Consider the following 260,221-nt stretch of genomic DNA (forward strand, 5'->3'; position numbering starts at 1 on the left):
TTGAGGTGAGTGTGTGGGAAAGGGAGAGGTTGAGGTGAGTGTGTGGGGAAGTGAGAGAGTGAGTGAGAGGGTGAGGTGAGTATGTGGGGACATGAGAGAGTGAGGTGAGTGTGTAGGGAAGTGAGAGGGTGAGTGAGAGGGTGAGGTGAGTGTGTGGGAAAGGGAGAGGTTGAGGTGAGTGTGTGGGGAAGTGAGAGAGTGAGTGAGAGGGTGAGGTGAGTATGTGGGGACATGAGAGAGTGAGGTGAGTGTGTAGGGAAGTGAGAGGGTGAGTGAGAGGTTGAGGTGAGTGTGTGGGGGAGTGAGAGGGTGAGTGAGAGGGTGAAGTGAGTGTGTGGGAAAGGGAGAGGTTGAGGTGAGTGTGTGGGGGAGTGAGAGGGTGAGTGAGAGGGTGAGGTGAGTATGTGGGGACATGAGAGAGTGAGGTGAGTGTGTGGGAAAGTGAGAGAGTGAGGTGAGTGTGTGGGGAAGTGAGAGAGTGAGTGAGAGGGTGAGGTGAGTGTGTGGGGAAGTGAGAGGGTGAGGTGACTGTGTGGGGAAGTGAGAGAGTGAGTGAGAGGGTGAGGTGACTGTCTGGGGAAGTGAGAGAGTGAGTGAGAGGGTGAAGTGACTGTGTGGGGAAGTGAGAGGGTGAGGTGACTGTCTGGGGAAGTGAGAGGGTGAGTGAGAGGGTGAGGTGACTGTCTGGGGAAGTGAGAGAGTGAGTGAGAGGGTGAAGTGACTGTGTGGGGAAGTGAGAGAGTGAGTGAGAGGTTGAGGTGAGTGTGTGGGGAAGTGAGAGAGTGAGTGAGAGGGTGAGGTGACTGTGTGGGAAAGTGAGAGGTTGAGGTGAGTGTGTGGGGAAGTGAGAGAGTGAGTGAGAGGGTGAGGTGACTGTGTGGGAAAGTGAGAGGTTGAGGTGAGTGTGTGGGGAAGTGAGAGGGTGAGTGAGAGGGTGAGGTGAGTGTGTGGGGAAGTGAGAGGGTGAGGTGAGTGTGTGGGGAAGTGAGAGAGTGAATGAGAGGGTGAGGTGAGTGTGTGGGGAAGTGAGAGGGTGAGGTGAGTGTGTGGGGAAGTGAGAGGGTGAGGTGAGTGTGTGGGGAAGTGAGAGAGTGAGTGAGAGGGTGAAGTGAGTGTGTGGGAAAGGGAGAGGGTGAGTGAGAGGGTGAGGTGACTGTGTGGGGAAGTGAGAGAGTGAGTGAGAGGTTGAGGTGAGTGTGTGGGAAAGGGAGAGGTTGAGGTGAGTGTGTGGGGAAGTGAGAGAGTGAGTGAGAGGGTGAGGTGAGTATGTGGGGACATGAGAGAGTGAGGTGAGTGTGTAGGGAAGTGAGAGGGTGAGTGAGAGGGTGAGGTGAGTGTGTGGGAAAGGGAGAGGTTGAGGTGAGTGTGTGGGGAAGTGAGAGAGTGAGTGAGAGGGTGAGGTGAGTATGTGGGGACATGAGAGAGTGAGGTGAGTGTGTAGGGAAGTGAGAGGGTGAGTGAGAGGGTGAGGTGAGTGTGTGGGGGAGTGAGAGGGTGAGTGAGAGGGTGAAGTGAGTGTGTGGGAAAGGGAGAGGTTGAGGTGAGTGTGTGGGGGAGTGAGAGGGTGAGTGAGAGGGTGAGGTGACTGTGTGGGGAAGTGAGGGAGTGAGTGAGAGGGTGAAGTGAGTGTGTGGGAAAGGGAGAGGGTGAGTGAGAGGGTGAGGTGAGTATGTGGGGACATGAGAGAGTGAGGTGAGTGTGTGGGAAAGTGAGAGAGTGAGGTGAGTGTGTGGGGAAGTGAGAGAGTGAGTGAGAGGGTGAGGTGACTGTGTGGGGAAGTGAGAGAGTGAGTGAGAGGGTGAAGTGAGTGTGTGGGAAAGGGAGAGAGTCAGTGAGAGGGTGAGGTGACTGTGTGGGGAAGTGAGAGAGTGAGTGAGAGGGTGAGGTGACTGTGTGGGGAAGTGAGAGAGTGAGTGAGAGGGTGAGGTGACTGTGTGGGGAAGTGAGAGAGTGAGTGAGAGGGTGAGGTGACTGTGTGGGGAAGTGAGAGAGTGAGTGAGAGGGTGAGGTGACTGTGTGGGGAAGTGAGAGAGTGAGTGAGAGGGTGAGGTGACTGTGTGGGGAAGTGAGAGAGTGAGTGAGAGGGTGAGGTGACTGTCTGGGGAAGTGAGAGAGTGAGTGAGAGGGTGAGGTGACTGTGTGGGGAAGTGAGAGAGTGAGTGAGAGGGTGAGGTGAGTGTGTGGGGAAGTGAGAGGGTGAGGTGAGTGTGTGGGAAAGGGAGAGGGTGAGTGAGAGGGTGAGGTGACTGTCTGGGGAAGTGAGAGAGTGAGTGAGAGGGTGAGGTGAGTGTGTGGGGAAGTGAGAGAGTGAGTGAGAGGGTGAGGTGAGTGTGTGGGGAAGTGAGAGGGTGAGGTGAGTGTGTGGGAAAGGGAGAGGGTGAGTGAGAGGGTGAGGTGACTGTGTGGGGAAGTGAGAGGGTGATGTGGCTGAAGTAATCAGGTGATTCTTGAAAAATTGATAGTTTGGTGGTGGGGATGAGGATTGAGATTTGGATGAATTCAGTTGTGTGATTACCCAGCAGTTAGACTTGGTTTAAATCTGTCTAACTCTCCCTGGATAACTATCCAGACCACTGTCGGAGAACTGTCCTGTCTTTGATTCTGGTCAGAGGCTCCTGGGGAGCGGGTGGATTTCCCATTAGAAGTCTAAACCTCCTGGGCCACTCCCACTTAGTTCTGATGATCTGGAGAATGGGAGATCTGACTGATTAATTTTCATATTGTGGTGAGGAGAGTTGGCATCAAGCTGATGAGGCTGAGAGCAGAAACATCGCCCCTTTCACAGATGGGCAATGTTGGTGGTCATGGAAATCAGTTTACAACCGTAGGCTCCTCAGGTATCCAGTGGGTCCCTCAAACACTCTTCAGATCCATAGGAAAGGAATTAGAAGCATTTGTGACAGCACTTAGAGATGTTGGGACTATTTGCAAACTCCAGTGACAGGCAAAGTGCTGTCTGATATAAATAGATGCTGAGAAAGCAAAGCAGTGGTTCAACATCTGCAGAGGGAAAGAAGAAGTGAAAGCTGATTCCTCCCTAAGAACTGCCCACGGAAAACCCCTTCCCCATCCTCACCTTGGGAAAGATTAAAGTTCCTGGAGAGATTGATACAGAGGCTCTTCTGTTTTCTGCGGGGCATGGCTTTTGATGCTCCATATCAAAATAGTTGCCTGGGAATACGATTCTGATTACCTGGAATCACTGGGAAATGGACTGTGAATACCAACTTCAGGACCCCCCCTTAGCTATGCTGGTCTGTGATTTGTAAACCAGTTGAGACTGACTCTGTGGGTGGTGGCTGTTGCCATCCATGTCTCCACATGAAATTGTTAGTGCCGCCTGATTTCCTGAAAAATGCTCCAGATGTTCCTGCACATTCCTTCCCACTGGGCTTCAGGATGGTAAGTCTATAGTGGGTCAGATGTTGGTGCACAGTCAGGCAGAGAGACTCCATTGCTGAGCAGATTCTCCATGGGTGTCTCTATACCCTGACAATAGACAATAGGTGCAGGAGTAGGCCATTCTGCCCTTCGAGCCTGCACCACCATTCAATATGATCATAGCTGATCATCCTTAATCAGTATCTGGATTAGTGGTGCTGGAAGAGCACAGCAGTTCATGCAGCATCCAAGTAGCTTCGAAATCGACGTTTCGGGCACAAGCCCTTATTCCTGATGAAGGGCTTGTGCCCGAAACATCGATTTCGAAGCTACTTGGATGCTGCCTGAACTGCTGTGCTCTTCCAGCACCACTAATCCAGAATCTGGTTTCCAGCATCTGCAGTCATTGTTTTTACATCCTTAATCAGTATCCTGTTCCTGCCTTATCTCCATAACCCTTGATTCCACTATCATTGAGAGCTCTATCCAACTCTTTCTTAAATGAATCCAGAGACTGGGCCTCCACTGCCCTCTGGGGCAGAGTATTCCACACAGCCACTACTCTCTGGGTGAAGAAGTTTCTCCTCATCTCTGTCCTAAATGGTCTACCCCGTATTTTTAAGCTGTGTCCTCTGGTTCAGCACTCACCCATCAGTGGAAACATGTTTCCTGCCTCCAGAGTGTCCAATCCTTTAATAATCTTATATGTCTCAATCAGATCCCCTCTCAGTCTTCTAAACTCAAGGGTATACAAGCTCAGTTGCTCCAGTCTTTCAGCGTAAGATAGTTCCGCCATTCAAGGAATTGACCTCGTGAACCTACGCTGCACTCCCTCAATAGCCAGAATGTCTTTCCTCAAATTTGGAGACCAGAACTGCCCACAATACTCCAGGTGTGGTCTCACCAGGGCACTGTACAGCTGCAGAAGCTTCTATACTCAATCCCTCTTGTTATGAAGGCCAGCATGCTATTAGCCTTCTTCACTACCTGCTGTACCTGCATGCTTACCTTCATTGACTGGTGTACAAGAACACCCAGATCTCTTTGTACTGCCCCTTTACCTAAATTGATTCCATTTAGATAGTAATCTGCTTTCCTATTCTTGCCACCAAAGTGGATAACCATACATTTATTCACATTAAACTGCATCTGCCATGCATCTGACCACTCACCTAACCTGTCCAGGTCACCCTGTAATCTCCTAACATCAGCAAATTTGCTAATGTTATTACTAATACCATCTTCTATATCATTAACATATATTGTAAAAAGCTGCAGTCCCAGCACTGATCCCTACGGTATCCCACTGGTCACTGCCTGCCATTCCGAAATGAAGCCGTTTATCACCACTCTTTGTTTCCTGTCAGCCAACCAATGTTCAATCCAAGTTAGTACTTTGCCCCCAATACCATGCGCCCTAATTATGTTCACTAACCACCTATGTGAGACTTTATCAAAAGCTTTCTGAAAGTCCAGGTACACTACATCTACTGGATCTCCCTCGTCCATCTTCAGAGTTACATCCTCAAAAAATTCCAGAAGATTAGTCAAGCATGATTTCCCTTTCATAAATCCATGCTGACTCTGACCTATCCTGTTACTACTATCCAGATGTGTCATAATATCATCCTTTATAATAGACTCCAGCGTCTTTCCCACCACTGAAGTCAGACTAACTGGTCTATAATTTCCTGCTTTCTCTCTCCCACCTTTCTTAAAAAGTGGTACAACATTAGATTAGATTTGTTTTTTTTTAGATTACTTACAGTGTGGAAACAGGCCCTTCGGCCCAACAAGTCCACACCGGACCGCCAAAGCGCAACCCACCCATACCCCTACATTTACCCCTTACCTAACACTACGGGCAATTTAGCACGGCCAATTCACATGACCAGCACATCTTTGGACTGTGGGAGGAAACCGGAGCACACGGAGGAAACCCACGCAGACACGGGGAGGACGTGCAAACTCCACACAGTTTGGCGGGAGGCGGGAATTGAACCCGGGTCTCTGGCACTGTGAGGCAGCAGTGCTAACCACTCTGCCACCGTGCCACCCTCCAATCCGCAGAAACTGATCCCGAATCTATCGAACTCTGGAAAATAATCACCAACGCATCCATGATTTCTCGAGCCACCTCCTTCAGTACTCTGGGATGTAGACCATCAGGCCCGGGGACTTATCAACCTTCAGCCCTAACAGTCTCTCCAACACCAATTCCTGGCAAATATAAATTCCCTTAAGTTCAGGTCCTTCAGCCACTGTTACCTCAGGGAGATTGCTTGTGTCTTCCCCAGTGAACACAGATCTGAAGTACCAATTCAATTCTTCTGCCATTTCTTTGTTCCCCGTAATATATTCCCGTTTCTGTCTTCAAGGGCCCAATTTTAGTCTTAACCATTTTTTTCCCTTTCACATACCTAAAAAAGCTTTTACGATCCTCCTTTATATTTTTGGCCAGTTTACCTTCGTACCTCATTTTTTCTCTGCGTATTTCCTTTTTAGTAATCCTCTGTTGTTCTTTAAAAGCTTCCCAGTCCTCCGTTTTCCCACTTATCTTTGCTATGTTATACTTTTTCTCTTTTAACTTTATATGTTTCTTAACTTCCCTCGTCAGCCACGGCCACCCATGCCTCCTCCTCGGATCTTTCTTCCTTGTTGGAATGAACTGATCCTGCATCTTCTGCATTATACACAGAAATATCTGACATTTAAAGTTTGGGAGAAGATTTGTAGCTCAGGTGCTCGTTATTGTGGTTCTGTTCACCGAGCTGGGAATTTGTCTTGCAAACGTTTTGTCCCCTGTCTAGGTGACATCCTCAGTGCTTGGGAGCCTCCTGTGAAGCGCTTCTGTGCTGTTTCTTCCGGCATTTATAGTGGCCTGTCTCTGCCACTTCCGGTTGTCAGTTCGAGCTGTCCGCTGTAGTGGCCGGTATATTGGGTCCAGGTCGATGTGTTTGTTGATAGAGTCTGTGGATGAGTGTCATGCCTCTAGGAATTCCCTGGCTGTTCTCTGTTTGGTTTGCCCTATACAGCCAGACTACTGCGACCACTAGGACTCATAACAACACACAAACCAACAGCCACGCTCAGACAACAACTCACCAGAACGAAGGACCCGATACCCAACATGAGCAAAACTAATGTAGTGTACAAAATCCCATGCAAGGACTGCACAAAACACTACATCGGACAAACAGGAAGACAGCTAACAATCCGTATCCATGAACACCAACTAGCCACGAAATGACACGACCTTTAGTAGCCACACACACAGACGACAAGCAACATGAATTCGACTGGGACAACACTACCATTATAGGGCAAGCCAAACAGAGAACAGCCAGGGAATTCCTAGAGGCATGGCACTCATCCACAGACTCTATCAACAAACACATCGACCTGGACCCAATATACCGGCCACTACAGCGGACAGCTGGAACTGACAACCGGAAGCGGAAGAGACAGGCCATTATAAATGCCGGAGGAAACAGCACAGAAGCGCTTCACAGGAGGCTCCCAAGCACTGAGGATGTCACCTAGACAGGGGACGAAACGTTTGCAAGACAAATTCCCAGCTCGGCGAACAGAACCACAACAATATCTGCCATTGTTCCTCCACTGTCATCCCTGCTAAGGTATTGCACCATTGAATTTTGGCCAGCTCCTCCCTCATAGCTCCATAGTTCTCTTTATTCAACAGAAATATTGTCACTTCCAATTGTACCCTCTCCCTCTCAAATTGCAGATTGAAGTTTATTGTTTTATGGTCACTACTTCCCAATGGCTCCTTCACTTCGAGGTCCCTGATCAATTCTGGTTCGTTGTACAATACCAGATCCAGAATTGCCTTCTCCCTGGTAGGCTCCAGCACTAGCTATTCTAAGAATCCATCTCACAGGCACTCCACAAAGTCTCTTTCTTGAGGTCCAATACCATTCTGATTCTCTCAGTCTACCTGCATGTTGAAATCCCCCATAACGACTGTAGTAACATCTTTGTGACAGGCCAATTTCAGCTCCTGATTCAACTTACATCCAACATCCTGACTACTGTTTGGGGGCCTGTAGATAACTCTCAAGAGGGTCTTTTTACCCTCAGGATTTCTCAGCTCTATCCATACTGACTCTACATCCCCTGATTCTAGGTCCCCCCGTGCAAGGGACTGAATATCATCCCTTACCAACATGACCTTTAACATCATGATTAAGCGAGGGCCTGAAGCCTCCAAAACACAAGAGTGCTTTGTTTCCACAGCTGCATCCTCTGCATCAATTCAGTTTCCCTTATTCAGTCTCCATAACGGTGTCCCTGGACTGCAGAGTGTAAGGGGACAGCGATGGGAATAGGTGTTAGCAAATGTTGTCAGAATGAGCAGAGGCCATTCTCTGCCATTTCCCTTGTCATCTGTAGAAGGAACTCGCCCATTAACTTTTGGTACAACTGTAAAATTCTTTTTCGTTATTTTGAAAAGAACAATTTAAAAAAGGGTTGTCAGAATTGCAGAACAATTGTGGACCACAGGAAATGACAAGAAACCCGAACATATAAATAGAAAGCAAGAATCATCAGTGTGCTTTGTCCAGAGGCTCACTGAAGATGTTACCTAGTATGGTGACAAAACATCTGAAAATGAATCTTCCAGCTCAGCGAGCAAACCTACATCCAGGTAAACCATAAACATGAGCTTCCCATTTGGGCCATGGGGCACAATATGTCAAAAACTTAATGCTTCATTACTTATATGGAAATAATGTTATAGAATCCCTATATTTTGGAAACAAGCTATTCACCCCATCAAATCCTGCACTGAGCCTCTGAAGAATATCCCATCCAGCCCCAGTCCCCACCCTATTCCAGTAACCTCATATTTTTCATGAACCCACATTTACTATATCCCTAGATACTATGCGGCAATTTAACATGACCAGTCCACCTAACCTGCGCATCTTTGGACTACGGGAGGAAACCAGATTACCCACACAGACAGAGGGAGAATGTGCAAACTCCACACAGGGCTGGAATCAAACCTGATGCTGTGAGGCAGCAGTGCTAACCAGTGAACCACTGTACCATCCTGGATGTATCATTATGATTTAGTTAGGTGCCTGTTCAGGAAATACTTTTACCTTTACTGCCCAGATGAGTTAATTACAAGGCTTTCTGACAATCCAAGTGGGTCCTCCTGGTTGTAAAGGTTTCCAAACATTAGAACATTGTCCACATTTTTCAACACAACTGGGTTCTTCACCATTCAGCTTGTGATTCTGTCCATCCTCTATATTCACTTCCACTGCTCAGGAAAGTAATGACCAATTTTTCAGTGGACCACCACTTCAACCTCTTCCATCCTTTAATCCAGGTGGTGGTCAGTCAATGGTAAATTCATATTAAATCTACCCAGACATTGGAAACCAAATCGATACTTGGTTTAAATTTCAATGGGGAAATGATGAGATAACATCCAATCTAACTCCCCAACATGCCCAATTTTACTGACAAATCTTTAAAAGGGGCAAACCACCCATGACACCCTGCTTTATATAAATGTGGTATTGGATAATATTATCAGGTGTATCTGGGACCATCTCTGGATGAGGCTGATTTTCTCTCCAGATGGTCTCCCTGTCATGCAAGGGTGTCTGTTTAGTCATGTGATGGGTAGCTTGATTGAGCTGAGTGTCACATGGAACATTATGGCTTTTCCTTTCCCAGATGCCTGTGCCATTCTGGATAATTCCCACCCAAGTGACAAGAAGAAATGATTGCTAACAAGTTGGCAACACTTCTGTGCCTCTTCCCAATCCTTTAAAGACCCCTTTCTGACTTCATAGAATGCCCACAGTGGACGCAGACCATTCAGCCCAACAAGTTCACACTGACCTTCCGAAAGTATCCCACCCAGACCACCCCACCTCCCCCCCCCTCCCACCCCTAATCCTTGTAACTCCTCATTTCCCATGGCTAATTCACCTACTCTGCATATCCCTTGACACTAATGGACAATTTAGCATGGCCAATCCACCTAACCCGCACATTTTCTGGACTGTGGGAAGAAACTGGAGCAGCTATGGGGAGAATGTGCAAATTCCATCAGATAGTCATCTGATAGCAGAATCAAACCCAGCTCCCTGGCACTGTGAGGCACCAGTGCTAATCAGAGTTACCATGCGTTCCAACACTATCTGCCCTCTCCCTTTCTTCCCAATGTGCTCCTATTTCTCCCTGATACCTTTCTTTACTCTCAACCTCTCTTTTCTCTTCCCCGACTCTCTGCCCAATTCTGGTCCTCTCTTTTCCCTCAGGAAACTATAGCCATCAGTGCCTACAATCTGGAAGTCAGATGGAAGTTGCCACTTTGAGGTCATTGTAATGTCGCAGAAACATGGAATAACTGGTGCAGAAGGAGGCCACTTGGCTCATTATGTCTGCTTCACCTCTCAGTGCTCCTGGATCAAACAGGCATAGACATGGAATGTCTCCCAGTGAAACTCACAGACATTGTATTCTGCAGAAGGGAAGGGGTTAATCTCTGCATTCCAGAAAATCCTTGTAACACAGAATTTACACACACTTGCCAGATGTTTCATATTAACATGCTGTTCCCTATGGGATCAAAACTCACTGGCCAGATGCCAACCAATAGCAGAGGCTCATAGACACATTCAAGTCATGTATTACTCATATCCCATTCTGTAGTCTCCACAAATCCTCGCACTGAACTGTGTTCACAAATACTCCAGGCTGACCACGGTGTCCATGAATATCTAAACTGTACAATGTGTTCCCTCACATCCCATTCTGTACACTATCTATGATTACACAGACCTTACTCCGTGTTTGCTAATATCCAGACTATACAGTGTCATTGAATATTCCAGACTGTATACAGTGTGTTCACTAATATGCCAGACTGTAGTGTTCATTAATATCATACTCTATGATTACTAATACCCCAGATTGTATATCATGTTGTGGCTGCACAGGACATTGGTGAGGCCATTGTTAGAATACTACAAACAATTCTGATCACCTTTCCATAGGAAAGATGTTATTAAAATTGAGAGTTGCAGAAAAGATTTACAAGGATGTTGCAAGAACTGGAGGGTAACCTTATAGAGGTTTATAAAATCATGAGACGCATATATAAGGTGAATATCCAAAGTATTTTTCCTCGGGTGGAGTTGTCCAAAACTAGAGGGCATAGAGTGAGAGGGGAAAGATTTAAAAAGGTCTGAGGGGTAACCTTTTCACTCAGAGGGTGGTGCATATATGGAATGAGGTCCCAAGGAAGTGGTGGAGGCTGGTATAATTACATCTTATTAAAGGCTTTTTAATAGGAAGGGTTTCGAGGGATATGGGCCAAACATTGGCAAATGGGACTAGGTCAGATTGGGATGTTTGGTCAGTGAGGACGAGTTGGACTGAAGGATCAGTTTCAGTGCTGCATGGCTCTATATGTTCACTAATATTCTAGATTGTACACCACATTATTCGTTAGTGCCTCAAGATTGTATATTGTGTACACAATTCCAGGGGTACTGGGAAAGAACTGGTTGGTTTAACTGGATCGATTTTTCTAGAACCAGTATAGGCTTTTAGTTTGGAACAGCATAATGGTCAGCACAGACATAATGGACCTAACACTGCGCTGTAATATTCTATCTCCTATGACAGACTAAAGGGTCTCCTGCATTTGATCATTCAGTTATTCAATGTCTCTGGTGAATCCTTGGGATCGCCCAAATTCCAAATATATATCCAGATGTCAGATCTAACAATCAGTGTTCTGTGTGAGGTCAGGAAATCACATTCTTGATCCCTGGGTATTTAATACATTAGCTTTGATTGCACTGGCTGAGTATCAAAGAGTGAGACTCTTCCCTAATGAGAAATCTGATGGCATTCTGAAGGGTTGTATTTACAGAGGGCATGATGGATTCCTTCATTTGCCCCTCTGATCTGCCACCCTGGGGGCATGAATCACTGCAGATATGGAAACAACCCCAGAGAACATGCAACTGAGATACCAACTCAACTCAACAAGGATTGAACAGACTCAGATGATTGGTCCACCAGCACCACTTTAATTCAAACATCCACAAACACGGAAATCACAGCATTCAGCTTCATGTTAGACTGAGTTTGCATTCAAAATTGCAGAACCCTCCAAATAAAGGAGTCACAATAGTAAAGCCCCCTCACATTTATCTCTCAGCCCCCTTGGGGCCCCTCTCCCACATTCTTCAGCTTATGCTTGAAATATCGATTCTCCTGTTCCTCAGATGTTGCCTGACCGGCTGCACTTTTCCAGCACCACATGTTTTGACTCTGATCACCGGCATCTGCAGTCCTCACTTTCTCCCATATTTCACAGTGATAAAGAGTTCAACTAAGCTCTAGCATCAAATGTTTAGAACCTGCACATAACTGATAAACACATCAGTGTGGTTTCCTCACATCTTCACTGGACTGGGAGTTTACATATCATTTATAGTTCAACCACAGGCTATTCAGCCCATCTGATCAAGGCAAGTGTGCATATGTATCACACAAGCCTCCTTCCACTCTCCATCATCTAACTCCCATCAGCATATTCTTCTATCTCTCTCATAAACTTGTCCAGTTTACCTTAAATGCATCGATTTTCTTGTCCTACACACCTTCCACCTTATCGCATAAACATCCCTTCCCACGCTAGGGACCATGATCAGAAGGAGGTCCTGGCTCTGACGACCACTTCATATTGCAGCCTCACCAGTTCTCCAACTGTTAAAGTTCACTTGAGAATGTAACCTTTAAAAAAGGTTTTGTGATTTACATGTGAAAGGACTGAAACCAACATGGTCATTCTAAAAGATGAGAGACTTAACAAACAATTCAAGTCTTTTTCAATGTATAATTTCAGTTACATCACACTGTAAACTTTTGCTATAAATTCTGTATCTTACAATCTTATACTCCACAACCACTTGATGAAGGAGCAGCGCTCTGAAAGCTAGTGCTTCCAAATAAACTTGTTGGACTATAACTTGGTGTTGTGTGATTTTTAACTTTGCACACCCCAATCCAACATTGGCGTCTCCACATCAGTTCTCCAACTGACAGGCAAAACTCCAGTCACTTGGATTAAATTACATGCATTAAATCATTTACAGTACAGTAGGAGGCCATTCAATCCGTCAAGTCTATGCTGGCTGTCCAGATGGTAATTCAGTACATTTTATCCCTTCAACCCCACCCTGCTTGATCCCATTATCCCAGCAAGATCACTTGTGTCAAATGACCAACAATTCTCTTTTCAAATCATTGTTTCTGCTTCCAACACCCGTACAGATAGTGAATTTCCGCTCCTTATCACTTCCTGAAATTTCCCCGTCACTCTTACCCAAAACCTTAAATCTGGGCGCCCACATACCCCCCACCCAAGAAGTGTATCCTTGTTGACTCGATGTGATCAGGCAACAATCTTGCACATCTCAATCACATCATCCTTCAATCTCTTCTGTTCCATGGAGAGCAGCCCAGCTTCCCCCCAATCCAACCCTGTTTGTAGAATTCTCCCCTCCTGAAAATGATAGGGGAGGTTTCCTCTGCACTTCAATTTCTGCTGATCTTTTCAGACCGATTACATAGTTAACTAGGGTGGAGACTTCAATTGGGTGCAGTGCTCATGAACTGAAACTGATGTAGCCAAATGGAACCGCTGGACAAAGAATACTGCCTGTATGCCTGCCACTGTCACTGGAATTGGACAGGTATTAGGCTCATCAGCACCTAACTGAACCAACCTGACCACTTCTTGTGTGACCAGTCCACCTATACATTACCAGACTGTTTGAACCAGTGACAGGTTGCTTTCTGTTAATGATTGAAGGGTTTTATTTAACTAAGTTCCTACAGCACAGAGAAAATACCCCCTTTGCGAAGTGAGGATCACAGGAGCTGGCATGCATTATCTCCTATCAAAGATCACATTTAATCCAAATTTAGTATGTTTCCATTGAAATACTGTTGTCAGTTGAAGTGCCCCTTTAAGGTTCTACCAACTTTTACTTCGGGCCTATTTAGTGGCTTAAATTGCTCGTTTGTGTTTTTCAAAAGAATCTACTTTTTCCCATTTACATAAATGATTTGATGTGAGCATAAGAGGTACAGTTAGTAATTTTGCAGATGACACCAAAATTGGAGGTGTAGTGGACAGTGAAGAGAGTTACCTCAGATTACAACAGGATCTTGACCAGATGGGCCAATGGGCTGTGAAGTGGCAGATGGAGTTTAATTCAGATAAATGCGAGGTGTTGCATTTTGGGAAAGCAAATCTTAGCAGGACTTATACACTTAATGGTAAGGCCCTAGGGAGTGTTGCTGAACAAAGACACCTTGGAGGGCAGGTTCATAGCTCCTTGAAAGTGGAGTCGCAGGTAGATAGGATAGTGAAGAGGGCATTTGGTATGCTTTCCTTTACTGGTCAGAGTATTGAGTACAGGAGTTGGGAGGTCATGTTGCTGCTGTACATGACATTGGTTAGGCCAGTATTGGAATATTGCATGCAATTCTGGTCTCCTTCCTATCAGAAAGATGTTGTGAAACTTGAAAGTGTTCAGAAGAGATTTACCAGGATGTTGCCAGGGTTGGAGGATTTGAGCTATAGGAAGAGGCTGAACAGGCTGGGGCTGTTTTCCCTGGAGCGTCGGAGGCTGAGAGGTGACCTTACAGAGGTTTACAAAATCATAAGGGGCATGGATAGGATGAATAAACAAAGTCTTTTCCCTGGGGTCGGGGGTCCAGAACTAGAGGGCAGAGGTTTAGGGTGAGAGGGGAAAGACATAAAAGAGACCTAAGGGGCAACATTTTCACACAGAGGGTGGTACATGTATGGAATGAGCTGCCAGAGGAAGTGGTGGAGGCTGGTACAATTGCAACATTTAAGAGGCATTTGGATGGTTATATGAATAGGAAGGGTTTGGAGGGATATGGGCCGGGTGCTGGCAGGTGGGACTAGATTGGGTTGGGATATCTGGTCAGCATGGACGGGTTGGATCGAAGGGTCTGTTTCCATGCTGTACATCTCTACGACTCTATATAGAGACTAATTTTCAGTAACTGATAGGCACCACATACGCATTAACCCTACTCAAAATTACATTTTAATTTGAATTAGTGTTTCTTTTGGGTTTCATCCTGTGTTACAGTAAGGGGCTGGCAATTTAGTAAACTTGGTTTGATTTGGCTGAATTTCTTTTATGGGTTTTGTAAAATGGTATACAGAGACTGGCATTTTACCTCTTCCCTCAACAAAAAAACTGAATTTTGTGCACTTTATTTTAGTGTTTTTACCCTTGCAGCACCCATTTAAGGGACTTTTAATTTTATCTAATTTGGTTATTTGGTTTATTAAAATAGTATTTAATATTTGTGTGCAGTTTTGGCCTTCTTATCTGAGGATGAATATTCTGGTTATGGGAGGATACAACAAAGGTTTAGCAGATTGATTCCTGGAATGGCAGGACTAATATAGAGACTGGATTGGTTAGAATTATATTCACTGGAATTTAGAAGAATGGGTTACAGATAAAAAGTAAACAGGACTAGACAGATTAAACACAATTGCAATGATTTAGAGCTCCCTGGACTGGTTCTAAGGATACACGTTGGCCATTTAGGACTGAGATAAACAGAAATGTCTTCATTCAGAGAGCGTTGAGCCTGTGGAATTCTCTGCCACTGAAAGCAGTTAGGACAAAACATTGAATGTTTTTTGCAAGGAATTAGATATAGCTCTTAAGGCTAAATGAGATCAAAGGGAATAAATGAGAGCAGGGTATTGAGTTGGATGATCAGCCATGATCATATTGAATGGCTTCCTCATGCTCCTATTTTCCAAACTTCTATATTAACAATTTTGAAGTGCAAAATTTAAAGTATTAAATTATATTTAATGTAATGGGGACTCTGTAGTGATGGGTGAAAGACAAACATATTCAAGACTATGTCGTATGAATAAACAGGTTTTATAGAAATATATTACTGTCTAGTTTAGTACTTCATCAACTGCCTTGGGATTGAATTAACATTTCTATTCCGTGTGCATCACCCACTTTCTAACTCTTGAGTTGCAGATGTGCTTCATTTGAACAGAGTTCATGTCCGAGTATATTCAGTCTACAAATTTTGCTGCAACTTTCTCTGCCAATTCAGAACATGAAAGACCACTGGAACATTATAAGCCTTGAACCCTTGTAATGCTTTTGCTGCTGTAGTCATGAGCAAACCCCGATCCTTTGACCACAGAGGACATCTCCTTCACATGCACTCCCAGCATGGAACTTTTTTTTGTAAAACCATGAACATAGCCAACAGGATTATCCACCAAGCAGGGTGACATCATTGGCATGTGCCCACCTCCAACGGATGCTCTGGTTGGGCAATTCTTCCTCTCATTCGTTGAGTGGAGATTCTGATAATTTCTTGTATTTGTGCAGTGCCAGAGTTCGACAAAGACTGGGCATCGTTCAATGCTTTGTTGTTTTATTTTTGGATAGTAAAGGAGTGCAGAAATATGGGGAAAATGCAGGAGATATGAGAGCCAGTGCAGGCACAATGGGCCAAATGGCATCCTTCAGCAACATGATAATTCCGTGATATAGTGTTCTTGAACAGTTTTGCCATGGAAACACATTAGCTATACTGACAGTCCTTCTTTAATTGACTGAGTTCCACTCTCCACCAACTTTGTGCACTTCGTATTTCGCTGAACCTCTTTGTAACTGCAGAAGAGATAAACAAATGTGAGTTTGGTAGCTAGCAGGGTTCTCCAGTATCCTGCTTTCACAATTCCCCATCAAGCAGTAACTGTCCTGCCAGTTATTGTATCAAAGTTTTATGGCAGTCTTGAATTATGGGATTGAGACAGTGGATAAGAATTTTCTCAAAGGGTGGAGTGGAGCCTCTTATGGATCTCCATTCTGCCTACTGACCCTGTTGAAGATTGTTGGAGGGAAGCTCACCTGTGTGATTTAGGAGGTATGAAAAGCAAGTTTTTCCAAATCTCAGTGACGTCAGAAGATGAGATTTCAGAGTCATTACCTCTGAAGCAATGGTCGTTGCCGTGGAGCTCGATCTGATTTCTAAAATTAACTGCCTCTTGTTGTTGCTGGTAGGCATGTCCTATTGGGCAGCTCTCTGAGGCCTAATTGCTGCTGCTGCACAGAAGAACTACAAAGAAGTTGATGATCCTTTTTGTTTTGTACCTTTTCATCAATTCCTATGACTCTTGAATCAACCCCAACACCCCATTCAACAAGTGAAGCCCCCATTTCCCCTCTCCCAACCATCCACTCAACTCTCATACTACAGATGTTTGCTCTGGGACCACACAAATTCACTTGCATTAAAATAGGATCACACCAGGAAGAAAGCTTGAGGAGAACTTCCATTTAAATAGTACCTTTCACATTCATAGAATCATAGAATCCCTGTAATGTGGAAATAGGCCATTTGGGCCAAAAAGTCCACACTGACCTTCCGAAGAGTAAATCACCGAGACCCATTCTCCTACCTTATTACCCTACACTTATCCCTAAAATGATGCACCTAATCTACACATCCCTGAACACTAAGGGCAATTTAACATGGCCAATTCATCTAACCTGCACATCTTTGGATTGTGGGATGAAACTGGAGCACTGGGAGGAAACCCACACGGACACGGGAAGAATTCTCAGAGCATTGAATAAGGTGAAGGAGACAAGGGTTAGAATCTTCCTGAGGGAGGATGAGTAAGTCAATTTTGCAACAGGGAGTGAGGCTTTGTAATCCCAAAGGGCCTGCAACAGGCATGAATCAAGGATGTCACTTGTCCGTCCAATATAGTGGTTAGTCTGCTCATAAGGAGTTCCTGCTCATTCTGGAGTCCTGGTAGGCTGCAAAATGCTTTAAAAACAGGCCAATCTATAGCCCAATTTGTATGCCAAACCTTATTGTAATCCAAGTGGTTAATATATGCTTGCACAGCATTGAGACACCTCAACAATTCTTAGACCCACAGATGACAAAGTATCTGCGAGCAATCTTACATCCAGTACCTCAACCTGAGCTATAAATCTTCTCAAAACTCTATGACAAAGTATATCCACTGTTCAATTTTGTTATGATTGTTTTTCCATTATTCATCTTAAAATGTAACGTTGAGGAATGCAACCTAACAGAAATGAGAACATTCTCAGATATGGAAACTCACAAAATTATTTGTCAGCACCTACTGTCATAATTCATTTGAGAAAGCTCCATTTTGAAATCAGCCTGGGCCATCCTCAGCTCATTGAACATCCATGTCACTAAAACAGAAAACAAACTCCACTTTACATGCAAAACAGGTAAGGTCACCAGCAACAATAAAATCATTAAACTGGTATACATTTCTTTTCAGTAATGCTACCTGCCCTTCACATTTGGTTTTGCATCACTTTTGTCCTTTGCACTCTTGTCTACTACTTCCAAACAGTAGAATTACAAGTGTCACAAGCTGACAATATATGGATTTCACGAAAACCCTTGAAAAATGTTAAATTGCTTCAGGAACATTTTGTCAGAGCCAGAATATCTACAGATTGTCGAGTGGTCTTCTGATAAATGATGCCAGACTTTGATCCACAGCCTGAATTGCAATTTACCTATGAATAAACACATTTACAGAAGCTGGGAAACCTACAGTTTGCAGTTGCTTTCTTCAAAGCAATATGTTGACCAATCAAAGATAACTTACCACTCAATCACCCTTTCCCATGTTGCTGTGATTGCTTCAACAAATTATTTGTCCTATGAGGGCAAGACAAAAAGCTTTGCAGTATATGTCCTCTCAGCATAATTATTGTGTATCTACGCTTCCATATTTCTGTGGTCACCCCACCCCCACCACCATTTCCTTTTCTCTGGGAACAGTGCCAGACAGCGTGCATGCATGGGTTAGTAAAATATATCCTCAGACATACTTCCTGCAGTGGCATCTTCAAACAGCTGGACTCAAATGTCAAACTCAGACATCCTAAACTTTTACATGGTGGAGCTGGCCCCAGCTGTACCAAATCGTTCTTAAATTACGAGAAAAATTTGTGTGTTGCAGATTAAATATTCATCGACTCTTCCAGATGTGTGCATAACAAAACCACTGATGCTTTGAACAGATTAAAAAGATAATTTTGCCATTAAGCTTGTTGAGTTAACAAGCTAGGGAAAGGGAGTAACTTTTCTCTTAAAGACCAACACTGCAACTTTTAATCATTCCTTCTTTGCAATGCAATGCTTTCTTTATAGAGAATTTTCTCTCCTATTTTCTCATTGATATTAACATCACTATTTTCCGGTGGAGTTGATAAAGAGATGTGTTCTATATGTTGCTTTGTTTCGGCATTGCTAGTTAATACCTAAAGGTTACTTCAGAAGACATTTTCTACAGAAAATTCATGGTTGTCTATTGCATGATCAAAGAGCTGGATGGGGCTGAGAGCTGTGCACCGTCTCTTTTCAGTTCCACTGTTCCATTAAGTAGTCATTTAACTGTTTCACATTGGTTCTAGATTTGGCAGATTTTATGCTTTTTCCATACTAGACTTAAAATAAAAATCAGGGTTCTTTAACAAATACAAAATTATTGATTTATTATTGAAATAATTGCACAGAGGCCGGTAACCTGTCATCCTTCATTTACGTATGCACAGTACATGGATTCTGACCAGCTGACTCAGAGCCAATCCTGACAGCAAACAGAACCTGTAACACTTCTGTTTATATCTGTAAGCCAGGGCTCCCTGACTGGCCCAGGTTAACAGCCCTAACAGTGATCTCATCCTCGAGATTCACCTGGTCAGCCTCATTACAATCATTAAAATTATGAAACAAAACTTGATAAATGAAAATGAAAAACTGGTTAACATACTTAGTTTGCTGTAATATATATAAATGTTTAACCCTTTAAGTAACCACAAGCACATGGATGAACGAACACACACACATACGCATGAAAAAATGAAATTATAAAGATTTCTCACTGCAGAGATTCATTTAGGAAAGAACTACTTTTAGACAAGTGACCTTAATTCTTGAGGGAGAAAAGTAGAAGGTTGAAGATGCCGACAGCTCTCAGTCGGATGCTCTGACGTGGAGATGGGTGTTGACAAACACAGGATTTATACCTGGGATCTTGGCAGACACAGCTTGCTTAGGAACTTTGCCAGTCACTATTTAAATGGACATTCAGGAACCACAAAAAAAAAATTATTTTCAGAAACAGGACAGCTTTGCTGTGAATTCCCTCCCTTCAGCAACTGCTCACCAATAACTGCAAACAATAGGCAGACAGTACAATCTGACAGTCATAAACTTATCCTCAAATATGTAGTATCCCAAGAAATATGACAATCCAGAAATGCCTTGTTAATAAATGTTCCACTGTACTCTCATTGCCATTGATCTCTTTCAAAGAAAGACAAACCCAGGTATCCAAAACGTCCACAAAAATGATTAAATATGAAGGTATTTCAACATTTGAAAAAGCTACAGGGAGCTGTTTGGTTTGAAGACATGGCACATTTCTTCTTGTGAAAGGTGAAAAAGTTGTTCGTCATTCACACCTAGTCTGATATAGTGTCATCTGACAGGGTGGCTCAGGGCCTTGGGGAAAGCATGGGTCACTGCAGATTAGATTACTTACAGTGTGGAAACAGGCCCTTCAGCCCAACAAGTCCACACTGACCCGCCGAAGCGCAACCTACCCAGAGCCATTCTCCAACATTTACCCCTTCACCTAACACTACGGGCAATTTAGCATGGCCAATTCACCTAACCTGCACATTTTTGGACTGTGGGAGGAAACCAGAGCACCCGGAGGAAACCCACGCAGACACGGGGAGAATGTGCAAACTCCACACAGAGAGTCGCCTGAGGCAGGAATTGAACCTGGGATTCTAGCACTGTGAGGCAGCAGTGCTAACCACTGTGCCACCTTGCCGCCCATGGTGATGTAGGCGATCCAGAGGAGGAGGATGTCCTGTAACTGTGGGTAAGGTGACGAATGCCAATTCATCCAAAGAACAAAGATCATTATAGCACAGGAACAGGTCCTTCGGCCGTCCAAGCCTGCGCCAATCCATATCTTCTATCTAAATCTGCTGCCTATTTTCTAAGGATCAGTTTCCTTTACTCTCTGCCCATTCAGGTATCTGTCTAGATACATCTTAAATGACGCTATCGTTCCCACCCCTACCACCTCTGTTGGCAGCGCATTCTAGGTTCTCCACCATCCTCTGCATGAAGAACTTTCCATGTATATCCCCCGTAAATTTTTCCCCTCTCACTTTGACCTCGTGATCCCCAGTAATTGAGTCCTCCACTCTGGGAAAAAGTTTCTTGCTATCCACCCAGTCTACACTTCTCCTGATCTTGTAGACCTGAACCTCTTTCCTTCCAATGAAAACGATCCTAATCTACTCAACATCTCCTCATAGCTAGCACCCTCCATACCAGGCAACATCCTGGTGAACCTCTTCTGCATCCTCTCCAAAGCATTCAAATCCTTTTGGTAATGTAGCAACCACAAGTCTACGCAGTATTCCAAATGTGGCCGAACCAAAGTCTTATACAACTGTAACATGACCTGCCAACTCTTGTACTCAATACCCTGTCTGATGAAGGAAAGCAGGCCGTATGCCTTGTTGACCACTCTACTGACCTGCGCTGCCACATTCAGGGAACCCATCTGAACATCCTGTGCTTTTCTCTTGCCCGGCATCATCTTTTCCTCTACTCTTACCCAGACTCAAGGGCATCCCCTTTTCAAAATGCCCAACCCTTTATCCTGGTTTCTCCTGGTTTGGTTTGGGAACTCCCCGGAATTCAAACTTGTCTGATATATCAACAATCTCATCATCACCTCTTTAATGGAGGTTTGGGACTGGTAATAGAACTGGGAGTTAAATTGGTGCTTGGGGAAATATTAGCAGCCATACCAATGCTGGCCTTCTTCTGGGCTCTGGACAGAGGATTGGTGTTTACGGTTCTTGAAGCAACCTAAACTGCTATTCAGTGCTTGTCTCTAATCGACAGTAGTGTTTTACTGAGAGAGATTATCTCAAGATAATCATAGAATCCCTACAGTGTGGAAAGAGGCCATTAGGCCCAATAAGTCCACACCAACCCAAAAAAGAGTAACTCACCTAGACCCTTTCTCCTACCCTATTAACACTGACTAATGCACCTAACCTACACACCCCTGAACATTATGGGCAATTTAGCATGGCCAATTCACCAAACCTGCACATCTTTGGACTGTGGGAGGAAACTGGATACGCGGACGTAACGCATGCAAACAAGGGCAGAATGTACAAACTCCGCACAAACAGTTGCTCGTGGTGTTACACATTTGTAAGACTTTTTTAACGCTGCCTCTTATATTGTCTGTGCAAACCATCATAACATTATTTGTCCTGATAAAGTTCACCATAGAGAGATCTATTTGTGGATTCTGCTATTGTCCATGTAGGAAACATCTACGTAATTTACCGGTGACTTCCATAAAGTTTTGATGAGGTAGAATGACACAGAACAAACTCTTTCTCGGTGCATTTACAGAGAATTCCCAGTAGATATGTTGGTAAGGTAAATCTCTCAAAAAGAATTTTCACAACTCCAGCAACAATAAACAGCCAAATGATGAATATCCCCTCTTGAATTTAACTGCTTGAAATCTCTATCATAATTACCCCTAAACAGCTCTTCATTACTCTAAGAGAACCTTCAGTCAAATATTTGCCATTAAAATGCAAAACAGCATCTGGGATAATTTGCCCTTAAGAAGAGTTATACCAGACTTGAAACACTGACTCTCATCCTCTCTCCATTGCTTTCTGTTTTTAATTTGTATGTTGGCTGTAACGCGATTATATCGCTAACACTGCAAGCGCTGTTTCTGAAGCATGATTTTTCTATAACACAGGGTTGCACAAGAACACAACCATCGGATTACAGAAGAACTATCCATACATAATTACACAGAATGCAGTTATTGACGCTGCTTAGATTAGGTTAACTACAGTGTGGAAACAGGCCCTGCGGCCCAACAAGTCCACACCGACCCTCCGAAGAGTATCCCACCCAGACCCATTCCCCTAACTAATGCACCTAACACTATGGGCAATTTAGCACAGCCAATTCACCTGACCTACACATCTTTGGAGGAGCATCCAGAGGAATCCCACGCAGACACGGGGGGAACGTGCAAACTCCACACAGACTGTCACCCGAGGCTAGAACCGAACCCGGGTCCCCTGGCGCTGTGAGGCAGCAGTGCTAACAACTGAGCCACAGTGCCGCCCCATGGTTGGGATAAACCTGTCACACCAAGAATATTTCAAACAGAGGCTGGAGGGACAGATGTTAATTAATCTGAAAGACAACACATTCAAAGTCAATGAAGAGGAATTGGGGATTGGTGATCAAATTACAAGGTCATACTGGATGAGGGTATGATTGTTGGAAAATGAATTTAATTGGTAGAGGTGTTGCCAGGTAATAGATGTCAGTTTTAATTTCTATGACAATGCCACCACTGATCCTTCTTTCCAATCAATCAGCACCCTCTTCTCAATAAGTACAAATTGTTGTTCACTTTCAGATTTGCAATGCATTCTTACAATTGTATCCTGCACAGCGCAAGATGAAGAGCTTCATCAGGCTGTCACCTCTCACAGCAATATTGATGTTCTATATGTCTAAGAAATTATTTCAGTGTGTTATACTTCTGCTATTTTTAACGTGAAATTTTAATTTTTATCCATCAAATCCATTGCAACATGGAGGGCAGCATGGTGGATCAGTGGTTAGCACTGCTGCCTCACAGCACTAGGGTCCCAGATTCGATTCCAGCCTCGGGTGACTGTCTGTGTGAAGTTTGCACATTCTCCTCGTGTCTGCGTGGGTTTCCTTTGGGTGCTCCCGTTTCCTCCCACAGTCCAAAGATGTGCAGGTCAGATGAATTGGCCATGCTAAATTGCCTGTAGTGTTAGGTGCATTAATCAGAGGGAAACATGTCTGGGTAGGTTCCTCTTCGGAGGGTCAGTGTGGACTGGTTGGGCCAAGTGGCCTGTTTCCACACTGTAGAGAATCTAATCTAATCATTCAAGATTGAATAGAAATAATTGGGGGAACAATCTTTTATTTCCTTCTGTGCATTGGATAGTTTCTAATGATGGGACTATCATCGCATTATGATGTGCAATAGCCTCATGCAACACCAGTGACCTCTCGGTCAATGAACTTTTGGTAATTCTCCTCCAGATCTCTCAAGCCTTCAAGGAGATGGTCTTCTCTATGAACTTATCCTGTGACAATGGGACATATATTTCAGTTTAACCTCACAGCATCCACAAGACTGCATCAGGCTCAAGAACTGCTTTAATTCAACTCTGTGCAAAGCATTTCTGGATGAGGGGATAAAGTGATGTTTCAGGCTTTAAATCCACTCACTGTTTGTCTTCAGCTGACAATATTCCATCTTGAAATCAGTCTGTGCATGCCTTATTTCATCGAATGTCTGTGCAGCTAAAAGTGAAATGAGTAATTAGTTCTCATACCAGCCTGATGTGTTTAGCCTATTACTCTACTTTCAGGTAAGTGTCACATGTGAGCACATATTTTATGTTAAGCAAGAGCCAAAAGTCCATTTTGTTCTGAAGGTTGTGATTAAGTGAAGAGGTGGAGCCATGCTGAACATTAAAAAAAAAGCATTCACAGCTTGTCAAAATTGCTGGCTAGGGAAACATTTATTGCCCATCCCTAGCTGCCCTTGAGAAGGTGGTAGTCAGTTTTCTTCTTGAATCACTGCAGTGCAAGTGCTGTAGACAGACGTAGAACTGTGTAGCACAGTGACAGGCCTGTCAACCCAAGATGTTACACAGAACATGCCGCCAAATTAAACTAATTCATTCTGCCTGCTCTTGGTCCCTATCTCTCCATTCCTTGCATAGTTATGTGCTTATCTAAAAGTCCCATAAATGCTTCTATCATATCTGCCTCCACCACCACCACTGATAGTGTGTTCCAGACTCATACCACTTTATGTGTAAAAAAACCTGCCCCTCACATGCCCTTTGAACTCCATACCACCCCCACCCACTTTAAATGCATGTCCCCTAGTTTTAGACATTTCAACTCTGGGCAAAAGATTCTGACCGTAAACCCTATCCATGCACCTCATAATTTTTAGGATTTATGTCAAGTCTCCCCTCAGCCTCTGCCGCTACAGAGAAAATAACTTGAGTTTTTCTAGCCTCTCCTTGTAGCTTATACCCTCCAATCCAGGCAGCATCCTGGTAAACCTCTGCTGCATCCTCTCCAAAGCCTCCACATCCTTCCTGTAATGTGGCAACTGGAATTGAATGCAATACCCTAAGTGTGGCCTAACCAAAGCTTTATAAAGCTGCAACATGTTATTCTGTCTCTTGTTCTCAATTCCCCGATCAATAAGGGCAAGCATGCCATATGCCTTCTTTACCACCCTATATACTGGAGTAGTTACTTTCAGGGAGCTATGGACTTGAACACCAAGATCCCTCCATACATCAGTGCTGTTCGGGGTCCTGCCATTCCTTAACATTTGATCTCCTAAAGTGCAACGTCTCTCACTTACCCATATTGAACTCGATCTCCATTTCCCCACTCAAATCTGCAACTGATTTATATCTCGCTGCAACATTCTGACAACCTTCTATACTATCCTTAATTCTCCCAATCGTTGTATCATCTTACTGATCCACGCATCGACATTTTCTTCCAAGTCATTGATATATATCACAAACAGCAGAGGTCCCAGTATAGATCCCTCTGGAAAACCACTAGTCATGGTCATCCAGCCTGAAACGCATCATCACTACCCTCTGCCTTTTATGGATAGGGCAATTCTGAATCCATGTGGTGAAGTCATCGTGATCTGGATGAGTGAATGAGGAACCTTGTTGAAAGCTTTACGAAAATTGATGTAGACAATATCTACTGTTCTACCCTCATCAATCACCTTTGTTACCTCCTCAAAATGCTGCTGGGGAGGTAATTCCAGGATTTTAATCCAGTGACAGTGAAGGAATGATACTTCCAAGTCAGTGTGATGAGTCTAGGCAAATGGTATGTTCCCACATATTTTAAATCCCTTGAACTCCTAGAAGGAAGTGGTCACTTTAGAAGGTGCTTATGGAGAGATACACAAGTTCTTGCCAAATGTGGACAAATGGAGGTGAATTTGAAAGGTAAGGATGGGACAGAATTATTAGAACTGACAGTGAATTTCAGAGATGAGGTAAATAAACTGGTGGGAGGGGAAGTTATAAAATACAGGAAGAATGAGGAAAATATTTATCTGGAATTGTGGCTGGGGGACTTGATAGTTTAGTGAAGTAAAAGGAGACAAGGAGAATCTGAAATAGTTGGGGAAAGTGTCATGGAAGTTCAAAGGCAAGTCTTGGAGGGAGACAAGGGGTGGAGCTAAAACTCTGCTCTACTCTCAACTGCAACCTTGTCCCCTGAAACTTCTCATTAGCTAACTGTGACTCATCTATTCACACAAGTGTTTCTGAACCCAGTCAAATGCACACTTGTGATGGTGTGGCTGTTCTCCAGAAGCACCAAAAACAGCCAGGACCAGAGGGCACCTAATTATCTGAATATCAGTTTAGAAAGACGGCACACATATTTAAAACATCGGCAAGGAAGTGCAAGAGGGCATTTAGTTCATTATGACTGCACTGATTCTTCAAATGAGCATCATTATCCAGTGCCAATCTCCTGCTACTTCCCCATACCCTTTCACACTAATGCTATCCAAGTAACCATTCAATGTCCTCTTGAATGCCTCAGTTGAAGCTACCTCCACCACAGTTCCAAGCAGTGCATTTCATACCCTAACTACTTGCTGTGTGAAAACATTCCTCATGTTCTTGTTTGAATATCACTTTAAATCTATGCACTCTTGTTCTTGTTCCTGTTATGAGTAGGAACAGCTTCTCCCTATTTACTCTCTCCAACCTACTCTTGATTTTGAACAACTTTGTCAAATCTCCTCTTGGCCTTCATCTCTCTAAGGAGAATAGTCCCAATTTCGCAAATCTATTCTCATCACTGAAGTTTCTTGTTCGTGGCACCATTTGTGCAGATCGCTTCTGAACTTTCTTCAATGCATTCACATCTTTCCTATAATTTGACACCCCTAATTGCCTTGGAGGAAGTGGTCAACTGTCCTTTTGAACCACTACAGTCCCATAGGGTAAAGGTAAAATTGTCACTATCCCAGAAGACTACTGGGTAGCTGTCTCATAAGAGAGAAACTAGTGGTGATTTAACCTGAGGGTTATCACATAGCCCTAAGGGGCATCCACAGTGCCGTTAAGGGAGGGAATTCCAGGACTTTTACCCAGCAACACTGAATGAACAGCAAAATCTGGGAAGACTGTGCTGATGTCACTGGACTAGCAATTCAGCACCTCAGGCTAATGGTCTAGGGTATAGTTTGAATTCCACCATGACTGATGGTGGAACTGGAATTCAATAAAAATCTGGAACGCAAAGATCATTTCATGGTGACCCTGAGACCACTGTTGATTGTCATAAATAACCATCTGGTTCATTAATGCCCTTTGGGGAAGTAAATCTGCCATCCTTACCTGGTCTGGCCCACGTGTGACTCCAGACCCACAGCAATGGAGTTAACTCTGTCTGTTCTCTGAACAATTAGGGATGGGCAACAAATGCTGGCCTAGCCAACAAGGTCCTTATCCTATGAACAAATATTTTTAAAAATCCAGGATAACTGTATAGTGCGTGGCTTTTGTGGGGGCGCTTACAGATGGTGGTATTTCCTTGCATGTGCTGCCTTTGTCCTTCTACTGATATGATCTGCCAGTGATTTGGATGTGCGCCCCACACACCTGGCATTGTAATGGCCCTGGAATTATATCCCATTTGTGTGGGAGACAGAACATCTTTCTGACATGACACTATGTGGAGAATAGCCCTCATGTTGCCACTGTGCTGTGCATGAACAGGTTCAGGAATTATGAAAAGTTTGTGGATAGATATAAATCTACATTCCTTGAATCATTGAAAGATTAGGCACCTGATGTCACACTTCACCATTCAGACTAGATACACTTTATCCCAAATATTTTGTTCCAAACTCCAAAATATGCCACCATGTCAGTCTTTCTAATCATCTTAAGTGTGGTACCTTGTCATAGAATTACAAAGTCATTGCTTGGTTATAGCACAGAAAGCCATTCAGACCATCATATTCATGCTGACTCTCTGAAAGTGTAACTCAGCTAATTAGATTCCTCTGATCCTTTTCCACAGCCCTGAAAACATCTGATTTATTAAATGCCTTCTGGAGGCGATGACGACAGGTTGGGCCTGCATTCATTGGAATTCAAAGGATGTGAGGTGATCTTGTTGAAATATAGTGAGGTTTGACAAGGTAGGTGCTGAAAAGACGTTTTCCCTTGTGGGAGAGAACAGAACATGACAAAAGACCCAATAATCTGTTTTCAGTGTTGATGCTCAAGGAGTAAATATGGGCAAGGAAACAAACTTCACTGCTCTTCAGACAATGGGCTGTGATTTTTCCAACTATCTAACTGTGAGACATTGCTGTGAAAGTTTTTTAAATAATATTCGCACTTACTAAAGCATCTATACTTAAATACACAAATATCCGGTATTGAATAAAAAATCATATGTTCAGAGTGTGGGTGCTGCAATGACAGGACAGGAGAAGGGGATATCTCCCTACATTCCCAAAAAAACAGTTGACCCAGTAAATCAAAGTTCATGTTGAAGGAAGTTAAAAATCACACAACACCAAGTTATAGTCCAACAGGTTTAATTGGAAGCACACTAGCTTTCGGAGCGACGCTCCTTCATCAGGTGATATCACCTGATGAAGGAGTGTCGCTCCAAAAGCTGGTGCTTCCAATTAAACCTGTTGGACTATAACCTGGTGTTGTGTGATTTTTAACTTTGTACACCCCAGTCCAACATCGGCATCTCCAAATCATGTTGAAGGAAGTGACTGAAGGTCAGAATGATCTTTCAGGCAGAGGGGATTTGGAAAAGGACAGAAACTGGCAAAGCTTTAACATAGCGATTAGTTACCTTTAGGCATACAAAGACAAGAAATGAGACTGCAAGAGCAATGGGACAGGGATTTATAATAAATAGTCATTTGGTGCCGTAGAATTGTTGTAAAAAGGCCTTACATTTTGCATTCATTAACACAAGGTGTAAGAATGAAAAGAGAAAATGCCATTTCATAATTTATAATTTGCTAAGAATTACATTGATAATTTCAGATTGTTAGTCAGACTTGTGTACTGGAAGCTACATGTTACCAAATTGTGCCTTCTTCTTTGCAGACAGACTGTATCTGTTTCAATGCAACAAAATGGGCACAACCTTTCCCTGGTTAATTCTTCAGGACACTGCCTTAACCAATCAAAGTTGGGCAGTCTGGTTTGATTGATCGATTTGATTTATCGTCATGTGTCCGTAAGTAGTGAAAAGCTTTGTTCACAAGCAGTACAGGTAGATCATAGTAAACAAGGATGTAAAGACCATAGGGTGAGAAAAGAAAAACTCAGACAGAGGCATACAGGTTAAGTCATACAGGGCATGCATCAGGCAAGATCAACATTAGCAAGATCAGAGTCATTTGGAGTTAAAGAGTCCATTCATCAGTCTAATCATTGCCGGGAAGAAGCTGTTCCTGAACTTGCTGGTGCGTCTGTTCAAGCTTCTGTATCTGCTGCCTGACAGTTTAAATCTGAACTAGCTTGACCGTAAACTGTCGGTCATCATCTAAGTGGTGCATTCTTCATGGCAACACCTCTACCAGTCCATTCCCAACCAATTAGCATTCTGTTCTCATTCGGTACAAGATGTTGCACCTTACTGTATTTTTAAAATTCAATTGTCGGACGGAGCACCATTGGCTGGCCCAGCATTTATTGGTATTTGCCAGCATTTATTAATATGCCTATGACTTGTCTTGTGAGTGCAAGATGAAAATCTTTGACCAAACATTTGTAATACTGAAGTTAAAAGTCTCGTTGTTTTGGTCAATTTTATTGCTGAACACAAAAGGCAAGTTTACAGCAGTGGAGGATTTAGAAGTTACTGTGTATGGCTGGTGGATTTAAGTGCCAAAGCATGAATTTTAATTCACGAGAAGTGGGTGAAGTTGGGACAGTTTCAATTTCCAATATTTAATTTTCTAGCATTCTGAGTATGAGTTTCAGTGCTATTTCTATTTTCAATTAAGTAAAGCTCACAATCATTCTGGCCCTGCTCTCAGTTTGATTTTCAACCCTGGCAATGTTACAAGCACAGTAATTAGAAGGCTTGAATAAATCCAAGCAATGCAATCACATCAGGAGATATATATCTGTCTCAGGACAGTAGCCACAATGATACTGATGAGAACTTGCAGATTTCACAGTTCCCGACAGCCTGGTTGAAATTTGTATGCAGTTAGGCCTCCTTGCTGAGTGAAACATGCCCCTAGATAAATCTTCACACAAGACGGCAGCTGAGTCTGAGACAGACCTTTCTTAAAAGAAAGCAGAAAGTCCTTTGATACCTAATTTTAGCTGTTAATTTGGATGTTTGTCAAACTTCTTTGTAAGTGAACTTTAAGCAACTTTAGGCTTCTGGAATTCTGAAATGGTCAGCACACTTTAAATGCTCTGCCTTAAGTTTATGTATACCAAACTACTGACTGAAAATAAGATTTAATCGATTGGTTCTAGTCCTAATTTCAACAGGGGCAGCACGGTGGCTCAGTGCTGCCTCACAGCATCAGAGACCCAGGTTCGATTCCAGCTTCGGGCGACTGTCTGTGTGGAGTTTGCACCCATGTCTGCATGGGTTTCCTCCCCCAATCCAAAGATGTGCCGGTTAGATGAATTGGCCTTGCTAAATTGTCCATAGTGTTCAGGTGCATGAGTCAGGGGTAAATGCAGGGGAATGGGTCTGGGTAGGATACTCGGACTTAGTCATAGAGTCATAGAGATGTACAGCATGGAAACAGACCCTTCGGTCCAACCCGTCCATGCTGACCAGATATCCCAACCCAATCTAGTCCCACCTGTCCACCCAGCCCATATCCCTCCAAACCCTTCCTATTCATATACCCATTCAACTGCCTCTTAAATGTTGCAATTGTACTAGCCTCCACCACATCCTCTGGCAGCACATTCCATACACGTACCACACTCTGCGTGAAAAAGTTGCCCCTTAGATCTCTTTTATATCATTCCCTTCTCACCCTAAACCTATACCCTCTAGTTCTGGACTCCCCCACCCCAGGGAAAAGACTTTGTCTATTTATCCTATCCATTCCCCTCATAATTTTGTAAACCTCTATAAGGTCACCCCTCAGCCTCCAACGCTCCAGGGAAAACAGCCCCAGCCTGTTCAGCCTCTCCCTGTAGCTCAGAGCCTCCCACCCTGGCAACATCCTTGTAAATCTTTGCTGAACCCTTTCAAGTTTTACAACATTTTTCCAATAGGAAGACCAGAATTGCACGCAATATTCTAACAGTGGCCTAACCAATGTCCTGTACAGCCGCAACATGCCCTCCCAATTCCTGTACTCAATACTCTGACCAATAAAGGAAAGCATACCAAATGCTTTCTTCACTATTCTATCTACCTGCAACTCCACTTTCAAGGAGCTATGAACCTGCACTCCAAGGTCTCTTTGTTCAGCAACACTCCCGAGGACTTTACCATTAAATGTATAAGTCCTGCTAAGATATACTTTTCCAAAATACAGCACCTCGCATTTATCTGAATTAAACTCCATCTGCCACTTCTCAGCCCATTGGTCCATCTGGTCCAGATCCTGTTGTAATCTAAGGTAACCCTCTTCATTGTCCACTACACCTCCAATTTTGGTGTCATCTGCAAACTTACTAACTGTACCTCTTATGCTCACATCCAAATTATTTATTTAAATGACAAAAAGTAGAGGACCCAGCACCGATCCTTGTAGCACTCCACTGGTCACAGGCCTCCAGTCTGAAAAACAACCCTCCACCACCACCCTCTGTCTTCTACCTTTCAGCCAGTTCTGTATCCAAATGGCTAGTTCTCCCTATATTCCGTGGGATCTAACCTTGCTAATCAGTCTCCCATGGGGTACCTTGTAGAACGTCTTACTGAAGTCCATATAGATCACATCTACTGCTCTGCCCTCATCAATCTTCTTTGTTACTTCTTCAAAAAACTCAATCAAGTTTGTGAGACATGATTTCCCACGCACAAAGCCATGTTGACTATCCCTAATCAGTTTCCAAATACATGTACATCCTGTCCCTCAGTAATTCCCTCCAACAAATTGCCCACCAAGGTCAGGCTCACCGGTCTATAGTTCCCTGGCTTGTCTTTACCACCCTTCTTAAACAGTGGCACCAAGTTAGCCAACCTCCAGTCTTCTGGCACCTCACCTGTGACTATTGATGATACAAATATCTCAGCAAGGGGCCCAGCAATTATTGGGCTGAAGTGCCTGTTTCCACACAGTAGGGATTCTTAACAAAAATCTTGGGGGTACGGTGGCTCAGTGGTTAGCACTGCTGCCTCACAGCACCAGGGACCTGGATTTGATTCCAGCCTCGGATGACAGACTATGTGGAGTTTGCACATTCTCCCCGTGCCTGCATGGATTTCCTCCAGTTGCTCCGGTTTCCTCCCACAAGACAAAGTTATTTAGGTTTGGTGAACTCGCCTTGCTAAATTGCCCATAGTGTTCAGGGATGTGCATTAGTCAGGGGAAATGTGAAGCGATAGGGTAGGGGAGTGGGTCTAGGGGAGAGGATCAGAGTGGACTTGTTGGGCCAAATGGCCTGTTTCCACACTGTTGGGACTGAGTTTAGAAGTAAGGATGTCTTCCAGCAGTTTTGCAGATCCTTAGTGAAACCACACCTGAAGTATAGTGTGAGGTTTTGGTTTCCTTTTCGAAAAAAGGATACAAATGCCACAGAGAAAGTATAGCAGAGTTCCATGAGGCTGATCAGAGGATGGTTGGAATGTCCTCTGAGAAGAGATTGGTTCGACAGGGCCTGTATTTGCTTGCATTTAGAAGGATGAAAGGGGATTTGATTGAAACATATAAAATTCTAAAAGGTCTGAACAGACTACATGCAGGGAGGACACTTTGCATGGTTATGGAGACTAGAACAGTTGGGGGTGGGGGCGGGTGGGGGAAGTGTCTCAGGATATGGGGTACACTATTTCAGACTGGAATGATAAAAAAAAGTTTTCAAAATACACTGAATCCTGTGGAATTCTCTACCATAGCAGATTGTGGAGGTCAAGTCACTGAATATATTCAAGAGAGAGAGAGAGAGACTTTGGATTTTAAAGGCATCAAGAGGTATTGGAAAAAAGTGGGAACATAGCATTGAGACAGAGGATCAGTCATTATCATATTGAACGGCAGAGAAAGCTTGAATAATTCAATGATTTCTATGTTTCTATCAAGAAATGGAAATTTCATGGGGTTTTTGCAGATCTGCTAATGAAGTGAATGGTCTTGAGAACCCTCATTGATCATTCAAAGCTCCTCGCACACTTTGATTAATCTGGTAGCCTTCGACCTAGATTGCTCCTGGTTGACTCCGATTCTATCTTTTAATAGATCATATTGGTTCTACCAACATTCTGAATGTTCAAGTAACATTTCTGACCAACCTTTCATCCCACTGCACCATCAGTCTAATTTCTTTCTTCCATATGTCAGAAAGCACATAATCAGCTATGTTGAAGTGTTATCACTTTTGACTAGGCTGATTGATGGACAGTGATAAGGAAACAGACTCCTTTTTGAACATGAACTTGTGAATTTTGAACATCTGGAACAACAGTTGACCCTCGAAATAACACACTGCATTTTTAAATTAAAGGAACATCTCATCATTGGGTTTACAGACTACTTACTGTTGTTCACCTGTGAAAGCTTCATCCTGAAATCAGTGTGAGAGTTTTGCATTTCTTCTGACAGCCGAGAAACTGGGAGATAAAGCACATCGGAGTTATTTGGAAGTTTCAATCACTTCATAGAAACATAGAAGATAGGAGCAGCAGGAGGCCATTTAGCCCTTCGAGCCTGCTCTGCCATTCATCACAAACTATATCACCATTCGAAATCAATAGCCTAAACCTGCTTTCTCCCCATTACCTTTGATCCAATTCGCTCCAAGTGCTATATCTAGCCACCTCTTGAATACATCCTTCCTATGGTAATGAATTCCACAGGCTCACGACTCTTTGATCTTCAACTCACGATGATGTGTACTATATAATCTGCTTTGGATGATAACAACAGGTCACTTCTTGAGGCATCAAAGTTCCGGGGCTGAACCAGAGCCTTTGCAGCCTCGGTGGTCCACTTGAACATCAGCTGAGCTTCTGACTGCAAATCCTCTCCACTACCAAAGCTCTCCTCTCCACAGCATGGCCCGTACTGCCCTAGTCTCAGCCCACTTGCTGCTGAAGCTGTCATCTTTTGATCTCTCCAGACTCCACTCTCATCCTGGCTGGCCTCCCAGATTCTACCTGTCATAAAGGTCACCATACCTTCACTCCACAAATGTACAAAGTCCCATTTACTTAGCATCCATCCATGTCCTCAGTAATCAACTGGCTCCAAGTCCCATCATGTCTGGAATTCTTAAACTTTGTGTTTTAAAATTCTTCCTAAGGTTGGATGTGACTTTTCTGCCAGTCCTGCAACCTTCTGATGTCCTATTCTCATCTCATCCTAGCCTCATGTACATACTCAATTTTAGTTGATTCATCATCAGTGGCCTTGACTTCAATTGCCAAGCTTTAAGCTCTAGAACTCTCTCACTACGCCTCTCCACTTCTCTCCTGCTTTTGGATGCAAAACAAATCCATTTTGACCTGAAACTTTATCACCATTCCTGCTGGGTCAAACCACCCCCCCATGCCCCGAGCAGCATTATGGGTGTTCCCACACCACAGAGACTGCAGCGATTCACAAACGAGGACTTTCACCACTGAATTAACTTGGTAACTCTCCGTTTCAATTCTAGGGGAATTGCAGGGAAAGTGCAGGGTGATGTTTCAAATTGAAACACAGAAAATTTCTTCCAGACTGCAGCACTCACGTTTCTTCTCCACATATATTCGTTCCATCTTCATAATAACCTCAAAGTTTCTCAGCTCACTGAACATCTGTGTGACTGAACACAAAGTAGAATATTAACCAACAAAAATAAAGACTAAGTGCTGGAGAAGTTCAGCAGATCTGGCAGCGTCTATGGACAGAGAGAGAGAAACACAGTTAAGTTTGGAGCGTGGTCTATTTTTCAAACCTTCTGAAAAACAGCTATACTAGACTTGAAACAGAGGCATTTGCAGGTGATTTTATGAATAGGAATGTCCTTTTGTGTGCGTGGGTTTCAGACTGGCTGTTAATTGTTCTCCCAGTCTCTACAATCTTCACCCCCATCCCAGTCCAACAGATCTGTTCTGAGGCCAGGAGCTGGACATTTGGTCTCCACTGGAAATGGAGGAAAGTTCGAGGGAGAGAAATGCGGAGGTTTCAGGAGAATCAAGGAGAGATTTAGGGGCAAATTGGGTGGTGTATTGTTCATAGGAGATGGATGTAGTGTGAAAAGGAATTGGCAGATTTGAAGAAGTAGCGGGGAAGAATTGAGGGGAGTTGGAGAAAGGTTTGAGGCAGATGAAGATAAACTTGAAGGGATATGGAGGAAGTTTGGAGCAGGTTTTGATGGAGATAAAGAGAGGCTCGAGGGAAGATGGTGGGAGTTTTGAGGAGTGAAAGCGGGAGGCTTGAAGGGAGATGAAAGGGTCTTGAGGGGAACTGGAGAGAGTTTTGAGAGGCAACAAAAGAGGTTCATGAGATTGGGAATATATCCAAGGGGAAATGTTTTTGAGGGGAAGCAGCTGAAATTTTGATAAGTTTTCTGGCTATTGTGCAACGCTGTTCTTTAACTTATGGATTTATTTCAAAATCAGTCTCTGATTCACTCAGCCCTGTCAATTTCTGTGCAAGCAAAAAAGACAGAACATTCTGATCTTGGCTACAATAATGAATTTTTCATATTGTGATACAGAGAGTAATGGGGATTTTATTCCAAACAGTCACTCAGGTTTGTGCAGCTATAAACTCTGAACCTTGCAGTTTTTTGAACTTGTCAAACCCGGAATTCTGTGATGGGCTGGGGACAGATCAATATTAATTGAGATGGAATTCTGCACCAGAGGAGTAAGTATTATCTTCGGAATGAAGAATAAACCTTTGCTCATAATCCTGAGCTGATTACAAGGGAGTGTTACACTGACAGAGGTACAGCATCTAAAGGGTTAGGATGAATTGGAAAAGAGGATATCAAGGAAAGTGAATGGGGATTCATGGGGGAGTGGATAGTTGGTGAATGGGGAAGCGAATGGTGCAATGATAGTGTTCCTCACCCCAAGAGTCCCTGACTTGAGAACTCCAGAGGTTATTAATTATATTTGAACTCCACCAGCCATGATGGTGGGATTTGAACCCATGCCATCAGAGTATTAGCTAGGGCCTCTGGATTACTGGTCCAGTAACGCACTACACTGTATCAATACAGCCACTGTCCAAACTTCACAGGTTAATAGTTCATCATCTCATCCTCAAAGGCAAACACTAGCATTGATCATATAAAAAGAAGAAACATCTTGTCCAAAGGGATTCAATCAAGTGTGACCACAAATTCCAAATTAATATTCCTTACATGAAACCCATTTGCTGTGCTCAGCAGCACACAGGTTGCTAATTCATTTCAAAATTGTACTTAGAAATAACACATTCTGTGTCATAACTTTCCTGAATTCTGGTTCAAATCTAGTGAGTAACTTCCCTTCACCATTCACAATCTTCCTGTGTATTGACATACTTTGATGTTAGTATTTATATGAGATGCTTATCAGCTATTACTGGATAGTGCTCTTGATTCCAAGTTCCTTAAATCAACTAAATTCCGTCAGCAGAGTTTTCAACTTTCCAATTAACTGCAGCAAATGTTTTGGGATGGATTACAGCAGGGAGAAAGTTCTAGGTTGCACTAATCTCTGTGAGAAGTGCGTCCTGATATCACAGTTACAGCTCTTATTAGTGTTTTCTCTGCTTGACTATGTTGCTCGTTGTGTTCTATGTTCATTCAGCAACATCACAGACTAATAACCGTAATGGGGGAAACAAAGGGCTGTCACAAGCATAACTGAAAGCCTTTTGGACCCAGACAGACCAGATTACAGTGGAGGACATAATTTATTATGGGAGCAAGAGTGATTGCCCCGAGCAAAGACACCACCAGAGTTTGGCTGAACTCCACCAGGATCATGCAAGCGTTTCCAAAATGAAGATGCTGACAAGATGTTATGTCTGGTGGCCAGACTTGGATGCAGAAATAGCTGCATTGGTGGGGCATTGCTGAGAGTGCCAACAAGGACAAAAATTACCACCAACAGTTCCACCATATTCATGGGAATGGCTGCCTAAACCATTACATGTTGACTATGCAGGTCGTTTCATGGGTTCAATATTCTTAGTCATTGTGAACGCCCACTCAAAGTGGTTGGAAGGTACAGAGTTCATTGGTCAAACACGGGGATAACGATAGAAAAACTGCATGTATCTTTTGCAATACACGGACTCTCGGATGTGTTGGTCACAGATACAGGCCATTGTTTACTAACAGGGACTCTGGGTATTTCTTAAGGTTGAATGGGGTCAGAAATACATGGGCAGCTCCAACATCCTTCATCCAGTGGTCTGGCAGAAAAAGCAGTCCAAACTTTGAAGGCAAACTTAATAAAACAGCTGATTAGATTACTTACAGTGTCCAAACAGGCCCTTCGGCCCAACAAGTCCACACCGACCCACCGAAGCGCAACCCACCCAGACCCATTCCCCTACACCTAACACTATGGGCAATGTAGCATGGCCAATTCACCTAACCTGCACATTTTTGGAATGTGGGAGGAAACCGGAGCACCCGGAGGAAACCCACGCAGACACGGGGAGAATGTACAAACTCCACACAGTCAGCCTGAGGCGGGATTTGAACCCAGGTCTCTGGCACTGTGAGGCAGCAGTGCTAATCACTGTGCCGCCCACTGCCACCGTGCCGCCTATAGATTCACGAAGTACCGAAGTCCCAGATCCTTTTTGATTAAAGGACCACCCCTCATGCAACCACAAGGATAGCTCCAACAGAGTTCCTACTGGGCAGATTCTCTGATCTTCCCAGACCTGGTGGGGAAGGTGAAATGGCATCAGGGAGGCCAATGCTGGATACAAGACTCCGCCATGTGAGAGAGACAATTTATTTCGGGGGGGGGGAGCGGGCGAAGTTGGATCCATGGGAATTGTCGACATGAGGTCAGGCCCCATGACATACAAAATTTGAGTAGATGTGATGGACTTGAACAAGCATGTGAACCGTATGAAAGCTGTGAACCTGCAAATGGGGCAGCAGCAAAACGTGTCTGGCTCCTCAGAGCAATCGGAAAGGCTGTCAGAACCAGTGGGTTCTCCCACTCCATCAAGCATTGAAGATTTCTCAGAATCTGAAATGGACACGATGGATGTTGCCACCTCAAAGTCTTTGCCACCTGGAGAAGAGAATGAAATTCTCTGGGCGCAAGAATAATGCGACTGTGCATTACACATAGCCCGTATCCGAGGCAGAGTCAGAAGAACCTGAACCTGTGCTAAAATGCCCCAGGAGGAGCTACAATAAAAACCAGGCCAATGTCCTTGGACTCAGAGGGGGAAGGATGTAGTGATTGTAACAAGCACCTCATAGAATCTCAGTTCCCTGGCTGGGGCTGTTAATCTGATCCAATCAAGGAGCCCTGGCTGACAGATAGAAACACGACTGTCAAACATCCTGTTCACTCTGATAGAGCTGGATCAGTGTGAAGGACTTTTCCACATGCAAATAAAGGTTGACTTGGTGACAGGACATTGGCCCCTGTGGAGTTACTTCACTATTGATTTCTTTCTTAAAAACATTCAGTGGCTTGACCTCCACAGCTTTCTGTAGTTAAGAATTCCATTGGTTCAATTGTTCCTAAAAAAACTACTCTGTATCCTGAAACTATGCTCCCTTGTTCTGAACTCTCTGGCCAGGGGAAATGGAGTTCCTGCAATCGGTCTGTTTAGTCCTGTCAGAATTTTATGTTCCTCTCATTCTTCTAAGCTCCAAAAATAGTCAATCTAATCTCTCCCCGTACGACAATCCTGACAATCACTGACTGTTATGAAACTCATCAGGTTTGGCAGTATCTATGGAAAGAGAAACAGAATTAATGTTTCTAGTGGGGCATCGGTTCTGAAGAAAGTCATACTGGATTCGTGGCTGAGTTTCTCCAGCATTTGTTTCAGATTTCTAGCATTCACAGTACCCCATGAACCAGTCTGGCGAACATGTACTACATTGCCTCTATCACAAATACATCCATTTTTAAGTAGGGAGAGCAAAACTGTGTGCAATATTTCAGGTCTCACCAGAATCCTGTACAACTGTAGCAATGATTTGGAGATGCCAGTGTTGGATTGGGGTGTACAAAGTTAAAAATCACACACCAGGTTATAGTCCAACAGGTTTAATTGGAAGGACTTGCTTTTGGAGTGCTGCCCCAAAAGCTAGTGCTTCCAATTAAACCTGTTGGACTGTAACTTGGTGTTGTTTGATTTTTAACAACGGTAACAAGACCTTCTTGCTCCTGTGATCAATTAATCCCTGATCAGCAATGTTGTTCATTTCTGAGTTGAAACCCCATACATAGCTGTATGGAGGGACGAAGAACTGAGGGATGCAAAAATCGTTAGCTTGTAGGATACTGAACTCTTTGAAAACACACAAATTGTCTGCTGTTAGAACTCACAATTTTTCTTTAAACGAATGAATCTGTCCTCGACCCAGACTGGGAGCTGATTACTTCACTTAAAATCTGTGAAACTAGAATTGACAGCTGAGGTCAGCAGAAACATGAAAGTAGAACCACAGATTCATCAGGTCGAACCTGATGGTCACTAACTGAAGGGTTTACAAACAAGGGCAGAGTAAAAGCATATCACGATTGTCTTGATCAGTCCTGATTTAGCCACTTGTTCATGGGGGATGGGCGAGGGCACAAGGTCACGTAATTGTCCATTTAAGGCTGCTTCCTGCCTCACCTCAAATTTGAGATTGGCAGGAGGAGTTCAGGGGTGGGTGTACTTGGCACGCTTCTGTGCTTAGGCCTCAGACCTCCTTTGGATAGATTCCCTGAACCATAACTCACCATGAGTGCCTTTGTGTACCCTGTGTTTACCTGGTCCTGCATTCTAAGGTTTGGAATCTGAGAACTGTTTGTAGCCCTAAACCTGGCCTCTGCTACTGGTGGCACTAGGGCTGTCGCTCAATCAGGCCAGCTCTTGGGGGTGGGATGTCCTGCCAGATGAGGGGCATGAGCCATGCCTCCAGCCAATCAATGCTCTTTGGAGCATCAAATGACTGTGGGTCTGCCATGATTGACTGGAATGTGCCCCCACCAACTCGTCCAGTGGGTGATAAAGGCAACGGCTTGCCATTTGAAAAAATATGCTTGTAGAGTTATGAAACCACATAAAGAGGCTATTTGGCCCATCAAGTCTATGCCAGCACGATATGCAGCAATCTTAGTTCCCACTGCCCTGAACTGAGAAAGCTAAGAATGTTGAGGCTCTCAGAGTTGTGGAGAAGTCACTTTGGCAGATTTGGAAAAGATGCGCTGAATAGGCTCCATCGTCCCCGGCAGAATAAAACCTATTAGAACATAGAACATAGAACAATACAGCACAGAACAGGCCCTTCGGCCCACGATGTTGTGCCGAACTTCTAACCTCGAAATGCTATCCAAATGCTGCTTAAAGGTCGCCAATGATTCTGACTCTACCACTCCCACAGGCAGCGCATTCCATGCCCCCACCACTCTCTGGGTAAAGAACCCACCCCTAACATCTCCCCTATACCTTCCACCCTTCACCTTAAATTTATGTCCCCTTGTAACACTCTGTTGTACCCGGGGAAAAAGTTTCTGACTGTCTACTCTATCTATTCCTCTGATCATCTTATAAACCTCTATCAAGTCACCCCTCATCCTTCGCCGTTCCAACGAGAAAAGGCTGAGAACTCTCAACCTATCCTCGTACGACCTACTCTCCATTCCAGGCAACATCCTGGTAAATCTTCTCTGCACCCTCTCCAAAGCTTCCACATCTTTCCTAAAGTGAGGCGACCAGAACTGCACACAGTACTCCAACTGTGGCCTAACCAAAGTCCTGTACAGTTGCAACATCACCTCACGACTCTTGAATTCAATCCCTCTGCTAATGAACGATAATACTCCATAGGCCTTCTTACAAACTCTATCCACCTGAGTGGCAACTTTCAAAGATCTATGTACATAGACCCCAAGATCCCTCTGTTCCTCCACCTGACTAAGAACCCTACCATTAACCCTGTATTCCACATTCTTATTTGTTCTTCCAAAATGGACAACCTCACACTTGGCAGGGTTGAACTCCATCTGCCACTCCTCAGCCCAGCTCTGCATCATATCTAAATCCCTCTGCAGCCGACAACAGCCCTCCTCACTGTCCACAACTCCACCTATCTTCGTATCATCTGCAAATTTACTGACCCACCCTTCGACTCCCTCATCTAAGTCATTAATAAAAATTACAAACAGCAGAGGACCCAGAACTGAACCCTGCGGAACTCCACTTGTAACTGGGCTCCAGGCTGAATATTTACCATCTACCATCACTCTCTGCCTTCGACCGGTTAGCCAGTTTTCTATCCAATTGGCCAAATTTCCCTCTATCCCATGCCTCCTGACTTTCCGCATAAGCCTACCATGGGGAACCTTATCAAATGCCTTACTAAAATCCATGTACACTTCATCCACTGCTCTACCCTCATCCACATGCTTGGTCACCTCCTCGAAGAATTCAATAAGACTTGTAAGGCAAGACCTACCCTTCACAAATCCGTGCTGGCTGTCCCTAATCAAGCAGTGTCTTTCCAGATACTCGTAAATCCTATCCCTCAGTACGCTTTCCATTACTTTGCCTACCACAGAAGTAAGACTAACTGGCCTGTAATTCCCGGGGTTATCCCTATTCCCTTTTTTGAACAGGGGCACAACATTCGCTACTCTCCAGTCCCCTGGTACCACCCCCGTTGCCAGTGAAGACGAGAAGATCATTGCCAACGGTACTGCAATTTCCTCTCTTGCTTCCCACATAATCCTCGGATATATCCCGTCAGGCCCGGGGGACTTGTCTATCCTCAAGTTGTTCAAAATGTCCAACACATCTTCCTTCCTAACAGGTATCTCTTCTAGCTTAACAGTCCGTTTCACACTCTCCTCTTCAACAATACGGTCCCTCTCGTTCGTAAATACTGAAGAGAAGTACTTGTTCAAGACCTCTCCTATCTCTTCCGACTCAATACACAGTCTCCCACTACTGTCCTTGATCGGACCTACCCTCGTTCTCGTCATTCTCAGGGTTCTCACATACGCATAAAATGCCTTGGGGTTATCCTTGATCCTATCCGCCAAGGATTTTTCATGCCCTCTCTTAGCTCTCCTAATCCCTTTCTTCAGGTCCCTTCTGGCTATCCTGTATCCCTCCACTGCTCTGTCTGAACCCTGTTTCCTCAACCTTATGTAAGCCTCCTTCTTCCTCTTTACTAGACATTCAACCTCCCTCGTCAACCAAGGCTCCCTCACACGACCATTTCTTTCCTGCCTGATAGGTACATACATATCAAGGACACGTTGTATCTGCTCCTTGAAAAAGTTCCACATTTCCACCACATCCTTCCCTGACAGCCTATGCTCCCAACGTATGCTCCTCAAATCCTGTCTTACAGCATCGTAATTTCCCTTCCCCCAATTGTAAAATCTACCTTGTTGTGCGCACCTATCTCTCTCCATAACCAAGGTGAAAGTCACAGAATTGTGGTCACCATCACCAAAATGTTCACCCACTAACAAGCCCACCACTTGTCCCGGTTCATTACCGAGCACCAAATTCAATATGGCCTCCCCTCTGGTTGGACACTCTACATACTGCGTTAGAAAAGCTTCCTGGACACACTGCACAAACACCGCCCCATCCAATCTACTTGATCTAAAGAGCTTCCAATCAATATTTGGGAAGTTGAAGTCGCCCATGACTACGACCCTGTGGCTTCTGCACCTTTCCAAAATCTGTTTCCCAATCTGTTTCTCCACATCTCTGCTGCTATTGGGGGGCCTATAATAAACACCCAACAGGGTGACTGCACCTTTCCTATTTCTGACTTCAGCCCATACTACCTCCAGAGGCAGATCCCCCTCAAACTTCCTTTCTGCAGCCGTTATACCATTTCTAATTAGCAATGCCACCCCCCCTCCTTTTTTACCACCCTCCCTAATCTTACTGAAACATCTATTAGTTAAATAGAATCTAAAAAAGTGAGGTTGGATGCAATTTCTCTGGATTTCAGTCTCTGAAATAGATAGTATTAGGAAAGACACTGAAACTTTGTTTTGTTTGTGTTTTAAGACCATTCTGCATATTTCTATTTTAGACTGAAAAAGTCACACAGCAGGCAAACAGGTCCTTTGTCCCAACTCATCCATGCCAATCAGGTTTCCTAAATTGAGCTAGTGCCATTTTCCTACATTTGGCCTGTAGCTCTCTAAACACTTCCTTTCACATACCTGCCTAAATCTCTTTTAAATATTGTAACTGTACCCACCTCTATCACTTCCTCTGGCAGTTTGTTCTATTTATGCACCACCCTCTGTGTGAAGTAGTTGCTCTTCGGGTCCCGTCTCACCTTAAACTTATGCCCTCTCGTTTTGGACTCCCTTGCCCTAGGGAAAAGACCTTGGTTATTCCTCTTTTCTATGGCCCACAAGTTCCTCCTTTAAAAACTTACCTCATGGGATCAGCCGCCTCCACTTTTGCAGTAGCAGCGGGAGTGGTGAGAGCAAGGATTGGGGCTGCTGGGAAGTTAAATTAACCCTTCAATAACTTACCTCGCGAATAGGTGGTGTGCATGTTGAGCAGGTGTGGACACAGGACTGCTGAGTAAGTGGGGTATTTGGCCGATTGCTTTACCCAAAACATGACTCAAATAGACTCCTCCTCTAACCAAAAATAAATGTTCTGTGCTCCGATTCAGTAAGGTTACTAGTTTTTTTTCAACAGTCTCTTCGGGAATTCAGAACAGTGGGAATGGATGTTAGGGCAGCTGCATGCTACTCCTGTAGAATGTGGGAGGTAAGGGTCACCACTAAAGTCCCCACTGACTTCCTCTGCGGAAAGTGCATCCAACTGCAGCTCCTCAGAAACTGCGTTAGGGAACTGGAGCTGGATGAACTTCAGATCATTTGGGAGGCTGAAGGGGTAATTGAGAGGAGTTACAGGGAGGTAGTCACACCTCAGGTACAGGAAAAAGGTAGATGGATTACAGTCAGGAAATGGAAATTGTGGGCGGCACAGTGGTTAGAACTGCCGCCTCACAACACCAGGGTCCCAGGTTTGATTCCAGCCTCGGGCAACTGTGTGTGTGGAGTTTGCACATTCTCCCTGTGTCTGCGTGGGTTTTCTTCGGGTGCTCCGATTTCCTCCCAAGTCCAAAAATATGCAGGTTAGGTGAATTGGCCATGCTATATTGCCCGTAGTGTTAGGTGAAGAGTTAACTGTAGGGGAATGGATCTAGGTGGGTTGCTCTTCGGGGGGTCGGTGTGGACTTGTTGGGCTGAAGGGCCTGTTTCCACACTGTAAGTAATCTAATCTAAAAAAAGGGAACAGGCAGACAGTGCAGGCATCTCCTGTGGCTGTTCCCCTCAATAGTAAGTATACAGATTTAATTACTGTTCTGGGGGATGACCTACCGGGGAAAGCCAGAGTGGTCAGATCTCTGGCACTGAGCCTAGCTCTGTGGCTCAGAAGGGAAGGGGGGAAGAATAGGAAAGTGCTAGTGGTAGGACACTCAATAGTTAGAGGAATGGACAGGAGATTGTGATCACGAACAGGACTCCCAGAAGGTATGCTGCCTCCCAAGTGCCAGGGTACAGGATGTCTCTGATCGAGTCTACAAGATTCTAAAGGGGGAGGGTGAGCAGCCAGAAGTTATGATGCACATTGGCACCAGTGACACAGCAAGGAAAAGGGATGAGGATCTAAAAAGTGACTTCAGGGACTTAGGCTGGAAGCTAAACAGCAGGACAAGCAGAGTAGTAATCTCAGTGTTGCTACCGGTGCCACATGCTAGTGCAGCTAAACACGTGGCAGCAGGGCTGGTGCAGGAGGGAGGCCGTTAGATACGTAGATCATTGAGGTACCTTCTGGGGAAGGTGTGACCTGTAGATGAAGGACAGGTTGCATTTGAACTGCACGGGCACCAATGTCCTGGAAGCGAGATTTGCTAAAGCACTTCAAGAGGGTTTAAACTAGTTTAGCAGGGGATGGGAACCAGAGCTAAGGATCAGAGGAGTGGGTGGTTGTTGAACAGGCAGAAATAGAATGGAGAGTCTTTCAGGAAGAATACACAATTGATAGGGTAAAGGGATGGGTTAATTTGTGTGTTTGTTTCAATGCAAGGAGTGTCAGGAATAAGAATGATGAACTTAGAATATGGATCAGTATTTGGATCTATGATGTTGTGGTCATAACGGAGACATGGATTTCACAGGGGCAGGAATGGTTGCTGGATGTTCCAGGGTTTAGATCTTTTAAAAAGAACAGGGAGGGAGCTAAAACAGGAGGGGGAGTAGCATGGTTAATGAGAGTGCATCACAGCTGCAGAAAAGAAGATTGCTGAGAAGAGTTTGTCTACTGAATCAGTATGGGTGGAAGTGAGTAAAAGGAAAGAAGCAGTCAATTTATTGGGTGTTTTCTAAAGTCCCACCAATAGCAGCAGAGAGATGGAAGAACAGATTGAACAGCAGATCTTGGAAAGGTGCAGATGTAACAGAGTGTTGTTGTTTTGGGTGACTTCAACTTCCCCAATATTGACTGGAACCTCCTTATGCAGATGGTTTAGATAGAGTCGATTTTGTCAGGTGCGCCCAGGAGGGATTACTGACTCAATAGAAAGATAGGCTGATGAGGCAGGGAGGTTAAAATCAACTAGGAGACTTGGATTTGGCATGAGGTAAGGAGCCAGGACAGGTGTCAGATCACTCGGTGGAAGACCATTTTGGTGACAAGTGACCACAACTGCCTCATCTTTACCACAGCCATGGAGAGGGGTAGGAATAGACAGTGGGAAGGTATTTAATTGGGGGAGGGGAAAATTATACTGCTGTTCGACAGGAGCTGTGGAGTATAAATTGGAAACAATTGTTCTCTGGGAAACGCACAACAGAAATGTGGAGGCTGTTTAAGGAGTACTTGTTGTGAGTGTTCGATAACTTTGTCCCACTGAGATAGGTAAGAAACAGTAAAGGAGCCTTGGATGACAAAAGCGGAGGAGGTTCTCGTCGAAAGGAAGAAGGAAACTTACTTTAGGTAAAGGAAGCAAGGATCTGGCACAGCTTTTGAGGATTACAGGGTAGCTAGGAAAGAACTCAAAAATGGACTGAGGAGAGCTAGGATGGGGCATGAAAAAGCCTTGGCAGGAAGGATTAGGGAAAACCTAAAGGTATCTTACATGAGGAATCAAGAGAATGATCAGAGAGAGGGTAGGGTTGATGAGGGATAGTGGAGGGAACTTGTACCTGGAGTCTGAAGAGGTAGGGGAGGCCCTAAATGGGTTTTTTGCTTCAGTATTCACTAGAGAGAGGGACATTGTTGAAAGTGAGAACACTGTGGACCAGGTTAATAGGCTTGAACTAATAGATATTAAGGAAGTTGATGTGCTGGAAATTCTGGGAAGCATCAAGACAGATAACTCCCTGGGCTGGAACAGATATATCAAGGTTATTATGTGTCACAAAACTAGTCCTTTCTTTCCTAAAAGCTGTTCCTTGGCTCAAGGAGAGGCTGTCCTTGATTTTTTCAGAAGGGTAATAAACCAGGCTGGGCACCAATCAGTCTGGTTTGGTATAGAGATGAAAAGAATTTTGAGAGGTCTTTTGTTTCTATGTAAACAGATGAGACTTCAGGCCAAAGTGGTAATGTTTTAGAAGTGACCTGTATAATGAAAGGGGAATGGTCAGCTCTGAGCTTCATTTCACTCTTGAGCTGGTGAGAAGTTCAACAGGGAGCTGTGTGGAAACTCTCTCTGCCCTTCAACTTCAACCTGTAAGCATGTGTTTCAATTAAACTGGCTTTTAAAGATAGTTTGCTTACTGGACTGTTGTGTATATTTGGAACAGCATAATTAAATCTACTGAGTAACTGAGTAAGTCTTGCCCTAGTTTGCCTTATCAAACTGCAACACCTCTGCACCATCTGCCATTCCTCGGCCCTCTGGCTCAGTTGATCAAGATCCATTTGTAACCTTAGATAACCTTCTTCACTGTCCATTATACAACCAATTTTGGTATCATCCACAAAATTACTAACCATATATTCTCATCTAAGTTGTTTATATAAATGACGAACAACAGTGGACCCAGCATTAATTCTTGCAGCACACCGCTGTTCAGAGGCCCCAGTCTGAACAACAACTGTCTACCACATCCTCTATCTTCTACTACCAGCCCCATTTTGTATCCAAATGGCTAGCTCTCCCTGGATGCCATGTGATCTAACCTTTCTAACCAGTCTACCATGTAGAACCTTGAGAAAGGACTTGCTAAAGTGCATGAAAACAACATATACCTCTCTGCCTTCATCTACCTTCTTGGATCACGCCTTCAAAAAATCACAATGGAGTTTGTAATACACAAATTCCCATGCTGGCTATCTCCAATCCTTCCTTGCCTTTCCAAATACATTTAGATCCTGTCTCTCAGAATCCCCTGCAACAACTTGGGCGGCACGGTGGCACAGTGGTTAGCACTGCTGCCTCACAGCGCTGGAGACCCGGGTTCAATTCCCGCCTCAGGCGACTGACTGTGTGGAGTTTGCACGTTCTCCCCGTGTCTGCGTGGGTTTTCTCCGGTTTCCTCCCACAGTCCAAAGATGTGTAGGGTCCAAAGATGTGTAGGTCAGGTGAATTGGCCATGCTAAATTGCCTGTAGTGTTAGGTAAGGGGTAGATGTAGATGTAGGGGTATGGGTGGGTTACGCTTCGGCGGGGAGGTGTGGACTTGTTGGGCCGAAGGGCCTGTTTCCACACTGTAAGTAATCTAATCTAATCTAAACTTGCCCACCACCAGTCTGCAGTTCCCCAGCTTTTCCTTGCAGCCTAAATAATGTCAAAACATTAGCAAACCTACAGTCTTCCAGCACATCACCCATGGCTATTGATGGTACAAGTAACTCTGCTACAGGCGACACAATTTCTTTCCTAGCTTCACACAATTACTGGAATACACTTGATCAGGTCCCAGAGATTTATCTAACTTTATGCATTTAAAACCTTCAGCACCTCCTCTTCTGTAATGTCCACTTGAAATTGTCAAGACCATCATCATTTATTTCCCCAGTTCCCTAGCTTCCATGTCTTTCAAGAAATATTTAGAATCTTACTGATCTCCTGTGGCTCTTTACATGGACAATCTCATTGACCTTAGATTGGATTAGATTAGATTCCCGAGGAGAAAGTGAGGACTGCAGATGCTGGAGATCAGAGCTGAAAATGTGTTGCTGGAAAAGCGCAGCAGGTCAGGCAGCATCCAAGGAACAGGAGAATCGACGTTTCGGGCATAAGCCCTTCTTCAGGATTCCTGAAGATGCTGCCTGATCTGCTGCGCTTTTCCATCAGCACAATTTCAGCTTAGATTCCCTACAGTTTGGCCATTCAGTCAAACAAGTCCACACTGACCCTCTGAAGAGTAATCCATCCAGACCTGTTCCCCTACATTCATCCCTGACTAATGCACCTAACACTATGGATAATTTAGCATGGCCAATTCACCTGACCTGAATATCTTTGGATTGTGGGAGGAAACCCACACAGACACGGGGAAAATGTGCAAACTCCACAGACAGTCGCCCGAGGTTGGAATTGAACCCAGGTTCCTGGTGCTATGAGGCAGCAGTAATAACCACTGAGCATATACGCTGCCCGCAGAGCCACTGTGCCACCCACAGCACAGTGGGTCTGTGATTAGCACTACTACCTCACAGTGTCATGGATCTGGGTTTGATTCCAGCCTCGGACGACTGTCTGTGTGGAGTTTGCACATTCTCCCCGTGTATGTGTGGGTTTCCTCTGAGTGCTCTGGTTTGCACCCACAATCCAAAGGTGTGCAGGTTAGGTGAATTGGCCATTCTAAATTGCCCATTGTGCTCGATATATTAGTCAGAGGGAGATGGGTCTGGCTGGGTTAATCTTCAGGGGGGTCGGCCTGGACTTGTTCGGCCAAATTGTTTCCGCACTATTGGGAATCTAATCTTTAAGGGGATCTATTCTCTCCCTTGTTACTCTTTTGCCCTGAATATACTTGTAGAATCTCTTTGGATTCTCATTAACCTTATTTGTCAAAGCTCTCATGTCCTCTTTTGCCCTCCTGATTTCCATCTTCAGTGTAATCCTGCACCCCCTGGACTCCTTATCAGATTCACTTGATTCCATCTGCCTATACCTAACATGTGCCTCTTTCTTCGTCTTGACCAGAGCCTCAATATTTCTAGTCATCCAGTGTTCCGCACCTTACCAGCTTTACTATTCTCACTAACAGGTACATACTGGCCTTGCGACCAGCCTCCTCCAATCAACTCTTGAAAGTTTCTGTCCAATGCCCTAAGAATTGGCCTTGTCCCATTGTAGAACTTTAACTTGAGGACCAGACCTATCCTTTTCTATAACTGTTTCAAAATGAATAAAATTATGGTCACTGGTCTGAAAGTGATAGCCCACTAACACCTCAGCCACTTGTCCTGCTTTATTTGCCAAGAGGAGGTCGAGTTTTGCCCTTCTCTCGTAGGACCATATACATATTGCTTGAGAAAGTTTTCCTGAACACACTTAAGAACATGGAAGAAGAACAAAGAACATTACAGCACTGGAACAGGCCTTTCAACCCTCCAAGCCCACGCCAACACATTTTGTCCTTCCATATTGAAACTCCCTTCATTTACAGGATCCCTCTATTTCCTTTCTATTCATGTATTCATCCAGTTGCTTCTTGAATACTGCTATTGTGTTTGCTTCTCTGGCAGCGCAATCTAGGCACTCACCACCCTTTGTGTGAAAAAAGTGCCTCACACATTTCTTTTACACTTCTTTTCTTTCACCTTGAACCTGTGTCCCCTCATAACTGATCCCTCCACCTGGGGAAAAAGCTTTATATTTTATACTTTATGTATGCCATTCACAATCTTATAAACCTCTATCAAGTTGCTCCTCAACCTCCTGCATTCCTGTGAAAACAAACCCAGTCTATCCAAGCTTTCTTTGTACCTAAAATCCTCCATACCAGGCAACATCCTGATATAACGTTACAGTTGTGTTCCTCTGCAATCTCATGCTACAAAAAAAAACATGCTATGGAAAACCGCAAATAGAAAATTGCTATACCTGTTCAGTAGAAAGTTTTCATTATCCAAACACTGTTCTCAATTGTGTTATAGCCAATTTGTGCTGACAAAATGTGTGTTATAGCAGAATGACCTGTAAACCTTTTCTGTGCCATCTCCAATGCATCCACATTCTTCTGGTTGGAGGACTGCAGTTGCTGGAGATCAGAGTTCAGACTGGCAGGCAGCATCCAAGAAGCAGTAGAATTGACATTTCGGACATTGGCCCTTCATCCTGTTGAAGGGCTTACTCCCGAAATGTCCATTCTCCTGCTCCTCGGATGCTGCCTGACCTGCTCTATGTTTCCAGCACCCTACTCTCGACATTCTTCTGGTAGTGTGGTGACCAGAACTGTATGCAATACAAGTGTGACCTAACTGAAGTTCTATAAAATTGCAGCATAACTTGTCTATCCTTATACTCAATGCCACTTCCAATGAAAGCAAGCATGCAATCGGCCTTTTCTACTACCTATGCTGCTTCACAACACCAGGAGCCTAGGTTCGATTCCACCCTTTGACGACTGTCTGTGTGGAGTTTGGCATGTTGGGGGTGGCATGGTGGCACAGTGGTTAGCACTGCTGCCTCATAGCGCCAGAGACCCGGGTTCAGTTCCCACCTCAGGCAACTGCCTGTGTGGAGTTTGCACATTCGCCCCGTGTCTATGTGGGTTTCCTCCGGGTGCTCCGGTTTCCTCCCACAGTCCAAAGATGTGCAGGTCAGGCGAATTGGCCATGCTAAATTGCCCGTAGTGTTAGGTGAAGGGGTAAATGTAGGGGAATGGTCTAGGTGGGTTGCTCTTCGGAGGGGCGGTGTGGACTTGTTGGGCCGAAGAGTCTGTTTCCACACTGTAAGTAATCTAATCTCCCTTAAATGTTTCCCCTCTTACCTTGAGGTTGTGACCCCTAGTAATTGAGTCTCCCATTCTGGGAAAAGGCTTCTTGCTATCCATCATGTTGATACCTCTCATGATGTTGTAGACCTCAATGAGGTACCCCTCAACCTCCATCATCTAATGAAAATAATCCTAATCTACTCAACCTCTCTTCATAGCTAGCACCCTCCATACTTGGCAACATCCTGGTGAACCTCCTCTGCACGCTTTCCAAAGCATCCACATCCTTTTGATAATGTGGACCAGAACTGTACGCAGAATTCCAAATGTGACCGAACCAAAGTCTTGTACAACTGTAACATGACCTGCCAACTCTTGTGCTCAATACCCTGTCCAATGAAGGAAAGCATGCCGTATGCCTTCTTGACCACTCTACTGACCTGCATTGCCACCTTCAGGGTACAATGGACCTGAACACCCAGATTTCTCTGCACATCAATTTTCCCCAGGGCTTTTCCATTTACCATATAGCTCACTCTTGACTTGGACCTTCCAAAATGCATCACCTCGCATTTGCCCAGATTGAAATCCATCTGTCGTTTCTCTGCCCACCTCTATAATCTATATTCTGCCATATTCTCTGACAGTCCCTTTCATTATCTGCTCTCCACCAATCTTCGTGTCATCTACAAGCTTGCTTATCAGACTACTTATACCTTCCTTTGTATATCACAAACAACAGTGGTAGCAGCATGGAATCCTGTGGAACATGACTGGTTCTCCATTTTGAGAAATTCCCTTCCACGACTACTCTGTCTCTAGTTGCCCAGCCAATTCTTTATCCATCTAGCTAGTTTAACCTGGACCCCATGAGACTTCAGTCTCCATCGGCCTACCATGGGGAACCTTAACAAACACCTTACTGAAATCCATGTTTATGACATCTACAGCCCTTTGCTCATCAATCAACTTTGTCATTTCCACAAAGAATTCTACTAAGTTGGTAAGACATGACCTTCCCTGTACAAAACCACGTTACCTATCATTGATAAGCCAATTTTCCTCCAAATAGGAATAGATCCTATCCCCCAGTGTCTTCTCCAGCAGCTTTCCAACCACTCACGGTCTATAATTATCCCTGCTACCCTTCTTAAACAAGGGGACAACATTAGAAATTCTCCAGTCCTCAGGAATCTCACCACTGTTCAGGGATGCTCCAAAGATATCTGTTAAGGGCCCAGGTATTTCTTAGATTAGATTAGATTAGATTACTTACAGTGTGGAAACAGGCCCTTCGGCCCAACAAGTCCACACCGCCCCGCCGAAGCGCAACCCACCCATACCCTTACATCTACCCCTTACCTACACTACGGGTGGCCAATTCACCTGACCTGCACATCTTTGGACTGTGGGAGGAAACCGGAGCACCCGGAGGAAACCCACGCAGACACGGGGAGAACGTGCAAACTCCACACAGTCAGTCGCCTGAGGCGGGAAATGAACCCGGGTCTCTGGCGCTGTGAGGCAGCAGTGCTAACCACTGTGCCACCGTGCCACCCACGCTTCCCTCGCTTCTCTCAATAACCTGGGATAGATTCCATCCGGATCTGGGGACCTGTCCACCTTACTGCTTTTTAGAATGCCCAACATTTCCTCCCTCCTTATGCCAGCTTGACCTAGAGTAATCAAACATCTATCTCGAACCTCAACATCTGTTAGCTGAATACTGATGCAAAGTACTCATTGAGAACCTCACCCACTTTCTCTGACTCCACGCATATCTTTCCTCCTTTGTGCTTGAGTGGACCAACCTTTTCTCTAGTTACACTCTAGCTCCTTAGATATGAATAAAAGGCTTTGGGATTTTACTTAACCCTGTTTGTTAAAGATATTTCATGACTCCTTTTAGCCTCTTAATTCATCATTTCAGATTGGTCCTACTTTCCCAATATTCTTCCAAAGTTTCATTTATCTTCAATTGCCTCAACCTTATGTTTGCTTCCTTTTTCCTTTTAGCTAGTCTCACAATTTCACCTGTCATTCATGCTTCCCTAATCTTGTCATTTCTATCCCTCATTTTCATAGGAACATGTCTCTCCTACACTCTAATCAACCTCTCTTTAAAAGCCTCCCACATATCAAATATGGATTTCCCTTCAAACAGCTGCTCCCCAATCCACATTCCCCAGTTCCTGCCGAACCTTGCTAGAGTTGGCCTTCCCCCAGTTTAGTACTCTTCCTTTAGGACCACTCTTGCCTTTGCCATGAGTATTCTAAAACTTACAGAATTGTGGTTACTATCCCCAAAATAATCCCCTACTGAAACATTCCCCAACACCACGTCCAATATGGCCCCTTCCCAGGTTGGACTACTTACATACTGCTCTGGAAAACCCTCCTGGATGCTCCTTACAAATTCTGCTCCATCTAGACCTCTAACACTAAGTGAATCCCAGTCAATGTTGGGAAAATTAAAATCCTCTATCACCACCACCCTGTTGCTCCTACATCTTTCCATAATCTGTTTACATATTTGTACCCCTACCTCACGCTCGCAGTTGGGAGGCCTGTAGTACAGCCCAAACATTATTACCACACCCTTCCTATTTCTGAGCTCTGCCCATATTGCCTCACTGCTCGAGTCCTCCACAATGCCCTCCTTCAGCACAGCCTAAATCATCCCAGCTGATCTCTGAAAGCTCTATCTTGAGATTGGGTCTGTGATTTTTCTCTCCATATCCAGGAAGTATGTGGCTGAAAGTTGTAGATCTCATTCCAGCATCAAACTGTTAGCAGACTCATGGGGTTCCCAATGTGCAAAGCTACACTCCTTGAAGAACCAGGAGCCACAAATTAGTAGGAGCAAGGATGAGAGAGAGATCGAGTGACTGGCTATCAATCAGCTGATTTCTGGGACGAAGGGGTTATCAAACAAACATCAGTGCAACAGGATGGGCCAATTTTCCCTCAGTCTCCAGAAATGAGGAGGCTAAACAGGGTAGATCTGAGAGCATGATCCCCCTGATGGAGGAATCCTGAACCAAAGGACACAGTATTGAATAAGAGTGAATAAGAGGTCACCCCTTTCAAACAAATCTGAGGAGGAATTGTGTCTCTCATGTCTCATGAGACTGTGAAAAATTCTACCAAGTGAAGCCGAGTTGCTGAGTAATGGGAGTGGGAAACAAACACTGTTGGGGTCTGAGGAAAGAGAATGAGGGAGCGAGGGAGGGAAAGTGAAAGTATTGGAAAGCTAGTAAATTTTGTTGGGGTTGGGGGGGAGAATAGATACAATTGGAGGTAAGAGAGGGGTAGTGCAGTATTGGGGTGTGAGGGAGTGGAGCAAACACTATCAGAATTATGGGCATTCACTAACCCTGCAAACACCCCCTGAAAGTCTTCACTACCCCTGCACTCAACACTTGACAGTATTCACTACCACTGCACTCAACACATGACATTGTTCACACGCCCTGCACTCAACATTTGACAGTGTTCACTCCCACTGCACTCCCCCCGACAGTGTTCACTTCCCCTACACTCCCCCGAGTGTTCACTCCCCTTGCACTCCCCCCGACAGTGTTCACCCCCCCTGCACTTTCCTGACAGTGTCCACTCCCCCGCATTCCTCTGAGTGTTCACTCCCCCTGCACTCTCCCCGACAGTGTTCACTCCCCCTGCACTTCCCCGACAGTGTTCACTCCCCCTGCACTCCCCGGACAGTGTTCACTCCTCCTGCACTCTCCCCGACAGTGTTCACTTCCCCTGCACTTCCCCGACAGTGTTCACTCCCCTGCACACCCCGAGAGTGTTCACTCCCCCTGCACTCTCACCGACAGTGTTCACTCCTCCTGCACACCCCCGACAGTCTTCACTGCCCCCGACAGTGCTCACGCTCCCTGCCCTCCCCCTGATAGTGTTCACTCCCCCAGCACTCCCCCCGACAGTGTTCACTCCCCCTGCACTCCCCGGACAGTGTACACACCCCCTGCACTCCCCCGACAGTGTTCACTCCCCCTGCACTTCCCCGACAGTGTTCACTCCTCCTGCACCCCCCCCCGACAGTCTTCACTGCCCCCGACAGTGCTCATGCTCCCTGCCCTCCCCCTGACAGTGTTCACACCCCCTGCACTCCTCCCAACAGTGTTCACTCCCCCCGACAGTATTCACTCCCCCTCCCCTCCCCCCAACAGTGTTGACTCCCCCTGCACTCCCCGGACAGTGTTCACTCCTCCAGCACTCCCCCCAACAGTGTCCAGTTCAATGCGCTCCCCTGACAGTGTTCACTCCCCCTGCACTGCCCCCGACAGGGTTCACTCCCCCTGCACTGCCCCCAACAGTGTTCACTCTCCCTGCACTCCCCGACAGTGTTCACTCCCCCTGACAGTGTTCACTCCCCCTGCACTCCCCGGACAGTGTTCACTCCCCCTGCACTCCCTGGACAGTGTTCACTCCCCCTGCATTGTCCCCGACAGTATTCACTCCCCCTCCCCTCCCCCCTGACAGTGTTGACTCCCACTGCACTCCCTGGACAGTGTTCACTCCCCCTGCAATCCCCGAACAGTGTTCACTCCCCCCTGCACGCCCCCAACAGTCTTCACTGTCCCCAACAGTGCTCACGCAGCCTGCCCTCCCCCCAACAGTGTTCATTCCCCCTGACAGTGTTCACTCCCCTTGCACTCCCCCCGACAGTGTTCACCCCCCATGAACTCTCCCTAACAGTGTCTACTCCCACTGCGTTCCCCCCGACAGTGTTGACTCCCCCTGCACTCCTCCCAACAGTGTTCACTCCCCCTGCACTCCTCCCAACAGTGTTCACTCCCCCTGCAATCCCCCCGATAGTATTCACGCCACCTCCCTTCCCCCCGACAGTGTTCACTCTCCCTGCACTCCCCCCGAGAGTGTTCACTCCCCCTGCACTCTCCCCAAGTGTTCACTCCTCCTGCACACCCCCGACAGTCTTCACTGCCCCCGACAGTGCTCACGCTCCCTGCCCTCCCCCTGACAGTGTTCACTCCCCCTTCACTCCCCCCGACAGTGTTCACTCCCCCTTCACTCCCCCCGACAGTGTTCACTCCCCCTGCACTCCCCCCCGACAGTGTTCACTCCCCCTTCACTCCCCCCGACAGTGTTCACGCTCCCTGCCCTCCCCCTGACAGTGTTCACTCCCCCTTCACTCCCCCCGACAGTGTTCACTCCCCCTTCACTCCCCCCGACAGTGTTCACTCCCCCTGCACTCCCCCCCGACAGTGTTCACTCCCCCTTCACTCCCCCCGACAGTGTTCACTCCCCCTGCACTCCCCCCCGACAGTATTCACTCCCCCTGCACTCCCCCCGACAGTATTCACTCCCCCTGCACTCCCCCCGACAGTATTCACTCTCCCTGCACTCCCCGACAGTGTCCCCCCCCCGACAGTGTTCACTCCCCCTGCACTCCCCCTGACAGTGTTCACTCCCCCTGCACACCCCCCAACAGTGTTCACTCCCCCTGCACTCCCCCCGACAGTGTTCACTCCCCCTGCACACCCAACAGTGTTCACTCTCCCTGCACTCTCCCCGACAGTGTTCACTCTCCCGACAGTGTTCACTCCCCCTGCACACCCCTCAACAGTGTTCACTCTCCCTGCACTCCCCCCGACAGTGTTCACTCTCCCTGCACTCCCCCCGACAGTGTTCACTCTCCCCGACAGTGTTCACTCCCCCTGCATTGTCCCCGACAGTATTCACTCCCCCTCCCCTCCCCCCTGACAGCGTTGACTCCCACTGCACTCCCTGGACTATGTTCACTCCCCCTGCAATCCCTGAACAGTGTTCACTCCCCCCTGCACGCCCCCAACAGTCTTCACTGTCCCTGACAGTGCTCACTCTCCCTGCCCTCCCCCCAACAGTGTTCATTCCCCCTGACAGTGTTCACTCCCCATGAACTCTCCCCAACAGTGTCTACTCCCACTGCGTTCCCCCCGACAGTGTTGACTCCCCCTGCAATCCCCCCGATAGTATTCACTCCACCTCCCCTCCCCCCGACAGTGTTGACTCCCCCTGCAATCCCCCCGATAGTATTCACTCCACCTCCCCTCCCCCCGACAGTGTTGACTCCCCCTGCACTCCCCCCGACAGTCTTCACTGCCCCCGACAGTGCTCACGCTCCCTGCCCTCCCCCTGACAGTGTTCACTCTTCCTGCCCTCCGCCCGACAGTGTTCACTCCCCAGACAGTGTTCACAACCTCTGCACTTCCCCGACATTGTTCACTCCCCCTGCACTTCACCGACAGTGTTCACTCCTCCTGCACGCCCCCGACAGTCTTCACTGCCCCCGACAGTGCTCACGCTCCTTGCCCTCCCCCTGACAGTGTTCACTCTCCCTGCACTCCTCCCAAGTGTTCACTCCCCCCGACAGTATTCACTCCCCCTCCCCTCCCCCTGACAGTGTTGACTCCCCCTGCACTCCCCCCGACAAAGTTCACTCCCACTGCACTTCCCCCGACAGTGTTCACTCCCCCTGCACTTCCCCTGACAGCGTTCACTCCCCCAGTGCTCCCCCCAACAGCGTTCACTCCCCCTCCCTCACCCTTCCCATGTTCGCCCTATACCCTCCAACCCCGACTGCGGTTCATCCCCCTGCTCTCCCCCCCAACTGTGTTTACTCCCCCTGCACTCCCGACAGTATTCACTCCCCTTGCACACCCCCCAACAGTGTTCACTCCCCCTGCTCTCCCTGGACAGTGATCGCTTCTCCTGCACTCCCCCGACAGCGTTCACTGCCCCTCCCTTACCCTGCCTGTGTTCACCCTATATCCTCCAACCCTGACAGTGATTACTCCCCCTGCACTCCCCGGATAAGTGTTCACTCCCCCTGCACTCCCTGGACAGTGATCACTCCCCCTGGACTCCTTCCAACAGTGTTCACTCCCCCCGACCAGTGATCACTCCCCCTGCACTCCCCCCGACAGTGTTCATTTCCCCTGCACTCCCCCCGACAGTGATCACTCCCCCTGCACTCCCCGGACAGTGATCACTCCCCGGACAGTGATCACTCCCCCTGCACTCCCCGGACAGTGATCACTCCCCGGACAGTGATCACTCCCCCTGCACTTCCCCCAACAGTGTTCACTCCCCCTGCACTCTCCCTGACAGTGTTCACTCCCCCTGCACTCCCCCCAACATTGTTCACTACCCCTGTACTCTCCCCGACAGTGTTCACTCCCCCTGCACTCCCCCCAACATTGTTCACTACCCCTGCATTCTATCCCCGACAGTGTTCACTCCCCCTGCACTCCCCCCAACAGTGTTCACTCCCCCTTCCCACACCCAAGAACAGCACTGTCTCTCTCTCTCCCTCACCCAACAGTGTTCACTCTGTTCCCTCACCACCTGACAGTGTTTACTTCCCCTCCCTCACGCCCTTACAGTGTCTTCCTGTTCTCTCAAACCCTGAGGTGGTCACTTCCCCTCCCACACCATCGAACATTATTATATCTCCCTCCCTCATCCCTGACAGGGTTCACTTCTCCTCCCTCACCACCTGACAGTTTTCACACACCCTCCCCAAACCTGAGACAGCGTTCATTTCTTCTCCCTCAATCGCCAAGTGTTCACCCTGTTCCCTCAACACCCTGACAGTGTTCGCTCCCCCTCCCTCAACTCCTAACCGTGTTCTCTCTCCCACCCTCATCTCCAAGTTTCACTCACTTTACTTCAGCCCAATAGTGTTCACATCTTCCCGACCCCTGACAGCATTCAGTGCCTCTTCCTTAAATCCCAAGTTTTTGCTCCCCTAGTGTTCTCTCCCACTTCGTCACCCTGTGACAGTGTTCAGTGCCTCTCCCTCAAATCCCAACAATCTTCAATCCCTCTGTCCCCACTCCCCATCAATGTTCACCTAGGTTCATGCTGCAACAGTGTTTACTGCCCCTCCCTTAACCCCTGACAGTGAGGGAGGGGAGGTGAACACAACCGGGAGGGTGAGAGAGGGGGAGAGAACACTATCAGAGGTGAGGGAGGGAGGGAGGGAGGGAGACAGAACACTCTTGAGGGGGGATTTTGAGGGAGGGGGTTAGCTCTGTTGGGTATGATGGAGGAGTATAGATACTGTCAGTGTTGGGAAAGGTGGTGAGGGAGGGGATGTGAACAATGTTGGGAGAGTGAACACTGCTGCAGTGTTCACTCAGGTGGAGGTACATATTAGCACTAACAGGAAGAATTGGTGGCACCATTTAAAACAATGCAATCCATTAAACTGAAAGAAAACCTTAAGGGGTGCGTGTTCATTTGATGACAGAAAAGATGGTGTCTCTGCACTAGAATTACCTCAACAATTTACCTCCCAACTTTGTCCCTGCATCCGTACTGAAGCTGGCATCAGAAATAGAAAGGCTCCTATGTAAAATGTTAAATTGGTGGATTAAATCACAGTCAGTTTGAGAAGCATGCTTTCTAACACTGACTAGAAAATGTAGGCCTTGACACAGCTCAGTGGCTGATCCTACACTTTGCTGCTGTTGCTGAGCACTCTCTAGGCTGTGACAGCTCCTGTGACAGAATTTAAATGAAACTCAGAAGTTAACAAACTCTCATCCAGCCTTAGATAGGGAGGGAATTTAATTGGCTAGCAACCCAATAATGGAGAACATTGGAATATTGACACTTACTGTTATTCTTCATCTGTAAGAGGTCCATCCTGAAATCAGCCAGTGAGACTCGCAACTCATGGAACATCTCTAGCACTGGAAGGAAACCAGAACTAGAAAATCAAATTTCAATTTTTAGTGAGATTCTGGCCATTTTCATCAAACTATAGCTAGAGACACATTTTAGTTTGACAGCCTGATTCATCTATTAATATTTTTTCTGGTACTTTACTTTGCTTCATCTGATGGTTTTTGTGTCATTAGTGGTTTTCTATATATGTATTAGCTCACATACAGCACAGTTATTCCAATTCTATTGAGGCAGATACCTTGAAGTTTATTTGTAACACTACTTTCAAGACTACCATGGTGATTCAGTGAGTGGCACAGTGGCTCAGTGGTTAGCACTGCTGCCTCACAACACCAGGGTCCCAGGTTTGATTCCAGCCTCAGGTGACTGTGCAAACTCCACACAGACATTCTCCCCGTGTCTGTGTAGGTTTCCTCCGGGTGCTCCGGTTTCCTCCCACAATCCAAAAACGTGCAGGTTAGATGAATTGGCCATGCTAAATTGCCCATAGTGTTGGGTGCATTAGTCAGAGGGAAATGGGTGTGGGTTACCCGTCGGAGGGTCGATGTGGACTTGTTAGTCCGAAGAGTCTGTTTCCACACTGTAGGTAATCTAATCTAACCTATAGTGTGAACTCTGCGCATACTGATGTTACTATACATCACACACACATAACAAACTCCATTACACTGACAGAGTGAATGAATGCAAAGTAGGGACATGTTACACTGGTACTCATGTTGTGCAACTGTCTTAAAGATACAGGCCTGGATGGTCTGGAATCTGCCATAATATAATAGGTTTTACAGCATATGCAAGAAAACTTTGAACTGATTCCCCAAAGAATACAATGTGTTACACATTGGCATAAGGTTCTCTGATTTCAAGTCAGCACTGGGCAGCCGTAGAGTCACTGGAGTCTCCATTATCCCTCCAGTAAGGTAATAGGTCACCACTGTTGGTGCACTCTGACCTTATCAACTGTCTCTACTCTGGGTTGAATCTTCTGGTTCTGAAGGAGGTAAGGAAAAATGTAGGAAGGGTATTTAATAAGAGGAGAAAATGTACTAGATCCCCACTACCTCCCCCCACCCCACCCCACCCCACCAACAGAATTCAATCCTTGGTAGGAGAGCCCATGCTTGACTTATGCAATAATTGAGACCTTTAAGTAGCAAATTAAGGTCCAATTAACTCTCTCAGGCCTGGTCTAATTAACCCAGCCTTCCAGAAGCTGTAAGGGTGCAGGCAGCTTTTTGACTGGGACCTTCAAGCAGAGGTATTCGGTGCCTGCTTGAGGGCATTATGTAGGGTGTGAGATGAGAGTATCTGCTTTAATGGACAGGTGGGATGGTTCAGACTGTATGCACCTCCAATGGAACTGGAGGCTTCTGGGATGTATCTTGATAAGATAACTTCATGTACTATTAAAGATACAATCCTGCTTTAGGAGTAATTTTACTAAATCAGCATGACAAACTGAAAGCCTAAAATAAAAAGAAAAACTCGCATTTAGACAACACCTTTCACAACTACATGATCGACAATCAGTAATGATCTTTTGAAGTGTGGTCAATGCAGTGAAGTTGGAAAAGGGAGAGTTAATTTGCATACTGTAAGCTCCAACAAATAGCAGTGTGTTAAACCTAGATAATCTGTTTTTCTTTTTTAATGTTAGGTGAGAGATAAATATTGGCCATCACATCAGGGAGAGTTCCACTGCTCTTCTTTGCCATGGGATTATTTTTCAGATCCTCAATTCTGAGAGGCTTGACAACTATTATTTAATATTGCAGCTGAAAGGTGGCATCTCTGACAGTCAGCACTCCCTCAATTTTGCACTGAGAGTAGGTGAAAGTGAGGACTGCAGATGGTGGAGATCAGAACAGTGCTGGAAAAGCACAGCAGGTCAGGCAGCATCTGAGGAGCAGGAAAATCAACGTTTTGGGCAAAAGCCCTTCTTCATTCCTGACGAAGAGCTTTTGCCTGAAACGTCGATTTTCCTGCTCCTTGGATACTGCCTGACCTGCTTTCCAGCACCATTCTAATCATTGCACTGACAGTGTCAGCTTTGAATCCTGTGCTTCACACCTGGCATGGAACAAGGCATTATGTCTCAGTTATGATGAAGAATGACTGACCTCTAGAAACCATATTTTGATCCTATTTTGATTTCTCCTATTAAAATTAGAAGGACTTCCAGGTTAGCCAGAATATTTGTGGCATGAATCATGGTGAAGTGAGGGAGGTCACAGAGAATTGTCTGCCCCCTTTCAACCTACATTTTTGCTGGTTTCAGTCAAGTGTGTGTATAGATTTAGCTGTTCCACTCCTGCCTATTTAGAAAGTTCCACATAATTCTCTCCTGCACTGCGTAACAGAGTCCTTCTGTACTTTGAAGAAAGGATTTTCCACAGTATGAACATTTGAGCCTTGCAATCCATTCCAACTTCTCAATGAAAGAGGAATCTGGATGGTGTTTACCACAGAGCTTTGGTCTGAAAGAGCATCTGGCTCAGATGCAAAAGTCCTGCTTGTTCTTAGTACAGTAACACAGAATAACTTTGTGACATCTGTTGTGTTTTCAATACACTTCAAAGTGACTTTCCACAATAGTTACAGATGGATAAGCAGTGATGACAATTTGTATTCAGTATACATGCGAACAATTCACAGAGACTGGCATGTTCACATTCACTTCAACCAAAAGATGAGTAACACAATGGGCTATGTGGCCCTTCAAACCTGCTTTACCATTCAATCAGGTCATACCTGATCTGAATATAAAACAAATAACTGTGGATGATGGTGGTTTGAAACAAAAATAGAGAAACTCGGTAGATCTGGCAGCATCTGTGGAGGCCAAAAAACAGAGTTAACATTTCAAGTACAGTGACAAAGTTCTGATAAAGCGTTACTGAATTCAAAGCATTTTCTGTTTCTCTCTCCACAGATGCCACCAGGCCTGGGTTTCTCCAGCACTTTGTTTCTGCTTCATACCTGATTCGATATGGTCTTGATTCACAACCCTCTCTATCTCCTCTAACCCTCACCTCTCTGGTTGATCAAAAAAAAATGTCTTACTATGTATTCAATATATTCAATGACTCAATCTTAATTGCTCTCTGTGGAACAGAACTCTAGAGATGAATAAGGCATGAAGATAAGTTCCTCATCTCCATCTGAAATGGGAGACTCCTTATTTTGAAATTGTATCTCCCAGATCTAGCTTACAGCACCAATGTTCAGTACCAGTCATGAGTCCTCAGTTACTTAGTTAATCAGTTACTACATCTAAATGCAGCAAGATCCAGGCTTGAGCTGATAAACTGCAAATGGTGAGTAACATTTGCATCACACAAATGCCAGGTAATGTCCATCTCCGATAAGAGAGTATCTTAGTATTTTCCCATGACATTCAATGGCATTACTATTACTAAATTCCCCATTATTAACATCCTGGGGGTTAACACTGACGAGAAATTGAATTAGCCATATAAACATGGTGGCTGCCAAAGTAATTCAGATACTGGGAAAAAATATCTACCGCAAATTTAAAATTAACAACTGATCCTGCCTTCACTGTCATTTGTGCAAATGAATTCCAAATATCTATTACTCTTTGTGTGCAACATCTCTCCTGAAAAACGTGGTTCTAATTCTTAGACTATACCCCATTGTTCTAAAATCTCCAACCAGTGGAAATAGTTTGTCTGTATCAACCCTGTCCTTTTTTGTTAATATCTTGAAGACTTCAATTAAATAACCCCTTAACCTTCTAAATTTTGGAGAAAACAGGCCTTTTTAAAAAAATCTCTCCTCATACATCCACCCCTGAAGCCCAGGTATAATTTTTATAAGCCTATGCTGTACTCCCTCCAAGGATTCTATATTTCCTAAGATGTGGTGCCTAGATCTGCTCACAGTGGTATCTAACTGAGGTTTTGTATAAGTGAAGCATAACTTCTGCATCCTTGTGCTCCAGTTCTCTAGATATAAAGGCCTCCATTCCATTAGTTTCCTTGATTATTTTCTGTAACTGTTCGTGACATTTTAAAGATCTATACCCCGAACCCCAAACTTTTTGAGCATCCACTATATTTAACTTCATACCATCTAGAAAGTATCCTGATTTATCCTATTTCAGTGCAAAATGGGTAACACCACACTGACCTCCATCAGCCTATTCATTTAGTCTATCAATATCCCAATGTAAATTTATGCTGTCATCTATGCTATCTACAACACCAATTTACTTGTGTCCACAGCAAATTTGGATGTGATTTTCCATGCTATTAACTAAGCCCTTTATAAATAGTGTGAATAACTGAGGCTCAAACAATTATCCCCTTGGAACATCACTGGCCACATCCTGCCAATTTGAGTGCCTACCTATTATGGGCCATAAGCTGGAGATTAGAGGGCTTTTGCTTGAAACATCCATTTTCCTGCTCCTCAGATGCTGCCTGACCTGCTGTGCTTTTCCAGTACCACACTCTTGGCTCACTACCTACCTATTACCCCTAGTTTCTGCCACCTTACACTCAACCAATTTTCCCAGCATGTCAGTAATTTTCCTTCAATTCCATGGGTTTCTACCTTAGTTAACAGTCTTTCATGTGGGATTTCTATCAAATGCCTATGAAACTCCATGTAAACAACATCCATAAACATTCCCCTGTCCACTGCCTTAATCACTTAGAATCATAGAGTCCTAGACATGTACAGCACAGAAACAGACCCTTTGGTCCAACTTGTCCATACCGACCAGATATCTGAAATTAATCTAGTCCCATTTGCTAGCACTTGGCCCATAACCCTCTGAACCGTTCCTGTTTCTATACCCATCCAGATGCCTTTTAAATGTTGTAATTGTACCAGCCTCCATCACTTCCTCTGGCATTCCAAACATGCACCACCCTTTGCATAAAAACGTTGCCCCTTAGGTTCCTTTCAAATCTTTCCTCTCTCACCCTAAACCCATGCCCTCTAGTTCTGGATACCTCATCTCATGGAAAAACCTTGTCTATTTACCCTATCCATGCCCACCATGATTTTATAAATGTCATAAAGGTCACTCCTCACCCTCCAAAAATCATTGAATTTGTCAGGTACGACCAACCTGTCATGAATTCATATAGGCTACCCCTAATTAACTGAAAAATTTCAAAGTGTTCAGTTACCCCATGCTTGATTATAGACTCCAATAATTTCCCAACCACAGATGTTCAGCTAGCTAGTCTGTAATTGCCTGGTTCTCCTCTTTCATCTTTAAGAAGCGGACTCACATGTGCAATTTTCCAATACACAGGGGTGACTTCTGTATCTAAGGAACTCTGAAACATTACAGTTAGGGCATTTATAACATCCTCCTCTACTGCCTTTAACATCCTTGGATGGAAACTGTCAGGTCCCAGGAATTTGTTATTCTTTAATTCCATTATTATCCTCACTACCCAATGTTTTACTTACGTCAATTGTATTCAGTTCCTGTTCTAGCATCACTATTAATTTCTTTAGGACTTCCGACAAGGTATGTACTAAATGCTGAGGCAAAGCAATGATTTAATGTGTCTGCCATTTTCCTGTAGTCATTTTCCTGTAGTATTTCCACTTTCAGTCTTTTGTGGGCCAACATTGCTCCTGACCAACCACTTTCCTTTTGTCTAACATTAAAATTCCTTCTTATTGATTTTGATGTCCCTGGCGGATTTCCCTTCATAATCCCTTTTATAGCTCTGATAAGCTGCTCTATGTCCTTTGGTAGTCCTTGTATCTTTCTATTCAGAAGGATCTGTGCTGCTTTTGAAATTTTGCAAGCCTTTTCTTTTAATTTTATGCTGTTCCTCATTTATTCAGTTGTCCATGGCAGCTTTATTGTGAAGGGGAAATTTTCCCTCTCAGGCATATAAAGTGTTTTTGTACTGTGCTAAATATTTCTTTAAATACCCTTTGCTTTTTCTTCAGTTGTTTTACCCATTAGCAGATTTTCCCAGCTTACTGTGGAATTCTCTATCTTAACTCGTTAAAAACAGCCTTATCTAAATCTAAAACTCTGTGCTTACAAACTTTACATTGAATTTAATCATGTTACAATCATTATTTGACTGTCGTACAATGAGGTTACTAATTAAATTCAGCTCATTGCACATACCTAAATCTCGTATTTCTTGTCCCCTTGTTGCACATTGCTGTAAGAAACTGTCCAGGGCACATGCCAGAAATTCACAACTTTTTTGAAAGGTGCTTGTCTGTCCCTCCCAAACCTCTATTAATAATATTCTGGCTTTGCTATAGTTTTCTAATTTCTGCAGATATGCAATCTAGCACTTCAGAACTGCTGCCAGGGGGTCTGTGCACATCTATTACAGTTTTAGATTCTTTACTGTTCCTCAGTTCTATCCATATGGTCTCCACTGAATGCTTTCCCCTTCTTATCTTCTCCTGCACCACTGAAATAATTTTGTTTCTTATCTGTAAGGGTATTGAACCTCCTCTGCCATTTTCCCTTGTTGTTCTGTAAATTTTAAAGCCTGGTCTACATGGTTCCCAATCCTGCAGCAATGACTCCGTGTTGGCTACTATATCACAACATCTAATTTGAATTTGTGGCTGCAGCTCATTTCTTTTATTCCTTAAGCTCTGTGCATTCATATATAGAACTCTTATTTTTGCCAAATGCTGTAACCTGTCCCTCAGCACTGATCTGTTTACTCATCTGTTTATTGTATTTTTCTTCCAGTTTAATCAATACTCATCTTATAGTTTTGCCACTAGCTGTTATATCTGAAGTAGAATTTCTGATTGCTTCTTTACTCACTATCATATTACTAGATTTTGAAACAGTATTGACTTCTCCAAGCCTTCTCCCAATTATTGTGAACACCCTATTTAGTGATTCCATTAGGACACTGACCCCAGATTGGCTCAGGCGGAACTCAGTCCAATGGTACAGTTCCTTCCTGCCCAAATACTGATGTCTCTCATGGAAAGCAACAATAGCAGCAGCCAGATCAGTGGTATTACAATTAGCTTTGCTGTACAGCAGGGAGATTCAAAGTGTATACAAGCAGTAGTGAAATCAAACATGGCCCTTGAGAAGCATAAAAGATGCAGAAAAGAACTTAAACAAGAAATTAAGAGGGCTAAAAGGGGCCATGAACTGTCCTTGCATGTAGGATTAAGAAGAATCCCAAAGCATTTTATACATATATTAAGAGTAGGAGGGTAACCAGAGAAAGAATAGGTCAATTCAAGGACAAAAGGAGGGAAATGTGTGTGGAGGCAGAGGAAGTGGGTGAGGTCCTTAATGAGTACTTCGCATAGGTAATTACCAAGGAGGGCATGAATGATAGTAAAAATAGGGAGAGGAATGTTGATAGTTGAGTCACATCAACATTAATAAAGTGGTGGTGTTAGGTGTCTTGAAAAACATGAAGGTAAATACATCTTCAGAGCCTGATGATATCTATCCCAAGATACTGCAGGACGCAATAGAGGAGACTGCTGGGGTACTCACAGAGATCTTTATTATCCTCTTTAGCCATAGGCAAGGTTCCAGAAGACTGGAGAATAGCCAATGTTTTAAGAAAGGTAACATGGATAATCCAAGAAATTACAGGCTGATAAGTCTTATATCAGTGATAGGAAATTATTGGAAAAGATTCTTAGGGATAGTACTTACTTGCATTTGAAGAAAAATGAACTTATTAGGGATAGTCAGTATGGTTTTATGTGGGGGAGGCTTGTCTCAAAAACTGGTTTGAATTTTTTGAGAAAGTTACGAACATGATTGTTCATATTACAGCAGTGGATGCTCTCTACAAGGACTTTATCAAAGCATTTAATAAGGTCCCTCATGGTAGCCTGGACCAGAAGATTAAGTCACATGGAATCCGTGGTGAGTTGGCAAGGTGGCTACAAAATTGGCTTAGTCATAGATGTCAGGGGTGTTTTTCTGACTGGAGCTCTGTGACCAGGAGTGTTCCACAACGATCAATGCTGAGACCTGTTATTTGTAATATATCTAAATGGTCTGAATGAAAATGTAGGTGGTCTGATTAATAAGTTTGTAGATGACACGAAAATCAGTGGAGTTGTGGATACTGAGGAAGCTTATCAAAGGATCTTTGGTGCAAATCCATAGCTCCTTGGAAGTTGCAACATAAGTGGATAAGGTGATAAAGAAGGTGTATGACAACCTTGCCTTCATCAGTCAGGGCACTTAGTATAAAAGTTGGCAAGTCATGTTGTAGCTGATGAGTTCAGTCAGGCAACATTTGGCGTATTGTGTGCAGTTTTAGTTGCCACATTATGGAAAGGATGTGGAGGCTTTGGAAACTGTGTAAAGGAGGTTGACAAGGATGTTGCCTGGATTGGAGTATATAGCTCACTTGGACAAACTTGGATTGTTTTTGCTAAAATGCTGGAGGCTGAGGGTGACTTGATAGAAGTGTAAAAAAAAATTAGTGGCATGGATAGTTGAGGTCTTTTCCCAAGGAGATGTCTAATACAGTCATAGAGTCATAAAGACATACAGCATGAAAACAGACCCTCCTGTCAAACCAGATACCTGCAAACCAGATAACCTAAATCAATCTAGTCCCATTTGCCAGCATTTGGCTCATATCCCTTTAAACCTTTCCTATTCATGTACCCATTCATGTACCAGCCTCCACCATCTCTTCTGACAGCTCATTCCATATATGTATCACCCTGTGAGAAAAAGTTGCTCCTTAGGCCCTTTTTAAATCTTTCCTCTCTCACCTTAAACCTATGTTATAGAGTCATAGAGATGTACAGCATGGAAACAGACCCTTCGGTCCAACCCGTCCATGCTAACCAGATATCCCAACCCAATCTAGTCCCACCTGCCAGCACCCGCCACCCTCTGCGTGAAAAAGTTGCCCCTTAGGTCTCTTTTATATCTTTCCCCTCTCACCCTAAACCTATGCCCTCTAGTTTTGGACTCCCCTTCTCTGGGGAAAAATCCTTGGCTATTCACACTATCCATGCCCCTCATGATTTTATAAACCCCTATAAGGGTCACCCCTCAGCCTCCGACACTTCAGGGAAAAGAGCCCCAACGTATTCAGACTCTCTCTACAGCTCGAACTCTCCAACCCTGGCAGCATCCTTGTTAATATTTTTGAACCCTTAGACGTTTCACAACATTCTTCCTGTAACAGAGAGACCAAAATTACAAGCAGTATTCCAAAAGTAACGTAAACAATGTCCTGTATAGTTGCAATATGACCTCCCAAAATAATCCATACACTGACCAATAAAGGCAAGTATACCAAACACCTTCTTCACTACCCGAATTCCCTTTGACTCCACTTTCAAGGAACTATGAACTTGTACCTGACCTCTATACCTCAGGTCAGAACACATGGAACTAACCTTGCTCCGGGTTACTTGACAGAAGGAGGAAGACCTAGGAAATGGAAATTCAGTAAGAGGTAGGGAGTGACACAGAGAGATTTGAGAAACAATTTGGATGGGAGCAGACATATTTTAATTATTGTACAATGTGTTTCATTATTAAGGCAAAACAGCGATGTCACAGAAAACCATAAGGGATTAAGTGAATGGATTGTGTGAGTATGGTTTGGAGGGCATTGTCCCGTATTGTTGGCTGTGTGTCTATGCTAATTGATTGTGTATGTAAATGTCAAAATTTCCCTTTCATTGTAATTCACTGTGTAATGGCAGGCTGATTCAGCCATCATACCTCCCGGCAATTGGCAGCACTCAGAGTAAGTTGGTCTGCAATCTGAAACTCACTGCTTCCCATTGCCTTAAATGAATGGATTCAAACAAAAGTTCTGCTTCACTCAAATAAAAGAAAATTCTGTAAATGCTAGAAATCAATAACAAAAATAAACCCTTCTGAAGAAGAGTCTTATTGTGCTTGAAACATGAACTCTGTTTCTCTCTCACAGATGCTGCTGGATGTGCTGGGTTTCTCCAACATTCTCAGTGTTTACGTCTGCTTCACTGGTTGTGAATTTCTGAGAATCTGTCAGTTGCCAAATTAACACTTTCAGTTCAGCTACTTCGCCGACTTGTTAGTGTAATTGTAGTGATTGTAACGAGGTCTGCCAGAGGATTTCATACAATAAAAGTCCCCTGTTTGGGTCTGTTACTTTGGTCCAATCAGGGAGCTGTGTCTGACAGATGTAAACAGGTGTTGCACTTCAGTCCCACGCTCCTGATCTTCAGGCACCCGGTATGGAGGAGGGAGGGCAGGTCCGAAGACCTCCTCGTGGGTCTGCTCCTGGGCCTGGCCAAACTGGCCATCAACAGGTCCAGGCAGCGGGCCGTGGAGGGGGTCGTTAGGGCCGACTGCCTGCCCCTCTTCCGGGGTTACGTTAAAGCCCGGGTGTCCTTGGAGAAGGAGCACGCGGTGTCCACCAACACCCTGGAGTTGTTTGGGGAGAGATGGGCGCCGCAGGGAGTGGAGTGCATTATTTCCCCCTCCAACTCTATTTTGATTTAGTCCCTACCCTCCCCTTCACTGTTTTGATCACACAGCATTGCCCTTTGATGCGAAGCGCAGTGCTTGTCACTGGCCACTCGGGTGCTTTCCTATCTTCCTGGTGGTGGAAATGGAATAAAGATTTGTGCACCTCGTGTCATTCACTGTGTCTCACACCTGCACACACACACCATGGGTGCTGGGGAAAAAATAAGCACTACCGCAGTTAGGCGGTAGTGTGGGGGTTAAATTTAAAAAAATAAACTGGAGTGTTAAGGGCAGTGCTTGTCACTGGCCACTTGGGTGTTTTGCCAAAAAAAAGAAAAAAAAATAAACAGGCGTGTCAGAGGTTCTAATCACTCTGAGAACCAGCTCTGAGGCAGCTATATCAGATGTCAAGGATTCTCGCGTGTAAATAAAGGGTGACTTGATAACGGGATACCGACCTCTGTGGAGTTATTTCAGTGGTGACAGGAGTGGGATTAATGACATAACCATGCAAAAGTGCCAACTAGATGAAGCCCAACTGGATTCAAACAGGCATTACAACTGGCTTTATCACTGGAAAATGTGACAGGTGGAGCATATGAATTGCAGGATATTCCGATGGAAGTGGACACCCTCCAGTTTGACTGAAGTTGAGGAGCACCACCTAAGTGAAGGTAATTGCGTAGCTCACTTAGGGCATATCCTGAACAGAGGGACTCCAGGTCTGTCCACAGCAAAACCCCAAAACAAAGCAAAGTCTCAGCTAAATGGTTAATTTTTTCTCATCTGAGTAAGAGATCTCATAGTATCCAGAAGACTCTACACCCTGGAAAGTTCACCTACATCTTTGGAATGGTTAAACTGCTCAGCAACATCCAAATCAGAATCAATCCAAATAAATGTCTGGTTAAATGGTCACCCAGTTCAAATGGAGGTTGATATTGGAATAGCTATTTCAGTACTTGCAGAACCAGTCTTTAATAAAATTCCCTCTGGATGCCAATCCTTAAGTTTGGGTAATATCTTGGCTAGTCTGAGAACCTATACCAGGGAACAATTACAGATTAAAGATATAACTTATGTTCTGGCTTCTTACGAGAAACAGCTGGTTCAGATTACCAAAGATTGTTGTGAAAGACTTGGACCCAAACTTGATGATGCAAAATTGGTTAACCGAGATTGGCTCAACATTTTTCAGATAGAAAATGGCTGCCTGATTGAAGTCCTAATTAAATACCTGGAAGGTTTTCAGGAAGGACAATGGACTATCAAAGGAGCCAAGCTCACCTTGCATGTTTGTCAGGAAGCAATTCCATGATTCTACAAGAGCCGTGCAGTGCCATTTGTCTTACAGGCAGAAGTACAGGCAGAAATCAGGAGACTGGAAAGTGAAGGAAGCATCAAATAGGTCCGGTTTGCAGAATGGGCAACACCAGTTGTACCGATTGTGAGCCTGATAGATTAAGTTTGCCTTTGTGGGGATCTTAAACAAATAGCAAACCATTTTTCGCAGCTGGATAAATAACCAATCCCTCACATACAGGATTTACATACAAAGCTAACAGGGCAAGGTCCTTCACAAAGTTGGATATCAGCAATGTGTCCTTGCAATTGCAGTTAGATGAAGATTCCCTCCACCTATAAGGGTTTTTACCACGAGACGGGTATGACATTTGGGGTATTGTCAGCCAGTGCAATTTTTCAGTGGATGATGGAGAATATTTTACAAGGTCTGACGGAAAGAGCAGTTCAAACTTTGAAGGGAGGCTTAAACAGGCCACAGCTTCACTATTTGATTATAAAACCACCCCTCACGCAATTACATGGTTAGCTTCAGCAGAGATGCTAAAGTGAAAACAACTCCACACTAGGTCAAATCTGATCTTCCAGATCAGGTGGTGGGAGGGGTGAAATAGCATCAGGAATGCCAATGCTGGACCCAAGATGTGTGGAAACCAGAGTTTACTTGAGGGGACAAAGTTTGGTGTAGGAACCATGGGAATGGTCGAATTGAGGTCAGGTCTAGTGATGTGCACTGTTAGAGTAGGTGCGAGGTTCCTGAACAAGCAACAAACTTGTAAACAAAGTAGGAATATAATTTGCCCAGCAACAGAGAGACCTAGGGGTTCATAATTCTTTGAAACTTGCATCACAGGTAGACAGGGTAGTTAAGAAGGCCTTTAGTGTTCAGACCTTTGAGCACTGGAACTGGGATATCATGTTGAGATTGTACAGAATGTTGCATAGTCTTGAGTGGTGTGCACTTCTGGTCACCCTGCTATAGGAAGATTATTATTAAATTGGAGAAGGTTCAGAAGAGATTTATCAGGACATTGCTGGGAATGGAGGGTTTGAGACATAAACATAGGCTGGAAAAACTGGACATGCTTCACAGGGCATAGGAGGTTGAGAGATGACCTTATTGAGATTTATGAAATTATAAGGGGCATAGATAAGATGAATGACAAATGTCTTTTCCCTAGGGTGGGGGAGTTCAAAACAAGGGGACATACTTTTAAGGTGCGAGGAGAAGGGTTTAAAAAAGACATGAGGGGCAACCATTTTACACAGAGAGTGGTCTGTGTGTGGAATGAACTGCCAGAGAAAGTGATGGATGCAGGTACAGCTGCAAAATTTAAAAGCTATTTGGATAAGTTCACAAATAGGAAAGGTATGGAGGGATACGGGCCAAGTACAGGTTGTTGGGATGAGTTTAAGGGAAGAATGTGATTGGAGAGAAAAATTGAAGCTGAAAAAAAAAGAGCGGGCAGAGCAGATGAGCTCTAACTGGAGCATCCTACTCTGTTGCCATCTTCCAACAATCATTTTAGCTGCCAGAATTTGTTGGGTTCTTCGATAACCATTTAAAAAAAAGATTTGCTGTTGTGACAATGGCAAGACAGATATTCATTGCCCATTCCCTAACTGCCCTTGAGAAGATGGTTACAGGCCTCCTTGTTAAACCGTCGCAGTCCACATTGTTGTGCTGGTACAGGCAATGTCATATCCAATCAATACTTTCAAAAACTGGACACAAACAAGCTGCAAATCCTTCTGGAATTTGATTTCCAGTCATTATCGAGTCTTCAGTGGAATAGTGATATATTGAAACCCTGGTACACTACAGTTTTTCTAAGACTGACAATAGACAATAGATGCAGGAGTAGGCCATTCTGCCCTTCGAGCCAACACTGCCATTCATTATGATCATGGCTGATCATCTACAATCAGTATCCTAATTCTGCCTTATGTCCATAACCCTTGATTCCACGATCCTTAAGAGCTCTATCCAACTCTTTCTTGAAAGTATCCAGAGACTTGGCCTCCACTGCCTTCTGGGGAAGAGCATTCCATACACCCACCACTCTCTGGGTGAAGAAGTTTCTCCTCATCTCTGTCCTAAATGGCCTACCCTTTATTTTTAAACTGTGTCCTTTGGTTCGGGACTCACCCATCAGCGGAAACATGTTTCCTGCCTCCAGAGTGTCCAAGCCTTTAATAATCTTATACGTCTCAATCAGATCCCCTCTCAGCCTTCTAAACTCAAGCACATACAAGCCCAGTCGCTCCAATCTTTCAACACATGATAGTCCGTCATTCCGGGAATTTACTTCGTGAACCTACACTGTACTCTCTCAATAGCCTGAATGTCTTTCCCCAAATTTGGAGACCAAAACTGCGCACAATATTCCAGAAGCGGCCTCACCAGGGCCCTGTACAGCTGCAGAAGGACCTCTTTGCTCCTATACTCAATTCCTCTTGTTATGAAAGCCAGCATGCCATTAGCCTTTTTCACTGCCTGCTGTACCTGCATGCTTGCTTTCATTGACTGATGTACAAGAACACCTAGATCTCATTGTACTGCCCCTTTACATAAATTGACTCCATTTAGGTAGTAATCTGCCTTCTTGTTCTTGCTACCAAAGTGGATAACCCACATTTATCGACATTAAGTTGCATCTGCCATGCATCTGTCCACTAACCTAGCATGCCCACGTCACCCTGTAATCTCCTAATGTCCTCCTCACATTTCACCCTGCCACCCAGCTTTGTGTCATCAGCAAATTTGCTAATATTACTTTTAATACCTTCATCTATATCATTATTATACATTGTAAAAAGCTGTGGTCCCAGCTCTGATCCCTGCGGCATACCACTGATTACCGCTTGCTATTCTGAAAGGGAGCCGTTTATCACTACTCTTTTAGTTTCCTGTCAGCCAACTAATTTTCAATCCAGGTCAGTACTTTGCCCCTAATACTATGTGCCCTAATTTTGCTCACTAACCTCCTATGTGCGACTTTATCAAAGGCTTTCTGAAAGTCCAGGTATACTACATCCATTGGATATCCCTTGCCCATCTTCAGAGCTACAGCCTCAAAAAATTCCAGAAGATTAATCAGGCATGATTTCCCCTTCATAAATCCATGCTGACTCTGGCCTGTCCTGTTACTGCACTCCAGATGTGTCATAATTTCGTCCTTTATAATTGACTCCAGCATTTTTCCCACCACTGAGGTCAGACTAACTGGTCTATAATTCTCTGTTTTCTCTCTCCCTCCTTTCTTAAAAAGTGGGACAACATTAGCCACCCTCCAATCCACAGGAACTGATCCTGAATCTATAGAACATTGGAGAATGATCACCAATGCACCCACAATTTCTAGAGCCACCTCCTTCAGTACCTTGGGATGCAGACCATCAGGTCCCAGGGACTTATCAGTCTTCAGACCTAACAGTCTCTCCAACACCATTTCCTGCCTAATATAAATTCCCTTCAGTTCAGATCCTTCAGCCACTATTACATCTGTGAGATTGCTCGTGTCTTCCCCAGTGAAGACAGATCTAAAGTACCAATTCAACTCTTCTGCCATTTCTTTGTTCCCCGTAATAAATTCACCTGTTTCTGTCTTCAAGGGCCCAATTTTAGTCTTAACCATTTTTTTTCTTTTCACATACCTAAAAAAGCCTTTACTATCCTTTATATTTTTGGCCTGTTTACCTTCGTACCTTATTTTTTCTTTGCGTATTTCCTTTTCAGTTATCCTCTGTTGCTCTTTAAAAGCTTCCAAGTCCTCCAATTTCCCACTCATCTTTGCTATGTTATACTTTTTCCCTTTTGTCTTTATATGGTCCATAACTTCCCTCATCAACCACAGCCACCCCTGCCTCCCCTTAGGATCTTTCTTCCTTTTTGGAATGAACTGATCCTGCATCTTCCGCATTATACCCAGAAATATCTGCCATTGTTCCTCCACTGTCATCTCTGCTAGGGTTTTGCACCATTGAACTTTGGCCAGCTCCTCTCTCATAGCTCCACAGTTCCTTTTATTCAACTGAAATATTGTCACTTCCAATTCTACCCTCTCCCTTTCAAACTGCAGTTTAAAGCTTATTGTATTGCGGTCATTACCTCTTAATGGCTCCTTTACTTCGAGGTCCCTGATCAAATCCGGTTCGTTGCACAACACCAGATCCAGAATTGCTTTCTCCCTGGTAGGCTCCAGCACAAGCTGTTCTAAGACTCCATCTCGGAGGCACTCCACAAACTCCCTTTCTTGGGGTCCAGTACCATCCTGATTCTCCCAGACTACCTGCATGCTGAAATCCCCCATAACAACTGTAGTAATATCTTCGCGACAGGCCAATTTCAGCTCCTTATTTAGCTTACACACTGTTTGGGGGTCTGTAGATAACTCCCATTAGGGGCTTTCTACCCTTAGAATTTCTCAGCTGTATCCATACTGATTCTACATCCCCTGATTCTAGGTCCTCCCGCGCAAGGGACTGAATATCATTCCTTACCAACAGGGCCACCCCACCCCCTCTGCCAGTCTGTCTATCCTTACGATAGCACGTGTAGCCTTGACTATTCATTTCCCAGGCCCTGTCCACTTGAAACCATGTCTCAGTTATCCCCACAATATCATAACTGCCAATTTCCAAATAAGCCTCGAGCTCATCCATCTTATTTCTAATGCTTCGTGCATTCATATATAATATTTTTAATTTGTTACTACCCTCACCCTTCCTATCAATCCCTATTTCACTTGACCTTATGGCATGATCCTTTTTTGAGTTTTCTGCTCTATTGATTCCATTGCCTTTCTTGACTTCTCTTGTTCTAACTTTCCCTTTAACTTCCTTCTTAAACTTCCAGTTTGTCCCCTCCTCCCCCCTGCTATTTAGTTTAAACGCACCTGTGTTGCAGTGGCAAACCTACCTGCCAGAATGCTGGTCCCCCACCTATTAAGATGCAATCCGTCCCTCTTGTATAATTTATCCTTACTGCTAAACATACCCCAGTGATCCAAGAATTTAAATCCTTGCTTCCTGCACCAGTTCCCCAGCCACACATTCAAGTCCATTAACTCCCTGTTCCTGTCCTCTCCAGCCCGAGGAACTGGAAGCAAACTGGAGATAACCACCCTGGATGTCCTGCTTTTCGGCCTTCTTCCGTGTTCTCCGAAGTCCCACTGTAGAATGTCCCTCCTCTTCTTCCCGACGTTATTTGTGCCGACATGTACCATCATCTCTGACTCTTCACCTTCGCCCTTGAGGATTTCCTGCACTCTGTCTGCGATGTCCTTAATGCTGGCACCTGGAAGGCAACACACCATCCTCAAATCCCGCCTGTTGCCGCAGAAACTCCCCTCAGTCCCTCTCACTATGGAGTCCCCTATTACCACGACTCTGTGTGATGTCCGACTCCTCGGCTCTGCCTCCACGCCAATTTCTGATTGGCAGACCTGACTGCCTCTTGGACTGGCAGTGACGTCTGTCTCTACGGTTTCCAAGAGATTCAACCTATTACTGACAGGTACTTCCCCCGGGGTCTCTTGCACTTGTCTCATCTCTGCCTTCCTCATCATCTTCTCCCTTCTACTCTCTTCTGGTATGCTTGGTGTAATAACCTCGCTGAAGGTCCTGTGCAGAAAGATCTCGTTCTCTCGGATGAGCCTGAGGTCATCTAGTTCTTTCTTCAGTGCTGCAATATGCTCTTTGAGAAGCTGAATGTGTACACACTTTCCACAGTTATACGAGCCAGCTACACTAGAGTCCCTGACCTCCCACATCATGCATGCAGTACACTGAATCAGCTTGGCAGTCATGTCTTCACCCTCTTCAACTGTGGCGTAATCACTTCTCTCAACTTCTTTGTCGAAGACTCCTGAGCCAAAGACTTGCTCTTTTCTCAACAGAAACTTCCCTCGGCCCCTGTGTTTTGTTGCAGATCTGTGGACTTTTAATTTAGATTAGAGGAGGCCCTACTGTGTAGGACCTGGGGCCTAGAACACACCTACTTAAATAACACTCACCCACCTTCCCAACAGCCTCTGCACTCCGACTTCACTTCCGCCCAGCTCTCGCCGCTCTCTGCTGCAAGAGATTGCAGCAGATTTTGCCTGATTAGTGGAAACATTACATATTCTATTGCTCCTTGCTATAGGCAAAGTGTTATAGAATTATAAAAAAAAATTAATCTGTGCCAGCATGAAACCATATTGTCACGTGAGTACAGTGAAAAGTTCACGTCACTACACGGTGCCATCTTAGGTACAGAACCTTGGGGATTTCCATTGGGATGAGTGAACTCACATGTTTCAGAATGAATCATTTCCCCATTTTTGGAACTATCATAACATTCAAGACTCCAGGTCTAGTGCTGGAAAGTGGAACTAGTGTGGATTTAGTGTAGCGTTGGCAGCATAGACTTGTATGCTCTATTTCTAACCAGTATCAATACCGCCTCCAGCAAAGACTATGGTTGATCTTGCCACCCTGTTGTCAACTAAGGGCTTTAAGTAGACAATTAAGGACCGCTAAAAGACCTCCGTCCCTGCTGCTGGGATTACCCCACTGCAGCAGTCCTGATAAGTGAGTCCCGTGGATAACTTTCCACTTTGGGTGAGAGAGTCCTCTTATCAAAAATAGTCAGTGCCTAGTCAAAGGACTGGATATTGAGCAAGAGCTGGGTTGTGTGGCAGCCTCCTCTGTATCCTTCTGACCATGAGTCATCAACTTGGGTCCTTCCGTCACTTGACACATTTGTGCCAGATTCCAAGACTCCATGGCTGCTGTGTTAGCAGTCATCATGATCTCCATGAAATGGCTGAACTCAGGAACTGTCAGCAAATAGGAGAATTCTGATTGAATGGCACTTCTGATTGGGCAGACTTAGATTAGATTAGATTACTTACAGTGTGGAAACAAATCCACACCGATCCTCCGAAGAGCAACTCTCTCCCCTACATTTACCCCTTCACCGAACACTATGGGCAATTTAGCATGGCCAATTCACCTAACCCGCACATTTTCGGACTGTGGGAGGAAACCAGAGCACCTGGAGGAAACCCACGCAGACACGGGGAGAATGTACAAATTCCACACAGACAGTTGCCCAAGGCGGGAATTGAAACTGGGTCTCTGGTGCTGTGAGGCAACGTGCTAACCACTGTGTCACCGTGCCACCCGTTTCTGTCCCTAGATCCTGATGCCAGGCCAAGACCTCACACTTGCATGATTGGCTTGTCGTTTGGCGATTTCACTGAAGGAGATAGCACAATTAAAAAAAATTCCACTTTACAGGTTTTCGCTTTCAAACAGAATCTCTTACAGTGCTGAAACAGGGCATTCACACACTCTTCCCCCCTCCCCCACTCACCATCCCACATTTAGCTTGGCTAATCCACTTAGCCTGCACATCTTTCAATTGTGGGAGGCATTCCACACAGACACAGAGAGAACATATAAACTCTACACAGTCATCCAAGGCTGGCGTTGCACTTGGGTCCCTGGTACTATGAGGTAGCTATGTTAACCACCATGCCACCTATGCAAAACTGCTTGTAATTCTGCAATTAACACTGACTCTGGACCCTTGCAGCTCTTTTTGTCTTTTGTTTCTTTAGCATTTTCATATGTTATTGGATATGGGCATTGCTGACTGGGCCAGCATTTATGGCTCATCTCTAGTTGCTTGCAGGTGGTGTTCCTTTGTACATTCTGCCCTTTCCCTCTAACTGGTAGTAGTTATGAATTTGGAAGATGCTGTTTAAGACCCTTTGGAGAATTTTTGCAGTGCATCTTATAGATGGAACACACTGATGCTATTGAGTGTTAGTCTCGGAGGGAGTGAATGTCCTGCATGTAATGCCAGTTAAGTGGGACTGTGACCTTGATGGTGTCAAGCTTCTTGATTGCTATGTTGCCTTGTTGTGTGTGTTTACTATTTAATTTCTGCCATCCTTTAACCTATCTTTGATCTTTCCTTTCATTCAACATGACCCTTTCCAACATCATAAAAACAAATCACATTTCCATCTTTCTTCCATTGTGAAGAGGAGCCAGATGAAAGTTTGGCTCTGTTTCTTCTGGAAGGCAAGTTGAGTCTTTTCCAAAACTTTCTGTTTTTGTTTCAGCATCTGCAGTATTTTGCTTTTATAAAGCTGCGCCAATCGTGTGGTTAAGAGAAAAGACCCAAGATTGCAGGAGACATAAGGCCAGAGAAAATTTTCGGGGTCAACTGGGGTGAGAGCATGGACTGATGTGAAGACAGAAGTGAGGATCTAGAGAAGAATGAATCTGTTTATGGTTTTCCTTCTTCCAAGTTTATTTTCGCAGTTCGTTGTTTGCGCTGCTGAATTCTTACTCACAGTTTAATATGACTTCAAGAAACATCCCCATGAATGACACACTTTTCAGGTCTCTGCATTTATCAGAAGAATTAGGTGCAAGAAAATATTATTCAGAGGTCAGGATGAACCTAGTTTACATCCTGCAGAAAAACCTCTTTCAAATTGTTATTGAGTACTTACTGTTATTCTTCATCTGGGGAACAGCCTGGGAACTCCTTGTATCTTTGGACATTCCAATAACTGAAAACAAAGAAACATATGCCCTGAGCACACCATATATTTTTTTTTCTCTTTCGCTCATTTTATTTGCTGTTGTAATCAAATAAAATGTAGGCCATGTAGTGCCATAGGTAGTATCCCTGCCTTTTGAGCCAAAAGAATCTGCGTTTTGAGTCCCACTCCTGAACGTGTCAGACAAGAAATGTCTCTCAAAACACTCAAATAAGCTGAATATCAACTGCAAAAACTTCCAATATATGTGAAAAGGCCATGCTAAATTTCCCAGAGTGTTCAGGAATGTTCAGGTGCCTTAGTCAAGGGTAAATGTAGAGTAAAAGGGTAGGGGAATGGGTCTGGGTGGGTTACTCTTCGGAGGGTTGGAGTGGACTTCTTGGGCCAAATGGCCTGTTTCCATGCTGTAGGGATTCCATGATTAAATATGCCAATTGTAGGTGGTAAGACTGAAGAGATTCCTGCCCAGCCACATGAAGAGAAGAATAGTGGAGTCTTTACCAACTCTGGAGTTAGAGAGAGAGATACCTGGCTTCGGTGCTCCATGAGAGCTAAAATGACCACAACAAGAGTGACATGCATACCAAGGGAACCTTACTTTTACTTCAAATCAAAAACAAAAATTACTGAAGAAACTCAGCAAATAAGACCACAAAACATAGTAGCAGAAATTAGGCCATTCAACTCATCGAGTCTACTCCATTATTCAATCATGAGTGTTAAGTTTCTCAACCCCATTCTTCTGCTTTCTACCTGTAACCTTTGACAATCAAGAACCCATCTATCTCCGTTTTAAATATACTCATTGATCTGGGCTCCACAGCCTTCTGTGGCAATGAATTCCATCGATTCACCGCTCTCTGGTTGAAGAAGTTTCTCCTTATTTCCGTTCTAAAAGGTCTTTCCTTTACTCTAAGGCTGTGCCCTCGGGCCCTACCAATAGAAACATCTTTCCAACATCTACGCAGTCCAGGTCTTTCAATATTTTGTTAGTTTCAACTAGATCTCCCCTCATCCTACTAAACTCCATCGAGTATTGTCCCAGAGTCCTCAAACGTTACTCATATGTTAAGCTTTTCATTTCTGAGACCATGCTTGTGAACCTCCTCTGAACCTGCTCCAGGGCGGATATGTCCTTCCTGAGATATGGGGCCTAAAATTGCGCACAATACTCTAAATGTAGCAGAGCTTTAAAGAGTCTCAGAAGAATATCTCTGCTTTTATATTGAAGTGCTTTTATATTATCAAAATAAATGTCAACATTGCATTTGCCTTCCTAACTACTGGCTCAACCCATGAGTTTAGCTTGAGACAAACCTGGACTAGAATTCCAAGTTCCTTTGCACTTCAGACTTCTGAATTTTGTCCCCAATTAGAAAATAATTGATGCTTCTATTCTTCTTACCAAAGTGCATGACCTTATACTTTCCCATGTAGTACTCCGTCTGTCACTTCTTTGCCCACTTTCCTAACCTGTCCAAATCCTTCTGCAGTCTCCCCACCTCCTCAATGCTACCTGTCTCTCTACCTATTTTTGTACTGTCTGCAAACTTAGCCAGAATTCCCTCAGTTCCTTCATTTAATCATTAATGTACAAAGTGAAAAGTCGAGATCTCAACACTGACCCTTGTGGAACACCACTTGTAACCAGGTGCCATCCTGAGAAAAACCCATCTATTCTCACTCTCTGCTTTTTGCCATAAAGCCAAGCTTCTATCCATGCTAAGCGCCTTGCTTCTAACACCGTGGGCCATTATCTTACTCACTGGCCTCCTGTGTGACAGCTTGTCCAAGGACCTCTTGAAGTCCAGGTAGATAACAAGCACTGGCTCTCCTTGGTCGAACCTGCTCGTTAGTTCCTCAAAGAATTCTAGCAGATTTAGGGTGTCGCTGAGCTGTAGGTTTGATATCCAGACGTTTCATTACCTGGCTAGGTAACATCATCAGTGGCGACCTCCAAGTGAGGTGAAGCTGTTGTCTCCTGCGTTCTATTTATATGTTTGTCCTATATGTTTGTGGTGATGTCATTTCCTGTTCATTTTCTGAGGGGTTGATAGATGGTATCTAGATCTATGTGTTTGTTTATGGCGTTGTGGTTGGAGTGCCAGGCCTCTAGGAATTCTCTGGCGTGTCTTTGCTTAGCCTGTCCCAGGATAGATGTGTTGTCCCAGTCGAAATGGTGGTATTTTTTCATCCGTGTGTAGGTCTACGAGGGAGAGAGGGTCGTGTCTTTTTGTGGCTAGCTGGTGTTCATGTATCCTGGTGGCTAACTTTCTTCCTGTTTGTCCTACGTAGTGTTTGTGGCAGTCCTTGCATGGAATTTTGTAGACGACATTGGTTTTGTCCATGGGTTGTACTGGGTCTTTTAAGTTTGTTAGTTTTTGTTTGAGAGTGTTGGTGTGTTTGTGTGCTACTAGGATTCTGAGGGGTCTTAGTAGTCTGGCTGTTATTTCTGAAACTTCTTTAATGTATGGTAAGGTAGTTAGGGTTTCTGGTTGTGTTTGGTCTACTTGTCATGGTTTGTTCTTGAGGAATCTGCGGACTGTGTTTTTTGAGTATCCGTTCTTCTTGAATACGTTGTATAGGTGGTTCTCCTCTGTTTTCTGAAGTTCGTCTGTGCTGCAGTGTGTGGTGGCTCATTGGAAGTGTTCTGATGCAGCTTTGTTTGTGTGTGTCGGGATAGTTGCCAGTGTAGTTAAGTATTTGGTCAGTGTTTGTCGGTTTTCTGTAGACGCAGATTTGTAGTCGCCCGCTGTCTGTTCTTTCGACTGCGACGTCCAGGAATGCGAGTTTGTTGTCGGTTTCTTCCTCCTTGGTGAACTTTAGGCCTGTGAGGGTGTTGTTGATGATGTTAAATGTCTCTTCTATCTTGTTTCGTTTTGTGATGACAAAGGTGTCATCTACGTAGCGGACCCAGATTTTTGGTTTGATGGTTGATAGGGCTGTTTGTTCTAGTCTTTGCATTACCGCTTCTGCTATGAATCCTGACAGCGGAGATCCCATGGGAGTGCCATTGGTTTGTTTGTAGATTATGTTGTTGAAGGTGAAGTGGGTGGTGAGGCACAGGGCCACACTCTCAAACAAAAACTAACAAACTTAAAAGACCCAGTACAACCCATGGACAAAACCAATGTCGTCTACAAAATTCCATGCAAGGACTGCCACATACACTACATAGGACAAACAGGAAGAAAGTTAGCCACCAGGATACACGAACACCAGCTAGCCACAAAAAGACACGACCCTCTCTCCCTCGTAGCCCCACACACGGATGAAAAAAACCACCATTTCGACTGGGACAACACACCTATCCTGGGACAGGTTAAGCAAAGACATGCCAGAGAATTCTTAGAGGCCTGGCACTCCAACCACAATGTCATAAACAAACACAGAGATCTAGACACCATCTATCAACCCCTCAGGAAACGAACAGGAAATGACACCACCACAAACCCCAGGAACCCCATCCAGGACAAACATATAAATAGAACGCAGGAGACAACAGCTTCGCTTCACTTGGAGGTCACCACTGATGATGTTACCTAGCCAGGTAATGAAACGTCTGGATATCAAACCTACAGCTCAGCGAGCAAACCTACACCCTAAACCTCAACCTGAGCTACAAACCTTCACAAATCTAGCAGATTTGTCAGGCATGACCTCCCCTTGATGAAACCATGCTGACGTTGCTCTATTTTACCATACATTTCCAAGTTTTCAGAAACCTCATCCTTCACAATGAACTCCAAAATCTTACCCATGACCGAGGTTAGGTCAATTGGCCTGTTAATTTCCATCTTTTGCCTAACTCCCTTTTTAAACAAGTGTGTCACATTTTCCAGGTCTCTGGGACCATCCCTGACTCTAGCGATTCCTGAAAGATCCCTTGATTCCTGAAACACCCATCATATCTCTTTAGCTATCTCTTTTAGACCTTTGGGGTGTAGTCCATTTGGTCCAGATTATTTATCCACTTTCAGACCTTTCACTTTTTCTAGAAACTTCTCCTAGGTGATGGCTACCATACTGAGCTCTGCCCCCTTACACTTTTGAATTTTTGAGATATTACTCATGTCTTCCAACTGACACAAAGTAATTATTCAGCTCCTCAACCATTTCGTTGTTCCCCACGACTATCTCTCTAGCCTCATTTTCCAGAGGTCCAATGTCCACTTTTGCCTCTCTTTTGACCTTTATATAACTAAATGAACTCTTAGTCTTCCTTTATATTACTGGCTAGCTTACCCTCATATTTAAACTTATGCCTCCATATTTCTTTTTTTGCTGCCCTCTTGTTGGTCTTCGTAAGCTTCTCAATCTTCTGATTTCCCATTGCCCTTCACCAGAATATACGCCTTCTCTTTTGCTTCTATGCTAACCACTGACTTCCCTAGTCAGCCATGGTTGTCTCATCCTCCCTGTACCATGCCTCTTTTTCCTAGGGGTGAATCTTTGCTGTGTCTCCTGAATTACTCCCAGAAACTCCTACAGAAACTGTTCCACTGTCTTTCCTGCTCCTCTCCCAGTTAATTCTACTCAGCTCCTACCTCATGCCTCTGTATTTGCCTATATCCAGCTGTAATACCGTTACCTCTGATTCCATCTTCTCTCTCTCAAATTTCAGAGTAAATTCAATCACACTATGATCACTGCCTCCTAAGGGTTCCTTCACCTTAAGCTCCCTTATCAAGCCTGCCTCATTGCACAGCACTAAATCCAGTATTACCTGTTCCCTAGTGGGCTCCACCGCAGGCTGCTCCAAAAAGCTATCGCGTAGATATTCCACAAATTTTTTCCCTTGTAATCCACTACCAACCTGATTTTCGCAGTTGACCTGCATATTGAAATCCCCCATGATCACTGTAACTTTACCTTTCTTACACACTCCTTCTATCTCCTGGTAGCTCCTGCTCCTGATTACTGTTTGGAGGCCTGTACATAACTCCAATTGCATTTTTTTTTATCTGTGCAGTTCCTCAATTCTACCCACACAGATTCTACACCATCTGACCCTAGTTCATTTCTTACTATTGATTCAATTTCATTTCTTAATAATAAGGCAACTCCACCCCCTCTGCCCACTTGTCTATCTTTTCTATAGGATGTATATCCTTGAATATTCAATTCCCAATCCTGATTCCCTTGCAGTCATGTCTCCGTGATGCCCACATCATATCTGCCAATTACAATCTGCTCAAGCTCATTTACCTTATTCTTTACACTGCGTAACATCTTCAGTCCTGCATTAACTGTGCCTCTACTCATTGTCATTCATTTGTGTAATGTGCTTGAATTTTGATAGCTAACCCTTTATAAACACACTGTCCTAGTTATGTCTGTGCTGGAGACTTTAACAAACTCTCCTGACTTCTCGTTCCCTGTCATTTCTTTCAAATTTTTCCACACAGTTGAATCCAGCCCTGCAGATGTTAACTTGCTGCTTTGTTTTCAACTTATGGATGTGTTACACTTCCATTTCTCCCACTTTCTAGTTTAAAGTCCTGTTGGCAGCAAGTGTGGAGAGAAAGCAGACTTAATGCCTTAAGTCAAGTAAACTTTCTTCAGAACTGAATAACTCAGTTCTTTGTTTTACTTACATTTATTTGTTGTCCGTGATAGTTCTGTCTGCAGACCAGCCTGGACGTTTCTTATTTCATGAACCATCTGAGTAACTGAAAGAGGAGCAAAGTTTTCACTCTCATTCCCATCAACATTACTCTAGTTTTGGCTCATTGCTGGTTGTGCTTTGGGTCATTCATCCAAACAATGTCAGTCACTTGTTCAAAATGTTGGCTCCGATTAATGTGAATGTCTCAATAATCATGAAAAAGAATTCCTGCATTGTTAGACTTTGTCTCTCTCTCTCCTCCTGACTGCATCCCTCCATTAGACTAAATCCCTTTGTTTGATATCCTCTACCTGCCACACTCGTGCCCTATATCCTTGCCTATTGACAGCTTTGCCAACTTACGATTATTCAGCTGTGAAAGTTGAGTCATGATACGATTGTGTAAGTTTCTCATTTCCTTTGAAATTCCTGTAACTGAACAAGGAGCAAGGCATTAGTCACAGTCATATAAGAGTATTACTGAGAGAACAGACATGGTATTGAAGCTTTTGTGTCTATGCATTTCAGGACACAGGCAAAAGTTCAAGTTTCAAAGAGGTAAAAGGGTGCATGAGAAAAGGGCTGATAGGTTGGGCAATCGATTCTGATTGGTTAAGGCACTGCCATGTAACAAGGACCAGGGAACAGTTATCACCAAGTTTTTCTTTATTTCTAAAGAGGCTATCATCTAACTTTATACATTGCGTTCTGAGCTTTTGAAATTTTGAGACTGGACAGCACTTACTTTATCATCCCGATTGTTAAGAATTACAATAACAACCAATTTGAAATTATTGCTTGGGCTCACAATGTGGTTCATTTGTGCCTTTTAGAAAATACATATAATCATATGTAGTGTCGTGGGGAAAATCACCAACCTCGGTGTCAGCGTCGGTGTTCAACAACAGACTTTATTGCACAAGAAAATACTGGAGCTCCAGGGAGAGAGAGAGAGAGACCAACAGCACAGTGGTCAGCTGCGAGCCTTCCCTTCACCCAGAGTGCATGTCAAGGTACTTTATACATTTTGTAATATAATAGGTCAGTGATGAGGTTATTATCTTTGTGACATAGTTTGTTTATTGTAAACATTGCAGAATCGTTGATAGTTTCGGTGCAGTCATTGTCAGTTCCAGCGCAGCCTTTGTTAATTTCAGCGCAGTCATTGTCAATTTCAACGTCTGTGAAGAAGTCCATTGCTGTAGTAATGGGTGCTGGTTGCTGAGAAGGACAATTACTGCAGCCCTGGCTATTAACACTTTGTATTTAGTCTGTATCAAACAATTAGTATTTCCATCAAAGGTGTTGTCTGGATCCAGACACTTCGGTGGGCAGTGTACGCTACTCGTGTATATTCTCTCCCCCACCCACCTTAAACTAATCAACTAGGTTGTGAATATATTGAGCTGGCATCCTGGTGACCACAGGCAGTATCTGTGTTTGCTCTGCTGTCTCTCTCTATATTGTGGTCCGGTAGCCATCTTGTATGTAAAGTGGCTAACCTATGGCTCAGTGGCCATCTTGTGTGTTTGTGTCACCCTGCACTGTGCCATCTCCCACTTCACTCCCCCCTCTTTGTGGTCAGGGAGGTGACTTCAGAGATCTCCTGCAGACCATGCAGTTTCCATTTTAATCTTCCCCATCTCATCTTAAGTCTATGCCCTCATTTTGAACTCCCCTACTCAGAGAAAGGTCTTGACTATTCACTCTATCCATGCCTCTCATTATTTTATAAACTTCTGTAAGGTCACCCCTCAACTTTCTATGCTCCAGGGAAAGAAGACCCAGCCTATCCAACCTCTTCTTATAACTCAAACCCTCCAGTCCAAGGAATACCCTTGCACATTTTCCTGCAGCCTTACCAATTTAATGATATCTTCACTATTGTAGGGCAATCACAATTGTGTGTAGTACTCCAAATGTGGCCATACCTGTGTCTTGTACAGCTGTAACACGATGTCTCAACTCTAGTACTCAAATTACAGCACAAGAACAGGTCCCTTGCCCCTCCAAGCCTGCGCCGATCCCAATCCTCTATCTCAACCTGTCGCCTATTTTTGAAGGATCTGTATTCCTCTGCTCCCTGCCCATTCACGTATCTGTCTAGATGCATCTTAAATGACGCTATCGTGCCCGCCTCTATCACCTCCACTGGCAACGCGTTCCATGCGCCCACTACTCTCTGCATAAAGATCTTTCCACGCATATCTCCCTTAAACTTTTCCTCTCTCACCTTGAACTCGTGACCCCTATAATTGATTACCCCACTCTTGGAAAAAGATTCTTGCTATCCACCCTGTCTACACCTCTCATGATTTTGCAGCCCACAAGCAGTTTCCTCCCTCAACCTCTGTCTTTCTAATGAGCTAGCACCCTCCATACCAGACAACATCCTGGTCAACCTCCTTTGCACCCTCTCCAAAGCATCCACATTCTTTTGGCAATGTGGCAACCAGAACTGTACGCAGTATTCAAAATGTGGCTGAACCAAAATCTTATACAACTGCAACATGATCTGCCAACTCTAGAACTCAATGCCCCATCTGATAAAGAAAAACATGCCGTATGCTTTCTTGACCACTCTATCTACCTGCGTTGCCACCTTCAGGGGACAATGGACCTGAACACCCAGATCTCTGTATACATCAATTTTCCCCAGGGCTCTTGAATTGCATCTTCCACAATGCATCATCTCGCATTTGCCCAGATTGAACTCTATCTGCTATTTCTCTGCCCAACTCTCCAATCTATCTATATTCTGCTGTTTTCTCTGGCAGTCTCCTTCACTATCTGCTACTCCATAAATCTTAGTGTCATCTGCACACTTGCTAATCAGACCACCTATACCTTCCTCCAAATCTAAAAATCACATAATACCAGGTTATAGTCCAACAGATTTAATTGGAAGCACTAGCTTTCAGCACTCCGAAATCTAGTGCTTCCAATTAAATCTGTTGGACTATAACCTGGCGTTGTGTGATTTTTAAACTTTATACACGCCAGTCCGACATCAGCATCTCCAAATCATTTGTCTATATCACAAATGATAGTGATCCCAACACTGATCCCTGTGGAACACTACTGAAACTATCTTCCACTACTACTCTGTCTCCTACTGCCCAGCCAGTTCTCTATCCATCTAACAAGTACACCCTGGACCCCATGCTACTTCACTTTCTCCATCAGCCTGCAATGGGGGACCTGATCAAATGCCTTACTGAAGTCCATGTATATGACAACTACAGTCTTTCCCTCATCAATCAACTTTGTTACTTCCTCAAAGAATTCTATTTAGTTGGTAAGACATGATCTTCCCTGCACAAAACCATGTTGCCGATCAGTGATAAGCTCACTTTCCTCCAAATGTAAATAGATCGTGTCTTTTCCAGCAGCTTTCCTACCACTGACGTCTGGCTCACTGGTCTACAATTACCTGGATTATCCTTACTATACTTCTTAAACAATGGGACATTAGCAATTGTCTAGTCCTCTGGGACCTCACCCATGTTCAAGGATGCTGCAAAGGTATCTGGTAAGGACCCTGCTTTTTTTGCTCTTGTCTTCCCTCAGTAGCTTGGGACAGATCCCATCCGGATCTGGGGACTTGTCCACCTTAATGCCTTTTGCAAAACTCAACACTTCCTCCTCCTTATGCTGACTTGACCTAGAATAATCAAACATCTCTCACTAACCTCAACATCCGCCATATCTGTCTCCTCGGTGAATGCCGACGCAAAGTACTCATTAAGAATCTCACCCATTTCCTCTGACTCCACGCACAACTTTCCTCCTTTGTCCTTGAGTGGGCCAACCCATTCTCTAGTTACCCTCTTGCTCCTTATATACGAATAAAACGCTTTGGGATTTTCTGAACCCTGTTCGCTAAAGGTATTTCATGACCCCTTTTAGTCGCCTTAATTCCTCGCTTCAGATTGGAATGACATTCCCAATATTCTTCCAAACTTTGTCTGTCTTCAGTCGCCTAGACTTTATGTTTGCTTCTTTATTCTTCTTGGTTAGTCTCACATCACCTGTCGTCTATTTTTCCCAAATCTTGCCATTGCTATTCCTCATTTTCACAAGGACATGTCTGTCCTGCATTCTTAACCTCTCTTTAAAAACCTCCCACATAGCAATTGTGGATTTACCTTCAAACAGCTGCTCCCAATTTAGATTCCCCAGCTCCTGCCAAATTTTGTTATAATTGGCCTTCCCCCATTTATCTGGAGACTGACTAACCATGGACATCTACTACAAGCCCACAGACTCCCACAGCTACCTAGACTCCACCTCCTCCCACTACTGTAAAAACACCATCCCTTATTCTCATTTTCTCCACCTCTACCGCATCTGTTCCCGGATTGATGAATTCCAGCTTAGCAAATCCCAGAAGGTCTCCTTCTTCAAAGATCACAATTGCTCCTCCCACATGGTTGATGATGCCCTCCAGTGCATCTCCTCCACTTCCTGCACCTCCACCTTTGAAGTCCACCCCTCCCAACACAAGGACAGGACCCCACCCCAGTCCTCACCTTCCACCCTTCCAACCCCCATCTACACCGCATCATCCTCTGCCACCTCCGTCACCTACAAAAGGACCCCACCACCAGAGATATCCACCCTATCAGTATTCCGGAGACAGCACTCCCTCCGCACCCCCCACTACCAGCCCACACCCCACTCCTGGCACCTTCCCCTACCATTGAAGGAAGTGCAAAACCTGCACCTACATCTCCCCCCATACCTCCGTTCAAGGATCCTTCCATATCCGACAGAAATTTACCTGTACCTCCACCAATGTCGTCTACTGTATCCGTTACACCTGATGAGGTCTCCTCTACAACGGGGAGACAGGATGTCAACTTGCAAATTGTTTCAGAGAACTTCTCTGGGACACCCGCACCAACCAACCCCACCACCCCGTGGCTGAACACTTCAATCCCCCTCCCACTCCGTCAAGGACATGCAGGTCTTGGGCTCCTCCATCGCCAGCCCCTGACCACCTGACGCCTGGAGGAAGAACACCTCATATTCCACCTTGGGACCCTGCAACCACACAGGATCAATCTGGATTTCACCAGTTTCCTCAATCCCACTCCCCTCACAGCATCCCAGTCCCAAACCTCCAACTTGGCACCGCCGTCCTGACCTGTTTAGTCATAAAAGCCTTGAATTATAAAGAAAGATAAAACTCAAATACAGAGAGGAATGAATAGGGAATGATATGGTGACATTTAAACACAGCTAAGACTGTTCTGGAAAAGGCAAAGTAGTTCCTTGTCCCTGTGACTCTTTAGAAAAGCAACAGAGCCTTACAAAAAACAAGTACAAAGACCAGTTTGAGTGGGAAACACAAAGAAGTGCTTGGTGCTCATTCAACACTCACTGTTACTGTTCATCTGTGAAAATTCCAGTTTGACACCCTCCTGGGAGACTTTCATGTCCTGGACTGCTTGTGCAACTGAAATAGATTCAAAGCTATCATTGAAATCCCAGGAAAAATAAAGGTTCTTATCAGTAGTTCAAATAATCTGAAACTTGCAGAGACGGTGGGCTCCTATCTCATGAATACTGATTGGGCAAGGAGCCCCAGGAAGGGGAGAAGCATTGGGCAGTAAACTACTTGCTCTCCTTGTTTTCCACCAACCTCCCCTCCCTACACAAGAAGAAATGTTGATGGGGAGCCATCAGACAACAAAGAAACCAACACCACATACCCCCTCCCCTATGCCACCATACCTCAAAATGTCCTCACCTGATAGGTTCAGAATCCTTATCAGAGGTTGTTTAACATTTCTGGGTTAAGAAGGAGACCGTTTCAATGATGTACTCTGTGACACCTCCAATTTCTATTCTTCTCCCTCTGCAGCTGTGTGACTCGGAAAGCTGAGGAAATTTCCCATTCCTTTTACAAATGCAATGTTTAAATACTTGCTGACGTGTGTTCTTCTCTGACAAAGTGTAAAATTATCCTGGCTGCTATCGTGGAATAATGGAGCAGCACGGTGGCTCAGTGGTAAGCACTGCTTCCTCATCAGAGACCTAAGTTTGATTCCAGCCTTGGGTGACTGTCTGTGTGGAGTTTGCACATTCGCCCTGTGTCTGTGTGGGTTTCCTCTGGGTGCTCCGGTTGAGGCCACAATCCAAAGATGTACAGATTAGGTGAATTGGCCATGCTAAATTTCTGACAGTGTTTAGGGATGTGAAGGTTCGATGAATTAGTTCGGGGCAAATATAGAATAATAGGGTAGGGGAATGGGTCTGGGTGGATTACTCTTTGGAGGGTCAGTGTGGACTTCCTGGGCTGAAGGGCCTGTTTCCACACTGTAGGGATTTGATGAGCTCGTCCTAGCAAAGGAAGACCTGCCTACGTTTCGGTATGAATCCATTTTCAGCAAATCCTGAATTGATATTTGCTCCTAATAGTGTCTAGAGAAAAGCTAAAAAGTCCCCAAGCTCTCGATTTTTGTGTTATCTACAAACTTACCCTGAAGGCTCACTGAACCTGAAACATTTTCTCTGCCTTCTCTCCACAGATTCTGCTGAGTCTTTCCAGCAATTTCTGCTTTTGATCTTAAATATAGGATAGTAACTAATTAATCCAAGAGAGTATCAGGTTAATGAGATATTCGTTTATCCCTAACATCCAGGGGTGGTGCTGGAAGGTTATGGCATTTAGCAAAATCGTGGAAGTGAAAGCTGGTCTCTCTAAGAATGTCACTGAAAAAAGAATCTAGCTTACGAAGGCTCTTTAGGGAGGAAACTCTGCCATCCTTTACCTGTCTGACCCGCACGTGACTCCAAACCCACATGAATATGTTTGGTTCCTGATTCAATGAAAAGAGCAGAAGAACATGACTGGAGCAGCACCAGGCATTTCTAAAAATGAGATGTCAACCTGGTGAAACTACAAAACAGAACTATTTCTCAAATAGCATAAGCAGCAAGTGACAGAGCTAAGTGATTCCACAAACAACAGATCAGATCGTAGACCCCGCAGTCCTGCCACACCCAGTCATGAATGCAGTTCTTCAATTAATCAACTCACCAGAGGAGGAAGCTCCACAAATATCATCTTCAATGAAGGGGGAACCCAGCACATCAGTGCAGGAGATAAGACTTAAACATTTGTAACAAACTTCAGCCAGAAATGCTGAGTGAATGACGTATTTCAACTTATTCCAGTGGTTCCCACCACCATAGATGTCAGTCGTCAACCAATTCGATTCACTCCACGTGATAGCTGCATTTGATACTGCAAACGGTATGGGCTCTGACTACATTCTGACAATAGTACCAGTGCTCCAGAAACTGCTGCAAGCTGTCCCAGAACAGCTACAACACTGACATCTACATGACAATGTGGAAAATTGACCAGCTAGGTCCTATACACAAAAAGCATGGCAAGTCAAACCCAGCCCATCAGTCTATTCTCAATCATCAGTAAGGTGATGCAAGATATCGTAATAGTGTTATCAAGCAGCACTTCTTTAGTAATAACGTGTTCACTAATGCCGGTTTTGGTTCTATCAGGGCCACTTATGACCTCATTACAGTCTTGGTTCAAACATGACAAAGTGAACGCCAGAGGTGAGGTGAGAATGACATTTCTTGATATGAAGATTGCATTTGACCAAGTGTGGCAAGGAGGTGTATTAAAACTGGAGACAATGGGAATCAGATCGACAACTGTTTACTGGTTTAAGCCATACCTAGCACAATGGAAAATAGCTGTGGTTGGTGGAGGTCAAATCCTACGAATGAGAAAAAGCTTCTTACATTATAACAATGAATACACTGTGAAAGTACTTCATAAAGTTCTGTGAGATTGGCAACAGTGGTGAAAACAGCTATATAAATACAATCATGTGCAAAGGCACATGTGCAATGAGCAGGGATGTCTTGCTACAATCATACAAGGTATTGCTGAGATAACACTTGGGAGTATTGCATGCAATTTTGGTCTCCTCATATGAGGAAGGATGTCCTGACTTTTAAAAAAATGCAGCGAAGATTTACTAGACTCATTCCTGAGATGGTATGACTGATGGATGAGGGCAGGTTAAATTGTTTGCTAGAGTTTAGAAGAATGAGAGAGGAATTTCATAGAAACCTATAAAATTCTAACTTGATCAGACCAAGTAAATTATAGGAAGGATATTTCAATGGTGAAAGGAGTCTAGGACTGTGGGCACAGTCTGAGGATATGGGGTAAACCATTTAGGATGAAGCTGAGGAGAAATGTCTTCACCTAGACAGTGGTGATCTGATGTAATTCATTATCTCAGAAAACAGTTGAGGTGAAAACATTGCATGATTTCAAGAAGGTGTTGGTTTTCGCACCTGGGATTAAAGGGATCAAAGAAAAAGTAGGGCCAGCATGATCATAATGACTGGCAAAGCAAGTTTGAAGGGACCGAATGGTTTACTCCTCATCATATTTGCTGCATTTCTATGAAACAGCTCAAGTCAAACAAAACTGAGAATCTTAAAGCATAATGTGCTTCCAATCTGGAGCAAAGATTTTGCATTGGGAGTCTTCAGCAATCCAAACCAAGTAAAAGCTAACATTGCACTGGATTTGAGATGCGTTTTTCACTCCCAAATTTATAACTTGGGAGTCATAGAGATATACAGCATGGAAACAGACCTTTCAGTCCAACTCATCCATGCTGACCAGATATCCTAGATAAATCTAGCCCTATTTGTTAGCACTTGGCCCAGATTTATATACCCACCTAGATGCTTTTTAAATGTTATAATTGTACCAGAGTTACTGAACAAGTATTTTGCATCAGTATTTACTGTGGAAAAGGACGTGCAAGGTATACAATGTAGGGAAAGAGATGGTGATATCTTGAAAAATGTCCATATTACTAGAGGAGGAAATGCTGGATGTCTTTAAATGCATAAAAGTGGAGAAGTCCCCAGGTCCGGATCAGGGGTATCCTCGAACTCTGTGGGAAGTAATTACTGGGGCCCTTGCGGAGATATTTGTATCATCGATAGTCACAGGTGAGGTGCTGGAAGACTGGAGGTTGACTAACGTGGTGCCACTGTTTAAGAAGGGTGGTAAGGACAAGCCAGGGAACTACAGACCAGTGAGCCTGATGTCGGTGGTGGGCAAGTTGGAGGGAATCCTGAGGGACAGGATGTACATGTACTTGGAAAGGCAAGGACTGATTAGGGATAGCCAGCATGGCTTTGTGCGTGGGAAATCATGTCTCACAAACTCGATTGAGTTTTTTGATAAAGTAACAAAGAGGATTGATGAGGGCAGAGTGGTGGGTGTGATCTATATGGACTTCAGTAAGGCATGTCAACAAGGTTCCCCATGGGAGACTGGTTAGCAAGTTTAGATCTCATGGGCAGGGAGAACTAGCCATTTGGATACTGAACTGGCTCAAAGGTAGAAAACAGAGGATGGTGGTGGAGAGTTGTTTTTCAGATTGGAGTCCTGTGACCAGTGGAGTGCCACAAGGATCAGTGCTGGGTCCACTACTTTTCGTCATTTATATAAATGATTTGAATCTGAGCATAAGAGGTACAGTTAGTAGTTTTGCAGATGACACCAAAATTGGAGGTGTAGTGGACAGCGAAGAAGGTTAACTCAGATGACAACAGGATCTTGACCAGATGGGCCAATGGACTGAGGAGTTTAAATTAGATAAATATGAGGTGCTGCATTTTGGGAAAGCAAATCTTAGCAGAACTTATACACTTAATGGTAAGGTCCTAGGGAGTGTTGCCGAACAAAGAGATCTTGGAGTGCAGGTTCATAGCTCCTTGAAAGTGGAGTCGCAGGTAGATAGGATAGTGAAGAAGGCGTTTGGTATGCTTTCCTTTATTGGTCAGAGTACTGAGTATAGGAGTTGGGAGGTCATGTTGTGGCTCTACAAGACATTGGTTAGACCACTGTTGGAATATTGTGTGCAAATCTGGTCTCCTTCCTTTCAGAAGGATGTTATGAAACTGGAAAGGGTTCCTTAAAGATTTACAAGGATGTTGCCAGGGTTGGAGGATTTGAGCTATAGGGAGAGGTTAAATAGGCTGGGGCTGTTTTCCTTGGAGCGTCGGAGGCTAAGGGGTGATCTTATAGATGTTTATACAATCATGCGGGGCATAGGTAGGATAAATAGACAAAGTCTCTTCCCTGGGGTGGGGGAGTCCAGGACTAGAGGGTATAGGTTTAGGGTGAGAGGGGAAAGATATAACAGAGACCTGAGGGGCAACTTTTTCACACAGAGTGTGGTACATGTATGGGATGACCTGCCAGAGGAAGTGGCAGAGGCTAATACGATTGCAACATTTAAAAGGCATCTGGATGGGTATATGAACAGGGAGGGTTTGGAGGGATATGGGCCGGGTGCTGGCAGGTGGGACTAGATTGGGTTGGGATATCTGGTCAGCATGAACAAGTTGGACAGAAGGGTCTGTTTCCATGCTGTACATCTCTATGACTCTATGTCATAGCATGCCATTCAGCATCAGGAGGGGGAGCAGTCAACGTTTCAGGTATAACCTTCTCCACCTCCAGCCGCTGCTTGGCTTGCTGACCAATAAAGGTAACCATACCAAACCCCTTCTTCACAATCCTATGACTCCACTTTCAAGGAACTATGAACCTGCATCCAAGGTCTCATCAGCAGCACAGCCCAGGACCTTACCACCACGTGTGTACGTCCAGCCATGATTCACCTTCCCAAAATGCAGCACCTCACATTTATCTAAATTAAACTCCATCTGCCACTACTCGGCCCATTCACCATCTGATCAAGATCCCATTGTACTCTGAGGTAACCTTCTACACTGTCCACTAAACCTCCAATTTTGATGTCATCTGCCAACTTACTAACTACACCTCCTATATTCACATCCAAATCATTTATGTAAATGACAAAAAGTGAAAAAGCAACCCTCCACCTCTGTCTTCTACCAGTTCTGTATCCAATTGGTTAGTTCTCCCTATATTCCATGTGATCTAACCTTGCTAACCAGTCTACCATGAGGAACCTTGGCGAATGCCTTCTTGAAGTCCATATAGATCACGATCACCACTCTGCCCTCATCAATCCTCTTTGTTACTTCTATAAAAAACTCAATCAAGTTAGTGAGACATGACTTTCCACTCACAAAGCCATGCTGACTATCCTGAATCAGGAGCGGTCAATAAATGCTGGCCAGCTTGTGGCAATTATGTTTCACAAATTAATGAAAACAATATTTAATGAGATCACCCCTTGTTCTAAACTGCACAGTTTAGAACCTGTCCATTCAGGTTAATCTTTCCTTATGGGACAATACTTTCAATAATTCACAAGAAAAACAGATAACGAAACTACCCTGTAAACGACACGTACAGTTTGAAAGATAATGGCACAGTGTCCACCTGGGTTCGATTCCAGCCCTGGGTGAGAATGTGTGGAATCTGCACACAGTTTCCATGCATTTCCATGTTTCCTCTGGGTGTTTTCTCGAACAGTCCAAAATATATGCAGATTGGGAGGACTGACCATGCTAAATTGCCCTAGGGTTATGCAGGTTTAGTAGATTAGCCATAGGAAATGCAGGATTGCAGGGATAGGGAAGGTCTGGGTTGCTTGCTCTTCGGAAGGTAGGTGTAAATCCAATGGGCCAAATGGCCTGCTTCCACACTGTGGAGATTCTATGATTCTCTATTCAATAATGTGAGGCATTTTGCTGTAGAAAAAGCAGTATCTGTACTTACCATTATTAACATGGGAATACACAGATTAACAGAAAGAAGCCATTCAACTCAATGGTCTGTACTAGAGTTTAAAATGTACAAGGCTCCAACTGCTTCATCTCAGCCTTTCAATTTCCCTTTCTCTTATGTCCTCCATGTTTCCTTTTCAGGCATTTGTCTTCATCTTTCTCTCGACATAAGTTCCACATGCTAAATGCTAGGTGATTCATAATTTTAATATATTTCAAACGTTTGTAATTGTACTCACATCTATCCATCACTTCCTCTGTAAGTTCATTCCACACACAAACCACTATGTAAAAAAATTGCCTCTCATGTCTTTTTTAAATCTTTGATCACTCATCTTAAAAATACACCCTCTAGTCTTGAAATCTACAACCGTAGGAAAAAGACACCTGCCATTCACCCTCATGATTTTATAAATGTCTATAAGGTTACCTCTCAACTCCATCACTCCAGTGAAAAAAGTCCCAGCCCTATCCAGCCTCTCTTCATAACTCAAAGCCTCTATTCCTAGCAACATCCTGGTAGATCGCTTCTGAACCCTCTCCAGCTTAATAATATCATTCCTATAACAGGACGACCAGAACTGGACACTGTAATCCAGAAAAGGCCTCACTAATGTCCTGTCCATCTTCAACATAACGTTCAAACTTGTATATTCAAAGGTCTGAGTAATGAAGGCAGGCATGCTCTTATGTGATCTATATGTAATGCAAATTTTAGAGAATTATGTACCAGAACCTCTAGGTCTGGTTGCCATTCAATTGCATTAACTGGCCAGAATTGTTGCATATACATCATAGCCACAACAACCTGAATTTATATAGCACCTTTTACCCACAAAATGTTCGTAAGGTACTTCATACGAAAATTATAAAAGACGGTTTGACACTGAGACCAAAAAGGTTGGTCAATGCAGTGTGTGTAAATGAGTGTCTTAAAACAGCAATATGACGGAGAGACAGAGGGGAATAGGGCGGGGGTTCCAGAAGACATGGCCACCAATGGTGGGGGAACTATAACTAAGAATGCACAAGGGGGAAGAATTAAAGGAGTTCAGAAGTCTCACACAATTGTAGGGTTTGAAGACATTACAAAGATACTATGGGACAAGGCCGTGGAATATGTCAAGACACTGCTTAATGGGAAGCCTGTGTATTTCAATCAGCAAAGGGCAGATTAGCAACTCGGGAAGAGTTTAGAAAGGCGGTGGGCAGTAAAGCTAAGTGTTGTCAACTTAAATGCAAAACTGGGAATTCCTGTGGCAGTACTACTGTTCCTAACTCTGAGCCATGAGACCTGGTTTTAGAATTTGTGTGCTTCAGAGGTGTACAATAACATGTCAGAGCAGGTTGTTTAAATACATCTACAAGCGAAAGCTAACACTATGCTTTCAAATGATAGGAGCAAGTACATTTGGGATGATTTAAAACATCTTCATCTTTTTATCTCTCTCTTAATTAATCTTTTTCTTTATATTATTTTCTATATCAGATTTGACATTAAATTCACAGTTTAAAATTACTTTCTTGTTCAGCCTCTGTACTTCGCACGAATCACAGAATCCCTATCGTGTAGGAACAGGCCCTTCAGCCCAACAAGTCCACATCGACCCTCCGAAGAGTAACGCACTCCACATTTTACCCCTGACTAATGTAATTAACCTACATATCCCTGAACTCTATAGGCAATTTAGCATGGCCAAATTACCTAACCTGCACATCCAACCAATTAGATTAGATTCCCTGCAGTATGGAAACAGGCCATTTGGACCAACAAGTGCACACCAACCCTCCAAAGAGCAACCCATCCAGATTCCTACCTTTACCCCTGCCTAATGCAACTAACACTTTGGACAATTTAGCATTGCCAATTCACCTGACCTGCACATCTGTGGATTGTGGGAGGAAATCAGACCACCTGGAGGAAACGCATGCAGACACAGGGAGAATATGCAAACTCTGCACAGTCACCTGAGGCTGGAATTAAACCTGGGTTCCTGGCGCTGTGAGGTAACAGTGCTAACCACTGGGCCACCATGCTGTCCTTTTCTTTCCCATCAACCTGAGTGATCGAGGCCAAACCCATTACTTGCACTGTCAAGGGTACTTGTGTTTCTCTCATAATCTGCAGTGTGTACTAATTCAGCGATAGTCTGCCTCCCAGGTATTGTAATCAGATTAAAATGGACATGAACATCAGCACACTTCACTTAGGTTTCCAACTAAAATTCACACCTACAAATTTTTCCACTATCACATCTATTAAATCTTCTGATTCTCACTACAGTTCTCCATCTGGTCTTGTAAATAATGGAGAAGGATTACAGAGAGCAATGTGATAATAGCAACCTGGCCTAGATTTGAAGAGATGCCTGCTTCTTAAGCAACATGATCCAAAATGTACTGGCTCTGGAGGATTTAGAATCATGAGGATTCAAGATGTGGTGGAAATTGCATTTCTAAAAGATGGCGCAGTCAAATCTGCCCATAACACTTACTTGGGTTCTTCATCTGTGAAAGGTCAACCTTGAGGTTAACCTGTAGGTGTCTTATGTCAGAGACCACCTGTGTAACTGAAGTAGAAACTGTATTTCAGACATCATTCAGTGAAATCTTTTCTTTGCCTCCCCATATTGCCTGCTTGTTGCAATGTGGTTTACGCCAGTCTGTTCATCACAAAGTACCTGGAATTAGAGCTGTCACCCTGGGGCTGTGTGGGGAAGACAGGGTCTTTACATAGTAAGTACATTTTCTTTTACCCTGTGGCCATGCTCTGAATTTCAGTTTATTAAAGGCTGGTCAAGGAGAAGGCAAAGTCAAGAACTGTCTTCAGGCTTAGATTTCAAATTACACAATTTATTATACATTAATACCAAATACTGCTATACTGGCAATCAGATATATAGCAGGCTCTGAACTAATAGTTACATTAGGTCAGGATCAATTTCGCTTTCTTCATCTCTATGTGTATGGGCTGTGACGATGCTGCTCCTTTAACAAGGTAATGTTATACTTTGCTTTTTTTCAGAGAGGTCGTAAAAGACACAGACTCTGCAAAGTCTAAGTTGAAGGGTTTTAAGGCCAGTTTGATTGTAGCTAATAGATAGTATCTCAGGCAAAAGGCTTTCAAGTTATTAAAAAAAATCTTGTACAATGAAAGGGGAGTGGCCAGTTCTCCCAGCTCAGCTTTTCTCTGGTTTGGTTTGGATTTTAGCAGTAGTTATGAAAGATGCTAGACCCAAAGAAGCAAGTCCATGTTGATCTCTCTCTCTGACTTCCCTCCTGTAAGACCCTGTGTTTGATTTTACCTTTTGCGTTCAGGGGTTCTAATAGGAATTGTTGCAAGTATTTGGAACAGCATCAGTAAGTTGGTATCATCTGTTGGGTTTTTGGATAGGTTAAGCTATTCTGTATTCTGTTCTCTTTAGTTTCTGTTTCATTCAGTAATCTTGTAAATAAATTCTGTTTTGTTTGAAACTAAGTGATCTGACCAACAGTATCTCTCTTGAAATAGCCACTGTATATCTGCTTAAAACAACTAGCAAAGTTAGGATCTGGGCTACTTTCTTGAAATGTTTTGAGGGGGTCAGGCCTGGTCCATGTCAGGGCTCTTAAGATTCTCTCATTCATTCCAGTATGGGGTTTGGCACAGTCTAGTTCTGGTGCAGTGCAGTATTGTGTAGAATCATAGATCTTGAAGAGGATTTTTGGCCCTTTTAGTTTGCACTGACAAAGTTACTGAAATATCTACACTAGTCCCAATTTCTAGCATGTGGCCCATTGCCTTGAATGTTATGACATGTCAAGTGCTCACTGAGGTACCTTTTAAAGGTTGGGAAGTTTCCAGCCTCAGCTACCCTCCTATGCAATGTATTCCAGATATCCATTACGCTTTGGGCGAAAACATTTTTTCTCAAATTCCCCCCAAAGCTACCACCTTTCACCTTAAAATTATGCCCTTTGTTTTTGATCTTTCAAGAAGTAGAACAGCTATTTCCTATCCACCCTGTCCATGTCCTTCATAATCTTATACACCTCAATCACATCCCCTCTCAGCCTTCTCGGCCCTAAAGAAAATAGCCTGAGCTTATTCAGCCTCTCTTTATAGTTAAAATGCTATCCTAGGCAGTATCCTCATGAATCTCCACTGCATCAATTCCAGTGTAGTTTAATCCATCTTGTGTAATAGAGTTTTGTGTAATCTAACTCCACCTACACTGTGTTACTTATGCTGAGTGACACTTAGCTCTGTGACATCACAAAATTGCTCCAGGATCCTGAGCCCTAACATAGCACATTTTGTTTTCACTCTTACAGAATCATTAAACTTCGATTCAGTTCTTTGTCCCTCTGAAGCATTCAGAGTTATTCAACTCCAATCCCATTCTGTGCCTTTTTCTTTTTTTTAAGATTCTACCAATCAACTAACTGTCTAATTCTGTTTTGCTAACTCTAATTTCAGCCTCAGCATTGGCTGCTCTAATAACACTCTGCATGTAAACAGTTATTAATTCTTTGCACATTTTACTCCCACTTGTAATAGAATCTGGAAGAGGAGTCATAGTCTAAAAACAAAGAGTCACCCATTTAAGACAGACAAGGTGAATACTGCATAAAAACCTGTTCAACAAGAACATTCTCTCTACATCCCACCTGGTCAACTCCCCTTTTATGTTTCAATGAAGCCACATCTGACTCTTCTAAACCCCAGAGAAAGCAAGCATGGCCCGTCTAGCTTTTCCTCATAACACAGAGGATCTCGGGGTTATGAAATGGTACCATAGTTGAGTACATTAGTAAGTTGATTTGTACGCAAATTGGAACGCAATACAGGACAATATAAAATAGCTGTTCGTAAGTACAAGGAAATATTCACATCTTTAAAATTAATCCTAATGTATGGAATCTTGTTTGTAAGCACAATCATTTGTAAATTGAGACAATTCATACTCATGGATTCTTTCATCATCTTTTCAGGAACAAAGTTCCAAAGAATCTCAACCTTCTGAGGGAAAAAAATATTTCCTCAATTGTTTTAAATGGGTGACACCTTATTTTTAAACAGGGATCCCTAGTTCTATATTCTCTCACAAGAGGAAACGTAATCTATCCCGTTGAAAACCCCTCAGTCGACTACAATTTGGAAAAACTGGATGGGTATCCAGGCCCCAAGTTCTATAACAATCACAGTAGAATCTTGTCAGAAAGATCAAGGCTTCCTTTTGTGGGGTCTCTTAAAAAGAATGTTGAACTTCTTTAAAAGTACAGAGAAACTGTTTGACTTGGAGAAACAAAGAGTATTGTGATCTTTTCTGAGCACTTACTATTCTTCAGCTGTGAGACCTTGCTCCTGAAATCAGACAGAGAGTTCTTTGTCTCCACTGGTATCTTAGCTACTGAAATTTAAAAAGAACACAATTTAGGCATCATTTAAGTACAGAGGAAGATCATTCAATATTATGATTGTTTCAAGTATATGCTGACATTTCGCAGTCTGCAGTATCCTCATTTAACACCTGCTCTGTATGGGGATGAGGAGAGTCTATCCCCAGCATGTTCCCTCCTTGATCCAGTGGTTTAGTCTCCTTCTCCCATGAGTTTCCCAGTCATTTATTTTGCTCAGGAAGGATGAGTGTATCTCCGTTACCTAGGCTGGAACAAGAGCCCCATTATCTATATGGGGCATAGGGTCCACCCTGTGACCTATATGGGATTGAGGGTGTTTCCTCTATGACATATATAGGACTGAGGCTGTTCACATGATCTATACAGGGCGCAGGGCATCTCTATGACCTGTATGAGATTGAGGATGTCCCCTTTACCTACATGGGACTGCGGCTGTGCCTGCCACTGACTTGGATTGCTGCTGTGCCTGCAACCGACTTGGGTCTGAGTCTGTGTCTGTGACCAACATGGGACTGAGGCTGTGTCAGTGACCTTTACTGCATTCTTGTTTAGAACAGAAATCTGGTCTTGGGAATGAACCCGGGTCTGCCAATCAAGTAATTTGGATAATTTAGTGTATTTACTTTAAAATATTTAACTTCTGTGACCACACTGAATATAGTGCAGTTGGATTTCCAGCACACTACTCCAGTGGCTTGTGAAACACCCTAGCCACCATCACCTGCTATCCTGCCACTCGACCCACCCAGCATCAACTGCCATCCTTCCCACCATCTGCACATTGACCACAAGGCATCAACTCCCTCACTCACTCTCTATAAGCAAACATTATCAGTCAATCATTAACTTATGTTGAATGTTAAAATAAATATGAATAAACTAATTACATTTAGAATTATTAATGTTTAAGATGATCATTTAAAAATATTAAAAATCAATAGCCTCAGATAATCAGTAAAAATGGTGAAAAAAAATAAAATATTAAAAGCTATGTGATACTTGTGCATGTATACAAACACTTGTCTCTGTGTTATTCTCAGTGTTGTTTGCTGGTGCCCTTAAGAGTCATTCCTAGTCCTCTAACATTTTGAGAGAAACTGCTTGCTTTTTTGTGCTTCATGGGTGACTAGACATCAGGCAGTTAATGAGGCACACAGGAGCAGCAACACCTGAGAGTCTGGTGTCAAATGTGTCTGTTCTAACAGTGAAATAACTGGACAGAGGCCTGTATCCTTTCATCAAGTCACCCTCTATTTACACATCATTTGGAGGAGCCAGTGTTGGACTGGGGTGAGCAAAATTAAAAATCACACAACACTGGGTTATAATCCAACAGGTTTATTTGGAGGCACTAGCTTTTGAAGCATTGCTTCTTCATTAGGTGGCTGTGAAGTAGGACCAGAAGACACAGAATTCATAGGAAAGGATTACAGTGGCTTGCAGCTGACATCTTAGTCTTTTGCTATAAGTTCTGTGTCTTATGGTCCTTCACAACCACCTGATGAAGAAGCAGCGCCTTGAAAACTAGTGCTTCCAAATAAACCTGTTGGACGATAACTTGGCGTTGTGTGTTTTTTAACTCTATTTACACACACACACAGTACATGGTTTCTGAACTGTTGGCTCAGAACCAGTCGATAGAGTGGGGAGACTCTGAATCTCCCTTTATTTCTACCAATCAGCTCAAAGATAGCCTCTAGACTGGGGAGACCGTCTGAATCTCCTGTTTATTTATCCCTTACACTACTGCACAGCAATGTTGCTTATTGTTTCCCACATCACCCGTGGTTGTGTATATGTACAGAAAATCTCCTTTTTGTATCTGTCAGCCAGGGCTCCCTGATGGGCCCAGGTATATATCCCCACCCAAGGATCTCAGTCAATGCGATCCACCTGGCCCTTGTTCCAATCACTACAGTGAACTGAAGCTCGGAGTCCATGATTTAAGTGATTTCCACAGTGTACACAGAACAAAGAACATTGCAGCAGAGTACAGGACCTTCGGCCCTCGATGTTGCGCTGACTTGTGAAACCAATCCGAAGCATCTATCCTAAACTATTCCACTTTCATCCATGTCTATCCAATGACCATTTAAATGCCCTTAAAGTTGGCGAGTCTGACATTGTTGCAGTGGGTTCCACACCCCTATTAGTCTGAGTAAAGAAACAACCTCTGATATCTGTCCTATATCAATTACCTCTCAGTTTAAAGCTGTGTTCCCTCATGCCAGCCATCACCATCCAATGAAAAAGGCTCTCAATGTCCACCTTATCTAACCCTCTAATTATCTTATACGTCTCAATTAAGTCACCTCTCAACCTTCTTCTCTAATGAAAACAGCCTCAAGTCACTCACCCTTTCCTCATAAGCATTGCATTGAATCCTGAAGCATTGGAATCCCCTCCTCCAGAGAGACAGCAGGACTACAGCAGACAACTAGGGAAGCTTTTTACCAGATTCTGTTGCCTCCTACAGACCATTCTCAGTAAATCATCTGGGATCCCTCGTTTAAGGGATTTGAACATCATACGGATATGAAATCTGAGGGCAAGCCTGCCTTTGACTTCTACTCATCAGTTTGGTGGAAATTAAGGCGATGTGGCATCTGTCACTGTTTCCTTCTTGTTATTGCCAATCTGTAGTTCAAGTTGGGCAGATGATCGAGAGAGTTTCCCAGTGCAAGTTCCTTCTATTGGCAATTGTCTGACTCACTGGACCATTTCTAACTCCTCATCGAGATAAGAATTACACCTCAATAGATGACCTTTGAACTAGCACAAGCCTACAACAAAACCAGACAGTATCGCAACTGCCCGATATCCTCATACACAAACACTTACAGCGTAGGAAGCTAGTTGGCCCATTATGTCTCCACTGGTCAACAAAAATCTGACTACACGAATGCCATTTTCCTGTTCTCAGTCCATAGCTCTGGAGGTTATGGCAACTACTACAACATAACGAAAGTTTCTGACTCAACCAGCCTTTCAGGCAGTGAGTTCCAGATTCCTACCACCCTCTGGGTAAAAATATTTCTCAACCTTTCTCTTAGCCTTCAACCTCTTACATTAAATCTATGTCCCCAGATTACTAAGCCATTTACCTATGTACAAAGTGCCTTCCTATCCATCCTTCCTATGCCCCTCATTATCCTGTACAAGTCCATCAGATTCCCCTCTCAAGCTTTGCTGCTCCAAGGAAATCAACCCCAGCCTACTGAACCTTTTCTTATAGCATAGCGCCCTGGTTAACCTCCTCTGCACCCTCTTAAGTGCTATCAGATTCATATAATGTGGTGACCAGAACTGCACGCAGAACTCTAGCTGTGGTTTAACCAGTTTTGTTGTACAGTTTCAGCATAATATCCTTAATCTTGTATTCAATGCCTTGCCATTAAAGGCAAGTATCCCACATGCATTCTTTAACATCTTATTTACCTGCCTGCTACCTTCAGGCATCTGTCCATATGTACACTGAGTTCCCTCTGATCTTTCCAGAGTTCCATGGCCAACTTCAGCTTCTTTGCAAAGATCAAGCCTACCACCTCAGAGAAATTTTCTTTTTGAGATTACTGTGAGCCAGAGATGAAGAGATATTTTGATAAACACACACTGTTAGTCTTCATCTGGGAAAGTTCCAATCTGGTATGGCCCAGCGAATCACTGATATCACTGAACATCTCCATTACTGGGAAAAAGATTTGAAATCATAATTCAACAATGTTGCATTTGCTCAATATTAATCAAAATGCTACAAAGTAACTGCTCAGATCATTACATTTCTCTGAATTTCACACGGATTAGTATCCGCTAATTATAGAACAAGGTGATAAAATTGATATAGTGAGTTGATTATCCTGCAGGAATACATAAGGATACAGCAAGTGATTTGTCCTGTAGGGACGCACAAATACGGTGAGTAGATTATCTTCTGGGAAACCACAGTTACAGGTGGTTATCCAGCAGGAAAATACAAGGAAACACTCAGCAGATTATCCTGTACGGCACACACACGGAACATGGGGAACACGGCCATTCATGTTGGGCACTGCTGAGGTACCTGAAGATGGAGGGATTGCAATGTTGCTGCATGACCTAGATTTGTTAATCCACATACATGTACAAATAATCCAGCTCAAGACCAAATAGCAAATCTCAATTTGTTTTCTTAAATAAAAAGATTGACATTTAAGTGTTTAACAACAAACTATAGCCAAAGCTAACAGGCCATCATTGACGGAAAAACAGATACACAAAACATTAAAAGTTGGAAATCAATGTTCTGGTCATACTAGAGCTCCAATTTTAAATGTACAAGGTGAGGTGGACTATAAGGATCATTTGGCAATTTTATTGGACTTTCTTTCTGAAACAGGGACCCCTCTGCACTGGACGGAAAGCTACTACTGTTAGAACATAGAAAAATACAGCGCAGTACAGGCCCTTTAGCCCTCGATGTTGCGCCGACCGAAGCCTACCTAACCTACACTAGCCCAATAACCTCCATATGCTTGTCCAATGCCCGCTTAAATGACCATAAAGAGGGAGAGTCCACCACTGCTACTGGCAGGGCATTCCATGAACTCACAACCCGCTGAGTAAAAGATCTACCCCTAACATCTGTCCTATACCTACCACCCCTTAATTTAAAGCTATGCCCCCTCGTAATAGCTGACTCCATATGTGGAAAAAGGTTCTCATGGTCAACCCTATCTAAACCCCTAATCATCTTGTACACCTCTATCAAGTCACCGCTAAACCTTCTTTTCTCCAATGAAAACAGCCCCAAGTGCCTCAGCCTTTCCTCATACAATCTTCCTACCATGCCAGGCAACATCCTGGTAAACATCCTCTGCACCCGTTCCAGTGCCTCCACATCCTTCCTGTAGTATGGCGACCAAAACTGCACACAATACTCCAGATGCGGCCGCACCAGAGTCTTATACAACTGCAACATGACCTCAGGACTCCAGAACTCAATTCCTCTACCAATAAAGCCCAGTACACCAATAGTTCTTCACAGCACTATTTACCTGGGTGGCAACTTTCAAAGATCTGTGTACATGGACACCAAGATCCCTCTGCTCATCACACTTTGACACTCAAAGTCCAGGGGGTAATGTGGGTGTATTAAAGTAGATTTTGCTGTTCTTCTGGTCTGTCGCCAGGCAGGGCTGCTTCAAGACATCTGCCAGGTTTATTCCTTCTTTGGGGGATGGGAGGAGCCTGTTCTCTAACAGTGAAATCTTGGGGCTGTTACCCAGACATAAGCAACCAAGAACAGTGATCGTCAAAAGTAAACACACACTCACAGTTGATCAAAGAACAATTCAGCACTACAGTGTCTAACTGAAAAGCACCTCTTGCTTTGAGTAAATTACTTTCATTCACAGTCAATAAAACCAGTGGTTTTTCAAATAAAATTCGAGAGCTGCAAAGCGTCTGTGTAGTTTTGAACTCATACACTCACAGAGTCATATAGCATAGAATCAGGTCCTTCAACCCATCATGTGCATGGTGACCAAAAAACACCAAACTATACTAATCCCCCTTACTTGCACTTAGTCCATATACTTCTACGCCTTGGCATTTTAAGTGCCTGACTAAATGCTTCTTAAACGTTACAAGTACACTGTATACCTGCTTCTGTTATGGACCAGGCCAGACACCCTCAAAACATTTCAAGAAGTAGCCCAGACCTGAACTCTGCTCGTTGTTTTAAGCCGATGTAAAATAAATATTCTCGGGGTGATGCAGCTGGACCACCCACTTAGTTTTAAACAAAACAGAATTATTTGCAAGATTACTGGATGAAACACAAACAAAAGAGAACAGAATACTGAATAACTTAACCTATCCAAAAACCCAACAGATTATCCCAATTTAACAATGCTGTTCAAACTACTTGCAACAAACCCCATAAATACCCATTGGCAAAAAAGGAAAAAAAATCAAACATAGGGTCTTACAACAGAGAGGTGTCAGAGAGATTTAGTATGGAACACCTTCTTCCATGTCGCTGTTTCATTGACCAGCAACCTCAAAAAAAACTGATTGCTGGCTTTGAACAGCCAAACTGCTAAAACCAAACTAAACCAGAGTTGGGAGAACTGGCCACTCCCCTTTCATTGATAGAATCCCTATAGTGTGTAAACAGGCCATTCGGCCCAACAAGTCCACACCTACCCTCCAAACAGTAACCCACTCAGACCCTATTATTCTACATTTATCCCTTACTAAAGCATATAACCTACACATCCCTGAACACTATGGACAATTTAGTATGGCCAATTCACTTAACCTGAGCATCTTTGGATCATGGGAGGAAACTGGAGCACTCAGAGGAAACCCACACAGACATAGGGAGAATGTGCAAAGTCCACAGAGACAGTCACCCGAGGCTAGAATCAAACCTGGGCACCTGGCGCTGTGAGGCAGCATGCCACTATTGTACAAGTAGTTTTTTTAAAACTTGAAAGCCTTTTGTGTGAGGTAGTATGTGTTAGCTATCATCAAATTGGCCCTAAACCCATAAAAGCCTCTTGGTGTCTCTGCATTTATGACTCATCTTGAAAAATAACAATGACAACTAACAGATATCTTGGTGGCATCCTTAAACACGGGTGAGGTGCCGGAGGACTGGAAGGTTGCTTATATTGTTCCCCTGTACAAGAAGTGTAGTAGGGATATTCTGGGTAACTATAGACCAGTGAGCCTGACATCAGTCGTGGGAAAGTTGCTGGAGAGGGTACTGAGGGATAGGATCTATTTACATTTAGAAAAGAATGGGCTTATCAGTGATAGGCAACATGGTTTTGTGCAGGGGAGATCGTGCCTTACCAAATTAATGGAGTTCTTCGAGGAAGTGACCAAGTTGTTAGATGAAGGAAGGGATGTTGATGTCATATACATGGACTTTAGTAATACATTTGATAAGGTTCCCCATGGTAGACTAATGGAGCAAGTGAAGTCACATGGTGTGCAGGGTGTTCTAACTAGGTGGATAAAGAACAGGTTGAGCAACAGGAGACAGAGTGTAGTAGCTGAAGAGAGTTTCTCAAAATGGAGTCAGTGTTGGGGCCACTGTTGTTTGTAATATACATAAATGATCTAGAAGAGGGCACTGTTGGTATGATCAGCAAGTTTGCAGATGACACGAAGATTGGTGGAGTAGCAGAAAGCTTAGGGGACTGTCAAAGAATACAGGAAGATATAGATAGACTGAAGAGTCGGGCGGAAAAGTGGCAGATGGAGTTCAATCCAGACAAATGTGAGGTGATGCATTTAGGCAAGACTAATTCTAGAGCAAATTATGAATGGAAGAGCTTTGGAAAAAGTTGATGGGCAGAGAGATCTGCGAGTGCAGGTCCACTGTACTCTGAAGGTTGCTGCACAGGTGGATAGAGAGGTCAAGAAGGCATATAGTATGCTTGCCTTCATTGGACGGGGTATTGAGTATAAGAGCTGGCAAGTCATGTTAAAATTGCACAAGTTATTGGTTCAGCCGCATTTAGAATACTGTGTACAGTTCTGGTTGCCACATTACCAAAAGGATGTGGATGCTTTGGAGAGGGTGCAGAGAAGGTTTACAAGGATGTTGCCTGGTAATGAAGGTGCTAGCTATGAAGAGAGGTTGAGTAGGTTAGGTTTATTTTCATTAGAAAAAAAGGAGATTGTAGGGGGACCTGATTGAGGTTTACAAAATCATGAAGGGTATAAAGTTAAAAATCACACAACACCAGGTTATAGTCCAACAGGTTTAATTGGAAGCATACTAGCTTTCGGAGTGACATTCCTTCATCAGGTGATAGTGGAGGGCTCAATCGAAACACAGAATTTATAGCAAAAATTTACAGTGTGATGTAACTGAAATTATACATTGAAAAATGGATTATCTGTTAAGCCTTTCATCTGTTAGAATACAGTGATGGTTTCACTTCTTTCATGTGTAAATCACAAAACCTTTTTTTTTAAAAGTTGCATTCTCGCGTTAGCTGTTAACAATGGTGATAGCTAGACAATATGTTGAAGGTGTTAGCCCCCTGTGTTCTCTGTCTATGCCATGATGTTTAGATTGATTCTAATCTAAAAAGTGAGATAACGGAGTTTGAGATGAATTCATGCAGTTTTTGAACAAAGTACAACGTAACTCTGCAAGTACAAATTCACCCCACAAAATATATGTGTGCATGTGGGTCTTTGTCTGTGTGTGTGTGTGTGTGTGTGTGTGTGTGTGTGTGTGTGTGTGTGTCTGTCTGTCTGTCTGTCTGTCTGGGGTGTGGGTTGTGAGTGCAGAGTGTCTTAAGTCTGTGACAGGATGCGTGTGGGAGTGTGTATGTCTATAAGAGTATGTGTGGGTGTCTGTGTGCACATCGGGTGACCATCCTCCAAGGTGGACTTTGGGACAGGCAGCAGAGAAAAGTGGCCGAGCAGAGGCTGATAGCTAAATTCAGTATCCATAGGGAGGGCCTCAACCGGGACCTTGGGTTCAAGTCACATTACAGGTGAGCACCATTGCACTCCACACACACACACAGATATTCCTACACACACACACTCTCACAAACACACGGACACAGGTACACACTCAGACACCCACACACACCCTTATAGACACACACTTCCACAATCACACATGCACCCCCTCACAGACTTAAGACACTCTGCACTCACTACACCTACACACACACACACACACAGACACACACACACACACACAGACAAAGATCCACATGCACACATATATTTTGTGGGGTGAATTTGTACTTGCAGAATTACATTGTACTTTGCTCGAAAACTGCATACATTCACGTAGAACTCTTAACTCAAAAACTGCATGAATTTATGTAAAACTCCGTTATCTCACTTTTTAGATTAAAATCAATCTAAACATCATGGCATAGACAGAGAACACAGGGGGCTAACACCTTCAACATATTGTCTAGCTATCACCATTGTTAACAGCTAACCCGAGAATGCAACTTTAAAAAAAAGGTTTTGTGATTTACACATGAAAGAAGTGAAACTATCACTGTATTCTAACAGATGAAAGGCTTAACAGATAATCCATTTTTCAATGAATAATTGCAGTTACATCAACTGTAAATCTTTGCTATAAATTCTGTGTTACAATCGAGCCCTCCACTATCACCCGATGAAGGAATGTCACTCCGAAAGCTAGTGTGCTTCCAATTAAACCTGTTGGACTATAACCTGGTGTTGTGTGATTTTTAACTTTGTACACCCCAGTCCGACACCGGCATCTCAAATCATGAAGGGTATAGACAGGGTGGATAGAGACAAGCTTTTTCCCAGGGTGAAGGATTCAATAACGAGAGGTCGCGCTTTCAAGGTGAGAGGTGGCAAGTTTAAGGAGGATACACGTGGCAAGTACTTCACACAGAGGGTGGTGGGTGTCTGGAACACGTTGCCAGCAGAGGTGGTAGAGGCAGGCATGGTAGATTCATTTGTGTCTGGACAGATGCATACGTAGGTGGGGAGCAGGGGGATACAGATGCTTCGGAATTGGGTGGCAGGTTTAAAACAGTAGATTTGGATCGGCTCAGGCTTGGAGGGCTGGAAGGCCTGTTCCTGGGCTGTAAACTTTCTTTATTCTTTAACATAACCTGGTTAAAGGAGCAGCATCATCACAGTTCCACCACCCTGAGACAACAAGTTCCATATTTCTACATCCTCTAGATGAGAAAAAAGTTTCCTCAGATCTCCTCTAAATCCTTTACTTGTCATGTTAAACTTATGCAGTCTGGGCTTACATGCGTCTGCCATGGGAAAAGATTCTCACAATCTATTCTGTCTATGTATCTCATAATTTTGTTTACTTCAGTCAAATTCTGTTCCCTGCCCTCAGCTTCTGCTGCTTTAGGGAAAACATGCCCAGTCTATCCAGTCTCTCCTCATCACGGAGACTTTCCATCCCAGACAATATTCTGGTGAATATCCTCTGTACCTTCTCCTGAGTAATCATGTCCTTCCACTAATGTGGCAACCAGAATTCTATACATTATTCCACCTGTATCCTGAGTAATGCTTTATATCATTGCAACTTCCCTGCTCCAAAATCTTCCCCTGGTGAATGAAGGTAAGCATCCATGTGCCTTTTCCATCAACCTACCTACTTACCTGTGTTGACGCCTTCAGGTATCTATGGACTTGTCCATCTTTATTCCTCTATACTCCCTTGGAGACTTTCTATTTATTGTATTAATCCTTCCCTTATTTGACCTCCCAAAATGTAATACCTCACTCTTATCAGGATTAAAGTCCATCTGCAACTGTTCTGCCCAATTTACCAGATGATCTCTATCAGACTATAGTCTGAGACAATCTCCGTCACTATCAACACCACTACCAGTTTTCATGTCATCTTCAAACCTACCAATTGTACCTTCTACATTATATCTTTATTGTTATATTTTTTGGCACCTTTTCAAAAATCTCAGGATCTCCAACACATTAATGCTAACTCTCCCTGACCAATCTCTGCTGATCCAAGTGTCGATTAATCATGTCCCTTAGAATTTTTCTGATAATTTGCCAAGTAATGATGTCAAACTATCTGGTCTGTAATTACCTGGTCTAAAACTTCTACATTCAACATTAATGTACATAACAAACAGGAAGGGCCCCAGTTCTGAAGACGGGTCACTGGAGCTGGAATGTTAACACTGCTTTCTCTCCAGAATTGGGCTGAGAAGTGGAAAATAGAGTTCAATGCAGATAAATGAGAAGTGATTCACTTTGGGAAGAATAACAAGAAAGCAGAACATTGGGTCAATGGAAAAATTCTTGGTAGTTTGGATGTGGTCAGAGGGATCTTGGTGTCCATGTACATAGATCCCTGAAAGTTGTCACCCAGGTTGATTGAGCTGTTAAGAAGGCTTATACAGTATGTTAGCTTTTATTGGTAGAGGGATTGAGTTCCGGAGCTGTGATGTCATGCTGGTACCGTACGAAACGCTAATGCGGCCTCATTTGGAATATTGTGTACAGTTCTGATTGCCTCATTACAGAAAGGATGTGGAAGCATTGGAAAAGGCGCAGAGGAGATTTACCAGGATGTTGCCTGGTCTGGAAGAAAGGCTGAGGGACTTGGGTCTGTTCTCATTGGAGAGAAGAAGGCTAAGAGGGGATTTAATAGAGACATACAAGATGATCACAGAAAGAGAGGGTGGACAATGAGAGTCTTTTTCCTAGGATGACGACATCGGCTTGTACAAGGGGGGGCATAGCTGCAAATTGAGGGGTGATAGATTTCAGACACACGTCAGAGGCAGGTTGCTTACTCAGAGTGGTAAGGATGTAGAATGCCCTGCCTGCCAATCTTGTTAACTCAGCCACATTAGGGGCATTTAAACAGTCCTTGGATAAGCACATGGATGATGATGGGATAGTGTAGGGGGATGGGCTTAGATTAGTTCACAGATCAGCACAACATTGAGGGCCGAAGGGCCTGTTCTGTGCTGTATTGTTCTATGTTCTTAAAAGATCAGCAGAGAACACCTGAAAGTAGAGTCACAGGTAGTTATGATAGTGAAGGCAGCGTTTGGTGTGCTTTCCTTTATTGGTCAGAGTATTAAGTACAGGAGTTGAGGGATCATGTTATGGCTGTACAGGACATTGGTTAGGCCACTGTTGGAATATTGTGTGCAATTCTGGTCTCCCTCCTATCAGAAAGATGTTGTGAAACTTGAAAGGGTTCAGAAAAGATTTACAAGGATGTTGCCAGGTTTGGAGGATTTGAACTATAGGAAGAGGTTGAATAGGCTGGGGCTGTTTGCCTTGGAGTGTTGGAGGCCAAGGGTTGGCTTTATAGAGGTTAATAAAATCATAAGGGGCATGGATAGGATAAATAGACAAAGTCTTTTGCCTGGGGTGGGGGAATCCAGAATTAGAGGGCATAGGTTTATGATGAGAGGGGAAAGATATAAAAGAGACCTAAGGGGTAACTTTTTCACTTAGAAGGTGATATGTGTATGTAATGAGCTGCCACAGGAAGTGGTGGAGGCTGGTACAATTGGTCATTTAATAGACATCTGGATGGGTATATGAATAGGAAGGGTTTGGAGGGATATGGGCCGGATGCTGGCAGGTGGGAACTAGATTGGGTTGGGATATCTGGTCGGCATGGACAACCAGGGTCTGTTTCCATGCTGTACACCTCTATGACTCTATAACTCATAGAAAGGTCCGGAAGATGTAACAATGCTATAATTTTGACAGACTAAATTCGTTTGCATTTCGTTCCCATAAGTGGGACTTGTATTTATTGAGAGAGCATACCATTAGAATTTTGTTTTATTCAGGAATAATTAGTAGTTAGAGGAGAATTGTTCGATTTGTTAGTGGTTCTGCTAATTTGTTCATTGCTGGAGTTGGAAAAATAAATTATTACTTGTTAATTATAGAGTGAGCGGAAGGATTTCATTTCATTTACCTACTCCTTTATAACAGATTAGGAGGTGACACTTCTTTTAACAGATTATGAGGCGAGGTGAGCCTCTTCGAGTGTTTTGCTTCTAATTGTTGGGGTGGGGAGGGGGGGGGGGGCGGTGGAAATCAAGCTCCCCTTCTTAACAATATCCAAAGCCTCCTCCTTATTAAACTAAACATGCTCTAGAATCTCATCATCCCAACTGAAATCTCCAGTTACAATATCTTTGTGAATACAGATGAGAAATATTTACTTAAGACCTCACCCATGTCCACTGGCTCCACACATTCCTTTGGTCTCTAATAGGCCCCACTCTTCTGTGCGTAATCCTCTTGCTCTTAATATACTTATAAAATGCCTTGGGGTTTTCCTTAATCCTATCTGCCAAAGATATTTTCTGGCCCCTCATCTCTTGCAGTCTATATACTCCTAAAGGAGCTCCCCTGTTTTTAATGCTCTGTGTCTAACATACACTTCCTTCTTTTTCTTTCATCAAACTCTCGATCTCCCTTGACATCCAGAGTTCCCTAGACTTACTGCTCTTGCCCTTCACTCTTCGAGGAACATGCTGACCCTGAACTTTCACCAATCAATTTTAAAAGCCTCCCATTTTCCTTACACGCAAGTGGCTGCTCCAAGTCACTGTCTGCCAGGTCCAGTCTAATGATATTCCACTAATCTAGACACAACTTTTGCATGATCATTATCTCTTTCCATAATGACTTTGAAATTTTACAAAGTTATGGTCACTATCCCCAAAATACTCATGCAATGGCACTTCAACCACTTTTGTTTCATTTGTTAGGATCAGGTTCAGCACTGCCTCATCTCTAGTAGGTCAGTCAATGTACTGGCACAGAAAAAGTCTCCTAAATGCACTTCAAAAATTTCGCCCATCTAATCCTTTCACACTAAACCAATCCCAGTTAATGTTAGCAATGTTGAGTATAACCCTATTCCTCTCACACCTTTCTGATTTGACCACATATCTGCTCTCTGGCTGTTGTGAGCCCTGTTAGTGCAGGCCCTTTATCTATTTCCATGTTTTACCCAGGTAGTCTCATTTGAAGAGCCGACTAAGACATTGCCCCTCATTACTGCAGTAATGTTCTCCTTTATCAATAATGCAATATCCCCACCTCTCTTACCTCCCTATTGCTCTTGGACGTTCTGCACCTTGGACCTTTGAGCTGACACTCCGCCATTCCATGAACCATACTTACTTACTTACTTAGAGTGTGGAAACAGACCCTTCGGTCCAACAAGTCCACAGCGACCCGCCGAAGCGCAACTCACCCAGACCCATTCCCCTACATTTACCCCTTCACCTAACATTATGGGCAATGTAGCATGGCCAATTCACCTAACCTGCACATTTTTGGACTGTGGGAGGAAACCGGAGCACCCGGAGGAAACCCACGCAGACAAAAGGAGAATGTGAAAACTCCACACAGAGAGTCGCCTGAGGTGGGAATTGAACCCAGGTCTCTGGCGCTGTGAGGCAGCAGTGCTAACCACTCAGTGTCTCAGTGAGTGCAACTATATCATATTCCCAATATTGGTCAAGCTCTCAGTTCATCTGTCTTACTAGTCAGGTTCCTTGCATTAAAATTGACATAATTTAGCTTTCCACTCCCCCATGTGCCTTACCATGTCCATGTCTTGTCAGCCTGCTGGCTGTCCTACTATGCATTCTATGTCTGACTGAACCTTGCACCTGACTTTACATCCACTCTGTGCCCCATCCTTCTACCAAATTAGTTTAAAATCTTCCCAACACCATGAGCAAACATCCCAGTAAGGATACTGGACCCCTTCCAGTTCAGGTGTACCTGTCCAACTTGTTCAGGTCCCATCTTCCCCAGAAACAGTCCCAATGATCAAAAATCTAGCCTTCCAAAACAAAGAACAAAGAAAATTACAGTACAGGAACAGGCCCTCCAGGCCTGCACCAATCCAGATCTTCTATCTTGCCGCTTATTTTCTAAGGATCTTTGCTCCCTGCCTATTCATGTTCTGTCTAGACATATATTAAATAACGCTATCATTCCCAGCCCTACAACGCCTCCACTGACAACGCATTCCTGGCACCCACCACCCTCTGTATTAAGAACTTTCCACGTATATCTCCACTAAACCTTTCCCCTCTCACTTTGAACTTGTGACCCCTAGTAATTGAGTTCCCCCACTCTGGGAAAAAGTTTCTTGCTATCCACACTATCTAACCTCTGATGATTTTGTAGGTCTCAAACAGGTCCCCCTTCAACCTTCTTCTTTCCAATGAAAATAATCCTAATCTATTTAACCTCTCTTCTTAGCTAGCATACTCCATACCAGACAACATCCTGGTGAACCTCTTCTGTACCCTCCAAAGCTACCACGTCCTTTTGGTAATGTGGTGACCAGAACTCTGTGCAGTGTTCCAAGTGTGGCTGAACCAAAGTCCTATACAATTGTAACATGACCTGCCAACTCTTGTACTCAATACCCCGTCCGATGAAGGAAAGCATGCTGTGTGCCTTGTTGACCACTCTACTGACCTGCATTGCCACCTTCAGGGAACAATGAATCTGAACACCCAGATCTCTCTGAACATCAATTTTCCCCAGGACTTTTCCATTTACTGTATAGTTCACTCTTGAATTGGATCTTCCAAAATGCAACACCTCGCATTTGTCCAGATTGAGGTCCATTTGCGATTTCTCTGCCCAATTCTCCAACCATCCTTTTAGCCACATATTTGTCTGATCTATCTTCCAATTCCTATTTTCAGTAATGCATGGCATTTAAAGCAATCCAGAGATTACAACCGTCATAGTTCTCCTCTTTAATTTAATACTTAAGTCGCTAAATACCTGTTACAAAACCTCAACTCCTTCTTTTTACCATGTCATTGGTGCCAATGTATATCACAAGTACTGTCTCTGTTGACCACTTCTCTGGTCTATTGTCCCATGAAAATGAATTAACTAACCTAGATCATCACCATACCATTTCAATACCTCTGCTCACATGCTTTAACAGTCGATGGGGCCCATGTTCAAACAGAGTGCATGGACTTCACCAGTTCCTCATTTCCCTCCCCCCATCTTACCCCAGTTCCAACCTGCCAACTAAGCACCATCCTCATGAATCTGTCTTACTGCCAATCTCCCTTCCCACCTATCTGCTCCACCCTCCTCTCTGACCTATCACCTCCATCCCCGCCTCCACCCACCTATTATACTCTTAGCTACCTTCTCCCCAGCCCCATCTCATTTTCTCTCCACCCCAAAGGATCCCTGCCTCATTCCTGATAAAGGGTTTTTTGCCCAAAACGTTGATTTTCCTGCTCCTCGGAAGCTACCTGACCTGCTGTGCTTTTCCAGCACAACTCTAGTCTTGAAACTCTGATCTCCAACATCTGCAGTCTTCACTTTTGCCAAAGACAGTGCATGTAGATTGCTAGGATACAGCACTGCAACACCAATCCTGTGAACAGGAATGCACAAGAGGGTAAAATTGGTGAATTACAGAGATCTTGGATAGTCATGTATCGACACACAAACTGGAAAAATACGATTGTAGTAGCATCAACGGGGAACTCATAGAATGCATTCAAGATAGTTTGTTAGAGCAGCATATTTTGAAACCAATCAGACAATAGAAGTCCTGAAAAACAGAATTTGCAAAGGAATATGAAAGGATGCTGGCAGATTAAATAAAGAAAAATCCTAAGTTAGTTTACAGTTACGTTAAAATAAAAGGATAATGATGGAAAGAATTGCACCCATTAAGGGCCACAGTGGTAACTGGTGTGTGGGGCCACAGGATGTAGGTTTGTTTTCAAATGAATACTTTGGGTCAGTGTTCGCTAGTGAAAGGGATGATGTGGGTGTAGAAATCAGGAAGGTCTGTGATACAACTAAAGAAATTATGTTAAATAGAGAAGAGATTCTGAGTGGTTTGGCAGGCTTAAAAGATGATAAATCTCCAAGGATGGATGAAATCTGCCCCAGGCTGTTGAGTGAGGCAAGGGAGGAGATAGCAGGGGTGCTTGTAAAACGTTTTCAATTCCTTGCTGATCACAGAAGAGGAGGTAGAGAACTGGAGGACAGCCAACATTGTACTGTATTTCAAGAATGGAATGAGGATTAAACCAGGGAACTACAGTCTGACCACTCGAACCTCACCGGTGGGGAAGCTATTACCAGCTCTTCAGAATTAATTTTCATTTTGACAGGCAGGGATTAATCAAGAACTGACGGCATGGTTTTGCTAAGGGAAAGTCATGTCTGCCCAACTTGGCTGAATCTTTCCAACAAATGATCAGGTGTGTAGACAAGGCCAAGGCTTTTGATGTAATAAATTTAGATTTCAGGAAGGCTTCTGATAGGTCCTGAGTGGGATTCTGCTAGTATAAGTCAAAGCCATGAGATCTAAGGCAATTTGGCAAATTGGATCCATATTGGTTGACTGGTAGGCAGCAGAGGGCAATGATTGGGGAGTGTTTTCCAAATGGAAGTCTGTGTTCAGTGGAATCGCACAGGGGTCAGTTTTGGGGCCTTTGCTGTTTATATAAATGATTTAAACTCGAACAGAGGAGGGTTGATCAGTAAGTTCACAGACAATACAAAAATTGGTGGTGTGGTAAATAGTGAGAAGCTGGTCAGGTGGGCTCATTAGTCGCAAATAGCATTCAATCTGGATAAGTGTAAGGTGGTGCACTTGAAAAGAACAAAGCAAAGGAATACATATGAACATTAGGACCCTGGGAAGCACCAAGGATCCAAGGGATCTGCACGTACACCAGTCCCTTAAGGTAGCAGGCCAGGTGGCTGAAGTGGTTAAGAAGGCATAAGGGACAGAGTTTAAGCCAGTGGAGCTTGTGCTGAAACTATAAAATATTGGTGAGGCCACAGGTACAGACTGTATGCAGTCCTGAAATCCACATTATAGGAGAGATGTGATAACACTAGAGAGGATGAAGGGGAGATTTACCAGGATTTTGCCTGGGCTAGAAAGTTTCAGTTATGACGTGAGATTGGAAAGGCTGGGGTTGTTTTCCTTACAGAAGAGGAGATTGAGATGGGATTTGATTGAGTTGTATAAGATTATGATGATCTTAAATAGGGTAGACATAAGAACATAAGAAATAGGAGCACGAGAAGGCCATCTGGCTCATTGAGCCTGCTCTGCCATTCAGGATGACTGGAGCTGAGCGGTAGTGAAGGGACAACAGTCTGGGAAGGTAAGAGATTATAAAAATTTAACTTGTGGATTTGGGGCCTGCTCTTTGGGACTGGAGCTGAGTGGGAGCAAATGGACAGCAGTCTCGGAAGTTAAGTGTTTCTCATTCTGAGGGGGAAACTGAAAAGTGACCTTACAGGAGGGCGCCTGAGATTTGATTGGCTAATAAGGGGTCTGTTAAATTTGAATCTGTGTTAAATCGAATCTTGTTAATGTATTGGTCATGACATGCACAAGCATGACATGACATACAAAAAGTTAAATTCAATAAAAAAACAAATTCAAAACTAATTACATAAGGATGGAGGGTCAAGTGATGTGTTGCTTCTGCATGATGTGGGAGCTGGTGGACCCCATTGTGGTTCCCAGTGACCACTTCTGTAGTAAATGTTCATTGCTGGAAGAACTCTGGCTTCGAGTTGATGAGCTAGAGTCTAAGCTTCAAACATTGCGACAGGAGGTGGGGGGAAAGAGTTACCTAGATGCTGTTTCAGGAGACAGTCAAACACACGCCTTAAACTAACTCGAATTCAGCCAGTGCCCAGGGACAGGAGGGTGTGGCTGTGAGTGAGGCAGGTAGAGGAATCCAGGAGGTAGAGTTGCAGGAGCCTTATCCCTGTTCATGTCCAATAGGTCCAAGACTTTTGCTTTGTGTTTTTGAGAACAGGGACTACAGGGAGGATGAGCCAACAGACCACAGCACCATGACGCAGAGAGCCATTCAAGTGGGGGGAGAGAAGTGAAATTTTGGTGTAATTGGGGATAGTATAGTTAGAGGCATAGACATTGTTCTCTGTGATCAGGGATGAGAGTCCTGAAGGTTGTGTAGCCTGCCTGCTGCTTGGATTCAGGATATCTCAGCTGGGCTGCAGAGGAACCTGGAGTGGGAGGATAAGGATCCAGAGGTCATGATCCACATGGGTTCCAATGACATAGATAAACCTAGGGCAGAAGCTCTGCTAAGGGAGTATGAATAGCAAGGAGCTAAATTAAAAAGCAGAACCGAAAAGGTAATAATGTCCGGATTACTACCTGAGCAACGAGGTAATTGGAACAGGGTCAATAAGATTAAGCAGGTAAATGCGTGGCTCAAAGATGGTGTGGGAGAAATGGATTTGAATTCCTGGGACATTGTCATCAGGATTCCTGATGAAAGGCTTTTGCCTGAAACATCAACTCTCCTGCTCTTTGGATGCTATCTGACCTGCTGTGTTTTTCCAGCAATATACTCTAGACTCTGATCTCCAGCATCTGCAGTTCTCACTTGCGCCTAGGGAAGAAAGGGCCTGTTCTGATGGCATGGTCTTCATCTGAACCGTGCTGGGGCCAGAGTCTTAGTGAACCGCATAATGAGGGCTGTCGACAGTGCTTTAGACTAAACAAGGTGGGAGTGTCCAGATATAGGAGAAATTAAAAACCCGAATAAAAGGTGAAAGTAAGATTGCAGAACTCAGGAGAGGTTATTAAAATCTCCAGCACAGACATAAATAGAACAGAATCTCTCAAAAGGGTTAGCTATCAAACTTCAAACATGCTGGACAAATGAGTGATAATAAGAGGGACGGTTGATATAGGATTGAAAGTGTTATATTTGAAAGCATGCAGTATAAGCAATAAGGTAAATATGATTGTGGCGCAGATCAAAACTGGCAGCTATGATGTGGTGGGCATCAGGGAGACGTGGCTGCAAGGGGATCAGGATTGTGAGCAGAATATTTAAGGATATACATCTTATTAACAAGCTGGGCAGAGGGAATGGGGTTGCCTTATTAGCAAGAAATGAAATTAAATCAATAGGAGGAGACAGAGCAGGGTCAGACGGTATAGAATCTGTGGGTAGAATTGAGAAACAGCAAAGTTAAAAAAGACCACAGTTGGAGTTACATACAGGCCTCTAAACAGTAGTCAAGAGTTGGGGTGTAAGGTATACAGGACATAAAAAAGGTGTGTAGGAAAGGCAAAGTTACAGTGATCATGGGGGATTTCATTGTGTAGTTGGACTGGGAAACTCAGGTTGGTAATGGATTGTAAAAAAAGGAATTTGTGGCATGTCTATGAGCCCACTAGGGAACAGACAATACTGGATTTAATGTTATGCAATGAGGCAGACTTGATAATGGAGCTTAAGGTGAAGAAACCCTTAGAAGGCAGTGATCATATTATGATTGAATTTACTGTGAAATTTGAGAGGGAGAAGACAGAATCAGCGGTAATGGTATTATGGCTGAATAAAGGCAAATACAGAGGCATGAGGAAAGAGCTGGTTAGAATTGACTGGTACAGGAGCCGAACCGGAAAGACAATAGAACAGCAAAGGCAGGAATTTCTGGGAGTAATTCAGGAGACACAGCAGAGATTCATCCCGAGGGAAAAGAAGCATGGTGCAGGGAGGATGAGGCAACCATGGCTGACTAGAGAAGTCAGGGATAGCATAAAAGCAAAAGAGAAAACATATAATGAGGTGAAGGGCAGTGGGAAACCAGAGGATTCAGAAGTTTACGAAGAGGGCAACAAAAAAAGAAATGAGGAGGGAGAAGGCTATGTATGAGGGTAAGCTAGCCAGTAATATAAAGGAAGACTTAAGAGGTTCCTTAGATAAAGGGCAAAAGAGAGGCAGAAGTGGAAATTGGTTACTGGAAAGATAATAGTGGGGACAAGGAAGTGGTTAAGGAACTAAACAATTACTTTGCGTTAGTCCTCATCGAAGACACAAGTAATATCCCAAAAGTTCAAGAGAGCGAGGGGGCAGAGCGGAGTATGGTGGTCATCATCAAGGAGAAGGTGCTAGAAAAACTGAATGGCCTGAAGGTCAATAAATCACCTGGACCAGACGGACTATACTGCAGAGTTGTAAAGGAGATAGCTAAAGAAATAGCAGAGGTGTCAGTGATGATCTTTCAGGAATCGCTAGAATCAGGGACAATCCCAGAGGACTGGAAAATCACTAACATGATACCCTTATTTAAAAAGAGAATAAGGCAAAAGATAGAAAATTTCAGACTGATTAACCTGAACTCAGTCGTGGGTAAGATCCTGGAATCCATCGTGTAGGTTGAGGCTTTTGAATACTTGCAAGTATATGGTAAAATCGGGTAAAGCCAGCATGGTTTCATCAAGGGGAGGTCATGCCTAACAAATCTACTAGAACTCTGAGGAAGTAATGAGCAGGTTAGACCAAGGAGAGCCAATGGATGTTACCTCCCTGGACTTCAAGAAGGCTTTGACAAAGTGCTGCATAGGAGGCTCGTGAGTAAGATAAAGGACAATGGTGTTAGAGACAAGATGCTAGCATGGATAGAAGCTTGGCTGTCTGACAGAAAGCAGAGAGTGGGGATAAAAGGGTCCTTCTCAGGGTGGCAGTAGGTGACAAGTGGTGTTCCACAATGCTCAATGTTGGGACCACAACTTTTCACTTTATACATTAATGATCCAGATCATAGAATCTCTACAGTGTGGAAACAGGCCATTTGGACCAACAAATCCACACCAATCCCCTGAAGCGTAACCCACCCAGACCCATTCCCCAACCCTATTACTCTACATTTACACCTAACTAATGCACCTAACCTACACATTCCTACAACTCTTCCAACAAAGAGCAATAAAAACGTGAGAAACACTATTGAGTCTAAAAGCTTTAGACTTGAAACAGTAGCCCCTTCATTGCTCAGGCGAAAGGGATTGCTCAGAGACGGTGACTGCATTGACACTCTGGTTGTGGAGGAAGATGTGAGTGGTTGGGGTTCCTTGCTCTTATATGGTCAGCACCCCATAACCATGGACCCACCATGGTATTCCACCACACCCCCAGTTAGCTTTGTTAGTGTTGTACATCTCCCAGATAATGTGTTACTGTGCTGATCCCAACCATATATTCTCAAGTACATCTTTAACTTCATTCTTTTCTTTTATATCAACATCTATGGTTTTGCATCATTATCTTCACAAAGGAAGTCTTGGGATACAGTTGTAGCCTCCCTACCTCTAGGTTAGACTGTCTGGATTCAAATCCTACCTCAGGGCTTGTGGGCTATGAAAGGAGGTGGTTGAGAAAGCTGCTAATTACCCTGGAAATCCTGACACCCCCTCCCCAGTATTTTCTAAAGGGAAGGAAAGGTGTGTGAGAGGCTATACTTTAAAAAAAAATCATATCTTTGTTTACACTTCCAGCTATTATTTGTTCCCTTTTCCCGCTGATACTCCTTCCCGATAAACGGCCCCCTGTAATTTCTCCAAGTCCTAATGAAAAGCTGCTGCCTGATTTGCTTTGACATTTTATATGTGTTCCCCATCCCTTTGCTGGCTGTTTTGTGAAAGACCTGCAGTTATATAGCACCTTTCATAACCACCAAGCACTTTACAGCCAATGAAGGCACCTTTTATTTTAAAGTAACGTTACTGTAATAATCTGGAAAACACAACACCAAATTTGCACTCAGGAAGACCACAAACTGCAATGCAATAATGTGCTCATAAACTACCTTGGTGATGGCGCTGGTAGGTAATTTTTTCACACGACACAGAGGTGACTCCCTTACTCTTTGTCAATGCAGACCGTGGGGTCTTTTATATCCAGCTCAATGAACCTTGGTTTATATTGCACCTGAAAATAGTACTTTTGACAATGCAGTACTTCCTCAGCACTGCACTGGAGTAGCCAAGATTTCATATTTGTGATGAAGGCTCTGCAGGGGCACATAAATCAATAGGCTTCAGGTTCAGAGCTGGAAGTACTACTCACTGAGCCACAAATTGTAGGGCTCTCCTCAGAGCAGGTTGGCCTCTCCCCGGCCCCTGCCCCACCCATCTACACTGGGTACAGTCCCAGCTATCTGAACACTTACACAGTTCTGTTATTTCACAGCTCTGGATCAGGTCGAACTTTAATCCAAGAGCCTCTCGATCCAGGGGTAGGAATGCTATTACTGCACAAGAGGACCCCTCCCCTGCTTGTCTTCAAATAACACAGACATGTATTTCACCTGAACATATGTAATGCTACATTTTAAGGCAGGCACGCTGTCAAGTAGCATTCCCTCAGTGCCACACTGAGAGCATAATTTAACCCATCTGTATCAGTCTATATTCTTGCACTTAAGCTCTGCAATGGGGCTGGAATGCACAATGGGCTAAGAATCCTGCCCAAAATCTACATCCCTCCCACCAATGTTTTTGAAACATTTATCTAAGAGGTACCATGACTTGTGTATCACAGGCCAAGAGCAACATGATACACAACTCATTCTATTTTCATACAATGGGGCTTTGGTTACTAGGGCAAACACCAACACAGTTACTCCATCAACACAGTCCAAACATTTAGCACTGTTGTTTAATAATCGTCATTTGGTAGTACAGAATCGGAATATTACAGTTAAAAAATACTTTTTCAAAGCTTCTCATCCCGTACTCATCAGGACAATTTGCAAGAATACCAATGAAAAGGGAGTAACAATTTTATGTTGCATGAGAAGTGCATGCTGGCTGGATGGAAAGTGGACTCTTGGCAAGGATTTTCCATGGGTAATATAGCCTCTTGGCATTTCTTCATGGATGGAGATTTTAGGAAAGTTGTTCTCATTGATGGCAGACCTGGTAGCGACTAGTTCGACTCATCCAGGAGCAACTTCTTCAATGTTAGTATCCTTGGTAGAGGCTTCGCAGTCAGGTTTTCAGCAACTTGGAGGTAATGTGGGTTGCAGATGCTGGAGAGTCAGAGTGGATAAAGAGTGGAGCTGGTCAAGCAGCATCAGAGGACAACCTTCCTGATGAAAGGTTCTGACCTGAAACATTTACTACCCTTCTCTGATGCTGCTTAACCTGCTGTGCTTTTTTCCAGCTCCACACCTTACCCACTCTTTATACAAGAGCAATAAATTCTCCCACATTGGTTGCAAGTTAATAAGTAGCTGCTGTTAGGGATGCAGTTATATGATGACTAATAGGTTACTGCAAAGCTTAGGTTATGTTTAAACCAGACAAAGCGACTCTGAATAGTCAACACATTCTCCTGATGAATCATAGGATCCCCACAGTGTGGAACCAGACCATTCGGCCCATTGACACGACACAGACTCTCTGAAGAACATCCCACCCAGACCCAGCCCATGGCTAACCCACCTAACCTGCACATCTGTGGGTACTAAGGGCAATTTAGCATGGCAATCCACCTAATGTACATATCTTTGGACTGAGAAGAAACCAAGCACTTGGAGAAAACCCATGCAGACACGGGATAACGTGCAAATCCCAGATACAATTGTCCAAGGGTGGAATTGAACTCAGATCCATGGTGCTGTGAGGCAGCAGTGTTGACCACTGAGCGACTGTGCCAACATTTTGATCAGAATTGCCTGTATTGTACAGTTTGGTTGTGTACATGGCGAATAAGCATTACTGTAATGAGTATTGCTGAAAAAGACATTGTGCTACAACTTTTCATCTTACACTCAACAGGACAATTCATAAGAAGTACCAATACTAAGAGGAAAACTGACATTTATACTGCAGAAAAGGGGAGTGCTGATTGGTTGGTAAGTGGATTCTAATTGGTAGAGGAATTGCCACAGAGATTGCACCCAATATTACTGAACAATAGTTAACAGCCAGGCCAAAGGTCAATGTTAGAAAGTTGGGGACGAGTGGGTGGCTTGTCTTTCAGCAGACGCATACACATAGGTGAAGTAGTTTCTTTCTATTCAGTAAACCTTCCAATCGCCAAGAAACAACAGAAGAATCCATCTACTACATTCTTTTGCTCCTAATTAGTGCAGGGCTTTGAAAAGCTGTATTGCAGTACAGATTAGTCTAGCAGCTGGGGGCCTTGCTGATGTTGCTGCTTCGCAATAACATTACTTACACTCTGGGTACCTCATTGTCGGGAAAAGCTTGGAATCTCTTTCTGACACTCGGTGAGAAAGGACATCAGACTATCTCAGGTTGACAATCTGGGGAGCTCACTCGACAGGGACAGTGGTACAGATAATTTGTTGGAGATGCAAACACTTGTTTTATTGTCATACTTACTGTCATCCTTCATTCGTGACAGTTCGGTCTTGATATCAGTCTGGGAGTTGTTTATTTCACTGAACATCTGGGTAACTGAAATGGAAATAAAGATTTTGTTCTGATCCCCAGAGAAACCATCTTCCCAACTAATCTCTGTGTTCAATATAGATTTGGAGGCATAACTATTCAAATTTACCACATCTAATTCAAAATTGTTTGATGTATTTGACATTTCACCTTTTTGTACTGAAGTGAAGACACATATCAGGTATGTATACACAGACAGGAGTAAATATCAGTGGGTTCTATGTGAAAAAAATGGAGAAGCTGTACATAGGGGAAGTGTATGCAGGACAGTTGTATATTGCAAGAGTGCATTTCAACAGATATATATTTTGAAAGAAACATTCGTGGATTAGGTCTAAATTAGATTTATCCTAGGCTGTTGTGATACGCAAGGAAGAAGTATTAGGGGCCCTGGCAATAAATTTTAAATCTTCTCTGGTCATTGGGGGTGAGGTGCTTGAGAACTGGAGAACTGTAATAGCTGAACTATAACTAAAAAAGGTGGAAGGAATAGACAAAGGAATTATAGGACCATCAGTCTAACCTCAGTAGTGGGAGAGTTATAAAAAATAATTCCAAAAGACAAAATATATGTTCAGAACGAGAGATACTGATTAAACAGAGAAAGCATGGATTTGTTAAGGGAAGGTTTGATGGACCAAATTTGACTGAATTCTTTGAGGAAGTAACCAGAGATGTTCTGTATGTAATGCATTTGAAGTAATCTATATGGAAATTAGCAAGGCTTCTGATAAGATCTCTCACGAAAACTGGTCAAAAAAGTAAGAGTGAATGGGGTACAAGGCAAAGTGGCACATGGGATTCAAAATATGCAGAGGCAGGAAATAGAGTGTGATGGTAAGGGATATTTCTGTAAATGGAAATCTGTTTTAAGTAGGATTGCACAGAGCTTAGTACTGGGACCCTTGCTGAACTTGATTGAGTGGGGGAATTGGGTAATCAAGAGGTTCAGGAATGATGTGAAAATTGGTTGAGCAGTAAATAGTAAGGAGGATAGTTGTAAACTGCTGGAGAATATACACATGCCACTGCTGGTCAGAAGGGCAGAATGGTGACAAATGGAATTCAACCCAGAAAACTGTGAGGTAATGCACTTGGGAAAAGCTAACAAGGTAAGGGATCACACAATGAATGGTAGGACTCTGGAATGTACTGAAGATCAGAGGGACCTTGATGTGCATATCCACAGATGCCCAAATGAAACAGGAGGTAAGTAGATAAGGTGGTAAGAAGAAATATGGGATTTATTAGCTGAAGCACAGAATACAAGAACAGAGAGATTATCCTGGAACTGCATAAAACGTTGAGTCAAAAATAGTGCTGTGTGCTGATTTCCACATTATAAGGAAGACTAGACAGGATGCAGAGGTGATTTACCAGAATATTGCCTGGACTAGAGAATCTGAACTGTCAAGAAAAATTTGTTAAGTCTAGGGGTGTACAACATTAAGTAAAGAAAGCAAGTGGTGTGTTGGCCTTAATAGCTAGAGGATTCAAGCATGGAACAGGGATTTCTTGCTACAATTGTACAGGGCCATACTGAGACCACTGCAGTATTGTGTGCAGTTCTGATCTCCTAATCTGAAGGATGTTCTGACTCTGGAGAGAGTTCACCAGACTGATTCCTGGGGACACCGATGTATGAAGAAAAACTGGATAGGTTAGATCTATATTCCCTAACATTTAGAAGAATAAGGGGTGAACTCATAGAAATCTATAAAATTCTATCGAGACTAAACAGTATGCTCCTGATGACCAGGGAGTTCAGACACAGGGGTCACAGGTTAATGATGCACCATGGGCCGTTTAGGACCAAACCGTTGAGTGTTTTCAAGCAGTTAGATATTGTTTTTAGGGCTAAAGGAATCAAACAGTATGAGGAGAAAACAGGAACTGAGTACTAAATTGGATGACCATGATTATACTGAATAATGGAAGAAGCCTGAAGGGCTGAATGTCCTACTCCTGCTTCTATTTTCTATGTAATTGGCTGTTTTCCTTGCAGCAGTGGTGGTTGAGAGGGATCCTGCTAGAGGTGCATCAGATTATGAAGGTCACAGACAGGGTGGATAGAAAGGTTCTTTTTCCATTAGTTGAGGCAACATTAACCAGGCAGCATAGATTTAAGTTAAAAGGCAGAAGTTTAAGTAAAAGGTTGGGGAGAAATATTTTCACTCAGAAGGTATTGGGAGTCTGGAAATCACTACTTGAAAGAGTGGATGAGTCAGAAACCCTAGCAATATTGGAGCATTACTTAGATATTCACTTGGAGGCTATGGGCCAGAAGCTGGAAAATAGGATGCGTAGTCAGATGATTGTTGATAGGCACGGACACAATGGGCTAAATGGCTTACTTCTATGCTATTAGATTAGATTAAATACCCTACAGTGTGGAAACAGACCTTTCGGCCCAACCAGTCCACACTGACCCTCCGACGAATAACCTACCCAGACCCACTACCCTCTGACTAATGCACCTATTGCTATGGGCAATTTAGCATGGCCAATTCACCTGACCTGCACACCTTTGGACTATGGGAGGAAACCGGAGCACCCGGAGGAAACCCATGCAGACGTGGGGAGAATGTGCAAATTCCACACAGACAGTCACCCAAGGCTGGAATCGAACCTGGGACCCTGTGCTTTGAGGAAGCAGTGCTAACCACTGAGCTATCATGCTGCCCAAAAATTAAGATCTAAGCATAGCTTAGGAATAGCAGGAGGAAACAATATGGGAGGAGAAAGATTGGAATGTATAAATCTTCTGCACAAATAGATGGGATTCAATGCACTTTGCTGGTGTTGGGGGTGTATTTTAAGGGTATTACAAATCTCAGGATGAGGTGAGTATATGGGGGGAGCCTGAAGATTCATTGAAAAGAATGAATAAGGTTATGTTCTTCAAATGTATACAGGAAAGCGTTTTATATTAATATGTAAATGGTTCTACAAGGAATGTACACTACTGAAGCTAATTCTGGGTAATGAAACTAGGCAGGTAATCGAGATGACAGTGGGGAAGCATTGTGGTGATTGCAACTATGGCACTGTACATGTTAAGTTTGTTTTGGGAAAGAAGAAAGATGGCCGGAAAGAAAGGTTTTTTGGATTAGGGTAAGGCAGATTTTATTAAAATAAGGCAAGCTAGCCAAGGTAGACATTGAAAACGGATACTTGATGATAAATCTACAGAAAAACAGTGGGAGGTGTTCAAAAATACACTGGGGGAATTATATGCCTAACATGTTCTCTTTAAGATGAAATGGGTGAGCAACAAATCCAGAGAACCTTGGAAGTCTAAGAATATTCAGGGCTGGATAAAAAGGAAAAGAGAAAAGTATAACAAGTGCAAAAGGAGCAAAACAATGGAGGCCCTAGAGGAGTAGTGGAAGAGGTAGCTCACAAAAAGCAAGTAGGGGAGGCCAGAGGAGATATGAGGAAAAGCCGGCTGGCAAGATTAAGGAGAATCCCAAGATACTCTTCAAGCAAATCAAGAGAAGAACCAGGGAAAGAATAGGGCTTCTGAGGGACAAAGGGGTCAATCTATGTTTTAAGCAAGATGACATTGGTAAGTGAGTATTTCACATCTGTCTTTACTTAGGAGGAAGATGCAAACACAAAACTTGAGAAGATGGATTGAGAGATGTATGAGCAGATTGATACAAGAAGCAGTTAAGGAGGTTATGTTTGAGGTATACAGAACTTTGGTTCGTCAACAGCTGGAGTACTGTGTGCAGTTCTGGTCACCACACTACAAGGAGGATATGATTGCACTGTAGGGAGTGTAGAGATACACCAGGACATTGCCTAGAAGGGAGTATTTCAGCTAATGAAAAGAGGCTGGATAAGCTTGGGTTGTTTCTTTGAAGCAGAAAAGGTTGAGGGAGGTCCTGATAGAGGTGTATAAGATTCTGAGAGGCATGGACAAGATGATAGAAAGCAGCTATTCTCCTTCATCAAAGGCTCAATAAGCAGGCATAATGTTGAAGTAAAAGGCTTAGAGAGGTTTTTAAACAAAATTTCACTCAGAGAGTGGTGGTGGTCTAGAGTGCACTGCATGGGAAGGTAGTTGAGGTGGGAAACTTCACAACCTTTAAAAAGCTATTCGAAGGAGCATTTGAAGTTTCATAATATTCAAGCCTAGTGCGGGAAAGTGGTACTAACGTAGTGTATTTTTGGTTGTACAGACTCAATGGACTGAAGAAGCTATATTGTATTATATGATTCCAAGGTCAAGAAGAGGAAAGAAAACAATTTGGAATGGAGGAAGAAATGGCGATTGTAACCTCTGCTTTAGGGTTCGGCACACTGGTTTCTGTGGGTGGTGAAATCTGGCAAATATGTAACAGAAGATGTTGGAAAGCATAACATTTTTGAATTATACTAAATGATTTATGCACATTTTTCTTACAGAGCAGAAAACAGACATGTGGAAGATTGGGAGATGAGAACCATTAGAATGATTGTTCAATAGACCAGAATAACGAAAAATTAGAAATATCAGAAACAGACTTAAGTCATGGGCATGACTTAAAGTAACTGGAGAGAACAATTTATAAACAGATTGGCAGGAAGGAACCTTCAGTTAAGTTTTGGATAAGATGAGGTGTTACTACAAAGATTAAAATTCTATGCCCAAACAGATAAGTCAAAACCAGACGGACACTCAGATGGGAGACATAAACGTTTGGGCAAAAGATGATTCAGGCAAGTAAGGGAGGTATAGTGAGTAGGTAACAAGTTGAAGAGAATATAAAAACGTGTCATCAGATCAGATGGAAGGAAATTGTGAGGGTTTTTAAAAGCAGTAATAAAAGGAAAATAAGAGGATAATTTTTCAGTTTTAATTACAGAAGAAATAGTTTTTTTGAACTTACTTTGCCAAGTTCAGAACTTACTTTTGTTTTTCATCTGGGAGCGATCCATTTTGAAGTCAGACTTTGAGTTTTTCATTTCAGTGAACATCTGAGCCACTAGGATGTGAAGAACAGTGTTAGTATATTTTCTATGCATCATACCTCCTTCAGACTCCCTCAAACTCTCCACCTCTCTGGTCCTGACTTTGAGCACTCTATCAATCAGTTTACCACCAGATTGTGCTTTCAGTAGTCGAGGCTTCACACTCTGAAACACTGCCTCAACCCTCACCATCTCCTTCTTTGAGATATTTCTTAAGAGCCATTTTAGAGCAAGTCTCCAGTGGCCATTGTGGCTATCTTCTTCTTTGTATCAGCCTCTGATTTTATCTGTTCATCTGAACAAAGTTAGGATGCACTTCCACATTAGGCAGCTGCATTGTTTCTTCAGAATAGAAAAAGCACCTCTGTAACTCCCTATCCTGAGAACATAACATCCTCTCCTGTCTTTCCTTAATCCATTTCTTCTTGTTTTGGGGCTCCATGCAGTCAGCTCAAGGGAGAATTGGTTACAAGATATTTTACATCCCTGTATTGTGATGAAATTGTGAGGTTTAGATATATGTATTTTAATATTCAACAATTACTGCAAAACCATGTGCTTATGTTTTGTGAAAGATCACCTTTGGAGATATATGTAGCCAGGTTCCTCTTAGGAACCTTACATGGCTGATAGGAACATTAACTTGATATTCCCAATAACAACTCGGCACACTGAATCACAAAGCTATGATCCTATTCCTTCTGGTCGAAAGGTCTGTAACTAGGGGTCATAGATTTAGGGTAAGAAATCAGTGGCAATGAGAAAATTCAAGAGTAACACTTCTCACCCAGACAATAAAGGGAACCTGGAATATGGCGTGTTCTTCCTATTGGGATTCAACACTTACTGCTATTCTGCATCAGGCTAAGCTCCAATTGCGATTTCCTCATTTCGTTGAACATCTGTGTGACTGAAATGGGAAAAATACTTCAGAAAGCATCCCAGCAAAGCCTTTGAGATAACCACTACCCCCTTTCATTTAAATTCCACCCACATAGAACAAATTACTCAGTTGCTTCAGCAGATGAGGGCACTCACTGACCCGCTCCAATGTCCCTGTCTTCTTGCTCTACTCAATGTGAACTTGATATTTTCAGAAAGCTAGCTGGGCAGCTGTTGAGTGAGATTCTCTTAAACATGTGGAGTGGAACCCAAGGACATAGTAGAGAAGGGGAGCAGGTGGAGGGAGATGGAGTGAGAATGGAGAAAGGGGTAGGAGCAGGAAGACAAAGAGGAATATTATGTGGGATTCAAGGAAGTATCTACCATTTGGTGCATTCTATGCTGTCAGTAAAGTTAAATGGTCTTCTCTGAGGTTCTAATGAATCTGCTGCATGAACCTCCCTGATCTTGTTGCTTTTTAATACATTTAATAATTTTTAAAAATTAGATTGCATACTGTGTTCTAAGGGCTCAGTTGTATCTTTCAGAACTCTTGGATAAGAGACATGCTGATGTTTTATAAATTAATTTGAGAGACATGAGCATAGGTGGCTCAGCCAGTTTTTATTGTCCACCTCTAATTGCCTTGGAGAAGATGATGGTGAGCTGCCTTCTTGAATTACTGCAGTCTATTTGCTATAGATAGACCCACGGTGCCATTAAAGAGACAATTTCAGCATCTTGACCTAGAAGCAGTGAAGGAAATGGCGATACATTTTCAGGTTCTCCTTCCTATCAGAAAGATGTTGTGAAACTTGAAAGGGTTCAGAAAAGGTTTACAAGGATGTTGCCAGGGTTGGAGGATCTGAGCTACAGGGAGAGGCTGAACAGGCTGGGGCTGTTTTCCCTAGAGCGCCGGAGGCTGAGGAGTGACCTTATAGAGGTTTACAAAATTATGAGGGGCATGGATAGGATAAATAGACAAAGTCTTTTCCCTGGGGTCGGGGAGTCCAGAACTAGAAGGCATAGGTTTAGGGTGAGAGGGGAAAGATATAAGAGACCTAAGGGGCAACTTTTTCACGCAGAGGGTGGTACGTGTATGGAATGAGCTGCCAGAGGAAGTGGTGGAGGCTGGTACAATTGCAACATTTAAGAGGCTTTTGGATGGGTATATGAATAGGAAGGGTTTGGAGGGATATGGGTCAGGTGCTGGCAGGTGGGACTAGATTGGGTTGGAATATCTGGTCAGCATGGACAGGTTGGACCGAAGAGTTTGTTTCCATGTTGTACATCTCTATGACTCTAAGTCAGGAGGGTGTGTGACCTGCAGGAGGTGATGTTCCTCTTATCTGCTGCTCTCATCTTTTTAAGAGGGTAGGGGATATGGGTGGGTTGATCAGACTACTTCATCCTGTGATTTATAATTTGAAAAGGTACTGTTGGATGAGCCTTGGCAAGTTGCTGCAGTGCATCTTGCAGATGGTACGCATGCTGTCACTGAGCATTGGTGATGGAGGGAGAAAATGAGGGTCGTGGTTGTGATGCCAGGTTGCTTTGTCCTAAATGGCGTCAAGGTGGAGAGTGACATATGCAGGCAAGTGATGGTTATTTCATAACACTCTTGACTTGTGTCTTAGACATAAGTGGACATTTGTTGGATAGACTTTGGCAAGTCAGAAAGTGAGCTACTTGCTGCAGGATCCCTAGCCAATGTCCTACTCCTATGGTCTAGAATCATAGATTCTTTAGTGTGGAAACAGGTCATTTGACCCAATAAGGCCACACTGACCCTCCAGAGAGTATCCCACCCAGGCCTATTACTCTACATTTCCCCACTACTAATGCACCTGACCTACACATCCCTGAAGACTATGGGCAATTTATCGTGTCCAATTCACCTATTCTACACATCTTTGAATTGTGGGAGGAAACCAGAGCACCCGGAGGAAACCCATGCAGACACAGGAAAAATGTGCAAACTTCACACAGAGAGTCATGGTACAGTTCTTGCTGCATTTGGATATGAACTGCTTCAGGATCTAAGGAGTTGTGAATGATGCTGAACATTGTGCAATCATCTGCAAAAGCACCATTTTTGACCTTACGAGTGGAGGGAAAGTCATTGATGAAGCAAAGATGGTTGGGCTGAGGATACTACCCTGAAGAACTCCTGTAAGATGTCCAGGAGCTGAGATGATTGACTCTAACAACCATAACCATGTTTGTATATGCCAGGTATGACTCCAACCAGCAGAATTTCACCCTGATTTCCCCTAAATCCAGTTTTGCTTGGACTTCTTGATGTCCCAACGCTGCTTTTGTTATCAAGTCATTCTCATCTTTTTTTTCTCCATCTTTGCGTCAAGATTATAATGAAGTCAGGAGCTGAGAAGCCATAGCAAAGGTCAAACTGTGTCTCAGTGAATAGGTTATTGTTGAGTAACTGCTGTTCTATAGCTTTTGAAAATCACATGATGAAAATTGTAAGTTAACTAATGAAACAAGGATGGGTTGGGTTTAGATCTGTCCTGCTTTTCTGCACAGAACATAAGTGGGTAATTTTCCACATTGTTGGGTAAATGCCAGTACTCTAGTTACACTGAAACAGGCTAACTAGGGGTGCAGCAAGCTCTGGAGAACAAATATTCAGTACTATTGTTGAAATACTGTTAGACCCTATACGCTTTGTAGTATCCAGTGCCTTCAGCCATTTTGTGATATGATATGGAGTGAATTGACTTGGCTGAAAGCTGGCATCTGTGACATTAGGAACATCTAATGGATGGTTCATCCACTTTGCACTTCTGGCTGAAGATTATTGCTAATGCTTCAGTCTTATATTTTGCATTAATGTGCTGGGCTCCCCCATCACTGAAGGTGGTGATACATGTACAGCGTCATATTTCAAATGTAACTGTCCACCATCGCTCATGACCAAACCTATACATATAGGACAGCAGAGCTGATCTGTTGTTTGCGGCAATTTTATGAGCTCTACCATTTGCTGTTTATACTTTTGGGCATGAAAATGATCTTATTTTATAACTTCACTAAATTGATACCTCATTTCTAGGTATGTCTGGTGCAGAATCTGGCATGCTACCTAGCACTCTTCATTGAACCACGGTTGATCCCTGGCTTATATAATAAAACAACTGCAAATGCTGGGGCTCTGAAGCAAACAAACAGAAACGGCTGAAGAAACTCAGCAAGTCTGATATCATCTATGGATAGAAAATATAGTAAATACAAAGCATAAATAGGAGATAATCTTATCTTGCAATTACACATGCTTAGTACAAAGCATAAATACATGTTTTGAGTCCCCTGACCTTTCTTCCAAGGTGGAATTTGATTCCTGGTTTTACAGCAATGGTGGAGTAGTGGATATGCTGAGTCTGTGAGGTTACAGGTTTAAATACAATACAGCTGCTGCTGCTAATGGCTCACAGTGCATTATGGATGTCTGGTGAGTTGTGAGATCTGTCTTGAATCTATCCCCTTTAGCATAGTAACAGCACCATGCAACAGGAAGGAAACACAATCGAAAGTATCCTTAACAGGAGGCTGGTAACTTCCAGGAAGACCTTTCTCTCCCTCCCCTTGTTGACCTCAGAAGACGTGAAGATCACAATAACTTATATTTAATCATAGAATTCCTAGTGTGGAAACAGGCCATTTAGACTAACAAGTGCACACGGACCCTCTGAAGAGTAACCCACCCAGACCCAATCACCTACATTTTTTACTCTACATTTACCCCTGACTAAGGCTCCTAACCTATACATTCCTGAACACTACGGGAAATTTAGCATGGCCAATTCACTTACCTGCACATCTTTGGATTGTAGGAGGAAACCAGAGCAGCCGGAGGAAACCCACACAGACACGGGAAGAATGTGCAAACTCCACACAGAGATAAAAGAATGAACAGAGTAAGATTAGGGCCAATCAAGGATGATAATGGGAAATTGTGCATGGTGTCAGAGGAGATAGGAGAAGCGCTAAATGAATATTTTTCATCAGTGCTCACATTGGAAAAATATAATGTTGTTGAGGAGAATACTGAGAAACAGGCTGCTAGACTAGATAGGATTGATGTTCACAAGGAAGGGGTGTTAGAGATTCTGGAAAGTGTGAAAATAGATAAATCCCCTGGGCTGGTTGGGATTTATCTGAGGATTCTCTGCGAAACTAGGGAGGAGATTGCCGAGCCATTGGCTTTGATCTTTATGTCATCATTGTCTACGGGAATAGTACCAGAAGACTGGAGGATAGCAAATGTAGTTCCCTTGTTCAAGAAAGGGAGTAGAGACAACCCTGGTAATTATAGACGAGTCCATCTTAATTTGGTTGTCGGTAAAGTGTTGGAAAAGGTTATAAGATCATTTATAATCATCTCGATAGGAATACATTGATTAGGGATAATCAACATGCTTTTGTGAAGGGTAGGTTGTGTCTCAGAAACCTTATTGAGTTCTTTAAGAAGGTGACCAAACAGGTGGATGAGGGTAAAGCCATTGATATTTGCATATGGATTTCAGTAAGGCATTTGATAAGGTTCCTCATGGTAGGAACAAAATACGAAAGCATGGGATTGAGGGTGATTTGGTGGTTTGGATCAGAAATTGGCCAGCTGAAAGAAGACAGAGGGTAGTGGTTGATGGGAAATATTCATCCTAGAGTTCAGTTACTAGTGGTCTAATGCAAGGATCTGTTTTGGGGCCAGTGTTGTTTGTTATTTTTATAAAACGACTGGAATGAGGGCATAGAAGGATGGGTTAGTAAATTTGCAGATGTCACTGAGGTCAGTATAGTTGTGGACAGTGTGGAAGGATGTTGGAGGTTACAGAGGGACTTAGATAAGCTACAGAGCAGGGCTGAGAGGTGGCAATGGAGTTTAATGCAAAAAAGTGTGAGGTGATTCACTTTGGAAGGAGTAACAGGAATGCAGACAACTGGGCGAGTGGTAAGATTTTTGGTAGTGTAGATGAGCAGAGAGATCTCAGTGTCCATGTACATAGATCCCTCAAAGTCACCACCCAGGTTGATAGGGCTGTTAAGAAGGCATAAGGTGTCTTAGTTTTTATTAGTAGAGGGATTGAATTTCATAACCATGAGGTCATGCTGCAGCTGTACAAAACTCTGGTGCGGTCGCACTTAGAGTATTGTGTACAGTTCTGGTCACCGCATCATAGGAAGGGTGTGGAAGCTTTGGAAAGGGTGAGAGGAGATTCATGAGGATGTTGCCTGGTATGGAGGGAAGGTCATATAAGGAAATGTTGAGAGACTTGAGGCTGTTTTCGTTAGAGAGAAGAAAATTGAGATGTGACATAATTGAGACAGAAGATAATCAGAGGGTTAGATCGGTTGGACAGTGAGAGCCTTTTTCCTCGGATGGTGATGGCTAGCACGAGGGGACATATCTTCAAACTGAAGGGTGATAGAAATAGGACAGATGTCAGAGGCAGTTTCTATACTCAGAGAGTAGTAGGGGCGTGGAATGCACTGCCTGCAAAAGTTGAAGACTTGCCAACTTTAAGGGCAGTTAAATGGTCATTGGATAGGCATATAGATGATAATGGAATAGTGCAGGGTAGATGGGCTTCAGATTGGTTCCACAGGGTGGTGCAATATCGAGGACCGAAGGGCCTGTATTGCGCTATAATATTCTATGTTCGATGATCTGCACTGTCTGAATTAGCATTGCCAGTTTACGATCCTCCTCACTGGAAGTACCAATAAGAATTACTGACTTTGCTATATTAACTAGATTAGATTACTTAGAGTGGAAACAGGCTCTTTGGCCCAACAAGTCCACACCGACCCTCCGAAAAGCAACCCACTCAGACCCATTCCCCTACATTTACTCCTTCACCTAACACCACGGGCAATTTAGCATGACCAATTCACCTAACCTGCACATTTTTGGACTGTGGGAGGAAACCGGAGCACCTGGAGGAAACCCACGCAGACACAGGGAGAATGTGCAAACTCCACACAGACAGCTCCTGAGGCGGGAATTGAACCAGTGTCTCTGGCGCTGTGAGACAGCAGTATTAACCACTGAGCCGCCCAACAGGGTTGGTTGTTCTGGAGCAGAAAAGTTACCATTTTAAACAAATATTTTTGTTATTTTCATCTGTTGAACTTTTCTTCACTCTTGTCCAGTTTCCTTTCCTCTCAATTTGACTCCATCCCCTGCTCAGGCTGAGATTCTTTCTCAATTTTGATCTGTCACTGGTTAAGGAGATCGACTGTTACTTGAAGTGTTCACTTAAGTCCCTGAGCAGAGAAACAGTTAAGTAAATAGTTTTAAGTATAGCCTTGCTATAAATCTACAATAGCGAGTATAATGGGTTCTTAATACTTAAGATTTCAGAGACAAATTTCAATAAAACATATAATTAATAAGTTAGCCTGGAGCAATGTTATGTTGAGGTATCAGGCAGTGCTATTTTGAGTCTGTAGGTTGGAAGAAGCAAAAATGGCCTTTAGTAGAGTGATATACTCTCCTTGTAGGATGTGGGAGTTTAGGAAGTATTTACGTGTTACTGAGGATTATATTTGCAATAAATGCCGTTGATTGCGAATTCTATCAGATCAAATGGATCGGTTGGAGCGACAGTTACAAGGCAATGAGGAATGAGGCAGTGATGGATGGCAGTTATAGGAAGGGAAAAAAGTCGCTGATACAAGGATCTGTTTTGGGGCCACTGTTGTTTGTTATTTTTATAAACGACCTGGATGAGGGCATAGAAGAATGGGTTAGTAAATTTGCGGATGTCACTAAGGTCAGTATAGTTGTGGACAGTGTGGAAGGATGTTGGAGGTTACAGAGGGACTTAGATAAGCTGCAGATCAGGGCTGAGAGGTGGCAGACAGACTTTAATGCAGAAATGTGTGAGGTGATTCACTTTGGAAGGAGTAACAGGAATGCAGACTACTGGGCGAATGGTTAACTCCAGGAAAGGTGAGAGAGGTAGGCAGATAGTGCAGGATTCTTCTGTGGCTATCCCCATTTCAAACAAGTATGCTGTTTTGGAAAACGTACAGGGTGATGGATTCTCAGGGGAATGTAGCAGGAAGAGCCAAGTTTCTGGTATCAAGACAGGCTCCAATGTAATGAGGGGTACATTGGGTTCAAAGCGATCAACTGCATTATGGGACTTTCTAGTCAGAGGCACAGAGAGACGTTGCTGTGGTCAGCAGCAAAAAATCAGAATGGTGTTGCCCCCTGGTGTCAGGATCACTGATGTCTCAGAGAGGGTGCAGAATGTTCTCAAACGGGAGAGGGACCAGGAGATCATTGTACACATTGGAATCAATGACACAGGAAGGGAAAGGATGAGATTCTGAAGAGAGAATATAGAGAGTTAGGCAGGAGTTTAAAAAGGGGGTCCTCAAGGGTAGCAACATCTAGATTTTTCCCAGTGCTACGAGATAGTGAGGGTAGAAATAGGAGGATTAAGCAGATGAATGCGTGGCTGAGGAGCTGGAGAAGGATTCATATTTTTGCATCATTGGAATCTGTTCTGGGTAGAAGTGATTTGTACAAGGATGGATTGCACCTGAATTGGAAGGGGACTAATATACTGGCAGGGAGATTTGCTGGCGCTGCTCAGGAGGAATTAAACGAGTAAGGCTGGGGGAGGGTGGGTGGGACTGAGGGACATAGTGAGGAAAGAAATCAATGAGAGACTGGTATAGTTGAGAAAAGAAATGAGGCAAGCAGTCGGGGATAAAGCAGAGAACAAGGTAGGACTGATAAATTAAACTGCATTTATTTCAATGCAAGAGGCCTAACAGGGCATGGTTAGGAGCATGGAACTGGGATATCACAGCAATTACAGAAATGTGACTCAGGAATGAACAGGACTGGCAATTTAATGTTCCAGGATACAAATGCTACAGGAAGGACAGAAGGGGAGGCAAACAGGGGAGAGAGTGGTTGGTGTTTTTCATAAGGGATAGCATTACAGCTGTGCTGAAGGAGGATATTTCCAGAAATACATCCCGGGGAATTATTTGGGTGAAACTGAGAAATAAAAAGGGGATGATCACCTTATTGGGATTGTATTATTGACAGTCCGCAGGAAATTAAGAAACAAATTTGAAAGGAGGTTTCAGTAATTTGTAAGACTAATAGGCTGGTTACGGAGGGAATTTTAATTTTCCAAACATAGACTGGGACTGCCTTGGTGTTCAGGGTTTAGATGAAGAAGAATTTGTTAAGTGCATACAAGAATTTTTTTCTGATTCAGTATGTGGATGTACCTATGAGAGAAGGTGTAAAACTTGATGGCAGGGCAGGTGACTGAGTTGTCAGTGGGGAAGCACTTTGGGGTCAGTGACCATAATTCTATTAGTTTTAAAATAGTTATGGAAAAGGACAGACCAGATCTAAAAGTTGAAGTTCTAAATTGAAGGAAAGCTAAACGCGATGATATTAGGTAAGACTTTTCAAAAGCTGATTGGGGCAGATGTTTGCGGGTAAAGGGGCGGTTGGAAAATGGGAAGCCTTCAGAAATGAGATAATGAGAGTCCAAAGACATGCCTTCCTGTCAGGATAAAAGGAAAGACTGGTAGATGTAGAGAATGCTGGATGACGAGAGGCAAGGACTGATTAGCAATAGTCAACATGGCTTTGTATGTAGGAAATCATATCTCACAAACTTGATTGAGTTTTTTGAAGAAGTAACACAGAGAATTGATGAGGGCAGAGTAGTATACGTGATCTACATGGACTTCAATAAGGCGTTCGACAAAGTTCCCCATGAGAGACTGGTTAGCAAGGTTAGATCTCATGGAATACAGGGAGAACTAACCATTTGGATACAGAACTGGCTCGAAGGTAGAAGACAGTAGGTGGTGGTGGTGGAGGGTTGTTTTTCAGACTGGAGGCCTGTGACGAGTCGAGTGCCACAAGGATCGGTGCTGGGTCCACTACTTTCCGTCATTTATATAAATGATTTGGATGTGAACATAGGAGGCACGGTGGCACAGTGGTTAGCACTGCTGCCTCTCAGCGTCAGAGACCCGGGTTCAATTCCCGCCTTGGGCGACTCTGTGTGGAGTTTCCACATTCTTCCCGTGTCTGCATGGGTTTCCTCCGGGTCCTCCGGTTTCCTCCCACAATCCAAAAATGTGCAGGTTGGGTGAATTGGCCATGCTAAATTGCCCATAGTGTTAGATGTAGGGGAATGGGTCTGGGTGGGTTGCGGTGTGGACTTGTTAGGCCAAAGGGCCTGTTTCCACACTAAGTAATCTAATCTAATAGTTAGTAAGTTTGCAGATGACACAAAATTGGAGGTGTAGCGAACAGCAAAGAAGGTTACCTCAGATCTTGATGAGATGGGTCAATGGGCTGAGGATTGGCAGATGGAGTTTAATTCAGATAAATGCGAGGTGCTGCATTTTGGGAAAGCAAATCTTAGCAGGACTTATACCCTTAATGGTAAGGTCCTAGGGAGTGTTGCTGAAGAGTGCAGGTTCATAGCTCCTTGAAAGTGGAGTCGCAGGTAGATAGGATAGTGAAGAAGGCATTTTTGAGTATAGGAGTTGGGAGGTCATGTTGTGGCTGTACAGGACATCAGTTAGGCCACATTGCGTGGAATTCTGGTCTCCTTCCTATCAGAAAGATGCTGTGGAACTTGAGAGGGTTCAGCAAAGATTTACAAGGATGTTTCCAGGGTTGGAGAATTTGAGCTATCGGGAGAGGTTGAATAGGCTGGGGCCGTTTTCCCTCGAATATTGGAGGCTGAAGGATGACCTTATGGAGGTTTATAAAATCATGAGGGGCATGGATAAGATAAATAGACAAGGTATTTTCCGTGGGGTGGAGGAGTAAATAAGTAAAGGGCATAGGTTTAGGGTGAGAGGAGAAAGATGTATAAGAGACCTAAGGGACAACTTTTTCACACAGAAGGTGATGTGTGTATGGAACGAGCTGCCAGAGGAAGTGGTGGAGGCTAGTACAATTGCAACATTTAAAAGGTATCTGGATGGGTATACAAATAGGAAAGTTTTGAAGTGATATGGGTTGGGTCCTGGCCAGTGGGACTAGATTAGGTTGGAATATCTGATCGGCATGGACAATTTGGACCAAAGGGTCTGTTTCTGTGCTGTACATCTCAATGACTCTATCTTCTTTACCCCTCACTGCATCACTATCAGAGTGCACATCCAGGAGGTTACATAGTAAATCACTTTAGTGCTAAAGGACATAGGATGAAGAGTCTAAGTGAATGGCTCACAGCATCACTGCAGAAAATCTGCACTACAATAAGTTTAGCACATTGAACATAAGGAAACGTACACATTATGACTCCAGCAATGAGAATTCCTGTTGACAGTAGAATGGAGAGACCCAGGAGAATGTAGAAAATCAAAGGCTGCTGTTTTCCTCGCAATGAAGGTTGGTCAGCGTGTTCTGCAAAATGTAAATGACAATATGAGGATGAAAAGTGGCAACAACTCAAGACTGGGCACTTCAGAAACCTGTTCAGAAGCTCTGTTTGGTTCTGAGTTGTATGTTCTTTCCATTCTGATAACAGAATGCATCAAATTCCTGGAACATGCTCCCTATAGCACTCTGGGGAAGGGAGCTGAGAAGGCAATAGGTAGATGAAGTTGTGAGGTGATGGTCATAGATCAGAGAGGAGGGTGGAGCAGATTGGTGGGAAGGAAGATGAACAGGTAGGACAGTTCAAGAGGACAGTGCCAAGTTGGAGGGTTGGATTTGTGATGAGGTGGACTACAGAGATTCAAGAAAGCAGCTCATCAACACCTTCCCAAAGGCAACTCAGGCTGGGCAATAAATGCTCGCCTAGCCAGTGATGCCCACATCCCATGAATGAATAAGAAAAGCACAATAAAATAAAACATGGAACCAGTCCCTATGAATCATTTCATCTTAAAATTATGCTGGTTTGGAATGAGGACATTACTAGAAAGGATAATAGTTTTGCCATGTTTAATTGCCCTTGAACTGAGCTCATTTCTGGGCTATTTCTTTGGGCAGTTCAGAATCATTCACATTGCTGCGGGTATTAGGCAAGTGGAGACTAGACAAGGTAAGGACAGAGGCTATTCTACCCTCAAGCACATTAGTGAATGAGATGGGAGTTTACAACAATTGCTCAGGGATGGGTACTGCTGGTTGGGTCAGCATTCATTACCCATTCTTAATTGCCCTTAAGAAGGTGCGAGTTAGCTGCTTCCTTGAACAACTGCAGTCAACTGGAGCAGGTGCACCCACATTGCTGTTACAGTGACAGTGAAGAAATGTCAATACATTTCTAAATCAGGATGGTGAGTAGCTTGCTGAGGATCTTGCAGGTGGTGGTGTGTCCATGCATCTGCTGCTCTTGTCCTTCAAGGTTGTAAAGATAATGGGTTTGAAAGATGCTGTCCTAAGAGTCTTGGTGTGTTAATGCAGTGCATCTTGTAGATGGTACACACTGCTGCTACTGAGAGTCAGTGATGGGTGGAATGAATGTTTCAAACATAGAACAGCACAGCACAGTACAGGTCCTTTGGTCCTCAATGTTGTGCTGACCTATTGTCCTACTGTAAGATCAAACTAACTTACATTCCACGTGCCTATCTAAGAGTCGATTAAATGCCCTTAATGTATCTGAATCTACCATCACGACATTGCATGCACCCACCACGGTGTAAAGAATCTACCTCTGACATCTTCCCTAAACCTTCCTCCAATCACCTTAAAGTTATGACTCATGATAGCCATTTCCATCCTTGAAAAAGTCTCTGGCTCGCCACCTTACTTGTGCTTCTCATCATCTTGTACATCTCTATCAAGTCACCTCTCGTCCTTCTTCACTCCAATGAGAAAAGCCCTCAGTCTCTCAACCTTTCTTCATAAAACATGCCCTTCCATCCAGGCAACATCCTGGCAAATCTCTGCACCCTCTCCAAAGCTTCCACGGTTCTTCCTATAATGAGGTGACCAGAACTGAACATAATATTCCAAGTGTGGTCTAACCACGGCTTTATAAAGGTGCAGCATAAACTAATGGCTCTTAAACTCAATTGCACTGTTAATTAAAGTCAACACACCATACACCTTCTGAACAAGCTTATCAACTTTGGTGACAACTTTGAGGGATCTATGGACTTGGACCTCAAGGTACCTCTGTTCGTCCACACTGCCAAGAATCCTGCCTTTTAGCCTGTAATCTGCATTCAAATTCAACTGTCCAAAATGAATCACTTCACACTTTTCCAGATTGAACTCCATCTGACACTTAACAGCCCAGTTCTGCATCTTGTCAATCTCCTGTTTACAACAGCCCTCCACACTATCCACAACTCCACCAACCATCGTGTCGTCAGCAAACTTACTAACCTACCCTTCCACTTCATCCAAGTCATTTATAAAAATCACAAAGAGCAAAAGTCCCAGAAAAGATCCCTTGCACTTTGTCACAAAGAATTCAGTAAGGTTTGAGAGGCATGACCTGCTCCTCACAAAGCCATGCTGACTGTCTCTAATCAAACTATGTTTTTCCAAATAATCATTAATTCTGTCTCTCAGAATCCTCTCCAATAATTTGCGCACCACAGATGTAAGACTGACTGGGCTATAATTCCCAGAGTTATCTCTATTCCCTTTTTTGAACAAGGTAATAACATTTGCTACCCTCCAATCTTCTGGCACATCTCCACTGGACAGCGAGAATGCAAAAATCATCACTAAAAGCACAATTTCTTCTCTCACTTCCCGTATGAACCTTAGGTATATCCTGTCTGGTCCATGGAATCGATTACGTTTTTCAACGTTTTTAGCACATTCTCCTTCTCAAAATCAACCTTTTCAATCATATCAGTCTGTTTCATGCTCTCCTCACAAACGACAAGATCCCTCTCACTAGTGAATGCTGAAGCAGAGTATTCATTAAGAACCTCCCCTACCTCCTCCAATTCCTTGCACAAGTTCCCTCCACTATCCCTGATTGGCCAGACCCTTACTCTGGCCATCATCTTGTTCCTCACGTAAGTTTAGAAAGCCGTGGGGCTTTCCTTAATCCTACCCGCTAAGGCTTTTCCATGCCCACTCTAGCTCTAAGCTCATTCTTCAGTACCTTCCTGGCTACCTTGTAACCCTCGAGAGCCCTGTCTGGTCCTTGCTTCCTCAACCTTAAGTAAACTTCCTTCCTTCTTCCTCTTGACTAAATGTTCCACATCTCATCATCCAAGGTTCCTTCACTCTACCATCCCTTCCTTGCCTCAGTGGGGCAAATCTGTCCAGCACTTGCAGCAAGTGCTCCCGAAACAAACTCCACATTTCTGTTGTGCATTTCCCGGAGAACAACTGATCCCAATTTATGCACCACAGTTCCTGCCTATAGCATTGTAATACCCCTCCCCCAATTAAATACTTTTCCATACCATCTGCTCCTATGGTTCTTTATGAATACAGTAAAGGTCAGGGAGATGTGATTATGATCACCAAAATGCTCTCCCACTGAGAGATCTGACACCTGCCCTGGTTCATTGCCGAGCACCAAGTCTAATATGGCCTCCCCCCTCGTCGGCCTGTCTTCATATTGAGTCAGGAATCCTTCCTGGACACACCTGATAAAATCTGCCCCATCCAAACTATGTGCACTAAGGAGGTTCCAATCGATATTAGGGAAGTTGCAGTCTCCCATGAAAACAACCCTGTTAATTCTAAACTCTGCCTCCCAATCTGCTCCTCTGTGCCTCTGTTGCTATCGGGGAGTCTATAGAAAATTCCCAATAAAGTGACTGCACCTTTTCTGTATCTGACTTCTACCCACACTGACTCTATAGACAAAGCTTCCTTAACAAATTCCCTTTCTGCAGCTGTGATACTATCCCTGATTAACAATGCCACTCCCCCACCTCTTTTATCCTCCTCACTACTCTTTTTGAAACATCTAAACCCCAGAACATTCAATAACCATTCCTGCCCTTGCGATATCCAAGTTTCCGTAATGGCCACAACATCGTTGCTCCAAGTACTGATCCATGTTCTAGGTTCATCACCCTCATTCCTGAAACACCTTGCATTAAAATGGACACACCAACCCATTACACTGACTGCAACTTTGCCGTATCAACTGTCTATCCTTTCTCATAGACTCTGCCCGCTGTATCTGGCTGTTCACCCGATCTGGCTATACTCCATCCTCAGATCTGTAGCTGAGGTTCCTACCCCCTTCCCAAACTAACTTTATTCCTCTTGAGGAGCTCTAGCAAACCTCTTGGTCAGGATATTGGTGCCCCTCCAGTTCACATGCAACCCGTCCTCTTTTGACAGGTCCCACCTTCTCCTGAAGGTATCCCACTGATCCACATAACTCTCTTACAACAGCTCTGCAGGCACATGTTTAGCTGCACTTGATCTCTGTTTCTAGCCTCACTAGCCCTTGGCATTGGTAGCAATCCTAAAATTACTATTCTGTTACCTTGACTTTTACCTTCCAACCTAACTCTCTATTTTCACTTTACAGGTGCTCATCTCTTTTCCGAGGTATGTCATTAGTACCGATGTGTACCACGACTTCTGGCTGCTCCCCCTCAAGGATCCTGTAGATTCGACCTGACATCCCTGACCCTGATACTAATGAGACAACATACCATCCAGGAGTATCGGTCATGACTACAGAATCTCCTGTGTGTTTCTCTAACCATTGAATCGGCTATTAACTATCGCTCTCCTATTCTCCACCCTTACCTTCTGAGCCAGGCTTGTTGTTGCTAGAGGCCTGGCCGCTGTGGCTTTCCCCTGGTAAGTACCCTCAACCCCACCAACCCAACACACACAAACAGTATCCAAAGAGGTATACTTATTATTGAGGGGAATAATGACAGTCACCCAGCTACCTTTATCCTATAACTTAGGTGTGACTACCTCCCTGTAATTCCTCTCTATCACTCCCTCAGCCTCGGAATGATCCAAAGTTAATCCAGCTCCAGTTCCCTAATGTAGTCTGTGAGAAGCTGGAGTTGGGTGCACTTCTTGCAGTTGGAGTCAGCAGGGTGATCTTTACTTCCCACATCCTACAACAGGAACATGCAACTGCCCTAACGTCCATCACCTCTGGTCTAAATTGCCAAAAACAGAACAAAAAAAAACCTTACCAACGCTTCACACAGTCTTTGTTTTGGTTAGAAGAAAATGATAGATGGGAAGCATTATACATGCAGTGTTTCGGGTTTAGCCACTGCCCAAATATATTAGTTCACGTAGCCAGCAGTCCTCCTCTCCTGTTCAGCCTTCGCTCCACCAATTCACGAGACAAGTATTTTATACTGATACTTCCCAGCTGCCCCCAGCTCATGCTCTCCTGACTTCGGCTACTGAAATGAAGGCTGCTGATTCATGAGATAAGTATTTTATACTCATGGATGTTTGTGGATGTGGTGCCTACTTTGCCCTGGATGGTGGCAAACTTCTTGAGTGCTGCTGGAGCTGCACTCATCCACACAAGTGGGGAGTGTTCCATCACAGTCCTGATTTGTGCCTTGTGGACACACTTTGGGAATCAGGAAGGGAGTTACTCACTGAAGGATTCCCAGCCTCTGTCATGCTCTTCTTGGTACTGTATTTATACAGTTTGTTCAGTTTAGTGTCTTCTTGATGGTAGCCTGTAAAATGTTGATATTCTTTGCCACAATTAACAAGACCAGCTATTTTTATTAGTTGAATTTAAATTCCATTAGTTTTTTTTGTGGTGGGATTTGAACCCATGTCCCAACAGCACAAACATGTGCTTCTGGATTATAGTCAAGTTACATGATCATTATACCACTGATTCCCCTTGGCATACAGGGGAACCTCATTCTTTGGCATGGTGCTAACCCACTCAGACTGAAAATGTCAGACATGCTCCCCAGCTGGTCAGAGATTTTGAAAGTTGTTAACATTGACTCAGATTCACCCAGTTAGAGAGAATAGGAATTGATTTCTGACCAGAATCTTGTGGCTTCTCCTGAAGCTTGTTGGTGGGTATTAGATACAAGTGTTTTTTCTACAACAACAAACACAGACTCCCATAGTCAAACACTCATTGCCCAATTTGTGAAGTCATATGGCAACCCTGACGATGTATCAAGAGGTTTGCTCCTGGGGCCACACACCAGCAAATGCCAAGTACATAGAACATAGAACAATACAGCACAGAACAGGCCCTTCGGCCCACAATGTTGTGCCGAACTTCTATCCTAGATTAAGCACCCATCCATGTACCTATCCAAATGCCGCTTAAAGGTCGCCAATGATTCTGACAAAGTATGTCGTGTTTTCAAGAGAGTCTATATCTGGAAATGAACATTTTGCATGTCTTCAGGGAAAAAGCAGGGTGCACTATTCTTGCAGAGAATGTACACAGTCATTGTGGGATGAACAGCCTCTGCCTATGCTGTAACCATTCTATAATTTTACATCACTCTTAAGTCTGGGATTTTTGCACACTCTCAAGGTATTTAGGGGTCACACCCTATACTCACTGATGACTGTCCTTTGCCTATCATTTCAGGTTGCAATCAAAAAGCATTATGGAACGAAGATAGACACAAAACAAAATAGCAAGATTTAAGACATTGTGCACACAGGGATTTCTAAGCTCAATTCCCAGTTTATACTACGATCACCATGTTTAAAAACATAGCCATCTGGTAGGGGGTTGGGCAAGGGATCAATATCTATACCACAACCTCAATACTTTATTTCACTTTGTGTTCTTGACACTGTCGGTTGAAGGGGATGGCTCCGTGAGAGGTGGGCTATAGGTGGGGTTGTAGTAGGAAGGTGAGAATATATGTATTCTACCTCCATGACTTTATTTGAATGTTTAACTGCACAGTCTGATCTTTGGAAAAATAATATAAGTGGCATTCTCTGGCAGAAATGTTATCCAATCAATTGGAAAACAACCCGCTCTCTGTTGTTAATTGATCTGTAGGTTTATATTCAACTGTTAATTATTTACTAGGAGAAAGTGAGGACTGCAGATGCTGGAGAGAAAAGTCGAGAGTGTGGTGCTGTAAAAGCACAGCAGGTCAGGCAGCATCCGAGGAGCAGGAGATTAGACGATTTGAAATGAGTCCTGATGAAGGGCTTATACCCGAAATGTGATTCCCCTGCTCCTCAGATGCTGCCTGACCTGCTGTGCTTTTCCAACATCACACTCTCGACTGTTAACTATTCGACTGCGGCCTGGCTGAGATCAATTGCAAAGAGCTGTGAGAAGTGGTATACCTGGCTTAATGTCATTTTGTTCCTCTTGTTCCTTGTTCCACTCTTGAGAACTCACTTTCTGAATACTGTCTCCGGTCACATCAAGATCCATTACTCCTTCTGTAAAGAGAGCATGTCAGAGTCAGTTTATAGATTTGACTATTCTGTTATTTTGCTGTTCTTTTAGCTAAACATCATTGGCTGGATAGCACAGCTGCAAGTTATGTGGCCAGTGTAAAACAGAAGTTTTCCACCATTATCAGATCAAAGGCAGAACACTGTGGATGCTGGAGATCTGAAATAAATCAGAAAAAAACCTGAGAGACTCAGATTTTTTAGGAGAAAGTGAGGAGTGCAGATGCTGGAGATCAGAGCTGAAAATGTGTTGCTGGAAAAGCACAGCAGGTCAGGCAGCATCCAAAGAGTAGGAGAATCGACATTTCAGGCATGAGCCCGAAGAAGGGCTCATTCCTAGAGAAGGGCGCATGCCCGAAATGTCGATTCTCCTGCTCCTTGGATGCTGCATGACCTGCTGCGCTTTTCCAGAAACACATTTTCAGCTCAGACTCAGATTTTTGGCAACATCTGAGGAGGAATAGAGTTAAAGGGGAAGGTTAAAGGACAAAGAAGACTAAAGATCACAGGTGTCATAGAACAAGGGGCAAGAGTAAAAAATCATCCTTTAACAAGTTATCGAACCAATTGAATAGAAAGTTTTGGAACCCACTATTTTCCACACGTCATCTGGGAAAAAATTTGAGTGTTTTACAACAGATATAGGAGACAACTCAAGTAAGCTTGATAAAACCCTACAATTAGTCCTTGGCTGCCCGAAGGAGCAGGTTTGCATGGTGGTAGTGGAGGTGATTGGACCATCTATGATATTTTTACATAATTTATTAATTTATTTGGACCTGCAATAAGACATATTTCAGAGAGCAGAACCTTCAAATTTGGAGACATGACTGGCTCATCTTAGCAGCAGAGTTCTTTGTCACACAGTGTTTAGCCATTGTGTGTAGAGATCCCTTTTCTCCTTCTCGCCTTCTACCCTCGTCTCTACATTCATCCCCACTCATTCGTGTCTCCAAACCTTCATCTCCTACCCTTCCTATCTCCATTTTCTCCCTCGCACTCATCTCACCCCATTTTCAACCCCATCCAACTCACTCCTTTCTCCTCTCATCCTCAATTTCCCCAGCTACTATTCTCCCCTCCCTCTCTGCTGCACCATTCGCACCATTCCTGGTTGGTTCTGGAAGATTCTTGTTCTCCATGATGAGGTCCTGCAAAAAGACTCAACTTTTGTCTGAACTGAGCTGCGAGTTTACATTCAGGTACCTGATAACTTGAAGCCAACGTTAACATATAGGCTGTAAGAGCAAACCATTCAGCAGCTCAATCTGTATCTGTAGACCGTGTGGCAAAGTTGGTATTTGTAAAATTGTAAAATGGGGAAAGCATTGCATGGTCCCTTTAAAAGATACTTTCTTTTTCTGTGCTTAGAGATTTAAAAAGGGATGTCTGTGAGCAGCTTGGGGGGATTTGCAGGTGCATAGAGAGCAGAGAAATTGAAACACATCAAAAAGCCGGACAGTTAGCAGACCAAGCAGCATTTTTGCCAAGGCAACAAGGTTTGAATTTGGCCAATCAATTTGAACCAGGCACTTTGATACCAAAAACCTATCAAATTTAAATCTGATGATTTTGACAATCTAGGACCAATCCAATTGTAAAATATTCATAGATCATCAGGTTTTAAAAGAAGGGGGCAGTTGGAAAAAATCCCAGAGCTAACAGGTAACAGCTCTCAGACAAAGCACTATCTACTTACCATGGTACCGCAGCGCACTATGTAAATTCCTGATAGAAGAATCTACAGAGAAAACGTTCTTGACAGAAGGATCAGTGAAGAAGACACAAAGTTCTGGAAGGCATGTAACCTAGATGTAATTTTGAGAGATTAAATTATATTGTTTTGTTATATAAGTGGGGCTTTTATTTATTGGAACAGCATACCAATGGAATCTTGCCTTATTTGGGAAAAATTAGTAGCTAGAGGGAAATTGTTCCGTCTGTGAATAGTTTAGTTAATTTGTTCACTGTTAGAGTTAGATAACTAAATAGTTCCTTGCAGATTGTAAAGTGAGCAGCAGGGATTTCTTTTACTTAACCACAAAAAGTTGCTGAAAAACTGATTACATCTCTTCTCACATTCAGGGATGACAGGGAGAAGTGCTCCCATTTGGGTGATTCGGTTTTAGTTCTCGGAGGGAAGTTGACCTGTACTTTACAACAAACACATAACACAGCCTTTCCTCAGGTTCAAAAGTACAGAGATATAGAGCTAATGTTTCAAGTCGAAAATGACTCGATGTTGGGCTATGGAGCTGATCCTGAGATACCACACAATTTCCTGCCATCCCAAACTCCCACTGGATTAACAAGGATTCCCTGAATTTTTTTAAACTCCCCAACTTCTTAACATCAGGAGTCAGTTAGTGGCTGCCACATTGCGCCACTTACCCGGCTCCTTCTTGAAATTTTTAGTTTGGTCCTATTCTGTCTTGTTTTGGTCACACCTCCAGGCAGCCAGACAGTTACCTTTGTTGGGTTTACCCAGCCAATGTACCAAAGACAGGCTGTACCTGTCCTCACCTGATATCCACACATGCACTGACCATCACTGAAGAGACAAAAAAAACTACAGATGTTGGAATCCAAAATAGACAGCCAGGAGGCTGGAAAAGAACACAGCAAGCCAGGCAGAATCATGAAGTGGAGAAGTCAACGTTTCGGGTGCAACCCTTCTTCTGGACTGAAGAGAGGCAACCCTGATCATGCAGCTAACAAACTCAGAGCTCCAAAGATTTACAGTTTATCCCGCTGTTGATTTATTCCCAAATACTGCCTAACATGAGTACTTCAGGCCCTTATCTTTGAATTGACTGCAACAGGAAGTGAAACTTCTCTGCAAGTTTGACTCTAAGGCAACATTTCCAGTTGAATCTGTTTATATATTATTGTCACAATGAATTGCAATTTACCAAAATGCTGCTACATTCACTCAGTAAGTGAGATAGCCATATGATTCATGTTGTTATGACCTATTTTGGAAAGTCCACTGATTCTTAAGCTCCACTCTTCACAGGTTTGCCACAAAAGCTCATGATCTAATCAAAGGACACAAAGTTTCAAATTTACCAACCACTGGAATAAAATTTTCAGAACAATGACCAAGTTTGTATACTTAACATAATTTACTACTAATCACAAGTATGCAGCATAGTGGTTCAGTGTTTAATACTGCTGCCTCACAGAACCAGGGACCCAGTTTGATTTCACCCTGGGGCAACTGTCTGTGTGAAGTTTCATGGAATAGCCAGAGAAATGCAGGGTTTCGGGGATAGGGTTGGTATGGGTGGGATGCTCTTCAAAAGGTTGGTGTGGACTCAAAGGAGCGAATGACCTGCTTCCACAGTGTAGGGATTCTATGTATAATTAAACAGCTAAGAACATATTCCCTTTTAAGACCCCTACACAATAGAGAAATACTCAAGAAAACAAAATGATTTTATGGGTGGAGGAAAAGAGAACTGGGGACTGCAGCTCAATAGTGCCAGTACACAAGAATTATTTTAGTTAGTGGTTAAAAACAACAGTTTATAGAAACTGGTGAAAGCAAAAACTGAATCTATTTCAAGCTTCAGTTATTTTTACTGCAGAGACAGGGAGGAATCAGAGCTTCAGGCTTTTAATATTCAAGACTGGTCACAAGTGCACAAACCAATTAGCTATCTGTTGCTGGCCAAATTCCACTCTGCAAATTACCTTGGTGCTGTGCCATTTACATGCTGCAGCCCTCTTTGCTAGAACGAACCCACAATTGGGTAAACACTGCACACAATGAGTTTCAGTCATTTACTTTTGGAAATAACAGGATACCTTCCACAGCCTTTAGTTTTAAAACTACCCTTTTCTCCATTTTAGTCCACAATCACAAATACACACAAAAAATGATATAGTCTTTACAATAAACATTCCCCCAAAGTACATTTTGCACTTCATGGGTCTGTTGTGTACAGAAATATTATCGATTTAAAAGAAATACACACTGCCCCACTGGATTCTGTAGTTAACTTTCTCCCACCTTCTTACACACTCCGTTTCTCCTTCCTCTCTCTCTGTCCCATTCTCTTGCATTACATTTCTCTGACCCCTGCTTTTACTCACTCTGTCTCTCACACAACATCATGCTTTTAGTTTCAACACTCCATCCTTAATTCTCTTTCTCCCTATCCAGCCTCCAGCCCTTTCACATCTTTTCCTCCTAACTTTCCACACACTGATACTGCATGTTCCTCTCTTCTCATTCCCTGCCTCTTAGACACAGACTTCCTCATGATCCAAACTTCTACTCACTTACTTCAATGCTCTAATCTTCTCAATTCCTCTCGAACTTTTAACCCTCTATTTCTCACATCCTCCATCCTCTGATTTTCAATTTGTTTATAGACAGCAAAACTAGCTATCATTTACCTGTGGCATGTGCAAATTCTATACATCCACTCAGTAGTCCTGTGCAACTGATCAGCTGCTAAGGTACAGGAAGGTTGTATTGTTCACTTTTTACTCAGGAATCTGGGTAAGGAAACCAAGTCTTCGTGTTGAAATTCCAAGATTGTCTGGTCATTTGAAGAGAGGTTCAGCACCTCAATGAAGTCACAAACACAATGAGATAAGTTTCTGCAATCCTCTGTGTAACATTCCTTGGCTGTTCGCACTATGGAAATAGGAAACCTACGGTAACAGCTAATCAGGTTAAATAATGTAAGGTGTCAAATTATTGGTATTCTGATTTCAGATAATGTACAGGCGAGGACTGCAGAAATCCTTTTTCCAGGACATTATACTTTGAGTAGGACAGTGATCTGTCCCTGGGATGAGGGAGGCTCATGCATCACTAACTCAAAGTCCTTTCTCACGTTTCCTTTTATAATGACTAATTACAGAAGTGCAATCTGCGCCATTTTCACTTTGGGCAATTGTGTATCAAATCAATGGCTTGTACCTTCCTTGTACCAAGATTCTCATTGGTTCACCAATAAATGGAAAATCAGAAGAAATGTAACAAGAAGCCAGTTTGAGATTGCCAGTTTTCATGGATTTCTGCTAGATAAGGGTTCTGGGATATGGAGCAAGGGCAGTTAATTGCAGTAATCCCCTTTGAGTGGTGGTGGTGGACATCCATCATGTGTAAACAGGGTCTGACCAAGGCACTCTAGTGTTAGAAAGTGCGTGGAGGAATCCAATAAGAGCCTAGAGCCCTCTCCAGTGATCCCTCGACATGTCTTTCCCTTCTCCCCAATGGGTGAGTTTCCCCTGAGGATTTCTGTCTAGTGGTATTATTCACTACACTGTTAACTCAGAGACCCTGGTAATGTTCTGGGGACCAAGGTTCAAATACCATCATGGCAAATGGACTGAATGATTGTACACGATAGCATCTCAGTCCAGCTTCAAATTGTGCATCTGCTTTTAATGTTCAATAAGGAGATGCTTTCTTTCCGATTTACCAGACAATGTTCAAATCCTACTGCTACATTCCCCTTCGGCTTTACTAAGATATTTATCAAAAGTCTATGAGAACTTCTCAAAACCCATCATCATTGCACCAAGTGAATTTCCCTATCCGAGATCCTTCAAAAACATTCAAACAATATCAATGTAATTTGCTTTTACCACTTCATAAATTTTGAATGCTGATTGTCTCATACTTGAATAGATGTTCTCTAACTAGAGTCATAGAGTCATAGAATACGAAAGTCATATTGTTGGAAGAATTGTATAGAGTTCTGTTATTTTAAAATCTTCAGGACCCTGGGACAACATTGAGAAAATGTCACACAACTGCACGTGACTGAACATAAATAGCACGGTCTTGGTGGAGTTAGCACAGATGACACCAGACCACACTAAACTAGACAAGAATGGAGAATTTTAAGAGCAAAAGGATGTAAACATGCAGATGAATACATCGATTAATCCAAACGTAATCTATTATTAGATCAGAACTTGTCATATGTCTGATTACCATGTATAGCACTATTTAATATTAATTTATAATAAATTATAAATTGAAGCCTTGAAGTTGCCTTTTCACTAGAAGCCTGTACTGAACCCAATCTCATTGTGCAACATCAAGTCACACAATAAATACATTTGTCTGGCATCTAGGCCTTAATTCCTCAGTCTACCTGCCTTTATAGCCTTGTGATAAAACACTTTCTTCAAAAAACCCTCTGCAAAGAGATATATATAGTACATAGAATTTCCACGCTGTGCAAACAGACCATTAGGCCCAACAGGTCCACACCAACCCTCCAAAGAGTATCCCACCCAGACACATTTCCCCTAACTAATGCACCTAACTAACACACCCCTGAACACTATGGGCAATTTAGCTTGACCAATTCATCTAACCTGCACATCTTTGGATTGTGGGAGGAAACCGGACCACCTGGAGGAAGCCCACACAGACAAAGGGAGCATATGCAAACTCCACACAGACAGTCACCAGAGGCTGGAACTGAACCCGGGTCACTGGCGCTGTGAGGCAGCAGTGCTCACCACTGAGCCATCACGCTGCCCACAGAAAGTATGGCCCAACCTTGCTTCTCACTCTATCAGCAAGACAGTTCCTAGTTTCTAAAGCAGAGACTATCATTCAGTCTAGAAGACAACACTGAAATTTAACCATTGCTGGGAGCAATGTTGGTAATGAGGCCCGAAATGGATTAGCGATCTCAAATTTTGGTATTGCGAGCTCAGAAGTAGCAACAATAGAGCTGTCCCATCCACCCCCAGTGTCATCATCTTTGTCCCCCACGGAAAAACCTCAGTTTTCACTGAGGGGTCACAACATTGTTTAAGATTCATAATAGCATAATTTGGATGAAAGTTTGAGAAATTCTACGCTAGGGCTCATTGGAAATGTGGCTGTTTAAAATATAAAAATGCAGATTTGTTAGAAATTCAATTGCTCCAGTGCTTAAAAGATGACAAGCAGTTATAAAACCAATGGGTTGGATATTATGCAAGCAATGTTCAGCCTGTAGAACACCAGATACAGGAGTTCCAATGGAAACAGTAAACCATTGCCAAACTGGAAACAAACAACGGAAACTGAGTGAAACTAAATCTACATGTACAATAAACTCCAGATCAAATTCCTAATGGAGAAATCGAAACCACCAAGGAAGGATAAACGTTAATCTAGTTCTTTCAAATGAGAGGTTTCACATTGACAGGAGGAAGAGATCAGACTGGCTGGTTTGCTGACCATTAAAGTGGCAGGAGGGTTTGATTAATATGGGCACAGAATTTACCACAGGCTCCTTCTATACTCCAACATCCTGGTAAAAGGCTTAGCCACATGGGCCAGGCAGAAATCATAGGCTTAGTGCTGTACCTGACCTGTCTGTACTGCCTGCCCCAGGCCCCAGTCAGAGCAGCTATGCCCCGAGCACAAGGCACCCTCATCTCCAGAAGCACAGGGCCTAATTATTAACGTTTAATATACACTCACTGTCTGGGCCCTGATTTATGGTAAGATCAGGGCTTCAGAGGTGGAAGGGGAGGACATGCATTTGGATGGTTTTCTGATCCGTTCCCAGTGATTTTTCCCAGGGGAAGTTTAAGAAGAGGTTGATTTTCCAGCCACACAGAGAGGGGTAGTTGATTTCAATATTGGTAGACAGTTGAGCACAATTTTCCCTCTTTCAAATGACATTTTGGGTGCTTCATTTTCCTTGGTGTGTGCAGCTTCATGCTCATACAACACTTTCCTTGGACATATCAATTGAAAATCTGAAACTGGCCTAATAAAAGGTTTTTAATTAGCTCCACATCTTAACAGTCACTTAACAGCAGCAGGTTTCAAATACCCCAATCCACTGCCCTCTCATGAAAACTGCACTGCATTCAAGAGGCCCTGAAATCTAATGCTTCTCTATGGGAATACAGTATTCAAATTGTATCCGCTCCAGATTCTATCATTAGCTGAATATTGAATACAGAGATTGAGCTAATGTTCAATGTGAGACCGTCATCGATGCAGCTTGGAGGGAACCAGTGGGTAGCAGCTACAGTTAGTGTCAGTACCCCAGCTGAGAATCTAACATGGAAGAAGAAATCACAGAGCAATACTGAGCAGTCTTTTTTAAAGAACACCATTTCTAGATCTGCGTGTCCATGGTCAACACAACATCCAGTTGGACTTGGCAATATCACCATATCCCAAGCTAGAGATAAGTCCGAAGCAGAGAAACGAAAGCAAGGCTGTTGCAAACAACTGAACATTCATGAATGAAAAACCTCTATTTACTCGACCTGATCTTGGGAAGTAGGGCAGGACAGGTGAATGAGGGGATAGTTGGGGAACATTTTCCGACCAGTGACCATAGTTCTATTAATTGTAAAAGTTCTAAATTGGGGCAAGGCAAGCTTTGATGGAATTAGACAGGAGGTGGCAGGGGCTGATTGCAATAGCTTATTTGCAGGCGAAGGGACATCTGACAAGCGGGAGGCCTTTAAGAGTAAGATAGAGTTCAAGATCTACATGTTACTAAGAGGGTGAAAGGCAAGATTGACAGGAATGGGGAACCCTGGATGACAAGAGATGTTGAGGCTTTGACTAGAAAAGAAAAAGAGTAATGGTTCGGGTACAGGCAGCTGGGATCAAGGGAATCAAGATTCTGACATAAGGTATACATGCATTTAGAAAGTCGGAATTTAATTAGGAATAGTCAGCATGGCTATTTGCATGGAGATCATGCCTCACAAATTTGTTAGAGTTCTTCGAAGAAGTGACCAGGAGGGTTGCCAACAGCAGAGTGGTGGATGTAGTCAATATGGATTTCAGTAAGGTCTTTGATAAGGTTCCACATAGTAGGCTGCTCTGGAAGGTTAGATCCCATGGAATCTGGGGGAGCTGGCAAATTGGATACACAATTGGCTTGATAGTAGAAAGCAGAGGATAATAGTGGAACAATACTTGTTGGAATGGAAGCCTGGGACTAGTGGAGTGCCTCAAGGATCAGTGCTGGGCCCACTGCTGTGTGTTATCTATATCAATGTTTTGGATGAGGATATACAAGGCAGGATTAGTAAGTTTGCAGATGACACTATAATAGGCAATACCGTGGACAGTGAGGAAGGTTGTCAGAAATTGCAGCAGGACATTGATCAGCTGTGGAAGTGGACCGAGAAATTGCAAATGGAGTTTAATATAAATAAGTGTGAGGTCTTACATTTTGCAAAGTCAAATCAAGGTAGGAGTTTCATGGTGAATGGCTGGGTTTAAGCAGTGTAGTGGAACAGAGGCACCTTGGAGTTCAGGTGCAGTGATCTGAAAGTGGAGTCACATGTAGGCAGGGCAGTGAAGAAGGCTTCTGGCACACTGGCCTTCATCAGTCAGGGCACTGAGGCTTGAAGTTGGGAAGTTATGTTGCAGGTGTACAAAATGTTGTTGAGGCCGCACTTGGATTACTGTGTTTAGTTTTGGTCACCGAGGACGGATGCTATTAAACTGGAAAGAGCGCAGAAGAATTTTACAAGGATGTTGCCAGGACTCAAGAGTCTGAGCTATAGGCAGAGGTTGAACAAGCTAGGACTTTTTACTTTAGAGAGTAGGAGACTGAGGGGGGGGATCTTACAGAAGTGTATTATCATGAGAGGCACGGATAGGGTGAATGCACTCAGTCTTTTTCCCAGGGTTGGGGAATCAAAGACTAGAGGGCATATTTTTAAGGTTAGAGGGGAAAGAATAAAAGGGAACCTCAGGGACAACGTTTTGTTACACAGAGGGTGGTGTGCATATGGAATGAACTGGCAGCAGTAGTGGTTGAGCAGGTACATTAACAACATTTAAAAGGTATTTGGACAGATACATGGATAGGCAAGGTTTAGAAGGATATGGGCCAAGTGCAGGGAAATGGGGTTAGCGTGGACGTACATTTCGGTTGGCATGGGCCAGTTTGGGCCAAAGGGCCTGTCTCCTTGCTGTAGAACTCTATGACTCCATTTACAGAGGGGACCATCACAGGCTGTATCAGAATCTTCTCCTTTGGTCTCTTATTACATGTGATCTGACATAATCTGCCATCACTGATGATGCACACTGGACATCAGTATAATAGTCATTTACCCTTTATATCACAGACTCTACTGGTTTCATTGAAAATTATGTTGTATACACCTTATTTCTATCAGACACCCACCACTTCTATCTTCAGCCTAAACTGCCTCTGCATTTGCAGGGGAGGCAATGGCCTAGTGGTACTAATGCTGTACTGTTAAATCAGACTCATGTAATGTTCTGGGTACCCGGGTATGAATCCTGCCATGCTAGATGGTGGAATTTGAAGAAAGAAAGAGTCAAATAATTACTATGAAACCATATCAATTGTCAGGAAAACTCCATCTGGTCCTTTAGGGAAGGAAACTGCTATCCTTACCTCATCTGGCCTATATGTGACTCCAGACCAACAACAGTGTGGCTGACTTTTAAATGCACTCTGGAATCAGCAATAAATGCTGGCTCGTGAATTAAAAAACTGAAATATTATAAATGTTAAAATGGAATTACAGTAACAATACTGTTTTGAGAATGTGTGGCTCAGACTACATTTAAAGGATTTCAGTATGGAACAATTTTGTAGTGCCTTTTTTACCACTGTCATTTTGAACTCAAACTGAGGGGCTGGCTCTCTGCACAAGCAACACAGCTTTTATAATAAGAACTGACCATCAGCTCTAATAAAGACTCATCTCGACTCGCAACATTACACTTTGCTCTCTTCCCACGGATGCTGCCTTACCTGCTGTGATCTCAAGCATTTGCTAACTCAGTACAGATTCCAGCATCTACAGTGATTTGCTCCTACATTTTCTAATTAGAAATTGACTATAAGTGTTTACTTAGTCACCCACAGAGACTTTTAGCAGCTTTAAAAATACTTAACTGTTTCCTCTAACCGAAAGCAAATTGGAATGAGGACAGAAACTGCAATGTTCTCTCTTTCTCTGTCCCGCTGTATGTCATGGATATAGAGATACTGGTGTAATCTGCCAGGCCACCCCCACTAACTTGCTCAAATGAGGAAACCAAATGGGCTGATTTCAGCAAATTTCAGGCGAGCAGACCTCAACTTAAAACAGGGTGCAATTTAGATTGGGGGGGTTGGTGGTGGGAAGTAGTTTAAAGGAGACTAACAGCAGGTTGGTACAGAGATGAGCTGTTTGGAAATGAGAAGTACTGACTGCAACATAAAGGGAATGGTCAGGTGCATCAGAAGGATCCTTGGGAATGGAGGGAATAATCATCCCATTTATAATGTCCTATTTATAATTGGTGGAGCAAGTTAAAATTACCCTTTTCATTCCCAATTGCAGATCACCTGTCTAGATTAAGAACTGATTGAAGCCAAGACATTGACTTTTCTGCTTACAATCTGAATGTTGAAGACAGCAGGAACCATGGAAAGCTCATCCAATATCGTGGAAGAAGATACTCAACATAGATCTAAAATAAACACTTCAAATTTGGGATTTCTAGAGCAGTTTTATTGCAATGGCTCTGGGCTGGAGGACGACAGGAAGCATGGCACATTTGATGGACACAATGACACTAAAACATTCCAGAAACATGAATCTGGTTCAAAAAACCAAAAAAGTCTACCATGTGGATCTTCATATTTGTCGATTAAGATAAAGGTGCAAAACCGTTTGCGTCTGGTGGACTTCAGTTCCAGATAGGGGAGAGGACGATACCAGATCAACATCCTCTGTACTAATACCAGTTTATGGGTGCTTGCCAAATGTACATGTATGAAGCTGTTTTACTTTAAGTGTGCATTCAGCCAGTGTGCTAAATATTAAGTTTAATTTCACAACAGTAGATATGGTTGGTTTTAAAGCTGCTGTCATTTCATTGATGCAGAATGTGTTGAGAGTCATTTGATAACTGGGGAGAGGACCTGTAGGGCAATGATTTCAAAAGTGAGAGGTCAAGACCACAGCTGGATTTGCAAGTTTAAATTCTGGGGCTGTGAAATGGTAGCAATGGCTGCTATATGACCATAAGACATAGGAGTGAAAGTAAGGCCATTCGGCCCATCGGGTCCACTCCGTCATTCAATCATGGCTGATGGGCATTTCAACTCCACTTACCCTCATTCTCCCAGTAGCCCTTAATTCCTTGTGACATCAAGAATATACCAATCTCTGCCTTGAAGACACTTAGCGTCCCGGCCTCCACTGCACTCTGCGGCAATGAATTCCACAGGCCCACCACTCTCTGGCTGAAGAAATGTCTCCGCATTTCTGTCCTGAATTTACCCCCTCTAATTCTAAGGCTGTGTCCACGGGTCCTAGTCTCCTCGCCTAATGGAAACAATTTCCTAGCGTCCACCCTTGCTATGGAGCTCAGATGCAATTTACACCAGCTGTACTCCTGCTCTAACAGGGCCCTGTCATCACAGATTCCCCCTGAAACTGCAGCTGTGAAGGTCTCATGTTGAGCTCTAGTTTTAAAAGGGGTCACTGTGGGAAAAATATTTGGGAAGCACAGCTGTAGAGGCTAGATTACTTTAGAGAATTTACTCAACCGGTTAGGGCTAGTCTCAGTCCAGATTGTTCCATTTGTTCCAGTTCATCAGGCCATGAATTTGAAATTATATCTTAAAATAGATTCAATTTCCACTGTGCCCTTGTTGTAATATTTAAGAAAATAATTCTTGCAACTTTTCAGATCTTATGCTAATTGACAATTGCATTATTCCATTTTCCAGTATCTTAAGTCTTTACAGTTGTTTTAAAATGAGTGGGTTCCCCAAATTCCAAAAGCTAAACAGGAAAACATGAACAAAATAAAATTAATAAAAGAAATCCCATTTCAATCTGCATTGTTTTTAATCATCCAAAACTATTAAATCTTGATGCTCTAAGAGATTTTAGCATCCTTGTATAAAATTCACCCAGTTAAAATGTAGAAATGACAAAAAAAAGAAAGCAAATGCTATGTTGGCCTTTATTGTGAGGTACAGAATACAATAAGGAAGCTTCACTGTAATTATACAAGGCCTTAGTGAGACTACATCAGGTGCGCTGTGTACAGTTTTGGTCTCAACATCTGAGGAAGGAATACTTAAATTTGAGAGATCACAAATCCTTGTCTAATAAGGAAAAATTGACTTAAACAGGCCTATACCCCCTGGGGTAATAAGAGCTGGCCTGGTTCAAACAGAGATGATTTTGAAAGGACTCTCAGGACAAACACAGAGCTATATCCTCTGGCTGGAAAGTTTGGACCTACTAAAGGACACATTACCAGAATAACAGAACTGCCATTTCATTATGCGCTGAAGTGAAATCTCGTCACTCGCAGGCTTGTGAATTTTTGGAATTCTCTACTTTAGAAGGCTATGAATGCTCGATAGATGTTTGGGTTTTAGGGTAAGGTATCAGGTAGGAATGTGGACTTGAAGATCTTATTTAGTAGGTGGATCACCGTCAATGGGCTAAATTAACTGTGCCTGCTTTAATTTCTAATGTTTGCAGAGAAAATGGGCTTAAACCAATAGATGGTAATTGTAACAGAGGAGAAGGAGAAATTGGAACAGCAGCATTTTTGTGTTGCTCCTGTCCGCAGTTCTGTTTGTGCATTGATGTATTTCCTAGTTTCCCTGTGGGAGGGGCTTATTGGAGTAGAATTCAAGGTTCCTGTTTATCTTTTGGTTCTCCCTCTGATTAAGTAGGAATATTGTTTGCTGAAAAAACGGAAGCCTCATCTTTTATTGAGACTTATTTGGTGTCCATATTCTTACAAAATGTCTGCAAGAGATTAAGATACTCAGATATATCTGTATGGCAGTTATAGAGTCAGAGCTGTACAGCATGGAAACAGATCCTTTGGTCCAACTCGTCCATGCCGACCAGATACCCTAATCTAATCTAGTTCCATTTGTCAGCACTTGGCCCATATCCCTCTAAACCATTTCTATTCATTTATCCATCCAGATGCCTTTTAAAATGTTGCAATTGTACCAGCCTCCACCACTTCCTCTGGCAGCTCATTCTATACATGCACTACACTCTGCATGAAAAAGTTGTCCCTTGGGTCCCTCTCACCCTAAACCTATGCCTCCAGTTCTGGGGAAAAGACTTGTCTATTTACTCTATCCATGCCCCTCATGATTTTAAAGCCTCTTTAAGGTCACCTCTCAGCCTCTGACTCTCCAGGGAAAACATTCCCAACCTATTCAGCCTCTCCTTATTGCTCCAAAATGGCAACATTCTTGTAAATCTTTTCTGATCCCTTTCAAGTTTCACAATATCTGTCCTACAGGAGAGATGCCAGATTGCACACAATAATCCAAAAGTGGCCTAACCAATGTACTTTACAGCTGCAACATGACCTCCCAACTCCTATACTCAAAGCTCTGACCAAGAAAGGAAAGCATACCAAATGTCTTCTTCACTATCCTATCTACCTGCGACTCCACTTTCAAGGAACTATGAACCTGCACTGCTGAACTCTTTGTTCAGCAACACTTCCCAAGACCTTACCTTTATTGTTGAAGATTGCTATATTATTCATAAAAGACAGTGGTGAGCAATTAATGGATTTAATCAATCATATATTCAATCCTACATTAACCTTTCATGGTAATCTATTGCAGTTAAATAGTAATGGAAAGAGTATGTCACCTTGCTGATGGCCCTATTGATATGCAACTATAGCCCACCTCAGACATTATCACTGGCTAGTCACATTTACTGCGGTAATTCTTTGTATTCTTGATGGTTCTACCAGTATCAAACATCATTGGCTAAAACAACTTTGAAAGAATGCAAGATGAACAGAGTTGGGGCGAACCACCAAAAATACCAATAAAAATCAAAACAAAAATAGTACTTAAACTGTAGCACAGTCTGACCTGATTTTGACCTGTTATAATTGACCTATTGAATTCATCAGAAGCAATCATCAGAATCTTCAACTGTGCCCACCATTTCCTGCAACATCTCCCCCTCTCACTCTCATCCTCACTAACATCTGACCCTGACTAACCCTGAATCTCTTCTGCACAGCCTACTCACCTTTTCAGGGGCGGCAAAGTGGATAGCACTGCTGCCTCACAGCGCTAGAGACCCGAGTTCAATTCCCGCCTCAGGCAACTGTCCGTGTGGAGTTTACACATTCTCCCAGTGTCTGCGTGGGTTTCCTCCAGGCGCTCCGGCTTCCTCCCACAGTCCAAAAATGTGCAGGCCAGGTGAATTAGCGATGCTAAGTTGCCCGTAGTGTTAGGTGAAGGGTTGCTCTTCGGAGGGTCGGTGTGGACTTGTTGGGCCGAAGGGCCTGTTTCCACACTGTAAGTAATCTAATCTAATCATTTCCACACATACACCGAAAGTAGCAGTGTGGTACCTACCTTTCTCTCCTTCACCCACTACGTGCAGAGTTTCCTGACTCTGCCACCCTGAGCAGCCTCTGACCATATCAAAGTTAGTTACCCTAACGATCGGTCGCTGAAACAGATTCACATAAGTTTGCAATTTTATTTTAAAAACGTCGAGACATATTTTTTAAACAGAGTCAAAAGGTCTGGTGCTGAAGCACAGCTGGTCAGGCAACATCCGTGAAGCAGGAGTGTCGACGTTTCGAGCATCAGCTCTTCATCAGATCATGCTCGAAACATTGACTCTCCTGCTCCTCTAATGCTGCCTGACCGGCTGCACTTTTCCAGCACCATACTTTTCGACTCTGATCTCCAGCATGTGCAGTCCTCACTTTCTCCGATATTTAACAATAGAGAAAAGAAAACACTTAATACAAACAACAAAGCCAAATTTCAAACTGCTCCTCACCACTGTTGTCCTTTCACTGTCAATCAATTCCAATGAAATTTCATTCTTTTCTCAACACTTAAAAGTTTTAAATTAACAGGTTGCTCCCAGCTTCTAGTCTTCAGGCTGTCGGCATTTTCACGATTCTTTTCCAAGTCCACTAGCATAAACATTTCACAATATCTTTCACAAAGCTCTTCACGAGAAAGATCATGAACCAATTGACCATGTGATGTCAACACGGTGTCCAATCCTCCGCGCACCATGACACCTAGTGCCGGGGATGAGCGAATGTGAGTTCACTTTATAAAAAAAGTTAGCAATTCACAAATCGCATTACAGGACAATTCGCTTTTAACAAACGAGCATTATAGGAGAACTATCCGTATTAGTGAAAAGTGTTGGAGGAGGCAAAAATGATAAAATTAGAAGCTTCTGCATTAGTAACAAGGCTGAAGAATTGAATGCATAAAAAGAAATAAATCTAGGATGACGTTTATCAGACCGCACCTTCAATAATTTGCTTACTTTTATTTTCTGATAGTAATTTTTTGAGTTCTTCTATCCCTTTCATTTTCTGAATTATAGATACATGCAGAGTGTTGTTTGAAACCTCCATAGTAAAGACACGTTCACAATACTTGTTCACTTTATCTGCAACTCAATTTTCTCAGGTGGACTATTTATTGATCAAACTCTCAATTTGTTAATTTTTCTTTTTAAAATATCTGTAGAATCTTTTACTATTTGTTTTACTAGTTGTTCTTACACTCCAATTACTTTCATTAATCTTTTAGTCAATTTTTAAAAATATTCTGTCAAAACTTCAGAACTGCTACCCACTGTCACACAATTGTACACTTTTTATAAGTTTGACACTATCTTTAGGTAACAACAGCATGTGATTCCAATCTTCGAATTTTTCTCTCTCATTGGAAATATATCAATTTTGTATATTCTAAAATAATCTCTCAAATGTCCATTGACATCATATTTCTATTACCCTATTTCTAAACCTAATTTGAGTTACTTCAGCTTCTTGCCTTCAAAATTGCCCTTTTTTAATTTTAAGACTTCAACTGAATGTAAAATTAAATCATATTATGACTCTTGTTACTGCCTTCACTATGTGACTATTAATTAATCATGTCGCATTGCATAAAAATAGTTTCATACAGCTTGCATGCTGGTTCGCTTCAAAATATTCTGTTCTAAGACTAACTTCTCATCACAGCTACCATTGCCCTTCTGATTTTTCTAATCTATGTGTAGATCAAAATCCCTCATGTTATCGCTGTACCTTTCTGACAAGCTCCCATCATTCCTTCTTTTATACTCCATCCTACCAGATGGGTGCTGTGGTGCTGGTGCTGAATTGGAGGGGGTGGGGTGGTTGAGAGACAGCGAGTGACATCTTGTCCTTATCATTTCTCATCTCCACCAAGGAGCTTTTATATCCTGGTTTCCCTAAACTTTGGTCAACCTTCTCTTTCATATCGATAGCATCATTAATTAACAGAGTCACCCTCCCACTGTCTCCTATTTCCTGTTCTTCCGAAATGTACCTATCAACATTCAGGTGCCAATCTATGTCACCCTGCAAGGGGTCGCTGTAATGGCTACCAGATTAAATTTCCAATGGCCATCTATTTTCTAAACACTGAGGGTGGCACGGTGGCTCAGTGGTTATAACTGCTGCCTCACAGCGCTACAGGCCCAGGTTTGATTCCCGCCACGAGCGATTGTCTGTGTGGAGTTTCCTCCGGGTGTTCCGGTTTTCTCCCACAATCAAAAGATGTGCAGGTTAGGTGAATTGGCCATGTTAAGTTGGCCATAGTGTTAGATGCATTAGTCAGGGGTAAATATAGGGTAAGGGAATGGGACTGGGTGGGTTATTCTTCGGAGGGTCAGTGTGGACTTGTTGGGCCAAAGGGCCTGTTTTCATATTGTAGGGAATCTAATCTGAATGCTGTTGGCCTTCAGTTTTATGCTTTTATTATTTTTGTAATTGCTAGCTTTATCTGTTGTTTCACCTTTAGGTTTGTACTCTTCCTGACAAGTCTCACTTACTTCCCATATCAATTCCTTGCTTGCTTGCCTGGTTTCTATTCTTTGATTTAATCATACTTTACTAAATTCGCATTCTTGCCCACATTATTTAATTTAACAGTTTCTCAAATTCCTAGTTATGCAGTTCTTTTGTCAAATAATTTAATGATGTTGGTCAGACAAGAATTCCACTTCAACAAATCCATGCTGGCATTCGTTGAATAGCCCAGCCCTTTCCAAACTTAAGGTTATTATATTCTATTAAGGAATTCAATAACTTCTCTGCCACTTACATTAACTAGTTGGATTGTCAATTTTGGGTTCTTTCTTCTCTCCTTTGTTCTTTTTATTTATTCACTCATGGGATGTGGGCATTGCTGCCTGGCCAGCATTCATTGCCAGTCCCTATCTGCCCTTGAGAAGATGGTGGCGAACTGCCTCCTTAAACCACTGCAATCTATATGCTGTGATTTGACTCACAATGGCCACAGGGAGGGAATTCCAGGATTTTAACCTATCGACAGTGAAGGAAACAGTGATACATTTCCAAGAAAGTATAATGAATGGCTTGGAGAAAACCTCGTAGATGGTGTGCTCCTATATCTATTGGCCTTTTCCTTTGAGATGGAAACAATTGTAGGTTTGGAAGGAGGTGTTAAAGTATCTTTGGTGAGTTTCTGCAGTACACAATGCTGCTCCTGAACATTGGTGTTGGAGAGTGTGCTTGCTTGTGGATGTGCTGCCAGTCAAGCCGGTGGCTTTTATCCTGAATTATGTCAAGCTTATCAAGTGCTGTTTGGTCATGCAGGATTCAGTGATGGGAACGCTCATGATTCACAATGAAGAGCTTATGCTCGAAACATCAACATTCCTGCTCCTTGGCTATGCTTTTCCAGCACCACATTCTTCGCCTCTAATCTCCAGCATCTGCAGTCCTCACTTTCTCCTAACACTAATTAATGTCCGGGGTGATAGTTAGATTATCTCTTATTGAAGTTGGTCATTGCCTGGCATTTGAGTAGCAGGAATGCCATTTGCCACTTGTCAGCACAAGTCTGCATAATGTACAGATCTTGTTGCACTTACACATAATCTACTTCAGTATCTGAGGAGTCGTGAATGGTGCTGAATGTTGTACAATCATCAGCAAGTATGCCCACTTCTGACCATATGGCTGAGGGAAAGTCATTGCTGAAACAATTGAAGATACTTAGGCCAAGGACACTACCCTGAGCGACTCCTACAGAGATGACCTGGACCTGAGACCACTTACCTCCAACAATTACAACCATCTTCCTATGTGCTGGATATGACTCCAACCAGCGAAGCCTCGTGATAACCACTGACTCCAGTTTTGTAAGCTCCTTAATGCCATACTTGGTAGAATGCAATCTTGATGTCAAGGTCTGTCACTCATCTCAGATTTGGAATTCAGCTTTTTTGTTCATGCTTGATCCAAGTCTGTAATGAGGTCAGGAACTGAGTGTCTCTGGCAGATCCCAAACTGGATATGACTAACCAGGTTATTGCTGAGCAGATGCTGTTTGATATCATTGCTGATGACACCTTCCATCATTTTACTGATATTGAGAATAGACTGATGGACAACAATTGGCAGGGTTAGATTTGTCCGGCTTTTTGTATATCAGACATACCTTGGCAATTTTCCTCGTGGTTGGTAGAAGAGGAGCTTGACCAGGGGAGCGGCAAGTTCTGGAGCACAAGTCTTCAGTACTAATGCTGAAATATTGTTATGGCCATAGCCTTTGCAAAATCCAGTGCCTCAGTTGCTTGGCATCACGTAAAGTAAATCCAATTTGCATTTAAGCCTGGTTTCTGCAATTCTGGGGACCACTGGTGGAGACAATGATGGTACTTCTGGCTGAAGATTGCTATGAATAATTCAGCCTTATCTCTTGCACTAATGTGTTGGGTTCTACCATCATTGAGAATTGGGATATTTGCGGAACTTCCTCTTCCAGTGAGTTGTTTAATTGTCCACCACAATTCATGACTGGATGTGGCAGGACTGCAGAACTTAAGTGTGATCTGTTGCTTCTGGGATCACTTAGCTGTATACCACTTACTGCTTATACTGTTCGACACGCAAATAATCCTTTTTGTAGCTTCACCATGTTGACAGCTCATTTTTATGTATGCCTAGAGCTACTTGCAGCATGGCCTCTTGCACTCTCCATTGAACTAAGATTGATCTTTGGCTTGATTGCAGTGGTTGAATGCAGGATATGCTAGACAGTAATTTGTACTAGGATACAATTTCACTGCTGTTGACAGCCCATAGTGCCTCATCATTGCCCAGTCTTGAGTTGCCAGATCTGTTTGGAGTCTGTCCCATTTAGCATAGCGATAGTGTCACACTATGTAGTAGATTCGCCAACTTAAGTACATTTAAGTCGTCATTGGACAAGCATATGGTTGTACATGGAATAGCGTAGGTTAGATGGGCTTCAGATTGGTATGACAGGTCGGCGCAACATCGAGGGCCGAAGGGCCTGTACTGCGCTGTAATGTTCTATGTTCTATGTTCTATTCTCAATGTGAACAAGGGAACTTCATCTCTTGAATAATGATGTATTATGAACAGCCTTGCAGTGTTACTTCAAAATGTAATGATGATTAAAATCTGCACTCAGAATCATTGAATTATTGTGCACTAAGTGTCCATTCATCCCAACATGTCTGCAGTAGCTTACAGAGCATTTTGAATTCATGTGAAATCCTACCTTTTCCTTATAACCCTTCTATTTAAAGAATCATTCAAAGCCCTTTTGTGTGCCTCAATCGAACCTTCTATTACCACACTTCCAGGTAAAGCATTCAGATCTCTCAGAGTCATAGAGATATATAAGCAAGGAAACAGACCCTTCCAGTCCAACTCGTCCATGCCAACTAGATATCCTAAATTACTCAACTCCCATTCACCAGCACTTGGCCCATATCACTCTACACCCTTCCTATTCATATACCCATCCAGATGCCTTTAAATTGCTGTAATTGTACCAAACTCCACCACTTCCTCTGGCAGCTCATTCCATACATGCACCATCCTCTGTGTGAAAAAATTGCTCCTTAGGTCACATCTAAATCTTTCCCCTCTCACCTTAAAACTATGCCCTCTAGTTTTGGACTTCTCCGAGGGTAGTAATATCTGGATTACTCCCAGTACTATGAGCTAGTGAGTGTAGGAATATGAGGGTAGAACCGACAAATGTGTGACTGAGATGGTGGTGCAGGGAGAAGAGTACACATTTTTGGATCATTGGAATCTCTTCTGGGATAGAAGTGACCTGTGCCTGAATTGGAAGGGAACTAATATACTGGCAGGGAGATTTGCTAGAGCTGCTTGTGAGGATTTAAACTAGTAAGGTCAGGGGAGTGGGACCCAGGGAGATATTGAGGAAATGAGACTGGTACAGTTGGGAAAAGAAGCAAGTCAAATAGTCAAGATAGGACTGACAAATTAAACTGGATTTATTTCAGTGCAAGAGGCCTAACAAGGAAGACAGATGAACTCAGTGCATTGTTAGGAACATGGGACTGGGCTATCATAGAGATTATAGAGACGTGGCTCAGGGATGGGCAGGACTGGCAGCTTCATTTTACAGGATACAAATGCTATAGGAAGTACAGTAGGGAGTGAGAGGGGAGGGGGTAGTGGAGTTTTTGATAAGGGTTAACATTATGACTGTACTTAGGGAGGATACTCCTGGGGATACACCCAGGGAAGTTTATTGGGTAAAACTGAGAAATAAGGAAGGGATTGGGATTGTACGATAGACCCTCAAATAGTCAGAGGGAAATTAAAAAACAAATTTGTAATGAGACCTCAGTTATCTGTAAGAATAACAGGGTAGTTATGGTAGGAGATTTCAACTTTCCCAACTTGGACTGGGAATGCCATAGTGTTAAGGGTTTAGATGGAATTTGTTAAATTTGTACAAGAATTTTTTTCTGATTCAGTATGTGGATGTAGCTACCAGAGAAGGTGCAAAACTTGACCTGCTCTTGAGAAAGGCAGGGCAACTGACTGAGGTATCAGTGGGGAGCATTTTGAGCCAGTGACCATAATTCTATTAGTTTTAACACAGTGATGAAAAAGGATAGACAGGATCTAAAAGTTAAAGTTCTGGACTGGAGGAAGGCCAATTTCGACAGTATTAGGTAAGAACTTTCAAATGTTGATGGGGACGGATGTTCACAGGTAAAAGGATGGCTGGAAAATGGAAAGACTTCAAAAATGAAATAACAAGAGTCTACAGACAGTATGTTGATGTTAGGATGAAAGGCAAGGCTGGTAGGTATAGGGCATGCTGGATGACTAGAGAAATTAAGGTTTTTGTCAAGAAGAAAGAAAGAAGGAAGAATATGTCACATGTGGACAGCAGAGGTCAAGGGAATCCTTAGAAGAGTATGAAGGCAGCAGGAGTATACTTGAGAGAGAAATCAGGAGGACAAAAATTAGACATGAGATAGCTTTGGCAAATAGGGTTAAGGAGAATCCCAAGGGACTTTATATACTTGTACTTTAAGAACAAAAGAGTAACTAGGGAGAGAATAGGACCCCTCAAAGATCAGCAAGGCGGCCTACATGTGGAACCGCAGGAGATGGAGTAGATACTAAACAAGTATTGTTAAAGTACCTGTTCGAGTTGGCTCAGGGAATCCCTAATGGAGTCAACCTATAAGCCTCTCTTGGTTCTTCTAGGAGAAAGTGAGGACTGCAGATGCTGGAGATCAGAGCTGAAAAATGTGTTGCTGGAAAAGCGCAGCAGGTCAGGCAGCATCCAAGGAACAGGAGAATCGATGTTTCGGGCATAAGCCCGACTCCTGAAGAAGGGCTTATGCCCGAAACGTCGATTCTCCTGTCTCTTGGTTCTTCCCAGAGATTGTATTCTGTGGTAATCTGGTATACAAAACTCTTACAGACAGTTTAGCTTAAATTATTACCTTTAATTACCAATGGCATCAATATTACACTGTAGCATAGATACCTACAAGCCAGGCTTGAGCTAAGATTTTAAAAACATTAGCAGAGTAGCAGCGCCAAATCTTACCCCTAAGAGCTCTCTCAGGCTACTCCCCTTATTGCTGCAAACAAGCTGTCTTTATATGGAAATTGGTATCAAAATTACATAAACACCACATGCCCTTAATCAGATATGCAGCAATAAAATGGCAAAGGTTTGCAGAGAAAGAGAAACTCATTGACAGGTTTGAGTACACTTGACTAATTAAGCTACGTGCACTCAAAGTGGGAAAGCCTAATCAAGCCATGCTAAATGGCCAATTGCTTTTAGCTAGATAAGCTTCCCTTCTGACAGTACCTTCTAATGAGAAATGAGCCTAAACTATGTGAAAAAGACCATGAGGTAACTACACTCAGCTAACATGCCCAGTATCATCGTTCTACAAAATGGCTTTTTCATTTCAAATCATCTTAGATTCCCAAAATACAAATTAAGTTCATAACATTCCCGGATCTCGAGCTCCAGTGAACAACACGCAAACATTCAATTCATGACAAGTGGGCGCTCAAATCAGACCACAAAGAGTTAACTTTTGTACCAGGTTCCATTCCGGTCTTTCCCTCTCTCTCTCTCTCTCTCTCTCTCTCTGTCCCTTGAACACTTAGGTCAGTGAATGTAATTTACAGAAGAATATTCTCTCTCTCACACACACACACATGCATGCATGGACAAGTTCCAACTTTCTTATGATGTCAGTTTCAGCCTTTGTATTTTCCTAGCTTGTAAGGGTAATGAGACATTCACATTCCAGAACAGTCAAGATTAGGGAGCTGTGCTTCATAAATTCAAATCTGCTCAGTGTGATATCCATGAAAATGTATCAAGATTGTTATAATTTGTGCATATTCCACTCATCTTATTAAATTACAAGTTATTTTCCTATTGAGTATGAGTTTTGTTAAAAGTATTCAATATAAACCAGAAATTCAGTTACCAGCATCCCACTATGAAATGTGCACAGCTTCCAGCCCTCAGGGTCAAAAGGAAATACTGCCACCCATTCCTCAAGTGAATAAACGTTATCACCTTATTTATATCATCCATTGACACTAAGAACAGATGCCCTTAATTCTTCTGAACAGATGCCATGACCATTGCACCCCACCCCCAACGTTGGTCAATCGCTTTCCCGCATATCCTATTGCAGGTGTGAAAGTCTACCAGCTTTCTCAGTATTTTGCATCACTGCATCAGTGTTTACTGTGGAGAAGGACATGAAAGATATAGAATGTGGGGAAACAGATGGTGACATCTCCAAAAATGTCCATGTGACAGAGGTGGTCCTGGATGGCTTAAAGTCCATAAAGGTGGATAAATCCCCAGGACCTGATCAGATGCATAGACAACTCTGTGGGAAGCTAGGGAAGTGATTGCTGGGTCCTTGGCTGAGATAGTTGGATCATCAATAGTCACAGATGAGGTTCCAGAACACTGGAGGTTGGCTAACATGATGCCATTACTTAAGAAAGGTAGTAAGGAAAAGCCAGAGAAGTATAGACTGGTGAGCCTGCCACCAGTGACGGGCAAATTGTTGGATAGAATTAGCGAGTTTTACGAAGATTTATAGCTTAGGTGGAGGTTCTAGATGTAGGTTTGCTCGCTGAGCTGGAAAGTTCGTTTTTCAGATGTTTCGTCACCATACTAGGTAACTTCATCAATGAGCCTCCGGATGAAGCACTGGTGGTATGGCCTGCTTTTTATTTATGTGTTTAGGTTTCCTTGAGGTTGTGATGTCATTTCCTTTTTCTCATGGGGTGGTTAATGGGATCCAAGTGAATGTGCTTGTTGATAGAGTTCTGGTTGGAATGCCATGCTTCTGGAAATTCTCACGTGTCTCTCTGTTTGGCTTGTCCGAGGATGGATGTGTTGTCCCAGTCGAAGTGGTATCCTTCCTCATCTGTATGTAAAGTTACTAGTGAGAATGGGTCATGTCTTTTTGTGGCTAGTTGATGTTCATGTATCCTGGTGGCTAGTTTTCTGCCTGATTGTCCAAGGTAGTATTTGTTACAGTTCTTGCAACATATTTTATAAATGACATTTGTTGTCTGTATAGGGTATTTCAAGTTCATTAGCTGCTGCTTTAGTGCGTTCTTAGGTTTATGGGCTACCACGATGCCAAGACATCGGAGTAGCCTGGCAGTCATTTCCGAGATGTCTTTGATGGAAGGGAAGAGCAGCTAGGGTTTCTGGATGTGTTTTGTTTGTTTGTTTGGGTTTATTGCTGAGAAACATTGGTGGACTATATTCACTGGGTACCCGTTGTATTTCAATACACTGTATACGTGACTTCCCTCTGCTGTTCGTAGTTCCCCTGTGCTGCAGTGAGTGTTGGCTCATTGAAATAATGTTCTAATGTAGCTTTGTTTGTGGATATTGGGATGATTGCTTCTGTAGTTGAGTATTTGGACCATATGTTTTATTTTCCTGTAAACGCTGGTTTGAAGTTCCCCGTTGGCTGTTCACCCTACTGTTGGATGGAATCCAAAAGGACAGGAATTCATGTATTTGTAAAGGTAAGGACTGATTAGGATAGTCAACATCACTTTGTGCATCGAAAATCATGTCTCATGAACTTGACTGAGTTTTTTGAAAAAGTAACGAAGTGGACTGATGAGGGGAGAGCAGTGATCGTGATCTTGATGGACTTCAGTAAGGCATTCAACAAGGTTAAATCACATGGAATACAAGGAGAACTATCCATTTGGATACAGAATTGGCTCAAAGGTGGTGGTGGATGGTTGATTTTCAGACTGGAGGCCTATGACTAGTGGTGTGCCACAAGGGTTAATGCTGGGTCCACTGCTTTTCATTATTTATATAAATTGGATGTGAACATAGGAGGTATAGTTAGTAAGTCTGCAGATGACACCAAAATTGGAGGTGTAGCGGAGAGGGGAGAAGATTGCCTCAGATTACAACAGGATCTTGATCAGATGGGCCAATGGCAAATGGAGTTTAATTTAGATAAATATTAGGTACTGCATTTTGGAAAGGCAAATCAGGGCAGGACTTACACACTTAATGTTAAGGTCCTGGGGAGAGTTGCTGAACAAAGAAGAGACTTTGCAGTGCAGGTTCATACTTCCTTGAAAGTAATGTTAAAGATATGAAGGTGGTGTTTGGTATTTTTTCCTTTACTGGTCAGAGCATTCTGTAGGAGTTGGGAGGTCATGTTGCAGCTGTACAGGACATTGGTTAGGACACTTTTCGATTATTGTGTGCAAATCAGGTCTGCATCCTACCGGAAGGATGTTATGAAACTTGAAGGAGTTCAGAAAAGATTTACAAGAATGTTGCCAGGGTTGGAAGGTTTGAGCTACAGGGAGAGGCTGAATAGGATGGGAGTATTTTCCCTGCAGAGTCAGAGGCTGAGAGGTGACCTTGTAGAAGTTTATAACATCACGTGGAGCCTGGATAGAGTAAATAGACAAGGTATTTTCCCTGCGGTGAGGGACTCCAGAACCAGAGGGCAATAGGTTTTGGGTGAGAGGGGCAAGTTTTAAAAGGGCAACCTCTTCACACAGAGGGTGGTGTGTTTATGGAATGAGCTGCCAGAGGAAATGGTGGAGGCTGGTACAGTTACAACATTTAAAAAGGCATCTGGATGGCTATATGAATAGAAAGGGTTTAGAGGGACAAGGGCAAATGGAACTACATTAATTTAGGAAGCCTGGTCGGCACAGATTAGATTAGATTAGATTCCCTACGATGTGGAAACAGGCCCTTCGGCCCAACAAGTCCACACCGACCCCCTGAAGAGTAACCCACCCCCCTCTGACTATTGCACCTAACACTATAGGTAATGAGTTGGACTGAAGGATCTGTTTCCACGCTGTACATCTTTATGACTCTATGACCGAGCTATTCATTCTATACATGCCCCTCATAATTTTTATCAACCTCTATAAAGGACATCGCTCAACCTCTGATGCTCCAGGGAAATTAATCCCAGCCTTTTCAGCCTTTCCCTATACCTCAAATGGTCCAAACACGGCAACATTTTCATAAATCTTCGCAGAACCCTTTCAAGTTTCACAACATCCATCCTAGAGCAGGGAGACCAGAATTGTACACAGTATTCCAAAAGTGGCCTAACCAATGTACTGTACAAGCCACAACATGACTCTGAACTCCTATACCCTAATGCACTGACTAATGAAGGCATAGCATTGAAACGCCTTCTTCACTATCTACCTGTGACTCCAGTTTTAAGAACTATGAACCTGCACTCCAAGGTCTCTTTGTTGAGAAATGCTTCCCAGGACCTTACCATTAAAAGGTGTAGAAGTCTTGCCCTGACCAGGACCAGCCCACATTAATAACGGTGACAAGAAGCAAGTAGGGAGCCAGAAATCCCACACCGAGTGACTTCTTTCCTAACTTGTTATACTGAAGTGACTCTGACATCATCCCATCTCACAGATCCCTTTACTGACAGCACCCCCAAGGCGGCAGACATCGCGGAGGGGTGGAGGGGGATGCAAACTTGATGGGGGAGGGTGGGAAGGCAGAGAAGGCAGATTTCAAGAAGGGGCAGTAGAAGGCAGACTTTGGGGCATGGATGGATCTGGGGGCCTGAGTGACAGATTACATCTTGCTTTTATTTCTTTTGCAAATGACTTTTAATCTGTGCCCTCTTGTTCTCAATTTATTTACGAACATGAACCACTTCTCTCTATTCACTGTTATCCTCAGAATTTTGAAAACTTCCTTTTTGAGTCTTTTCCGCAGCAAAGAAAACAGTCCCATGTTTTTAAATCTATCCTCATGACTAATTTGTTCATTCCTGGAACTATTCTTGTAAAATGCACTCAAATTCTCTCCAATGTATCCACATACTTTGTACAGTGTGTCATCTGAAACTGTGCACAATACTCCAGATGGCATTTAAAGTTTAGCATAACCTCCCTGCTCTTGGTACTTCATGCCCCTATTAATGAAGTCTAGAATACAGAGTTCTGCAAGGAAAATACTCCCATCCTATTCAGCCTCTCCCTGTAGCTCAAACCTTCCAACCCTGGCAACATTCTTGTAAATCTTTTCTGAACTCTTTCAAGTTTCACAACATCCTTCCTGTAGGATGTCCTGCATCTTCAATAACTTCTACATTAACGGGCATGGTTGTGATAGACCAAAGCATTTTTTTTTCTGTGCTGTAGATCTTTATGACTTTATACACGTACACAGATTTTTCTCTGCTTCTGAGCACCCTTTAGAATAGGACCCTTTGTTTTGTACTCCCTAAATATTTTGTACCAGCATGCATCACCTCACAATTCTCTGCAGTGAAATTCTTCTGCCACATGCCAATGTTTCAATATCTTTTTGAAGTTTCTGTTTTCAATCTTCCCAAATTACCATCATTAATATTCAGGTAAACACACAGTTTAAATATCTCTTCTATTCTGTTAGAAAATATTTTAGTATTCCTGAAATTATCTATTCCTCAGCTGAACTTTGGTTTATTATGGTGATAATACAGTAACACAATTCTAGGTCATGATACCCACTGGACTGATAGACACTAATAGATACAATCAACATTAAACAGAAATAGAGAACAGGTTAGAATAGTCAACAGTAACCAGTCATTGCCACAAACAGAATGTGAGATGTAAATTCTCCAAAATTATCAAACAGAAGCTCCTAAGCACCAAATAATGACAGTAATGTGCACTGAAATTATATTTTTTGCCAGGATTTATTTCTGTAATGTTAAACGCTGTCTCACCATTTTTTTCCAGCTCCATGTTAAGAAAAGTGCATTGACTTTGATTAAAGTCTCTGTAGAACATGGAACAATACAGCGCAGAACAGGCCCTTCAGCCCTCGATGTTGCGCCAACCTGTGAACTATTCTTAGATCGTGCCCCTACACTATCCCAAAATCATCCATGTGCTTATCTAAGGAGTATTTAAATCTCCCTAATGTGGTTGAGTTGACTACATTAGCAGGTAGGGCATTTCACTCCCTTACCACTCTGCGTAAAGAACCTGTCTGTGACATCTGTCTTAAACCTATCACCCCTCAAGTTGTAGTTATGCCCTCTCATACAAGCTGACGTCATCATCCTAGGAAAAAGTCTTTCACTGTCTACCCTATCTAATCCTCTGATCATCTTGTATGTCTCTATCAAATCCCCTCTTAGCCTTCTTTTTTCCAATGAGAACAGACCCAAGTCTCTCAGCCTTTCCTCATAAGACCTTCCCTCCAGACCAGGCAACATCCTGGTAAATCTCCTCTGCACTTTTTCCAATGCTTCCACATCCTTCCTGTAATGGGGCGACCAGAACTGTACACAATATTCCAAGTGTGGCTGCACCAGCGTTTTGTATAGCTGCAGCATGATATTGCTGTTCCGGAACTCAATCCCTCTACGAATGAAATCTAACACACTGTATGCCTTCTTAACAGCACTATCCACCTGGGTGGCAACTTTCAGGGATATATGCATATGGACTCCAAGATCCCTCTGCACATCCACACTACCAAGAATCTTTCCATTGACCCAGTATTCTGCCTTCCTGTTATTCTACCCAAAGTGTATCACCTCACATTTAGCTGCATTGAACTCCATTTGCCACATCTCAGCCCAATTCTGCAGTTTATTCAAGTCCCCCTGCAACCTGCAACATTCTTCCAAACTGTCCACTACTCCACCAACTTTAGTGTTGTCCGCAAATTCACTAATCCATCCACCTGTGCCTGCGTCTAAGTCATTTATAAAAATTACAAACAGCAGTGGTCCCAAAACAGATCCTTGTGGCACACCACTAGTAACCGGACTGAATATTTTCCATCAACCACCATTCGCTGCCTTCTTTCAGAAAGCCAGTTTCTAATCCTAACTGTTAAATCACCCTCAATCCCATGCCTCTGCATTTTCTCCATCAGCCTACCATGTGGAACCTTATCAAAGGCTTTACTGAAGTCCATGTACACCACGTCAACTGCCCTACCTTCATCTACATGCTTGGTCACCTTCTCAAAAAACTCAGTGAGGTTTGTGAGACACGACCTGCCCTTGACAAAACCATGTTGACTGTCTGAAATCAAATTGTTGCTTGCTAGATGATTATAAATCTTATCTCTTATAATCTTTTCCAAAACCTTTCCTACAAAAGAAGCAAGGCTCTATAACTACCTGGGTTATCTCTGCTGCCCTTCTTGAACAAGGGCACAACATTTGCAATCTTCCAGTACTCTGGTACCAAACCTATAGACAATGACGACTCAAATCTGCTATCTCCTCCCTAGCTTCCCAGAGAATCCTCGGATAAATCCCATCCGGCCCTGGGGACTTGTCTACTTTCACTCCTTGTAGAATTGATAACACCTGTGCGTAATTAATCTCAATTCTTTCTAGTCTCATATCTCGTACCTCATTTTTCTCCTCTACAATATTCTCCTTTTCCTGAGTAAACACCGATGAGAAATATTCATTTAGCACCTCTCCGATCTCTACAGCGTCCACACTCAACTTCCCACTTCTGTCTTTGACTGGCCCTATTCCTACCCTAACCATCCTTTTATTCCGCACATACCTATAGAAAGCTTTAGGGTTCTCCTTTATTCTATTTGCTGAAGACTGCTCGCATCCTCTCTTTGCTCCTCTTAACTCTCGCTTTAACTTCTCCCTAGCTGATCTGTAACTCTCCATTGCCTTATCTGCACCATCTGCCTCATCAACACATAAGCCTCCTTCTTCTTCTTCTTAAAAAGAGATGCAATTTCTGGAGTAAACCACAGCTCCCTTACCTTATCACTTCCTCCCCGCCTGAGAGGGACATACCTATCAAGGACACGCAATATCTGTTCCTTGAACCAGCTCCACATTTTGATTGTCTGCATCACAGCACCAGAGACCTGGGTTCAATTCCCGCCTCAGGCGACTGACTGTGTGGAGTTTGCACGTTCTCCCAGTGTCTGCGTGGGTTTCCTCCGGGTGCTCCGGTTTCCTCCCACAGTCCAAAGATGTGCAGGTCAGGTGAATTGGCCATCCTAAATTGCCCGTAGTGTAGGTAAGGGATAGATGTAGGGGTATGGGTGGGTTGCGCTTCGGCGGGGCTGTGTGGACTTGTTGGGCCGAAGGGCCTGTTTCCACACTGTAAGTAATCTAAGTAATCTAATCTAATCCCCTGCATTTTGCTACCCCATTCTATGCATCCTAATTCCTGCCTAATCGTATTATAATTGCCCTTGCCCCATTGATAACTCTTAACCTGTGGCATGTACCTATCCCTTTCCATCGCTAAACTAAACGTAACTGAATTATGGTCAATCTCTCCAAAGTGCTCACCTAAGTCAAACACCTGGCCTGGTTCATTACCAAGCACCAGATCCAGTGTGGCCTCCCCTCTTGTCAACCCTTCGACATACCATGTCAGGAAACCCTCCTGTACACATTGGACAAAAACTGATCCATCTGATGTACTCGAGCTATAACACTTCCAAGTCAATGTTGGGGAAGTTACAGTCCCCCATAATGACCACCCTGTTCCTTTCACTCCTACACAGAATCATTTTGCTAATCCTCTCTTCCACCTCCCTGGAACTCTGCGGAGGCCTATAAAAAACTCCAAGCAGTGTGACCTCTCCTCCCCTGTTTCTAACCTCAGCCCACACTACCTCAGTAGACGAGTCCTGATCAAAAGTTCTCTCAGCCACCGTTACACTATCTTTGACTAACAAGGCCACACCTCCCCCTCTTTTACCACCCTTGCCTGTTCTTAATGAAAGATCTAAACCCTGGAACCTGCAACATCCATTCCTCGCCCTGCTCTATCCATGTCTCCGAAATGGCCACAACATCGGAGTCCCAGGTACATGTCCATGCTGCAAACTCACTTACCTTATTTCGGATACTTCTGGCGGTGAAGTAGACACACTTCAAACCACTTCGCTGTCTGCCAGCACATTCCTGTGACCCTGAAATCCAGCCCCTGTCCTTCCTACTCTCATCCTCCTGTGCCCTGCAATTACACCTCCGTTTCCCATTCTCTTTGCGATCTGAAGAATGCACTTTCCAGAAGAAACTGTCTTAGACGCCTCGAAGGAAAAACATTAGTTTGGGAGAGCCCAGCCATGGGGTTTTAAGATCCTCAAAGTCACTGATGGGGGCGGCGGCGGGGGGGAAGCTGCTGATTCCTCAGGCTCTCCACCACAGCCAGTTACTGAAAGGCAGTCCCTTGGTGAGGGAAGACAGGCCGCTCCTCACTCTCCCCGACCTCCGAGGATCACCCAGTGGCCCCTTTCTGACCCTGTTCCCTACCATTCTGGGTGACCGCTCTCCCGGAGTCACATCCTTCCTACACCAGGCCCCCCCCACAACCAGCTCGGCCCCAGGGCCATTGCTCTCCGTTAAGGCAGGTGGCCCCACCGCCGCCGCCAGGTGTACTCGCCCCCTCCCCGGGAGGCCGCCTCGAGCCTCCTCACTGCTCGCCCCGATGACCGCCACGTGCTCCAGATTCACCAATCACAGCCTCTCCCCTTTCCCGCTCGCCGGTCCCTCGCGCGGCGACCGTTGGGCTGACACGGCCCCGCCCCACCACGTGCTCTAGATTGTCCAATCAGAGCTTCCCCTGTTGGCTTTAGGGCTCAACCCTGGTCAGTGCTTGGATCGCCCTCAGGATGGTCGGCGGCTGGTTCTAACTCTTTCAATTTAACTAAGACGCCGAGGGTGTTGGTGTCGGACTAAGGTGGATAAAGTCAAAAATTACATGACGCTGGTTGTCCAACAGGTTTATTTGAAACCACAAGACTTTGGAGCCCCGCTCCTTTTTCAGGTAGCTAGTGAGAGAGAATACATTGGTCACAGAATTGTTAAGTAAAATATCCAAGGGTAATGCAATTGATGTGAATGTATCAACAAACCTAAATGGCAGGTGAGTCTTTAATCAGTCAGAATAGGGATGCAAATTTTGAATGATTAATATGTAAATCCCAGAAGTTATTCTCACGGTTCCTGTGAGGGTGAAAAGCAAGATTGACAGGAATTGGGAACCTGGATGACAAGCGATATTGAGGCTTGGACCAAAAAAAATGGCTCAGGTTGAAGTAGCTGGGGTTAAGGGAATCCATGGAGGTATGTAGGAGTTCACTGAGAAAGGAAATCAAGAGGGTAACAAGGGGGCATGAGATAACCTTGCCTGAGAGGATTAGGGTGAACCCAAAGAGGTTCCTTTGGTATATTAAATTGAAAAGATTAGAGAGAGAATAGGACTCCTCAAGGACCAAAGTGGGCAAGTATGTATAGAACTGCAGGAGATGGGCAAGGTCCTCAATGAATATTTCTCTTCTGAATATACTGTGGAGACAGAGATGAAAATTGGAAAGTTGGGGAAGTTAGTGGTCATATTTTGGGGTCAGTCCATATCACAGTAGAGGTGCTGTTGGATGTATAGGAAGGTGGATAAACCTCCTGGTCCTGACCAGATATATTGAAGAGCACTGTAAGAGGCTAGAGAAAGAACAGTGGGGATGCTGGCTGTTAGCTTACATCATTGTTAGCCATGTGTGAGGTCCTGAAAGACTGGAGGGTAGCAAATGTTCTCCCTTAGTCATGAAGGGCTGCAAAGAAAAAGCTGGGAACTATAGACCAGCAAGCCTAACATCTGCGGTAGTTAAGTTACTTAAGAAGATCCTGTGATAAGTTATACATTCATTTGGAAAGACAGGGTTTGATTCGGAGTAGTCGGTGTGGCTTTGTGCCTGGGGATCACGCCTCACAAATTTGTTAGAATTCTTTGTTGAAGTGACCAGGAAGGTGGTTGAGGGCAGGGCGGTAGGTGTACTCTATATGGATTTCATTGACGGCTTTGATCAGCTTCCACAGGCTGCTCTGGAAGGTTAGATCGCATGAAATCTGGGGGAGCTGGCAAACTGGATACACAATTAGCTTGATAGTAGAAAGCAGAGGGTAATAATGGAAGGATGCTTGTTGGACTGGAGACCTGTGACTAATGGAGTGCCTTGGTTTGGTGCTGGGCCCATTTCTCTTATTTATATCAATGATTTGGATGAGGGTGTACAAGGCAGGATTAGTAAGTATTCAGATGACACTAAAATGGACAGTATCGTGGACAGTGAGGAAGGTTATCAGAAATTGCAGCAGGACATTGATCAGCTGGGGAAGTGGGCCGAGAAATGGCAAATGGGAGTTTAATATAAATAAGCATGAGGTCTTACATTTTGGAAGTTCACCAGGAGTTTCACGGTGAATGGTAGGGTTTTAAGGAATGTAGTGGAACAGAGTGATCTTGGAGTTCAAGTGCACTGATCTGAAAGTGGAGTCACAGATAAGACGGGGCAGTGAAGAAGGCTTTTGGCACACTGGCCTTCATCAGTCAGGGTAGTGAGGTTTGAAGTCGGGAAGTTATGTTGCAGTTATACAGGATCTTGTTGAGGCCGCACTTGGAATATTGTGTTCCGTTTTGGTCACCTTGTTATAGAAAGGGTGTTATTAAACTGGGAAGAGTGCAGAAGAAATTTACAGGGATGTTGCCAGTTCTCAAGGGATTGAGTTACAGGGAGCGATTGGACAAGCTAGGCCATTTTTCTTTTAGAGCGTGGGAGACTGAGGAGGGATCTTATAAAAGTGTATAAGATTATCAGAGGCATGGATAGGCTGAATGCACTCAGTCTTTTTCCCAGGGTTGGGGAAATCGAGGACTGGAGGGCATCAGTTTAAGGTTAGAGGGGAAAGAATAAAAGGGAACCTGAGAGGCAACTTTTTTACGCAGAAAGGGGTACACATATGGAATGAGCTGCCAGCAGAAGTGTTTGAGGCAAGTACACTAATAAGATTTGAAAGGCATTTGGACAAACACAGGGATAGGGAAGGATTAAAAGCATATGGGCTAAGTGCAGGAAAATAGGGTAAGTGTTGATGGACATTTTGGTCGGCATGGATCAGTTTGGACCAAAGGACCTGTCTCCATGCCATAGGACTCTATGACTCTACGTCACTGCCCTGAGATACCTTAACTTTATAACGTATAGAAGCAGAATTAGGCCATTCGGCCCACCGAGTCTTCTCTGCCATTTGGTCATGGCTAATATGCTCCGTACTTGCATTTTCTTGCCTTCCCCCGTGACCCTTCAACCTGTAACCAATTAAAAATCTGACTAACTCCTCCTGAAATTTACTCACTGTCCCAGCAATTACCACACTTCAGGGTAGCAAATTCCAGAGATTCAGTCCATTGGAGAAGTAGTTTCTCCTCAACTCTGTTTTAGATTTGCTGTCCCTTATCCTCAGACTATGACCGCTCATCCTGGAATGCACCACAGGAGAAAGCATCTGATCCCCATCTACTTCATCAATACCTTTTGTCATCTTCCCTCATTCTTTTAAATTCGAGATAGTATAGGCCTAAACTGTTCAATCTCTCTTCATGTAACAAACCCCTCAGATTTGGGATCAATCTAGTTCACCTCCTCTGAACTGCCTCCATGCCACTACAGGGAACATAACTGTGCACAATACTCCAGGTGCAGTCTCAGCTTAAAAATGCTGACATTTCAAGTCAGACATAAAACTTCAGCCCTCAATGTTGTGCTGACATTTTATCCTGAACACAATATTCCGGTGCAGTCTAACCAAGGTTCTATAACACTGAAGGTCTAGACCTCAGTGTGGGAGGTCTTCGTTCTGTGATCGGTCAATAAGTGCTCACAATCGTTCTGGTTCTTTAAGACTTCATTCTTTATTTTCTTCGTACGACTGGGCACAGATCATCCAGAAACAAAGGTTATAAACTTTTGTGTTCCTCGGAGGAGCTGCGCACATGGCTTAAAACAAAGACATTTTTACGCTTTTAAAGAAAGTTTGGATGCGAGCATAAGAGGTACAGATAATAAGTTTGCAGATGACACCAAAATTGGAGGTGTAGTGGACAGTGAAGAGGGTTACCTCAGATCACAACAGGATCTGGACCAGATGATCCAATGGGCTGAGAAGTGGCAGATGGAGTTTAATTCAGATAAATGCAAGGTGCTGCCTTTTGGGAAAGCAAATCGTAGCAGGACTTATACACTTAATGGTAAGGTCCTAGGGAGTGTTGCTGAAGAGTGCAGGTTCATAGCTCCTTGAAAGTGGAGTCACAGGTAGATTGGATAGTGAAGAAGGCGTTTGGTATGCTTTCTTTTATTTGTCAGAGTATTGAGTACAGGAGTTGGGAAGTCATGTTGCGGCTGTACAGGACACTGGTTAGGCCACTGTTGGAATATTGTGTGCAATTCTGGACTCCTTCCTATCAGAAAGATGTTGTGAAACTCGAAAGGGTTCAAAAAAGATTTACAAGGATGTTGCCAGGGTTGGAGGATTTGAGCTACAGGGAGAGGCTGAACAGGCTGGGGCTGTTTTCCCTGGAGCATCGGAGGCTGAGGGGTGACCTTATAGAGGTTTACAAAATTATGAGGGGCATGGATAGGATAAATAGACAAAGTCTTTTCCCTGGGGTCCGGGAGTCCAGAACTAGAGGGCATAGGTTTAGGGTGAGAGGGGAAAGATATAAAAGAGACCTAAGGGGCAATGTTTTCACACAGAGGGTGGTATGTGTATGGAATGAGCTTCCAGAGGAAGTAGTAGAGGCTGGTACAATTAAGAGGCATTTGGATGGGTACATGAATAGGAAGGGTTTGGACGGATATGGGCTGGGTGCTGGCAGGTGGGACTAGATTGGGTTGGGATATCTGGTCAGCGTGGATGGGTTGGACCGAAGGGTCTGTTTCCATGCTGTACATCTCTATGACTAAAGGTACAGGCCATAATCATATCGTATATTCAGACAATTACCAATCAATTTATGGTAGTTTTATTTTACAGCTACTTGATCCAATGATATTTCCTGGGAACCAACTTTGTTTTCCAACACTCAGGCCATCCTTATCTCACTAACTGAGTCTTTACACCTGCATCTGAAGGTCAATTAGAATGGCCAATAATGTCTTATCTAGTCTAGTTATTTCTATGGTGTAAAGGAAGCATTGTCTGCTAATCTCTATTGAAGCAGACTGTGATTAGTCAATTATGCAGCTATAACAGAGTCAAAAGCCATTTTATGCAGCTTTTAGCAGAACTGTCAATTTGCAGCCTAGAAGCCATTTTGTAATATTATTTACATTGAGAAGTCTTTTTATGGCCACCTAAGTTAGAAAGAGCATGTGTGAAGTGGTTGTTCCTGACAACAACTAGTTACCTCAGCTTGTATTCAGGTTTCAGATCCTCAACGCTGTAGCACAAGCTCACGGCTCTTAAATTCAATCCCCCTGCTGATGAAAGCCAACACACCACATGCCCCTTCATTATCCTTTCAGCTTGGGTGGCAACTTTGATGGATCTATGGACGTGGACCCCCAAGATCCCTCTGTTCCTCCAACTGCCAAGAATCCTGCCTTTAAACCTGTATTCTGCATTCAAATTCAAACTTCCAAAATGAATCACTTCACACGTTTCCAAGTTGAACTTCATTGGCCACTTATCAGCCCAATTCTGCATCCTGTCAATGTCCCATTGCAACCTACAACAGCTCTCCACACTACTCACCTTTGTTTCATTGGCAAACTTACTAACCTACCCTTCCACTTCCTCATCCAAGATATTTATAAAAATCAGAAAGAGCAGAGGTTCCAGCACAGACCTCTGCACCAAGCACCAGACTGAATACTTTTCAGCTACTACCTTTCTCTGTCATCATTGTCCAGCCAATTCTTTATCCAGATAGCCATATTTTCCTGTATCCCATGCCTTCTCACTTTCTGAGTGAACCTATTATGGGGAACCTTAACAAATACTTTGCTAAAAGCCATGTATACCACATCCACTGCTCTACCTTTATAAGTGTGTTTGTCACATCCTCAGTGAATTCAGTAAGGCTTGTGAGGCATGACCTGCCCTTCACAAAGCCATGTTGACTATCTCTCATCAAACTATGCTTTTCCAAGTAATCATGAACCCTGTCTCTCAGAATCCTCTCCAATAACGTGCCCACCACAGACATAAGACTAGCTGATCTGTAATTCCCAGGATTATCCCTATTCCCTTTCTTGAACAAGGGACTGAGATTTGCCACCCTCTAATCATTTGGCACTACTCCAGTGGACACTGAAAATGCCAAGATCATAGCCAGATGTGCAGCAATCTCTTCCCTCGTTTCCTGCAGTAACCTTGGGAATGTACCATGTGCCCCAGCAGACTTATTTATCCTCATGTTGTTCAAAATTTTCAGGACATCCTCCTTCTTAACGTCAACGTATTTGAGGACAAGATCCCTCACAGTAGTGAACATGCATTTCAGACCATGCGTTTTATGTGTGAGGCTTTGTTTACAATCTGTCTGCATTTTAACCTGGAGTCACACTGGTTTTTTCCTCCAAAGGAGGAATTTATAACATGTCACATTGACGGTCTACAGCATGTGTGCTCTTTCAGATTACATTATATTCCCTCCAGTATGTAAACAGGCCGTTCGGCCCAACAAGTCCACACTGACCCTCCGAAGAGTAATCTACCCAGACCCATTTCCCTACCTAATATACCTCACACTATGGGCAACTTAGCATGACCAATTCACCTGACCTGCACATCTAAGGATTGTGGGTGGAAACCAGAGCACCTGGAGGAAACCCATGCAGACACAGAGAAAATGTGCAAACTCCACACAGTCACCTGAGGCAGGAATGAAACCCGGGCCCCTTACCGGTGTAAGACAGCATTGCTAACCACTGAGCCACCATGCCACCCAAATAGAATGTATCTGCAAATACAAATCTGCAAATTCATCCCATAGATTTATGTGTGCATGTATGGGAAAGCGAGAATGTGTGTGTGTGTGTGTGTGGTGGGGTGGGGGAGAAGGGGAGTGTGTGCTTGTGGGAAAAAGAAAGACTGTGTGTGTAGGGAAGGGAGAGTGTATGTGTGCAGGGGAAGACAGAATGTGCGTGTGTGGGAAAGAGAGAGTGTGTTTACTGTGGGAAACTGTGTGTATATGGGGGGGTGCAAAGGGAGAGTGTGTATGTGTGTGTTGGGGGGGACGGAGTGTGTGTCGGAAAGGGAGTGTGTATGGGAAGGGGGAGAGAGTGTGGGTGGGGGGAAGAGGGATAGTGTGTCGGGGGGGGGGGGAGAGGGTGTGTGTGGGGGCGGGGAGGGAGAGGGTACGTGTGTGTGGGAAAGGGAGTGTGTGTATATGAGTGTGTACGTGTGAGAGAAAGGGAGAATATGTGTGTGTGGGTGGTGAAGGGAGGGTGTGTGTATAGGAAAGGGAGTGTGTGTGTTGGGGGGGTGAAGGGGCAGCATGTGGATGTGTGTGCGCATGTGTGGGTGGGGGAAATGGAGAGTGTGTGTATGCGCGCGCGTATGTATGCGGGAAATGGAGAGTGTGTGTATGAGAAAGGGAGACTGTGTGGTGGTGGGGGGGGGGGGTGGGAAAGGGAGACTGTGTGGTGGGGGGGGGGGTGGGAAAGGGAGTGTGTGTACGTGTGAGAGAATGGGTGTGGTGTGTGTGTAGAAAAGGGAGTGTGTGTATGTGTGAGAGAATGGGGATGTGTGTGGGAAAGGAGTGTGTGTGGGAAAGGAGGAGTGTGCGTGTATGGGAAAGGGTATGTGTGTGGGGGGGAAGGGAGTGGGAGTGTGTGTGTGGGGGGGGGGAAGGGAGTGGGAGTATGGGTGTGTGGGGGGGGAAGGGAGTGGGAGTGTGTGTGTGTGGGGGGGGGAAGGGAGTGGGAGTGTGTGTGTGTGTGGGGGGGGGAAAGGGAGTGGGAGTGTGTGTGTGTGGGGGGGGGGAAGGAGGAGTGTGTGTGCGTGTGGGAAAGGAAACGTGTCAGGGGGGAGGAAGAGTGTGTGCACGCGTGTGTGGGGGAAAGGGAGTGTGTGTGTGTATGTGTGTGAAAGGGTGTATGGGAAACGATGAGTGTGTGTGGGGGGGGGCAAGGAGGAGTGTGTGTGAGGGAAAGGAAGTGTGTGTGTGTGTGGGAAAGGGAGTGTGTGGACATGTAGGGGAAGGGAGTGTATGTGTGTCTGTGGGAAACGGAGTGTGTGTCTGTGTAAGGGATGTGTGTGTGTGTTTGTGGAGGGGGAAGGGAGAAAGTGTGTATGGGGGAAAGGGAGAGTGTTGGTGTGTGAGGGAAGTGTGTGTATTGGGGGGGGGGGGAGGGAGACAGTGTGGGAAAGGGAGAAAGTTTGTGTCTGGGGGGGCAGGGAGTGTGAGTTTGAGTGTGTGTGTGTGAGAAAGAAAGGGAGAGTGAATGTGTGTGAGAGAAAGAGTGAGTGTGTGAGAGAGAAAGGGAGAGACTGCATGTGAGAGAAAGGGAGAGTGTGAGTGTGTGAGAAAGGGAGAGACAGTAAGTGTGTGTGTGTGGGAAAAGGAGAGAGAGTATATGTGCGCATGCAAAAGGGAGAGTGTGTGTGTGGAAAAGGGAGAGACTGTGTGTGTGTCTGTGGGAAAGGGAGTTTAGATTACTTACAGTGTGGAAACAGGCCCTTCGGCCCAACAAGTCCACACCGCCCCGCCGAAGCGTAACCCACCCATACCCCTACATCTACAACTACCCCTTACCTAACACTACGGGCAATTTAGCATGGCCAATTCACCTGGCCTGCACATCTTTGGACTGTGGGAGGAAACCGGAGCACCCGGAGGAAACCCACGCAGACACGGGGAGAACGTACAAACTCCACACAGTCAGTCGCCTGAGGCGGGAATTGAACCCGGGTCTCCGGCGCTGTGAGGTAGCAGTGCTAACCACTGTGCCACCGTGTGTGTTTGTGGAGGGGGAAGGGAGAAAGTGTGTGTGTGTGTGTATATGCGCATGCATGTGTGTGGGAAAGGGAGAGTATGTGTGTAGGAAAGGGAGAATGTGTGTGTGTGCATGTGTGGGAAAGGGGGAGAGGGTGGGTGTGTGTGCGCGCGGGAAGGGGAGAGCGTGTGTGAGTGTGTGGGGGGGGAGGAAAGTGAGAGAATGTTAGTGTGTGGGAAAGGGAGAGAGAGTATGTATGTGTGTGTGGGGTGGGGAAGGTGGAGAGTGTGTGTGGAGGTGTAAAGAAGAGAGTGCAAGAGAGGGAGCGAGGAAGAGAGTGTGTGTGAGAGATGGATCACGGGAGAGAGTGTGAGAGAGAGAGAGAAAGTGTTTGTATGTGAGAGCAGGGGAGAGAGAGTGTGTGTGTGAGAAAAAGGGAGAGAGAATGAGAGAAAGTGTGTGTGAGAGGGTGAGAGAGTGATTGAGAGTGTGTGTCTGATAGAGTGAGGGAGAGAGTGACAGAGTGTGTGTAAGAGAGTGGAGGGAGAGAGAGTGTATGTCAGAGAGCAAGGAAATGACAGATTTTGTGTGTGAATAAGGAAGAGGCTGAGTGTGCGTGAGAGGGAGAGAGAGTAAGAGAGTGTGTGTGTGTGAGAGGAAGAGAGTGTGAGGGAGAGGGTGTCAGAAAGGGAGGGAGTGACAGAGTGTGTGAGAGAGAGGAAGAGAAAGAGTGTGTGAAAGGGAGAGGAAGAGTGTGAGAGGGAGAGGAAGAGAGAGTGTGTGAGAGAGGGAGAGAGAGAGTGTGTGAGAGGGGGAGACAGAGAGTGTGTGAGGGGGGGGGGAGAGAGAGAGTGTGTGTGGGGGGGGAGAGAGAGTGTGTGTGAGGGGGGGAGAGAGAGAGTGTGTGTGAGGGGGGGAGAGAGAGAGTGTGTGAGAGGGGGAGAGAGAGAGAGTGAGAGGGGGGGGGAGAGAGAGAGAGTGAGAGGGGGAGGGAGAGAGAGAGAGTGAGAGGGGGGGAGAGAGAGAGAGAGAGTGAGTGAGAGGGGGAGAGAGAGAGAGTGTGTGAGAGGGGGAGAGAGAGAGAGAGTGTGTGTGAGGGGGGGAGAGAGAGGGAGTGTGTGTGAGGGGGGAGAGAGAGTGAGTGTGAGGGGGGAGAGAGAGAGTGTGTGTGAGGTGGGGAGAGAGAGTGTGTGTGTGAGGGGGGGGGAGAGAGAGAGTGTGTGTGGGGGGGGGGGAGAGAGAGTGTGTGTGTGAGGGGGGGGAGAGAGAGAGAGTGTGTGAGGCGGGGGAGAGAGAGAGAGTGTGTGTGAGGGGGGGAGAGAGAGGGAGTGTGTGTGAGGTGGGGAGAGAGAGAGAGTGTGCGTGAGGGGGGGGGAGAGAGTGTGTGTGAGGGGGGGGAGAGAGAGAGTGTGTGTGAGGGGAGAGAGAGAGAGAGTGTGTGTGGGGGGGGGAGAGAGAGAGAGTGTGTGTGGGGGGGGGAGAGGGAGAGTGTGTGTGAGAGGGGGAGAGAGAGTGTGTGTGTGAGGGGGGGGGGAGAGAGAGAGTGTGTGGGGGGGGGGAGAGAGAGTGTGTGTGTGAGGGGGGGGAGAGAGAGAGTGTGTGTGAGGGGGGGGAGAGAGAGAAGAGAGAGTGTGAGAGGGGGAGAGAGAGAGAGTGTGTGTGAGAGAGAGAGAGAGAGAGTGTGTGTGAGAGGGGGGAGAGAGAGTGTGTGTGAGAGGGGGAGAGAGAGAGAGAGAGTGTGTGTGAGAGGGGAAGAGAGAGAGTGTGTGAGAGGGGAAGAGAGAGAGTGTGTGAGAGGGGAAGAGAGAGAGTGTGTGAGAGGGGGAGAGAGAGAGTGTGTGAGAGGGGGAGAGAGAGAGAGTGTGTGAGAGGGGAGAGAGAGAGTGTGTGAGAGGGGGAGAGAGAGTGTGTGAGAGGGGGAGAGAGAGAGTGTGTGAGAGGGGGAGAGAGAGGTTTGAGAGGGGGAGAGAGAGAGTGTGAGAGGGGGAGAGAGAGAGTGTGTGAGAGGGGGAGAGAGAGAGTGTGTGAGAGGGGGAGAGAGAGAGTGTGTGAGAGGGGGAGAGAGAGAGTGTGTGAGAGGGGGAGAGAGAGTGTGAGAGGGGGAGAGAGAGAGTGTGAGAGGGGGAGAGAGAGAGTGTTGAGAGGGGGAGAGAGAGTGTGTGTGAGAGAGGGGGAGAGAGAGTGTGTGTGAGAGAGGGGGAGAGAGAGTGTGTGTGAGAGGGGGAGAGAGAGTGTGTGTGAGAGAGGGGAAGAGAGAGTGTGTGTGAGAGAGGGGAAGAGAGAGTGTGTGTGAGAGAGGGGAGAGAGAGTGTGTGTGAGAGAGGGGGAGAGAGAGTGTGTGTGAGAGAGGGGGAGAGAGAGTGTGTGTGAGAGAGGGGGGAGAGAGTGTGTGTGAGAGAGGGGAGAGAGAGTGTGTGTGGAGAGAGGGGGAGAGAGAGAGTGTGTGAGAGAGGGGGAGAGAGAGAGAGTGTGTGTGAGAGAAGGGGAGAGAGAGTGTGTGTGTGTCTGAGGGAGAGAGAGTGTCTGAGAGGGGGAGAGAGAAAAGCGTGAGAGAGAGTCTGTGCAAAAGTGCAAGAGAGAGGGAGGGATGGACTGACAGATGTGTGACAGAGGGAGTGAGAGAGATTGAGAGAGGGAGGTAGAGTGTGTGTGGGGGAGGGGGAAGGAAAAGAGTGTGTGTGTGAGTGAAAGGGAGAGAGAGTGTGTGTGTGTGCGCGCAAAAGGGAGAGTGTGTGTGTGGCGGGGGGGGAGAAGGGAAAGAGTGTGTTTGTGTGGGGAAGGGCAAGAGAGTGTGTGAGAGGGGGAGAGAGAATGTGTGAGAGGGGGGAGAGAGAATGTGTGAGAGGGGGAGAGAGTGTGTGGGGGGGGAGAGAGAGAGTGTGTGTGTGGGGGGGGAGAGAGAGAGTGTGTGTGAGGGGGGGGAGAGAGAGTGTGTGTGAGGGGGGGAGAGAGAGAGTGTGTGTGAGGGGGGGGGAGAGAGAGAGAGAGTGTGTGTGAGGGGGGGGGGAGAGAGAGTGTGTGTGTGGGGGGGGAGAGAGAGTGTGTGTGTGTGGGGGGGAGAGAGAGTGTGTGTGTGAGGGGGGGGAGAGAGAGAGAGTGTGTGTGAGGCGGGGGGAGAGAGAGAGAGTGTGTGAGGGGGGGACAGAGAGAGAGAGTGTGTGAGAGGGGGAGAGAGAGAGTGTGTGTGAGGGGGGGGACAGAGAGTGTGTGTGAGGGGGGGGACAGAGAGTGTGTGTGAGGGGGGGGAGAGAGAGAGAGAGTGTGTGAGAGGGGGAGAGAGAGAGAGAGTGTGTGAGAGGGGAGAGAGAGAGAGTGTGTGAGAGGGGGAGAGAGAGAGAGAGAGTGTGTGAGAGGGAGAGAGAGAAAGTGTGTGTGGGGGGGGAGAGAGTGTGTGTAAGGGGGGGAGAGAGAGAGTGTGTGGAGGGGGGAGAGAGAGAGAGTGTGTGTGAGGGGGGGAGAGAGAGAGAGTGTGTGTGAGGTGGGGGAGAGGGAGAGTGTGTGTGAGAGAGAGAGAGTGTGTGTGAGAGGGGGGAGAGAGAGTGTGTGTGAGAGGGGGAGAGAGAGAGAGAGAGAGAGAGTGTGTGTGAGAGGGGAAGAGAGAGAGTGTGTGAGAGGGGAAGAGGAGAGAGTGTGTGAGGGGGGGAAGAGAGAGAGTGTGTGAGAGGGGAAGAGAGAGAGTGTGTGAGAGGGGAAGAGAGAGAGTGTGGTGTGAGAGGGGGAGAGAGAGAGAGTGTGAGAGGGGGAGAGAGAGTTTGAGAGGGGGAGAGAGAGAGTGTGAGAGGGAGAGAGAGTGTGTGTGAGAGAGGGGGAGAGAGAGTGTGTGAGAGAGGGGGAGAGAGAGAGTGTGTGTGAGAGAGGGGGAGGAGAGAGAGTGTGTGAGAGAGGGGGGAGAGAGAGAGTGTGTGAGAGAGGGGGAGAGAGAGAGTGTGTGAGAGAGGGGGAGAGAGAGAGTGTGTGTGAGTGAAGGGGAGAGAGAGTGTGTGTCAGAGGGAGAGAGAGTGTCTGAGAGGGGGAGAGAGAAAGCGTGAGAGAGAGTCTGTGCAAAAGTGCAAGAGAGAGGGGAGGGATGGACTGACAGATGTGTGACAGAGAGGGAGTGAGAGAGACTGAGAGAGGGAGGTAGAGTGTGTGTGGGGGAGGGGGAAGGAAAAGAGTGTGTGTGTGAGTGAAAGGGAGAGAGAGTGTGTGTGTGTGTGCGCGCAAAGGGAGAGTGTGTGTGTGGCGGGGGGAGCAGGGAAAGAGTGTGTGTGGGGAAGGGCAAGCGAGTGTGTGAGAGGGGGAGAGAGAATGTGTGAGAGGGGGAGAGAGAGTGTGTGGGGGGGGAGAGAGAGAGAGTGTGTGTGAGAGGGAAGAGAGAGAGTGTGTGAGAGGGGAAGAGAGAGAGTGTGTGAGAGGGGAAGAGAGAGAGTGTGTGAGAGGGGAAGAGAGAGAGTGTATGAGAGGGGGAGAGAGAGAGTGTGTGAGAGGGGAGAGAGAGAGAGTGTGTGAGAGGGGAGAGAGAGAGTTTGAGAGGGGGAGAGAGAGTGTGTGTGTGAGAGGGGGGAGAGAGAGTGTGTGTGAGAGAGGGGGAGGAGAGAGAGTGTGTGTGAGAGGGGGAGAGAGTGTGTGTGTGAGAGGGGGTGAGAGAGAGTGTGTGTGAGAGAGGGGGAGAGAGAGTGTGTGTGAGAGAGGGGGAGAGAGAGAGTGTGTGAGAGAGGGGGAGAGAGAGAGTGTGTGAGAGAGGGGGAGAGAGAGAGAGTGTGTGTGAGAGAAGGGGAGAGAGAGTGTGTGTATGTCTGAGGGAGAGAGAGTGTCTGAGAGGGGGAGAGAGAAAGCGTGAGAGAGAGTCTGTGCAAAGGTGCAAGAGAGAGGGAGGGATGGACTGACAGATGTGTGACAGAGAGGGAGTGAGAGAGACTGAGAGAGGGAGGTAGAGTGTGTGTGGGGGAGGGGGAAGGAAAAGAGTGTGTGTGTGAGTGAAAGGGAGAGAGAGTGTGTGTGTGTGTGCGCGCAAAAGGGAGAGTGTGTGTGTGGCGGGGGGGAGCAGGGAAAGAGTGTGTTTGTGTGGGGAAGGGCAAGAGAGTGTGTGAGAGGGGGAGAGAGAATGTGTGAGAGGGGGAGAGAGAATGTGTGAGGGGGGAGAGAGAGTGGTGTGGGGGGGGAGAGAGAGAGAGTGTGTGTGGGGGGGGAGAGAGAGAGTGTGTGTGAGGGGGGGGAGAGAGAGTGTGTGTGAGGGGGGGGAGAGAGAGTGTGCGTGAGGGGGGGGAGAGAGAGAGAGTGTGTGTGAGGGGGGGGAGAGAGAGAGTGTGTGTGAGGGGGGGGGAGAGAGTGTGTGTGGGGGGGGGAGAGAGAGAGTGTGTGTGTGAGGGGGGGGAGAGAGAGAGTGTGTGTGAGGGGGAGAGAGAGAGAGTGTGTGTGAGGGGGGGAGAGAGAAAGAGAGTGTGTGTGAGGCGGGGGGAGAGAGAGAGTGTGTGTGAGGGGGGAGAGAGAGAGTGTGTGTGTGGGGGGGAGAGAGAGAGAGAGTGTGTGTGAGGGGGAGAGAGAGAGAGTGTGTGAGGGGGGGAGAGAGAGAGGAGTGTGTGAGGGGGGGAGAGAGAGTGTGTGAGGGGGGGAGAGAGAGAGAGTGTGTGAGGGGGGAGAGAGAGAGAGTGTGTGAGGGGGGAGAGAGAGAGAGTGTGTGAGAGGGGGAGAGAGAGAGAGAGTGTGTGAGGGGGGAGAGAGAGAGTTTGTGTGAGAGGGGGAGAGAGAGAGTGAGAGGGGGAGAGAGAGAGAGAGTGTGTGAGAGGGGGAGAGAGAGAGAGAGTGTGTGAGAGGGGGGAGAGAGAGAGTGTGTGTGAGGGGGGGAGAGAGAGAGTGTGTGTGAGGGGGGAGAGAGAGAGTGTGTGTGAGGGGGGGGAGAGAGAGAGGTGTGTGAGAGGGGGAGAGAGAGAGAGTGTGTGGAGAGGGGAGAGAGAGAGAGAGTGAGAGGGGGAGAGAGAGAGAGTGTGTGAGAGGGAGAGAGAGAGAAAGTGTGTGTGAGGGGGGGGAGAGAGTGTGTGTGAGGGGGGGGGAGGAGAGTGTGTGTGAGGGGGGGGGAGAGAGTGTGTGTGTGAGGGGGAGAGAGAGAGTGTGTGTGAGGGGGGGAGAGAGAGAGAGAGTGTGTGTGAGGGCGGGGAGAGTGAGAGAGTGTGTGTGAGGGGGGGGAGAGAGAGAGTGTGTGTGTGAGAGAGGGGGAGAGAGAGTGTGTGTGAGAGGGGGAGAGAGAGAGTGTGTGTGAGAGGAGAGAGAGTGTGTGTGAGAGGGGGAGAGAGAGTGTGTGTGAGAGGGGGAGAGAGAGTGTGTGTGAGAGAGGGGGAGAGAGAGTGTGTGTGAGAGAGGGGGAGCGAGTGTGTGTGAGAGAGGGGGAGAGAGAGTGTGTGTGAGAGAGGGGGAGAGAGAGTGTGTGTGAGAGAGGGGGAGAGAGAGTGTGTGTGTGTCTGAGGGAGAGAGAGTGTCTGAGAGGGGGAGAGAGAAAGCGTGAGAGAGAGTCTGTGCAAAAGTGCAAGAGAGAGGGAGGGATGGACTGACAGATGTGTGACAGAGAGGGAGTGAGGAGACTGAGAGAGGGAGGTAGAGTGTGTGTGTGAGTGAAAGGGAGAGAGAGTGTGTGTGTGTGCGCGCAAAAGGGAGAGTGTGTGTGTGGCGGGGGGGAGCAGGGAAAGAGTGTGTTTGTGTGGGGAAGGGCAAGAGAGTGTGTGAGAGGGGGAGAGAGAATGTGTGAGAGGGGGAGAGAGTGTGTGGGGGGGAGAGAGAGTGTGTGTGAGGGGGGGGAGAGAGAGTGTGTGTGAGGGGGGGGAGAGAGAGTGTGTGTGAGGGGGGGGAGAGAGAGAGTGTGTGTGAGGGGGGAGAGAGAGAGAGAGTGTGTGTGAGGGGGGGAGAGCGAGAGTGTGTGTGGGGGCGGGGAGAGAGAGTGTGTGTGTGAGGGGGGGGAGAGAGAGAGAGTGTGTGAGGTGGGGGGAGAGAGAGAGAGTGTGTGTGAGGGGGGGAGAGAGAGAGAGTGTGTGTGAGGGGGGGAGAGAGAGAGAGTGTGTGTGAGGGGGGGAGAGAGAGAGAGTGTGTGTGAGGGGGGGAGAGAGAGAGAGTGTGTGAGGGGGGGAGAGAGAGAGAGTGTGTGAGGGGGGGAGAGAGAGAGTGTGTGAGGGGGGAGAGAGAGAGTGTGTGAGGGGGGAGAGAGAGAGTGTGTGAGGGGGGAGAGAGAGAGTGTGTGAGAGGGGGAGAGAGAGAGAGTGTGTGAAGGGGGAGAGAGAGAGTTTGTGTGAGAGGGGGAGAGAGAGAGTGAGAGGGGGAGAGAGAGAGAGAGTGAGTGAGAGGGGGAGAGAGAGAGAGAGAGTGTGTGAGAGGGGGAGAGAGAGAGTGTGTGTGAGGGGGGGACAGAGAGTGTGTGTGAGGGGGGGAGAGAGAGAGAGAGTTTGTGAGAGGGGGAGAGAGAGAGAGTGTGTGAGAGGGGGAGAGAGAGAGAGAGTGAGAGGGGGAGAGAGAGAGAGTGTGTGAGAGGGAGAGAGAGAAAGTGTGTGTGAGGGGGGGGAGAGAGTGTGTGAGGGGGGGAGAGAGAGAGTGTGTGTGAGGGGGGGAGAGAGAGAGTGTGTGTGAGGGGGGGAGAGAGAGAGTGTGTGTGAGGGGGGGAGAGAGAGAGAGTGTGCGTGAGGGGGGGGAGAGAGAGAGAGTGTGTGTGAGGGGGGGGAGAGAGAGAGAGTGTGTGTGAGAGGGAGAGAGAGAGAGAGAGTGTGTGTGAGAGGGGAGAGAGAGAGTGTGTGTGAGAGGGGGAGAGAGAGAGAGAGTGTGTGTGTGAGAGGGGAAGAGAGAGAGTGTGTGAGAGGGGAAGAGAGAGAGTGTGTGAGAGGGGAAGAGAGAGAGTGTGTGAGAGGGGAAGAGAGAGAGTGTGTGAGAGGGTAAGAGAGAGAGTGTGTGAGAGGGGAAGAGAGAGAGTGTGTGAGAGGGGGAGAGAGAGAGAGTGTGAAAGGGGGAGAGAGAGTTTGAGAGGGGGAGAGAGAGAGTTTGAGAGGGGGCGAGAGAGAGAGTGTGAGAGGGAGAGAGAGTGTGAGAGGGAGAGAGAGTGTGAGAGGGGGAGAGAGATTGTGTGTGAGAGAGGGGGAGAGAGAGTGTGTGTGAGAGAGGGGGGAGAGAGTGTGTGTGAGAGAGGGGGAGAGAGAGTGTGTGTGAGAGAGGGGGAGAGAGAGAGTGTGTGAGAGAGGGGGAGAGAGAGAGTGTGTGTGAGTGAAGGGGAGAGAGAGTGTGTGTCAGAGGGAGAGAGAGTGTCTGAGAGGGGGAGAGAGAAAGCGTGAGAGAGAGTGTGTGCAAAAGTGCAAGAGAGAGGGAGGGATGGACTGACAGATGTGTGACAGAGAGGGAGTGAGAGAGACTGAGAGAGGGAGGTAGAGTGTGTGTGGGGGAGGGGGAAGGAAAAGAGTGTGTGTGTGAGTGAAAGGGAGAGAGAGTGTGTGTGTGTGCGCGCAAAAGGGAGAGTGTGTGCGTGGCGGGGGGGAGCAGGGAAAGAGTGTGTTTGTGTGGGGAAGGGCAAGCGAGTGTGTGAGAGGGGGAGAGAGAATGTGTGAGAGGGGGAGAGAGAGTGTGTGGGGGGGGAGAGAGAGAGAGAGTGTGTGTGAGAGGGGAAGAGAGACTGTGTGTGAGAGGGGAAGAGAGAGAGTGTTTGAGAGGGGAAGAGAGAGAGTGTATGAGAGGGGGAGAGAGAGAGTGTGTGAGAGGGGGAGAGAGAGAGTGTGTGAGAGGGGGAGAGAGAGTTTGAGAGGGGGAGAGAGAGAGTGTGAGAGGGAGAGAGAGAGTGTGAGAGGGGGAGAGAGAGTGTGTGTGAGAGGGGGAGAGAGAGTGTGTGTGTGAGAGGGGGAGAGAGTGTGTGTGTGAGAGGGGGAGAGAGAGTGTGTGTGTGAGAGGGGGAGAGAGAGTGTGTGTGTGAGAGGGGGAGAGAGTGTGTGTGTGAGAGGGGGAGAGAGAGTGTGTGTGTGAGAGGGGGAGAGAGTGTGTGTGAGAGAGGGGGAGAGAGAGAGTGTGTGAGAGAGGGGGAGAGAGAGAGTGTGTGAGAGAGGGGGAGAGAGAGAGAGTGTGTGTGAGAGAAGGGGAGAGAGAGTGTGTGTATGTCTGAGGGAGAGAGAGTGTCTGAGAGGGGGAGAGAGAAAGCGTGAGAGAGAGTCTGTGCAAAGGTGCAAGAGAGAGGGAGGGATGGACTGACAGATGTGTGACAGAGAGGGAGTGAGAGAGACTGAGAGAGGGAGGTAGAGTGTGTGTGGGGGAGGGGGAAGGAAAAGAGTGTGTGTGTGAGTGAAAGGGAGAGAGAGTGTGTGTGTGTGCGCGCAAAAGGGAGAGTGTGTGTGTGGCGGGGGGGAGCAGGGAAAGAGTGTGTTTGTGTGGGGAAGGGCAAGAGAGTGTGTGAGAGGGGGAGAGAGAATGTGTGAGAGGGGGAGAGAGAGAGAGTGTGTGTGGGGGAGGGAGAGAGAGTGTGTGTGAGGGGGGGGAGAGAGAGTGTGTGTGAGGGGGGGGAGAGAGAGTGTGTGTGAGGGGGGGGAGAGAGAGTGTGTGTGAGGGGGGGGAGAGAGAGTGTGCGTGAGGGGGGGGAGAGAGAGTGTGCGTGAGGGGGGGGAGAGAGAGAGAGAGTGTGCGTGAGGGGGGGGAGAGAGAGAGAGTGTGTGTGAGGGGGGGGAGAGAGAGAGAGTGTGTGTGAGGGGGGGGAGAGAGAGAGTGTGTGTGGGGGGGGGGAGAGAGAGAGTGTGTGTGTGAGGGGGAGGAGAGAGAGAGAGTGTGTGTGAGGGGGAGAGAGAGAGAGAGTGTGTGTGAGGGGGGGAGAGAGAAAGAGAGTGTGTGTGAGGCGGGGGGAGAGAGAGAGTGTGTGTGAGGGGGGGAGAGAGAGAGTGTGTGTGAGGGGGGAGAGAGAGAGAGTGTGTGTGAGGGGGGGAGAGAGAGAGAGTGTGTGTGAGGGGGGGAGAGAGAGAGAGTGTGTGAGGGGGGGAGAGAGAGAGAGTGTGTGAGGGGGGGACAGAGAGAGAGTGTGTGAGGGGGGAGAGAGAGAGAGTGTGTGAGGGGGGAGAGAGAGAGAGTGTGTGAGAAGGGGAGAGAGAGAGAGTGTGTGAGGGGGGAGAGTGAGAGTTTGTGTGAGAGGGGGGAGAGAGAGAGTGAGAGGGGGAGAGAGAGAGAGAGTGAGTGAGAGGGAGAGAGAGAGAGAGTGTGTGAGAGGGGGAGAGAGAGAGAGTGTGTGAGAGGGGGGAGAGAGAGAGAAGTGTGTGTGAGGGGGGGGAGAGAGTGTGTGTGAGGGGGGGAGAGAGAGAGTGTGTGTGAGGGGGGAGAGAGAGAGAGAGTGTGTGTGAGGGGGGGGAGAGAGGGAGAGTGTGTGTGAGGGGGGGGAGAGAGAGAGTGTGTGAGAGGGAGAGAGAGAGTGTGTGTGAGAGGGGGAGAGAGAGTGTGTGTGAGAGGGGGAGAGAGAGAGAGAGTGTGTGTGAGAGGGGAAGAGAGAGTGTGTGAGAGGGGAAGAGAGAGAGTGTGTGAGAGGGGAAGAGAGAGAGTGTGTGAGAGGGGGAGAGAGAGAGTGTGTGAGAGGGTGAGAGAGAGAGAGTGTGAGAGGGGGAGAGAGAGTGTGTGAGAGGGGGAGAGAGAGTTTGAGAGGGGGAGAGAGAGAGTGTGAGAGGGAGAGAGAGAGTTTGAGAGGGGGGAGAGAGAGTGTGTGAGAGAGGGGGAGAGAGAGTGTATGTGAGAGAGGGGGAGAGAGAGTGTGTGTGAGAGAGGGAGAGGGGGAGAGAGAGTGTGTGTGAGAGAGGGAGAGGGGGAGAGAGTGTGTGTGAGAGAGGGAGAGGGGGAGAGAGAGTGTGTGTGAGAGAGGGGGAGAGAGTGTGTGTGAGAGAGGGGGAGAGAGAGTGTGTGTGAGAGAGGGGGAGAGTGAGAGTGTGTGTGAGAGAGGGGGGAGAGAGAGAGAGTGTGTGTGAGAGAAGGGGAGAGAGAGTGTGTGTGTGTCTGAGGGAGAGAGAGTGTCTGAGAGGGGGAGAGAGAAACGTGAGAGAGAGTCTGTGCAAAAGTGCAAGAGAGAGGGAGGGATGGACTTACAGATGTGTGACAGAGAGGGAGTGAGAGAGACTGAGAGAGGGAGGTAGAGTGTGTGTGGGGGAGGGGGAAGGAAAAGAGTGTGTGTGTGAGTGAAAGGGAGAGAGAGTGTGTGTGTGTGCGCGCAAAAGGGAGAGTGTGTGTGTGGCGGGGGGGAGCAGGGAAAGAGTGTGTTTGTGTGGGGAAGGGCAAGAGAGTGTGTGAGGGGGGGGAGAGAGAGAGTGTGTGTGAGGGGGGGGAGAGAGAGAGTGTCTGTGGGGGGGGAGAGAGAGAGAGTGTGTGTGAGGGGGGGGAGAGAGAGAGAGTGTGTGTGAGGGGGGGAGAGAGAGAGTGTGTGTGAGGGGGGGGAGAGAGAGAGTGTGTGTGGGGGGGGGAGAGAGAGTGTGTGTGTGAGGCGGGGGGAGAGAGAGAGAGTGTGTGTGAGGGGGGGAGAGAGAGAGAGTGTGTGTGAGGGGGGGAGAGAGAGAGAGTGTGTGTGAGGGGGGGAGAGAGAGAGAGTGTGTGAGGGGGGGGAGAGAGAGAGTGTGTGAGGGGGGGAGAGAGAGAGAGAGTGTGTGAGGGGGGGAGAGAGAGAGTGTGTGAGAGGGGGAGAGAGAGAGAGTGTGTGAGGGGGGAGAGAGAGAGTTTGTGTGAGAGGGGGGAGAGAGAGAGTGAGAGGGGGAGAGAGAGAGAGTGAGTGAGAGGGGGAGAGAGAGAGAGAGAGAGTGTGTGACAGGGGGAGAGAGAGAGTGTGTGAGGGGGGGAGAGAGAGAGTGTGTGTGAGGGGGGGAGAGAGGAGAGAGAGTGTGTGTGAGGGGGGAGAGAGAGTGTGTGTGGGGGAGAGAGAGAGAGTGTGTGTGGGGGGGGGGAGAGAGAGTGTGTGTGAGAGAGGGGGGAGAGAGAGAGAGTGTGTGTGAGAGAAGGGGAGAGAGAGTGTGTGTGTGTGTCTGAGGGAGAGAGAGTGTCTGAGAGGGAGAGAGAAAGCGTGAGAGAGAGTCTGTGCAAAAGTGCAAGAGAGAGGGAGGGATGGACTGACAGATGTGTGACAGAGAGAGAGTGTGTGAGAGGGGGAGAGAGAGAGAGTGTGTGAGGGGGGGAGAGAGGAGAGTGTGTGAGGGGGGAGAGAGAGAGTGTGTGAGAGGGGGAGAGAGAGAGAGTGTGTGAGGGGAGAGAGAGAGAGTGTGTGAGGGGGGAGAGAGAGAGTTTGTGTAAGAGGGGGAGAGAGAGAGTGAGAGGGGGAGAGAGAGAGAGAGTGTGTGAGGGGGGAGAGAGAGAGTTTGTGTGAGAGGGGGAGAGAGAGAGTGTGAGGGGGAGAGAGAGTGAGAGTGAGTGAGAGGGGGAGAGAGAGAGAGAGTGTGTGAGAGGGGGAGAGAGAGAGTGTGTGAGAGGGGGGAGAGAGAGAGAGTGTGTGAGAGGGGGAGAGAGAGAGTGTGTGAGGGGGGGAGAGAGAGTGTGTGTGTGAGGGGGGGGAGAGGGAGAGAGAGTGTGTGTGAGGGGGGGAGAGAGAGAGAGTGTGTGTGAGGGGGGGAGAGAGAGAGAGAGTGTGTGAGAGGGGGAGAGAGAGAGGTGTGTGAGAGGGGGAGAGAGAGAGAGAGTGTGTGAGGGGGGAGAGAGAGAGAGTGAGAGGGGGAGAGAGAGAGGTGTGTGAGGGGAGAGAGAAAGTGTGTGTGAGGGGGGGGAGAGAGAGTGTGTGTGAGGGGGGAGAGAGAGAGAGAGTGTGTGTGAGGGGGGGGAGAGAGAGAGAGTGTGTTGTGAGGGGGGGGAGAGAGAGAGAGAGTGTGTGTGAGGGGGGGGAGAGAGAGTGTGTGTGTGAGGGGGGGAGAGAGAGAGTGTGTGTGTGAGGGGGGGAGAGAGAGAGAGTGTGTTTGAGGGGGAGAGAGAGAGTGTGTGTGAGGGGGAGAGAGGAGTGTGTGTGAGGGGGAGAGAGAGAGAGTGTGTGTGGGGGGGGAGAGAGAGAGAGTGTGTGTGAGGGGGGGGAGAGAGAGAGAGTGTGTGTGAGGGGGGGGGAGAGAGAGAGTGTGTGTGAGGGGGGGGAGAGAGGAGAGAGTGTGTGTGAGGGGGGGGAGAGAGAGAGTGTGTGTGAGGGGGGGGAGAGAGAGAGAGTGTGTGTGTGGGGGGGAGAGAGAGAGTGTGTGTGGGGGGGGGAGAGAGAGAGTGTGTGTGTGAGGGGGGGGAGAGAGAGAGAGTGTGTGTGAGGGGGAGAGAGAGAGAGTGTGTGTGTGAGGGGGAGAGAGAGAGTGTGTGTGTGAGGGGGAGAGAGAGAGAGTATGTGTGAGGGGGGGAGAGAGAGAGAGAGTGTGTGTGAGGCGGGGGGAGAGAGAGAGAGTGTGTGTGAGGGGGGGAGAGGAGAGAGTGTGTGTGAGGGGGGGGAGAGAGAGAGAGTGTGTGTGAGGGGGGGGAGAGAGAGAGAGTGTGTGAGGGGGGGAGAGAGAGAGACTGTGTGAGGGGGGGAGAGAGAGAGAGTGTGTGAGGGGGGGGAGAGAGAGAGAGTGTGTGAGGGGGGGAGAGAGAGAGTGTTGTGAGAGGGGGAGAGAGAGAGAGTGTGTGAGGGGGGAGAGAGAGAGTTTGTGTGAGAGGGGGAGAGAGAGAGTGAGAGGGGGAGAGAGAGAGAGTGAGTGAGAGGGGGAGAGAGAGAGAGAGTGTGTGTGAGGGGGGAGAGAGAGAGTGTGTGAGTGGGGGGAGAGAGAGAGTGTGTGAGGGGGGGAGAGAGAGAGAGAGTGTGTGTGAGGGGGGGGAGAGAGAGAGAGAGTGTGTGTGAGGGGGGGAGAGAGAGAGAGAGTGTGTGAGAGGGGGAGAGAGAGAGAGTGTGTGAGAGGGGGAGAGAGAGAGAGAGTGTGTGAGGGGGGAGAGAGAGAGAGTGTGTGAGGGGGGAGAGAGAGAGAGTGTGTGAGGGGGGAGAGAGAGAGAGTGAGAGGGGGAGAGAGAGAGAGTGTGTGAGAGGGAGAGAGAGAGAGTGTGGTGTGAGGGGGGAGAGAGAGAGAGAGTGTGTGTGAGGGGGGAGAGAGAGAGAGTGTGTGTGAGGGGGGAGAGAGAGAGAGTGAGAGGGGGAGAGAGAGAGAGTGTGTGAGAGGGAGAGAGAGAAAGTGTGTGTGAGGGGGGGGGAGAGAGAGAGTGTTGTGTGAGGGGGGAGAGAGAGAGAGAGTGTGTGTGAGGGGGGGGAGAGAGAGAGAGTGTGTGTGAGGGGGGGGGGGAGAGAGAGAGTGTGTGTGAGGGGGGGGAGAGAGAGAGTGTGTGTGTGAGGGGGGGGAGAGAGAGAGTGTGTGTGTGAGGGGGGGGGAGAGAGAGAGTGTGTGTGTGAGGGGGGGGGAGAGAGAGAGAGAGTGTGTGTGAGGGGGAGAGAGAGAGAGTGTGTGTGAGGGGGAGAGAGAGAGTTGTGTGTGAGGGGGAGAGAGAGAGTGTGTGTGAGGGGGGGAGAGAGAGAGAGAGTGTGTGTGAGGGGGGGAGAGAGAGAGAGTGTGTTTGAGGGGGGGGGAGAGAGAGAGAGTGTGTGTGAGGGGGGGAGAGAGAGAGAGAGTGTGTGGGGGGGGAGAGAGAGAGAGTGTGTGAGGGGGGGGAGAGAGAGAGAGTGTTGTGAGGGGGGAGAGAGAGAGAGGTGTGAGGGGGGAGAGAGAGAGAGAGTGTGTGAGAGGGAGACAGAGAAAGTGTGTGTGAGGGGGGGAGGAGAGTTAGTGTCTGTGAGGGGGGGAGAGAGAGAGAGTGTGTGTGAGGGGGGGAGAGAGAGAGTGTGTGTGAGGGGGGGGAGAGAGAGAGTGTGTGTGAGGGGGGGGAGAGAGAGAGTGTGTGTGAGGGGGAGGAGAGAGAGGTGTGTGTGTGAGGGGGGAGAGAGAGTGTGTGTGAGAGAGGGGGAGAGAGAGTGTGTGTGTGTCAGAGGGAGAGAGTGTCTGAGAGTGAGAGAGAGTGTGTGCAAAGTGCAAGAGAGAGGGAGGGATGGACTGACAGATGTGTGACAGAGAGGGAGTGAGAGATACTGAGAGAGGGAGGTAGAGTGTGTGTGGGGGAGGGGGAAGGAAAGAGTATGTGTGTGTGTGTGCACGCAAAAGGGAGAGTGTGTGTGTGGCGGGGGGGAGCAGGGAAAGGAGTGTGTTTGTGTGGGAAGGGCAAGAGAGAATGTGTGTGGAAAGGGAGAGACTTTGTGTGTCTTTGGGAAAGGGAGTGTGTGTTTGTCGAGGGGGAAGAGAGAAAGTGTGTGTGGGAAAGAGAGAGTGTGTGTATAGGAAAGGGAGAATGTGTGTATGCGCGCGAGTGTTGGAAAGGGAGAGAGGATGGGCGTGTGTGTGCGCGCACAGGCACGTGTGTGGGAAGGGGAGAGCGTGTGGGAGGGTGTGTGGAGGGGAGGAAAGAGAATGTTCGTGTTTGGGAAAGAGAGAGTATGTATGTGTGTGTGCGCAAAAGGCATGTGTGTGTGTGGGGCGAGGAAGGTGGAGAGTGTATATGGAGGTGTAGAGAGAGTGTGTGAGAGACGGAGCGAGGAAGAGAGTGTGTGTGAGAGAGGGATCACTGGAGAGAGTGTGTGAGAGGCAGAGAGAGAAAGTGTTTGTATGTGAGAGCGGGGGAGAGAGTGTGTGTGAGAAAGAGGGAGAGAGTGAGAGAGAGGAAAATAAAATGAGAGAAAGTTTGTGTGAGAGGGAAAGAGTGAGAAAAGTATGTGAGAGAGGGGGAGAGAGTGATTGAGAGTGTGTGTCTGAGAGAGTGTGTGTGTCAGAGAGGGAGGGAGTGACGGAGTGTGAGAGAGAGAGTGTATGTCAGAGAACAAGGAAATGACAGAGTTTGTGTGAGAAGAAGGAAGAGGCTGAGTGTGTGAGAGAGGCAGAGTGTGTGTATCAGAGAAGGAAGGAGTGACTGTGTGAGAGAGGGAGGGAGAGACAGAGTGTGAGAGGGAGAGAGAGTGTGTGTGAGAGGAAGAGAGTGGGTGAGGGGGGGAGAGTGTGTGGGGGGTAGAGAGTGTGTGAGAGAGGGGGGAGAGAGAGTGTGGGGGGGGGAGAGTGTGTGTGAGAGAGGGGGGAGAGAGAGTGTGGGGGGGGAGAGTGTGTGAGAGAGGGGGGAGAGTGTGTGTGAGAGAGGGGGAGAGTGTGTGTGAGAGAGGGGGGAGAGTGTGTGTGAGAGAGGGGGGGAGAGTGTGTGTGAGAGAGGGGGAGAGAGTGTGTGAGAGAGGGAGAGAGTGTATGTCTGCGAGGGGGAGAGAGATTGAAAGAGTGTGTGAGAGTGGGAGACAGTGAGTGTGTGTGAAAGGGAGTGAGAGTCAGTGTGTGTGTGAGAATGAGTGTGTATGTGTGAGACGAGGAGAGAGTGAGTATGTGTGAGAGGGAGGGAGTGACAGTGTGAGAGAAAGGGAGGGAGAGAGTGTATGTGAGAGGGGGAAGGAGTGAGAGAGTGGGAAAGACTGTATGTGTGAGAGGGGGAGAGTGAGTGAGTGTGTGACAGACAGAGAGTGTGAGACAGACTGTGTGTGTGTCAGAGGGAGAGAGAGTGTATGAAGGAGAGAGAGAGAGCGTGAGTGTGTGTGCGAAAGTGCGAGAGAAAGGGAGGGACAGAGTGACAGAGTGTGTGACAGAGAGAGAGTGAGAGCGGGGAGGTAGAGAGAGTGTGTGGGGAGGGGAGGAAGGAAAGGAAAAGAGTGTGTGTGGGAAAGGGAGAGAGTGTGTGTATGTCTGTGTCAGGGAAGTGTGTGTGTGTTTGTGGCGTTGCGGAAGGGAGAGAGTGTGTGTGTGGGAAAGTGAGCAAGTGTGTGTGTGGAAAAGGGAGAGTATGAATGTGTATGTGGGGGGATGAAGGGGGAGTTTGTGTGTGAGCTTGTGGGAAAGGGAGAATGTGTGTGTGGGGGGGGGAAGGGAGAGTGTGTGTGTGGGGGGGGAAGGGAGAGAGAGTGTGCGCGTGTGTGGGAAAGGGAGAGCTTGTGTCTGTGTTTGGGGGGTAAGGGGCAGTGTGTATGTGGGTGAATGGCAGTATGTGTGTATACGCGCGCGCACGTGGGAAAGGGAGTCTGTGGGTTTTTGTAGGAAAGGGAGAGTAGGTTTGTTTGTGTGTATGGGAAATGGTGAGTGTGTGTAAGGGGGAGAGAGTGTGTGCACGTGTGGGTAAGGGAGAGTGCGTTTGTGGGTAAGGGAGAGGGGATGTCTGTTTGGGAATGGGAGTGTGAGTGTGTGTGTGTAGGGGGGAGGGGAAGGGAGAGTGAGTGTGTGTCTGTAGGAAAGGGAGAGTGTGTGCATGTGTAAGGGAAGTGTGTGTGTGGGGGGGGGGGGGAAGGAAGGGAGACTGTGTGTATGGGAAAGGCAAGAGTTTGTGTCTGGGAGGGAAGGGAGTGTGAGTTTGTGTGTGAGAGAGAAAGGAAGAGACTGTGTGTGTGAAAGGGAGAGAGAATGTGTGGGTGGGGTGGGGAGAGAGAGACACACTTTGTGTGTGGGGGGGGAAAGGAGAGTATGTGTGAGAAAGGGAGAGTGTGTTGGGGGTGGGGTGGGGAAGGTGGAGAGGGTGTGAGAGAGAGGGAGAGAGAGTATGTATGAGAGAGGGAGGGAGGAAGAGAGTGTTTATGTGAGAGAGGGATCAAGCGAGAGAGTATGTGAGTCAGAGAGAGAGGAAGTGTTTGTATGAGAGTGTGTGTGAGAGAGTGAGAAAAGTGTGTGAGAGGAAGAGAGTGTGATTGAGAGTATGTGAGAGAGAGGGAGAAAGTGAGTGTGCGTCTGAGAGTGAGGGAGAGAGTGTGTGTATCAGAGAGGGAGGGAGTGAGTGTGTGTGAGAGTGGAGGGAGAGTGAGTATATGTGAAAGAGCATGGAAATGACAGAGTTTGTGAGAGAAGGGAGAGACTGAGTGTGTGTGAGAGGGGAAGAGAGTGAGAGTCTGAGAGAGTGTGAGGGAAAGAGTGTCAGAGAGGGATGGAGTGACAGTGCGTGTGGGAGAATGAAGGGAGGGAGAGAGAGTGAGTATGCGAGAGGGAGAGATTGTGTGTGCGAGAGGGAGAGATTGTGTGTGTGTATAAGAGAGAGAGTGTGGGTGTGAGAGAGGGAAAGAGAGTGAGAAAAAGTGTGTGAGAGAGGGGGAGAGAGTGATTGAGAGTGTGTGTCTGATAGAGTGAGGGAGAGAGTGTGTGTCAGAGAGGGAGGGAGTGACGGAGTGTGGGAGAGAGAGTGTATGTCAGAGAGCAAGGAAATGATAGTCTGTGAGAGAAGAAGGAAAAGGCTGAGTGTGCGTGAGAGGGAGAGAGAGAGAGTGTGTGTGTGAGAGGAAGAGAGTGTGAGGGAGAGAGTGTCAGAGAGGGAGGGAGAGAGTGTGTGTGTCAGAGAGAGAAGGAGTGACAGAGTGTGTGCGAGAGAGGGAGGGAGAGACGGAGTGTGAGAGAAGGAGAGAAAGAGAGTGTGTGAGAGGGAGAGGAGCAGAGTGTGTGAGGAGGGAGAGAGAGAAAAAGAGTGTGTGTGTGATGGGGAGAGAGTGTGTGAGAGAGAGGGAGAGAGAGTGAAAGAGAGTGTGTATGTGAGAGAGAGGGAGGGAGTGACAGAGAGTGTGTATGTGTGTGAGAGAGTATGAGTGAGTGATGGGGAGAGAGAGTGTAAGAGAGAGAGTGGGAAAGACTTATGTGTGAGAGGGGAAGAGTGAATGTGTGACAGACAGAGAGAGTGTGTGTGTCAGAGGGAGAGAGAGTGTATGTCTGAGAGAGGGAGAGCGTGAGAGATAGTGTGTGCGAAAGTGCAAGAGAGTCTGAGAGAGAGGGAGGGACGGAGTGACAGAATGTGTGACAGAGAGGGAGTGAGAGAGACTGAGAGAGGGAGGTGGAGAGAGTGTGTGGGGGGGGGGAAGGAAAAGAGTGTGTGTGTGGGAAAGTGAGCGAGTGTGTGTAAGAAAGTGAGAGTATGAATGTGTATGTGGGGGGGGTGAAGGGGGAGTGTATGTGTTTGTGGGAAAGGGAAAATGTGTGCTCATGTATGTGTGTTGGAGGGGGAATGGGAGAGTGTGTGTATTTGGGGGGGGAGGGGGAAAGTGGCAGTGTGTGTGTGTGAAAGGCAGTGTGCACGTGCGTGTGAAAGAGTGTGTGTGGGAAAGGGATTGTGTGTGTGTGTGGGAAAGGGAGAGTGTGTGTGTGTTTGGGGAGGAAGGGGCAGTGTATATGTGAGTGAAAGGCAGTGTGCGTGTGTGTGCACGCAAGCGTGCGGGGAAGGGAGTGTGTGGGTGTTTGTAGGAAAGGGAGAGTACGTGTGTTTGTGTGTATGTGTGTGTGGGAAATGGTGAGTGAGTGTTAAGGGGGAGAGAGAGAGTGTATGTGTGCATGCGTGTGGGTAAGGGAGAGGGTGTCTGTGTGTGTGGGAAAGGGAGTGTGTGTGTGTGTGGGGGGGGGGGGGGGGGGAGGGTGGAGGGGAAGGGAGAGAGTGTGTGTCCGTGTGTGTGGTAAAGGGAGAGAGTGTGTGTGTCTGTGGGAAAGGGAGAGTGTGTACATGTGTAAGGGAAGTGTGTGTAAATTGGGGGGAGGGAAGGGAGACTGTATGTATGGGAAAGGCGAGAATTTGTTTCTGGGGAGGAAGGGAGTGTGAGTTTGTGTGTGTGAGAGAGAAAGGAAGAGACAGTGAGTGTGTGTGAGAAAGGGTGAGAGTGTGTGTGAGGGAGATGGGGAGAGAGAGACTGTGTGTGTGGGGAAAAGGAGAGTGTGTGTGTGTTAGAGAAAGGGAGAGTGTGTTGGGGGTGGGGAATGTGGAGAGTGTGAGAGAGAGGGAGAGAGAATGTGTATGAGAGAGGGAGCGAGGAAGAGAGTGTGTGTGAGAGAGGGATCGAGCGAGAGAGTATGTGAGTCAGAGAGAGAGAGAGAAAGTGTTTGTATGCGAGAGTGGGGGAGAGACAGTGTGTGTGTGAGAGTGAGCGAAAATGTGTGAGAGAGGGTGAGAGTAAGAGAGTGTGATTGAAAGTATGTGAGAGAGAGGAATAGTGAGAGTGTGTGTCTAATAGAGTGAGGGAGAGAGTGTGTGTATCAGAAAGGGAGGGAGTGACAGTGTGTGAGAGAGTGTGGAGGGAGAGGGAGTATATGTGAAAGAGCATGGAAATGAGAGTTTGTGTGAGAAGGGAGAGAGGGAGAGTGTCAGAGAGGGAGGGAGTGACAGAGTATGTGTGAGAGTGTGGAGGGAGAGAGAGTGTGTGAGAGACGGAGAGAGTGAGAGAGAGTGTGGGTGTGAGAGAGGGAAAGAGTGAGAAAAAGTGTGTGAGAGAAAGGGAGAGAGAGTGAGAGTGTGTGTCTGATAGAGTGAGGGAGAGAGTGTGTGCGTGAGAGGAAGAGAGAGAGAGTGTGAGTTTGATAGAGGGAGAGTGTCAGAGAAGGAGGGAGAGAGTGTATGTCAGAGAGCGAGGAAGTGACAGTTTGTGTGAGAAGGGAGAGACTGAGTGTGTGTGAGAGGGAGAGAAGGTGAGAGAGAGTGTGAGTCTGAGAGGGAGAGAGAGTGAGGGAGAGTGTGTGTGTCAGGTAGGGAGTGACAGTGTGTGTGAAAGGGAGGGAGAGACAGAGTTTGTCTGGGAGAAACAGTGTGTAAAAGAGTGTGTGTGAGAGAACATAGAACAGTACAGCACAGAACAGGCCCTTCAGCCCACGATGTTGTGCCGATCATTGATCTTGATGTGAGGTAAACCTAATGTACGAACTCTCAAATTTCTGTAACCATATGAATGTCCAGCAGTCTCTTAAATATCCCCAATGACCTCGCTTCCATAACTGCTGCTGGCAACGCATTCATGCTCTCACACCTCTCTGCGTAAAGAACCAGCCTCTGACATCCCCTCTATACTTTCCACCAAACAGCTTAAAACTATAACCCCTCGTGTTGACAATTTCTGCCCTGGGGAAAAGTTTCTGGCTATCAACTCTATCTATGCCTCTCATTATCTTGTACACCTCAATTAGGTCCCCTCTCTTCCTTTTTTCCAATGAAAAAAGTCCAAGCTCAGTCAATCTCTCTTCGTAAGATAAGCCCTCCATTCCAGGCAACATCCTGGTAAATCTCCTCTGAACCCTCCCCAAAGCATCCACATCTTTCCTATAATAAGGCGACCAGAACTGGACACAGTATTCCAAGTGCGGTCTAACCAAAGTTTTATAGAGCTGCAACAAGATCTCACGGCTCTTAAACTCAATCCCCCTGTTAATGAAAGCCAAAACATCATATGCTTTCTTAACAACCCTGTCCACCTCGGTGGCAATTTTAAGGGATCTATGTACCTGCACACCAAGATCCCTCTGTTCCTCCACACTGCCAAGAATCCTATCCTTAATCCTGTACTCAGCATTCAAATTCGACCTTCCAAAATGCATCACTTCGCATTTATCCAGGTTGAACTCCATCTGCCACCTCTCAGCCCATCTCTGCATCCTGTCAATGTCACGCTGCAGCCTACAACAGTCCTCTATACTGTCAACGACACCTCCAACCTTTATCATCTGCAAACTTGCTGACCCATCTTTCAATCCCCTCATCCAAGTCATTAATAAAAATTAGAAAGCGTAGAGGCCCAAGAACAGAGCCCTGTGGAACACCACTCACCACTGACTTCCAGGCAGAATATTTTCCTTCCACTACCACTTGCTGTCTTCTGTCGACCAGCCAATTCTGTATCCAGACAGCTATATTTCCCTGTATCCCATTCCTCCTGACCTTCTACCATGGGGATCCTTAACAAATGCCTTACTGAAGTCCATATACACAACATCCACCGCTCGACCCTCATCAACTTCTCTAGTAACATCCTCAAAGAACTCAGTAAGATTTGTGAGGCAGGACCTGCCCCTCACAAAGCCGTGCTGACTGCCTTTAATCAAGCCATGCTCTTCCAGATGGTCATAAATCCTATCCCTCAGAATCCTTTCCATCACCTTGCAGATGACAGACGTGAGACTTACTGATTTGTAATTGCTGGGGATTTCCCTATTTCCTTTCTTGAAGAGAGGAATTACATTTGCCTCCCTGCAGTCCTCAGGTACAACTTCGGTGGACAGCGATGATGCAAAGATCTTCGCAAGTGGCGAAGCAATCACATTTCTTGCTTCCCAAAGCAGCCAAGGACAAATCTGGTCTGACCCTGGCAACTTGTCAATCTTAATTTTTGTTAAAATTTTCAACACATCAGCTTCCTCAGTCTCTATCTGTTCCAGCATGCTTACCTGCTCCTCAATGGTTTCATTCACTACAAGGTCCTTTTCTTTAGTAAAGACAGAAGCAAAAAAGTCATTCAGGGCTTCCCCTACCTCCTCAGACTCTATACACAAGTTCCCTATGCTATCCCTGATCAGCCCTACTCTTTCTTTGATCATTCTCTTATTCCTCACATACGTGTAAAATGCCTTTGGATTCTCCCTAAACCTTCCTGCCAAGCCTTTTTCATGCCCCCTTCTGGCTCTCCTCAGACCATGTTTGAGCTCCTTCCTCGCCTGCCTGTAATCTTCTAGAGCTGAGCAAGACCTTTGCTTCCTCTACCTTACATAAGCTGCCTTCTTTCTTTTGACGAGAAGCTCCTCCGCTCTCGTCATCCAAGGTTCCTTTATCTTGCCCCTTCTTGCCTGTCTCAGAGGAACACATTTGTGCATCACTCGCAACAACTGTTCCTTAAACAGTCTCCACATGTCTATAGTGCCCTTTTCATGGAACAATTGCTCCCAGTCCATACTTCCCAACTCACGTTTGATAGTATCATAGTTTCCTTTTCCCCAATTAAATCAATTGAATATCCTCCCATTGTGCCTGCTTCTCTCCTTCTCCATAGCTATGTGGATCGTGAGGCAGTTGTGGTCACTGTCACCAAAATGCTCTCCCACCGCAAGATCTGACACCTGCCCCGGCTCATTGCCGAGCACCAAATCCAAAATGGCCTCTCCCCTCATCGGCCTGTCAACATACTGAGTTAGGAAACCCTCCTGAACACACCTTACAAAAACAGCTCCTTCCAAACCATCTCGAAGGGGGTTCCAATCAATATTGGGAAAGTTAAAGTCACCCATTACAACAACCCTACTACGTCCACACTTTTCCAAATTCTGCCGACCTATGCTTTCTTCAATCTCCCTGCTGCTATTGGGGGGCCTGTAGTAAACCCCTAATGAGGTGACTGCTCCCTTACTGTTCCTAATTTCAACCCATACTGACTCAGTAGGCAGATCGTCCACGACAATGGTAACTTCTGTAGCTGTGATACCCTCTCTGATTAGCAGTGCTACACCCCCTCCTCTTTTATCCCCCCTCCCTATTCTTTTTAAATATTCTAAACCCTGGAACATCCAGCAACCATTCCTGCCCCTGAGAAACCCACGTCTCTGTTATGGCCACAACATCATAGCACCAGGTACTGATCCATGCTCTAAGCTCGTCACTTTTATTCCTGATACTCCTTGCATTAAAGCAAACACACTTTAACCGGTCCCTTGGTTCTTTCCCAGCAAATTCCTTCCCACTGGCTGCGCTACCTTTTGCTATTGCCTCATCTTCATCAACTCTCACCTCCTGTATACAGCTCAGGTTCCCATCCCCCTGCCATACTAGTTTAAACCCTCCTGAACTACTCGAGCAAACCCTTTCCAGTTCAGGTGCAACCCGCCCTTCATGTACAGATCCCACCTTCCCCAGAAGGCATCCCAATTATCTACATATCTGAAGCCCTCCCTCCTACACCAACTGTGCCCGCTCCCTGTTCCTCGCCTCGCTATCTCGTAGCACCAGTAGTAAACACGAGAACACTACTCCTTGTTCGTCCTGCTCTGCAGCTTCCACCCTAACTCCCTGAAATCACTTTTTATATCCTCGATCCTTTTCCTGGCTATATCACTAGTGCCAATACATAACACGATTTCTGGCTGTTCGCCCTCCCCTTTCAGAATCTTATACACCCAATCAGAGATATCCCAGACCCCGGCACCAGGGAGGCAATATACCTTCCGGGAATCCCGATCCTGACCACAAAATCTCCTGTCGATTTTCCTAACAATCGGGTCTCCTACCACTAGCGCTTTTCTGATCTGCCCCCTTCCCTTCTAGGTCATCCCCCCAGCAGTATCCAAAATGATTTACTTATTGCTGAGGGGAATGTCCACAGAAGGAGAGTGTGAGAGGAGAGAGAGTGTGTGAGAGAGAAGGAGAGAGAGAGTGTGTGTGTGAGAAAAGGGGAGTGTGTGTATGAGAGGAGAGAGAGTGTGTGAGAGGAGAGAGAGTGTGTGTGAGAGAGGAGAGAGTGTGTGTGAGAGAGGAGAGAGATTGTGTGAGAGAGGAGAGAGAGTGTGTGTGAGAGAGGAGAGAGAGTGTGTGAGAGAGAGGAGAGAGAGTGTGTGTGAGAGAGGAGAGAGAGTGTGTGTGAGAGAGGAGAGAGAGTGTGTGTGAGAGAGGAGAGAGAGTGTGTGTGAGAGAGGAGAGAGAGTGTGTGTGTGTGGGGAGAGAGAGAGTGTGTGAGTGGGGAGAGAGAGTGTGTGTGTGAGTGGGGAGAGAGAGTGTGTGTGTGAGTGGGGAGAGAGAGAGTGTGTGTGTGTGTGAGTGGAGAGAGAGAGTGTGTGTGTGTGAGAGGAGAGAGAGTGTGTGTGAGAGGAGAGAGAGAGTGTGTGTGTGTGAGAGGAGAGAGAGAGTGTGTGTGTGTGAGAGGAGAGAGAGTGTGTGTGTGTGTGAGAGGAGAGAGTGTGTGTGTGTGTGAGAGGAGAGAGAGTGTGTGTGTGTGTGAGGAGAGAGAGAGTGTGTGTGTGTGAGTGGAGAGAGAGAGTGTGTGTGTGTGTGTGAGAGGAGAGAGAGTGTGTGTGTGTGTGAGAGGAGAGAGAGAGTGTGTGTGTGTGAGAGGAGAGAGAGAGTGTGTGTGTGTGTGAGAGGAGAGAGAGTGTGTGTGTGTGTGAGTGGAGAGAGAGAGTGTGTGTGTGTGTGTGAGAGGAGAGAGAGTGTGTGTGTGTGTGAGAGGAGAGAGAGTGTGTGTGTGTGTGAGAGGAGAGAGAGTGTGTGTGTGTGTGAGGAGAGAGAGAGTGTGTGTGAGGAGAGAGAGAGTGTGTGAGAGGAGAGAGAGAGTGTGTGAGTGGGGAGAGAGAGTGTGTGAGTGGGGAGAGAGAGTGTGTGAGTGGGGAGAGAGAGTGTGTGTGTGTGAGAGGAGAGAGAGAGTGTGTGTGTGTGAGAGTAGAGAGAGAGTGTGTGTGTGTGTGAGTGGAGAGAGAGAGTGTGTGTGTGTGAGAGGAGAGAGAGAGTGTGTGTGTGTGTGAGAGGAGAGAGAGTGTGTGTGTGTGTGAGTGGAGAGAGAGAGTGTGTGTGTGTGTGTGAGAGGAGAGAGAGTGTGTGTGTGTGTGAGAGGAGAGAGAGTGTGTGTGTGTGTGAGAGGAGAGAGTGTGTGTGTGAGAGGAGAGAGAGTGTGTGTGTGTGTGAGAGGAGAGAGAGTGTGTGTGTGTGTGTGAGAGGAGAGAGTGTGTGTGTGTGTGAGAGGAGAGAGTGTGTGTGTGTGTGAGAGGAGAGAGAGTGTGTGTGTGTGTGTGAGAGGAGAGAGTGTGTGTGTGTGTGAGTGGGGAGAGAGAGTGTGTGAGTGGGGAGAGAGAGTGTGTGAGTGGGGAGAGAGAGAGTGTGTGTGAGTGGGGAGAGAGAGAGTGTGTGTGTGGGGAGAGAGAGTGTGTGTGAGTGGGGAGAGAGAGTGTGTGTGTGAGTGGGGAGAGAGAGTGTGTGTGTGTGAGTGGAGAGAGAGAGTGTGTGTGTGTGTGAGAGGAGAGAGAGAGTGTGTGTGTGTGAGAGGAGAGAGAGAGTGTGTGTGTGTGAGAGGAGAGAGAGAGTGTGTGTGTGTGAGAGGAGAGAGAGTGTGTGTGTGTGAGAGGAGAGAGAGTGTGTGTGAGAGGAGAGAGAGAGTGTGTGTGTGTGTGAGAGGAGAGAGAGAGTGTGTGTGTGTGTGAGAGGAGAGAGAGAGTGTGTGTGTGTGTGAGAGGAGAGAGAGTGTGTGTGTGTGTGAGAGGAGAGAGAGTGTGTGTGAGAGGAGAGAGAGAGTGTGTGAGTGGGGAGAGAGAGAGTGTGTGAGTGGGGAGAGAGAGAGTGTGTGAGTGGGGAGAGAGAGAGTGTGTGTGTGTGAGAGAGGAGAGAGAGAGTGTGTGTGAGGGGAGAGTGTGTGTGAGTGGGGAGAGAGAGTGTGTGTGTGTGAGAGGAGAGAGAGTGTGTGTGTGAGAGGAGAGAGAGAGTGTGCGTGTGAGGGGAGAGTGTGTGTGAGTGGGGAGGGAGAGTGTGTGTGAGTGGGGAGGGAGAGTGTGTGTGAGTGGGGAGAGAGAGTGTGTGTGAGTGGGGAGAGAGAGTGTGTGTGAGTGGGGAGAGAGAGAGTGTGTGTGTGTGTGAGAGGAGAGAGAGTGTGTGTGAGAGGAGAGAGAGAGTGTGTGAGTGGGGAGAGAGAGAGTGTGTGAGTGGGGAGAGAGAGAGTGTGTGAGTGGGGAGAGAGAGAGTGTGTGTGTGTGAGAGAGGAGAGAGAGAGTGTGTGTGAGGGGAGAGTGTGTGTGAGTGGGGAGAGAGAGTGTGTGTGTGTGAGAGGAGAGAGAGAGTGTGTGTGAGTGGGGAGAGAGAGTGTGTGTGTGAGAGGAGAGAGAGAGTGTGCGTGTGAGGGGAGAGTGTGTGTGAGTGGGGAGGGAGAGTGTGTGTGAGTGGGGAGGGAGAGTGTGTGTGAGTGGGGAGAGAGAGTGTGTGTGAGTGGGGAGAGAGAGTGTGTGTGAGTGGGGAGAGAGAGTGTGTGTGAGTGGGGAGAGAGTGTGTGTGAGTGGGGAGAGAGTGTGTGTGAGTGGGGAGAGAGAGTGTGTGGGAGAGGAGTGAGAGAGTGTGTGTGAGAGGAGTGAGAGTGTGTGTGTGAGGGGGGATAGAGAGAGTGTGAGAGAGAGTGGGAAAGAGAGAGAGTGTGTGTGAGAGAGGGAAAGAGAGTGTGCATGTGAGAGAGGGGGAATGTGTGTGTGAGAGAGAGAGAGCGATGTGAGAGAGAGGGAGAGAGAGTGTGTGTGTGAGAGAGAGAAGAGAATGAGTGTAAGGGAAAGAGGGAGGAAGAGAGAATGTGTGAGAGAGTATATGTGAGCGGGAGAGAGTGTGTGAGAGATAGGCAGCAATGGAGACAGAGAGAGAGAGTGTGTATGTGTGAGAGCAGGTATGAGTGTGTGTGTTTGTGTGAGAGAGTGTGTGTGAGATGGAGAGAGTGTGTGTGAGAGGGAAAGAGATAGTGTGTGACGGGTGAGATTATGTGTGTGAGTGAGGGAGGGAGAGGGAGTATGTGAGGGGGGAGGGAGAGGGAGTGTGAGAGAGGGACGGAGAAGGAGTGTGTGAGGGAGAGGGAGTGGGAGAGGGAATGTGTGTGAGAGAGGTAGAGTATGTGTGTGAGTGAGGAAGTGAGTGAGAGAATGTGTATGAAAGGAGAGTGAGTGTGTGAGAGGAGAGAGAGTGTAAGAGCAGGTACGAGAGAGTGTGGGAGAGGGAGAGCATGAGTGTGTGAGAGACTGAGTGAGCGAGAGTGTTTGTATTTGAGAGGGTGAAAGGGAAGGAGAGTGAGTGTGAGAGAGGGAAGGAGAGGGAGTGTGTGAGGGAGAGAGAGAGAGAGAGTGTGAGAGAGGGAGGGAGGGAAGGGGTGTGTGTGAGAGAGAGGGAGGGAAGGGGTGTGTGAGAGAGGGAGGGAAAGGGAGTGTGAGAGAGGGAGGGAGAGGGAGTGTGTGTGTGAGAGGGAGGAAGAGTGTGTGTGAGGAAGGGAGGGAGAGGGAGTGTGAGAGGGAGGAAGAGGGAGTATGTGGGGGAGTGTGAGAGAGGGAGTGAGAGGGAGTGTGTGAGAGTGGGAGGGAGAGAGTATGTGTGAGAGGGAGGGAGAGAGTGTGTGTGTGAGAGAGAGGGAGCGAGTGAGAGAAGGAGAGAGAGTGTGTGTGAGAGAGGAGAGAGTGTGTTCGAGGAGAGAGAGTGTGTGTGAGAGAGAGAGAAGGAGACAGTGTGAGAGAAGGAGCAAGGGAGAGGGAGAGCATGTGTGAGAGAGGCAGAGAGAGCATGTGAGAGAGAGGGAGCAAGGGAGAGAGTATGTGTAAGAGCAGGTACAAGGGAGTGTGGGAGAGGGAGAGGGAGAGCATGAGTGTGTGTGAGACTGAGTGAGCGAGAGTGTTTGTATTTGAGAGGGTGAAAGGGAAGGAGAGTGAGTGTGAGAGAGGGAAGGAGAGGGAGTGTGTGAGGGAGGGAGAGAGAGAGAGAGTGTGAGAGAGGGAGGGAGGGAAGGGGTGTGTGTGAGAGAGAGGGAGGGAAGGGGTGTGTGAGAGAGGGAGGGAAAGGGAGTGTGAGAGAGGGAGGGAGAGGGAGTGTGTGTGTGAGAGGGAGGGAGAGTGTGTGTGAGGAAGGGAGGGAGAGGGAGTGTGAGAGGGAGGAAGAGGGAGTATGTGGGGGAGTGTGAGAGAGGGAGTGAGAGGGAGTGTGTGAGAGTGGGAGGGAGAGAGTATGTGTGAGAGGGAGGGAGAGAGTGTGTGTGTGAGAGAGAGGGAGCGAGTGAGAGAAGGAGAGAGAGTGTGTGTGAGAGAGGAGAGAGTGTGTTCGAGGAGAGAGAGTGTGTGTGAGAGAGAGAAGGAGAGAGTGTGAGAGAAGGAGCAAGGGAGAGGGAGAGCATGTGTGAGAGAGGCAGAGAGAGCATGTGAGAGAGAGGGAGCAAGGGAGAGAGTATGTGTAAGATCAGGTACGAGGGAGTGTGGGAGAGGGAGAGCATGAGTGTGTGAGAGACTGAGTGAGCAAGAGTGTTTGTATTTGAGAGGGTGAAAGGGAAGGAGAGTGAGTGTGAGAGAGGGAAGGAGAGGGAGTGTGTGAGGGAGGGAGAGAGAGAGAGAGTGTGAGAGAGGGAGGGAGGGAAGGGGTGTGTGTGAGAGAGAGGGAGGGAAGGGGTGTGTGAGAGAGGGAGGGAAAGGGAGTGTGAGAGATGGAGGGAGAGGGAGTGTGTGTGTGAGAGGGAGGGAGAGTGTGTGTGAGGAAGGGAGGGAGAGGGAGTGTGAGAGGGAGGAAGAGGGAGTATGTGGGGGAGTGTGAGAGAGGGAGTGAGAGGGAGTGTGTGAGAGTGGGAGGGAGAGAGTATGTGTGAGAGGGAGGGAGAGAGTGTGTGTGTGAGAGAGGGAGCGAGTGAGAGAAGGAGAGAGAGTGTGTGTGAGAGAGGAGAGAGTGTGTTCGAGGAGAGAGAGTGTGTGTGAGAGAGAGAGAAGGAGGGAGTGTGAGAGAAGGAGCAAGGGAGAGGGAGAGCATGTGTGAGAGAGGCAGAGAGAGCATGTGAGAGAGAGGGAGCAAGGGAGAGAGTATGTGTAAGAGCAGGTACGAGGGAGTGTGGGAGAGGGAGAGCATGAGTGTGTGAGAGACTGAGTGAGCGAGAGTGTTTGTATTTGAGAGGGTGAAAGGGAAGGAGAGTGAGTGTGAGAGAGGGAAGGAGAGGGAGTGTGTGAGGGAGGGAGAGAGAGAGAGAGTGTGAGAGAGGGAGGGAGGGAAGGGGTGTGTGTGAGAGAGAGGGAGGGAAGGGGTGTGTGAGAGAGGGAGGGAAAGGGAGTGTGAGAGATGGAGGGAGAGGGAGTGTGTGTGTGAGAGGGAGGGAGAGTGTGTGTGAGGAAGGGAGGGAGAGGGAGTGTGAGAGGGAGGAAGAGGGAGTATGTGGGGGAGTGTGAGAGAGGGAGTGAGAGGGAGTGTGTGAGAGTGGGAGGGAGAGAGTATGTGTGAGAGGGAGGGAGAGAGTGTGTGTGTGAGAGAGGGAGCGAGTGAGAGAAGGAGAGAGAGTGTGTGTGAGAGAGGAGAGAGTGTGTTCGAGGAGAGAGAGTGTGTGTGAGAGAGAGAGAAGGAGGGAGTGTGAGAGAAGGAGCAAGGGAGAGCATGTGTGAGAGAGGCAGAGAGAGCATGTGAGAGAGAGGGAGCAAGGGAGAGAGTATGTGTAAGAGCAGGTACGAGGGAGTGTGGGAGAGGGAGAGGGAGAGCATGAGTGTGTGAGAGACTGAGTGAGCGAGAGTGTTTGTATTTGAGAGGGTGAAAGGGAAGGAGAGTGAGTGTGAGAGAGGGAAGGAGAGGGAGAGAGAGAGAGTGTGTGAGAGAGAGGGAGGGAAGGGGTGTGTGTGAGAGAGAGAGAGGGAGGGAAGGGGTGTGTGAGAGAGAGGGGGAGGGAGGGAAGGGGTGTGTGAGAGAGAGGGAGGGAAAGGGAGTGTGAGAGAGGGAGGGAGAGGGAGTGTGTGTGTGAGAGGGAGGGAGAGTGTGTGTGAGGAAGGGAGGGAGAGGGAGTGTGAGAGGGAGGAAGAGGGAGTGTGTGGGGAGTGTGAGAGAGGGAGAGAGTATGTGTGAGAGGGAGGGAGAGAGTGTGTCTGTGAGAGAGGGAGCGAGTGAGAGAAGGAGAGAGTGTGTGTGAGAGAGAGAGAAGGAGAGAGAGTGTGAGAGAAGGAGCAAGGGAGAGGGAGAGCATGTGTGAGAGAGGCAGAGAGAGCATGTGAGAAAGGGAGCAAGGGAGAGAGAGTATGTGTAAGAGCAGGTACGAGGGAGTGAGTTTGTGAGAGGGAAAGGGAGAGAGTATGTGAGAGGGAGAGCATGTGTGTGAGAGATACTGAGTGAGCTCGAGTGTATTTGAGAGGGTGAAAGGGAGGGAGAGTGAGTGTGTGAGAGAGGGAAGGAGAGGGAGTGTGAGGGAGGGAAATAGGCTGAGAGGGAGGGAGAGGGAGTGTGGGAGGGAGAGGGTGTGTGAGGGAGGGAGAGGGAGTGAGAGTGGGAGAGGGAGTGTGAGAGAGAGAGGGAGTGTGAGAGAGAGGGAGAGGGAGTGTGTATGAGAGGGGGAGAGAGAGTGTGGGGGGGGAGAGAGAGTGTGATAGAGAGGGAGGGAGAGGGAGTGTGTGAGGGAGGGAGAGGGAGTGTGAGAGAGGGAGAGGGAGTGTGAGAGAGGGAGAGGGAGTATGAGAGAGAGGGAGGGAGAGGGAGTGTGAGAGAGAGAGTGGGAGTGTGCGAGGGAGGGAGTGTGCGAGGGAGGGAGTGTGAGAGAAGGGGGAGAGGGTGTGTGAGAGAGGGGGAGAGAGAGAGGGAGTATGTGAGAGAGACGGAGGAAGAGTGTGTGTGAGAGGGGAAGGGAGTGTGTGAGAGACGGGGAGAGAATATGTGAGAGAGAGAGGGAGGGAAAGGGAGTGTGAGAGAGGGGGCAAAGAGAGTGTGAGAGAGAGAGGGAGGGAGTGGGAGTGTGAGAGAGGGGCAGAGACTGAGAGAGAGGGGCAGAGGAGGAGTGTGTGAGAGAGGGAGAATGAATGTGTGAGAGTGGGAGGGAGAGTGTGCATGTGAGAAAGGGAGGAAGAGAGTGTGTGAATATGTGAGAGGGAGGGAGAGAGAGAGTGTGTTTGAGGGGGGAGGGAGGGAGAATGTGTGTGAGAGATGGAGGGAGAGAGAGTGTGTGTTTGAGAGGGAGAGTATCAGAGAGAGGGAAAGAGAGAGAGTGTGTGAGGGGGGGATGGAGATTGTGTGAGAGTGAGCAAGTGATAAAGGGAGGCAGAGAGGGTGTGAATGTGCGTGTGAGAGAGGGAGGCAGAGTGTGTGTTAGAGAGGGGGAGGGAGAGAGAATGTATTTGGGAGGGGGAGGGAGGGAGAGAGAGTGTGTGAGGGGGGCAGAGAGAGAGTGTGTGAGGGGGGAGGGAGAGTGTGCATGTGAGAAAGGGAGGGAGAGAGTGTGTGTATGTGTGTGTAAGAGGGAGGACAAAGAGTCTATGTGAGAGAGGGAGAGTGTGTGTGAAAGAGAGGGAGAGTGCATGTGTGAGAGAGGGAGGGAGAATGTGCGTGTAAGAGAGTGTGTATGAGAGAGAGGCAGGGACCAAGAGTCTGTGTGAGAGGGGGAGGGAGAGAGAGAGAGAGAGAAAGAAAGAGAGAGAGAGAGTGTGTGTGTGTGTGAGAGAGAGAGAGAAGGGGAGAGAGAGAGTGTGAGAGGGGGGGAGAGTGTGTGTGAGAGAGAGGGGGGAGAGTGTGTGTGAGAGAGAGGGGGGAGAGTGTGTGAGAGAGAGGGGGGAGAGTGTGTGAGAGAGAGGGGGGAGAGTGTGTGTGAGAGAGAGGGGGGAGAGTGTGTGAGAGAGAGGGGGGAGAGTGTGTGTGAGAGAGAGGGGGGAGAGTGTGTTTGAGAGAGGGGGGGAGAGTGTGTTTGAGAGAGAGGGGGGGAGAGTGTGTTTGAGAGAGAGGGGGGAGAGTGTGTGTGAGAGAGAGGGGGGAGAGTGTGTGTGAGAGAGAGGGGGGAGAGTGTGTGTGAGAGAGGGGGGAGTGTGTGTGTTAGAGAGAGGGGGGAGTGTGTGTGTGAGAGAGAGGGAGGAAGAGAGAATGTGTGAGAGAGTATATGTAAGCGGGAGAGAGTGTGTGAGAGAGAGGCAGCAATGGAGAGAGAGTGTGTCTGAGAGAGGGAGCGAGAAAGCGCGTGTATGTGTGAGAGCAGGTATGAGGGAGTGTGTGTGTGTGTGAGAGAGAGAGGGAGGGAGAGACATTGTGTGAGGGGTGAGAGTGTTTGTGTGAGGGGGTGTGTGTGAGAGAGGGAGAGCGAGTGTGTCAGGAGAGAGTCTGTGTGTGTGTGTGTGTGTGTGTGTGTGTGTGTGTGAAGGGGAGAGAGAGGGTGCATGAGAGAGGGTGAGAAAGAGAGCATGTGAGAGAGGGAGAGTGTGTGAAGGGGGGAGAGTGGGAGAGATAGTGTGTGTGTGGGAGAGGGAGAGAGAGTGTGAGAGAGCTGGAGAGATTAAGAGTGTGGAAAAGGGAGAGAGAGTGAGAGTGTGTATAAGAGAGGGAGTGTGCGGGCGAGAGAGAGGGGGGGAGTGTGTGAGAGAGAATCACCAGGTCATCATTATGAATCATCTTGAATAAAATTGAGTTCTGCTATCAATAAATTTTGAATTTTCTTTGGATTGACCGATCCATGTTGATGTTTATGCTTCATTTTAGACATCTCCTAGCCTTACATCATCTCTCTGTTCCAACATACCCTCAATTCCTATCTCTCTGATGTGCTCATTTATGGGGTGTTTAGGGTGTAGGTTTGCTTGCTAGGCTGTAGGTTTGATATCCAGACATTTCATTACCTGGCTAGGTATCATCAGTGGCGACCTCCAAGTTAAAAAATGCTGTTGCCTCCTGCTTTCTATTTATATGATTGTCCTAGATGGGGTTCCTGGGGTTTGTGGTGATGTAATTTTCTGTTCATTTTCTGAGGGGTTGATAGATGCTATCTAGACCTGTGTGTTTGTTTATGACATTGTGGTTGGAGTGCCAGGACTCTAGGAGTTCGCTGGCATGTCTTTGCTTAGCCTGTCCCAGAGTAGATGCGTTGTCCCAGCCGAAATGGTAGTTTTTTTCCCTCCGTGTGTAGGGCTACGAGGGAGAGAGGGTCGTGTCTTTGTGGCTAGCTGGTGTTCGTGTATCCTGGTGGCTAACTTTCTTCCTGTTTGTCCTATGTAGTGTTTGTGGCAGTCCTTGCATGGAATTTTGTAGATGACGTTGGTTTTGTCCATGGGTTGTACTGGGTCTTTTAAGTTTGTTAGTTTTTGTTTGAGAGTGTTGGTGGGTTTGTGTGCTACTAGGATTCTGAGGGGTCTTAGTAGTCTGGCTGTCATTTCTGAAACTTCTTTGACGTATGGTAAGATGGTTAGGGTTTCTGGCTGTGTTTAGTCTGCTTGTCGTGGTTTGTTCTTGAGGAATCTACGGACTGTATTTTTTTTGAGTATCCATTCTTTTTGAATACATTGTATAGGTGGTTCTCCTCTGTTTTCCGAAGTTCGTCTGTGCTGCAGTGTGTGGTGACTCGTTGGAATAGTGTTCTGATACATCTTCGTTTGTGTGTGTTGGGATAGTTGCTGGTGTAGTTAAGTATTTGGTCAGTGTTTGTCGGTTTTCTGTATACGCAGGTTTGTAGTCCCTTGTTGTCTGTTCTTTCGACTGCGACGTCCAGGAATGCGAGTTTGTTATCAGTTTCTTCTTCCTTGGTGAATTTTATGCCTGAGGGTGTTGTTGATGATGTTAAATGTCTCTTCTATCTTGTTTCGTTTCGTGATGACAAAGGTGTCATCTACGTAGCGGACCCAGATTTTTGGTTTGATGGTTGGTAGGGCTATTTGTTCTAGTCTTTGCATTACCGCTTCTGCTATGAATCCTGGTAGCAGAGATCCCATGGGAGTGCCATTGGTTTGTTTGTAGATTATGTTGTTGAAGGTGAAGTGGGTGGTGAGGCACAGGTCCACTAGCGTCATGATGTTTTCGTTGGTAATGTGATTGATGGTGGTTGGGGTGTGTGTGATGGTCTCTTCTACAAGTGTGGTAAGTATTTCCTTTGTCAGGTCGATGTTGATGGAGGTGAACAGTGCTGTTACGTCGAATGAGATAATTGTTTTGACTTCCTCTATTTTGGTGTTTTTGATGATTTTTTGGAATTCGTGGGTGGAGTGATGGAGTGCTGTGACTCTTCTCCTAGGTATTTCAGTCTTGCGTGTAGTTCTTTGGCCAGTCTGTAAGTTGGTGTTCCAGATAGTGAGACTATGGGTCTGAGGGGGGCTCCGAGTTTATGGATTTTTGGTAGTCCGTAGAATCATGGGGTGTTGGTCCCATTTGGTTTCATTTTTTGGAATTCCGTCTTGTTTAATTTTCCAGAATTGTGTAATCTTTTTAGGAGATATGTAATTTTGTTTCCTAGTTGTGTGGTCGGGTCTAGCGCCACCTGTTGGTAGGTGTTGGTGTCTGCGAGTAATGCATTGGCTTTCTCTATGTAGTCCCTCCTGTTCAGGATGACTGTGAGCCGACCTTTTTCTGCAGGTAAGATAACAATGTTTTTGTCTTTTTTGCGGTTTTCTAGGGCTTTCTTTTCTTGTGTGTTCAGTTTGCTTCCTTCCCTCTTTTGGCTCAGAGTAGGTGCATCTGTCTGATCGTTTGTTGTGTTTCTTCTGTGAGATTGTTGTCCTTCAGTGTGGTTTCTAATGCCGCTAGGAAATCCTTCTTGTCAGCGTCTCGGTAATTGAAATTTAGTCCTTTTACTAGTACCGCGTTTTCTGTATCTGATAGGGTTCGGTCTGATAAGTTTTTTAACCATGCTCCTGTGTTAACGGTTTTGTCCTTGTTTGTGAGTTTATCAAGTTTTTTCTTCAGGTCCTGATTTTTCTTTTTCTGTGTTTGTCATCCATAAACCAGGAGCCTCCCTCAGACCCATAGTCTCACTACCCGGAACAACAACTTACAGACTGGCCAAAGAACTACACACAAGACTGAAATACCTAGGAGAAGAGACACAGCACTCCATCCACTCCACCCAGGAATTCCTAAAAATCATCAAAAACACCAAAATAGAGAAGACAAAACAATGATCTCATTCGACATAACAGCACTGTTCACCTCCATCAACATCGACCTGGCAAAGGAAACACTTACCACACTTGTAGAAGAGACCATCACACAAACCCCAACCACCATCAATCACATTGCCAACGAAGACATCATGAAGCTAGTGGACCTGTGCCTCACCACCCACTTCACCTTTAACAACATAATCTACAAACAAACCAACGGCACACCCATGGGATCTCCGCTATCAGGATTCATAGCAGAAGCGGTAATGCAAAGACTAGAACAAACAGCCCTATCAACCATCAAACCAAAAATCTGGGTCCGCTACATAGATGACACCTTTGTCATCACAAAACGAAACAAGATAGAAGAGACATTTAACATCATCAACAACACCCTCACAGGCATAAAGTTCACCAAGGAGGAAGAAGCTAACAACTAACTCGCATTCCTGGACGTCGCAGTCAAAAGAACAGACAACGGGGAACTACAAATCTGCGTCTACAGAAAACCGACAATCACTGACCAAATACTTAACTACATCAGCAACTATCCCAACACACGCAAACGAAGATGTATCAGAACACTATTCCAACGAGCCACCACACACTGCAGCACAGACGAACTTCGGAAAACAGAGGAGAACCACCTATACAACGTATTCAAAAAGAATGGATACTCAAAAAAAATAGTCTGCAGATTCCTCAAGAACAAACCACGACAAGCAGACCAAACACAGCCAGAAACCCTAACCATCTTACCATACATCAAAGAAGTTTCAGAAATAACAGCCAGACTACTAAGACCCCTCAGAATCCTAGTAGCACACAAACCCACCAACACTCTCAAACAAAAACTAACAAACTTAAAAGACCCAGTACAACCTATGGACAAAACCAATGTCGTCTACAAAGTTCCATGCAAGGACTGCCACAAACACTACGTAGGATAACAGAAAGAAAGTTAGCCACCAGGATACCCGAACACCAGCTAGCCACAAAAAGACATGACCCTCTCTCCCTCGTAGCCCTACACCCGGAGGATAAAAAACCACCATTTCGGCTGGGACAACACATCTATCCTGGGACAGACTAAGCAAAGAAATGCCAGCGAATTCCTAGAGGCCTGGCACTCCAACCACAACGCCATAAACAACCACATAGATCTAGATACCATCTATCAACCCCTCAGAAAATGAACAGGAAATGACATCACCACAAACATATAGGACAAACATATAAATAGAAAGCAGGAGACAACAGCTTTGCTTCACTTGGAGGTCGCCACTGATGATGTTACCTAGCCAGGTAATGAAATGTCTGGACATCATGCCTACAGCTCAGCAAGCAAACCTACACCCTAAACCTCAACCTGAGCTACAAACCTTCACAAATTTTGCAAAACGTGCTCATTTATTCCACCGATTATGTATCTATGGTGTTTGTGTTGGCATGTATTCTAGCTCCTCCAGTTTTTGATCCCTAACAAGGGGATACATCATCTTGAAGTTTATGCTATCAAACCCGTACATAATTTTCAAGGTCTCTGCAGGATCCCTGTTCAGATTTCTGTTTTCTGAAAGAATGGGCCCCAATACCTGCTGTATCATCCCTATGAATCTTTCACACATATTCTCCAGTGTCTCTGTATCCTTTTTGTAAGATCGGGATCAGAACTGTTTATCAATTTTGTACTGGAAACTGCCACAGAAAATCTAAATGAGGTGCCTGGCCCCCACTCTGAGCTTCCTTTGGGAGATTTCCTCAGGCTTGTGTCCTGACAAACCTGAATACAGTTACAGTTATTTATTTAAGGTCAGGTCTGAGCAATTAGAAGGTTAGCCGTGTTTTTAAAAAGGGACTTTGGAGCAAAGCCGGGGAATATAGACTAGGAGGACTAACATTAGTAGTGGGGAAAATTCTGGAATCCATTATCAAGGAGATTATAGCGAGCATTAAAAAGTAGTGGCAGGATCAGATACAGTCAGCATGGGTTCAGGAAGGGAAAATCATGCTTGATAAATTTGTTGGACTTCTATGAAAATCAGGAAGTCATAGAATCCCTACTAGAATTATAGTGGGGAAACAGGCCATTTGGCCCAACAAGTCCACACCAACCCTACGAAGAGTATTCCACCTAGACTCATTCCCCAACATTTTTCGTGACTATTGCACCTAACCTACACATCCCTGAACATTGAACAACAATTTAGCATGGCAAATTCACTTAAACTGCACATCTTTGAACTATGGTAAGAAACCAGAACACCCGGAGGAAACCCATTCAGACACAGGGAGAATGTGCAAACTCCACACAAACCATTTGAGGTGCTGTGAGGCAACAGTGCTAACCACTGAGCCACCCTATCACCTTAGTTACAGAAACTGTAACTACAGTGGAACCATGATTATCCGAACAAGATGGGCAGGCACTATTTCGTTCAGATGATTGATTATTTGGTTAGTTGATTCAGTGCCTTTCCTCTGGGGCTTGGAGTTTTCTGAAGTTTCCTTTTTCCTTGTTCTGCCTGCCTTGCTCCCTCTGTCTGTTTCAGGGTTTGGTTCTGAGCAGACACACACTTGTGTGTAAGGGACCTGCAGTTTTGCTGAAGTCACCCCCTCCCAACAGCCCCCATCAGTTCAATGGGATTGACACAGCTAGCACTTACTAAGTCCGTTGCCCATTCAGGAGACTAGGCACAGCACACTGCGTGCGCGCCCTCGCCCCCTCCATGCCCCCAACCCCACTAATTAGATGACAAGGCATTTGGCTAATTTTATGCACACACCATACGCAATGGATTGTGTCCTTTTCGAGATTTTAACGTCGCTCATCGACGAATGAATACCCCTATCTAGCAAAACCACAGCCAGATGATCTTAAGGGGACGGTATAAAGCATTGTGAATCAGAATTTCAGCGAGGCAAGGGATGAGCTGAGGTTATCAACCGTTAGACTAAGTTACCACTCATCACTTGTTGTGTGTAGCGTGCACTTTAATTATTTACCACCCCAAATACCCACCACCGTTTAACTAAGTGATCTAAAACACTATAATTTTAGTAATGAAATCTTAAAATTTAAAACTAATTAGAATCAAAACTATTTAAAACATTATTTAAAATTATTAAAATACCTAAAACTTTATTAAATTCTGTCAATAAGAGATATTAAGTCCATAAGAATCCATAAAAGTTCAAGGGTCAACGATAAAACAAGGGTTGTGATATTCTGTGCAAAAGATTTAAATTTCAAAATCCCGAGGTCTTTCATTAACTCAGTGTTCTTTTCAAAACTCTTTCCTCGAGCTCCTATCACAAACCTCCACCAAAGAGGTCCATTATCTCTTTTCCTAGATGTTTATATTTGTATATCTTTTCTTCCCAAGCCGATTCAAGAGGGTTGATCTGAAGGTCCGTTCTAATAGTTACATCCACCACAATAATCTGATGTTCTTTCTTAAAGATTAAATCCGGTATCCAAATTTTTCCAGCATCATCTTTAATTCACGGCTCTATATATATAGTCCACCCGTTCTTCCTAACAAAGTTGACTAACTATTCTACTATCCTATTATGCCTTTTAATTCTCATGTTTTTAACGTAAGGGGTTGGGGGCGCGGAGGGGGCGTAAGAACATGTGTGAAAGATTCTACCCTCGCCCTACCCATCCCCCAACCTTGTCCAACCCTGACCTGGGTCCACCTCCTGACCATACCCCTCCAGAGACGTGCATGAGAATTCCTAGAAGCATGGCATTCCAACTGGAACTCTATTAACAAACACATTGACTTGGATCCCATTTACCACCCTCGAGAAAAAAGAACAGGAAATGATGTCACCACGGGAAATGATATAATCACAGGAAATGATAATCACCAACCCAAGGAAACCTAAACACATACATAGAAAGCGGGCCATACCACCAGTGCTTCATCCAGAGGCTCACCGATGATGTTACCCAGGATGGTGACAAAACGGCTGAAAACGAACCTTCCAGCTCAGCGAGCAAACCTACATCCAGTTATTTAAAGTCTCCAATCACCAAGAGAGCTGACTAACCAGATGGACAATTAGGGGTGAAGTGGGAGATGGCATGGGGCAGGGTGACACGAGGGAAATGGACACACAAGATGGCCTCTGAGCCACAAGTTGGCCACTTGACACACAAGATGGCCACTGGACCACAATATGGAGAGAGACAGCAGAGCAAATACAGACACTGCCTGGGGTGACCAGAATGCAGCACAATACACTCACATACTAGTTGATTAGTTTAAGGCAGGTGGGGGAGAGAATATAAATGAGTAGCGTACACTGCCTACTGAAGTGTGGGCCAACATCTTTGATAGAAATGCTAACAGTTTGATACGGACTCAATACAAAGTGCTAATAGCCAGGGCTGCAGTAATTAGCGCCCATTACTACAGCAATGGACTTCTGTGCAGACATTGAAACTGGCAATGACTGTGCTGAAACTGACAACGATTCTGCAATGTTTACCATAAACGAACCATGCTATAAAGACAATAACGTCATCACTGACCTACTATTACAAAATATATAAAAGTATCTTGACGTGTGCTCCAAGTGGAGAGAAGAATTGCAGCTGACCACTGTGCTGTTGGTGTCGTTCCCTTCCTGGAGCTCCAGTATTTCCTTGTACAACAAACTCTATTGTCGAACCTCGACTCTGACTCAGAGGCTGGTGATTTTCTCCACAACAGGGGCATGACTGCATGTGAGAATTTCTCTCGCAGTCCTCAACATTAACCTCAGACTTCACAAAGGATCACGGTTTTTGGTCAAGGGGGCAAGTGTATTTCCCACACACCATTCAACATTCAATGAAGCAGCTTCCCTCGACATTGGATAGTGCTGGGAGGAAGGGCTGAACGTACCAGTGCACGTAGCATAACCTGTTATGAGTTGTCGATTGGTCCATGTGATAATCTAAAACCAGGATCTTCTCGGCTAATGGCTTGAGCCGGTTGTTCATGACGTAGGTGAGGATCTTCCCTGCTGTTGCTAACAGCGAAATTCCATGATAGTTTCTGCATTCAGTTTGATCACCTTCCTTTTGTAGGTGGTAATGATTGCGGAGTCTCTAAAGCCTTTTGGTACATCTTTGTTTATCCTGATCTTGATGAGAAGTTGATGCAGTTGGTAATGAAGCAGGTTACCTCCAATTTTGTAGACCTCTGCTGGTATTTCATCGAGTCCAGCGGCCTTGTTTCATTGACTTCTTCAAGTGATTTTTTTTGTTGTTTAGGGAGTCATCAATAAGCTGTTTTGAAATGTTGTTGATCACATTCCTGTCAAATGGGACGGTTTGATTTTGAAGATCTTCAGAGTTTTCCCTCCATCTAGAATTGATGTCAACATTGCTGTTAGTGAACCACCTTTACTTTTGAGAGGGGCTTGACTGTGAGTGGATGGACCAAAATAGCTTTAGTTGCATTGAAGAAGCCTCGAATGTCGTTGGCGTCCGCTAGTTGTTAGATTTCCTGAGCTTTCTTCCTCCACCATTGGTTTTTCAGGTTTTGGGTGCTCTTTTGGACTGCAGCCTTCTCTTTCTGATAGCGTCTGCTTTTGGGCTGAATTGTCATTCTCATGGTAGATGAGATGAATCAATGGTCTACCCACTGTAGTAATAGCGCTTATCAATACATCTTGTTGGTCCAGAGATCGTACGATGATGTCGTCGATGAGGTGCCAGTGTTTGGAGCATGGATGCTGCCAGGAGATTTTATGCCTGTTTTTCTGGCAAAATAGGGTGTTTGTAATCACCAGATTGTGTTCTATTGGTGCTGATATATATTGATAAAACCTTAAGTTATCTCGGGGCTGAGACTTGAAAAAATTCTGGGATTTACATGTTGATCAATTTAAACCTGCATACCCATTCCAAGTGATTAAAGACTTAACAGCAATCTAAGTTTGTTCAATATATCACATCAATTGTATGAGACTTTGAACTTTTACTGTAAATTCTGTGTCCTATGATCCTGCCCCATTAACTACCTGGCAAAGGAGCAGACTCTAGTGTTGTGCGATTTTTAACCATGTGCAGGCAGGCTTTGACCTGCAGGACCCCACTGCCTGGAATAGCCACCCTCCTCAGGCTCACATCCTTTCTAATGGACTCGGCAAAGGGTTCTATATAAAACACAAACAAGGCTGAAGAGAGTGTGCCGCCTGACTCTGCCTGGACTGGTTGGGTGTTGGGGAGGAGGTTGGGAGACTTGGAATTTGGTGGAATCTCCATCTTGACACCATCGTCTTCAACTTTGAGATCTGGAGTCGCAGCATCCAGAATCGACTGCCTATATGTTTTGCGGGCAATAGACAATAGGTGCTGGAGTAGGCCATTCTGCCCTTCGAGCCTGCACCACCATTCAATATGATCATGGCTGATCTTCTTTAATCAGTATGCTTCCTGCTTTCCAGCTGCCTTTGTGCGGCAGGTGCCATGCACAGATCATCCCCTGGTGTGGGCAGAACTCCTTCTGTTCGGTGCCCGCATACTGGCACTTTAACAATCTTTTGCTGGAGGACGAGCGGTTCCAGGACTCCTTTCATTGGTTCTGGGCTGGCGGCAGAAGGAAGCCAGCAGGATTCCCCTCTCTGAGGCTATGATGGGACGTGGGGAAGGCTCACATCCGTGATTTCTGTCAGGTGTACATGAGCAGCTGGACAAAAAGGTTGGAAATCCAGGATTAAGGAGTTGGAGGAGGAGGCGTTTGATCTGGAGTCACGTCTCAGTCAGCCCGATGTGTACTCGGCCCTGCTTGGCTGTATGAAAAGAAGAAAGCCGCGCGCAGGATGCAGTTTGTCACTCGAATCCAACTTTTGTACACTGCTGCAGAGTGTCTGGTTAAAGTTAACAGGTCCCTGATCGCTCCCCTTCGCTTTGGGAGAGGTGTCTGTCAAGGTGGCCCCTGTGTTCCCTGTGCGTGGAACCTTTCCAGCGCCTAAAGCGCGAATGCATTGTATCAGGTAAGGCTCTGAAACTGCTGGATTTGTCAAAAACATTAGGACATCGTCTGCATACAACGAAATGTTATGTAATTTTGACCCCACTTCTGGAGCTGATATATTGGGAACCCCACAAATGGCCTCCAACAATGATTCAATCACCAACGTAAAAAGCAGTGGTGAAAGGGGACAGCCCTTTGCTTGATCGTACCCCGCTGGTGATGAACGCTGTGAGAGAGCCACTGTACAGAACCTTTACCCATCTTATAAAGACTTCGCCCAAACCAGACCGCTCCAGAGTATAGAAAAGGTACAGCCACACAACTCGGTCAAACACCTTCTCTGCATCTACAGAAATCATCAATCCCTGTATTGACTGTTGTTGACATTCTTGAATTACATTAAGCAGCCTCCTAACATTATTGGAGTATCTGCGACCCTTTATGAAGCCCATCTGATCCTTTTTAACAATTGAAGGTAACAGTGTCCAGCCTTAACACGAGAGTCTTAGAGAGGATTTTAAAGTCCGCATTTAAGAATGAAATGGGCCTGTATGAAGCACAGACTTCGAGGTCCTTCCCTTTTTTAAGAATAAGTGAAATATTGGCCTCTCTGAGATGGTGGGAGACAACCATGATTATATGAATCATTAAACATATTAAGCATTGGGCCTGACAGTATACTTTTAAATTCCTTATAGAATTCACTGGGCAGTCCATCAGGACCAGGCGGCACTCCACTCTGAAGTTGCCTCACAGCTTCCTGCACTTTTGCTCTGATAAGGGGGCATTGAGAAAGGACTCCTGTTCGGGAGTCACGTCCAGGAGCTTCAGATTGTTAAAAAAGATTTCATTTTGGCCTGCCCCTCCACACAACCCTTAAATTGGTATAACTTATAGTAAAATCTTTCGAATGCCACATTAATCTTTTTAGAATCACATATTAGGTTCCCAGACTCTTCCCTCATCGTCATAATGGCTTGTAGGGCACTCCAAAGAACTACAGCAGAAACTGAAACACCTGATCAGCGGATCCAGACAATCTATACAATCGACACAGGAATTCTTGGACATCATCAGAAATATACACATAGACAAGGAAGAAACTATGGTCTCATTCGATGTAACGGCAGTGTTCACCTCCATCGACAAAACCCTAGCCATAGAAACAATAGCCAACCTGCTGGACAGACATAACAGACAACAGGACGTTGAACCTATCAACAAAGACGGCATATTTAAACTACTGGACTTGTGCCTCACAACACACTTCTCATTCAACAACCAAATATACGAACAAATCAACAGAACACCCATGGGCTCACCGATCTCTGGACTCATAGCAAAAGCAGTAATGCAAAGGTTAGAACAAACAGTCTTACCACAAATTCAACCCAAACTCTGGGTCAGATACGTGGATGACACCTTTGTAATAATTAAAAACACAGAAATAGAGAACACACACCAGATCATCAATGCCACACTCACAGGAATCCGATTCACTTGAGAGGAAGAAAAGGACAACCAACTCCCATTCCGCGACGTGATGGTACAGAGAACACCGAACGGAAAATTCACTACAAAGGTTTACAGGAAAGCCACACACACAGACCAAGTCCTAAACTATGAAAGCAACCACCCCAACACACACAAACGAAGTTGCATCAGGACACTATTCAAAAGGGCCACAACACACTGCAGCACACCAGAACTACAAAAGAGGAAGAGGAACACGTATACAAGGTATTCGCCAAAAACGGATACCCTCGCAATTTCATCAACAGATGCCTAAGGGAGAGACAACGGAACGAGGACATGCCACAACCCAAAGGACTAGCCACACTACCATACATCAGGAGCATTTCTGAACTGACAGCCAGACTACTGCGACCACTAGGACTCATAACAGCACACAAACCAACAGCCACGCTCAGACAACAACTCACCAGAACGAAGCAAAACTAATGTAGTGTACAAAATCCCATGCAAGACTGCACAAAACACTACATAGGACAAACAGGAAGACAGTTAACGATCCGTATACACGAACACCAACTAGCCACGAAACGACACGACCAGCTATCCTTAGTAGCCACACACACAGACGACAAGCAACATGAATTTGACTGGGACAACACTACCATTATAGGGCAAGCCAAACAGAGAACAGCCAGGGAATTCCTAGAGACATGGCACTCATCCACAGACTCTATCAACAAACACATCGACCTGGACCCAATATAGACAGGGGATGAAACGTTTGCAAGACAAATTCCCAGCTCGGCGAACAGAACCACAACAATGAGCACCCGAGCAAAAATCTTCTCCTAAACTTTGAACCTTCACTTCTCTCAGGTGCACTGCAAACACAAGCAGAAAAGAGTAAACACCGCATAGAACACCAATATGAATTTTAAAAAAGGAATAAATACCCCACCCATCCTTTGGTATATCCTAGCATAGAAATTGAAAATGTACAACTCAATTGCCGCCAAACATAGTGTTAACCAAATCATTATCAATAGGAAAAAAAAAGAAAAATAAAGCTCCAACCAGACTTAAAGACATACCCAAACAACACTATTTACACGTACTAAATTTGTTCAAATTAGGTTAATTTGTCCACAAAGTCTCTTGCCTTTCCGACATGTCGAGAAGGTGTATGGATCCATCTAAGGTGTTTAGATTAGATTAGATTAGATTACTTACAGTGTGGAAACAGGCCCTTCGGCCCAACAAGTCCACACCGCCCTGCCGAAGCGTAACCCACCCATACCCCTACATCTACATCTACCCCCTACCTAACACTACGGGCAATTTAGCATGGCCAATTCACCTAACCTGCACATCTTTGGAGTGTGGGAGGAAACCGGAGCACCCGGAGGAAACCCACGCAGACACGTGGAGAACGTGCAAACTCCACACAGTCATTCGCCCGAGGCGGGAATTGAACCCGGGTCTCTGGCGCTATGAGGCAGCAGTGCTAACCACTGTGCCACCGTGCCGCCCACAAAGAAGCACCGCTGGATACCTCAGGGAGTACTGAATCCCAAGCTCCCTAAGTCTTGACATCGTTATAAGATTTTCATTTCTGGATCACTGCCACTGAGAAATCCTGAAAGAACATGATCTTAGAGCCCTTGTAAATTAGAGCCTTCAGATCCTTCCCCAGACTCTGGAAGCTTCCATGACTCTCTCCTTATCCCAGTAATGATGGAACCGCAAGGAGAGGATGTTGACCCAGATCCGATCTCCACGCTGCGACCCGGTGTGCCCTCTCTATCTTCAATCCTCTCATGCCAACCTCCAAGTCAAGGAATTTCAGCAGCCAGTCCTCAACAAATTCTGTAGGCTGCTCGTCTTCTTTACCCTCGGGCAGACCAATGATCTGAATTTTTTTCTTCCTGCCCCTGTTCTCAAGATCATCCACTTGGTCATGCAAATTATGGACCTGCAGCCCCAGGGCTTGAATCCTATCCTTGGTTGAACTGGCATCAGCTTCTATCACTGTGACCCTGTGCTCCACATCATCTGTCCTCTTCTCCATGTCTCTCAGCTGTTGCTCATGCTTCTGCAGCATGAGAGAGATTGGAGCCAGCTTCTCTTCAATCTGTTTCCCCAGCATCTTGTGAGCTCGTTCACCAGGGCCTGGAAAGTAATTGACTCCGAGGATTTTGCAGGATGAGCTTCAGACCCGGCCTCGGATGCTCCTCCTCCCTTCTACAGCATCTGTGGACGGCTGGAAACGCAGGTAAGTTAACTTTTAGAAGTTTCTTGGGACTCCATGATCCTTCTGGAGCCCCCAGGTATCGCAATAGTCTGGGTTGGGCAGGTTGAAGGTTTGTCCGCTTGTGCTGTGATACAGAGCTCTGCAGTGCGATCTTCTTAGATCGCCGCCATCTTTGATCCCTGCACTCCCTTTTTGATTTTCTTAAAAACCTTCACCTCTGTCTTTGGTTGCACTTTAACCACACATTCCTGATTTCTGGGCACCTGGTGCCGGTGGTGGGGTTGGGTAGGTCAGAGGACCTGCTCCTGGGCCTGGCCATACTGGCCACAAACATTGCCCTTTGATGAGAAGGACATTGCTTGTCACTGGCCACCCTGATGTTTTCCTTTCTTCCTGGTGGTGGAAATTGAATAAAGATTTGTATACCTGTTGTCTTTCACTGTGTCTCTCACCTGCACACACACAACATGGGTGCTGGGGAAAATATAAGCACTACAAAAAAAAACCAGGAGACTTAGAGTTCCCTCAGTTTAGGGGACTGACTCTGTGCTGGCTGGGCTACTGTCAGTGTGTTACTGCTGCTCATCTCTGTGCTTTGGAGGAAGAGAGTTTTCCTTTTCTTTCTCCTCTGCTCTCACCCCCCCTTTCCAGAGGAGATATAACAAAAGGAATAATCACGCAGCATTGTCCTTTGATGAGAAGGGCATTGCTTGTCACTGGCCACTCAGGTGTTTACTTTCTTCCTAGTGGTGGAATACAAATATTTAAATACCTGTTGTTCTTCACTGTGTCCTACACCTGCATACACACGACATGGGTGCTGGGGAAAAATAAGCACTACTGCAGTGAGGCAATAAGTGTGGGGGGGGGGGGGGGTTAAGAAAAAAATAGATTTGTACACCTGTTAATTTTCACTGTGTTCCACACCTACACACACATCATGGGTGCTGGGGAAAATACAAGCACTGCTGCTGTTAGGTGGTAATGTGGGGGAAATAGAAAAAAAAGCTGCAGATTTGGAAAAAGAAATACCCAGCTCCCTTAGGACTGAGGAGGGCTGAAATGGAGCTCCACCCTGTCACCAAACAGCCCTCACTTACCTGGCATGTCTCGTCTTAGTAATAACCCTCATGTAGAGAATGTGTACTGTGTCAGAATGCAAATTGTCTATTTTATAATATGTTGAAGTGTATATATGTGAAAATGACATGTAAAGTGCCTGTACATATGTTTGTATCATATGAATTGTATGTTGAGAACCTTTGTTAGTAACAAGAGTCTTTTTTTCTTCTGGCATTGGTATTCTGCATTGAGTGCAAGTTAGAGAAAGGCTGGTGTTTGTCCCATACTGTATATTGTCTGAGTCTACTGATTTTCCACATCCACATTTGTTGCTCTATTCTGCACTGTAGACGAGTGTGAAGCACGAGACTAATTCGCTGCATCGCCAGCCAGTGCTTTATTCTGCAAGCAAACCATGAATTGACATGTACAAGGCCTCCTGATGTGAGAGCCATGTAGGGGTAACACCTTTGTTGCAAATTGGTTGATCAGATAAAAAGGTGTGCAAATGTCAGCAGGCAAGTTGACCGTAATGCTTGTGGTTGTCAGCCATTATAACACTAACACAGAGTTATACAATCCTACAAAACAGAGACAGGCTTCTTGGCCCAAACTGGACCATGGTGACCAAAATGTCTGTCCACGTTGACTCAATTTCCTTGTTTTTGGCCCATTTCCTTCTATAGCCTTTCCTATCCATGTATTTGTCCAAATGCCTTTTAAATGTTGTTAATGTACCCGCCTCAACCACTTCCACTGGCAGCTCATTCCATATGCATACCACCCTCTGTGTAAAAAAAAAGTTGCCCGCACTTTCCTTTTTATTCTTTCTCCTCTTAGCTTAAACTGATGCCCTCTTGTCGTCAATTCCCCAACCCTGGGAAAAAGACTTGAGTGCATTCACCCTATCCATGCCTCTCATGATCTTATACATTTCTATAAGATTACCCCTCTGTCTCCTATGCTCTAAAGAAAAGTGTCCTAGCTTGTCCAGCCTCTCCCTCTAACTCAGACCCTTGGGTCATGGTAATATACTTGTAAATTTCCTCTGCACTCTTTCCAGTTTAATAACATCCTTCCTATAGCAAGGTGACCAAAACTGAACACAATACTCCAAGTACGGCTTCACCAAAGTCCTGTACACCTGCTACATAACTTTCCAACTTCTATACTCAATACCCTCATTGATGAAGGCCAGTGTGCCAAAAGACGTATTCATTGCCCTGTCTACATGTGACTCCACTTTCAGAACTGTGCACCTGAATTCTAAGGTTCCTCTGTTTCACTACATTCCTTAAAGGCCCTACCATTCATCATGAAACTCCTACCTTGATTTGATTTTCCAAGATGCAAGACATCATAATTATCTATATTAAACTCCATTTGCCATTCCTCAGCCCACTTCCCCAGGTTCTGCTGCAATTTCTGATAACCTTTCTCACTGTCTACGATGCTGCCTATTTTAGTGTCATCTGCAAACTTACTAATCCTGCCTTGTACATTATCATCCAAATCATTGATATAGATAACAAACAGCAGTGGGCCCAGCACCAACCCCTGAGGTACTCCACTAGTCACAGGCCTCCAGTCCAACAAGCATCCTTCCACTATTACTCTCAGCTTCCTACCATCAAGCCAACTGTATATCATTTGCCAGGTCCCCTTGAATTCCATGAAATCTAACCTTCCAGAGCAGCCTATCATATGGAGCCATATCAAAGGCCTTTCTGAAATCTTATATTGACCACTTCCACCGTCCTGCCCTCGTCATCCTTCCTATTGTGTTGAGGAGAGGAGAGGACACTGACTTCTGAACAGCCTGGAACCACACAATCAGTGTACCTTATTTACTGCTGTTGGTGTCTTCCTACTGAGGAGGAGTTTATTTTGACATTCTGTTTTTCTTGATTGATTGTGATATTGTTTTCTGGGTTTTCTTTCTCCTTATTTCTGTTAATCTGAAGCTGTGCTCAGCTACACAGGCAGTTGTTACCACTACTGCAGCTGCTACAGCCTGGACCTCACCTGCACACCTGCACCCCAGCACTGCTGCTGCTGCCTGGGTCTACCTACACCTGGGCCTACTTCCAGTTCTGCTGCCTGGGCCCCACCTGCATCCAAGCCTCTCTCTCTCTCTACTGTTGCTGCCTGGGCCCCACCTGCACCTGGCACTGCTGCTGCATGGGCCCCACCTGCACCTGACACTGCTGCTGCCTGGGCCCCACCTGCACCTGACACTGCTGCTGCCTGAGCCCTCCCTGCACCTGGCACTGCTGCTGCCTGGGCCCCAACTGCACCTGGCACTGCTGCCTGGGCCCCACCTGCACCTGGCACTGCTGCTGCCTGAGCCCCACCTGCACCTGGCACTACTGCTACAACTGCCTGGGCCCCACCTGCATCTGGCACTGCTGCTGCCTGAGCCCCACCTGCACCTGGCACTACTGCTACAACTGCCTGGGCCCCACCTGTACCTGGCACTACTGCTACAACTACCTGGGCCCCACCTGCACCTGGCACTGCTGCTACTACTGCCTGGACCCCACCTGCACCTGGCACTGCTGCTACTGCTACCTGGGCCCCACCTGCACCTGGCACTGCTGCTGCTTGGGCCCCACCTGCACCTGGCACTGCTGCTGCTGCCTGGGCCCCACCTGCACCTGGCACTGCTGCTCCTGCCATTGCCTGGGCCCCACCTGCACCTGGCACTGCTACTGCCTGGACCCCAGCTGCACCTGGCACTGTGGCTGTTGCCTGGGCCCCTGCTGCACCTGGCACTGCTCCTGCTGCCTGAACCTCACCTGTACCTGGCACTCCTGCTGTTGCTACCTGGGCTCCACCTGCACATGGCACTGCTGCTGTTGCTACTTGGGCTCCACCTGCACCTGGTACCGCAGCTGCTGCCTGGGGCCCATCTGCACCTGGCACTGCTGCTGCTGCCTGAGCCGCACCTGCACCTGGCACTGCTGCTTTTGCTGCCTGGGCTCCACCTGCACCTGGCACTGCTGCTGCTTCCTGAGCCGCACCTGCACCTGGCACTGCTGCTGCTTCCTGAGCCACACCTGCACCTGGCACTGCTGCCTGGGTCCCACCTGCACCTGGCACTGCTGCTGCCTGGGCCCCACCTGCACCCGGCGCTGCTGCTGCCTGGGCCCCACCTGCACCTGGCACTGCTGCTGTTGCTGCCTGGGCTCCACCTGCACCTGGCACTGCTGCTGCCTGGGCCCCATCTGCACCTGGCACTGCTGCTGCTTCCTAAGCTGCACCTGCACCTGGCACTGCTGCTGCCTGGGCCCCATCTGCACCTGGCACTGCTGCTGCTGCCTGGGCCCCATCTGCACCTGGCGCTGCTGCTGCTGCCTGGGCCCCATCTGCACCTGGCACTGCTGTTGCTGCCTGGGCCCCACATGCACCTGGCACTGCTGCTGCTGCCTGGGTCCCACCTGCACTTGGCACTGCTGCTGCTGCTGCCTGGGTCCCACCTGCACTTGGCATTGCTGCTGCCTGGGCCCCACCTGCACTTGGCACTGCTGCTGCTGCTGCCTGGGCCCCACCTGCACTTGGCACTGCTGCTGCCTGGGCCCCACCTGCACCTGGCACTGCTGCTGCTGCCTGGGTCCCACCTGCACCTCGCACTGCTGCTGCTGCCTGGGCCGCACCTGCACTTGGCACTGCTGCTGCCTGGGCCCCACCTGCACTTGGCACTGCTGCTGTTGCTGCCTGGGTCCCACCTGCACTTGGCATTGCTGCTGCTGCTGCCTGGGTCCCACCTGCACCTGGCGCTGCTGCTGCTGCCTGGGCCCCATCCGCACCTGCCGCTGCTGTTGCTGCCTAGGTCCCACCTGCACTTGGCACTGCTGCTGCCTGGGCCCCACCTGCACTTGGCACTGCTGCTGCCTGGGCCCCACCTGCACTTGGCACTGCTGCTGTTGCTGCCTGGGTCCCACCTGCACTTGGCATTGCTGCTGCCTGGGCCCCATCTGCACCTGGCGCTGCTGCTGCTGCCTGGGCCCCATCCGCACCTGCCGCTGCTGTTGCTGCCTAGGTCCCACCTGCACCTGGCATTGCTGCTGCTGCCTGGGTCCCACCTGCACTTGGCACTGCTGCTGTTGCTGCCTGGGTCCCACCTGCACTTGGCACTGCTGCTGTTGCTGCCTGGGCCCCACCTGCACCTGGCACTGCTGCTGATGCCTGGGTCCCACCTGCACCTGGCACTGCTGCTGCCTGGGCCCCACCTGCACCTGGCACTGCTGCTGCTGCTGCCTGGGCCCCACCTGCACGTGGCACTGCTGCTGCCTGGGCCCCACCTGCACCTGGCACTGCTGCCTGGGCCCCACCTACACTTGGGACTGTTAGTGCCTAGGCCTAACACCTCTGCTGTTGCCAGGGCCCACCGATACTCAGGACTGCCGTGACTACTGCCCCAGCCTCCAAGTCTCATGACTACTATCTCCTGAGGCGGAGGAAGAACACCCGATGTTGCCCAGCAGCATGCAATGGCAAGCCAAAAAATGGTCGGCCTTAGCCGCATCTATGCTAGGATAGCTGCTGCACTAGGCTCAGCTGCTTCAGCCCCGGCTGTAACCCCATCCCCCTTCAGGCACCTCACTAAATGCCTGAGGGTCAAGGCCTATTCCAACCTGAGTATGATCATCGAGGCTTGCAGCAGATGGCTAATGTGTTTGGGCCGCTAGCCACTGTCGCTGCTACCTGAATGTACGGGAAGGCCATATTCTTCCTGAGGATCGAGCAGGCGGTCCCCCACCTGACCGTGGAGAAGGGCCTGGCTGTGAGCAAGACTCACCTACCCCTCGACCCACTGGAGGTCACGGCCTAGAGGGTCATGATCTCTAACATCCCGACCTTTATTTCCAGCGAGCTCCTTCTCCATCTCAACACCTTGGGGGAAATCCAGTGAGGTGTCCAACTGGTCCTGCTCAGTCAAAAGGACCCTGCCCTTAGGCACGTATACCCCTTCCAGTGCCAAATGTTCATTTGCCTGGTCCAGGAGGAGGTCACTGAGGGCTCTTTCACCCTCCTCCATGAGGGCGTGGCCTACCGCGTCTTCTGGATGGCGGACGGTGTGCGGTACCACTTGTACCACAAGGTGGGGCACATATGGAAGAACTGCCCCACCCAGAAGTCTGCCCAGCCTACACCAACAGCTGCAGGTGGCACCACTGGACGCACACCCCCACCCATGAAGGCAATATCACAACACCCGCCAGTGAGAGTTAAGCCAGGGGCTTCTGGCAGGGAGGTGGCTGAGCATCCGGCTGGACTGAAGGCTCAAAAGACGACCCGGCGTGCCAAGCCTGTCCCCGTGGAGATAATCCCATCCCCTCCTTCGAAATCTGACCCTCACCCTGCCTCATCTCGGTGCGACAATGCCCCTGTGGCCATACCAACGTTGCATCAGTGTGGGAACCCTGACCCACAGCCTCCCGTTTCCATGCCTCCTGAGCACATGTCTAAGCCCCTTTCTGTTAGGGCAACCCATGGGGCATTGATGCCGGTCTTTGCCCACAACACCTGGCCCAAGGGTTTCTGAGTCCTGGGCCTGCCCCATTCACCCAATCCCGGGCACCCCCTGCTGATCTCCATCCCGCAAGCAGCTCTCTCTGTGTCCAGGACAGGATGCTGGGCCCCACTCCATCCATCATCACCAGGTAACTTGGGGCCAGATAGGAAGTGACAGAACTAGCTCTCCTGACCATTGCCACACCCCCTGCCTTCCCCCAGCCAATCGTATTCTGCAAAAAGCTGGGGGGAGGAGCCTCAGGAACCATGACCATCAGGGTGGGCGAGAAGGGGAAAGCGTTCCCCACAGCCACTGTCACCTCAGGGAACAGGAGTGGGAGGGCCTCCCCGCGGCATTCCAACAGCACTACCCCTCCAGGGGGGCATGCCCATGACACCTCCTGGCTTTCCCATACCGTAGCCTGACCTGGAACCTCAGGGGTCGCAGCAGAATTCCCTGATGACACCACATCACCACCCCCTGGGGATAAGCCTATGCACCATGTAGGCCACGGTGTGGGCTGTAATAACAATTTTAATACTGCTGAGTCATCGAGTGGTGGATGGAGAAAGGTGTTATCCGCACTCCTTCCTCCAAGACTGTTTATCCAAGCACCTTGGCCCTGGGGGAGGACCTTTTCCCCAAGGAGCCAAGCGTCTCGGTGTCAGGAGAAGAGCAGGGCCCCAATCCTCCGCTGCCCAATGACCTGACCTCTGGGCACTCCTAGAAATGGTACACTGAGGAAGTAACCACCAGTGACACTGGGAGTGGAGTTGCAGGGGGTTTGAGGCCAATTGGAGGTGTCAGACCAGCCGACGGCGACTTCCCAGAGGAGGGTTTGGGTTCGGTGGTGGGCACTGGGGATGACGTGGAGTCTGTCTCCAGTGAGGATTTTGAGTCCCAGGTGCCCCCCACTGAGTACCCATCATCCCCTTCGAGGAACACTAGGAATTTGTCAAAGAAATTCACAGTCGCTGAGATAGAGCTCAACTGGCACTCGACCACTGGAGCTCCTTTGAGCGAGTGTACTGGTCAGCCCAGGCTGCTCACCAAGCTCCTGGGCTGGATGCAAACGAGCGAAAGCATGTCAGAAACTTCCTCGGTGCACTCCTGGTGAGGGCAAGGGACTTCTGCGCCCCTCCCTTGTCCTCCCAGAAACTGTATACAGGTTAAATCGTACTGGTGGTGCACAGTACTGCTGACATGAAGACAACTATAGCCAGCCTCAACATCAACGGCAACAGTGAGTCACAGTGCAGATTCCATAACTTTTCCGTCTTTGGGGATAGGAAGTATGTGGTGTGCTTCATGCAAGAAACCCACATTATCCCAGGAGATGAAGCCACCTGGCTCCTGGAATGGCAAGTGGGGGTCTACATAAGTCACCTCACCCGCAGATCTGGCAGGGTGGCTATCTTGTTGGCCCGGCATTTTCAGCCAGAGATCTTGGGGTCAGGGAGCCTGTGCCAGGCCCCGTTTGCTTCAGCTGACGGTTTGGCTGGAGGGGCATGGTGCTTCACTTCGTGAACATCAAAGGCTCCCTTGGCCAGACCAAGCCAATCGAGCTTCTACGGAGCTTGTCCGTTCAACTTGCCTCCATCGACAAGAGCCTGTGCGTTGTCTTCATAGGAGATTTTAACTGCATCCTGGAGGACAGGGACCACGGCAGTGCGCAGACGAGTTGGATGTCAGGGAGGAGGTTGGGGGACTTGGTCAAGTCCTTCGACTTCTTGGATGTCTGGTGGAATCTCCATCCTGACACCATCATGTTCACCTTCGTGAGGCCTGGAGTGGGCGCGTCCAGAATCGACCGCCTGTGTGTTTCGCGGTGCTTTCCAGCAGCCTCCACATGGCAGGTGTCATGCATGGACATCACCCGGTGTGGACGGAGCTCCTTCCGTGTGGTGCCCAGCTCGGCTCCACGTACTAGGTAAAAATCCTTCCTGATGAAGGGCTTTTGCCCGAAACGTCGATTTCGCTGCTCCTTGGATGCCTGGCTGAAGTGCTGTACTCTTCCAGCACCACTAATCCAGAATCGGTTCCACGTACTGGCACTTTAGTAAAATGCTGCTGGTGGACGAGAAATTCTGGGACTCGTCTCGTCGTTTCTGGGCCAGCTGGAGAAGGAAGCAGGGAAGCTTCCCCTCCTTGAGGCTGTGGTGGGCAAGGCTCATGTCCGCGTTTTCTGTCAGGAGTACGTGAGTGGGTCAAGAAAGACGCAGAAATCCAGGATCAAGAGTTGGAGAAGAAAGTATTCGATCCGCAGTCATGTCTCGGTCAGGCTGATGTGGACCGACCCTGCGGGAGGTGTACAAAGAGAAGAAGGCCATACTCCAAGACCTGCAGCTCGTTGGGTCCCGGGGCACATACGTGTAGTAGCGGATGGACCATGGCTCCCTCTTCTACTCACTGGAATATAGGCGCAGTACCTGTCAGCAACTCCTGTTAGCCTTCTTCCTTCCAATTAGAACAGACCCAAGACTCTCAGCCTTTCCTCATAAGACCTTCCCTCCAGACCAGGCAACATCCTGGTAAATCTCCTCTGCACTTTTTCCAATGCTTCCACATCCTTCCTGTAATGGGGCGACCAGAACTGTACACAATATTCCAAGTGTGGCTGCACCAGCGTTTTGTATAGCTGCAGCATGTTATTGCTGTTCTGGAACTCAATCCCTCTACCAATGAAATCTAACACACTGTATGCCTTCTTAACAGCACTATCCACCTGGGTGGCAACTTTCAGGATTATATGCATATGGACTCCAAGATCCCTCTGCACATCCACACTACCAAGAATCTTTCCATTGACCCAGTATTCTGCCTTCCTGTTATTCTACCCAAAGTGTATCACCTCACATTTAGCTGCATTGAACTCCATTTGCCACATCTCAGCCCAATTCTGCAGTTTATCCAAGTCCCCCTGCAACCTGTAACATTCTTCCAAATTGTCCACTACTCCACCAACTTTAGTGTTGTCCGCAAATTCACTAATCCATCCACCTGTGCCTGCGTCTAAGTCATTTATAAAAATTACAAACAGCAGTGGTCCCAAAACAGATCCTTGTGGCACACCACTAGTAACCGGACTCCAGACTGAATATTTTCCATCAACCACCATTCGCTGCCTTCTTTCAGAAAGCCAGTCTTCTGGTACCTACCCTGTGACCAGAGAGGAATTACAGTCAACGCCACTGTAATGTCTCCCTCATCTCCCATAGCAGTCTGGGATACAATTCCTCTGGACATGGGGATTTGGCCACTTTTAAGCCTGCCTAAGCTTCCAATTCCTTCTTACGCCCTATGATAACCTATTCACAAACTTCACAATCCCTCTCCCTGAATTCTGTACCTACATCCTCCGCCCAACTGAAGACAGATGTGACATACTCTTCAAACATTCTACCAAGTGCACTGACTCGCTTCCAAACACTTACAGAATCTGACATTGCTTTTAATCTTATTACCTGTACTTTATCTTGTAACTGTCATGTTTTGCTTTCTTTCAGCAATAGATGTATCAAAATAATAATGAGTTCATCTTTAGAACATAGAACATTACAGCGCAGTACAGGTCCTTCGACCTTGGTGTTGTGCCATCCCGCGGAACCAAAATGAAACATATCTATCCTACACTATTCCATTTTTATCCATATGACAAATATTGATCGTGTTAAAAATTAAAGCTTTGCTGATTAACAAAATAACTACATGGAGACCAGTATCCCATAAGACCAAAAGACATAGGGGCAGAAATTAGGCCATTCAGCCCATCAGGTCTGCTCTGCCATTCAATCATGATTGATATGTTTCTCAACCCTATTCTCCCACTATCTCCCTGTTACCATGATCCCCTTGATTCTCAAAAATGTACTATCTCTGTCTTATACTCAATGATCTGGCTTCCACAGCCTTCTGTGACAATGAATTCCACTCACTGGCTGATGAAGTGTTTCCTTATCTCCATTCTAAAAAGGTCTTCCCTTTACTCTAAGCTTGTGCCTTCAGGTCCTAGTCTCTCCTTCCAATGGAAACGTCTTCTCTGTCCACACCATTCAGTATTCTGTATGTTTCATTTAGAACCCCTCCCCCCTCCCATTTCTTCTAAACTCCATCGAGTATAGACCCAGAGTCCTCAAACATTCCTCATATGTTAAGCTTTTCACTCCTGGGACCATTCTCATGAACCTCGTCTGAACATGCTCCAGGGCCATGACATCCTTCCTGAGATATAGGGCCCAAAACTGCACACACAATATTTCAAATGTGGTCTGACCAGAGCTGATAGTTTCTCAGAAGTTCATCCCTCTTCTATATTCAAGTCGTCTCAAAATAAATGTCCTCATTGCATTTGCCTTCCTGTCTACCGACTCAACCTGCAAGTTTACCTTGAGAGAATCTTGGACTAAACTCTTTTTGTACTTCAGATTTCTGAATTTTCTCCCCATTTAGAAAATAGTCCATGACTTTTTCTTCCTACCAAAGTGCATGACCTCATACTTTCCAATGTTGTACTCTATCTGCCACTTCTTTGCCCACCCTCCTAAATGCCCAAATCCTTCCGCAGCCTCTCCAACTCCTCAATGCTACCTATCCCTCTACCTACCTTTGTATTGTTTGCAAACTTAGCCAGAATGCCCTCAGTTCCTTTATCCAGCTTGTTAATGTATAAAGTGAAAAGTTATTGTCTCAACACTGAGCCTTGTGGAATACCGCTTGTCACTGGCTGCCATCCTGAGAAGGACCCATTCATCCCCACTGTCTGCTTTCTGCCAGACAAGCTTCCATCCATGCTAGCACCTTGCCTCCAACACCATGGGCCCTTACTTTACTCAGTAGCCTCCAATGCAGCACCTTGTCAAAGGCTTTCTTGAAGTCCAGGTAGGTAATATCCATCGGCTCTCCTTGGTCTAACCGGCTTGTTACTTACTCCAAGAATTCTAACAGATTTGTCAGGCATGACCTACCTTCGATGAAACCACACTGACTTTGTCATTTTACCACACACCTCCAAGTATTCAGAAATCTCATCTACCACAATGAATTTCAGGATCTTACCCATGACCAAAGTTAGGCTCATGGGTCAGAAAGTTTCTGTCTTTTGCCTTACTCTCATTTTAAACAGGGGTGTCATGTCAGTGATTCTGCAGTCCTCTGGGATCTTTCCTGACTCTAGCAATTCCAGAAAGATCACTATAAACTATCTCCCTTCAGCTATCTCCCTTATTAATACCCAAGGGGGGGGCACAGCCCTGTCCTTTTTAACTACCCCTAGGAGGAGTTTATGGTCTGTCACTGTGACAAATTTACATCCGTAGAGTATTGCTAGAACTTTGACACACCATGGATGACTGGCATATCTTACTCCTCTACCTGGGCGTATCTTCCTATGACATCAACCAAGATCCGGGAAATATACGCTATCGGGTGTTCCTCTCCACTGGTGAGCCACATTATCCTGATAATGCACAGGGAGGCATCACATGTCAGCACCACACCTCCCATTGGGATCATAGTGGGCCAACACCTTAGACAATGATACCTGCTACTTCACTTCCTTAAAGGCTCTTTCTTGTGTATGAGACAATTTCCAAGGCTGACCTGTTTTAAATAGCAGATGTAAGGGTGTCAGGATGGAGGCCGGTTACGCATGAATTTTCCGTAATGATTCACCAACCCAAGGAAAGACCTAAGCTCTGGTATGGAGATGGAAGTGAAGGCATCTTCAATCATCCTCACTTTATCTTCCAGCATGTGTAACACTGTCTTGTTTACTCTGCATCTCAAATAAGTCACTTAGGACACCTTGAACACACATTTTCTGCCTCCTGTCATTTAGTTTGAGTACTATGTCCAAGTTCTCTAAGTGCTCTTTCTTGGTCTTCCCAGTTATTAGCACATCATCCAGATAAATGTATCATCGACTGGAAAATGGCAGGCTGACAATACCCCAAAAGACAGTGCCATATATTGGTACTAACCCTTATAGGTATTAGTTGTAGCATATCTTTGGGAATCCTCATCTCACCGCAATTGTAAAGTACGCTTGGCTCATTTCCAGCTTTGTGAAGGACAGTTCCCTCACCATTTTGTGTGTAAGTTCTCAATGTGAAGGACTGGGTATTTATCCAACTGTGAAAACCAGTTTACTATTTGTTTAAAGTCTCCACAAAGACAAACTGATGTACTGGGCTTCATAATCACTACAACTGGTGCTGCCCATTCCGCAAACTGTACTGATGCGATGATTCCTTCGCTTTCTAGTCTCCTGATTTCCGCCTCTACTTTTATGGGTAATGCTTCCTGGTCAACATGCAAGGGGGCCTTGTTTCCTATTATGGTCCTTAGACATTGCTGAAAATCACTGGGTGTTTCATTAGGACTTCACTCAGGCAGCTATTTTCTAAACAAAAAATGTGGTTCCAATCAAAGTGAATCTTTCTCAATCAATTTTGTCCCACCAAACTTGGGCCTGAGTTTTTTCTCCAGAGGTAATTGAACCTGTTGCTTCTCATTAAAGAACGAAACCGAAGTTGTACCCTTAATCTGTAAAGGTTCCCTGGTAAAGTTTCTCAGCCTGGCCAAGGTCTTATACAAATTTCAGGATTGGAATCCAGAGCGGATTTTGGTAAGAGCGGATTCTGCTATCACTACGATGCTATCAACTCCATTAGAACTGGGTGATCCTTTAACCAGATTTTTAATTTATTCTGATTTGAATGGTCCTCAGTGATTTAACTGTTCCAGAGTATATGTTGGTGGACTTTCCTGGATACCGACCTATGAGTTCTCTTACTCGATTTAGTTCGAGTGGGACTCCTTTGCTGTCTCAAGTCTGCATATCAGCAATAAATATAATCATCTACTGGCCCTAATCCTTGAGAAAATTTTAACCATTTGGCTGAAACATGACTTTGTTTTCTGGTTTTGCTGTGGGCTGACCTAGAGTCCCTCTGTTCAAGATGTATCCTGAGTGATGTTATGAAATTAGCTTCACTCAAGTGCTGTTTCCAAAACTAAGTCAGCCTGGCGAGGGTGTCCACTTCCATGGGCAGACCCTGTAACTCATAACCTCCACTTGCCACATTTTCTAATGACAAAACTGGTTGAAGGTTCTGTTTGAAGTCCAGTTGGGTCTCAGCTAGAAGGCACTTGTGATGTTCAGATCATTAATCCCACATACCGTATCATCTCTCAACATTTCACTTAGGGTTAAACCAAAATCACATGCCTTTGCCAGTTGTCTTAACCTTTTCAAAATTCCCAGTATGAATTCCCCTGGTTCTTGTACTGCCAAGTGAAACCAAAAGCTTCTTAGAATTAGAGGAAGCAGAAGGTCATAATATTCCTCCTTAGCTTAATTCATCAAGTCTTGAACGATTTAGGATCAAGTGCCACAGGGAAAGCAAGGCTCCTAAAACCCTAAAAAAAAACCTGTCGGTCGACAATCTGTCAGGAGGCTTTTTGTCTGCCCCAATGTCATTTGCCCAAAGCATAATACATTCTTTCCATATACAGGGCCCAGTCTTTGACAGAAGAGTTGAACAAGTCAAGCTTCCTAATTAGAAGCATTATGAAATGAATACCTAATCTAACTCAACGATGACTGTTGTAAGCGAAACACTTCAAGAATGTATTTATCTCTTGTCATCACTGAAATAACTCCATGCAGTCCAGTATTCTGTCAGCAAGTCACCCAGTATTTACATGCTCATAGCTCAAAACTGATCCAGTGAACTCACAGCTGGCTCCCAGAGTAAACAGAATCTCTGATGCTCCATCCTCCTGTTTATTTCTGTCAGCCAGGGCTCCCTGATGTACCAGGTTAACAGGCCCAATCATGGAACTCCTATTCGATGTGACTCACCTGGCTGAACTCATTCCAATCACTACAGTAAATTTTAAAACTGGAGCACTCAGAAAACTGAATAGGAGCCAAATGAGCTAAACTAATTCATGTATTCATTGATCGCAAGGCACGGAGCCTGGTGGTGCTGACAGAGGATGCAAAGGGTCCTACCTCAAATCTTTTCACTGCTCAATCTGAGCAGTAACTCATTATGAATGTTCTTACATAAGTTCCTCTGCAAGTAGTTCACAATTCTCAGGTTTGTTTTCTAATCTTTCTGTGGCCATGGGTGACTAAATCTTTGTCAACTGCTCCAATTCTACACTTCTTTATGTCTCTGTATCCTCATTTTACATTTCTGAACTCTGTCATCTCCTCCAAACCTGCATATCTCTATAACTTGCTCCAGTCCTATGAATCTTCCCTTCATCTCTCATTTCCTCCAAATGTACAGCCTTCTTCAAATATAAAAGATTCTCAGAGGACTGACAGGGTGGATGTTGTGGCGTGGGGTGGGGGTTAGGAAGACAAAGTGAGTGATATTGGTGACAGGTCTAACATGCCAAGTCAAACTTACCAAAATTTGCATCATGATTATTGCAGTGAATAGCTGATTATTGGGTATGGGAAGATGCTACAGTCATCGATTAAGCAGCCCAGACAGTGTACTCTGTCCCCATTCACCAAAATGTTCGGTTATTAAAGGCTGTCTTCTGGGACACAGAGACTGGAGCTCACCATAGTGGACATTCTGTTTATGGAGGAGACCAGGAAGAAAAGTTGCTGAGTTTAGGGCTCAGTGGGTATCATGAAAGAGGCTTGGAAGGCATACAGAAAGATTACTGTATGGGGAAATGAGGTGTATTCTTTGAGCAGGCAGGTGAGGAGGGGCAGTGGTATTTGAATTTCATATAAATGTCTGTTATTTATTGGGAAGAGTCGCATACAGTGATTGCAGAGAACGTAAATGTTTGCATCAGTGACATCAAAAACATGGAAATTCACGAAGTTATCAAGGTAGACTCCACGCTGTGCATTATTTGTAAAGTTCAAACAGTATGAGATGTTAAAACTCATTTACCAGAAAGGGATAATGTACAAGTTGATAACCTCTAAGTAAAAGAGGAAATCACAGCATTCTGTGATCACAAGGCAGAGCTACAATGTAATTAATTCAGTTAGATGTTATACTATATTTAAGTGCATCATGAAAAATGTAAAAATACTCATCCAGTGCAAAAATACAAACAGAAACTCACAAACCAAGAATCATTCTTAAACAATGCAGCTTCAGCATATTGAAAACCAAACGCATAGTTATTGATAAAGAATGTGCAGGAAATTGACTCTGATAGTTTGTTTAGATTAATTAAAGCTATTTTTGCTGACCCCATTAATGCATATCCATACTGCATGTGTGAAACATCTTGGCATGGCATCTGAGGACACATTTATTTTCAAGGATTTTTCAATGTATATTTGTTCCTGAAATGACATTGCTGGTAAAAGCCAGCCTTTGACGTGTTGAGGGAGTGGGCAGTTGCGTTGCTGATGAAGTATAATGTGGATAAACGTGAGGTTTTCCATTTTGGCAGCAAAAACAGGAAGGCAGGTTCTTACCTGAATGGTGAGAGATTGAGAAATGGAGAGGTGTAACAAGACCTGGGTGTCCTTGTAGGAGAAAGTGAGGACTGCAGATGCTGGAGATCAGAGTTGAAACTGTGTTGCTGGAAAAGCGCTGCAGGTCAGGCAGCATCCAAGGAGCAGGAGAATTCTTCCTGAAGAAGGGCTCATGCCAAAAATGTCGATTCTCCTGCTCCTTGGATGCTGCCTGACCTGCTGCGCTTTTCCAGCAATACATTTTCAGCTCTGGGTGTCCTTGTAGACTAGTTACTGAATGTAAGCATGTTGGTGCTAAAGACTGTGAAGGTAAATGGTACTTTGTCCTTCATGATGAGAAGCTTCAAGTACAGGAGCAAGAATGTCTTGCTGCATTTATACAGAGTATTAATGAGACCACACCTGGCATACTGTGTTCAGTTTAGGTCTACTTATCTGAGGAAGGATGTTCTGCCAATGGTGGATGTGCCACAAAGATTTACCAGACTGATAGCTGGGATGACCGGACTGATGTATGATGACAGACTGGATTGGTTATGGTTATATTAACTACAATTTAGAAAAATACAAGATGATCTCACAGTAACCTATAAAATTCTAACACAGCTAGACAGGGTACACGCAGGAAGGATGTTCCCAATGGCTTAGACAGTGTAGTGGTTAGCATGTATAGAAACGTAATCACACCACAGGTTCACACTTCACAGGCAGGAAGGGAATGGGTGACCTCCAGGCAGGGCAGGAGGGCTAAGCAGACATTACAGGCTATTCCCCTGTAAAACAGATTGACTGTTTTGGACACAGTTCAGGGAATGGCCTCTCGGGGATAACAGCAGCAGCGACATTCATAGCACAGAGGGAGGGAGAGATAGGCTTAGAAATGCTGTACAGGGGATTCAATTGTGAGGGGAATAGATAGATGTTTCTGTGGCCACAAACGTGAGTCCAGGGTGGTGTGCTGCCTCCTGGTGCTTGGGTCCTGGATGTCTTGGAGCAGGTCCACAACATTCTGGAGGGGGAGGGTGAACAGCCAGTGATCATGGCACATATTGATACTAACAACAGGGAACAAAAAGGGATGAGGTCTTGAGAGCAGAACACAGAGAACTAGGAAGAAAATTGAAATGTAGGAATCAAAGATTGTTACTTCAGGATTCCTACCAGTGCCATGAGCTAGTCAGAGTGGAAACAGCAGGATATATAGGATGAGCACATGGTTGGAAGATGGTGCGAGGGGAGGGTTTGAGATTCGAGGGGCGTTGAGACCAGTTCTGGGGGAGGTGGGACCTGTACAACCTGGAGGGGTTACATTTGTGCAGAACTGGGACTGATGTCCTTGTGGGGGTACTTGGTAGCGTGGTTGGGGAGGGTTTAAACTAGTGTAGCTAGGGGATGGGAACCAGAGGAGCAGGGCAGTAGATGCAGAAAATGCAGGAGAAGTAGAGACCAAGGCAAACATTACTAATTTCAAGAACAAGCAGGGAGACCCTGTAGAAAAGAGCGGGGAGGTGCTCTGAAATGCATGTGTTTCTATGTGAGAAGTATAGTCGGAAAAGTAGATGAACTTAGAGCTTTGGTTAGTACATGGAACTACGACATTATTATGATTTCAGAGATTTAGGGAAAACAGAGAGAGGACTGCCATCTGAATGCCCCAGGATTTAGATGTTACATTTAGATCACAACTCCTTGACCTTTATTATAGTCATGGAGAGGGACAGGAGCAGATGGTATGGGAAAGTATTTATTTTGGGGAGAGGGAATTATAATGCTATTAGGCAGGAATTGGGGTGCCTAAGTTGGAAACAGATGTTCTCAGGGAAATGCACGACAGAAATGTGGAGGCTGTTTAGGGAGCACTTGCTGATAATGCTGCATAGGTTTGTCCCACTGAGGCAAGGAAGGGTGATGACAAGGGATGTGGAACATCTAGTCAAGAGGAAGAAAGAAGCTTACGTACGTTTGAGGAGGCGAGGATCAGACAAGGCTCCAGAGGGTACAAGGTAGCCAAGAAGGAACTGAAGGATGAACTGAGGAGAGCTAGAAGGGGACGTGAAAAAGCGTTAACAAGTAGGATTGAGGAAAACCCTAAGGCATTCTACCCCCACAGGAACAAGAGGATAGCCAGAGTGAGGCTATGGCCGATCAGGAATAGTGGAGGGAACTTGTGCCTAGAGTTGGAGGAAGTAGGGGACGTCGTTAATGAATGCTTTGCTTAAATATTCACTGCTGAGAGGGACTTGATGTTTATGAGGACAGCGTGAAACAAGTTGATATGCTCAAACAGATTGATGTTAAAAAGGAGGATATGCTGAAAATTTTGAAAAACATTAGGATAGATAAGTCCCCTGGGCCAGATGAGATATACCCAAGGTTTCTACTGGAAGTGAGGGAAGAGATTTCTGCACCTTTAGTGAAGATCTTTGCATGCTCACTGTACACTGGAGTAATGCCAGATTGAAGGGTGGCAAATGTTATTACTTTGCTCAAGGAAGGGAATAGGATAATCCAGGGAATTAGAGACCAGTCAGTCTTAATGTCTGTGCTGTGCAAAGTATTGGAGAGGATTCTGACAGACAAGATATATGATTACATGGAAAACCATAGTTTGATTAGAGATAGTCAGCATGGCTTTGTGAAGGGTAGGTTATACCGAACAAGCCTTATTGATTTCTTTGAGGATGTGACAAAAGTCATTGATGAAGATATAGCAGTGGATATGGTGTACATGGATTTTAGCAAGAGATTTGATGACATTCTCTATGGTAGGCTCATTCAGAAAGTAAGAAGGCGTGGGATATTGGGAAATTTGGCTGTCTGGATACAGAATTGGCTGGTCAATAGAAGACAAAGGATGATAGTTGATGGAAAGTATTCAGCCTGCAGCTCAGTGACCAGTGGTATTCCGCAGGGATCTGTTCTGGAACTTCTGCTCTTTGTGACTTTTATAAATGACTTCACTGAGGAAGTGGAAGGATGGGTTAGTAAGATTGCCAATGACATGAAGGTTGGTGGAGTGGTGGATAGCATGGAGGGCTGTTGTAAGTTGTAACGGGATATTGACAAGATGCAGAGCTGGGTTGATAAGTGACAGGTTGAGTTCGACCTGGAAAAGTGTGAAGTGATTCACTTTAGAAAGTCAAATTTGAAGGTGGAATACAAGGTTAAAGGCCGGATTCTTGCCAGTGTGGAGGAACACAGGGATCTTGGGATCGATGTCCGTAGATCCCTTAAAGTTGTCATACAAGTTGATAGGGTTGTTAAGAAGGCGTATGATGTGTTGGCTTTCATTAGCTGGGGTATTGATTTAAGAGCCACAAGGTTATGCTGCAGCTCTTTCGAGCCTTTGTGAGACCACATGGAATATTGTGTTCAGTTCTGGTTGCCTCAAACCAGGATGCTGTCTGCACAGGAGGGCATGTCTTATAAAGAAAGGTTGAGGGAGCTCTGGATTTTCTCATTGGAGTGAAGAAGGGTGAGAGGCAACTTGGTAGAGCTGTACAAGATGATAAGAGGCATAGATAGAATGAATAGTTAGAGACTTTTCTCAAGTCAGAAATAGCTATCACAAAGAGGCATAACCTTAAGGTGACTGGAGGAAGGTAGAGTAGAGATGTCAGAGGTTAGTTCTTTACACAGAGTGGTGGGTGCATGGAATGCCAGCAATGGTAGTAGAGTCAGATCATTAGGGACATTTAAACAACTCTTGAATAGGCACATGGACGATAGTACAATGAAGGATATATAGGTTAGTTTGAACTTAGAATAGGATAAAAGGTCAGCACACAATATTGAGGGCTGATGGGCATGTACTGTGCTTTACTGTTCTCTGTTCTATGTTTCAGGTGTGATAGAAAAGGATGTATAAGGCATGGGGGAGTTGCATTACTGGCAAAGGAGTACCTCACAGCTGTACTGAGGGAGGATATATCAGAGGACTTGGGCAGTGAGGCAATATGGATAGAACTCAGGAATAGGAAATGTGAAATCACAGTGTTGGGGGTATACCACAGGCATGCTAACAGCCAGCTGGAGATAGTGGAGAGAATATGTAGACAGATTTTGGAAAGATGTAAAAACAGCAAGGTTTAGTGGTGGGTGATTTTAACTTCTTCTACATTGACTGGGACTCACTTTGTTCTCAGGGTTTGGATGGGGCAGAAAGTGCAAGGACCATTTGGGAGGGTTTCTTGACACAGTACACAAGCCGTTCAACCAGGGAAGGGGTTATACTGGACCTGGTTTTGGGAACTGAGCCTAGTCATGTGTGTGAAGTTTCAGTCGGGGAGCATTTTCTGAGTAGTGACCATTATACCTTAAGTTTTAAAGTACTCATGAATCGGCTTAACAACAGTCTTCAGACTAAGGTGTTAAATTGGGCGAAAGTGAACTACAACATTAGGCAGGAACTGGACAGTGTTGACTGGAGGCAGCTGTTCAGGTGTAAATTTACATTGGATATGTCAGAATATTTCAAACATAACTTGATAAAAGTTCAAGAGTGGCACGTTCCTGCAAGAATGAAGGATAGGTATGGCAAGTTATGTGAACTGTGGATGATCAGTGATGTATGGCTTTGGTCATAAAGGAAAATGAAGCATACGTAAGGTGAGGAGGATGGAAAGTGATAAAGCTCTTGAAGTATATAAGAAAAATAGGAAAGAACAAGTAATCAGAAAGGTTTAAAGGGATAATGAAAAGTCATTAGCAAACAGGATTAAGGAGAATCCCAAAGCTTTTTATAAAGATATAAAAAGCAAGAGAGTAGCCAGGGAAAGGGTTGGCCCACTCAAGGACAAAGGAGGGAATCTATGTGTAGAAGAGGGAGGTGACCTCCTAAATGAATACTTTGTTTTGGCATTCACTAAAGAGGAGATGATAACACGGAACGGAGCGTCGAGTTTCGAGGCCAAGTTACTATTAAAAAGGAAGCGGTGTTGTGCAACATAAAAAGCGTTAAGGTCAAAAAGTCCCCAGGTCCTAATGGGATCTATCCCAGTATATTGAGAGAGGCAAGAGAACAAATTGCTGGTCCATTGGTCACAGGTATCCTCTTTGGTCACAGGTGAGCTCCTAGAGGACGGGAGAATAGCCAGTGTTGTCCCATTATTTAACAAGGGTAACAAGGATAATCCAGGAAATTACAGGCCTGTGGCCCTCACATTGGTAGTAGGGAAATTATTGGAAAAGTTCTCAGGGACAAGATCTATACGTATTTAGAAGGAAATGGACTTATGCGTAATAGACAGCGTAGTTTTGGGTGGGGGAGGCCATGCCTCACTATCTTCGAGGTTTTTGAGAAGGTGATGAAAATGATTGAGGGAAAAGTGGTTGATGTTAAATACATAGACTTCAGTAAAGCCTTTGACAAAGCCCCTCATGGCAGACTGGTACAAGAGATAAAGTCACATAGTATCAGGGGTGAGCTGGCAAGATGGATACAGAACTGGCTTAGGCAAAAGTGAGGGCTGCAGATGCTGGAGATCAGAGTCTAGATTAGAGTGGTGCTGGGAAAGCACAGCAGGTCAAGCAGCATCTGAGGAGCAGGAAAATCGATGTTTAAAAGCTTCATTTGTGATGAAGGGCTTTTGGCCGAAACGTTGATTTTCCTGCTCATCGGATGCTGCCTGACCTGCTGTGCTTTCCCAGCACCACTCCAATCTAGACACAGAACTGGCTTAGTCCTCAGAGACAGTGGGTAGCGTTGGAAGGATGTTTTTCAGAACAGAGAGCTGTGTCTAGTGGTGTTTCACCAGGATCAGTGCTGGGAACTCTGCTGTTGGTGATCTCCATAAAGGATTTGTAAGAAAATGTAGCTGATCTAATTAATAAGTTTGCAGACGACACAAAGTTTGGTGGAGGTGCAGATAGTGAGGAGGATTGTCAGATGATACAGCAGGATATAGATCAGTAGGAGGCATGGGTATAAAAATGGCAGATGGAGTTTAATCCGGACAAATGTGAGGTGATGTACTGTGGAAGGTCAAGTACAGGTGGAAATTATACAGTGAATGGCAGAACCATTAAGAGTATTGATATGCAGAGGGATCTGGATGTACAGGTCCACAGAATACAGGCAGATAAGGTAGTAAAAAAGGCTTATGGCATGCTTTCCTTCATTGGAAGGGGCATTAAGTATGAGCTGTAGCTTTACAGAACTTGAGGCAAGCCACACTGGAATATTGCGTACAGTTCTGGTCACCACACTACCAGAAGGATGTGAATGCTTTGGACTGGCTATTGAAAAGGTTTACCATGATGTTACCTGGTATGGGAGATTTTAGCTATGAGGAAAGGTTCGATAGGCTGGGTTTGTTTTCACTGGAACACAGGAAGTTGAGGGGTGACCTGATAGAAGTTTAGAAGATTGTGTATGGAATGGATAGAGTGGAAAACATGAGGCTTTTTCCCAAGGTGGAGAGGTCAATTACTAGGGGGAACAGGTTCAAGGTGCAAGGGGGAAGGTTTAAAAGATTTGTCTGAGGCAAGTTATTTTACACAAAGGGTGAAGAGTGCCCAGAACATGCTGCCAGACCAGCTGATGGAAGCAGATACAATAGCAGCATTCAAGAAGTACCAAGACGAATACATGAATAGGAAGGGTCCAGAGGGATGTGGATCCTGTAACTTAAGACAATTTTATGTGGAAAGGCAAAATGCATCAGCGCAGGCTTGGAGGGCTGAAGGGCCTGTTCCTGTGCTGTATTGTTCTTCATTCTTTAACTCGAGTCCAGTACCAGGGGTCACAGTTTAACAATATAGGGTTGGACATTGTAAACAGCACAACATGTTTAAGATCCCTTTAGTTCCTTTGCTTCAATGGAATTGGCTGGTGGGTGAAAGGAACAGAACACTTCAGTGTACAAACAGTGCACTGTCCCTTAAACATTGCAGAAATATGGAATAAAAATAGA

General features: G+C 45.4%; 1 protein-coding gene across 1 annotated transcript; it reads right to left on the minus strand.

Annotated features, from left to right (window-relative positions):
• Positions 1 to 15,424: 15,424 nt before the first annotated feature.
• Positions 15,425 to 169,838, minus strand: LOC140467903 (uncharacterized). The gene is made up of 18 exons (XM_072563979.1): positions 169,804 to 169,838; positions 150,594 to 150,692; positions 143,661 to 143,774; positions 133,308 to 133,370; positions 132,400 to 132,474; positions 127,433 to 127,507; positions 102,645 to 102,716; positions 99,819 to 99,893; positions 90,974 to 91,048; positions 85,951 to 86,022; positions 85,577 to 85,651; positions 79,929 to 79,988; positions 59,594 to 59,668; positions 34,611 to 34,685; positions 33,418 to 33,489; positions 23,902 to 23,976; positions 17,646 to 17,720; positions 15,425 to 16,151 (listed from the first exon to the last, which is right to left on the minus strand). The coding sequence occupies exons 1-18, from the start codon at positions 169,820 to 169,822 to the stop codon at positions 16,063 to 16,065; spliced, it is 1,335 nt and encodes a 444-aa protein (XP_072420080.1). The 5' UTR covers positions 169,823 to 169,838; the 3' UTR covers positions 15,425 to 16,062.
• Between the last annotated feature and the right edge of the window lie 90,383 nt (positions 169,839 to 260,221).

Source organism: Chiloscyllium punctatum, chromosome 46 (genome assembly GCF_047496795.1).
Source record: "Chiloscyllium punctatum isolate Juve2018m chromosome 46, sChiPun1.3, whole genome shotgun sequence".
Lineage (NCBI taxonomy): Eukaryota > Metazoa > Chordata > Chondrichthyes > Orectolobiformes > Hemiscylliidae > Chiloscyllium > Chiloscyllium punctatum.

Bases quoted from the DNA above. Each gene is read 5' to 3' on its own strand.
- LOC140467903 (XM_072563979.1), bottom strand. The intron at 99,894-102,644 runs GTAAGTGCTCAG...TTTCTACTTCAG, and splicing joins GGTCTCACAGCTGAAGAATA to TTACACAGGTGGTCTCTGAC. The intron at 85,652-85,950 runs GTAAGTTGGCAA...CTCCTCTTTCAG, and splicing joins ACTTTCACAGCTGAATAATC to TTACTCAGATGGTTCATGAA.